This window comes from Leptodactylus fuscus, chromosome 1, assembly GCF_031893055.1.
Source record: "Leptodactylus fuscus isolate aLepFus1 chromosome 1, aLepFus1.hap2, whole genome shotgun sequence".
Lineage (NCBI taxonomy): Eukaryota > Metazoa > Chordata > Amphibia > Anura > Leptodactylidae > Leptodactylus > Leptodactylus fuscus.
This window is the reverse complement of record NC_134265.1, coordinates 322,859,850-323,148,207: the sequence shown is the minus strand read 5'-3', so window position 1 is coordinate 323,148,207 and position 288,358 is coordinate 322,859,850. Positions and strand designations below refer to the sequence as shown.

At 42.9% G+C, this 288,358-nt stretch overlaps 2 protein-coding genes and 2 non-coding genes across 6 annotated transcripts; all 4 read right to left on the bottom strand.

Annotated features, from left to right (window-relative positions):
- Window positions 1-10,112: 10,112 nt before the first annotated feature.
- PGCKA1 (PDCD10 and GCKIII kinases associated 1) lies at window positions 10,113-15,032 on the bottom strand. Its single transcript, XM_075266204.1, has 2 exons — window positions 14,985-15,032; window positions 10,113-10,989 (listed from the first exon to the last, which is right to left on the bottom strand). Exons 1-2 carry the CDS (start codon window positions 15,014-15,016, stop codon window positions 10,179-10,181), a joined length of 843 nt encoding a protein of 280 aa, XP_075122305.1. The 5' UTR covers window positions 15,017-15,032; the 3' UTR covers window positions 10,113-10,178.
- Window positions 15,033-62,336: 47,304 nt separating this feature from the next.
- LOC142190988 (small nucleolar RNA SNORA35) lies at window positions 62,337-62,468 on the bottom strand. Its single transcript, XR_012714609.1, has one exon. It is a non-coding gene; the product is annotated as a small nucleolar RNA SNORA35 (small nucleolar RNA).
- Window positions 62,469-65,516: 3,048 nt separating this feature from the next.
- On the bottom strand, window positions 65,517-65,634 carry LOC142190895 (U5 spliceosomal RNA). Its single transcript, XR_012714543.1, has one exon. It is a non-coding gene; the product is annotated as a U5 spliceosomal RNA (small nuclear RNA).
- A 21,583-nt stretch (window positions 65,635-87,217) lies between these two features.
- Window positions 87,218-243,673, bottom strand: NWD2 (NACHT and WD repeat domain containing 2). 3 transcript variants are annotated; one of them, XM_075260295.1, is made up of 8 exons: window positions 243,212-243,242; window positions 231,152-231,208; window positions 169,655-169,743; window positions 161,681-161,797; window positions 114,392-114,595; window positions 99,479-99,623; window positions 96,420-97,009; window positions 87,218-91,641 (listed from the first exon to the last, which is right to left on the bottom strand). In XM_075260295.1, exons 3-8 carry the CDS (start codon window positions 169,664-169,666, stop codon window positions 87,712-87,714), a joined length of 4,998 nt encoding a protein of 1,665 aa, XP_075116396.1. In that variant the 5' UTR covers window positions 169,667-169,743; window positions 231,152-231,208; window positions 243,212-243,242; the 3' UTR covers window positions 87,218-87,711. The 3 variants fall into 3 exon arrangements, with proteins under 3 accessions (XP_075116396.1, XP_075116387.1, XP_075116404.1); XM_075260286.1 differs by lacking the exon at window positions 231,152-231,208 and having other exon boundaries at window positions 243,212-243,673; XM_075260303.1 differs by lacking the exons at window positions 231,152-231,208; window positions 243,212-243,242 and adding an exon at window positions 242,002-242,403.
- Window positions 243,674-288,358: the final 44,685 nt, after the last annotated feature.

The following is a 288,358-nucleotide window of genomic DNA, read 5'->3' as shown; positions in this document are numbered from 1 at the left end:
ACAAAGGTAGAGTTTTATTTTCACTCAAAAAGGTAGTGCAGCAACAAAAAGAAACAATAGAAAAATAAATCCCTCCCCGGCTAGGCTCTAACGAAACATAGAATAGATTACCTCACCTAGAATAACAGAAATCAAAAGCCAGTAGAATCATTCAAGACACAGCTCCAAAACTATGACCTCTCCGTTGGCTCTCCAGCCACGCTCTGCCCAAAATCTGCTGCTGGAGCTGACTTCTTAAGCCTCCTTGATGAGCAGACTCTATGCAGATGAGTCGCTGCCAGAACATCCCCAAAGTGTGGACTGGAGGGGGGTGGAATGACAGGTTCCACTACCAACCTACCTGCCATTCCTAAAAATCCAGCCCAGTACTGAGCATTTACCAAAATGCTCAGCAGACGAAAGTTGTCTGCTGAGAACAAACATTCCTTCTGGAGTTTTCTAATCTCACCCACCCGAGTAGTCTTGGGGAGATGTACACCCCCTCCATTACCTGACCAGCTATATATATATATATATATATACATATATATATATATATATATATATATATATATATAAAAGCACGGGCCAAAATAGGGCAGGAATAGGACCTGTTCTATATTTTGCAGCCCAGACTGTGGACCCACACACAGGACCGTGTGTATGGGCCCATACAAAATAATGGGTCAGTGTGCTATCTGTGAAATACATGGATAGCACACTGACCCACACCAAGGTCATCTGCAAGGGGCCTATGCATGATAGAATTCAACAGTCTAACCAACATTGCTCTGCAGAAGAAAAAGTTACCTGGATGGAACAACATGCTTAAATTGACTTACAAGAGTTACATATTCCTAACCTATTCTTAGGTTAGGTCATCAGTATCTAATCATAGAGGTCCGACCCCTGGGGCCCACGCCGCTCAGCTGCTTGAAGAGATTGCAGCATTTGGGTCAAAAGTGCTATGGTGCTGTTCATCTCGTAAGGGCTGTGTTTAGTATTCAACCCACCAGTCTGATATTGATGATTTATCCTAAGAATAGGTTATTAATATTTAAGTTCCAGAAAACCCCTTTAAGGCCAGTTCTACATAGTTACATAGTAGATGAGGTTGGATAAAGACATGAGTCCATCAAGTCCAAGCTATAACCCTACAATCCCTACAGTGTTGATCTAGGGGAAGGCAAAAAACCCCATGAGGCTCATGCCAATTGCCCTATTTCAGGGGAAAAAATTCCTACATGGGCATAATATGACCAGATGGGTCTGCTGAAAGGGGTTGTTCGAACTTAAACTTTGTATGGTCCATCCTGTTTGGTAGGAGGACAACAGCTGTCCCCAGACTGATCAGCTGTATAGTGTAAAGGACAGGTGCTAGGAAGTGCCTCCATACAGATAATCGATCTTGGTGGGTCGGCTGTATTCTACCCACAAATCAGGTATTTATGGCCTATCCTGAGGACATTAACTCAACCTAGATAATCGTAGATGTAATGTGATGAAACTGGAAAACATGTAAAAAGTGGAAAAAAATTGCAACAATTAGCATATACCATATAAACAGCCCTATCAAGACATTTTCTGAATGTGCAGTGTGGATGAGGTTTAGCTCATTTCAGGTAGACCTAATACATAGAAACATATGGTCAGTAGAACCAGGAGAGGTTTGTGGGCTGCAGCTGTAATACAGATCCCAAGATGTAGTTGTGATATAGACACACGATCCTGGCACATCTTTGGATTCCTTGTGACACCGATATTATGTTCATATGGTGTTCCTTCATTTTAGTATTAATCTTGATTATAAAACTTCCTTCTGAATTGTCTTTAGTTTTTGCTAACGTAAATATAAGGGACAGGGAAAGTTTAGCACCATAAGATTGGCCATTGTGGATATTTGGGGTTGGCTGTCAGGCTTTTGGATGATCATCAAGTAACTCGTGAAGACTCAGACAACTGGGTGACTAAAAATGTTGATGGTGGAAGGATTCGGATGAACAATCACATCATAAATTGGATGGCCATATGATGCTTTCTGAAAACTAAGGCCTATAACCAGTCTAAGGCTAATACTATCAAGAGTCTTAATTCAGAAGCTTCTGCAGTTTCAGGAGCACCCTGGGCTTGTTCAGTTAGAAGCTGAGGAGGCAAATATAAAACCCTTTCTTTCCTGAATCAGACACCTGCTAATTTCGTTCTCTAGTTAGGCTTTGAACCCTGATCATGTGTATTGGATTACCTATTCTGACTCTTAGCTTGTTTCTGGTCATTCGTCTGCTGATTCTGCCTCTGATGTGACCTCTCGGGAACTGAACTTTGACTTCCTAAATCTCTTGGTACTGACCATTTGCCTGGAAATGTATTCTCCTTTTTCAGTTCTCTCCTGTAAGTGTACTGTGGATTCTGGTTTCAGTTAGTGGAGCATTTATTTTGTGTACAGTTTCTGATAGTGATAACTTGGACCAGAAATTCAGCAAAGTTCATCTGGCCTTGTGGTTGATGCTGGTGAAGGCTTTTTGGAGTCTGGGCCTATCTTTCAGCACTGTATTAGATTTAATCAGCTGTTCTACTGCTCTCTGTTATCAGCTAGATCCTGGTGTTTTGTGATATTTGCTCCTGGAACTCCAACAAGACTCCATAGATCTGAAAGCAGCTCCCCCTCCTACGTCAATGGCTGACTGCCGAGATCAGACAGAAGCAGTAAAGCTCCTTACGTTCATGAAAAAACCCAGTGCTTGATTCTATAAACGTGAATATGTAACAAACTATAAGTCTCATTAATTATACAATATCAGTAATTCTATATTATAATTAAACATAACAATATTATTTTGAAGCTGGAGTCAGAGTCAGTAACAGCTGAAGAGTCACAGGTTACAGACTTTTGCATTAAGATTTTATAATAGCTATGTATTCTCTTAGAGAATGGTGAAAACATGAATAGATACAAATAATAAAGATTTTATTAAATACAGTATGCACATATTAAGTTACAATTTAGTCTAAGTAGATTTATCATTGCAGGAAAATGAAGAGATTCCTATTAAACATATAATAAGTGCCTTCCCTGGGTATGAAAACATACATATTGCTATACAACTGGATAGGCCATTCACATTCAAAAAATAGGACATGTCCTGTTTTACCTGTTTTCAATGATTTCTCTTTCAATAACGTAATATCTATGAGGGATCTGTTATGGGTGCAACATTCGGCCAACATTCATGTGAATGATCAGGTGTGAGGGATCTAAGGCCTGGTTTTGGTATTCTGTTCGGGGAGTCCGCCTGGGGACCCCTCAAATGGAATACCGAACACATTGACAAGTGGTGAGCAATGAAAGCACACAGACCCCATAGAGTATGGGGTCCATGTGCTTTCATAAGCTCACCACTTGTCAATGCATTAGGTATTCCATTTGAGGGGTCCCCAAGCGGACTCCCCAAACGGAATACTGAACGCAGATATGAACTGAGGTCTTACAAGAAGGACATGTGAATTATTGTAATTACATAGTTACATGTATTGGACCAGTACATTGCTTGTACTAATATTTTATTTTCTAGGTGGCACTAGAGAGAGAGTTTTCTTCTCCCCTATTACATATTGATAATTTGTCTTGCCTTAATTTACAATCCTTAATACATGGATACAGAGAATGACACATTTTACATGAGCGGTCTGTATGGCGTAATGCCTGTTATAATAAACCTATGCAGCTGACATGGAGACTGGAATCAAAGTGAGTTGATGTTACTTCACATACACTTTTTTGGTGCCAAGTATGAAGTGCCAACTGGCCCAATATTTCTCTTGTCCTTAAGTTAGTAAAATAGGGATGTTTATGCCCTATCCCAAACCACCCCAAAGTGCCCCTAAACTGAACAGGGTGACCTTCTTTTAGGTTATAGTTGAAAGCCATGCCCTTTTTTTTGGGACAGGACAAATTCACTACTGTCCCGTCAAATTGGAATACTTGTAACCATCGACAAGGGTCTCACTTACTCATAATAATCCTGGACAGACTGGGACATGTTCTACATTGTTGCACACATCCATTCCATTATCTTTCCATTGTGTCTAGTTATGATTTCACACTTTAGTCCATGTGTTTAATGACATATCATACAAGAATAGAAGAGTCATCACGTATAACAAGGATTGGCAGGAGGCTTTTCAGAGATGAGATCATTGAGGCTTTGTAGGTTGTGGCTGTATAGGCAGTGATGATTATACCATATATATTATTATACATTCACCTATGCAAAGGAAAAATAGGACTGTATACATTGAGCCATGCAACAATAATTCCATGATTTCATAGAGTGATAAAGTCGAAATGTGGTAAAAAATAAAATAAAATTGTGCACAAAAATAATACAATCTATGAGGCATCAGGTGATAATATGCACATATAAAATACTCAATAAAATATTCACCACCTTGGACTTTTTCATGTGTTTGTTTAACAATCTTGAGTCACCAGCATTGACGTGCTGTAGACTTAATAAGGTGTGGATGGCTTCAAGATTTGTCTTTACCTTGATCCACAATAAAATGTGAATGTCCAGAGATTGAGGGAGGGGTTAATCTAAATATAAAGGCACTTTATATAGATGTATGAGTTTGTCTCTGCTTTTTATTAGTCATTGGATGAGTTCCAGCGGCCTGACCATGGACTTCACATTCAGATAATTCAGGGATGTTAAAGAGGTTGTCCAGGCAAATTTTTTATATTTTAAATCGACCGGGGGAGGTGAAAAAAAAAATCATATTGACATGTCCCTGGTCTAGTCCTTCTTCATAAAGAGACCACGAGATGTCACAGGTAGTGACGTCACATGTCCTTTGTTGAGACCGCTGATTAGCCTCAGCGGTCACGTGGGGCGGGTAAGTCCACCTCCTCCACAGACATATGAGCCTCTCCACATAGGAAACATTATTGCAGATGCACCTGTGATCATTTACATGTGTACACATGTATCTGGCCTAAGGTTATTACTATACTGTTGACACTGTGAGTATGGAAGAACAATTCCAAATCATCTGGGTATGGTAACATATATTACATTTGTGTAACACCAAATAGGACACTTCTTCCATCCTTCTGATGTGTTCTACCATTGTAAGACTGACAAAGAGCTCCTAAAACATATTGGTAGTGTGATGGCAATTAAAAGTTGAATCAACATTTTGACCTTTTTCCAAGGGTTTGACTACAAGGGATGTTCAGTAGTTCAGTTTGAAGAATCCTTCTTCAACAAGAGTAATCTTTATTTTTTTTCCAAAGAGCAACAGATTGTCCCAAATGGTAATAGACTTGGTCATTATCTGTGTGTCTAGCTATTATGGTGGTCTTCTGGTACTAAGACATCACTTAAATGATTTTCATGGCTGGAAAGGAACAATCCATTAGTATCTATACTAGCGATAAGTATGGGATCGTGAGCTTCAATATATATCCTACTAATATTATAAAGGTGAAAGTATGTGTTTGGATGTTTGTTCCTCAATCACGCCTAAAGGGGCGAATGAATATACCTGAAATTTAACACACACATACCTTGGGTCCCGGATTGAATGATAGGCTACTTGGTATCCACGTACTCCACCGGGATTCACGTCTGCTGACAGTGATTGTCACTTCACCATTCGCTGAAGGACCTGAGATGACGTCATCCCAGGCCCTTCAGCCGCTCACCCCATTGGCTGCCGCTTCTCTGTGTGGGCGGAGCTATCGGGTGCACAGAAAACAAATCCAACATGGCGTCACTGTGTGCTCCGCAGCAGCCGTAACAAGCGTCTGTACTGTGTACCAGGGAGACGTGCAGGGCTCGCCGTGGGATCAACCTCTTCTGCCGCGGCCAGGGAAAGGCTCGTCTGCGCCGATGTCTTCAAAGCCTGCTGTCCCGCACCGCCTGCACCTACAGAGTCTGTAGGTCATTCAGGCATCTAGCGCTCAACCACACTATGTCTGCATTCGCACACCGTCATTCCGCAGCAGGACACTGCATGTCACGCCAGTGGAGTTAAGGTATTTTACGGAGGGGGGCCTGCTAAAGAGGGGGGAGGTTGGGGGTACAGGGGGTGCTCGACAGGTGCGGGGCCATAGGAGGGGGGGGTCTGCAGGAAAAAGGGGGGGGGAGGCTGACCTGGGGAGCCACGGGAGGGAGAGCGGGTCAGAGGTGGGGGTGGGGGGGACCATGATGAGAATGGTGGTGCGGAGGGGGGGGGGGGAGGTGGCCAGGCCCATCGCAGAAAGAAGGGGGCCGGGGCGGGAAGCAGCATCAGCACAGGGGCCAGGGGTGGCTGTGGGAAGCCGGGAACAGGTGGTAGGTAAAGAGCCCGCGGGGACAGCCGAGGACCAAATGGGACAGGGGCGAGCCCACCGCTCGGCCTGGAGAGGTAAGTCCGCCAGGGCCCCGGGGGTGGGAAACTCAAGGACACACTTCCCCAGACCGCTGTCTTCCCCTAGCATGGCATGCATGGGCTGCACACTGCAGATCCTATGCACACCAGCACACTAGGCGCATGGAGGCTGGGGGGAAGGAGGCCCAGGCTAGGGGGTGGGGAGGGGATTCCGTGGTCACAGGAGTGGCGGCTTTACTGTAAAGGAGGTTGCAGCAGGGGGTGGGGTGGGGGGAAGGGTCCCTGTAAAGTGGGACGGGGTATGGGGGGTGGGGTTGGAGAGGGGACCAGGGTTGCAGGGGGGGCAAGGTTATGCAGGGGGTGCAAAGGGGACCAAGACCTGGGTCGCAGGTGGGGGGGAGGGGGAAAGGGGGCCGGAGTCGCAGGGGAGGAAAGAGAGCTGAGGTTGTGGAGGAGGGGTGAGGGAAAGGAGGCCCGGGGTTGCGAGGGGTGGTGGAAAGGGACGAGGGGGGTTGGAAAAGGGACTCAATGGGGGGGCCAGAGCCTGCGTGAAGGTGGATCGCGCACAGCAGGAACCCTGCCGTGGACGAAGTCGCAGGTACTGCTAATATATATATATATATATATATATATATATATATATATATATATATATTGTCTCTTAGCCAGTAAGTAGAGTGGTGGTTGTTGACTATACTTTATGTCTAAGAAGGCCCAAATGCCCCTCTGACACATAAGAGGTTGGTGTTATAGATGGTACACATAAGTACTTCAAGTTTCCTGTTATCTGGTATATTTCCTATTTAACCCATTTATCCACAAGCTCTATTTGTGCCAATGGCTGGACTTTCAGAATGCATTTCCATCCCTCAATCCTGACAGTGTCAGAATGGGGTACTTTGTGCCCACCAGAGGTGATAATTCTGAGGACCTGTTCATGACCTTGTAGGACATATTACCAATAGGAGCTAATAATCTATAAAATTTGTGAATTATGCCATAAGTAAAAGCCCCTCAGTCACTTCTGGGGGGAGTTATCTTTGGTTGGACTTTTGGGCTTATTATTATGTGTCAAAGCCTAGACCCAGGAAACACAAATATACATGCAACACAAGGCACAAAAATAAACGCTAGCTTCAAAAGTGATCAAAGTTTAACTATGTCCAAAAACACAGAAGCATCTCAATATATATAAAAATATAACAATTTTTTATTAAATGATACTCAAATGATAAACATTAAATACAAACACAAAAAACAGGGGATAGTGGCTTCAAAAATACAATGGATGGTAGTAGTAATAAATGACTTATAAGTCCAGGGTCAGTATGCTGTATGTGTTGTGGAGAGATCACATAGGTCTGCAATGCTGTTTGTAATACAAAGAGTGTGTACCAAAACAGGTCTCACACAAAACAATGGTAATCAGCAAGGAGACATAATGAAGAAAACACTCTGTAGAGATTTACACAACAGACCCTGGGACCATAATAACAATGTAGATACCTACCACCCGTGTATGCACCCCGTGTGGGTCCCAGGGTCTGTTGTGTAAATCTCTACAGAGTGTTTTCTTCATTATGTCTCCTTGCTGATTACCATTGTTTTGTGTGAGACCTGTTTTGGTACACACTCTTTGTATTACAAACAGCATTGCAGACCTATGTGATCTCTCCACAACACATACAGCATACTGACCCTGGACTTATAAGTCATTTATTACTACTACCATCCATTGTATTTTTGAAACCACTATCCCCTGTTTTTTGTGTTTGTATTTAATGTTTATCATTTGAGTATCATTTAATAAAAATTGTTATATTTTTATATATATTGAGATGCTTCTGTGTTTTTTGACATAGTTAAACTTTAAAGCCTAGACCCAGTGGAAGATCCTTTGGTCCTCTGGTGGGCCAGTCCAACTGGTTTTCAATAGGACAATCTTGCATTACATGCCATGGAAGAGAAGTTCTCGGGATACCCTAACCTTACATCATTTGTAACTGCTTGGACAAAGTGTCCAATAAATTCTACAAAGAAAGCAGAAGTCTCTATTCATAAATGGCAACATTTCTGATAGATCAAGTTTCTTAGAAGGATTTTAATACATTTAGGATGGTCTAAAAGTCACAAAAATGAAATTGACTTATTTTATGAGTAAGTATAGATTTTCTCCAAAGTGCCATTTTTTTCATTATATGCTTGTCTCAAACTTGGAAACTACACCCAGTCCTCAGAGACCATGACAACTATTCTCAGCAATTTCCAATATTGGCAATTAGAGTTATGGTTCATGTCATGATTTCCTACAATTTTTGCCAAAATTCACTTAAAAAAACATTGTGTTTCCCCTTCTAAATGGTGCCCTAGGCAGCAGCTGGCAATGCTATTCCTAAGCTTGGCCGTGATAATAAGAAAGAAGCAAAGGAAAAATGAACTGCACTTAAAGAACAGCTAATATGTGATCGCTGAAGGCTACCAGATTAAAGAATTTGGCAAGGGTATGAAATTTGGTGGAGTCTATGAGGTTTTTACGATATTCAGATGTCTAATACTTAGCATGCTTGTTCTGCAGTATTCCTTTACAGCAGGATTTAGTTTCCTAGAAAATGCATTTGTAATGCAAAATATATGTAAAACCATCATGAACAATGTATGATATACCACAAATGACTGTATAGAGTAGAAGGGGAAGAAATGGTGATATTTAGTTAAAAAAAATATCAGAATATTCAGAATATTTACACTGTCTTGTAAAAGTGTAAGGCTGGGTTCACACCAGTGTTTGGTTTCTGTTAGGGAATTCCTTCCCCAAATTTGCTTTAAAAATGTGGAGAGAAGGTTCTGCAAGTGGGTTGGTTTTCCATTTTTTGGGTTGACCCAAAGAATGGAAACCCAAGCTCAGGTGTGAACCTAGAGTAACCTATACAAAAGTGTAGACCAGGGGTATGGAACGTACAGCTCTCCAGCTGTTGCAAAACTACAATTCCCAGCATGCATACTTGCTCTGATGTTCTTGGAATTCCCATGGAAGTGAATGGAGCATGCTGGGAGTTGTAGTTTCACAGCAGCCGGAGAGCCAAAGGTTCCCTATCCCTGGTGTAGACACTTCCTATAAGAAAGGGTCACTCTACTAATATGGCTCACTGAACTCAATATAGTTAGAGAAGTTGGACATAGAATACATTCAATGTTCTAAAAAATCTTCCAATAATTACCAGCGATAGACACGTAACCATGTATATTTAGCCAAAGTTCCTCTTCATCTGAACTATGGCTTCTATGTAACAAGGCCACTTTTTTCGACTTAAGGCACAATATTTTCTGATTAAAAAATAGCTAAATAGATCATACTGTACAAGCATTCCAATAAATAGTAAGAGATGTACCGAGAAATTAAATTACACGAAAAGGAGACTCTTACTACCAACCAGTGGTATTCACAATGTCGTCTTATGCCATCGCTTAAAATGATCATAACTAGAGATGAGCGAACACTGTTCGGATCAGCCGTTCCAAACAGCACGCTCCCATAGAAATGAATGGAAGCAGCTGGCTACGTCCATTCATTTCTATGGGAGCGTGCTGTTCAGTACGGCTGTTCCGAACAGTGTTCGCTCATCTCTAAGATTCATAACATTCAACAGTGCTTTAGAAGGACATCACGCTTTAGATGATGTGCAATATCTTCTAGATCCATTTTTTTCCAAAAAACCTTTAAAATTTCCAGCCAGAACTTCCTGAAGCAGAAATGACCATCCAAGTTCTTCCCATAAAAAGTTTGTTTCATCTTTAAAGTGCACTCATGTACCACCAGTCACAGATGTCTAATAGTCCTCACATTCTTCTCCAGCTATTGCAGCGGCCAGTGCTGCTAGTGCTTCAGCTACATCTGGATCCAGATCATCATCCAGGTATATCCCATTTGTAACTATTATCCCTTTCTTGGAACCCCGTGCTACACTTCGTTCAATCATGATGTCAACCAATGAAGGGAATCTTGACCTCTCTATAGTAACATGGTCATCTGAAGGAGAACTTGGTCCATGGTTAACTTCATCTGAAGGATCATTGTTAGAATCCTGTACATAGTTTACAACTTTGGCAGGACCATTGAATTGTATAACAGTTCCATTGTCATTGGACGGTACTAAGTTTAAGTAACTACTTTTGACCTCGAGTATTGCACTTTCTGTAAGAGAAGTATTTTCCTGCATTGATCCAGAAAGTTCATGTTGAATGCATTCTGGCTCATCTGAATTTGCTGTATGCTCATCTGGTTTATCTAACCTATGTTGACTTGAAGTATGGCTTGAAGTTGACTGCAGGTTGTCATTAGACTGGGAGGAACTGTCATCTCTATCTTTGACATCGTCTACAAAGTTCTCATTTATAATGGTGTATGAAGGCAAACTTGTTGGTTCTGTGGCGTCTGCTTCATCAGTTTTAGCATTGATCTTTTCTGGCGCGTTGTACAAATCATGTGGACCAGTGAATCTGTCTCGTTCGATGATGTTGTATCCCTCATTCATAAGTTCACTGATCTTTATAGTTGGTGACGTGGAACGGTCATGCTCGTAGATGTGTGCTTCGTTCACATATCCATTTGTCGGTGGTTCTTGTGGTTTGAACATATAACTAAAAGACAACAGAATGTTACTTGTACTTCATCGTATATACATGTAGGTATTAAAAACATAACTAGATTCTGACATATTCCATTCTATGACTATTAAAGAGAGTCTACCACCACCAAAATTGCTTCCAAACCATGTATATGCTGTTGTGGGAACAGTTAGGGTGTGTTTACATGGAGGAGTTTGCCGTGGATTCGGGGGTGGATATCACCGTTCTCGGCAGCAAGATTGCACCAGGGATATTACCATAAACCTTGTGCGGTCTTTTCTCACCACCCACCACCAGTTGTTTCCTCTGTTGCAGAGACATCACATCACTACATGCATATGCCTGATGAAGGGACTCGATCTCGAAACATTGCAGCAATACTGGATAATGAGTTGTATACTACTTCTTCCTTTCATGGGATGACTGTTAATAAATCCTCTACAGATAATGTTTTTGGAGTGCTGACACATCCTATACCCTGTATATTACCATAAGACCTCTCATTAATCAGTAACCTACCTCACCATGGGTGTTCAGATATACAATATGAAGTTACTTTTCTGGACACTGTATACAAGTATCTACTTGGTCACTGTGCAACATTAGCTTCTCTCTGCTGTTCATTAAACTACTGGACACCATCGCTATGCTGTAAGACCCGCCCTTCTGACAGTGCGCTATTAACGGCACCAATATCTCCAGCACTGGGGCACATACTTGGAAAGCCAACAGTGTGCTGAATTCAGTTTACTGTTGGCTTTCTAGCGGTATATAATACCGCACATTGATGAGGAGGTGAAAGGTCCACTTTAAAGGGAATGTGGGTGCGGGTTTGAAGGTTTCATCTGGGGGCAGACAAAGATTTTGTCTTTGACATGTAATGATAAAACTATTCTTGACGTTTTTAAAAGTAAACATGTCCCCATTGTACAAACTTCTCTTTATAAGCAAAAAGTTATTCTGGACAGAACTCCAAACTTTGGTTTGAGAGCAGCAAAATAAGACCTGCTCTATCCATTGCCAAAATGACAAGATACCCCAAATGGATCTCTCTCTAATCCTGTTTGGTACCCCACCATAATGGACAATGAATCTTTATGAGACACATTAGACACGCGTGTTATGGGTAATTTGCAATTTGTCTGCCATCCACCCCACTGCCATGGCACGCCTCTGTGACATTATTTACAGTTCCAGGTGAATATGCCAAGCAGGAGCTATTGTACTGGGTACATGAAGGTAGTTATTAGAATATTGCCGTAGGGCATGTGCATTGATCTCCAAACCTGGTAGCACAAGAACACAGACACAAGGAAAAACAAATACAAGCTATAAAGATCTTTTTATAGTGCAGTGTATAGTGCCTCTGTTTCCAGGAGAAAACACTTTGGAGACCAGTTTGATGAACACTTGCCTCATCTACCATCCACCCCCTGCCATGACGGTGCTTGTTATTTGCACCCAGAACGCATGGTCCTATTCTTTCTCCTTCTTCTCATCCTTTCCTTTACTTTTGGGTCATTTCTTCACTCCCTTTGTAGTCTTTCTTGTACAATTTCCCTCTATTCAGTAGAAAAGAGACTAAATGGGGCTGGAACCCTTCTCTCCTACAGCCCTATAGTAGCTGTTAGGATACTTATACCCTTGGACAACCCCCAAAGTCTGTTCGCAGTATGTCTTCTGAAACAGTTAGATATTGAGTTACTAAAAATTGGAGAATATTGTAATATTTCCAATGGGTAGTAAAATAAATAGGCAAGTTGTTGGCAGACTCTTTGGTCAACAGTCACCAACTTGGATGCAGATATGTAGAGATCCTGTCCTGCTCTCTTCTCTATGTCTGCCAGTCTTGTGCATCTTACCCCTCTTGCCATACCTTATACCTTTTTGTGCTCTTGCATTAGTACATTCTTAAAGGGAATGTGTCCCCAAAAACTGACAATAGATGATTCCGCAACTTATCTGCTCCTCCTCCTTCCTCAGATCATGTCTACAAAAGTCTCCCATAGACGTCAAAGACTAGGCTGTAATCTGTTGCTGCCTATGGCCATGGGTATGTTGTAAAACATGTAGAGAAATAAAAGCAGCTGTATATACAGTCCTATGAAAAAGTTTGGGCACCCCTATTAATCTTAATCATTTTTAGTTCTAAATATTTTGGTATTTGCAACAGCCATTTCAGTTTGATATATCTAATAACTGATGGACACAGTAATATTTCAGGATTGAAATGAGGTTTATTGTACTAACAGAAAATGTGCAATATGCATTAAACCAAAATTTGACCGGTGCAAAAGTATGGGCACCTCAACAGAAAAGTGACATTAATATTTAGTACATCCTCCTTTTGCAAAGATAACAGCCTCTAGTCGCTTCCTGTAGCTTTTAATCAGTTCCTGGATCCTGGATGAAGGTATTTTGGACAAACAATTCAAGTTCAGTTAAGTTAGATGGTCGCCGAGCATGGACAGCCCGCTTCAAATCATCCCACAGATGTTCAATGATATTCAGGTCTGGGGACTGGGATGGCCATTCCAGAACATTGTAATTGTTCCTCTGCATGAATGCCTGAGGATTTGGAGCGGTGTTTTGGATCATTGTCTTGCTGAAATATCCATCCCCGGCGTAACTTCAACTTCGTCACTGATTCTTGAACATTATTCTCAAGAATCTGCTGATACTGAGTGGAATCCATGCGACCCTCAACTTTAACAAGATTCCCGATGCCGGCATATGCCACACAGCCCCAAAGCATGATGGAACCTCCACCAAATTTTACAGTGGGTAGCAAGTGTTTTTCTTGGAATGCTGTTTCTTTTTGGACGCCATGCATAACGCCTTTTTTTATAACCAAACAACTCAATTTTTGTTTCCAAAATGAAGCTGCCTTGTCCAAATGTGCTTTTTCATACCTCAGGCAACTCTATTTGTGGCGTACGTGCAGAAACGGCTTCTTTCTCATCACTCTCCCATACAGCTTCTATTTGTGCAAAGTGCGCTGTATAGTTGACCGATGCACAGTGACACCATCTGCAGCAAGATGATGCTGCAGCTCTTTGGAGGTGGTCTGTGGATTGTCCTTGACTGTTCTCTCCATTCTTCTTCTCTGACTTTCTGATATTTTTCTTGGCCTGCCACTTCTGGGCTTAACAAGAACTGTCCCTGTGGTCTTCCATTTCCTTACTATGTTCCTCACAGTGGAAACTGACAGGTTAAATCTCTGAGACAGCTTTTTGTATGCTTCCCCTGAACAACTATGTTGAACAATCTTTGTTTTCAGATCATTTGAGAGTTGTTTTGAGTAGCCCATGATGCCACTCTTCAGAGGAGATTCAAATAGTAGAACAACTTGCAATTGGCCACCTTAAATACCTTTTCTCATGATTGGATACACCTGGCTATGAAGTTCAAAGCTCACTGAGGTTACAAAACCAATTTTGTGCTTCAGTAAGTCAGTAAAAAGTAGTTAGGAGTATTCAAATCAATAAAATGATAAGGGTGCCCATACTTTTGCACCGGTCAAATTTTGGTTTAATGCATATTGCGCATTTTCTGTTAGTACAATAAACCTCATTTCAATCCTGAAATATTACTGTGTCCATCAGTTATTAGATATATCAAACTGAAATGGCTGTTGCAAACACCAAAATATTTAGAACTAAAAATGATTAAGATTAATAGGGGTGCCCAAACATTTTCATAGGACTGTATATATATATATATATATATATATATATATATATATATATACTACAGATATTATACTGATGTCTGAGTAGTGCTCCTATATTTTTTAATGCCATGATTATAGTCACTTAGGTGTCTGTTCACATGAAAGCATGTCATAAACTACTTAGCCATGATAAGACATGCTATCTGCGAACTATCTTCTAACTTTCTACTGCTAGTGTTTTCACTCTCTTCAGTATATACAGTAGAGCAGACAGACAAGAGCAGCAATACAACATGGAAATACATGATATATTAGTTACAAATACGCAGCATACCTGTTCAGCATTTTACAGCAGTTGCACCCCATCTGGTTATGGTCTCTTAATACCTGTATGTGAAATAATAAAAACAAAAGTCAAGAGAACCATTCACCGCTTCCACCAACTCCTAGTCGTTGCATCCTTAAGGGTAAGTTCACACGGTGGAAACCTTTTCCACCATGTGGCTATTTCTCGCGGCGAAGCCCCAACATCCCGAATGAATGCGCCTAAGCAGGAGGGTGTCTTGAGCTGCAGATGCCACAGCTAACTCAGCTGCGGAATCCGCGTGAAGATAGGGTACGTCGCATAATCTTTCCACACAATGAAAAAAATCGCTAGCGGAAAAAAACTGCAAGTGAATTCCATTTAAATGAATGGGAGGCATTTCTGCAGTTGAATTTTGAGGCAGATTCCGCGTCGAAATCCGCCTGCCAAAAACTCTGTGTGAGCCTACCCTAAAAGTTTTGGCTCCACTGATTCTGTTTCAGTTGGAATTTTTTCTCTAGCCCCCACCATTCCTGGGCAATATTTTTTGTTAGTTTCAGCACAGTTATGCTCTCTATTGTCAGTTGGGTTGCCCCTGTCCTTCTGCTCTTAGCCTAGGACCGCCCACTTGACAGTAGAGAGCATAATTGTGCTGAAAGTAACAGAAACGATTGCTCAGGAATGGTGGGGGCTAGAGTAAAAATTCCAACTACAACAGAATCTGTGGAGCCTCACCTATTAAGGATGCAATGTGATGATTTGGTGGAGATCGTAAAAGGTCCTGTTTAATGCACACACTACAGAATCTACGTTTCCTAAAACATTGACCAGTAAATATAAATCAGTGGTTGTGTACTTCCATCCCGTATACACTACAGTGAGCTTGGAGCATGCCTGTATTCTAGTACCCACAATGTTAATATATACTATATACAGTTCATCCCTTCCTCCTGGTGTTCCTATCTGCCACTGATCATCTTATGTGATATTTCTGACTACTTTATTCTACTGTCTGACACAATAACACATTTTATATCACAATTTGTTTTTTGTGCAAAACTCAATACAAGACTATAATACAACAGGGAATGCAATGACACCAAATACCTAACTGGTCCCTGATGGCTCATAACAGAGAAAAAAAATTCAGATCATGATGTTTCAAATAATTTATCATGTCCATCATGGATCCTGTAATATTAGAATTCACAACACTAATGTCAACAGAGTCTAATTCCCTGACACTTTACAAATCACTTGCGTAAGGCCTGGTTCACATCTACGTTTGGTAATCCGTTCGGGGGGGGGGTCTACATGGGGACCCTACCCAAACAGAATACCAAACGCATTGGCAAGCGATGAGCTTATGAAAGCACACAGACCTCATAGACTATAATGGGGTCTGTGTGTTTTCTGTACAGTGTCCGCACGGAACATGCAGACAGAAAGTACTTCATGATCTAGATTCCTGTCCACATGAATCGTGCGGAGACCGCGTGGAAAGCACATGGATCCCATTATAGTCTATGGGGTCCATGTGCTTTCACTGCTCACCACTTGTCAGTGCATTCAGTAGTCCGTTCAAGGGGGTCCCCATGCGGATGTGAACCTGGCCTCAGGCTCTTTCCTGGGTATAGTATTAATATGACTTGCTTAGTAATTTCCCCCATTTACCTAAGTACAATACACTGCTTGTTTTCCATCAGGCATCAGTGTCAGAATAGTGTCAACTCTATTTGTGCTTACAGGAGCCAGAAACAAAAGTTATGGGGCTGATCTTATATTACAATTACGAATGTGTGAAGATATTAATACCATAAAACAGGACTATTACATAACTCACAGTTCTGGAAATATGTTCAGAAAGTAGGAACATAAAGCTCACCGACAAGGTATTCCATTAAAGGTTAGAGATGGACGCCACATGTCTGCAACAAAACCAAAAGTGCATTGCTGTTAGAAAGTATACAATCACCATAAAATGTAGGTAAATACAGTAAATTTGTCCTTACTAGAGATGAGCGAGTACTGTTTGGATCAGCCGATCCGAACAGCACGCTCGCATAGAAATGAATGGACGTAGCCAGCACGCGGGGGGTTAAGCGGCCGGCCGCCGTCAAAGCGGAAGTACCAGGTGCATCCATTCATTTCTATGGAGCGTGCTGTTCGGATCGGCTGATCCGAACAGTACTCGCTCATCTCTAGTCCTTACATCTGGAATCAGTAGGGTTGGATTGGTGATGTACTATCAAAAATTTGTCTTTTGGCTATATTCACATGACCATGCTCATTGTTTGCTCATGAAAAATAGTCAAATTGATCCATTTTCAATGGCCATTTTGCACCCCTTTTTGCATTGGTTTTTAATGCACCGTTAAGAAAATGGATGAATTTCATTGGTCTTTTTATTTACCCAGCGATTCATTTTTAACAGTTGTAAATTGGACCTCAATCTATGTAATAATGGACTCTATTAAGTAAGTAAATGGGCAAATACAGAAAGCGTCCATTTTTTAACGGACTGATTTTCCTGTGCATCAAAAAAAATGGGCCTGTGAATACAAAGCCATGGTCCTGCACTAACAACAGGGATCACATACACGTATGACCATGTCTAATCTGCTTAATCTGATCATGGCAGATATGGGGAAAAGCAGAAAGGGACTCTGAAGACATTAGTACACAGGTTCATCTTGGGTATAGGCAGTACACATCATAAGTATATATTTGTGTAGTGAAAATCACATTATAGGCTATAAAGGGAATAAAATGAATAAACAGTATGCAAGTGTAAAAGATAAAAAAAAACATGCAAAAGCAGTATTTGTACACGTAATAAGGAGCTACAACACAACACAGATTAAGTCACATTTGGTGTCACCTAAACCATAATAACCTATTGTATAAATGTAAAACAGTATTTTTGAAAATTACTCAAAGTACGAATGTTGTTCATTTCCATCAAAACTGAAATGAACCTTGAACATGTACCGAAAATGGTCCTGAAAGAGAGTACAGTTATATGTGCAAAAACAAGGCCTGGTATATGGGACTAAGAAATACCCTGAATGAGGATTACCTGGACATGTACGTTCTCCTCTGGTTCTCCATTCTACTCAGCCTGGATACATGTTTATATTGTGTGTTTTTTAATTTACCCTATAGGCATAAACTACACAACAGCTGTGCAAATCCAACCCTCAGATAGGTGAACTCTATTATTTATCTCATGTCAGAAGCAGCCACACCCGTAATACTGTTGCAAGGCTACCTGTGTAGCAATATTGCTATCTATCTATCTATCTATCTATCTATCTATCTATCTATCTATCTATCTATAATCTATCTATCTATTATCTATCTATCATCTATCTATCTATAATCTATCTATCTATTATCTATCTATCTATCTATCTATCTATCTATCTATTATCTATCTATCATCTATCTATCTAATATCTATCATCTATCTATCATCTATCTATCTATCTTTCTATCCAATATCTATCATCTATCTATCTATCTATCTATCTATCTATCTATTTATCTATCTATAATCTATCTATTATCTATCTATCTATTATCTATCTATCTATCTATCTATCTATCTATTATCTATCTATCTATCTCTCTATCTATCTATTATCTATCTATCTATTTATCTAGCTAATATCTATCTATCTATCTATAATCTATCTATCTATCTATCTATCTATCTATCTATCTATCTATCCAATATCTATCTATCTATCTATCTATCTATCTATCTATGATCTATCTATCTATCTATCTATCTATCTATCCAATATCTATTTATCTATCTATCTATCTATCTATCTATCTATCTATCTATTACCTATCTATTTATCTAGCCAATATCTATCTATCTATCTATCTATCTATCTATCTATCTATCCATCCATCCATCCATCCATCCGTGGTATATCTGTCATCAGAGGTGAGGACAGAGAGGACAGACTGAGCATGTGTGTCCACCTTAGTACATTTACCTAAGTGGGCACAGTAAAGACTATTCATAGAAACAGCAGATGGCACTTTTCATGGAATATTTGGAATATAAGTTTTTTTGTTTCTTTTTTAGAAATGTTAATACAAAAAGGCTACCTGTGTAGCAATATTGCTATCTATCTATCTATCTATCTATCTATCTATCTATCTATCTATCTATAATCTATCTATCTATTATCTATCTATCATCTATCTATCTATAATCTATCTATCTATTATCTATCTATCTATCTATCTATTATCTATCTATCATCTATCTATCTATAATCTATCTATCTATTATCTATCATCTATCTATCTATCTTTCTATCCAATATCTATCATCTATCTATCTATCTATCTATCTATCTATCTATCTATCTATCTATTTATCTATCTATAATCTATCTATTATCTATCTATCTATTATCTATCTATCTATTATCTATCTATCTATCTATCTATCTATCTATCTATCTATCTATCTATCTATCTATTTATCTATCTATAATCTATCTATTATCTATCTATCTATTATCTATCTATCTATTATCTATCTATCTATCTATCTATCTATCTATCTCTCTATCTATCTATTATCTATCTATCTATTTATCTAGCTAATATCTATCTATCTATCTATAATCTATCTATCTATCTATCTATCCAATATCTATCTATCTATCTATCTATCTATCTATCTATCTATCTATGATCTATCTATCTATCTATCTATCCAATATCTATTTATCTATCTATCTATCTATCTATCTATCTATCTATCTATCTATCTATTACCTATCTATTTATCTAGCCAATATCTATCTATCTATCTATCTATCTATCTATCTATCTATCCATCCATCCATCCATCCATCCGTGGTATATCTGTCATCAGAGGTGAGGACAGAGAGGACAGACTGAGCATGTGTGTCCACCTTAGTACATTTACCTAAGTGGGCACAGTAAAGACTATTCATAGAAACAGCAGATGGCACTTTTCATGGAATATTTGGAATATAAGTTTTTTTGTTTCTTTTTTAGAAATGTTAATACAAAAAGTCTTTATAATTAGCAATAGATTTAACTATAAGTAATATTCTTGTTGGACAATCCCTTTAATCACACTAAAGGGAATCATTCATCATTTGGGCAAGTGGTCGACAAAAAGGTGAGCAGAGGATTAGATTAGGGATTGGTAGTTCTGAATAAGGTGTAGAGTTGGGGTTTATACAACGTAAGGACGGCGTACGTTCTTGTTTTCTATAAGGCGAAGACCCACCAAACCTTATCTTTGTGGTTTTATGTTTTATTTGACGTTAGATTCCTCCAGCTAAGAGCAGTTCGGTGATGGACCATGGAATTCCCTACCACAAGATGTGGTGATGGAGAATACATTGTGCAAGTTCAAAGAGGGCCTCCTTGTTCTTCCTGAATGGAAAAATATTATGGGTTATGGTCTTGGGTTTTAGATTTTGGTAAGGACAAGTTGATCCGGGGTTTTTATACTGATTGCCAGATTTAGTGTTGGGAAGGAATTTTTTCCACTGGAATGGGGCAACTGGCATTTTTACCTTCCTCTGGATCAACACTGTAGGGCAACCGGTTGGACTTGTTGGATCTTTGTATTCTTCCAGCCTCATTTACTATGTAACCATGGCAAGTTATCCACCACCTGCTGAATATGGCACAGTGAACTTTCATGTTGAGGGAAACTAGTTGTGCATCAGATCTCCAGATTGTGTAAGACCGGGACAGTCATGAAGGTAAGTAACTTATTAGCTTATGTACCTCTTATGACATGAACCAACACACTTAGACATATGGCTGAACCCTTCGTAAAATACATCAAATTGCAGACTATTAGCACAGTTCATATTGAACTCATAGGTGAAATGTTTCCATGGCTGCACCTAAGGAGTCACATTGTCAATCTGTGCTGTGTGTATTATCCCCAGTCCACGTACAAAGCACAGGTCTGTAACTGGATGGATGGTAAACAATCCGCCCTGAGCACACATTACATCACAAATGCAAAGTGCAAGACACAGACGTCTTATCTGGAGGAGGCGCTACTGACAACCACAATGACAGGCTCTGTACCTTTTAATGGAAACAATTTACATGTCGGCTGAACGGCCTGAGCTAGCAAACCTAACACAAACCACCACACCCTTCTTTGTTTTTCACCGCTTGTAAATTTTAGTACAAGTCCTTAGGACATATATATTTGATGCTCCAATGACTGAAATGTATCTAACTTCATTGCAGTAGAATGGGAGAGCAGGGGTATCTGCAAAGATCTTTCAGTTTGTTACCATCTTCATCAGATATTGATGATGTGGCCTAATGCTAGGTTCACACTAGCGTTTGGGTTTCCATCCTTCGGGTCCAGTTGGGGAAACAAAAGACGAAAACCATATCTGCTTAAACTGTGATTACACAGGGAAACCCTAGGACCCCATAGACACACCAAGACACACCAAGATTACTAGTAGACTTTGACCTCTTAATAATTCTTGCTCATGTTGGTGCACCTCAACTCAAATCCAGGGCCATTTTAATAAAATAAGGGGCCCTGTTCAAACAGTTTTTAAATGGCACCCTCCATATAATTTAATTTCCCCATAACTAGCACCCTCGTAAGACCCCGGACAACATCAGCGAAGGCAGAATAATGGAGCACCAAGCTGATAACTCCATGCTCCACCATTGTATGTAACCTCTATTTGTATCCTATGGACACAGATTGACTTGAAATCACTGCCTGCTCGCCCAGAACAGCAGGACAGGACCCGAAATACGGGACTATCCCACTCAATCTGGCTAAGTTGCTGAAGGGGCTCCCACTACAATTAGGCCTAGTGCAGATGCACCATTGGCTGTTTTTTGTGTGCCCTGCCCACACTACTCACAGACTTAAAAAAATTGGTATTGCCACCAAAATGAATTACCCTGTATTCATAGGATAAAGGATAAATTGCTAATAGATAATGGTCTGACCATTACGAACGAGGGGTGTCCTACTACCACTGAGAATGTATCCATAGTGGATGCAGACACATCACTGCTCTATTCTTTTCAATGGGAGCCACCGGAAATAGCTGAGCTCTATATTGTGTACTTTGGCTGTTTCAGGCGCTCCCATTGAAATTAATGGAGCTGGTCACGTCTGTGTCCACTACAGCTACATTCCCAATGGAAGTAAAGGATAAATCATGTTTGTGGCATAACCTCTTCCAGTTTACTAGTCTTGCAAAAAAAAAAAAAAAAAAAAATGTGGTAGATGTTCCTTTATTCTAGAACTAGATAGCTAAATGCTATGAATTGACCTGGAGCTCATATCATTGCCTTATTAATTTAATCTATGCCAGCAGTGTGATTTTACTTTGCTCATATGTTCACCTACAAAAACCCAAACATCTAAGACTAAGTGCCAGAGATATAAAAAATAACACATATTTATCAGAAAAAATTCTAAAATTCTAGATAATTTAAGTAGGGAGTGAGACACACGATACAAAGGCGCATTCCAGGGTGGAGGATACAAAATAACTACGTCTCTCCTATACAAACATGACCATAATATAGGGCAATGTATAATACAATACACACATAGTAGTCTGAGTAATGCTACAGGAGTGTTTGGGGGCTTTGTATAGATATGTAATGGATACAATGATAATCATAAAATCCCAGAAGAAGCCATCACTAAAAGTAAGTCCATCAAAGCATCTATAATAAGGAACTTATACCTATATACTTATATTTGAGTAATGCTGTATGTATATAGCAAAAGACACTACTCATGCTAGAGGTTCCCCTCCTGGGAGGACGCCATCCCCAACACTTTTTATGGAATATGGTCATTTTAATATTCTGTCATTTATATATGTGTAATACTGTATATAAGTGACATTGGTGATGTGGGACCTAAGACTGGCCAGAGCCCACCTAACTTTCTAATATGATCCCATTGGTGGACCACAACAAACCACCAATGGTCCACCAGTGGGCTCATATTAGAAAGTGATGTGGGCCCTGGCCAGTCTTAGGTCCCACGTCACCAATGTCACTTATTCTTTCACATACTTTTGCTCCTCTTTAATAATATGACATTTACATAGATGGTGAGAAGTAGTTTCTGCAAGTCCTCCCTCTCACAAAAAGAGGTGTAGTGCCTGTCAAGGGCGAAAGCAATGGACATTCCTCTGAATAACAATGTTTTTATAGAGCAAATAAAGGAAAGATGGCTCCGTATATATAGGAAATAGCTAGAACCTTTGTCATCCCTTTCTCTCCAGCAAAGTCAATGCAGTAGAAGACACACCTCACGTGGAGGGACAATGGCTTCAAAAACTGTTCCCAAAATTGTCTTAGTATTCGATCACAGCTAAGATAACAGAGCATACTTGTGCTGGGGCCTAACAACACAAAACTGCAGTCATGACTGTGATGTGCTATTTTCTGAAGAAATAATGACATGCAGATTTCTCTTGACAGTCCCAATGACTTCTCGTACATCTATGTTAGCACCATTTGCGCTAACTAGATTGGAAACTATAGTATGAGAATATTAAAGGTTCTCGCTGGGACTAAAGCTAGATTAATGTCTGTCTAACCCACCAATATGAGCAAGACCTGTTGTAATGACCCATTGTACTGACCATTGTGCTGACCATTGTACTGACCAGTGGCGTAACTAGGAATGGCGGGGCCCTGTGGCGAACTTTTGACATGGCCCCTCCTTTCCTGACTGACACCGAAGACCTTGACCAACCAACCCCCCCCCCCGCCACATTCCTGCGTGCTCTATTATGCCCCATAGTGGCCCCTGCACACAGTATTATACCCCATTGTGGCCCCTGCACACGGGATTATGCTCCATAATGAACACCCATAAACAATTATTATAGTCTGGGGTATTTTCAGACCCCAGAGTATAATAATCGGAGACCGAGGGGAGATAGAGACATAAAAAAAAAAGTTACTTACCTGTCTCCGGCTCCGCTGCAGTCTTTGGTGGTGTTGGCCATCTTTAATAATGCACGGATGTCATATGACATTTCATACCCTCCCTCCATCTGCCCCCAGTTTCATGCACCCCTCATCTCTACCCCCATTTTCATGTCCTCCCCTCCATCTCTGCCCCTAGGTTACTGTTGCTCCTCAATTGCTCCACACCACACATACATACACACTCACACACACTCTCCATTCTGCATCTCACATCCCCCTCCCCTTCAGTACAATACAATACAATACAATACACAGAGCGCCCCCTGACTACTATCAGACAGTCATTAGTAACAGCAATTGCAGGCAAGTCTGAATACAAACAATGTGTAGAGTACTGATCCATCTACTGACACTGACCTCCCGCTCCTCCTAATACACAGATATCAGGACACTGTCCTCTCCTCCTAATACACAGATATCAGGACACTATCCTCTCCCCTCCTCCTCATACACAGATATCAGGACACTGTCCTCTCCCCTCCTCCAGACCACACACACATACACACTCACACACAGACACACACACACTCTGCATCTCACATCCCCCCTCCCCTTCATTACCTAGCAGCACATCTCTCCTTCTCTTCATCTCTTGCAGGACTGCACAGGCTATAAAGACATGCCCACCTAGTCATGTGACGGCTGACGTCACTCAAGGTCCTTCAGCTACAGGCCCTACAAGCTTTCCCCCGCTCTTATCGCTGTTACAACAGTTTGTCTGTGATAAGAGCGGGGGTAACAGGGGTAGCTGTCACCAGGCCCCCTAATGTCCCGGGCCCTGTGGCAGCTGCCTCTGCTGCTATGGTGGTAGTTACACCACTGGTACTGACCGTTATGGCAGCCTACTCAACAGCTATCCTACTTTCACAAGGGTTGTACTTAGCTATCATGGGTCATGCTACGTCAAGCACATGCTAAGGTTGGCTCTCATGGCTTTCAGATATGGCCCCTGACTGACATGAACACTCTACATTGATAGGTGGTCACAATGTTCATAACAGAACTGTGGATGGAACACTAAGCTCTCCCCAAAAGGCCGGGAAAAGCTCCTTTTTCAGTGATTGGTGTGACCGAAAGGCAGCGGGACACAATGTGTGTAGAGTGAACTTTGGCAGGAGAGGCATCACCTGGCGAACAACTATTAGATGCAATGAGGTTCCAGACATTTTCGAGAATCGTCACACCAGAAGATAAAATAACAGAAGGTGTGATAACTCAGCAACAACAATACTAAGTGGCAGTGACACACACATACAGTGCAATGGAGCACCAGCACACAACAATGAATGGATACACAAAACAGCACACAAAGTCTTTCTAGGGACTTCCATGTCAAGCACCTACATATCGCTCATCTTGTGGAAGGGGACGGCCTCCAATACCTTACACAGTCATCTATGTACTATGTCCCAACTCTCCCCCATGGTAGTTCTTGGTGGAAATAAGAATCAGTTTGTTGGATTTCAACAATCCCAATCCTTTTGTTCTTCAGGAAGATAATCCTCTGTCAGAGATGTCTACCGGTTTACTCTACTCTCCCCATTCAGAATACATGCATGCTTGGCTGCGGCGAATATTCATATACATGAGGGAGTCAGGAGGAATAGCTAGTGGCTGTATAAATGTTCAGATGAAAATAAAATGCCATGACTTCCCTTAAAGTCTGGGTATGGGGGTCTATATTTGCTTTTTTGTCACACTACAGTTAGTTGAGGAGAATAAAAAGGTGAATATACGGGGGTCTCTGGCTCAAGAACATCAAGGAAATTGGAGGAAAATCTATTAACGGATTCCAGTAAAAACAGAGTATACTTGTTTGCTCAAAAGGGAGTCTGTCAGCAGCTCTGACCCCTCGAAATTGCTGAAAGCCCTTAAACGTAACAAAGAGAGCAGTGTAATAATAAAGGGGGTGACAGTTTTTGTGTTGCTAGTGCCACAACCACAAGTGCCCATGAGGTGGCCCCGCAGGTACCCAGACTCCTTGTACTGCAATGCTCCTCTGAGTAGAGGTGCGGACCTACAAAGTATTGAGTACAACCATCATTCTGTTGAAATTTTTATTTATTTTTTGTGTAGTTTTTGTTGCGGTTGCAATTTTTTTTTTTTACAAATAGTTTTAAACAAGTTACCAAACAGTAATAATCATCCTTATGTAGGATGGACGACAGAAAGTGAGAAATAATAAACTCTAGTCATATTTCAAGGCTCGGTTATGGGTCGGACATTGACTTCCAGCATAGCTGCCTATAAGTAACAGCAGAGAGATTGTTTTCTTCCTTCTGGAGAAGAGATCATTTATATACACTATAGTCTGTGTCATAAAGCATTGCCTGTCAGGGTATGTTCACACAGGCAATATACTCATTAGAAAATCCGATGATTAATTTGGCTATGAATCCACATCAGATAGTCTAGGCTGAGCCTTAGTTGTCTGCTGAAGTTTAGAGCCATTGGATTTTGGCAGCTGCTCCACATGCAGATAAATCCCTGTAGAAATCTCTGATAAGCTTTCTACTATAGGATCAATGGCAGAATGCATGTAAAGCTTATAACGTATGTAAAGCTCATAAGTATGTATGTATTACTCATGTCATTGAAATATATGTAAATGTTTCAATTCCCGATTACGGCATATGGATGTCAAGGGAGGGCGAGGGGGATTCTCTATCAATGCATCAATGTTTTATCGGAGGAAAGGCTTTCCTACTTTACAGAGTCATTACAGTTCTATTAATGCTTTATAGTGGAAGAAAAACATTTTCTTCAGCGTCCACATTGCTACCGGTTAATATTTAGCTTGGCGCTGGGTTTGTCAGCGGAGTTTAATAGTTCCTTTTCCTTTTTAACACACAAGGTGCTGAAGAACAGGACTGGTGGATCATGGCTTAGTATGCAATGGGAACCATACAAGGGGAAATTCAGTTACAGTGTATATGTGATATGGACCTCGCATAAGATAGCATAAGTGTAGGTGTAAGTGCACCCTGGACAAACAATCACACCCCTCTGTAGTCAACATGCCACCATACCGGGCCCCCCAGACATGGCCCCCTGCAAAGCTGCAAAGCAGTTATGAAGGACACGGACACTCGCTTCACTCTGGAGTCCTCCGATGTAGATGGCAGGTATACAATATGTGACAAGGTAGATGACAGGTGACAGGTTCGCAAATTGCGGTTAAGCCCAGTATTCAAGATCACATGTCAAGGCCATGAACAGCACAATTACGCTGTCATGGGGGATGCACTGCCTGCCACCAGGAGCCTGTCCTCTTACCCACAAGTGTCCTGCAGTGAACTAGATAGGGTTCATGTGGCAAGGAGGAGGCTCTGCCTTGAGCTGTACAAAGCTCTCCCAGGTTGGTCATCCTCCAAGTTATCCTCCGCTCCTACATGAATTCCTCCTTCCAAGCTGCCCTCCAAAGCTGTTCTGCTTCTTAGGAGTTGTCGTGTGAGACAACTCTCAGAAACGAGAAAACTGACTGTGTGATGACCTTCACCAATTAAAGTGACATGAGCGTGTAGATAACATATCATATAAGGCCCGGTTCACATTTGCGCTCGCTATTCCATTCGGGGAATCCACTTGGGGACCCCTGAATGGAAATCTATATGCATAAAAAAGAGGTTACCTAAGGAAACCCACAGACCCCATAAACTGGAATGGGGTCCATGTGGTTTCCTTTCGGTTTCCAAACGAAACATGCTGCTTGCAGGACTTTTCTCTCCGCATGTTTCATGCAAAAACCGAGTGGAAACCACATGGACCCATTTTAGTCTATGGGGTCTGTAAGTTTCCCAGGTAACCACTTTTATGCATATAGGTTTCCGTTTAGGGGTCCCCGAACAGAATACGGAACGCAGATGTGAACTGGGCCTAACATAGTGCAAGTAAATCAACATGAAATAATATAACAGATAAAAAACTGTGCCAAGTTGTCATGTACTAACTTTACTATCACTGCACTTCCACTATAGTCATGGGTGCAATCGGGGCGGGGTATTAACCCTTCTCAAATGCAACAAGCAGTTTAAGGTTTGTGTCTGCACCATCTCACAAGGGTAACTAGCTAGTGTACTAGCAGCTTTGACCTCTGTTAAATCTAAAATTGGGCCAAGTGCTCTTTAAAATGAAACTTTCCAACACAACTTGTAGGTATAGTACAATCATGGACTCCATTCACCAGTGTTGCTGACTCTCTCCTGTTGGGAGAAATAGGGTTCCCGCACAAGTATTATTTACAGTATATTGCAAGAAGAATGGCGTATGTATCACAGGAGCAGCCCTAATGGCTTATGTGGTACCCATGAGAAGAAATCCCATTCTCAGGTCCTTCCAATTCTTCTCTTATGTGGGTGGCATGATATTGGATCTGGTCTCCTTATAGAAACTGGAACGCTAGAAAAAAATTGGGGACCACCGTCCTATTCTATCACAAGAGATGGACAATATGGTGCCATTCAGTGCCAAGATGGGAAGGCCATGCGGAAGGAAAGTAGGACAATTCTGATTTATAATAAGACAGAACCGATGTAACTTCTAGTACCTTTTGTAATGTATGCAAAGCTTATCACCCCATGTGGCTGTTTACCACAGTGAGTAGCAGTAATATCAGATCCAATGTAGTCCTATTATAACGTTATCACTATAATTGGTGTATACACATCATCGTCCATTATTGACACCCATATATGACTACTCTCTGTGTTTTGAGTCAGTGTCAGATAGGTATCTCTCATTGCTTATAGAAATCAACCCTCTCCACATATTTGGGTAATTTTTCATTGTCATACAAAGGGCAGTAGCAAACTCCTACCTTCTGAGATCAATATCTTGCATCTATTTAGCTGCTGTAGGAAGGTAGGATTCAGCTTTCCGTCCTGCCTGCACGTTGTATGCAAACTAGATGCCACCTGTCACGTTCACAGAGCATATGTGTCTGCGGTAACATGAGAAGAGCCAAGATTATATTTCCTGCATACATAAAATTTGGGTGATTACTGGGTTTTCAGGCGGACACAGTCACATCGGAGAGTTTTATGCCACTGCGGTCCATTTCATCATTGCTATTGTTATATAGAAGGCAGAGACTATATATCTCTATCTTATGTCTAACTCTTAGACTCAGCCTACGTATCCACTAGGGTTGTGCAATGAACAATATCCTACTGTTATGGCAACAAATAATATAACATGGCAGCAAAGAATTCCCTATTCCAATTTACATGTTCAGTAATAGCATTCTTATATATTGCTGGGATGCCTGGCTGCATAAACTAGGAAGCCCTGGGCTAAGCACGTGGTGCCTATAAAGGGAGGCTTTCTACAGAACAGTCCCTATTGAACTATAAACACTGTCAAATAGTTGGAGTTCATGTGAATACATTGCTTTTTTCTGCAATTGGTGCCTCCATTGCTGAGATATTAGCTTGAGGTGTTTGACATGACAAAGGCATCGCCATTGCTCTGTTTACATCAAAGAGCTATGTTATCCCGAGTCCAGTCCCTTCAGCACCCAGCTGTTTGGTATGATGAGAGCAATGATGACACCCTTATTGCACCAAATAGTTCATTAGCATATCAGGAAAATAACTATCAACTCAGCAATGGAGGCTCCGAGAGAAAGCAGAAAAAGCAGAAAAAAGCATGTAAACCTCGGCTATCTGACTATGCTTATAGTTCCATAAAAACTATTCCGGTGACAGACTCCCTTTAAAGAGCACCTTTCACCACTTCCCTAAATTCAAGTTCTTATAAGCTGTTAATAGGCACCACTCCACTGATTCCAACACAGTTGGAATTTCTTCTTTACCCCCCATAGTTCATGAGCAACAAGTGCAGGTAGTTTTGATTCCCGCTGTGCTAATTAGGCTCTGTAATGTCAGGCAGGGGGCGTGACTCAGAGCTCCAATCAGAGGCAGCCAGTGTCAGAGCTCAGAATCGCACCCCTTGTCTGCTCCTGCCTGACTCCGCCCTCCTGACAGTACAGAGCCTAAATAATATATCAGGCACCAAAACTAACAACATGGATTGCTCAGGAACAGTGGGGACTAGAGGAAAAACTCCAACTGTGTGGAGGTACAACTATTAAATGGTGTAATAAGTTGGACTTTTAGGAGATGGTGAAACATCTTCTTTAAGGAATGCAGGCACTGGTGGACATTGGTTACATGTTAGAGGTGGACACGTAGCCCTTTTTAGTATGCATATGGTTTTATCTGACTGATCTGCACTTTCAGGTGATAAGCTGGTGTATATATGTATATGAGCACTAACACTATTTCGGCCGCCGGTAAAGTCTGGGTGCCGGTCGCTTCCATTCATTCCTATGGGTGCGTGCTATTCGTAATGGCCGTTTCGAATAGTACTTGCTCATCTCTAGTTATTATATGACTTACATTCTGTATTTTTAGCATGTTTTCCCTCTGCGGATTGTTTCTAAAATTTCCAGTTTTCCCTGAGCTAGTGGGCAGACTAACAGGTATAATGTCTCATACAAGCAGGACATGGAAAAAAAACAGGAGATTTTGCTTCATTGATGGATATACCATTGGTTGATCCTGTGGACAGGGGGCCAGTAGGTCAGGGGACCCCCATCACCATAACAACATATTTCTTCTGTCTATTAGATTTTGAGTAAATATATATATATATATATATATATATATATATATTTTTTTTTTTTTTTACGTAGCTTGTGAGCCCCATATAGGGATCACAATGTACTTTTTTTTTCTATCAGTATGTCTTTGTAGAATGGGAGGAAATCCGCGCAAACACGGGGAGAACATAAAAACTCCTTGCAGGTGTTGTTCCTGGCGGGATAGAAACCCAGGACTCCAGCGCTGCAAGGCTAACCACTGAGCCACCGTATTGCCCCAGATTTTGGGTAAATACTTAAGATAGTGAACTTCATGGTTAATGATTATTACTGGGGGATTGTGAGCCAGACATAAGGGGGTGCTCTCTGCTGAGATATTGGTAGAGAAGAGCGCTTATCACTGTTTTGGCACAGGGGTCCTTAGCTGTCCGTGTCCGCCCCTGTTCTGCTTCCTATCTCTGACAGTCTGTTTGTAGGCTGAGCAAAGAAGTGAATGTTTTTAGAAGGAAGGGGGGAGGAGGAAAAGAGCCTGATAAGCGGAGAAGGAAACATTTTTCTCTGATAAGACTTAATGTGGGTAATTTCCCATACTATTGATTTATGCAAAGTTTTTTGAAAGTGCAGTGACCCCTCTAAAGCTAATCCAGACCTTGCCATCGAGGATTGACCACAAATCCTTACGCAGCTTGTAAATGTATATATTCAGGTCCCTGGTTATAGCGACACATGATCTATTCCATAGATTCTACTGTTTCTCAATATTTGTGAACCTCTTCTAGGCCAAACCCGCATACATTCATATTAGCAGGGTGAACAGACACAATCCGCTAGAATAATATTATGTCTCATAAGAGCCGTTCTGTGTACGGCCGGCAGCAGACAAACCCTTTAGAAATCCTTTAATCTTCTAAAGAGTGATTATGGAATTCTTACAATTTCCATATTGTCCGCTGCACTGATTTATATTACCTTTCATCAGATATTTCCCGGTGAACACATTTCTGATGCTGTAAATGTGTAGTGACTTCAAAAAGACATCCAGGGACATCTCCCTTCTATCTGACTGAGCACATCAAACAGCCAAGCGCAAATGTAAATTGCCTTTCTCTAAGGTGCTTGCACACTTCCAATTCATTTATCTTTGGACCTTGAAATTAGCATTGCGTCCTTTAGTTATTTCATGGGAGCAATCTTTTCATATATTAATATGGACTATATTAAAAATGTTGATGAGGAACGTGAACTCTATAAGATGGATGTCAGAAGTGCACTTATTATTCTAATATTAACAATGACGACTTATTAAAGCTCGCCAACTTGCTACTTGTGTTATTCCCCCGCTCTCATAAGACCGCAGACATAATATAGGATAATAGCCGATGCACATCAGGTGATTATAAGATGCAAGGACTGCAGAACTACAATTCTCCTATGTATAGGCCTTTATGTATAGAAGTAAAGGGAGCAATTCAGGCTACTAAATAGTCCGGCACTGACAATTAAGGATGTGTATGATAGAATGCTATGCAAGCAGGTAAACAAATGTGATACCCCCACCAGTACCCATCTCTCTGGCAGTACTTACAGTGTTGGCCAAAAGTATTGGCGCCCCTGCAATCCTGTCAGATAATACTCATTTTCTTGCAAGCACAAATTCTTTGGTATTATTATGTTCATTTAATTTGTCTTTAATGGAAAACCACAAAAAGAATTGTCAAAAAGCCAAATTGGATATAATTCCACAGCAAACATAAAAAAGGCGATGGACTAAAGTATTGGCACCGTTTGAAAAATCATGTGATGCTTCTCTAATTTGTGTAATTAACAGCACCTGTTACTTACCTGAGGCACCTAACAGGTGCTGGCAATAACTAAATCACACTTGCAGCCAGTTGAAATGGATTAAAGTTGACTCAACCTCTGTCCTTGTGTGTACCACATTGAGCATGGAGAAAAGAAAGAAGACCAAAGAACTGTCTGGGGACTTGAGAAGCAAAACTGAGGAAGCATGAGCAATCTCAAGGCTACAAGTCCATTTCCAAAGACCTGAATGTTCCTGTGTCTGCCGTGCGCAGTGTCATCAAGAAGTTTAAAGCCCATGGCACTATGGCTAACCTCCCTAGATGTGGACGGAAAAGAAAAATTGATGAGAGATTTCAAGGCAAGATTGTGCGCTGGTTATTAAAAGGAGTCTGTCGCCAGTAACCAGTATATCAAGCTCCACCTATAGACAGGTTAATCAAATGGTCTTCTCCCCTTGTGAATTGGTGCCACTCATTGCCAACACATTGATATTTTTGTTGATATGCAAATAAGCTTTTTAGAGCAATAGGGCAATTGCCGTTTAACTTTTTGGAGCAATGATAAGGCCCTCATTGCACCGAAAAACAAGAAATACACTGTTTGATTCAGGCAATGTTTATCTATCTGAAGGGTTGGATTGATATACTGGGTTCTGGTGACAGACTCCCTTTAGGCTAAGGCCCCACGGGATGTCCTGCAGCAATAAAGCGCAGGGGCAACACATCACAGTTCTTCCTGCAGTGCTTTAAACAGAAAGTTTGCAGAGTTTTCCTCCGTGGACTTTTTGTTACAATTATATCTACGGGGAAGCCGGTGGTGTTTCCATAAATATAACTGACATGCTGCGATTTCCAAAACCGTGCTGGTCTTAAGTTACCCTGCAACATGGCAGTGAGCAGGACTGAAGTCTTCATTGATCTGTATTGGGTCTACTCTTTATATACACTTTCACCAAGGTTAACAGAACCATATATTTTCTATTCTGAGCTTATTAGGTTGTTGTTGTCATTATTACCCTATTAACAACCATGAGAAAATCTGAACTATTCAGCGCCATTCAGCTATAGCCTGCTGGATCTTGAGGACACTGATAAAATGAGTCAACATTTAGCACTTAGCCAGGTGAGATATTTTGGTCAAGGATGTTTAGAAAGCAATACACTAAGTGTGGGAATCAGTAGTGACTATTACAAGTCATTTACTCCAAATCTCAGCAAATGTTTGCTTAGCCAGTGACAAGGAACCTAATGATAAGTGAATTCAAGGGAGAACCAAGAAGATATTCTGTAAGACCTTGTTACTAACTGACTTTCACTCTTCATTAACCCCTTACAGCTGCAGCCAGTTTAGTCTTTATGATCTGGACATTATTTTTCTCATCCCCACCTTCTGACAGCAATACGTTTTTATTATTCTGTCAATAGAGGCTCATTTTTGTGTGTGATGAGTTGCATTTTTCAATGACATTATTTTTGTCTACATATAACTTATGGATTAAATGGTCACTAACCTTTCAAATAACTTTGTATAAACCAATAGTACAGTGTACGTACATGAGGAATAAGACTATTTTTGCCCATTATATGACTTTAATTTTGCATTATTTAGCAGTTTTTCCCTTTGTAATTTGCAGTTCTCCTTGAGCTGGTGGATGGAGAATCTGTATAAATCCTCCTGCTCCACTTTCTATAGAATTCTCTATATAGCTGTAATATGATACGTCAATGAACTGCAGTCCATCTAGAGCAGGGGTAGGGAACGTACGGCTCTCCAGCTGTTGCAAAACTACAACTCCCAGCATGCATACTGGCTCTGCTGTTCTGGGAACTCCCATGGAAGTGAATGGAGCATGCTGGGAGTTGTAGTTTCACAGCAGCTGGAGAGCCAAAGGTTCCCTACCCCTGATCTAGAGGAACCAAGATGGATTCAGCAAAGGTATCAGAATGAGGCCTGTTTCTCACAAGCGTCTTGCCTTTCCTCTGTATTATATTTGGACATTTTATAAAACTTGATGCATTTGTATTCCATCAGCATCTGCCTAATATGTTTGCATTTATTGGAATTATTTTCTATTAGGCTAAAAAGGATATAAAGTAATACTAGATATACCAGTGAAGGTAAATATGGGTGCAAATACTGATACTACGGCCTGGTTCACATCTGCGTTTGGTATTCTGTTCGGTGAGTTCGCTTGGAGACCCCCTGAACGGAATACCGAACACATTGACAAGCCGTGAGCAATGAAACCACACAGACCCCAGAGACTATAATGGGGTTCATGTGTTTTCCGTGTGGTGTCCGCACAATTCATTCGAAGAGAAAAATACTTCAAGAAGCGGACTGTCTGCACGGAATACCAAACGCAGATGTGAACTAGGCCTTACTGACTAAACATGGATACAATACAGATGCATCTCTATTTTAATCATTCTCCATAGACTTCAATAGGCATTTTCCACTTGCGAAATGGATGAAAATAATGCACGCTGAATTTTTAAAGTACAGAAATATTTTCTACATCACTTCAATAAACTCAATGGTTATCAGTACCTCTGTATTACTAATGGAAAATACGTACGTACTTAACAGTTTAGCAGGGGAAGAAAGAAGGAAATGATCCAGGAAAGTGGAGAGAGAAGCATTTTTCTCTGATATTACCAAGTTTCTCATATTTGCCTATACTATTGATTTATACAAAGTTGTTGAAAAATTAGATTCCTTTTTCTTTCCTCTTTCTTTTTTCTTTTCTTCTTCCCGATTTCCCTTTCCTCATTTCCCCCTCTTCCTTATGTTGGTCTTATCTTGACCCTTCTTTCAGTGGTTACTTTTGCTTCTCACAACTGTTTATGGTGTTGGAAATATTAGCTTCCATTTCCATTCATGTCATTGTTGAGCATAGTCCATGGTGGACTTCCTTCACAATAACCTATAGCACCAGTAGACACAGTCTTATACGACTTATAAGTATGGTGACCTGTGCTGATATTGTAACATAGCTTAACCCTACAAAACAATAGGGTGACCCTAAGCCCAAGCAGTGTAAACTTCCTCTACGTTCATCAATTATACAAAGATACAAAGAACAACTTTCAATTTTCATTGAAAGCGACAATGGTAGAGCGGAGGTCCATTGCCTCTGAATACAAGATTGTATAGGAACAGCTAAATGAAGTCATCCACCTTGTGACCCTGAGCTTACATATACACACAAATGTGTTAGTGTAAGGTCAAAGCTTTTACTGGGATACACAGAGGAAAAGGCCTCGGCCAGAACAGCAGCAGTAAGAAATTGCGCGGATAAGCGATACATTATTAATGCTCCATAAGAGTTAGATTGTAGGCCTAGTTACATCCCATTGCCCCATACTATGGAGTAGAACATTTTCTAGGTCTTATTCTGTGCCTATCTTACAATTTATTCCCCCCCCAAAAAAAAATAAATAAAATTTCTTGTATAATAGCCACATGTACTACTGTGCTGCTGGAGCTGGAACCAAACTGTAGCCCACACCTAACCTACTTGCTACGTGCTATCAGCTTCCATCACTATTGTCACCACATTTTTGCAATATATTTTAATAACCTGTCAAACTACCTTTTAAGAGAAAACATAAGTTCAAATTCCCAACTGTGTTTTTAACTAGTGATATCTCAGGTTCGGGTATAGCGAGTACTTCAATCTCAGCTTCCTTGAGATACCAGAACCGTTTTTCTAGGTGGGATAAAATCAGAGATACAGCCAGTTCATATAGAGGGTTGCTGGGGAGAATATTACAGTCTGTTTTATAATAAAAAAGAAGTTAGATAGGATAATAAGGTATATTACATAAATGGTCAACAAACACCCCCTGGCACAATCATTTACACTTTACATAGCATATCAGGCACCAAAACTAACTCCACTTGTTTCTCAGATGCATTGGGGGGCTAGAGAGAAATTTCCAACAGTGAAGCAGAACCTATGAACAGATGCTAAGAACTTGCATTGGTGGAGGCGGTGAAAGGTCCTCTTTAAGCAGCACATTCAGACCATTAAAAAAAGTGCAATTGTTTGATCTCCTACACTCACAAGGATAACACACATAGTAATTATGCAGTACAGATAATATGCACAAGGATATTGCAGCACAGGGATAATTCACTAAGTGATGTCACAGTACTGGAATAATGCACAGTGATGTCAATGTTCCAGATTATTGCAAACAGTAACTCTATAGTACAAGAATAATGCACACAGTGATGTCCTGGTACAGGAAAAAGGTTGTTTTTGCACCCCGTCTTGTATGCAGGAAATCTAGATTCTAGAGTCTTATAATTTTTCATTATTCATAATTCTGGGTTCTTAATACAGATTCTCTGCATAAAAGATATGGTCACATGTATTTGCTCTTGTGACCACTTTCCAGATGTTTTCCTATGTGTCAGGACCTGAGTTGTTTTATAAACTTGTTCTGTATTTTCTGGTGGTGTTTGTCTGGGGATTTGAGCCAGTGTCCTGTGGCTCTCTGGGTGTCTCTTTGCCACTGAGCCATATTGTTGGTGGTTGGGTGTCTGCCTCAGTGTATACTTGACCTGGCTTGATGTCTCTGTAGATGTGAGCTTCAGGTGTTTGACATTGTCATCTATCAAATCTTTCCATGGTCTGTAAACGACTGCTGGCTTCAGTCCTTGCCGATTTTTGTGGTTACCAGCTAGGATTCTTGGCCCAGTTTAGTAGGAGAGGTTAGTGGTAGTCGTGTGGTCTCAGGAGCTGAGTTGGAAGTGGTGTGTGTTTGTTCTGTGTGAGAGACTGTTTTTCCCTCAACATTCCTACTCAACCCCTATCCTGCATTTCTGGCTGCCTGTCACTGGTATTAGTGAGTTTTTGTTTAGGGCTTCAGGTTTGTTTTGCCCCTGTCCTGTGATACCCTTTCCTCACTACTCCACTCTTCCTCTCCTCAATTCCTGTTGTGTGTTTATGGTTGTGCTGCGCCTGTTAGTTCTCCAGCACGTTCCATCCTAGTTGTTACTGTTTGCACCTATTCTTTCGTTAGGGGTGACCGCCTCTAGTATCCCAGTCCCTAGCCTCTTTCAGCTCTCACCCCACCTGTCTGTTAGGTCTTCTCATTTAGAGAGCTCCTAGTTGTCGGGGCCTAGCTTAGCTTGGGTACAGCTGACCAACACCCTCAGGCAGGGCCTAGTCAGCCGTTGTAGCACCAGGGACAGCTTTCCTTCCCCATTTCTATAGAGGTGCAAGCAGCATACAGCATCTCGGTTACTCAGGTATTGATACAACTGTGACACTATGTTAGTTGGCCTATAATTGTGTTATTAGCAGATGGTTGTGTACTCCTGTGTTCTATTTGTGGATTCTACAATATGGATCAAAAAGATAAAGAATAGAGATGAGTGAACACTAAAATGTTCGAGGTTCGAAATTCGAATTGAACAGCCGCTCACTGTTCGTGTGTTCGAACGGGTTTCGAACCCCATTATAGTCTATGGGGAACATATACTCGTTAAGGGGGAAACCCAAATCCGTGTCTGGAGGGTCACCAAGTCCACTATGACACCACAGGAAATGATGCCAACACCTCTGGAATGACACTGGGACAGCAGGGGAAGCATGTCTGGGGGCATCTAACACACCAAAGACCCTCTATTACCCCAACATCACAGCCTAACAACTACACACTTTACACACTCAATACCACCTCTCTGACAGTAGGAAAACACCTTGAAACATGTGTATTTGGCACTTGCAGTGAGGAGAGCTTGTCACCAGCAGTGAATTTGGCCCTTGTAGTAAGTTGAGGTTGGCACCAACATTTGTTTTGAAAATCAGGGTGGATTGAGCCTCTAACCAGCAGAGTTTGGGCAAATTCATGGTGGAGGGAGCCTCTAAAAACCCCAGTTTGGACCAATTCATGGTGGAGGGAGCCTCTAAAAACCCCAGTTTGGACCAATTCATGGTGGAGGGAGCCTCTAAAAAACCCAGTTTGGACCAATTCATGGTGGAGGGAGCCTCTAAACAGCCCAGTTTGGACCAATTCATGGTGGAGGGAGCCTCTAAAAACCCCAATTTGGACCAATTCATGGTGGAGGGAGCCTCTAACCAGCCCAGTTTGGACCAATTCATGGTGGAGGGAGCCTCTAACCAGCCCAGTTTGGGCAAATTCATGGTGGAGGGAGCCTCTAAAAACCCCAATTTGGACCAATTCATGGAGAAGGGAGCCTCTAAACAGCCCAGTTTGGGCAAATTCATGGTGGAGGGAGCCTCTAAAAACCCCAGTTTGGACCAATTCATGGTGGAGGGAGCCTCTAAAAAACCCAGTTTGGACCAATTCATGGTGGAGGGAGCCTCTAACCAGCCCAGTTTGGACCAATTCATGGTGGAGGGAGCCTCTAAAACCCCCAGTTTGGACCAATTCATGGTGGAGGGAGCCTCTAAACAGCCCAGTTTGGACCAATTCATGGTGGAGGGAGCCTCTAAAAACCCCAATTTGGACCAATTCATGGTGGAGGGAGCCTCTAACCAGCCCAGTTTGGACCAATTCATGGTGGAGGGAGCCTCTAACCAGCCCAGTTTGGGCAAATTCATGGTGGAGGGAGCCTCTAAAAACCCCAATTTGGACCAATTCATGGTGGAGGGAGCCTCTAAACAGCCCAGTTTGGGCAAATTCATGGTGGAGGGAGCCTCTAAAAACCCCAGTTTGGACCAATTCATGGTGGAGGGAGCCTCTAAAAACCCCAGTTTGGACCAATTCATGGTGGAGGGAGCCTCTAAAAACCCCAGTTTGGACCAATTCATGGTGGAGGGAGCCTCTAAAAACCCCAGTTTGGACCAATTCATGGTGGAGGGAGCCTCTAAAAAACCCAGTTTGGACCAATTCATGGTGGAGGGAGCCTCTAAAAACCCCCAGTTTGGACCAATTCATGGTGGAGGGAGCCTCTAAAAACCCCCAGTTTGGACCAATTCATGGTGGAGGGAGCCTCTAAAAACCCCAGTTTGGACCAATTCATGGTGGAGGGAGCCTCTAAACAGCCCAGTTTGGACCAATTCATGGTGGAGGGAGCCTCTAAAAACCCCAGTTTGGACCAATTCATGGTGGAGGGAGCCTCTAACCAGCCCAGTTTGGACCAATTCATGGTGGAGGGAGCCTCTAAAAACCCCAGTTTGGACCAATTCATGGTGGAGGGAGCCTCTAAACAGCCCAGTTTGGGCAAATTCATGGTGGAGGGAGCCTCTAACCAGCCCAGTTTGGGCAAATTCATGGTGGAGGGAGCCTCTAAAAACCCCCGTTTGGACCAATTCATGGTGGAGGGAGCCTCTAAAAACCCCAATTTGGACCAATTCATGGTGGAGGGAGCCTCTAACCAGCCCAGTTTGGACCAATTCATGGTGGAGGGAGCCTCTAACCAGCCCAGTTTGGGCAAATTCATGGTGGAGGGAGCCTCTAAAAACCCCAATTTGGACCAATTCATGGTGGAGGGAGCCTCTAAACAGCCCAGTTTGGGCAAATTCATGGTGGAGGGAGCCTCTAAAAACCCCAGTTTGGACCAATTCATGGTGGAGGGAGCCTCTAAACAGCCCAGTTTGGGCAAATTCATGGTGGAGGGAGCCTCTAAAAACCCCAGTTTGGACCAATTCATGGTGGAGGGAGCCTCTAAAAACCCCAGTTTGGACCAATTCATGGTGGAGGGAGCCTCTAAACAGCCCAGTTTGGGCAAATTCATGGTGGAGGGAGCCTCTAAAAACCCCAGTTTGGACCAATTCATGGTGGAGGGAGCCTCTAAACAGCCCAGTTTGGGCAAATTCATGGTGGAGGGAGCCTCTAACCAGCCAAGTTTGGACCAATTCATGGTGGAGGGAGCCTCTAAAAAACCCAGTTTGGACCAATTCATGGTGGAGGGAGCCTCTAAACAGCCCAGTTTGGGCAAATTCATGGTGGAGGGAGCCTCTAAAAACCCCAGTTTGGACCAATTCATGGTGGAGGGAGCCTCTAAAAACCCCAGTTTGGACCAATTCATGGTGGAGGGAGCCTCTAAAAACCCCAGTTTGGACCAATTCATGATGGAGGGAGCCTCTAAACAGCCCAGTTTGGGCAAATTCATGGTGGAGGGAGCCTCTAAAAACCCCCAGTTTGGACCAATTCATGGTGGAGGGAGCCTCTAAAAACCCCAGTTTGGACCAATTCATGGTGGAGGGAGCCTCTAAACAGCCCAGTTTGGACCAATTCATGGTGGAGGGAGCCTCTAAAAACCCCAATTTGGACCAATTCATGGTGGAGGGAGCCTCTAACCAGCCCAGTTTGGACCAATTCATGGTGGAGGGAGCCTCTAAAAACCCCAGTTTGGACCAATTCATGGTGGAGGGAGCCTCTAAAAAACCCAGTTTGGACCAATTCATGGTGGAGGGAGCCTCTAACCAGCCCAGTTTGGACCAATTCATGGTGGAGGGAGCCTCTAAACAGCCCAGTTTGGGCAAATTCATGGTGGAGGGAGCCTCTAACCAGCCCAGTTTGGACCAATTCATGGTGGAGGGAGCCTCTAAAAACCCCAGTTTGGACCAATTCATGGTGGAGGGAGCCTCTAAAAACCCCAGTTTGGACCAATTCATGGTGGAGGGAGCCTCTAAAAACCCCAGTTTGGACCAATTCATGGTGGAGGGAGCCTCTAAAAAACCCAGTTTGGACCAATTCGTGGTGGAGGGAGCCTCTAACCAGCCCAGTTTGGACCAATTCATGGTGGAGGGAGCCTCTAAACAGCCCAGTTTGGGCAAATTCATGGTGGAGGGAGCCTCTAACCAGCCCAGTTTGGACCAATTCATGGTGGAGGGAGCCTCTAAAAACCCCAGTTTGGACCAATTCATGGTGGAGGGAGCCTCTAAAAACCCCAGTTTGGACCAATTCATGCTGGAGGGAGCCTCTAAACAGCCCAGTTTGGACCAATTCATGGTGGAGGGAGCCTCTAAAAACCCCAATTTGGACCAATTCATGGTGGAGGGAGCCTCTAACCAGCCCAGTTTGGACCAATTCATGGTGGAGGGAGCCTCTAACCAGCCCAGTTTGGGCAAATTCATGGTGGAGGGAGCCTCTAAAAACCCCAATTTGGACCAATTCATGGTGGAGGGAGCCTCTAAAAACCCCAGTTTGGACCAATTCATGGTGGAGGGAGCCTCTAAAAACCCCAGTTTGGACCAATTCATGGTGGAGGGAGCCTCTAAAAAACCCAGTTTGGACCAATTCATGGTGGAGGGAGCCTCTAACCAGCCAAGTTTGGACCAATTCATGGTGGAGGGAGCCTCTAAACAGCCCAGTTTGGGCAAATTCATGGTGGAGGGAGCCTCTAACCAGCCCAGTTTGGACCAATTCATGGTGGAGGGAGCCTCTAAAAACCCCAGTTTGGACCAATTCATGGTGGAGGGAGCCTCTAAAAACCCCAGTTTGGACCAATTCATGGTGGAGGGAGCCTCTAAAAACCCCAGTTTGGACCAATTCATGGTGGAGGGAGCCTCTAAAAACCCCAGTTTGGACCAATTCATGGTGGAGGGAGCCTCTAAATACCCCAGTTTGGACCAATTCATGGTGGAGGGAGCCTCTAACCAGCCCAGTTTGGGCAAATTCATGGTGGAGGGAGCCTCTAACCAGCCCAGTTTGGACCAATTCATGGTGGAGGGAGCCTCTAAACAGCCCAGTTTGGGCAAATTCATGGTGGAGGGAGCCTCTAAAAACCCCAGTTTGGACCAATTCATGGTGGAGGGAGCCTCTAAAAAACCCAGTTTGGACCAATTCATGGTGGAGGGAGCCTCTAACCAGCCCAGTTTGGACCAATTCATGGTGGAGGGAGCCTCTAAAAACCCCAGTTTGGACCAATTCATGGTGGAGGGAGCCTCTAAACAGCCCAGTTTGGACCAATTCATGGTGGAGGGAGCCTCTAAAAACCCCAATTTGGACCAATTCATGGTGGAGGGAGCCTCTAACCAGCCCAGTTTGGACCAATTCATGGTGGAGGGAGCCTCTAACCAGCCCAGTTTGGGCAAATTCATGGTGGAGGGAGCCTCTAAAAACCCCAATTTGGACCAATTCATGGTGGAGGGAGCCTCTAAACAGCCCAGTTTGGGCAAATTCATGGTGGAGGGAGCCTCTAAAAACCCCAATTTGGACCAATTCATGGTGGAGGGAGCCTCTAACCAGCCCAGTTTGGACCAATTCATGGTGGAGGGAGCCTCTAACCAGCCCAGTTTGGGCAAATTCATGGTGGAGGGAGCCTCTAAAAACCCCAATTTGGACCAATTCATGGTGGAGGGAGCCTCTAAACAGCCCAGTTTGGGCAAATTCATGGTGGAGGGAGCCTCTAACCAGCAGAGTTGTGGGAAAGCAGGGTGGAGGGAGCCTCTAACCAGCAGAGTTGGTGGAAATCAGGGTGGAGGGAGCCTCTAACCAGCAGAGTTGGGGGAAATCATGTTGGAGGGAGCCTAGTATTAGCAGAATTGTGCAACGCTTATGGTGGATGAGTATGAGGATGCGGAGGAATTGGAGAGGTTGAGTACAGACATGGAGTGTCATGTTGGGGTGCTTTACACAGGTGGGCACAAAAATGAAGGCTCTATCCAGTGGTGGTTCATTTTTATCAAAGTGAGCCGGTCGGCACTCTCAGCTGACAGACGGGTGCGCTTGTCAGTGATGATGCCACCGGCTGCACTGAACACCCTCTCAGATAGGACGCTGGCGGCAGGACAGGACAGCACCTCCAAGGCATATAGGGCAAGTTCAAGCCACAGGTCCAACTTCGACACCCAATACGTGTAGGGCGCAGAGGGGTCGGAGAGGACAGGGCTGTGGTCGGAAAGGTATTCCCGCAACATGCGCCTATACTTCTCACGCCTGGTGACACTAGGACCCTCCGTGGCGGCACTTTGGCGAGGGGGTGCCATCAAGGTGTCCCAGACCTTAGACAGTGTGCCCCTCGTTTGTGTGGACCGGTGAGAACTTGGTTGCCTACTGGAGGAACTGCCCTCCCTGCCGCCAACGTCACATGCTGGAAACATCTCCATCATATTCTGCACCAATTGCCTGTGGCAAGCATTGATGCGATTGGCCCTCCCCTCTACCGGAATAAAAGACGAGATGTTGTTTTTATACCGGGGGTCAAGGATAGCAAAGATCCAGTACTGGTTGTCCTCCATGATTTTGACAATACGCTTGTCGGTTGTAAAGCACCCCAACATGAACTCAGCCATGTCTGCCACAGTGTTAGTTGGCATGACTCCTCTGGCCCCACCGGAAAGTTCAATCTCCATTTCCTCCTCATCCTCCATGTCTACCCATCCGCGCTGCAACAATGGGACGATTCGAAGTTGCCCGGAAGCCTCCTGTATCACCATCACATCATCGGACAACTCTTCTTCCTCCTCCTCCTCCTCCTCCTCCTCCATTAAACGCAGTGAAGCGGACAGATGTGTGGACCTACTCTCCAGCTGTGACGGATCGGATGCTATCCCTGACTCCTCTGTGTGATCTGAGTTATCCCTGATGTCAATCAGGGATTCTCTCAGAACACACAAGAGCGGGATTGTAAGGCTCACCATCGCATCCTCAGAGCTCACCCTCCTTGTGGACTCCTCAAACACCCGTAGGATGTCACAAAGGTCTCTCATCCATGGCCACTCATGGATGAGAAACTGAGGCAGCTGACTTTGTGGCACCCTAGGGTTTTGTAGCTGGTATTCCATCAAAGGTCTCTGCTGCTCAACCACTCTATTCAACATCTGAAACGTTGAGTTCCAGCGTGTGGGGACGTCGCACAAAAGCCGGTGTTGTGGCACATGCAGGCGTTGCTGGAGAGATTTTAAGCTAGCAGCGGCTACTGTCGACTTGCGAAAGTGGGCGCACATGCGCCGCACTTTCACCAGTAGCTCTGGAACATTGGGGTAGCTCTTTAGGAAACGTTGCACCACTAGGTTGAAGACGTGGGCCAGGCATGGAACATGTTGGAGTCCGGCAAGCTCCAGAGCTGCTACCAGGTTCCGGCCGTTATCACAAACGACTATGCCTGGGCCCAGGTGCAGCGGCTCAAACCATATTGCCGTCTCATCGAGGAGGGCATCCCTCACCTCGGAGGCAGTGTGCTGTCTGTCCCCCAAGCTGATCAGCTTCAGCACAGCCTGCTGACGTCTACCAACGCCAGTGCTGCAACGTTTCCAACTCGTAGCTGGGGTCAATCTAACAGCGGAGGAGGAGGCGGTGGCGGAGGAGGAGGCGGTAGAGGAGGAGGAGGAGGGGGGTGTTCTTCTCGTGTCCCTGCCAGGAATGTTAGGCGGGGAGACGAGGTACACCGGGCCAGTTTGGGAAGCAGTCCCAGCCTCAACTACATTCACCCAGTGTGCCGTCAGTGAAATGTAGCGTCCCTGTCCGCATGCACTTGTCCACGCGTCGGTGGTCAAGTGGACCTTTGTGCAAAGCGCGGAACTAAGGGCCCGCCTGATGTTGAGTGACACGTGCTGGTGCAAGGCGGGGACGGCACACCGGGAGAAGTAGTGACGGCTAGGGACGGCATAGCGAGGTGCCGCAGTTGCCATCAGGTCCAGGAAGGCGGGAGTTTCAACAAGCCGGAACGCCAACATCTCCTGGGCCAGCAGTTTAGCGATGTTGGCGTTCAAGGCTTGCGCGTGTGGGTGGTTAGCAGTGTATTTCTGCCGCCGCTCCAATGTCTGAGAGATGGTGGGTTGTTGTAAAGAAGCGCCTGATGGTGCCTTTGATGGTGCAGGAGAAGGAGATAAGACAGGAACAGGGGAGGATGAGGGAGAAGTCAACAAAGTGGCGGAGGCAGATGAAGTGGTGTCCTGGCTCGTCCTCTGGAGTGCATCGCCAGCACAGTCAGCAGTGGCAGTGGCAGAGGCAGAGGCAGTGGCAGAGGCAGTGGCAGTGGCGTGAACGGCAGGCGGCCTTTGTCCTGCCGTTGCTGCCTGCCACTGATTCCAGTGCTTGGATTCCAAATGACGGCGCATTGAAGTGGTGGACAGGTTGCTCTTCTCAGAGCCCCTAATCAATTTCGAGAGGCAAATTGTGCAGACAACACTATATCTGTCCTCGGCGCATTCCTTGAAAAAACTCCACACCTTCGAGAAACGTGCCCTCGAGGTGGGAGTTTTTCGGGGCTGGGTACGAACTGGAACATCTTGGGAGATTCCGGGTGTGGCCTGGCTTCGCCTAAGCTGCTGACCTCTGCCTCTGCCTCTAGCTACCCTTTTTGGTGCTGCACTTGCCTCAACATCCACACTACTTTCCCCGCTTGACATCCCCCCTGTCCAGGTCGGGTCAGTGTCCTCATCATCCACCACTTCCTCTTCCAACTCCTGTCTCATCTCCTCCTCCCGCACAATGCGCCGGTCAACTGGATGCCCTGACGGCAACTGCGTCACATCATCGTCGATGAGGGTGGGTTGCTGGTCATCCACCACCAAATCGAACGGAGATGGAGGAGACTCTAGTGTTTGAGCATCTGGACACAGATGCTCCTCTGTTAGGTTCGTGGAATCGTGACGTGGAGAGGCAGGTTGAGGGACAATGAAAGGAGCGGAGAACAGCTCTGGGGAGCAGGAACAGTTGGGGTTATTGTTCTGTGAAGCTTGGGAATTTTGGGAGGAAGGAGGACAAGACTGTTGGGTAATAGGAGGAGAGGAGGCAGAGTCTGACTGGCTGCTGGACAATGTGCTGTAAGCGTTCTCTGACAGCCATTGCAAGACCTGTTCCTGGTTCTCGGGCCTACTAAGGTTTGTACCCTGCAGTTTAGTTAATGTGGCAAGCAACCCTGGCACTGTGGAGTGGCGCAATGCTTGCTGCCCCACAGGAGTAGGCACGGGACGCCCTGTGGCTTCACTGCTACCTTGCTCCCCAGAACCATTCCCCGACCTCGCCCACGGCCTCGTCCACGTCCCTTTCCGGGAGCCTTGCGCATTTTGAATTCCCAGTTAGAAATTGGCACTATATACCAGTAGCAAAAATTGTGGGTGCACGTAACCCCAATATATTCTTTGAATTCCCAGTCAGACAATGGCACTATATACCAGTAGCAAGAAATGAGGGTATTTATAACCCCAATATATTCTTTGAATTACCAGTCAGAAACTGGCACTATATGGCAGTAGCAAGAAATGAGGATATTTGTAACCCCAATATATTCTTTGAATTCCCAGTCAGAAACTGGCACTGTATACCAGTAGTAAAAATTGTGGGTGCACGTAACAACAATATATTCTTTGAATTACCAGTCAGAAACTGGCACTATATGGCAGTAGCAAGAAATGAGGGTATTTGTAACCCCAATATATTCTTTGAATTCCCAGTCAGAAACTGGCACTGTATACCAGTAGTAAAAATTGTGGGTGCACGTAACCCCAATATATTCTTTGAATTCCCAGTCAGACAATGGCACTGTATACCAGTAGTAAAAATTGTGGGTGCACGTAACCCCAATATATTCTTTGAATTACCAGTCAGAAACTGGCACTATATGGCAGTAGCAAGAAATGAGGGTATTTGTAACCCCAATATATTCTTTGAATTCCCAGTCAGAAACTGGCACTATATGGCAGTAGCAAGAAATGAGGGTATTTATAACCCCAATATATTCTTTGAATTCCCAGTCAGACAATGGCACTATATACCAGTAGCAAGAAATGAGGGTATTTATAACCCCAATATATTCTTTGAATTCCCAGTCAGACAATGGCACTGTATACCAGTAGTAAAAATTGTGGGTGCACGTAACCCCAATATATTCTTTGAATTCCCAGTCAGACAATGGCACTATATACCAGTAGCAAGAAATGAGGGTATTTATAACCCCAATATATTCTTTGAATTCCCAGTCAGACAATGGCACTGTATACCAGTAGTAAAAATTGTGGGTGCACGTAACCCCAATATATTCTTTGAATTCCCAGTCAGAAACTGGCACTATATGGCAGTAGCAAGAAATGAGGGTATTTATAACCCCAATATATTCTTTGAATTCCCAGTCAGACAATGGCACTGTATACCAGTAGTAAAAATTGTGGGTGCACGTAACCCCAATATATTCTTTGAATTACCAGTCAGAAACTGGCACTATATGGCAGTAGCAAGAAATGAGGGTATTTGTAACCGCAATATATTCTTTGAATTCCCAGTCAGAAACTGGCACTGTATACCAGTAGTAAAAATTGTGGGTGCACGTAACCCCAATATATTCTTTGAATTCCCAGTCAGACAATGGCACTATATGGCAGTAGCAAAAATAATGGGTGTATATAGCCCCAATTCTATTGCTAGGGGACTTGCAGGGTATTTCTGGGGTGAAGGTGGGGGGGCACACCGTTGGAACGGGTATCGGGGGTATATATCGGGTATACGGGAATACACTGACAGTGTATTCCATTCAGGATCCTGGGAAAGCTGGGTTGCGGCGATTGAGCCCGTCAGTGCCACGTTACACTGACAAGCTTCTCCCTGGAATTTAGCTCTTATAAGAGCTGTTGGTTGTCTTCTCCTTCCTATCCTAGCCTGTCCCTGCCTACCCAGAATCTAAGCCCTAGCTAGCTGGACGGAAACCTCCGTCCTCGGTGAATTGCAAGCTCAGAATGACGCGAACCTGGGTGGCGCTGTTCTTTTAAATTAGAGGTCACATGTTTTCGGCAGCCAATGGGTTTTGCCTACTTTTCTCAACGTCACCGGTGTCGTAGTTCCTGTCCCACCTACCCTGCGCTGTTATTGGAGCAAAAAAGGCGCCAGGGAAGGTGGGAGGGGAATCGAGTAATGGCGCACTTTACCACGCGGTGTTCGATTCGATTCGAACATGCCGAACAGCCTAATATCCGATCGAACATGAGTTCGATAGAACACTGTTCGCTCATCTCTAATAAAGAACATTGGATTAACATGAAAGGTATGCTAAAGACAAGTTGGTGATGTTACATACAATACACGGCGCTGTACGTTATTCCATTTTTCCATTTTATCTCCAGTCTTCACTATTGAATTTACAGAGTAAACAGCATTAACCGGTCTGACTGCTGCTGACTATGGAGCATGGAGGCTGCCGATAATTCATCCATAATGAGAATATCGCTCAGCAGGTGACACGCTCATGGGAAATCCACTGTTTTATACAATTACTGGAGAATGGATCTATTTTGTATAATGACAGCCATAATGTCACATCAATGAACAAACCTCTAATATATTCAGTCAACCTTGGTGGTCCGTCATTGCCAAGAGATACACTAGTTGGGGTGATTATCTATCTATCTATCTATCTATCTATCTATTTCCTATCTATCTATCTATCTATCTATCTATCTCCTATCTGTCTGTCTATCTATCTATCTATCTATCTATCTATCTATCTAACTATCATCTATCTATCTATCTATCTATCTATCTATCTATCTATCATCTATCTATCTATCTATCTATCTATCTATCTATCTATCTATCTCCTATCTGTCTGTCTGTCTATCTATCATCTATCTATCTATCTATCTATCTATCTAACTATCATCTATCTATCTATCTATCTATCTATCTATCATCTATCTATCTATCTATCTATCTATCTATCTATCATCTATCTATCTATCTATCTATCTATCTATCTATCTATCTCTTATCTGTCTGTCTGTCTGTCTGTCTATCATCTATCTATCTATCATCTATCTATCTATCTATCTATCTATCTATCTATCTATCTATGTGTCTTTCTTTCTATCATACTGTTAGCCTGTTGGCTAAATGCTCATTCTGCTGACAGCTATTCCTCATGATGCTCCATGTATATGCACACCTATCTTGGCCAAGCATGCATGTGTTCTCAATAGGGAAAGGAGAATATGCTGCTACCAGACACCTCTTGTGGTACCTGATCTGCCTTGAGCACTAATGGGTCATAGATGTAATGATTGCTCACTCCTGTATCTAGGCATTTTACTGTTCTTCCTTGTTTGAGAACATGAATAGTTAAAACCATGAATATAGATTACAATGACCATTAATAAGATTTCCAGGAATATTCCTGATACGTAATATACAGTACAAGCATGTTAGAACATGTAGAACATAATAGCCCAGCTTCTTACAATATGTATAGAAATAAAAAGACAAAGAGGCCTCGAGTGCAAGTACAACAAAAGCAGCAGCTCTGTAGGGGGCACATCTATCTATCTACTATCTATCTATCTATCTATCTATCTATCTATCTATCTATCATCTATCTATCTATGCTTCTATCTATCTATCTATCTATCTATCATCTATCTATCTATGCTTCTATCTATCTATCTATCTATCTATCTATCTATCTATCTATCTATCTCCTATCTATCTATCTATCTATCTATCTATCTATCATCTATCTATCTATGCTTCTATCTATCTATCTATCTATCTATCTATCTATCTATCTCCTATCTATCTATCTATCTATCTATCTATCTGTCTATCATCTATCTATCTATCTATCTATCTATCTATCAATCATCCATTCATCTATGCTACTATCTATCTATGCTACTATCTATCTATCTATCTATCTATCTATCTATCTATTATCTATCTATGTTACTATCTATGTTACTATCTATGTTACTATCTATGTTACTATCTATCTATCTATCTATCTATGTATCATCTATCTATGTTACTATCTATCTATCTATCTATCTATCTATCTATCTATCTATCTATCTATGCTACTATCTATCTATCTATCTATCTATCTATCTATCTATCTATCTATCTATCTATCTATCTATCCATCCATCTATCTATGCTACTATCTATCTATTTATCTATCTATCTATCTATCTATCTATCTATCTATCTATCTATCTATCTATCGATCTAACATCTATCTATCTTTCTATCTGGTCACTTGTACTCTTCATTAAATAAATAGAAATAAAATATGATGTAGCATCTTTTATACAACATAAGATGTGTGTCTGTAATTCCTCCGATTCCTCCTTAATATTTATGAATAAATTAGCTACTAGATGAGATAATACTTCCTGTCCCCACAGTCAGCGCTGATTGGACAGTGCCCAAGAACACACCCCGACTGGTAACTCCCAGTTGTCAGTTTATTCACAAATTTCTAGGAGGAATAACAGAGGAACCACACACAGCCCAGTTCTCCGAATTCATATGGGCACAATGGTATTGTGTGTTGTTGTCTTCAGACTATACACGTTCTTCTCGGAGACCACATGAGAAACCACATATCCTGATAAATATTATAGTCACTTATAAGGAGTTTACTTTTGAAGGACATGGAAGTAAAACACGTGTCATTGCATAGCTGGGCAGGAGTGGTGTGGGAAAGCTGGGTGATCTCAGCTTTCCAAAGTACAGATCTAACAATGACAGGTCTGTATAGATTTTCTAACAATAAGAATGTTTTTCATTGTAATAATTTGTAACATATAGTATATATTTTCTTTTGTCTCGCATTAGTTCATAGGTAAAATATTTAGACAACTGGTTGAATAACAGAGAAGGCAGAACATAGGTCTTAGGAGCAAGCAAACATTCATGTTTATATTTCATAATATAAGAATGTCATTAACATACCTCACCTAACCCAACCTATAAGAGCCCGGACAAAGGGTTATGCTGCTATTCTTCCCGTCACTTTATATCTGTCTATGTAACCTGTCTATAAAGGACAGCCAAGGGCTTATATACCACAGAGGCTGCCCATGTATTCGCTATGGGGCCCTAAGAGTGACGGAGCCCAGCCCTAGTTGCTTGTGTATCCTTTAAATCTGTGCAAGACTTCTGCTAGGAGAACTGTATTGGTAGCAAGGACAGGGACGGGGTCAGGGTCAGACTGAGGTTCTTAGGGCCCACCAGATAAAAGGATTGTGGGGGGCTCACCCTCCGACAAACCCAAGAAAGTAGGCCATAATACCCTTGAAATTTGGGTGTCTTCTGCTGGTCTATTATTGTCTTAAGAATACTTTGGTTCTCTGGTATGCCAGACTCATACTGGGTGGGGCACCTTAACATGGGCCCATTTTGATTTTTTTTTTAAAGGTGAGTTTATTCTACAAGCGCGACACTACAATAACAAAAAGGGAACAGATGCATTGTACATTGTGACACGAACACTGTATAACATCACGTGTAACATATGCATTATAAAAAAACATATATAATGACATTTGCTTTGAGGCCCCTTATTCTGTATATGCCACTAAAGAGAACTGCCAATAATATGTGAGGATGGGATTTTTTTTTCTTTATGTAATTTTGACTCTGTGACTATATGTAATAGACATAGTTGTTGCAGATTGTACTCTGACACTGATAATATGCTAACTAGTTTGCTCAGCACTGATGGGGGTCAGGCACCCCAAAACAGCTGTCTATAGATGAGTGCCTGGCTTGGCTGATATCATAATCATGTTACAAGGTCTCTTTAAAGGGTCCAATATTGATTTATAGGATAATGAAATTCCAACAAGTTCTAGATCAGCAGTTCTCAACCTGTGGGTTGCGACCCTGGCGGGGGTCGAATGACCAAAACACAGGGGTCGCCTAAAGCTTACCTCCCAACCGTCCCGGTCGGTGGGAGGTATGTCCCGGTTTCAACTTAACGGCGTCCTCCGGACGCCGATGAGTTGATTACACAGGCGATTAAAGCATGAGCTGTCACAGCTAGCTCCTGCTTTAACGCTGTGCTGTGGCTTCTGCACGTGTAGCCACGATGTGATAACGTCACATCACGGCTACAACTATATGAGTGAGCGAGACTGCGGAGAGAGCGGCGGGGGAGTGTTGGAAGGTGAGTATAAGTGTTTTTATTTGTTTTAAATATTAAGGTGGAACATAATGAAGGGGCAGATGAAGGGGGGACGGCATGACACTGGGGACAGAGATGGAGGGACATGAAACTATGGGCAGATGAGGGGGGGCGGCATGACACTAGGGGCAGAGATGGAGGGACATAAAACTCTGGGCAGATGAAGGAGGGGACGGCATGACACTGGGGGCAGAGATGGAGGGACATAAAACTCTGGGCAGATGAAGGAGGGGATGGCATGACACTGGGGCAGAGATGGAGGGACATGAAGCTCTGGGCAGAGATGGGGGAACATGAAACTGGGGAACAGATGGGGACATGAAACTGGGGGAAGAGATGGGGGGACATGAAACTGGGGGCAGAGATGGAGGGGTGGACATGAAACTGGGGGCAGATGAAGGGGGGTATGGCATGACACTGGGGGCAGAGATGGGGGGACATGAAACGGGGCAGAGATGGGGGGACATGAAACTGGGGGCAGAGATGGAGGGGGGACATGAAACTGTGGGCAGATGAAGGGGTTATATGAAACTGGGGGAGAGATGGCGAGGGGACATATAATGTACGGGTGACTGTAGGAGGATTATACTGTGTGGGAGCACATGAAAAATGAATGAGAATGGGCGGAGTCAACATAAAAGTGGGTGGAGCCAAATGAGCGCGCCACACATCTTGTCCCTCCTTCTGATCTTCAAAAGTTGTGAGGTATGCCTAAAGCCATCAGAAAATACATATTTCCGATGGCTTTAGCCACTCAGAAGCCACACTACTGTCTGCAGCACTATTCAGCTGGAACGCACGCCGTTATGGACGCACATTCCAAACTGAATTGGGTCACCGCAACATGAGGAACTGTATTCTGGGGTCACGGCATTAGAAAGGTTGAGAACCACTGTTCTAGATAGAGGCACAGCTTTTTTTTTGGAAAGACAGCTAATTTGTATACATATTCTTCAGGGACGCATTGCATGGCCTATAAGACTCCTTATGTCTACATGATACTCTTCCTAAGGAGAAGCATTATCTGCTAGATTCCCTATTAACACAACAAAAGCAATTGAGAAAGTCAAGATAAAGTTTCTTGGCATGGCAAGGTGTTGAAATTACTTTTCTGGGTTAAAAATAGATGGGGGTCAAACACCCGGGCCCCCCATTGATCAGAAGTTTTTGGCAGCTGGTAAACAGAGAATGGAGCAGGAAGCAGATAGCGCTACTCTCGATGTAGCGGCTAAACTAAGTCGATCCAGCCAGCAGTCAATCTATCATTCAAATCAATAGAAGGTGATCAGCAGTTCCTGGTCTGACCACTTCACAGAGGACAGCGCTGTCTTCTTCCTGATCCATTTTCTGTGTATCAGCTGCTGAGAACATCTGATTGGTGGGGGTGCAAGGTGTCTGAACCCCACCAGTCTGATATTGGTGACCTATCTTGTGACCTATCTTTAGGATGATCATCAATAATTTTAGCCTGGAAAAGCCTTTATTCAAATATGGTGTCTACTCAAAAAAGCTGAAAGGCTGCCATAACTACTGGGTCTCTAATGTATTTTACAGCAGATACCTGGTAGCCATGCCAGCATTAACCCCACTGAACTGGCAATCTGTTTCAATGACAGCCTGGAGCAATGGCGCAACCAAAGTTTTGTGGGCTCCGATGCCCCCTACCTCATCCCTACAGTGAATTCTTGATAGTGATGGTTACGGGTGCGAAGGAGTTCAATGAACTTTAGTGTGATTAGGGTAATCTGTGGGTCTCTTTGGCTTATAGGCCATATGGAAGCTGCAATCTCAAAACTGATGTCAGTGCTTATGGGTCCCCTAAGGCTTTTGGGCCCCGATGCAACTGCACCCTCTGACCCCCTCAAGTTATGCCCCTGGCCTGGAGCTCATTGAAGCTTTCCCTAGAACACATATAAAAGTACTTAAATAGAGTGAAGCAAATACACACTAGGTATCTCTGTGTCCTAAAATGCCCAGTCTACAAACTTAACTTATAAAATATTTTTTCCCCTATGGTAAACTTCCATTTTTTTGTTGTTTTGGCTCCCACTGAAAATTAGAAAAAAAAAAGTGATCAAAGCAAAATGGTATAACTAAAAAGCACATCTGCCCCTGAAAAAAGACACCTTATACAGCCCTGTGTATGGAAATATAAAAAAGTTAGAGGTGTCAGAATATGGTGACTCCAACAAATTTTAATTTTTTTCGCAAAGTTTTGGATTTCCTTAAGCGGTTTGGCTACACAGTAAGCGCCATAATAATGAAGCCTGTAAGAAAGATATACAAGTGCAGTTTTTCTCTGATTCCACCCCATTCTGAATTTTTTTCAAGCTTCCCAGTATATTATACAGAATATTAAGTGGTACCATTATAAAGTACAATTGGTCCCACAAAAACTAAGCACTTATTTGGCTCAGTGAATGGAAAAATAAAGAAATAATGGAGTTAGACGGTGGGGAGTCAAAAATGAAAATCGAAAATAAAAAAATTGTGAAGGGGTTAATACAGAAAATCCCTATATAGTAGGCACTTGTTGGTAATGCAATTATCTAATGAACAAGCAAAGACTCTTACTATTCATTTTACAAACTTATAGCGGAGGAGACCAGATTTATGGCAGTAGTAGTACAGTGCAGCGGTGACTGACCTCTCACAGGGGCCTCAGGACTGAGCATTTCATCTAATTCCTCGGCTTACAGTAACCTCTTCCACTGAAATTTCCACATGATCACATTACCAGGGTTTATGCAAATGGAAGAAACGCTCTCAAGGGTTGCAATGAGTAAATGTGTAAACAGATGGCTATGCCGCAGCGCTCCGATATTCAACCTTCAAGCTGAGAGTTGTAAAATAATATTATGGCATAAAAAGCAGCCATATTATACAAAAGCAAAGCTGATTTTGCTACGGTTTATTGCGATTCCATGATTCATTTGTATGGTCTTACATAGGACTGCAGGTAAGCAAAGGAAGGACTCAGGATGCAGCTCTAAAGATGCAAACTAGGTCTACGTGGCGACGTTGGCCGTGACAAATATCACATGACCTAAGCTTGCAGTGTATCGCTCCCTTCATTGCAAGTCATAGTAGTCAATGCAGTTTGCTGATATAAAACGGAGTTTGGATTTCTTGCAATGCTTACGCCGTGTTCATGGCGGCTTGGCAAATTGACGGCGTTTAGTTTCATTGTTATGAATGCAGCAATATCCTGTGATCTTTGGCTGCGTGATGTGTATTGTGACCAAATTCAGTGTTTAGCCCTAGTATTGTTAAAGCTGCCTGAGATCTTAATTGATGGTCAATCATTAAAGGAAATGTATAAGATGCCTCTTTTATAGGATGATCTGCAGTAATGGCTCCCATCCGCCATGCAGGGTAACTGCTATCTGGTTTTGTACTGTGTATAATACAAGGAGTGGAAAAACCCCTGACCCGTCCGTGATCAATCATATATTGAGGCCTATCTATGGACAGATCGTAAAAGCAAGTTCTGGACAACTGAGGTCATCTGGTTTCTAACATTCTACAAACTGTAACAGTGAGTGTAGATATAGGTTCGTGCTGTCTCGGTACCGGTGATCTGGGGAATCCCAGGTGTCAGGACCCCGCAGATCTCATATTGATGGCAATCAATGATAGAAACTGGATAACCCCTTTAGATAAAAGTTTAAAGTACAAACCTGACAATTTTGCCCGGATACTTCAACTGTCCAAGGCCCAGTTCACATCTGCGCTTGGGACCCCCTGAACGGAAACTCAATCTGCAGAAAAATGCCTATATCTAAAGAAACCCGCCATCCCCATAGACTATAATGTATTCTGTGTGGTTTCTGCACAGTTTCTGCATGAAAAATGCGGAGAGAAAAGTTCTGCTTATAGGATTTTTCTTTCAACATTTTTCATGCGGAGAGGGGAACGTAATGGCCCAAACGCAGATGTGACCCGGGCCTTATATGTATTGGAGTCTCCAGATTCTCCACCAATGGCTGATATAGGGAAAGATAATCTGGTATTATAGGTACCTATTTTTTTGCATACTTTTTTTTTTTTTTTTCATGAATTGTATTGTAAAAATGTAACGTGAACACATCCTGATATATAGGAGGGAGGTGACACAGGCTAAGAAATGAAAGCAATTTTAATATGGTGAGTACGGTGCCATAAAAAATCACTCAAAATAGTTACGCAGCCCTAATAAAGTTCCAACAATGCACAGAATGACTTCCCCTTTATATATATATATGTTATATACTGTATATATGCTATATATATCTTTATCTATGTAAGCAGACTTTGTGCTTGCAGTCATTCAGACAGTAATCTGTGACCGTCCACAGTTCTTAGTTCCCGCGATGTGTCTCTGTGATGTGTTACACACAACCTGGTTCCCCCACATTCTTAAAGGATACAATACGTCATGTTATTTGTCATCATAGAGGAACAACTCCCAGAGGCATTCTCCTACTCCAGTCATTTACTGTCCATGTTACAAGCCTGTTTTTCCACCTACTAAAGTCACAATACAGGCAGAATATATCCTACAATAATCCTACAATAATTATGATGTCCAGCCGGCTGCCCAATAAAACGTCTATTGTAAACCTCGCCATAGCTGTAATTATTCTGCCGGTTGTGATGGTTTTAGCGCTACCAGATGTTAAAGTGAACCTGTCACAATGTATACACAATTATACATTAGATTTATTAAGCCGGGCCTTTCGCACTCCAGTCTTAATATAGGACCCAAGAGACGTAAGATATGGCGCACATATCATGTAAGACAAGGCCTTGTGCGCAACATTAGGACCCATCTACAATATAATAATAGGGTAGATGGGGTAATGAATTTCCCCCTTTGTAGTAAATGGAGATGAGAAGATTAACTATAACCAGTATTCAAGTCTCTGCTCTTTCTATGGTTAGGAGTCCAGGGGGCGGCCCTACTAATTGACTATTAATTACCTCTGTGTGCATATACACTAATCACTAATTGGAACCACCCACTGGACTCCTAAGCATAGAAAGACGAGGGTTCAATAAATGACACTGTATAATGAATTTTTTCACGCAAGTCTATATATCAGTCTGCTTTGTACCATATTTCTTACAGATCAGGAACCATATCTAAAATGACAGATTCCCTTAAAGGGGTTTTCTAGAGAGCCTTTGAATAGTCAGTTATTCTGGAGCTTTAAGACATCATTTCGATCTGTTTTCTAACCTTTGCCATTGGAGTTGGCAGAGTATGGTATAGCCAAACCACCATACAAATGGAAGGTGGTGGAACAACCCAGGGACCAGGCACTGCTTACAATCATGTAACCCGGGGTCGGAACCAGTCACATCCTTTGGTTTGCAGTCAGAAATCCCCAGAGCATTACCTTCCTGGTAGAAATTATTTTGTCACTCTCATGGCTCCCAAAAGGAAACCTCACTAAATGATATGGCAACAAAAATGTGTAAGAACCTGATATCTGAGTTTCTTGTATAAACTGGAGAATATGACAACAGCTATTTCCTTCTGATGTTCCTATATATGTTAACATGTGACTTACTGGAGATTTGCAGGGAAACTTCATATACGTCATCATATAAAGATGCACCCTGTAGCCGTGAGCCGTGTACATCATATATATATTATATATATATATACACACACATGTATTTTTTTTTATACATATTTTACAATAGATAGGTCACATGATGTATTATTTCTGTTATATTAGAGGTGTCACTTAACTGAGTGTACTTGTCCACTAATACTTGTATTAGGTTGAGGAAACATGATAATAATAGTAATAATTAAGAGATATATATATATATATATATATATATATATATATATATATATATAAAATAATTAGAGATGAGCGAGCAGTATTCGATCGAGTAGGTATTCGATAGAATACCACGGTATTCGAAATACTCGTACAAATACTATCGCTATTCGCAGTAAAGATTCAATTCAGAATCAGCGTTGATTTGCCGAATGCTATAGCTGGTTCTGCAGCAGGCTCGTCCTTGCTAGTCGGGAGAGCTGGCAGCTTCTGTTTATGTGGTAGCTTACTTTTTCTCATAGGAATGCATTGACCAGCATTGATTGGCCGAATGCCATACAGGGTACAGCATTTGGTCAATCAACACTGGTTCTGCCGGAGGCTTGTCTGTGAGGAGGCGGAGTCTAAGATCGGACCACAATGGAGACTGCTGTGGTCAGATATTTTGATATTCGATCGAGTAGTTGATTATTGAGGCTCTACTCAAAACAAATATCGAATCTCGAATATTTCACTACTCGTTCATCTCTAATAATAATGAATCCATTTCATCCATCACAGATCGTGTAGAAAGCGAAGCCATAACACTAGTAGGAACAGAGCCTAGGATGACTATGTACATTAGATGACCCATATGCTTATCATGACCATTGTTCGCACCCCCATGTTTGTTACCAGTGACACCAGACTAGGGTCAATCCTCTTACCAGCAAATAAGATGAAACCAGCCTAGGCTTGACCCTTCTCTGCCTTTATGTACAAATGCCCTTAACCTAATGTATGTGACCACCCTATGAGCTGATGTTCTTGCCAAGACTGTGACCATCTTCCAATTCATAGTATCTTGTGACTTTTTTTTGGATCCAAGGGACACATGGGCCAGTACAAAGTTTCTGACCGTTTATAGTACCACAAAGTGAATAGACTATGACCTACAGTATACCTTGCTAAGAAATATGACTATAGTGCAGACTTAAGAGATAAGATCGCCCTTAAAACCTGTATGAAGTGGGAAGGCTGACCTAGCTTTAGTAGATGTGTACTTCCTCTTGGCTCAGGATATCTCGAGATAAGTGATGCAAGATATTCAGCTTTCGAAACAAAACTTTGCGTTATAACACTCTACTGAGTTATACACAAACTCTTTTTAATACCTGGTCATCTCTTACTACTCATCATGGGATATCTTGAGCCAAGAGAAAAAGGATATGATGACTATTCCCATGATGTTTCATTATGGATTACAGAGGAAAAATTCCTTGATTGGCCATTTGGCTTTTCAACCCTTTTGCTCTAAATATAACCCTGTCCCCTATAGACAACTATATTCTCCTAAATTTGGAATATTTTTTATACATGCTATGGTGAATACCATAGCGGTGCCGTAAGAAGTTGACTAAGAAGCAGTAAATCTACTAATCATCATTATAGGGTAGGTTGTCCAAGGACAATTAACTTTACAAGAGGTCAGAATCCTTCAAACATTATTCTATATGAGGACAGCAATTGGTCAAGAAAATGCTGGTATACCTGTTCTAGAATTACACACAACATATTATTCTGTATCATTTTTAAGCCTGACCTTCCATTACATGTAAAGTTTCAGTTAACCTAGGACATGGCTGACTTTTTTTTTTCCAAATTTTTCATATCAAAAACATAATTTAGGTATCCAATCTCTCCCGCCATTTTGACTTGGCAGTGTATACAGCAGATGTTACTTGTACAAGAGATCAGACTAGACACAGAGCTGAAATGATCACTATCTTTACAACAAACCTTGCAGATATCATTAGTACAGGTGAATATAGGAAACTTTGTAATATATCTTATCAAAGAATAATGCTTCTTTCTCTACCTATTATTCTCTTCTCCTCCAACCCCTTCCTCCTCAACTGACAATCACTTTGAAAAGTCTGCTGAATCTGTCTAGGTCTCCCAAAACAGATTAAAAATGCATCAAATTATAAGTAGAGAGATTAAGGAAAAAGAGTGAGCAGGATCTGAATGAAAAAGGTGGAGTCTAGGTGGAATTTAAAGGGAGTCTATCATTGCCCCCAGCTACTTTAAACAGCTCATACAGTGCAGTAGATGCCCTTAGCAGAATAAAAACGTACCTTTCTTATGTTTCAGAGCCCCAGGGATGTGGAGAAAAAGCACTTTTATTCTTTATTCAAATAATAGGGGGTGTTTTCTTCTATTACTGAGCACCGCTGCATCATCAATAAACACGCCTATCCTGCATTCAGTGTTCACACTAGATCAACTCACACTGGGGGAGGAGCTGAATGCAGGATGGGCGTGTTTAGTGATGATGCAGCAGTGCTCAGCAATAGAAGAAAACTCCTCCTGGGCTCCAAGATTCTCATTTGAATAAAGAATAAAAGTGCTTTTTCTCAGCATCCCTGAGGCTGTGAAACATAAGAAAGGTATGATTTGTATTCTGCTAACAGCATCTACAACACTATGTGTGCAATTTAAAGTAGCTTGGAGCAGTGATAGACTCCCTTTAATAGTAGGTTTGTATCTCACACCAAGTGCCTTACCCACATCACTACTGCTCAGTATTTCTCTGTAATGTCCTATAAGACCGTGCTACTGAGTGCGAAAGAAAGAGAAGAATCTCTGTTTTTTTTTTCATGTGTTGTCTATGGAAGATGTTATCATTAGTCAGTCTCCAGCTAGTCATGGTCAGTCATGGTCAGAAATGTTTTATTCTACACATGAATAGACTATAGTACTGAGTTAGGCAAAGTTTGTTGGAAGATTAGTCAGCATTTAAAGGTATTTGCCCGAGTTTTAATGTTATCACCTATGCACAAGATAGGGACTAACATTCTGATATGTGGGGATCCGACTGCTGGGATCCCACCACTCACAAAAACAGGGGTCCTGCTATGCCTTTGATTTGGAATGGCACGTTGAGCCTTTGCCTTTGAGCTCCTGCTCCATTCATTGTCTGTGCACGGAGGACTTTTCTCTTCGACGATTTCAGTATAAAAACAACGGACACCCGATGGACACCCAGTACACCCCATTATTGTTTATAGAGTTGCTGATTTCCGCTGGTAGTGGAAGTCTAGCTCTCTGTCGTTCGGAGACCTGCGTCCGATATGAACTAAGTCTTATATATGATGTGCAACAGTGGCGTAACTACCATGGAAGCAGCGGAGGCAGCTGCCACAGGGCCCGGGACATTAGCGGCCTGGTGACAGCCGCTACCGCCACGTTTTTTTCTTTTTCCTTACTAGGCCGATACAGCTGGAGTTATTCCAGCTGGTAACGGGCCCTATTTACTTACTGATCCTGGCTGGGCTGGGATCGGTAAGTGACACCGTGGGCCCCACTAAGACTATTATTATAGACCCGTGAGTATAATGATCGGAGACCCGGGAGACATAAGAAATATAAAAAACTGTGTTACTTATCTCTCCAGGCTCCGGCCAGGCTTCAGCCTAGTTGTCTAACGTCTCTGACGTCACATGAACCTGGTCATGTGACGTCCGACGTCATTGAAGAAGGCCGACAGCGGAGGACTGCAGCGGAGCCGGGGGACAGGTAGCAGTGTTTTTTTATGTTTTTATTCCCCTGGGTCTCCGATTATTATACGCTGGGGTCTGAAAAGACCCCAGCGTATAATAATTGTTCATGGGTGTCTACAGTGGGACATAATACTGTGTGCAGGGGCCACTGAGGGACATAATACTGTGTGCAGGGGCCACTATGGGGTATAATACTGTGTGGAGGGGCCACTATGGGGTATAATACTGTGTGGAGGGGCCACTAAGGGACATAATAGTGTGTGCAGGGGCGACTAAGGGACACAATACTGGCTGCAGGGGCCACTATGGGGCATAATACTGTGTGTAGGGGCCACTAAGGGACATAATACTGTGTGCATGGGCCACTAAGGGACACAATAGAGTGTGCAGGAATACGGAGGAGGGGGTCGGTCGAGGTTTTCGGCGTCGGTGTCGGTCGGGGGGGGGGGATGTCAAAAGTTCGCCACGGGGCCCCACCATTCCTAGTTACGCCCCTGATGTGCAATGTCACATAGAAAGAGCACACGTGACTTGAGGCTCACATCCTATCTCTGTGTAGCATACACTCCCAGTTAATCCTCAGATCTTCACTACAGATAGAGCACTTCAGTGGATGAGCTGATAAGTACTTTTTTTTTTTTTTTTTTTTTTTTTTATAGCCCTTCCTGCCCCTGTACTGTATACAGCAATTCCTTTTCCCCTCCCCCCTATATACCAGTGCTATAGCCTACCAGCCACATATCACTCCCTCCTGCCCCAGCTGTTAGCCCATTAGTCACCCCATGCCCCAGGTAGGGGGGGCAGTTTTGGAGATTGTCCCCAGCCTTCGGGATGAGCGGGTCACTGTAGGGCCCGGCCAATCTGCAGGAAGGGATTTACTCTGGCACTGGATGATAAGTCCCCGGGGTCATGAGCAGAGACCAGGAGACACTCGGCAGTGCGGAGCTGATAAGTACTTTGTCATATATGACTTTGCAGTGGTTTTTCAGGTTTCATATAATAATACTGGCTTAAAAATTTTTTTTTACTGTATTGATTTACATGCTGGATCCTGAAACTGTATTGAAGGGGGGATATAGGTGGCTATGAGAAAGTATAGCATTCAGCTTGGTGCTGAAGATGCTAGTGAGTTGTAGTTCCTCCCAAGCTAAGGAACAAATGTAGCATCTTTATCCATTACTCCCGAACTTTTCATGTTCAGATTATGCTAGGTACACAATAACGTTTGTCTCTATATCGTTTGGGTCTGCATTGGGACCCGAAAGACAGAGAGCCTGTCTGCTAAAAAAAAAAAAAAAAAAAAAGGGGTTACACACAGACACCCATAGACCCCATAGACTGTAATGGGGTCTGCCAATTTTATACTGAAACCGGCGGAGAGAATAGTTGTCTGTGCAGGGATTTTCTATCCGCCGATTTTAGGTTGAATCTGCATCAAAGTCTCTAACAGATACTCCAATGTAGAAGTAATGTAAGTTATGTTATTCCAGGGCTGAATGCAATAAAGTGCTGCAATGGCTGTCCATAGCAGATGAGCAAGTGTTATGGTTAGGGGCGTAGCTATAGCTGGTGCAGAGGCAGCAGCCACTACTGAATCCTGGAACATGGGGGCGCCCCATGCCATCACAGAAAATATCACTATTCTACATAACACATAGTATTTGGGGACCCCATTACAGATCTTGCATTGGGGCCCAGGAACTTCAAGTTAGGCCTCTGGATTTATGGTCATTCTATTAAGGGGGTTTCTGGCTGAGTTGAGAACATCTGTCTCTCCAGCCATCTGCAGGGGTAGAAGGTATGGAAATGATTGCGTGCACACATGATGGTCATTTTTAAGTGGTCTTTATTCGGTTGGTTTTAGTCAGAGCCATTCATAAATAGGCATAAAGTAAAATAAGCTACCACTAGATGGCATGTAGGAGCATGAAGTTTATTATATAGCCTGTATACACTAAGCTCCCCCTAGTGGTGACTGAAGGCAGCTGAACTTTATAAATAAGCACTGTGCTCTGTCTCAGAAATATAGACTGTCATAAATATGTATTAGAATGAATTAGTGATGACTTTTCTATCTATTGAGATGTAAAAAAACAATATACGCATTTCCTGTGCAATTGAATAAAACCTATTTTGGGTCATTTTAGGCTGCGGAGAGGATGACTGTAGGGTTATCCCCAAACCCATAACCTCTACATTATTTACATTCTCTATCGCTAGAACATATACTTATCTAATTGTAAATGATATGAAAAGCCTAAATCCAGCACTATAAGGGGGAATTCACACGCCGCAAAATTATGGGCGCAAAATTACGCGCCGTATATGATCGTAACTCCCATTGAAATCAATGGGATCTATTTGAGCGCACAAACTGCTGACACGCGTATACGTGCCAGACTGCGCGCCACTTTACTCCGTGTGAATTCCCCCTAAGATTATTTTTCACCAAAAAAGTAATTTTCTAAAAAAAAACCTAGAAAGAAGTGAAGAGGACTGCAGACTTTTTCCACTCACAGCACCACATCCTATTCAGCGCTCCTCTCATTTTCATACATCCCAGGCAACCAGTCTAGCAGAATACATGAAACCGTATACATGACAGGTGAGAACGTGTAGCGTGGAGATCGTGACAGGGACCAAATTGCCTTTATGTCTAAAATATCAAATTCACCATCTTAAAGGAGTAGAAAAACCTGCTTCTTAAAGAAATTCACTACATAAGATGGTTACTACTGGGACGCCGGGAGGCCACCACATGTTTGCAGACCATTTTTCCCAGCTATTTTGGAAAAGTTGGCAAGCATACTTAAATGGATTATGTGCATGGTTGTATTAGACATAAAAGCTGATTTTCCTGTGGCAAGAATCCAAGGCTGAGGATTTTCTGCGGATACTGTATGTCAATAGTTGCGCTGAGGCTGGGGACACACCTAGTGTAGTCACACAAGTTTTGCCCATTGACTTAACTCCCTGATACACAGTACCAAGGCTAAGTCTGAAGACTGGCCCTGCACAGGGGTAAAACCCATAGCCAATTTTGGCTGCTTTTTGGTGCAAGCAGTTCTGCTGCTGGACATCCGGCATTACCCTTAATCCAATATTTGTGGTGCAGAATCAGAGCCACAGCCCAACACATGTGAACCCAGTCTTTGAGGTTTCCTTTGTATGGGTCCTGCTTCCGGCTATATATACAGTATATGGCTGCTCTGATTTCACATGCAAACATATAGAGATTTCAAAAGTGTCCAATTCTCTTCAAATCCAACAAAAGAAACAGATTTACAATGCCAGCTATACGGCACGTCCAGTAAGAGTACAGAACTCTGTATATTTGGAGCGTTATACAGAGGCCCAATACCACAGAACTGCCTTATTCACATGGCCGCTCTGTGTTTGACAGGACAAATGTCTGTGAAAAACGAACATACACATCCATTTTTAATGGCTGTTTTGCATCCGTTCCCTGTCCATTTGCCTGTATGTGATGGCTGTCATCTGTTTTGCATCTGTTTTTAATGGACCATTAATAAAAATAAAAAAAATGGAGGAATTTCATTGGTATTTCTTTTTTGACCCAACCCACTGATCCGTTTTTAATAGAGATGAGCGAGTACTATTCGGATCAGCCGATCTGAACAGCACGCACGCATTGAAATGAATGGACATTGAAATGAATGGATGTAGCCGGCACGCCCCCCCCACGTGGGGTTAAGCGTCCGGCGTCAAAGCGGAAGTACCAGGTGCTTCCATTCATTTCAATACGTGCGTGCTGTTCGGATCGGCTGATCTGAACAGTACTCGCTCATCTCTAATTTTTAATCCATCAATCTATTGGCCATCTGTTAAAAACAGACTGATTGATTTCTATTGGGTCCGTGTGTCTTTCAAAATGGATAGAGCATATCTGTTTTGGGCTTCAGCATTGCGCTTTTTCTTATGGCGCTTTTCACAGAGAGTCCTCAGAGTCTTCCTGTATGTAAACCAACGGCATTACTGTGCGGTATAATTGACATGTTGCGATTTACAGCAAGTCAATTTGCCCCTCTCCACGGAAATCTTTAGTAAAAGGCAAAATATTGGTTTGGTTTGAAGAAAAACCAGAGTACACCTTGTAACTTTTTTTTTTTTTAATTCAGTGCATTGACACCTCACATGGGTGATCACAGTAAGGCCGGTGCTGGGGTCGCCTGTGCACTTGCCGTACTTTCGCGACTACTTTCATTGAATATGAACCATGGACGCACGGGCTGCAAAATAGGGCAGGAATAGGCCATGTCGTATTTGATGCCGCCCAGACTATCAGCCCGCACACAGGACTGTGAAAATCACTGTTGAGTTCACGGGCCCATAGAAAAGAAATCAGTCAGTGAGCTATCTGTGAAATACATGGATAGACACTGACGCACACCATGGTTGTCTGCGAGGGGCCTAAGGCTCAGTGTCCGGTGAAAATCGGCCGAGAAAAAGGTCCTGTATGGAGTCCCGTATGGAGTCCCGTATAGAGTCCGGTATGGAGGACTTTTTCCACTACTTGCTTCAAATAAAAATGAAGTTAATTTTACCTGTGCAAATTCGTTTTCCCCATATACTTATAAGGGGGAGGCCAAAATGGAAAACAAGAAAAACGCAGCAGAAAAGCACGCAGTCATTTTTTGTTGCATTTTTCTGCTGCAATTCCTCTTCTTTTTTTTTTGTGCAGCGTTTTTTTAGCTGTATTTCTCAGTGTCTGGCCTAGAGGTTTTATATCGGACAACCCTAACTGAGGAAGATTTGCTGATGTTCTGTATAGTTGGAGTATGGGCCTCTTAAAACTCGTTTGCTCTAATGGGCTCATTGACCTCACTTTTACATATTGCATTCATTTAGCATTCTTTAGCGTAGTAACGTGATGGAGGTTACTTGATAAAACTACTGTTTTTTTTATAGAACAGGTATACCTACTGCTGTACAATATTGCAAGCCTGTGTCCCTTGGAAGATATAATAATGGAAGTTGAATGACAAATTTATCACTGCTACATGTGTATGGGTGTACATAAGCAAATATTGTACACCCTATCTATACATAAAAACAAGTACAAAGATAAAGATCCCCTTTAAATATAAGGCAAAGCAAGTCGGAGAAAGGAAGAGCAGACGGATCATTTCTAAGTCCTGTCCTATACCCCTGCTATAAATGCAGCAGAGTCGAATTTGTCAAGGGGCATGTAATGAGTTTTTACATGCAATACTATGTAAACTACAAATACACGTAATTGACAAACTCAGCTCTGCTCCATCCATATTCTCACAATGTCTCTGTTGTTACCATGCCAATTTTTACTGGTTTATGTACAAAACATGCTTTTGTTTGCCTTCACCCACACTGTACAATGCCTTGTGTTCCCGTATCTGGCTGTATCAGGCAGGTATATATAAAACAGTATGTTCACAACTGTATCAACGTGTGTATTTTCTGACAATTACAAAATAGACTTGTCACTAAATTTCCCACAAAGACAAATAGTTACTCCGAGGACCACTCCGTGTACTGTAAGATACAATTATTGTAACAGCATTGTATCATCACTATGGCTGTGACCCAGAAAAAAAACATCAAATCCTGCACCAAAAACTTCAAAGGTGAAGTCTTGGATTCCAAATTTCACATAATGCCAAATATTTAGTAGGCTGACATATGTATTGTATTTGTTCTGTAATACTTTGTAACATTATATCAGTTACAATACCTTTATGATACCATATAATGTAATAAAATGCTATGTTCTGTTAGTGGGCATAGATATAGGAGATTTGCAGAGTTGCAGTTTCGCCCAGGTTGCTAGTAAAGTATCTGAACTAAATGAGATAGAAGTTATAGTTGCATGATAAATGAAGCCCTGTTATACAGCAGTGTAGACTCGGCACAGCGTGTATGTAACAGGTGTGTCAGTACTCATAGGACAGGTACGCCAAGCTCCCCCATAGCCCAATGTAATATACAAAGCAGAAGGTTCCTTACTTGTCTTCTCTAGGTGCGCTGGGTCTTGTAGTCCTCTTCTATGTATGTTCCATAGTTTTCAGTCTGTCATCTGGATGTGCAATGAGTCTGACTTGCTGGAGCAGCCTGCAGTGTGCATGACCTCTCTTACTGAGGGACAGGCACTGGTGACACTGAGAATTAAGGGATCACGTGACAAGACATGGAAATAAATTCTTTCATACTTCCTAGACCTACACTGTAACTCTTCACCTGCAGAGAGAGATTTACCTAGCGCAGGCCGGCTGTACACTCCTGGACTGGGCAGGGAGCTGGGCTGTGCTCTCTGCAGGTTGTGTTAGGTGGCGGGGAGGGGACGATTACAATACGACTCCTGGGGATTTTTTTGCAAAGTGTTGAGCAATATAAACTGGGACAGGTGAGAGTTACAGAAGCCGGATCGTGTAAATGGCTTTGTGCATATATGTGAAGAGAAGCTGAATAGATGGACTTATAATACTGGATGGAAGGAGTTTTGTCTTATATATGTAAGTTATAGGGGGTCGCTATAGGGGGTGCAGAAGTAGAGGTCGCTGCCCTGGAACCTGAGGGGGTTCAAAAGCCTGTAAAGAACATAAGAAACCAACAGCGTTATAGATAGCACAGATTTATAGATAACGTGGGGCAACACGGTGGCTCAGTGGTTAGCACTGCAGCCTTGCAGTGCTGGTGTCCTGGGTTCGAATCCTGCCAGGAACAACATCTGCAAGGAGTTTGTATGTTCTCCCTATGTTTGCGTGGATTTCCTCCCATTCTACAAAGACATACTGATAGGAAAATAAATGTACATTGTGATCCCTATATGGGGCTCACATTCTACATAAATTTTTTTTATAGATAACATATTTTGCACTGGGGCTTGGAAGCTTCAAGTTACATCCTGAACATAATAGATTGTGCACAATACACTTCTACATTTTTTCTGTTACTTTTAGCTTGGGCTCCATGTTGTGAAATGCAGCATAGGACCTCAAAGGTCGCTGCCTTTTACAGTATCTGCAAAGCGGATGGGATTCTGATTATTTCTATCCACACATTGCAGCGGAAAAGCTGTGATTTAAAAAAAAAGCTCACGTTTTTTTGTAAATCGCAATATATCAATTATATCTACGGAAGTGCTGACATTCTCTCTACAGGTATGATAGAGGCAGAAAGTCCGCAGAGTTTCTCTCTCTGTGAAAATACTGCAGAAAAACATGATTCCGCCATAGTATTTTCCACACTGACTTTTTTGGCTGTGGCCCGCTACGTGGGGCATTAGCCTCAACTGGTCTTCAAATCTTTTATAGCCATTTTAGACAATACATGCCATGTATGGCTGCTCTCTGCCCCACCTTGGCTCATACTTTCATGTTGGTATTTGAGTTTTGTCTAATTGTTTTTACATAATGTTTGTTTATTGTAATTTTAATATATTGGATAAAATAGAAAATCTAGAGAGATGACTTTTGCTCTTTCTAGAATTTCATCAAAATGATGATCTTAAAGGTGCAGTCACATGATTACGGTAATGGTAGAAACAGGTTTGGAGATAACTGGAATAGTTGGGATACTCCTTTAAATATATACAGCAGAGTGACTCCCCACTTTGGGGTGACCGAAGGAAAGACACAGCTGAGAACTAAAGAAATCATTTTTGCATACAAGGAGGCAAAGAGCTTGGTGGTGTTCAGGATAGTCTTACAAGGATGAACCTGCGACCCTTTGCTGACATGTCGAATGCTCATTGGCACCAACTTAGTCTGGTTTAGTGTCTAACAGCAGCTCAGCTTATATCAACAACTCACTTTCCATTGGTCACAACCAGTCTCTCCTGGTCGCCTCTGCTTGGCTGTAATGCCGTGGCAGCAATTTCGTCTGGCTATGACTGTACTTCATCTCTCAATTCTCCCTCCATTCTCCTAGTCCACCTTTTGCCCAATCCTTCACCCATGAGCAGTACAATCTTCTAGCCATATATAGCATAGCACTCCTATTCACACTGAGGGGTGAGTTTCCAGACCGCTCTGGTGTGGCTACACTTTGCCTTACTGGATGATGCACGCTATACCCATAACTGCAGAGCTTTCTCCTGTACCTGTCTGTATTATCTGTGTGTCTGACCGCGACTGGCAGCAAAGTATTTCCTGATGGTACCTCTTATACAATCAAGGGTGTGTGTGGATGTATGGCGGACATACCCCACTCCAAACCATGACAAAGACTATGTTCACATCTGCGCCTGGCTCACCATCATTCGGATCTTCTGGGGGACCTGAATGACTGAGAGATGCACCATTAAAACAGTGGTTGCCCACTGCAACTGGCCAAACTCATAAGGTGTAATGGGGTACACTGGGTATACATTGGATGCATGCTGGACCTGTAAACAGACGTCTGTGTGTGAGGTAAATAACACCTGGATCCAGTGTTAATCTTAGCAGGCTTTAGGCCTGTATGGTAGTGTCCCAGATGTCACATGGTCTGGGACATTACCATAAAGGCCCGACCACTGCTAGGAGTAACACCGGATCTCGGAGAGGTAAGTAACAGTGTTTATTATGTTTCTTCACCTCTCCTGTGTCTCTGATTATTATACTCAGGAGTCTCTATTATACCCCATAGCAGCCCCTGCAACCTCTATTATGCCCACAGCGGCCCCCTGCAACCTCTATTATGCTCCACAACCTCTGTGGGGAATAATAGTGGTTGCAGGGGGCCGCTGTGGGACATAATATATATACATGGGGGTCGGGTGTGTGGAGAAGTGAGGAGTCAAAGATGTCTGTTGCAAACTTTACAGAGTCAAGTCACAGCTGGAATAAGTGGTCATGGCGGTCCAAAGGGAAGATGTCTGAAAATGAGGGAGCCTGGAAATGTGGGAAGATGTCTCCGTAAGTAACAAAATATTACTGCACTGTATTCATTCTTCAACATATCCCAAGGATTTCAATTGTTAGGCCAGGAGAGAATGTTCATTGATCTGTACATATAATATTCCTATATACATTGTAGATGATATCCGAAGGCAGGGCTGGGTCTGCAACAATCCATTCATGTGTCTGCAGCACATGTGTAGAGGCTGTGTGGAAGGCTGTCCACATCTTATGGATCTCCTAATATTGTGTTCCACTGAAGGGGTCTAGCACATTTCTTGAGAATATTCAACTGGCACCACCATGTTACACAGCACATTACAGTGATACACAACATACCTTTGTTATGTATGTCACGTTGTAGATTTGGAAAAAAGGCAGCTTCCAACTCTTATGCAAGTGAGCCAATTGGTGCACTGGGGGCGGGCCTTTAGCCCTGGGAGCACTGCTTATACTGCTTAAGTAGTGTGGGTGATGTCATAACAGTGGAAGGATCAACTCTCTCTGTACAAAGTGGTGCAAGTAGTGGATGGTAGAGGTCTGGGGGCAATCGCAGTACTCTGGGAAGCTGAAGTCCCACCTCCAGTGCACCAATTGTTTTTCTCCAAATCTACAAAAGTGACATATTGTTACGGTTCTGTATATGTATGTAAATAACATTTAAAGCAACAGAACCTCCAGTCTGCAAGACACTGCAGCGAGGTCCACAGGCCCAATGGTGGGCGGCTGTATGTCTGGATAGTCCTCTACCGGTTAAGCTGCACTGGCAGATATGTGACACGATACTTAATGTGAACACGCTGCAAGAAAGCCCTGCCAGTTAACCTCACTGGACAGGTGCACAGTACAGCTGAAACAGCAAGGCTGCCAAGGGTTAACAGTCACCCCAGGTCAGCAACTAAACATGCTCCTGCAACAGCCAGGAAAGTAAAGGAAGTTTGACAGTATAGAGGGGCTATCTAAGAGCACAAACCTGCTGCAACCCTATGGGCTGGAACAATGTCTACTGCTCCTAGCCCTGGTGTAAAGCTGGCACTTCAGGATTTACTGGTACTAAACTATAGAGCAGATAGAGGATTAGGAAAACCCCACACAGAGGCCTAGTCTGACACCTGGCTGAATACTGGCGCCTAGCCCTAACCTACTGTCATGAACAAACTTCCTTCAATCTGATTCAAAGTGTGAGCACCGGGCGGGCGTCGGCTCACACTATTTAAAGGCAAGTCCCCGCCCAATAGGGGCGGTGGTCATTACCTCACCGCTCATGCTCAGTAGGAACAAAATGGCACTTAGCTTGCAAGCGGCTCCAATAGGTTTGAGCATGCTCAGTAGGCCGAAAGCTGGACATACACTCCAGACACCTCACTATCTGAGGCCGAGGGTGACAGTTAGATTGACCCGCAGGTGGCGCTGTGCACTGAGCGAGAACCCTGCGGGACCCAATCCTAACACATATATAACAGAGGAATATTGTTTATCACTGTAATATGCTCTGCTACATAGTGGAGGTAGTTGAATATACTTAGTGAGGTGGTAGATTTCTTGGATCATCCTTACACTGACTTTAAAGTCTTTTATATTCTTAGGATATGTTCACTCAGTAGAAAATGAAGAGGAATTAATATTTATTTTCCGCCGCTGTCATTTTTGCCGTGGTCTAGCCCCGACGGGATGCTGATGCAGCATCCCGCTCCTGATTAAGCTCAGATGAATGGGCCTAACCAGGAGCAAGCCTCGAGACGTGGACACCACGAGCAGAATCCGCAGGAAGATTTAGTAAGACACTTCTTTTTTCCATGTCCTGCTGCGATTTCTGCCTCCTATTGAAAACAGTGGGAGGCGGATTTCAGGAGGAATCTGCTCTGGATTCAGGGGTGAAATCCGTATCCAAATCCTCGGCAAATTCCAATTTTGATGAGCTTGGCTAACCAACAAATGATTTGGGGGTGAAACATTTATAGATGGGGCAGATGAAATCTTTTTGCTCACAAGGAGATAAGACACTGTTTTTAGGACACATGCAATTCTTGGGACAGCATTAAGTACTTACAGTATGTATGGGTTTGTCAAGGAGGACATTGCCATTCCCTTAAAGAGGACCTTTCATCAGATTGGGCACAGGCAGTTCTATATACTGCTGGAAAGCTGACAGTCAGTGCTTTACAGTCAGAAGGGCGTTTCTGACACTTAGCCAGGGACGCCCTTCTGCCCAGCAGCGCCTATCACGCTGTACTGTGGAGCAGGGAGGAACTCCCCCCTCCCGCTCCTGATAATACTCGTCTATGGACGAGCTGTATGAGCAGAGGGAAGGGGCGTTCCTCCCCGCTCACACTGTACAGCGCGATAGGCGCCGCGGGGCAGAAGGGCGTCCCTGGCTAAGTGTCAGAAACGCCCTTCTGACTGTAAAGCGCTACGGTAACGGGACCGATAGCGCTTTACCCGGGGCACAGATCGGGAAAGCTTTCCAGCAGTATATAGAACTGCTTGTGCCCAATCTGATGTAATGTCCTCTTTAATAGAGCCAAAGATAAGTTTAATTTTGGTTGTTTATTTGGAAACGTGTCATATTTTCTTAAGTGGAATCCTAGGAATAATACATGTATCATATCCAAGTTTAATAACATCAGGTCCTTATGTGTCTGATGGTTTCTTCTAGTGTATAGGCCTGGATTGGAGCTAGTGGTCAAAATATAGGATAAAGATCTGGACAAAGGATGACCTAGAAAGAAAGGAACTCTATAAATAAAGCAATTGTCAACTATGAAGGTGGAGAAGAATGGAGTTTGCAACGTAGTGGTAAATATCTGTATGTCATAGAATTTACATAGTAAAAGTTTAATAGTATAATGTATTAGTAATCTAATAACTATGTGTATGTCTGATATAAATGATGATGTATGACCCATCTGCATCACTATATATACATCATATATACTTTTGTCTCTTCATGTAATCCCAGACAGACTGGATGATTTTGAGAACCAAGTCCTGTTGTAAAGGTTTTGGTTCTGACCATTGACATGGACAAACAGGAACTTGAAGATTCCATGATGATACTGGAAAGGAACTACACAAGTGGCAGAGCTACTGACATAGTATCTGTAGTTGCTGCTATGGGGCCCCCAAGCTTAGGGCCCCTACTGATTTTTTTTTCTTTTTTAAATAGGTCGTCACCTGCTGGATTACTCAAGCAGGTAATGGCTGCTACTTACTTACCAATTCCTGCCCACTACTACTGATAGTGGATTGGTAAGCGGGATTGTTGGTCAAATCTTATGAGATTCCTATAATTCACATAATGAGCCAAGGCCAAAAGTGGTGACCAAACGTAAAAAACAGTTACTCACCTCTCTTGAGCTCTGTTCTGGGGCTTCAGGCCTCCTCAATGACATCACAGTCCGCTGAGGCCCGTAATTGCATCTCACCCGTCAAGTAGGTCATGCCAGCATCACCCATGTGACCACTGAGGCCCAACTACAGTCCTTGTCGGTCTATGACATCATTGTAGAGGCCTGAAGATCTGCACTAGAGCCCAGGACAAGTCTGATCTCCTCCTCTGGTCTTTTGCTTATTTACTTTGAGGTCTGAGGTGACCTCAGAGTATAATGATAATTTGTAGATGGTGGACCCCAAAAGTTTTGGGTTTGCCTAAACCCCACATTTTAGCAAAATTCATTATGAGCACTGTAGGGGCCAGTAAAGTCTTTGTATTGTGTATAGGGTCCATTATGGAAAATTATACTATGTTATGGGGCAATGGGAGAAGAAGTTGTTCCCGGATTATAGGGAGATAATGTTAAGCCTTAAGCACTATCATGGTGTCTATCATACGCCACTACCTTACACATATCATTATGATAGACACCATGATAGTACTTAAGGGTTAAATATCACATATGCAATGTTTACATATCAATACTACAAACCACATCCCTTCAAATATCTTTCTTTGTTTTACCATTATCTTCTGTCCTACCAGCTCGTATAAAGACCAGAAACCACATTATATTCTCTATCATGGACAGAATCTCCCATCATACAGGGGCAACACGGCGGCTCAGTGGTTAGCACTGCAGCCTTGCAGCGCTGGAGTCCTGGGTTCGAATCTCACCAGGAATAACATCTGCAAGGAGTTTGTATATTTCTCCCCATATTTGCGTGGATTTCCTCCCATACTCCAAAGACATACCGATAGGGAAAAAAAATGTACATTGTGATCCCTATATGGGGCTCACAATCTACATAAAAAATAAATAAATCCCCAGTCGTACAGTACACAGAATGATAACTAGTAACTACAGCATTTGTGTCCCCAGTCTAGGTATATACAACATGGTCACACATACAGGATGTCCTTGATAATTGGAGCTGAGAAGACATTCATGTATAGAGGATATAGATATACAGATGTAGCAGAGTTAAGTTCTGCAATTGGTTAACTAGTTGCAGATTGATATCTTATCACAGAAGACAACAAAAAACACAAAAAGTCATTGCAAACACATTTTCCATTGACTTTTAACTAACTGAAGAAGTTCAGGTTAACTCTCCTACATCCATGTATTACATAATTCTCTCTTTCTATGACAATATTGAAGTAACTCATTTTGATGTTTGATCTTTCAGACTGTTTACAACACATAAAACCCAGTAAGGTTGGAGACGTTCCACCTCTTACTTCAAGAACCAACCAAAGACAACCAGACCCTACAGGTGAGATCTTATCACTACCACCTCTGCACTATTCTGCGTTTCTGGTACATAACAAGACGTGTCTATGTAGTTTTTCAGGTGAAAGATCACCAAATGGAATACTTGGTTTGGTTGACAGTTGCTGCTGGACAGCTGACCTGAGACCAGGGGGTTTCAGCTGGAAATTTGTGAACCAAGGAGCATGATCTACCTGAAGGTGATAGTGAGGGTTATTGTCCATATGTTGTCATTGAGTTGGCATTATCATAGACATGGTAATATAGATTCTAGAGATAGCAGCCATCTTTGTTAATCCCCTTCCTGTAACTACATGAAGAGTACGTGAGCCTGGTGTCCCTGGACTGAGCATGACTATAATGAGAGCTGGGCTTTATTCCTGATCATAGAGAAGGGACTGCGCTGAATGTACTATGCAAGAAATCAAGGACAAAGTACTAATACATAAGAGTTAATGTAGAGGTAGTGAGAACACACTAATCTGTAAGGTGGGTGATCCTAGGCTGTCTAGTCCAGACTATGACCGCCCACCTGTCAGTAGAGCATCTAATTCAAATATTGAACACGGAAACTAACAGCACTGATTTCTCAGGAATGGTGGGAGAGAAAATAATCCAACTGTGCTGGAATAAGTGTAGTGCCACCTATTGAAAAATGCAAAGAGTTGGCGGAAGTGGTGGAAGGTCCTTTTTAAAAGGCTAAGAGAATTGCTAAAATATTCCGCCATGTTAAAGTATTTAAATCCCCTGAAAGGGTTATTCCTATCTTGGAAAAATGGCGGGCGAGATGGGAATAACTGCTCTCTGCCCTGATCCCTATGGCCAAACTGATAGGACCAGAAAGCAGTGCTCCTCTAAGCTGTTCTCATAAATCCCCTAGACTATGTCTGGACATCTATGTCAGATCGATGATGGCTCCAACAGAAGGCCGGACCAAGTACCATGAGCCTCAAGGATGTCAGCGATAGTGGTTTTATATTGGATCGGATGTGCATGATGCAAATTAAACCCAATAAATAAAGGCCATTATATATAAAAGCTAAATTCTTTATAGGTGGCTAGGAGAGGAAGATGCCATCCCCATTGCCTTTTCATGTTCCTTTCTGCCTGGCTTCATTGGTCACATAGAAAAACACTGCTGATAGGTTTCCTTCAACTCTTTGACTGTAGAGGAAAGCATGTTATATGGAGCTCTGCATGTGTGACATCATGTAGTTCCCATATAAAGATGTCCTATGGTGTTGCGGGGGGCATTCACTCAATGGTGCCCATTCTATGGGATCATATGATCTCAAATTATGACCCTGCTAAAAGAACAACTTGTGCTCAGTTATATACGACTCAGCCCTCCTACATCTGTATGTTCTAGTTTATGTATAGTTCGCCATTCTAGTTGCACATCCGTTTTTGACTCCATCCATTGATCTCAGGTTGAGATATTGGGTTGAGCACTAGATTGCAGCTTTATTAATAGTACTGAGTATTCACTACACAGTAAAGCCTCTCCAAAGCCGCCTCTTTGAGAATACCTTCCCCTTATCAGGATCAGATTTCCTGTGTCAGATTTCCAGCTCCACCATGTTTGAGAAGACCACGGCACGGAAGACCACTTCAATGCAATTCTGGGTGCTTGACTTGTCCCGAGGAGGTCTCATTGTGCAACATCTTCTCCTATGTGAATTTAACATGTCTGGATTCTTGGTTTCTTGGAACGGTATTTTAAAGAATTATCTGCAGATGAAAAGTGCTTTATCTTGAAAAGATTATAGTGAATGAACTTCTACTTCATCAAGTGTAGAATGTTCTGCAAGGAACGTAAGTAAAATATCTATTCAAAGGTTAATCCCTATTATATACAAAAGCTGTATGCAGAGAAACCAATAAATGGGAAGGGTTCCTAGAAGAGGATTCCTGGAAATAAAATCTACTCACGCTGTACTCCCATATACATGTGTACCGAAACGTCTTGAAATTGTGGACATTGTTAGACTCCTATCTATATATAAAGATGGACCCTGATGGCTGTGATTCCAAGATAAGATAAGAAGACTCATCTACTTTTGTTAAGTAATACTATGCAAGGAAAAACTTGGGTCAAATTGTTCACGGCTTTATGGTTGAAGATTTGGTGAACCTCATAAAAGGCCTATTAATTTGTACCATAGTTTAAAGGGGTTGTCCCAGAACCAACACTTACCATGTATTCACAGGATAGAAGATAAGTGTCATCACTGGAGGTGCCATCACTGGGACCAATACTAAATGGTCATGTATGAGTTCTAGGAAGTCTATGGGACTGACAGATAACCAAATATGATACTTTCATGCTTTAAGGTACATATAAGAAAATGTTTGGCTGAACTCGCTAATTTCTGACAGAATAACTTCTTACTTAACAGTCAAGGCAATGTCGGGGGCCGGAAGGATTAGGCATGTTCAGTAGGATTGCCTGATCCTTACTATCTCCCCACAGGTAAGCTTCTGCCAGATTCTACTTTTACCGCTGAAAACACATATACTTCCGACATACCCAAGCCTGACCTGGTAGATTTCGGCCAACAGCTATTGAAGCTTTCATTTTGGAAAGCATCTTGTTATATATCAACGTACAAAAATGGCTTGTACCCTCTGTATACAACTGAATTTCTTATACTTGTGAGGCTTGCTCAGAAGCAATAAATTAAAAGTACAATTTTAAGACCAGGTTTCGGCATTATTCCCATTCTTTGTCAGTTCGGTTTTTGAAGACCAGGTAGAAAGGTACTTGGCACCAATATCAGAAGGCAGAGATATATGACGCTTTAATAGTACTCTCCATTCTTTCAAATCATGAGCTGATTCTACCCTATCAGTAATGTATGACTGCCATGTGACTCCAAGGAAGGCCAATAATACAGTTTTTGCATTTGTTAAAGCTTGGTTGTTGACACTTGGCACTAAAAGGGGTTTTCCAGGCAAAAAAATATTTTTTTTAGAAAGGTCTGTTAGTGTTAACAATGGGTTAATAAGTACACCCATATACCTTTAGCAGTGGTTGGAGTGAGTTCTGGGTGTCTCTGGCAGCTGTTGACATTCTCTGCATTTGTTTACTTGGTGTTAGCTTCCTGCTGTGCAGCTTCTAAACTAGTTCCCTCTCACTCAGGCCCCCCTACTCTCTTCCTCCTACAATCCCCCTCCCTGTCTCACTAGCCTAGCAATCCCACCCATTACTAGCCCCTCCCACCCTTCCCCATAGCCTAGCTATCCCACCCACTACTAGCCCCTTCCACCCTTCCCGTCTCCTAAACCCGGTGATCCCACCTATTACTAGCCTCTCCCCCCGTCTCCCTAGCTAACGTATTCCTCCCACTACTAGCAGGCAGGAAGAGAGGAGGAACCATTCCCAGATCCAGGAAGGCTTGGTAAGTATTGATGGGGAGAGTAATGGTGACGTTATGTTTTGGAAGTACTGAAATGAATAGTCGCTGGATTATCAGAAAGTGTCCTTGGAGCAGTCACTGCTCCCAGAATATGGACAATTATAGATTTTTTAAATCGAAGTAATTTCTAAGTTAGGCGGGGAGAGGGGGTTTAGTTTAGGGGTTAATTCTTAATTTATCCTGGACAACCCCTTTAAAGGTGTATTGAAATTTATAATTATACTCCCCATTCTTTCAATTTATGAACCTGGTAAATTCATTCTAACCTCTCTATCAACACACTATCATTAGCATTAGACTCCAGCTCCTCTATCAGTAGTCTATGGCTGGAATTTGATTCTACGGTTGGCCAATACAGTGGTATTCACACTTGTTGAAACTTGGTTGTTGGCTCTTGGCACCACTATCAGAAGCTAGACATGCATTAAAATGTATAATTGTATTCTCCATTCTTCTAAACCAGGGGTCTCAAACTCGCGGCCCGCGGGCCGCATGCGGCCCCCCGAACAATTTTGTGCAGCCCGCACAAGCCTAGGGACGCCAGATCCGCGTTGAATACATTGTGAGATGATTATATCCACTAGCGGCTAGTGGATATAATCATCTCGCAATGTATTCAACGCGGATCCGGCGTCCCTAGCGTGACTAGCCGCTACGTTCCGGCTAGTGGACATATAGGCGCGATGTGATGACGTCACATCATCACATCGCGCCTACAGGTCTATTAGTGAAACTGCAGAGCGCGGCGGGGGAGCGTTGGATGGTGAGTATAAGTGTTTTTTTTTTGTGTTAAAGAGGACCTTTCACCATTTTGCCCACAGGCAGTTCTATATACTGCCGGAAAGCTGACAGTGCACTGAATTCAGCACACTGTTGGCTTTCCCGATGTGGGCCCAGTGTGAACAGCTTACGGTCCGGTACCGTAGCTCTTCTATGGTCAGAAGGGAGTTTCTGCCACTCAGTCAGAGACGTCCTTCTTCACAGCACAGCCAATCGCGCTGTGCTGTGAGAGCCGGGAGGAACTCCCCCTCCCTCTGCTCGCAGTACTCGTCCATAGACGAGCATTATCAGGGAGGGAGGGGGGTGTTCCTCCCGGCTCTCACAGCACAGCGCGATTGGCTGTGCTGTGAAGAAGGACGTCTCTGACTGAGTGGCAGAAACTCCCTTCTGACCATAGAAGAGCTACGGTACCGGGACCAATAGCTCTTCACACTGGGCCCACATCGGGAAAGCCGACAGTGTGCTGAATTCAGCGCACTGTCAGCTTTCCGGCAGTATATAGAACTGCCTGTGGGCAAAATGGTGAAAGGTCCTCTTTAAACATTGAGGTGGAATGAAGGGGCTCATGACACTGGGGGCAGACGAAGGGAGGGGGGAGAACGGCATGACACTGGGGCAAAGATGGAGGGACATGAATCTGGGGGCAGAGATGGGGGGACATGAATCTGGGGGGCAGAGATGGGGGGACATGAAACTGGGGGCAGAGATGGGGGGACATGAATCTGGGGGCAGAGATGGAGGGACATGAATCTGGGGGCAGAGATGGGGGGACATGAAACTGGGGGCAGAGATGGGGGGACATGAAACTGGGGGCAGAGATGGGGGGACATGAATCTGGGGGCAGAGATGGAGGGACATGAATCTGGGGGCAGATGAAGGGTGTATATGTAACTGGGGGAAAGATGGAGGGGGGCATATAGCTTACAGGTGACTGTAGGAGGATTATACAGTGTGTGGGGCACATGAAAAATGAATGGGCGGAGTCAACATAAAAGTGGGTGGAGCTAAATTTGCTGCAGTGCGGCCTGCCGACTGGCTGGGATCTTGCTCTGCGGCCCACATGCTGAGTTGAGTTTGAGACCCCTGTTCTAAACCATGAACATGGTAAGTTGATATCACCCTCGCTATTAGCAGTCTATGGTTGGCATTTGACTCCGCAGTTGGTCAGTGCAGTAGTTTTTGCATTTGGCTAAACAATAGGGGTTCCTTTACTTGTAACATTCACTCCAAGAATAGAAAACCACATGTATCTGTCAATATAACATAGTTTATTAGTACAAACAATGCATACACAAGACTGTATATTGGTTGAAGACTGCAATAGAGTTTTCATTTAATAACTCTGTAACAAAAGGTAACTAAGTTAAACATTTATGAAAATATAAATCTCTGCTTAGGGAAACTCTCCCAACAATATAAAGTTTACATAAAAACATTCATCTATCAATTGCAAACAAGATAGGAAAAATCATTCAAGTCACAGAATATACTATATTGGCTTGTACACATAACACAGATGTATCACATCGCTGGGCATTCTCAAACTGGAAATCTATTCGTAACAGAAATCTGACGCCCGACAAGCTTGTTTGTTTGTTTTTTTTTTAAATGTAAGTCCTTTAGAAAGCTGGGAAAGGACATGCCGTATTGCACATACAATATAATAGATGACGGTAAATTCTTCATAAACATTTCATATTACGTACTGGATTGAAATACGATTGTAGAAAAGTTGTAGAACAGTCAGTAGCTGTATGTTAAACATCCCATCAAGTAAGAAATTTCCTATAAATTGAAAAGAATATAGAACCTTTGGATATATTTTTGATATTATCGACTATGTTGACATTATGCAGCCATTATGTCAATCCCAGAGTATTCGGTTGGTCATATAATCTGTGTGTAACACACAAAGTCATGTATGTTTAAGGCAGATGTCAACATCACACCATGAACAGGTCCGGATAGGTCACATATTAGATGTTTCGTTTGACATTTCAGAATTGAGGCGCGACTCCACTTTCACATTGAGTTTTTGCCGGATGTACAAAACCTCTAGCCCTATGCCATATCGGCATTGATTGGTCATCTGAATACTCTGTTTTCAGGATTTGCCCTTACAGATCACTGTTTCTGTAGCGGATAGGGTCTCTGTACTGGACAGAATGACTACTGGTGACCACAGCTTTTGGGAGCATTACATGTGTTGACGTAATAGAGTCACTGGCAGCCAGGGAGGAGGAATCAGAACATGTAAGGTGTATGTAGTAAATGGCATGTTGTAATGTATTAAGGGGTTTTCCTTCTAGCAACATTTATCCTCGATCCACAGTATAGAAGATAAGTGTCTACTATAGACAATGGGGTCTGATTTCAGGTACACCCAGTGATCATGAGAACAGGGGTCCCTGAATCCCCTATGCCAATGGAACAGTGGAGCCCAAAGCTCCATATACTACTATAGGACTGACTGAATGCTATACTTGGCTATGTAAGTGACTGTAGCGGTAGTCATGGAAGAATGATTGCTTCGTTCACACAGGGGACCCTAGGATCCCTGTTCTTACGATCACTAGGGTTCCAGACTATGCATAGGATTTAAGCATTATTAATAGGGAAATCTCTGTTAAGGATACTCTGTTATAGGAGCTGCATCTGATATTACGTTCCAGCCCCTGTCATATACCGATAACATAGGTGATAAGTGCCTGATCCCCAAATTGATGGATATCAGCTATGTATATCAGTCCAATAGGCTTTGTATGGAGCAGCAGTATATGCATTTGTGAGTGCAACACCATTTGACATCAGTGGGGATAACGACGGTGGTGAGTGTACCCCATGATCAGACACTTATTACCGTCCTGTAGACAAGCAATAAGGTGTTATTCTGGAACAGTCCAAGGGTGTAGCTATAAAGGGTGTGTAGATGTATTAGTCACTACTGGGTCCTGGACACTGAAGAGGTCCCAAAGGTTACTCTGCCACATAAAATATGCTACTCTTCTAAATGACGCAAGGTAGGGACATTGTAGATATTGCATTGAGGCCCTGGAGCTTAGGACAGCCCATTAAAGAAAATGTGTCACCTTTAATTAGCTATTTTTTAAACAAAGTTTTTGTGTTAAATTTTTTTTTTTTTTTCATTTTCCATGTCCCTATCTTTATTTTAAAGAAAGCATTATATCCTGCAATTTTAACTCTGGCCACTAACCTTAATAATAAACAGACACTTGCCATTTCTGTAGGGGTTTTCATTTACATCACAAAGAGGATTACTATAGAAGATAACACCTCTACAGATAACCCATGCATTCACGACTGACAATAGATGAGTTATCTATTCCCTCTCTCTCCACAGATCAGGTCTATAAAACTTTCCTTTAGACCTCAGTGAGTTGGCTCCAGATTATTGCTTTCTTTGGCCATGACTGTGTTACTAAATAGTTTTACCAGAGCAGGTTAGACGCTGAGACAAGATGGCTGCCCCATGGAATAAAAATCTACAATCAGAAAATAAAAAAAAATTAGTCTGAACTGCAATTCCCAGCATAGCCATGGACTAGAGAGGCACTGTTTCAAGAAACAAGCAGACCCTTTTTTCCAATCTCATAAAACCACATAAATTGCTTTCGGCTTTCAGGTTCCTTGGATACAATAAGGCTCTGACATGTAAGTGATTTTTGTCTCAGTGCTCTTTTCAAGTGTCACTTCTGGCTGATCTTATAATAAATGTATTAAGTCTTATTTCACATAGAATAGGTCTGAGTAATATTATCTGATGGTTTAACTACGATATCTCTCCTGATATCTCTCATTAGACTGAGAGGGACTTGCCCTGACGGAGGTGTCTGCACATGGCAGGATCTTGTAAGGGCTCATTATTACATTATGGAAGGAAACTTGTCACAAAGCTCATTGACATTTTATACTCTGGTAATCTTATGCGAAAAGAAGGAAATTGGATTTTTACAGGACAAAATGCACAGTGATAGGAAGAAACCTGCTGATTCTCAAGGTGTTATGCTTTATTCATATGTTGTATGGAACAATAAGATGAGTTACTCAGCCCTAAAAAGGATTTGGGGATGTCTATGCCCCCACTGTACCCACATCCATCTCATAAGAGATTCCCCAGTGCAGTCTCTTCATCTACAGGAGTCATTTACTATTGCTTATTTACTAACATTTAAAGGGGTTGTCCAGTTTCAGCAAATAAATGTTATGGTTTGTAGAATTAGAAATAATACAATTTTCCAATATACTTTCTGCATCAATTCCTCATGGTTTTCTAGATCTCTTTTTGCTGTCATTCATCTTGATTACTTCCAGTGGATATAAATCAGTCCATGGTCATGTGATACACTGTCCATGGTCATGTGATGAACACACAGGTGCACAGCTCTTTACCAGGCAGATGTCTGATTACTTTGCTGTGTGTGTCCATCACATGACCATGGACTGTATATCACATGACCATGGACTGTATATCACATGACCATGGACTGTATATCACATGAGCATGGAATAGAAAACTGTGAGGAATTGGTACAGAAAGTATATAGGGAAACTTTTCATGATACAAACAAAATTTATTTGCTGAAATTGCACAACCCCTTTAAATCCCAAATAAAGTGTCCCATGGACAGTTCCAAACTGGTCAAGTAAATGTTATTGTTTGTATATTGAAAGGTTGTACAATTTTCCAATATACTTTTTGTATCAATTCTTTACAGTTGTCTAAGTCTTTGCTTCTTGCCATTCATTGTTTATTCCCATTGGATAAAAATAAGTCCATGGGCATGTATGCATTCTATGGTCATGTGATAAACAGTCTATGGTCATGTGATATACAGTCTATGGTCTTGTGATATACATTACATAATCATGTGATATACAGTCCATGGTCTTGTGATATACAATGCATGGTCATGGACAAGGTCATTTACATATGAGATTAAAGTAAATTTCTGTGTTATTCTAATGCTATGAATGGCCACAGAAGTCTCTTCACATTCTTAAGTCCTCTACCTAATACTGTTAATGGATTGCTGGGCAGAAATCTTCCATCACGCTCACTAGTATTTATACTACATTGCACTTTCCAGATATTCTTCCATTTCCCAGTAACTACATTGTCAGCAGCTTCTATCATTTCTGTCCTTAGTAAAATACAACCATTATGGTGTTCTGCCTTCGTGAGAGGCTTTTAATGGATTTCTGTTTATAAACAACAGAGAAATCTGACTAAGCTGAGCTGCAGTGTAAATCAGAGGGGCAGATGAACAGCCAGTGAGGATACAGTAATGGATTTCAGACTAAGACCTTGCATTTGGCCTTTTCGTGCTGCTTTATAAATGTTTCATAAATTCTGAAAACCTCCATATTCTTTTTTTGCAGTTATTCTGAATATATTTGTATACAAGATAGAAATGATAGTGCAAGTTTTTAGTTTTGTTGTTGTTGCATTTATTTTCCAGCTTACTCTTTTTATGTTAAGCTCGGTCTGTCTGTGTACCGTATTTACCCGCCTGAACACATGCCAGGAGATGGACCCGTAACGTTACAGTTATCTGTGTTGTTAGGAGTCCCTGCCTCAGTCGTGTGAATGTAGTCTTAGTGCTATGTTAAATTGGACGGTGTTAAAGAGGACCTTTCACCGATTTGGGCACAGGCAGTTCTATATACTGCTGGAAAGCTGACAGTGCGCTGAAATCAGCGCACTGTCGGCTTTCCCGATCTGTGCCCCGGGTAAAGAGCCATCGGTCCCGGTACCGTAGCTCTTTACAGTCAGAAGGGTGTTCCTAACAGTCAGTCAGGTACGTCCTTCTCCACAGCAGCGCCTATAGCGCTGTACAGTGTGAGCGGGGAGGAACGCCCCCTCCCCTCCTGATAATACTCGTCTATGGACGAGCACTGTGAACAGATGGAGGGGCGTTCCTCCCCGCTCACACTGTACAGCGCGATAGGTGCTGCTGTGGAGAAGGACTTTCCTGACTGACTGTCAGGAACACCCTTCTGACTATAACGAGCTACGGTACCGGGACCGATAGCGCTTTACCTGGGGCACAGATCGGGAAAGCCGACAGTGCACTGAATTCAGCGCGCTGTCAGCTTTCCAGCAGTATATAGAACTGCCTGTGCCCAAATCGGGGAAAAGTCCTCTTTAAACTTCAGAGTTTCCAAAGTGTCTTATTCTGTATCAAAACCTGGTGTATTTTTAGACTTTACACCACTGTTGGCTTAGTGTTGAAAAACATTTTGCCGCCATGTCTAGAACTTTGGCATGTTGGCCAGAATTTTCTGTTCTTGTGTCTGTTTCATTGTCTGGTGCACAGTTGCATATTGGGTGTCAACAGACCCTGCCCACTTGTTGGACAAGGCACAGAAAGTGTTAGAAAATGATGTTTAGAGCAGGTACAAATACACCAGTTTTTTGCGCAAATTACAAAAGAATTCCGTTGAATATTTACTAGTTTATCTGCCTCACTGTTTGTCAATCTGTAAGATTTTATGCAGGATTCCACACATCCTGCAGGCAACACAGGGGTTAATCTCAAGCTGAACAGTTCTTTCTGGTGGCCCACTAAAGGAACAGGGCGTAGAAAAAGGTGCAGACTTTTATTATTTTCTGTCATATAGAAGACAGGACACGGCAGGGAGGCTCCTTCTCTGGCCAGTTGTCTTACAGCTAGACACTGGGCAATAAGAAGAAGGAGGGGTCATGGCGTTCTAATTATATGAATTTGAGACAAAATGGGACCAATGGAAATGAGGAAAGAAAGTGGTAGAATATTTTTGTAATGTATTTTCTGTGTTCAGAATACCTTTAAAGGGAGTCTGTCACCAGACCCAAGGCTATCTGCCCATAATCTTATGAGCATGGATAGATAACACATGGACTCTCGCCTAGTGTCAAATATGATCCAATGTAATATTGCTATTCACCTTACAGCCTCAAACAGATAGACTTGTAGAGCGGCATACATACTGCACTATGGGGCTATAATACAGACCTTTATGGTTGCCCAGCGACACTATAGAAAGATATCACCCTAATCCAGTACATGTTTGAGTAACCTAAGGGTAAAACATAGTCACATGGAGGTACAAGGAAGCCATGAATCCTGACCTTAGAGGGGCTTATCTCTAAAGGTTGGGGAAGACTTGTGGGTCCCTATTTCTTTTTGGAGAGGATCTGCACTAGATCACATCCTTGTGCACTTTTTGTGGGACCAAAAAATGGAAAAATGGAATGGAAAATGGTGAATGGAACATAAGGTTATCGGGATAGAGAATAGAGCAGGGTTGTCCAACCCATGGCCCATGATAGCTATGAATGTAGCCCAACACATTGTAAGCTTACTTGAACCATTATGAGCTTTTTTTGTTATTGTGTGTCATAATGTCACGTCAGATAAATGTATGTACAGTCCTGCTATTTGTACGTATTCCTACATGTGTCCACATCCATGGCTTCCAGTGTGTTATCTTCCAAGGGCAGACAATAGAATTGACACCAACAAACGTCAAATATGCTCATGGTGACAATTGCAACCAATTCCATCAAACCAGGTACTGATACAATAATTTCTCAACTACAAAATAAGATTTTCCACCAGTTTTAAGTTGTCCTCTTTTCTTCTACTTGGGATCTCCTCCATGATTTTAAGACTCTCTAAACTCTCGCCTTATCATTAGAATTATTATGCGAGGACTTTTGGTGGATAGCACAAAAATTATGCCCAGAATTCCATTTTTTGCTCCTCGGCTTTTGTTAGTGTTTGTGTATTTAGTGTGTGATACAAATCTCCTCTTCATCTAAATTTGCCCAGGGACTCCAAAAGCTTGGACAACCCTGATGTCTTTCAATCTATAAATATATGTATTTAGATTCTAAATATCTGTTCTTAAGCATTTAGACTCATTTTATGTCATTTAATTGGTAGATTATGTCACTGGGTACGATGGTCGATTATTTTTCCCGTAAGGCTGCCAATAGCAACCGGTATGATGTCATATTCCTTTTTGTATGTATAATGAAAGCTTAGAATTTGAAAACAATAATAACTCAATGTTCAATGAGCAGTGAAGTACTGCGTCTGTTCCAGAATAAGAAATGTCAATGCGCCTAGGAAGAAAACAGTAATCTGCTTACAAGGAAACAACCTTGATCTTATGATTATGTTTGCACAGGAGAAAATGACTATGGTAGTAAGTTTCCTTCTTTTATACCACAAGTCCTTTAGTAGTGGTTAGATAGTGTAGACCGTATGACAGAGCATTAACTAAGTGCTGGATAAAATTCTGCTATACTCTCCATGATGTGACATATTTTATCCTATATCGAATGATAAGACTCATTTGTAAACATTATTGAACATATCAATCATTTGGTGGCCTCAGTTATTAGCGGCGAAGCTCTGCCCCCTGCAGTCGATGGCCGAACACATTTTCTCATAGCAAAAGTTATGTTTTTTGGTCGGTGTTGACTCTGTTCCTTCACCAGATTCGGAAACCGTGATGGGGCTATCTCTGGCAAACACTTCAGTGGATTCCCTCCATAAGCAGTCAGGTGCCATTTTGTACATGTAGTTATTGCATTTGGGCCTATGAAAGTGTGTTTTGTTATTGAAAATCTGACGGCTATTGGAAGTGGCAATTTTAATTTTTAACGTTGCATCAACCCTATCCACCACAGTGTAAGTGCCAATGCTTCCGTCATCAAACCCTACAACAATATTGAGGTGCCTTTGTGAGAGTGCAAGAAAGGTTGGCGTTTTATATAATGTGCAAGCACCAATGCTTTTCCCATCTGCAAGTCTCATCACGATCAAACTTGAGACGGAATTATCTTCATCATCTTCTCCATTTTGGAAGCAAATGTAGACTAGATAACGTCCATCACAAGACAAGCTCTGCTTCCATATGATTCCCGAAGCGTGTACCACTCTGAGTTTTCCGGTGTTAAGATCTAAAACATTGAACTTTTCATCTCCATGGGTGATAATCCCAAGCTTTCCATTAGGAGAGATTTCAAATTCATTAAGATTTCTTAAGAAGTTACATGGTAGCTGGACTCTTTTACAGATGGCTTCCTCAGCAAGGCTCCAGATGTTCACAGTCTCGGTGGATGTCATGAATACAACAAACTCTGGACAGTCCGGAATTAACTTGAAGTTGATGATGGTCGATCCATCATCACAGCAGAATTTTTTTGTTATGCTTCCGGTCCATAGGCTCACGGCCAAAAGTTTGTTCTTGGTCATTCCAATCAAAAAAGTATTTGCAGTCGTGATAAGTGCATTCTTTAAGGCAGCTAAGATATTACATACTTTATGGCCTGTGGCGAGCCTCCATACTCTGGATGCATTTTGCTCGCATAAAGACACTATAAATTGATCATTATGTGTAATTAACAGTTGAGATATTCTTTGACCACTAATCCGGAAGAGATTTTCACCAGTGCCGGTATGCCATACATATTGATTACATTTGTCATCTGAGGTGACCATCAGTTCTCCAGTAGCTGTGAGTACACCATTTTCAACTGTACCTTCATGTTTAAAGGCTGATTCAATGAAACCTGTGTTAAAATTCCATTTTTGAACATATTCTGATCCATCGAAAGAGTAGATATAATCTCCTCTCCCAGACAATAATACTGTGTGAACAGCTCTCCCAGTCTTGTCAATGTTGGACATTGCGGTTAAGATGTCAATGTCCCAGATAGATAGCACTCCACTGATGGACAGAGACAAAAGTAAGTTATGATGGCTCGATTTTACTAATTTGACTATACTCCCTGAGATCTCCTGTAAACTTGCCATGCACTGCCCAGTGTCTCTTCGCCAAACAAATATAGATGAGGTATTTTCCATGGAAGCAATAATACAGTCACAGTTCCGGGAGAGAACAGCTGATATAAATCGCTCATTGCGTTTTGCTCTAAACTTTTCGGAAACTTTCCACATACGTGTGTCTAGAAGTTCAATGCTCAACGCTTTACAGATTAAAAGTGCACTTTGGTCTTCGGACAGCTCGGTGCTAATAACGTCACTGTCTCCCTTTGTACAATCAAACTCTTCCGTAAGTTGGGGATTGGTTATTTCCTCTATATTCCAAACAGAGAGGCTTCCTTCATTGTCAATCATAACCACTTCTTGGCTTGTATCGAGAACAAGGATATATTTCACAAACCCACCAGAAAATTCTGAAGTTACAGTGGATAACTTCTCGCCAGTGCCTAAATGGAATATTGTGGTGGTATTGAGGTATTGGCCACAAAATGCATATAGCCCATCTGAAGAACACTGGATGCACGTAACTTCGTACCAGCAATGGAAATTATAAAGTGGCCACCCATAAAGTAAATCTATAACATTAACATCTTTACTTGCTTCCAGCCAGGCTAGTGCATGTGTATGAGATAGCGTGAAGCCATTGATTAGGTTTGGCCCACCTCCTACACTTTTGGAACCTTTAACTTCTACTTCCGACAGAAGGCAAGAGTTTATGTTGTCGTAGATTAACAGAGTATTTTTTGCTGTGGATACAACAAGATATTTTTCATCTGCCGTAAGCTTCATTCCCATGATTACAAACTGAGTAGTGGTTATTTGTCTCAGAAGTTGCCTCGCTTCGACATCCCAAGTACTGATTGTGCCATTCTCCAGTGCAGATATAATGATATTTGGGCTATAAGTAGGGAGAACCTCTGTAACATGCAAGGAGCTAGAAGACAAAGAAAGTCTTTCTGGGGTATAAGTCACATCCATCGAAGAGTGCAATGGGACAATCGAACAGTATTTAGGTCCATCTTTATCACATTCTACAAGAAGGTTTCTGAACTTAGGCAAAGAACTCACCACCGGGAGAAGTATTTGCTGTAGTTCAGCAGAAAGTGATCCTGGATTTTTCAGAACCTTGTTTTTTATGCTTTGAAGGGTACTTGCGAGAAATTTCAGCTCTTTCTCTTGTGAATAATTATAGGCTATTTCAATATCACTCAAAGCCCTATCAAATTGTCCAATTTTGATCATCATGTAGAGCCAGCTAAAATTCATTGTAATCCCAGACATTATTTCATCTGTCATCCCAGATCTTGTTAGATGATGTAGTAGTTCTGTCATTTTCCTGTGATTTATAAAAAAAATATCAGGCTGTAGAGGATTGCATTGAAATGCCCATGGCTGCTCAGGAGCCTGCCTGTCAAATTCATTCTCATCATTGTAGTGGATTTCGTCATGTAGTCCCCTGTGTTCATTCGGAATGCAGTTTTCGAAATAGTTATGATCATTGTAGAATGGTTTCTTCCTGCCTCCCGACCATGCACCGAGGAAGTATTCTGCCATATTCACATGCATTTCTTGCAAGTCATCATCGTTGCTGAGATACAACTTTTGGGCAATTAGGTGAAGATGTCTATTAGACCAAACCAGAAGGGTACAATTTCTTATGTGTCGTTCAACTAAATATCCTGCCAGATCTTCTTTAATTTGTGCAATGATTGTATATGGTATCCTTAATGGATTTAATGTTTTGCCATTTGCTACCAACTCATTCATGACATTATTATCGAGAGCCAAAATGTCTTCTAGTTCTACCTCGGTGAGCCCTGTTTTGGCCATTGTAATATAACCAAGTGCTCTTGACACCAACCTCAGTCCACACTTGTTTTCCAGGGAGCAGAATAACTGCTCTATATTCTCATGGACTGTCACACAGAGAGTCGATTCATCGACATCCTTATGAGACCTCCAATTTCGCACCTCTCTAAACGTCAGGTTCACAAACATTGGTAGAGTACACCTAGAAAATGCTTCATTGACGTAGATTTGTTGGCCCGATGTTACTTTCCTCTTAACTCTCAACAGCTGATGTTTAAGTATTTGGCTGCACATTTTTCTGTCTCGTGGAATAAGTTCTATGTAGTTGTCCTCGTTGTTTATAAGGCACCGTAGTTTTTGGAGGATTCCATGCTTGTTTGGCAGTGTTGACAATATGATACGAACTGTGCGTGGAAGATGGATAGGGAGCCACCAAAGTTTCCTGGCATCGTCACTCTCAGTTAGCTGCTCAAGGCTGTCTAATACAAGAACCAAGGGCTTATGATAAGAAGACTCGTTCACCAAATTTAAGAAGAGCTCTCGCAGATCTACAATCTTTTTAGGAATGCTCTGCAGTAAACATCTGTAATTGACAGCTAGCTGCTCGCATAGGCTTTGGAGAAGATAACTTAATTCAGAGCTTATTTCTGTGGATCCAATGAATCTTACGATGACGACAGGATCGCACTCGTGTCCCATTTCTTCTTGTAGCCATGAACAGACCTATAACACATAAATAATTGTATTGTGTAAATTAGATTAGGAAATGGTTAATTACAATTGTTCATTACAAAAAGTTGCGATGGATTAAACTAATATAAACTCATATAACTTGAAATCTTTTGCCCGGACTATTATACTATATATTACTTTACAATACATAAATTCTATTCAATATTTTATCATTTAATTCAAATAAATGTTAATATTTCATTAATATTAACTATTCTGATCTAAATCCTGATGCTCGAAAACCACAAAAAAAAAAAATAAAAAAAAAATTTGTTGCAACATTAACCATTTCACTACCAGGTATATATATTAACGTCTTCTCTATCCTAGACCACTAGTAACATTTCCATCAATTTTATTACCATCCTAGACCATCACCACGAATCCACGGTATCGGTAATAACATCTCTACCACAGACCACCAGGGACTTTGGTACCAATTATTTTATTAGGAAACTGAGGCAGTTCACACTTCTCTACTCTAGACAACCAGAAATGTTGGTATTACCCCCTCTCCTTAAATACCCTATACTATCAACATTCTTACAATAGAAGTCTTTGCACTCATAGACCATCAGGGAGAAAAAAAATATTTTATCCCTTATACCACCCTAGACCTTTAAGAATATTATTATTAACCCACACAGCACCATAAGAAAATTCACTATTAAAGGGATTATCCAAGGTAAAAATATTGGTGACCTATCCTAAGGATAGGTCATCAATATCAGATTAGTGGGGCTTTCTGCAGGTAATATACAGAAAATATTGATGACTGAAAAATAGGTCACCAATATCAGATCTGTATGGGTGTGACACCCTGCACCCCCATCAATCAGCTTTTCTCAGAAGCTGATATGCAGAGAATAGAGCAGGAAGTAGACAGCTATTTGTAATGGAATACTGCAGATCAGCTTCCATTTATTTGACTGGGAACTACGTTGCAGCCACTCAGTTCCAACCCTATACAAAGAATGGAGCTGTCTGCATCCTGCTCCATTCTCTGTCCATTAAATGCCGAGACTTGATAAGGGTGAGGGTGTCAGACACCCACAAATATAAGTGACCTATCTTTTGGATAGGTTGTCAATATTTTTAGCCCAGAAAATCCCTTTAACTCCTGAGACCAATCAACATCATTAGGAATTACCCTTTAAGCCATCATCAGATACCCGCAGCTGCCAGGGTGTCATCAAAGTATACTGCTTGCATGGTGCAGAAGAGTAACCTGGGGGGTGTAAATAACCACAGTTTGTTTGTGTTGGGGGGCAGGTACACTCGATGAGCGTTCCTGTTAATATATCTGTTAATACTTTTTTTGCATCTACATACCATTTAGATATTTGCTTGTTTAATGGGCAGCACGATGGATACGTGTATTGTTGCTAAGTTTCTTTGGGTATACCAGCTCCTCCTACACTCCAAAACCATACAGATGTTGTATATTACTTGCTATAAAATTGTCCCTAGCGTGTGTGCATAAGATAGGGAAATTAGATTGTAAGCCCCATTGGGGACTGGGACTATTGACAATAAAGAAACAAAAATTTCTCCTAGCTTGGGTACAGCTATTTTTTTTTTCAGTACGCATGTCTTATGCCAGCCTTAGATGTTGATAACTTCATCTTATGGGGCTTTTATGGGATCTACCAATGTCCATGGTCCATGGACTTATCCTGTCATCTACTGATTTTGTGAACAGTTATTATGGATAGCTTTCCCAGAAAATAAATGAAACAGCACAAAATTGAGGAATCTGTCACCAGGTTTATGATCCTAAGGATAACATCAAGCATTGGCAGACACCTCAACACCAGCAGTGGGTTACTTACTTCTTACCTTGCTGTACTTTTTAAAAATTCAATGTCTATCTGCTGTAGTGGAGGCCAAGGCTGGAGTTCCCACACATTTGCATTGGGGTCCTCAGTATTCATTATTTGCTGACATACTCGCTCCCTTTGCTGATTGACAGCTTATTCCCTACACACAGTAAAGGGGAAAGGGAGGGAGGGCTGAGGGAAAACTAGGATTCAGGGCTCAACTACCCCTGCAGCAGGAATTTTATGAAAAGCACAGCAAGAAAAAAAAGGAAGTGATCCACTACTGGAATGAGGGACTTAGGGTGCCCTCAAATTTAACATATTAACTCATACTAACTAATTCATGACATTATTATCGAGAGCCAAAATGTCTTCTAGTTGGGGCAACACAGTGGCTCAGTGGTTAGTACTGCAGAGCTGGAGTCCTGGGTTTGAATCCTGCCAAGGACAACATCTGCAAGGAGTTGGTATGTGCTCCCCATGTTTACTTGGATTTACTCCCATACTCTAAAGCCATACTGATAGGGAAAAATATAGATTGTGAGCCCTATATATAGATCACAATCTACATAAAAATGTCTTCTAGTTCTACCTCGCTGAGCCTTGTTTTGGCCATTGTAATATACCAAAGTGCTCTTGACACCAACCTCTGTCCACATTTGTTTTCCAGGGAGCAGAATAATTGCTCTATTTTCTCATGGACTGTCACACAAAGTCGATTCATCGGCATCCTTATGAGACATCCAATTTTGGACCTCTCTAAACGTCAGGTTCACAAACATTGGTAGGGTACACCTATTTGCTGGCACGCCAGCTAACATTGCTGATTGACAGCTTACTCCCTACACACAGTAAATGGAAAAAAAAATCAACCAGAAGAGGGGGAGGGGGAGGGGGGGGGGTTGGGGAAGGATTAGGACTCAACTACCCCTACAGAATGAATTTTAAGAAAAGCACAGCAAGAAAAAAAAAGGAAGTGATCCATTGCTGGAATCAGGGTCTTAGGGTGCCCTCAAATAGAACAAATTCTCCTTTATAAACCAATATGTAGATTTCCTACAACACAGAAGCCTGTGATTCATAACCCAATTTTCAGTAGTCTTGTCTTGATAAACAGATTGAGCACAGTAAACATAATCTGCCTCTGATAAAATAAGGAACATCTGCTAAAATGTGCTAAGTGTACTGAAAAAGATTGTCCCATCTGTATATCAAGACTTAAAATATAACCTACAAAATGCTTTACATCCATCGGAAACTCAGAGCATGAACATTTTTATGCTTAGATCAAATGATTCGGGGGATATTGTCACTCCTTAGGGAGAGACCACCATATAGGTGTGTGGAGATTTGTTAAGCCTTTAGCACTCCACTTTGCAAGGAACTATGGGAAGAATATGCAAATCCGCCTTCCATGATGTAATTAGGAAGACAGTTGCTGCCTCATTGTTGCAAACCAATAGAGGGCGCTCACTGGAATGTGCAAGCCTGTCTTAAGACAGGATTCCAGTGAAATAACCCAATAATGGCTGCTCCCTTTAGCTTCATGCCCGACCTTCCAAGAGGCCTTTGTTTAGCAATGACGCTGGGATTATTACCAGGTTATAGTCTCTCAATCGAGGACAGCTGTTTCGATCTGGTTGGATCTCATCAGCCCGATGTAGAGAGGACTATAACCTGGTAGAGGTGAGAGGCTTAGACAGGGTTCGGGGGATATTGGCACTCCTTAGGGAGAGACCACCATATAGGTGTGTGGAGATTTGTTAAGCCTTTAGCACTCCACTTTGCAAGGAACTATGGGAAGAATATGCAAATCCGCCTTCCATGATGTAATTAGGAAGACAGTTGCTGCCTCATTGTTGCAAACCAATAGAGGGCGCTCACTGGAATGTGCAAGCCTGTCTTAAGACAGGATTCCAGTGAAATAACCCAATAATGGCTGCTCCCTTTAGCTTCATGCCCAACCTTCCAAGAGGCCTTTGTTTAGCAATGACGCTGGGATTATTACCAGGTTATAGTCTCTCAATCGAGGACAGCTGTTTCGATCTGGTTGGATCTCATCAGCCCGATGTAGAGAGGACTATAACCTGGTAGAGGTGAGAGGCTTAGACAGGGTTCGGGGGATATTGTCACTCCTTAGGGAGAGACCACCATATAGGTGTGTGGAGATTTGTTAAGCCTTTAGCACTCCACTTTGCAAGGAACTATGGGAAGAATATGCAAACAAAGGCCTCTTGGAAGGTCGGGCATGAAGCTAAAGGGAGCAGCCATTATTGGGTTATTTCACTGGAATCCTGTCTTAAGATAGGCTTGCACATTCCAGTGAGCGCCCTCTATTGGTTTGCAACAATGAGGCAGCAACTGTCTTCCTAATTACATCATGGAAGGCGGATTTGCATATTCTTCCCATAGTTCCTTGCAAAGTGGAGTGCTAAAGGCTTAACAAATCTCCACACACCTATATGGTGGTCTCTCCCTAAGGAGTGACAATATCCCCCGAACCCTGTCTAAGCCTCTCACCTCTACCAGGTTATAGTCCTCTCTACATCGGGCTGATGAGAGCCAACCAGATCGAAACAGCTGTCCTCGATTGAGAGACTATAACCTGGTAATAATCCCAGCGTCATTGCTAAACAAAGGCCTCTTGGAAGGTCGGGCATGAAGCTAAAGGGAGCAGCCATTATTGGGTTATTTCACTGGAATCCTGTCTTAAGACAGGCTTGCACATTCCAGTGAGCGCCCTCTATTGGTTTGCAACAATGAGGCAGCAACTGTCTTCCTAATTACATCATGGAAGGCGGATTTGCATATTCTTCCCATAGATCAAATGATTTCAAGCAAGAGTATAAATATTTAAAATTCCTAAGTTTTTGTAATATTTAGGTTTTAGGGTTTTAGTCCCATTATAAGACACGTAAATCCAACAATTCACTTAAGATTTTTAGTTACCTTTTTTGCTACTTCTGCTAAGAGGAGTGTTTTTCCAGTGCAGGGTCCACCATATATTACTAGCGGGTTGATATGGCCTGATTTGGAAGGCTGTATGTATTTATGAACAAGGCTTAGCGCTTCACATCTGTATTCATAAAAGGAAGAGTAGGTTCTACACAAAGACAAATGCTGTAAGATTTCATCGTAGAGAGAATCTGTCTCGGTTTCAAAATTCTGTTGCACAGTTGCCTGGATGATATCAATCATGTCCTCGTAGAACTGCTTGCAAAGTCCTTCCACGTAATGGTTCTCCACTTCTTGAGAGTAGCCCAGTTTCATGTCACAATGTGTCACTGAAGTGTAAACCCGTAGATTGGATGATGCAACGATCGTAGGAATAAATTCATCCCTGAGCTTTACCATCTTCTCAAGGGCCTCTGGATCTCGCACGGGCTTTCCTTCTACCTTTATCACATCTGTATACCTGGACATCTCAGGTATTTTCACATGTTTTTCAATATTGGAAATTTTCCGAATATAGCAAACACATTTTTTTAAAAATGCCGCTGTTTGTTTTCCTAATGCGAAGTCAAATTCATCTTCCAAGGCTACGGAAAGCAAAAATATTCAAAAACCAATGCTGGTTAGTAGGTCTTCTCCTCTGGATTGCCAAATAACTATTGTCCATGTGGCCCCTTTTCTGAAATTGATCATGAACTGAAGAAAGTAAATAAGGAAATTGATAGAAAAATCAATTTCCTAATATTAACTACCGTAATTTGTGTAATTTCAGACTGGAGATGCACCATTTTAGTAATTCAGATAGTTTTTATCATGTAAATTAATAATTTTATTTAAAAGGTGTATTCCTAGAGTCATAACTTTTCATGTCTCCATAGAATATGGGTTTCTGACTGCGGAGAACCCACAGTTGGAACTGTCATAATGTCTAAAGGAGTGACTAAAATAACTGAGACTTATAATAAGATAAGATAAGATAATGGATCTACAGTACACGTGTCACCTCTCCTCCGTTCAAATGTGGGACATGTGAATACCATTCAAACGATGGGATTCCCAGCGATCAGAGACTCATTATGGGATAAACCCTTTAATAAAATGCACAGTGAAAAAGAGGAAAATAATGCATTTTGGGTTATCAACATAAAGAGGACCTTTAATATCTTCATGAAAGCACGGTTTTATATATATAGCTAGAAAGCCGAATTCAGCGCACTGTTGGATTTCCCAGTATGTGCCCCAGTGGAGGAGTTTTTGCACCGATCTCTCCCCTCTGTCACAAGAGCGTTCCTCATAGTTCAGCATCATCGCAGAGTGGTAAGGAACAACGCCTCTGACAGTACAAGGTTATGTTACAGTACTGTTGGAGAGGGGCGTTCCTCTAAGCCTAGCGATGACGTTGAACTATGAGGAACGCCTTTCTGACAGTGGTGAGATATCAGTGCCGAAACTAGCAGCACTGTTATCTCCACCCCGGGCGCATACCAGGAAAGCCAACAATGCATGGAATTCAGTACACTGTCAGCTTTCTAGCGGTATATAAAACCGCACTTTCATGAGGACATGAAAGGTCCTCTTCAAATGGGTTTTCCCATGATTATAACCATTTTAAAATTTGTAGATAATTAAAAGTTAATTATTTTTGCAAATATAAATAATGAAAAATTTTGCTGAATTGTAAAGATTTTCTCTAATCATCTTAGGGAGCGTTCACACTACCGTCGGTGTCCGACAGGTAGTGTCCGCTCCTAGTGTCCGCTCAAAATCTGTCACGGACACTAGGAGCGGACACTAGCTGTGTCCATGACACCTGTCATTCACTTGAATGGGCATCGGGTGTCACGGACACAGCTAGTGTCCGCTCCTAGTGTCCGTGACAGATTTTGAGTGGACACTAGGAGCGGACACTACATGTCGGACACCGACGGTAGTGTGAACGCCCCCTTAGTGGTGACAGTCTATTATGTTGTTAGGATGCCAATGGATACAACCATGACTACAGGAACTTGGCCATGATTCCTTTACTGTGGCCGTGTTCAACCGATCAAGACAAAGCAATAAGATGGTTATAGAAAATCTTCCCAATTCTGCAATATTTTTATTGGTTGACTTTTTGCTCCAAAACTTTTTAAACTTTTGGCATATTGTTGGCACATCTTACATTGCATTTTCAGCTATGCCCCTTGTCTAATAAGTCACTTCCACTTCCAACAAACCCCCATTTCAACATATAAACAAATGAACACAGTTTCATTACTAAATTTATCCCATTATTTGTCCCATTATTTTGCAGCCTACAAATGATGAGACTAAAATTAAATATATGTTACATTTCCTTTAAAGTGATTCTACCATTAAAACTTTTTTTTTTTTTGTGTGTGGATAAGACGTCAGAATAGCCTTTAGGAAGGCTATTCATCTCTTACCTTTAGATGTGGTCTTCACTGCGCCGTTCCTTAGAAATACTGGTTTTTACCGGTATGCAAATGAGTTCTCTCTCGCTGCCAGAGAAGTGTCTCCAGCGGCTCCTCCTTCTGCGTCCAAAGCATCATCTTCAATGTCTTCTTCCGGAACAGGCTCGTAACTTCTAGGCCAAGGGCCTTGGGCAGAGCAGACTGTGCAGGCGTACAGGCCACGGGAAAATGGCCGCTTGCACAGTATTGTTAGCGGCCACTTTCCTATGGCCTGTGCGCCTGCGCAGTCTGCTCTTCTGAAGGCCCAAGGCCTAGAAGTAACGAGCCTGCACCGGAAGAAGACATTGAAGATGACGCTGCGGACGAAGAAGGAGCCAGCGCTGGAGACGTTTCTCTGGGACGCCCCTATTGCTGTTTGAGCGCTGGGGCCCGGCTCCATTGCTGCAAGAGAGAACTCATTTGCATACCAGTAAAAACTGGTATTTCTAAGGAACGGCGCAGCAGAGACCACGTCTAAAGGTAAGAGACGAATAACCTTTCTAAAGGCTATTCCGACATCTTATCCACAAAAAAAAGGTTTTAATGGTAGAATCCCTTTAATTGGCACCCTCCAAAAGACCCTATAGTGAAATGTATACTTACCAGATGATAGGTATCTTTTTGCTTGGCTGGATTTCATCTTTCCTTTCTCCTGAAGCAACTTTACTGCAGTGTTAAAAATATTTTTGATCTCTTCTACTGCTGCACGCCACTTATTCTCATTGGCCGATCTTGTGGAAGGATCTCCCTATACAAGAACAATCAAATACCGATTACAAGAACTGCATTGCCTGAAGTCATAGTAGTTGTGGTTTAGTCAATAAATTTATAATAGAAATCTTTAATCACACTAGGCAGTGCTAGAGTAAAGCTCCTTAGGCCCACCACAATAGGTCCACGTTTAAAGGAAGGAACATGAAATATAGACAATGCACCGAAAATTAAGAAAATTCCAGAATTTCACTTTATATGCTCCTTGTTTACTTGGTTCAGCTTCCTGCTATGTAACTTCCACAGTAAGCCCTCTCACCTCACTGCCTCCCTCCCTCCCTCCCATACACCCTCTCCTCCCTGTCTCTCTAGCTATTCCACCCACTACTAGGTCTTCCCAACTAACTCTGCCCCCCCAACCCCATTATATTTACCCCTCTTCCTTCCAGTCTTCCTCCTATGAGATGGCTCCTTCCTCTTTTCTGATTATGCCGGCGCGTACAATAGTTCCAGTGCTCTCTGTGCTCTGCAAACCAAGGATCCACCTCTACAGCACAGGTGTGGGAGCAGCTCCAGCAGTCAGAAAAGAGCAAGGAGCCGTGCCACAGGAGGAACACTAGAATGAAGAGAGGTAAGTATAATGGAATGGATGGGGGGTGGGGCGTGTGTAGAAGTGATATTCCGTTTCTGGAAATGGGGAAATGGATCGCCACTGCATAACCACATGACCGCCCCAGGGATAAGGGTAAATATACATTTTTGATAAATTATGTTATTTAGAAATTAGGTGGGGGGAGGTTGATATAATTTTATTATTTTTTTATTTTGGGTCCAACACTTGGAATCCCCATCAGCTGTTCTCAGCACAGTGCCTCTACTATGTAGAGAATAAAACTAGTACTGGCAGTGGTTACTGGAAAAATGTACACATACGGATGGGTATTTTGAACAAATCTCCAGAAAATTTTGCCATGTAATGTAAAATGAATGGGATAACTTCATTGCTCATACTTTCTGTTGTACCTACTTACATATCTCACATAGCTAGAAATATAACTTGAATACTTGGATTCTAGGTAAATTTATTCATTATTCTAGATAACAGTATTATCCCTATGCTCAAGTCATATAGCTTTAAGAAATGACATGACACATTAGACTCTGCTATGTCTAGATCCTGTTTCTTTGTATTTCTGTTTTTCCGTCCTGACTTTGGCCATATCCACTTTGACAGCCTCTTTGACCAGTCCAATTACATTTACACTTAATGTCTGTAATTTTCACCCAACATTGGAAAATTTTTGTTGTTCAGCTCAACAAGCTGTTCAGTCAACAACAGAAAATCTGAAAATTCAGCTGAATGTTTATCTTAAAACATGGTGGATAATCCAGAGGAATTATATAGACTTAGAACAAATTGTTTGCAATTGGAAACGACATAAGGTTTTGCTGAAATCACCTGTAATTTCAAAAGGTTTTATTGTATTACAAAGTACACTACAATCCAGGAGAACTGAGGTTTAGGACGCATGAAACCTACATAAAGCTCCCAAGTAGTGTGAATGTGCTGTAGCTGCTGTCAGGATTGATAATCATTAGCTGTGGCCCCTATAATTTTCCTATATGTATAGTTCTCATTACTAGTAATTGACATATGATAATTTAATTCATTGCTGTCAACAGTTATACGCCATTCTTTCTGACCTGTATACGTGTAATTGCCTTGTTAGACTAAGCATGTATGTTTTCTGGAAGGGGAGCATATACCCTGAGGACAAAGGGTCAAGCATGAAATAAAATAAAATCCTATTACCTGATGTCCCCTTTCCATTCGACTTCTACTGGGGAAGAATATTATTATCATTATTATTATTATTATCATCATTATTATTATTATTATTATTATTATTATTTATTTATATAGCACCATTAATTCCATGGTGCTTTACATTTGGGGGTTACATACAATACACAGAATATACAGGTAGATATAATACTAACAGTGACCGACTGGCACGGTGGGGTAGAGGGCCCTGCCCGCGAGGGCTTACAATCTATGAGGGAAGGGGGGTAGAGACAGAAGGAGAGGGGGAGACTGTGCAGATGGTGGTGCGGTGATAGTGTTATTGGAGGTTGTAGGCCTTCCTGAATAGGGGAGTCTTCAGGGCCTTCTTGAAGCCTGTGATTGTGGGGGTCAGTCTTATGTGTCGTGGTAAGGAGTTCCAGAGTATGAGGGATGCAAGGGAGAAATCTTGGAGACGGTTGTGTGAGGAGCGGATGAGAGCAGAGCTGAGTAGGAGGTCATTGGAGGATCTGAGGTTACGTGTGGGCAGGTAGCGGGGGATTAGTTCAGAGATATATGGAGGGGACAGGTTGTGGATGGCTTTGTAGGTTAGCATTAGTAACTTGAACTCAATTCGCTGGGCTATAGGTAGCCAGTGGAGGGACTGGCAGAGGGGAGCGGCCGATGAAGAACGGGGGGTGAGGTGGATTAAGCGAGCAGCACAGTTTAAGGTGGACTGGAGAGGGGCGAGGGTGTTATCTGGGAGTCCATGGAGAAGGGTGTTGCAGTAATCTAAGCGGGAGATTATGAGGGCATGGACGAGCATCTTGGTAATTTCAGGGGTGAGGAAGGAGCAGATTCGATGGATGTTCTTGAGCTGGAGGCGGCAGGAGGTGTTGAGGGTTTGAACGTGTGACTTGAAGGATAGGTCGGAGTCCAGGGTAACCCCAAGACATCGTGCCTGTGGGACAGGGGAAAGAATATAGGACAACCCCACACACGTGAAATGGAGGTTGGTCCTTCTTGGCTGGGATTAAAGGGTTTTCCAACAAACATAACCATATTTCAATCTGTAGATTATTTAATGTTAAAGATTTCTCAAATCTAAATAATTAGGAAACATAATTTTATACATTAGAAAATATAGATTATTAGAAAAATATATTAGAAAATATAGTAAGCTGGTCAGCATGATGCTATTCTCATGAGTGGTCATTCATGCTCAGTTTATAGTGGATGTTTCCCATGAATATAACCAGTGGTGTAACTACCGGGGTAGTAGGGGTAGCAGTTTTTTTTTCTTAATAGGCCGTAACGGGCCCTATTTACTTATCGATCCTGGCAGATGTCGCAGGCCCCACAAACACTGTTATTTTTTTATTTACTTATTTATTATTTATTTTTAGTTATTTATTTATTTACTCTTTTCAGACCCCCGAGTATAATGATTGAAGGCCTGGGAGAGGTAAGAGAACATAAAAAAAACCACTGTTACCTCTCTGCGCTCCAGACATCGGGCATCGGGCCTAGTTGTGTGACGTCCCTAACGTCACTTGACCCCGGTACCTGCGTCCCGGGTCATGTGACATCCGGCCGTCATTGAAGATGGCCAACACCACGGAGAACTGCAGCAGAGCCGGGGATAGGTAAGTGACAGCGTTTTTTATGTTTGTATCCCCCTCTGTCTCCGGTTATTATACTCGGGTCTGAAAAGACCCCAGAGTATAATAATTGTTCATGGGTGTCCACAATGGGGCATAATAGTGTGTATTGGGGCCACTATGGGGCATAATACTGTGTGCAGGGGTCACAATGGGGCATAATACTGTGTGCAGGGGCCACTAGGGGGCATAATACTGTGTGCAGGGGACACTATGGGGAATAATACTGTGTGCAGGGGCCACTATGGGGCATAATACGGTGTGCAGGGGCCACTATGGGGCATAATAGTGAGTGCAGGAATGCGGGGGGGGGGGGGGGTCGGTCTTTGGCGTCGGTGTTGGGGGGGGGGGCATGTCAAAAGTCTGCCACGGGGCCCCGCCATTCCTAGTTACGCCACTGAATATAACCATATTTACATTCATAGACAATTGAAAGATTTTTTGCAAAAATAGTAATTAAAAGTTTTGCAGCGTTTTAGAACTTTTCTCTAGTGGTGACACTCTGTTGTCAATGGATATGACCATATATACAGGAGATTTCTTTGTTCTGTCACTTGTCAGAAACCCAGCCATGATATCCTTTTTGTGGCTAGCTTGTATTCTCATATATGTAGTGCCCCTGTCTGATAAGGAAATCACGGGTGGGTTTATGACAAGTTCCAGACCATAGAACGTTCCTGCATTCATGGTCATAGCCATTGGTAATCCTAACAAGACAACACACTGTCACCACAAAGATGGTTAGAGATCTTCTGACCATCATGTTATTTCACGAACCTTCTTCAATCAGAAATATATTAAGTAAAAAAATAGCCTAGTATATGATCCCTTATCCACTTCAAAGATCCCAAGAAGACAGGCTATTATGGACAAACTAGTTATTAACGATCTCAAAGACTTGTGATCAGAAGGGACCAACTTTATGACAATCAAGTGTAGAAAGCATGCCCATCTACAGTATGTGACATCTAACAGGCCATTGGTCCTAATGCGCTTGTACTTAATGGATTCCAACCACCTACTGTATAGGGAAGTGTCCTGAGGGTTATGAGCCAACACTAGAGGCTTCTGGCTGGATCTTATTCCTTTCTCCATATAGATAATACATACATATCATCACTTCCAAGACTCCTCCAAAGGGACAAATGTCACACCAAATGTGGATGGGGTTTAGATTCCTTTTATTTCACTAATTGACCAAACTAAACTATTACATTTTTGAACGCATTCGTAATTCGTAGCATTTTTCCACATCTGCCTAAAACTTATTACAGTACACTTCATGAAATATCTCATCAACATATTACATATTTATGGGACACAGTTAGAGATGGGTGAACCTTTGAAGATTTGTTTAGTCCCGGGCTGAGACAAAGTGATCCACCAGTTGGAATATCCAACAAGATCCAACAATTTGGAATATTTGGGTTGAAAATGGCTCGTGTAGAATTGTGGTTTGCCCATCTCGAAATTCAATAAGGAAATAATAGTTGGGTTTTCTGACACGTTCCTGCATTCATGGTATCCACTGGGAACTGATCAAGGCAACAGACTGTCAACACTACGATGGGTAGAGGAAATCTTTAAGGCTGGGGCCCCACGTTGCGAACATGCTGCGTTTTACATTAACTGTAAAGTGTATGGGATTCCGTCTAATTCTATCCACACATTGTAGAAACAAATCTGCAGCAGAAAACGCGATTTTGGCCCTTTAAATTCTGAAAGCAAAACTTAGTAATGGAACGCACAAGTAGAAGATGCTTTTTCTTTGTACACTGCCGTGATGTAACATTCATTAAGAGTAAAGATAGCGATAAAGGTGAAATCCATTCTTTTTTCCCTGCATATGCAGATGCACAGCACTTAATTATAATGTATCAACATCACACAAAGAAAACACAATCCATTGGGAACTCATTAAAATGCAGGCTACTTATTAAACAGGCCGACCCCCTGGAAGGTAATGTAACAGACATTTTAGTTAAATATTAGCACCATGAATAAGAATGGAAAAATGATCCAAATATGAAAAACAAGGTCAAAAGGAGAAAAAACCTCATAATGTATCAAGCAATGTATGTACTTTATGTTTGGTTCATATAGTAGATTTAAAGGGAAATAACAACCTTTATTCAGTGACATGATATGTGCTTGTGAATGACACCTTCTTGCTGATAAAGTCATTGTCACGGGGCAATGGCGAGAATTAATGTTTCTCCTGTCTCACTAAAATCCATTGACTTTAAATTAATATTGAAAATGTAAATATAAAAAGTCTATGAGGTCAAAAGGAAAATGAAGGAATGGAAAACAATCGCTTCGATAAACCTGCGCCCCGTGTCTGGAATGTTTACTCAGGTCTTAACCTGCTAAATGAAATTCTAGAATTAGTTTTATCAGGGTTCTGAGAAAGGTGACTGACAGGGCTGGTGTGGCTGGATAAAAAGCAGATCTCAGGGAATCAAGTAGAAATCACTGGGAATGTATACTTAAAGGGATAGCCTCATCTTGTAAAGTGATGCACAGAAAGTGGTCGGTTGTTCTTAGGCTCAGTGGAAGTCCTGAGGTCACGGATCTAAAATCTCTGCTAGGGTTGAGCCAATCTTGACTTTTCAAGATCGATTTTAAAATGCAATTTCCGATCATTTTTCATTCGAACCCGATCTCGATCCCAATTCCGATCCCAATGCAAGTCAATGGGATTTTTTTATTAATCGGAGATCGGATTTTAAAAGCAATCCTATTCACTATACAGCATGGAATCTAACAATTGAACGCTTTAATTGTTAGAATCCACGCTGAGTAGCCAGAGGATTTATTTATAATCCTCTCGCTACTTAGTCCCCCCACGTACCTGCAGAGATGGCTGCTCTGGTGCTCGGTGTTCTTCTTTGCCTCGCTGCCCCTCCACGCTGCTCTTCTCGCTGCCTCCCAGGTTAGGAGAGTGTGGGCGGGTTAGGACAGTGTGGGTGGGTACTGGGAGGGGAGATGTCACGTCTCCCCACCCTGTACTCGCCCACACTCTCCTAACCCACAAGCCCCGCCTTCCTAGCTCTTTAAACACTAACCTGAGAGGCGGTAGCGAGGCGAAGAAGAAGGAGAACACCGGGCACCGGAGCAGCCATCTCTGGAGGTAAGTAGCTACTAGAAATGTTAGTTTAGTCTCCCTGTCGCGGAGCTGAGGTATACGTCTTCCTCCGGATGGTCTTTTGAATCAACACGGACGCAAGAGGTCGGGAGACAACAGCAATTTATTGTAATCCACAAAGTTAGTAGCCGGCGGCGGTCACATCAACCGTAATAACAATAAGTCCACCGAAGTCACAATCCAATGATAGCTTTGGCTCCTTGGTCCTGTAACTAAATCCTGGCTCTCTGCAGAGCTGTGCACAGGCCGGCTAACACATACTAACTCCAGCTACAACTATATACTAAGACTGTTACACCAATATCTGTGGGTGGGAAGGGCTGAGTCACAGATCCTTCCCTCCTCACCTATACCAAGGAGAGCAGACTCCCTGTCTCCTGTGGACAATGCACCGTCCAACATCTTCTTGGAGACACCGATCAGATTATCTCCACCCATTGTCCTCACTAGTTAGAGGTATTTGCATACAATGTGCTAACACACTAGACCCCAATCAGCCAACTACACATTGATGTATACAACAGGTTAGAGAATACATTCCACATGAAATATATATTACACATTGCCTATAGTATAGACTCTAACCATCCTGTGACAACCCCTCCCCCTCTCAAAACATGTGCATGACACAATTGGCCTACACAGGTAAATTGGGGAATGCACATCAGTCTCTATAGCTCATATGTCCTCCTGCCGGGATAACCCATCTGCGTTCTGGTGTTGGCTCCCTCGGCGGTACTGAATGGTAAAGTTGTAGGGTTGAAGGGCTGGCATCTGGCAGAAAATCCGGTCGATCCATGTTGGCGTCTCTCTGAGCTTGGCTTCGGGTCACTGCTCCCACAAAGTGGCACTGTAGATTTCCAACATCGTTGCCTAACAGAACATCGGCCGGCAGCCCGCTCATCACACCAATTGTGCATCGTTTTGGTCCATAACCATAGTCGAGTTCCACGGTAGCTTTAGGAATACGTTTCCGAGTACCTCCTGCCAACTCGATAGAAAGTCCAGGGCCCTCCTCTAGGGCCTCGGGTCGAACTACTCGGGGGTCCGCTACCGTTAGGAAAGCTCCCGAGTCCCGGAATCCAACAACTGTTCGGCCATCCAGTAGGACCTCCTGCAAGTGCTTCCGCTGAAGGTTTGCGGGATGTGTGGCGGAAGGCTGAATCCCATAGACCCCTGGAGGTGGAACAGATGGGTCATTCATGGAGTCATCTGGAAATGGGGCCAAACTTTCTGTCCTAGGGGTGGTTCCCAGGTAGTGAATAGGTCGGGATGCCACGGTGGCCCGTGCCCCCATGTTAACAGGGCAACTAGCTTGCAAATGTCCAGGCCGCCCGCACCCAAAACATCTGCGCTCTAGCATTCTTCCAGTAGGTCGTTGTCTAGGGACAGGGTTGTTCATAGCTGGAGGCCGATGGGCTGGGGCAGGGGTAGAGGGGGAATTGTAATCCTGAGGCCGGGCACGAAAGGTGGGTGGCTGGATGAAGGGTGTCTGGCGGACTGTGGTAGTTTTCCGCTCCTCTGCAAACAACCTCTTCCACTGCGGCTTGATGGTCAGGCCCTCATCTGCAAGGGAAGCAGCTTGCTCAACTGTGGCTGGGTTCCGTTCCAGCACCCACTCACGGATCTCAGCGGGGCACTGGGAAAAGAACTGTTCCTTAAGTATGACTTGGAGAACCTTATCGACTGTGACAGCCTCCTCTCCTTCTAGCCAGCGCTTGCATGCTTGCTTCAACTTGTGGGCGAACATGTGGAAGGAGCTTCCCCCATTGTAAGACAAAGAGCGGAACTGAACTCGGTAGGTCTCTGGAGTGACTGCATAATACTTCTGCACCGCTCTTTTAATGGCCTCATAGTCCCGCTGATCACTAGGGTCCATGGCTCTGAGAGCTTCCGCAGCCCCATCTCGTAGGTGCCCCACCAGATACCGGACCCAATCCTTCTCTGGGACTTCCATCAGGTGGCACTGGTGTTCGAAGTCCTGAAAATATCCATCAACATCCCCAGCCGCTTCATCAAAGGTCTTGAAGTGTTTATGGGACACATATGGTGGTTCTCTCACTGTTGGGCTGGGGGTCGACGTTTGATTATAATTCCGCGTAGTTATCTCAGCCATTCGCATTTCATGCGCCATTCTTTCCTTTTCATGCGCCATTCTCTGTTCCTCCTTCTCCGTTTCCTGAGCCCTCTGTAATGCTCTACTCCTTTGCTCTGCAGTTGCTTCTAGCCCCAGCACTGCCAATTCCTCCTCATACAAAACAACCCATCTGCTCTTTTGGGTCTGTACCTGCCACTCCCGTATCTCTACTGTCTCCTGGGGGCAGCCCTCCTCATTGTCGCTTTGCAGGGTCATCTCCTCCAGTGCCTCGATCAGTTGCTCTTTCGTTCTTCCCTGGTAACTCATGTTTAGTTCCCGGGCCCTTAATTTTGGACTTGCCATAGTCCAGTTCCTGTATTCTGAGGATGTGGCTCCATTAATCGCTGAGCTGTTGTAGTCCATCTCGCTGTCCGCTGTTGATCCCACCGCTGCCAACCAGTTGTCACGGTGCAAAGGTATACGTCTTCCTCCGGATGGTCTTTTGAATCAACACGGACGCAAGAGGTCGGGAGACAACAGCAATTTATTGTAATCCACAAAGTTAGTAGCCGGCGGCGGTCACATCAACCGTAATAACAATAAGTCCACCGAAGTCACAATCCAATGATAGCTTTGGCTCCTTGGTCCTGTAACTAAATCCTGGCTCTCTGCAGAGCTGTGCACAGGCCGGCTAACACATACTAACTCCAGCTACAACTATATACTAAGACTGTTACACCAATATCTGTGGGTGGGAAGGGCTGAGTCACAGATCCTTCCCTCCTCACCTATACCAAGGAGAGCAGACTCCCTGTCTCCTGTGGACAATGCACCGTCCAACATCTTCTTGGAGACACCGATCAGATTATCTCCACCCATTGTCCTCACTAGTTAGAGGTATTTGCATACAATGTGCTAACACACTAGACCCCAATCAGCCAACTACACATTGATGTATACAACAGGTTAGAGAATACATTCCACATGAAATATATATTACACATTGCCTATAGTATAGACTCTAACCATCCCGTGACACTCCCATTAGAATGAATGGAGGCAGCCGGCGCGCAGGGGGTTAAGGCTTCCGTTCATTCCTATGGAACTGCAGCAGAGCCTTCACACTGAGTATACACTCCACTCAGAATGAGCGGCGCGTATACTCAGTGTGAAGGCTAAGCAAAGCATTGCGGGAAATAGTACTGATCTCGATCCCACCTAAAAAGATCGTGTTCAGAATTCCAATCGCGATCGTGAAATTTTCTCGATCGCCCATCGGAATCCGATCTTTTCTGAACACGATCGCTCAACCCTAATCTCTGCTGAATCCATTTTGGTCTCCTAAGATGAACTGTTCAGCTACCATAGTAATTAGAATACCTATAGAAGTCTATGGAAAGGGGAGAGAAAGGAGGAACCAAGTGGGAGAGAAGCAGATACACACAGAGGCTGCTGCAGCTATTAGTTTTGCATCCCACCCTAAATAATTTATTCACATAATTCATTCACCAATTTTACTACCGTCTTTCCCCAAAAATAAAACCAGGTCTTGTGTTATTTTTTTTCTCCGAAAAAAGGGCAGGGCTTATTATCAGGCTATGTCTTATTTTTCAGGCACCGGTGCAAATCATAATCTTTATTGATTTGCTCTGGCCAAATCTTTTAAAACGGTTAAGGTTAGTGTCAGAGAGGGCAGTGGCACCATGCCCTCTATATCTGCTCTTCTTTCACTCTTCATTACGTTACGGGGGAGGTGCAATAGTGGAGTGACTGCGTCTGTGCGAGCGAGTAGGGGTAGCACATGATGTCTGGTCACATAGGTAGCCAAGCCCACAGCATAGTAGTGGCCGGATGTGGGACCCAGGTGGTCGCACTTGGGGACCCAGGTGGTCGCACTTGGAAGGAGGACTTGGGAGGCAGGAAGCGAGACTCAGAAGCAGAGCAGGTGAGCGGGGTACTTGTCCTGGATGGTTGAGAGTACAGTTATGACTACGTAACTGTAACTAGGGCTTATGTTTGAGAAGGGTTGAAATTTCAAGCCTAAAGCCTACTCCAAAAACCCTGTAAAATCAAGCTTGGGCTTATTTTTGGAGAACAGGGTACATTGATATAGGAAGAGAAACAAGCTTGCTTTGTAGATATGGTATTAGAACCAAGCCTACTAAATAGATACAGTACCAGAATCAAGTTTACTGCACAGATATGGTACAAGAACCAAGCTTACTACGCAGACAGGACACAAAAGCCAAGCTTACTATGCAGATAGGACACAAAAGCCAAGCTTACTACGCAGATATGGCACCGAAAAAAGATTAGTACATAGATATGGGAATCAAGTTTTCTACATAGATGTGATATTCGATCCAATCTTACTGAATACAGTAACAGAACCAAGCTTAGTGCGTAAATATGACACCAGAACCAAGCTTGCTACATGAATATGATAACAGAACTAAGCTTATGACATAGATATGGTAACAAAACCACATTTACTGAGTAGATATATAACAGAACCAAGCTTGCTTTGTAGAAATTGTACCAGAACTAATATATGGTACAAGGACTAAGAATGCTAAATAAATATAGTAACAGAACCAAAGTTATTACATAAATATGGTTGCAAAAGCAAGCTTACTGTATAGATATGGTATTAGAACCAACCATTAATATTGTGTGACCATGTGCAATGACATTACATCATAGGTCTGCTGCCTGTACACAACACTAATGGGTATATGGGGTGAAGGAGGGTAGTGTGCAGGTGTAGTTTCTGGCAGTGGCGTAACTACCGGGGTAGCAGTGGTAGCAGTTGCCACAGGGCCCGGGACATTAGGGGCCTGGCGACACCCACTACCGCTGCGATTTTTTCTTTTCTTAATAGGCCGTTACCGGCAGGAGTTACTCCAGCATAATAGTGTGTGCAGGGGCCATTATGGGGCATATTAGAGAGCGCAGGAATGTGGGGGGCGGGGGAATCAGTTGGGGTTTTCAGCGGGTATTGGTCGGGAGAGGGGGCCCATGTTAAAGGTTCGCCACGGGGCCCCGCCATTCCTAGTTACGCCGCTGGTTTCTGGGCCTTTGAACCACTGGATCTAGGCACTGATATTAACCCATACCTTGGGCCATACTCTCCACCACTGTGGAATGAGTATATGGGGTGTATGTATTAATGCACCCGATGATGCCTGTACAAGTCAGTGATAAAGGTCTCCTGATGGACCATGCCAATATGTGGGGAACACATAGGGAGACACTAGAGACATTTATTGGTCATAGGAGTGGGATCTTAGGGGTGTAAGGGACATTGATAAAGCAAAAGTAAATTAATGAGGTAAAAGTTGAATAATAATCTATACACCAATTGTTTATTTTGCGGCTAGTTTCTATACACTGCCTTAGGAACAACTGAAAACTAGAAACAGTGTCTACAGATGGGAAAACTGCAAAAAAAAAAAAAATATACGTAGAATTTTGGCTAGAAATAGCATTACTCTTATGTACATACATGACGGCTTATCCTAAACAGACAGCTGAAAGTTTAGATGCTCTTTAAAGCCACATTCACACTGCAGTATTTTGTATCAGTATTTATAAGCCAAAATGAATAGAGGGACTAAAATATAGAAAATCTTTATATTACTATTTTCTGTGTTCATAAAAAGTGACCTTAGACATAGGACATAGTTTTGAGGTGGCTGAAAAAATGCAACTGGACTAAAAAATGGGTTCTTAAAGGGTGTTAAAGACTAAGATTAAAGGGGTGTTCCAACATCCAGTTGTATTTCATAATGATGATCTATCTACATAACAGACCATTAATATCTGATTGGACGGTGTCTGACACCTGAATGCTACACCGATTAGATACTTATTAAACTTTATTGTAACTTTGGGGCGTTTTTGACACCTTCCTGAAAGGTGGTGTGGCAAAGAGAATATGTGGAGCAGGGCTATCATATCATAATCATCTTCATCAGATTCATGATCAGTTTTCAGGAGTAAATGATTCCTGTAATCTAGGCCATCAAAGTGCACAAACGTAAGCCCTGGCATTGGATATGTGTGCCCTTCATCATAAATCAGTATACACAGTATCACTGGAAGACTAGACCATAAGGAGGTATGTTTTTCTCTCTTTTATTTCTCCTATATACCGTATATACTTGAGTATAAGCAGACCCGAATATAAGCCGAGGCCCCTGATTTTACCACAAAAAACTGGGAAAACTTATTAACTCGAGTATAAGCCTAGGGGGGGGGGGGATGCAGCAGCTGCTGGAAAATTTCAGAGATTAAAATGGTTGGAGTTTTGGGTGCAGTAGACGCTGGGTGCTGGGGAAGGGGAGGGGGTGTTTTGGTTGTCTGTCTGCCCCTTCCCTGAGCTTGAGGACTGTTTTTTTTTTCTTCCCCCACTTGGAATTCAGCCTGGCTGACTATAGGGTATCTGCAGTGCTCCTATTAACCCCTTCCTGATAGAACAGGAGCACTGCAGATCCCCTATATTCAGTAGACTGGACACTGTCAGACACAGGGATACCTAATGTGTATATGTTCACAGTAATTTTCTACTTTTGTATGTATTCTAGGGAAAGGAAGGATTTAGAACTTTTATTTATTTATTTATTTTTTTAAATCTCTTTTTTTTTTTTTGCACTATTTTATGAAAGATTCTATACATTAATATTGTGGCTGGTTATAGACCCCCCCTCCTAAAAATAATTTTATTTTTTTTTTGCTGACTCGAGTATAAGCCGAGGGGGGCTTTTTCAGCACAAAAACTGGGCTGAAAAATTCGGCTTATACTCGAGTATATACAGTAACTGTTGGATTCCAAGCCATCCAACACACTGATCAAAGGACAGATACCAAAGGCGTAGACCATGCGGCTGCTATGATAGAAGGTTGGTTTCACTCCATTTACTACTGGAAGGCACAAACTTGTTAGCAATAAGAGGAACTGAATAAAGCTGGACTTGGACTTTTTTTTACGCAGACATGTCTAACATTAACTTATCTGAAATTCGGCATCTCCATCCAAGAGGAAAGATAAGGAAAGACATCTATATTATACATTTTTCTCTCTCCTCCAAGGAAATTTACTCGAAAGAGGGCCTAAATTTCTGAAGCAAATTTCTGAATGAAACAAAGTGCAATGTGCTCCTCCTATACAGAGCCTCAAACAAGCTGATAGCAAGAAGGTAGGTGTCGGACAGCCATCATGATGTTTAAGCTCAGTTTGCAACTCCCAGATGCATACTCCAGTACCCCTGGACTTCACATAAGGGTAGTGGTGTACAATATTGAGCAGTGCGTCTTCATGAGGAGAACCTATCATCAGGTGTTACGGAAGCTGAAAATGATAGGATCATTGATCCCTTCTCAAGGCGAAACTGTTAAAGGGATTCTACCATTAATTTTTTTTTTTCTGTGGCTAACACGTCGGAATAGCCTTTAGAAAGGCTATTCGTCTCCTACCTTTAGATGGGATCTCCGCCGCACCGTTCCTTAGTAATACCGGTTTTTACCGGTATGTAAATTAGTTCTCTGGCAACAATGGGGGCGGGCCCCAGCGCTGAAAATGTGATGAGGGCGTCCCCACCGCTGCCTGAGAACAGGATCCTGCGCCGCCTCTGTCTTCTGCTGGATCCTCCCCTTCTTTCTTCGTCTTTCTTCTTTCTTCGGCAGCTTCACCTCTGTTGGCTCTCACACTAGTAGAGCAGTTGGCTCTACTAGTGTCTCAGTGGCAGAGCCAACTGCGCAGGCGCCAGAAGGCTAAAGGCTATTCCGACGTGTTAGCCACAGAAAAAAGATTTTTAATGGTAGAATCCCTTTAAAGGACACAATGACGTGCAACAATGTCTGGAGCTCATATCCCGAGAAGCACATTGCACATTGCTCCGATCACATTGCTTTGTCCCAGTGAGAGATATTAAGGAATATTCGAGGCCTCTTTAGAGTGAATCTCCTTGTATTATTATGAGGTAACAAAAGACTTACAAAGATTTACAAAAGCAAGTATTGACATGGCTGAATTCACTTTTTGTCTTGTATTACCCGTCATGATTCATGAGCATGGAGCATACTACGGAGCCAATGTTTACAGGTGGATGACCCGGTGTTCACACTTTGTACTCACAGGATTATGTTGATTCTTCAGTAGTTCGGATTTTGGCCTGAGGTAATATGCCGGAGGCACGGCATTCTCATCTCTGCAGTACCATTCTTCCAGAGTCCTTGTATCCAGCTTGGCCTCAATGGCCGCATCCAGAATCATTTCAAACTCAGATGACTCAACTTCTCCAGGGATTCGGATGGTTCCATATTTTTCTCCGAGCAGACCCTGTGCGATAGAATTAGCAGAGTTTACAAGTGACATGTCGAGATCCCTATGGAATTTGGTTAATTAGGCTTAGCAACAGCCATGCAAATGAAAGCGTTCTGTGGCACAGAATAAAATGTGAGGCCGTGTGAATAGAGCTTACAGGGGATAAATCAACTCAACAACCTGTGTATTTGTTTTAATGTTGTGAAGCCAGGCGTACAAACATTCAGCCACTGGGGTTATCCTTCCTCGGAGATGAAGGTTACTTGTATTTCAGGGACGGCTCGAAACGACAAGATACAAATATTTTCAGAGTTACCCATGAGATTTGTGATATACAGCAGTAATCCTCAGGCTGGGAAACTACAACTCCCTGCATTGCTATAGGAGATATACCGTAGTTTTAGTTTTGAAGGATTTTCTATTTTCCAGGTCATAATATGGATTGATTTTTTTGCTGTCTGGTTGCAATAATGTATTATTGATTAATTCAGTGAGGAATATACCTAGATGGGTTCTTTTACTAAAAACCCAGGCACACTGCATTGTGGGAGATGTAGTTTCATTGCTGATTCTTTGCTTTAATTAAAGACTTGAATGCTAATGTGAACTGTCTGCAAGGGAAACCCACGAGTGTAAGTCAAAGCTCCAGCGGTAATGACTCCCTGCCTACCTTGTGCTGTTTGGACTAGTGGTATATGTTATAGGGCAGATGGTTTTTGGAGCCCCCTCAGGGTACATGGCCCGGTAGTGACAGCTAATGCTACACCATTTATAGCTACAGCCCTGCCTATGCAAATGCCTACAGCCCATAACCTGCCCATGTAATGGCAACTGGGAAAAATAAACCAGTATGGGTTAGATCTGTTTGATTCTACAAAAACATATAGGGATAGAAGTGTTTAGCAGTCACTCACCCTTCTTAACCACATTCGTGTTTGGAAATGGGGGCTTGAAGCAAGAAGCTAGCCATACACATAAGAATAATCTTGGCTGAACCTAACAATTTTGGTGGGAGCAGATGATCATTGTTATGTGTATGGTGGCCTTCAAACTCACTCTTGATGGTTTAAGGATCAGAACAAGCAAGCATATGGGGGACCAAATGAAAAGGCACTTTGAACAGCTCCAGTTCTGCATTCGATCTATTCTCCAAGTGTCCAATATGTATTTCTTCAGCAGGCCTTCTTGGTGGCAAAACCTTCCATTAAGACTCGACTAATATCTTTTAGGGAACAATGTATGACAGGAGGATTTAGGACATAGGAGAATTTAGGATTCAGAGTATGGACCGTGTATGATGTAGCGTTGCATCAAACCAACCCAGTAGAGGAGTGTACAGATGATGAGACTAGTAGTAGCTGGGTTCATGGTGGTGGTAGCCTCTACTAAACTCTCTAGTTCTAATCAAGTGTTGGTGCAATGAATGGGGAAGGCCTGGGGCTGCTGTGTGGAAGATGGTGGTAGCCTGATGGTGGTTGGAATGCCCTTGATGGTGAATACAGGACAAAGAACTTAGGAGACAATTTTGAACAATTCAATAACAGTATAATAATTATGATAATTGCACAGACAGTTTTGTAAAGTTGTCCTTCAAGTCTCAGAAACTAAAAAATCCTTGCAATGTCCAAGCTGCAGGGTGCAGGTCATAAAAAGGTGTCCAACCTGGCCTGATATTCATAGGAAGGGTCATCATCATGAGGTCCTCCCAGTTGTCTCTCACACTCTCCTTAGCTCATTCAAATGGTTTTTCACCATTAAAGCAATACAGTTTCTTTCTAGCAATGCCATTGTGAATGCTCTTAAAGAGGTAGCAGCACATAAGTGCAATGAAGCAGATCTTTTTCCAGTTCTCCACTGGGATGTCACAGGCAGATCTAGAGTTATTCTTATGGAACATTTATGACGATAGCTACAGGATAGACCATAAATGCCTGATAGATGTGGGTCCCAGAGGAGGACTGCATTCATTTTGAGAACTGGGGTGCCCTGACCACCATCTTCTGGTTCCAGTGAAGGTAGAGATGTTCATACATGGCCTCTTCATTCACTTGTACAGGAGTTAAAAAATAGCCAAGCAAGAAGGAATTTTTTTGGTGGTTTCAGCAGTAGACTTGCCTTCTGAAGAAACACCTAGTTCACCATTGGAAATTATGTTCCATGCAGCCCATGAGTTGTGTAACCGTTTCATGCTCCGCACCATACTATTACTTTATGTTGAGCATACAGTTAATCCTCAGTGCTGTAATAGTACAGTGCGTTCCTGCCACTGGCGTAGGATCAGTGCCTGAGGTATGGCCTACAGGTCTCGTATGTATTATACAGCTAGGACTCGGGACTAGCTGCTGGAGTCGGGAAAATACTCTGACTCCGGGGGCTTAAACCCCCATATGCAGTGATCAATAATGATCACGTAATCTGGACAGAAGCAAGATCGTGTCTCCCCCTTCTACTCCTCCACTTGCCCATGATGAGATTGCAGAGTCTGAGTGGTGGCCAAGGTAGCCAGGAGGTCATTTAGCTATGTTGACAGAAAAATAAAAAAGTTATGAATTTTGGAAGGTGGAAATGGAAAATATGCAAAAAAAACCCCCGCCAAGTAATAACGCTAAAACTATACTGTGTGCCTGAAGGGTTAAAGATGATCTGTCACCAGGTCTGTAAAGTCCAATGAGATACAGCATCTGGGGCTGCCTAAGTATTTTGGTGTGTTGAGGCAAATTAGGATATATTAGTCAAATGGAAAGCAAAGCACTCAGGGTGAAAGTACCAACCAGGGGCAGTAGGGGAAAATTATACATCTCTTTAATATTAAGTTGCCCAGTAGTAGCCTGCCCAGAAGAGGATTACAAATAACAAATTCTGACCTCTCCTGTTCTTCTGACGGTCAGCAGCATCCTTTTTGGGACTCTTTTGGCCTGTGAGTTCACATGCCTCAGGGGTCACTGCTGGGGCTTGAGATTGGGCCTCAGAAGTCACATGGGGTGCGCTAGCGTAATAATGTCAGCACACCCTACGTGATCACTGAAGCTGAATCATAGGCCCCAGCAGTGATCTCAGCTGCAAGCAGAAGAGGACTGAAGTAGATGCTGGAGAAACCTGGATGGAGTGAGGATGTTCAGAAGAGGTGAGGCAAGGTGGGTATAAGTGTTTGCTATTTTTAATCATCTTCCCTGGTCCTCTACTTATAATACTCTGGGGTCTGAGCAGAGAGTATAATAATAGCACCAAAACGAACCGAAAGACTGAACCTCACGAATATTCATCGAATTTCATCTGAAGAAGGTTGAGGGGGGCTCTTAGGAGTATATTATGCTGTGTGGGGGCCTCTGTGGAGCATATTATACTGTGTGAGGGCTACTCACTGTGGAGAATATTATACTTCACATTTCACCCTATCTGTTTTATAGCAAGCATGTGATATTTTGACAGGCTGTAATAACATTCCACAGTCATTATAAAACAGATGTGCGATGTAAATAGTCAAGAGGTGAAGGCGCATGAAAAAGCACCACAGTACCTTCAAACAGCTGATCAGCAGGGGCCCTGGGTGTTGGACTTCTTAGATTGTTAGGACCCCAAAGATCAGATGTTTCTCAGAGCACACAGCTCATGATATTATTTATATGCTGGGTATTGTGCTGCTCACTCATAGTATTCTTGATAACTGCAGTTGTGCGTACTATAGTTGTATCTCTATATTATAAAAATTAATTCTTGTCTGTCTGTCTGTCTGTTCTCTATGCGCGACCAAACGACTGAACCGATCTTCATCAAATTTGGTACAGAGATACTTGAGGTATCTGGGAAGGTTTAAGACAAGACTCCAACTTGCTCAGACATACCGTTGCTGAGATACAGCATTCCCAACACATTGCCCCTCCCTCTTAGCCAATACAAACCTGCAAGTCTTTCACTCATATTCCAACTGCAATGCACATGGTCACTCCACATGCACAGTCCAACACTGACATCCAAACTGAGATACACGCATCAGAGGATTAGATACACAGATCACCACAAATTATCACACGCCAGAGGATTAGATACACACGTCTGCACACAGTCCCACACACCAGAGGATTATATACACTCTTCTGCACACAGTTCCACACACTGAAGGATTAGATAGGTGCATCTGCACACAGTTCCATATGCTGAAGGATTAGATACACGCGTCTACACACAGTTCCACACGCTGTAGGATTAGATACGCGCCTCTTCACACAATACCACACAGAAGAGGACTAGATATGTGCGTCTGCACACAGTACCACACTTTGGAGGATTAGATACATGCCTCTGCACACAGTACCACACGCTAGAGAATTAGATACGCATCTCAGCACACAGTATCATACGGGAGAGGATTAGATACATGCGTCTGCACACAGTACCACCCGCCAGAGGATTAGAGGTCACATTCACACAGCTTTACTTCAGGTATCCATAACAACTGATCACAGGTTTTTCACTGATATCCAAAATGAGATACACATAATCACATGACGCTTATGGACATAGACCCAAACCACATACAAAATACACCAGTGCAAAATTGGACAATTCTTATGAGGTCACTACACAAACAAAAAATGTAATATACCCGTGCGAAGCGGGGTTCTCCTGCTAATCTCTTATAAATATTTGATATACCGCTGCAGTACCCATAACCCATTCATCAAGAATATGCTGTAGGGTGGGGGTACGTAGCTCCGGTCAAAGTTTGCAACAGGGCCCACAAGACTTTAGTCCCACCACTAGTGACTTAGTGGTACACAGAATTTAGGGTGTCAATATCCGTAACAGATTCTCAGACAGAGAGCAGAACTTTTAGATTAATTAAAATGACATCACTACCATCATAATATAATATAATCATAATATAAACTCTTCTACCACCTACAGTATCCGTAGAACATGTTCTTATAGGACAAGCCTATGGCACTGTATGTCTGAAATAATAGTATGCTGCTAAGTAGATGGCGCATTAAATGCAGCAAACACGACTTGAAAAGAGTCCAGAGACAGATTTTACGGTCAGAGAGCAGTAAGTTTATGGCTGTGCTGGGATAACATCATACAACAGCTGCTTTCAGGACGTGGGATTTATTACATTTCTAGCCATAATATTCAGAATTTCAGCAAGGCGTAATAAAAATGCCTAAAATTATATATATTGTATTGTATCAGTCTAGGTTCTTTCTCGATGGAGTCATATATTCACAGCCCTTCGTCGCTGACACTATGAAACACTCTTAATCACAGGTAACATAGATTTTCACTCAATGCAATAAGAAAAAATCATATTTCTATCCAATGATCTAATAAAATGTTTACTAAATCCTACTCAGAGTCACTTTGTAGTCTATAAGCTGTGTGTTCAATGTTACACTGCAGAGGTATAGTGATAGCTCTTCATGGATCCATTTCTCGAGAGCGGTAATCTTGCTATTTTCTCTGCATGAGTCTATACTAAGTGTCCGGTAATGCAATGATCACAATACAGGGGGGTCTCTTAAATTCGAGGAAGCATATACAAAGTCTTTGAAGATGCCTGTGGTAGTCTTGTAGTCTATGGTGTCCTTTTCTTTTTATACATATCACATTGTGCACATAAAACATCAAGGTCTCCTCAATGCTTTGTCCTTTGCATGTGATTGTACACAGGGGGCGCTGTGCTCAGCTGTCTTCATCTGTTCTATAGGCTTTGTCTACAATGGCAAAACACATGCCTGTCTACGACTATGACTACACTCTGCAGTCGTGAAAAGAAGTGGAACAAGGAACCCAGCTAGTGATCATGAGTAGAGATGAGCGAACACTAAAATGTCCGAGGTTCGAAATCCGATTCGAACAGCCGCCCACTGTTCGACTGTTCGAACGGATTTCGAACCCCATTATAGTCTATGGGGGGAAATGCTCGTTTCAGGGGTACGCAAAATTTGATAAAATCATACTTACCAAGTCCACGAGTGACAGTCGGGCTGGATTCTGCTTGAAGACTTCTCCCGGCGCAGGGACCCCGCGTCTTCTTCCGGGTGGAATTCACTCTGCCTAGGCATCCAGCCTAGGTAGAGCCGACTGCGCATGCGCGGGCATGCTCGTGCATGCACAGTCGGCTCTGCTCAGGCCCGACGCCTGAACAGAGCCGACTGTGTATGCGCGTGCATGCCCGCGCATGCGCAGTCGGCTCTGCCTAGGCCGGATGCCTAGGCAGAGTGAATTCCACCCGGAAGAAGACGCGGGGACGCAGCGCAGAGAAGACTTCGGAAAGGTAAGAGAAGAACCAGCGTTGATTGGCAATGTATAGCATTCTGCCAATCAACGCTGGTTCTGCATCGAACCTTAAACTTCGAACAGCTAGTAGTGTTCGATCAAGTACGAGTATTTCGAATACCGTAGTATTCGATCGAACACTACTCGCTCATCTCTAATCATGAGGATTAGACACAGGAGAAACTTGGGAAATTTGTTCGAGGATATTTGCAAGGTTCATCGCCTGTTTTGTTTGAGCACTATTATTATACTGATGTAGGAATATATATGATATATGATATGATAGAGTAATACCCTGTTTCCCTGAAAATAAGACATCCCCCAAAAGTAAGGCATGGGGGGAGGTTTTGTTAAATTGCCTAATATAAGGCACCCCCCGAAAATAAGACATCCCCAAAAACACTGCAGCCGGAAGAACACTGTGCACGATGTTCCGTGTGCACAGGTATGCCGGCTGCTGCCTCTGCTGTGATACCACTGTTCCTGCTGCTGTAAGATGAGCTGGGAAAGCATCGTATGCTACGGGGAGTCCACTCTCCCAGCTCATCCCACAGCAGCCGGAACAGTGGTATCACAGCAGAGGAGGCAGCCAGCTTTCCTGTGCACACAGAGCACAGCATTCAGCCGGCTGCAATGCCCACTAAGTGAGGCTCTCCGGCACAATCTCTGCTAAGCCCCGCCAACCACTTCCACCACCGTGACCAACAGCAGCACCAGCGCTGCTATGAAGATGGGGAAGGTAACTAGCATACCTCCCCACCACCACCTTTTGCACCACCTACAACCGGCAGTCATGCACTCCATTAAGGAAGCGTCGGCATGGCTGCCGATTGTCCCCCGCTCCAGCCGCTCCATAAGACATCCCCCGAAAATAAGACAGGTCATATATTTTGGAAGAGAATTTAATATAAGACGATGTCTTATTTTCGGAGAAACAGGGTATGATAGTATAATAAGTGTGTTGGTGTGGAGGTGTGGGAAATATTAAACTCTTATAGTCACCTTCCCTCACCTCTCCTGCGGCATACAATGCTCCCCCAGGGTCCTCTTCGGTCCTCCTCTGGCCTCCTGGGTGATATCATGGGCCTATGGTTGGGTCTCAGCTATCATGTGGGGCACACTGACGTCATGGCGCTTTAACACAAGTCTGTGATTGGGCCTTAGCAGTCCCTCAGGAGCCCCCGGGGGTGACGAAAAGAGAGTATCAGTGTTTATTATATTTTACTATGTCTCAAAAGACTTCAGAGTATAAAAGTGATTCATAGGTAGCAACCCAGGAAAATTCAAGTTGAATCTGAACTGGCTCACCCATGTCTTCTCACTCAGTGTTCATACATTTTCTTCCATCTTGTGGATAGATTATTAGTGTCCTCTGTAAGAAAACTCATTTAAAGGGGTTTTCCTACACCCATAAACCCATGTTAAATCAAAGTTGTATCAATTGAATGCCATGGGTATGAGTTCTGGCACCAAACCAAACAGCTATTTTTTTCCCAAGGAAGCCAGGGTTAGCCACTTACTACTCTTACCGAGTGGATCTCCATTGGTAGAAAGTAACTTCAGTGGACTCTTAATGAGACAAACATGTTTTTAACATGTTATGATTTTGTTTTTAATTGGTTTCATGATAAATTGGAGTCCATAAAGATGACCTTTCACCAATTTAAATCCCCCCCATCAATATGTCTTTGGCGTGTGGGAGGAAACCCACGAAAACAAGGAGAGAACATACAAACTCCTTGCAGCTGTTGTACTTGGCAGGATTTGAACCCAGGACTCCAGCGCTGCAAGGTTGCTGTGCTAACCACTGAGCCACCATGCTGCCTATTTTATGTCCTTATCATATGTTTATAGCTACTGCCCCTCTGATTTCAGCACAGTTGATTTTTTTTCTGTAGCCCCCATCATTCCCAAGAAGCAAAGTAAGTTACTTTTGGGCATGTCAAGCAGGGGGTGTGATTCAGAGCTCCAATCAGAGGAAACCATTGTCAGAGCTCAGAATCACACCCCAATGCCTGCTCCTGCCTGACAACGCACTCCTGACAGTACAGAGCCTAAATAGACCAGCATGCACCATTGATTGCTCAGGAATGGTGGGGGCTAAAGAAAAAGGTCCAACTGTGTCAGAATCAGTAGAGCAGCAGCTATTCATTGATGTACAGAGTTGGACTTGATGGAGGTAATGAAAGGTTCTGTTTGAAGGGGTTTTACTACCTTTAGAAGTTAATATCTACTGACAGAGTAGGGAATAACGTCACGATTGGTGGAAGTCTGACTGCTTAGCAATCCAGAGATCCTATGGAACAGCAGGCTGAGAAGACTCCATTCATTTTCTATGGGAGCTCTACAGACAGTCAAACACAGCACTAAGTTATGTCTTAGGGCTCGTTCACACGGGGCAAGAGGGGGCGGATTTTGGCGCTAAATCTTCCTCAAAATCTGCCCCCTCACAATAGAGGCCTATGCAGACCGCTAGTGTTCTTTTTTCCGCTATCGGTTTGTTCCTGCTAGCAGAAAAAAAGAAGCGAGCTGCCCTTTCTTCAGGCAGATTCCGTGGCTGATCCAGCTACGGCTTCCGCCTCACGGCAGCACCCTCCGGAGTAGGCCCATTCCTTTGGGCCTACTCAGGAGCGGGAAGCCGCGACTGTCGGAAGCCGCGACAGTCGCGGCAGGCACATTTTGGCCCTATTCTGACGCGACTTCCCGTGTCAAAATCAGGACCAAAATACGTGGTCCCGTGCCCCATGTGAACGAGGCCTTACAATCCCACCATCAGGATGGGGTAACCGATCCATTTAACCAAAATAGAGCTAAGTTTAGGGTGGACACATCTGTATATTCTTTCCTTAGAATAGAAAGTTGAGAGAACTGCATTGGGGTGTGACATCAGTATTTTTAATCTGTAAATTGATATGTCCTTTCCAATAGTGGACAAGTGCTAAGATGTAAGATACAACCTATGATCTAACATGAAATATGTAAGGTCCTATGGATACAATATGATTACAATTTGTGAGTCCATCTGTCCTCAGAAGGAGTTGTCACATGGATGTTTATACACATACAACAGACTGGCATTCGCACACTTATAGGAACTATCTATCCATTCATTAGGAGGTAATGATGGATAACTTTGTACTTGGCGTGAAAAAATAGAAAAAATAGAAATAGAAGTTCTTTTTTTTTATATTATAAAAGACAGCAAGTGATTGGTGACGACATACAAAACCTTACAAGCGATACTTATAGAGAGGAATGTGACAAACCTTGATCCATAAGAAGTCTAATAAATGAAGCTATACCGGAATACAGCGTCCGGCAATCTCAAGTTACCATAGGTAATGAGAACTGGGAAATGACAGTAAATCAGAGAGGCTGTAAATGTGGCCGGGCCAAGCCTGCAGACATACATAAAACACACAGAGGGATGGAGAGAGTGCGCTCCAGATGGAGATTTCTTATCGTGCCAGATTTCTACATGAATTAAATATAAATCCAGATCTTTAAAAGAATGTTTAACAGAAACAAAAGGAATTGTAAATGTCAGCGTATAAAAGCGAAAGAAAAAAAGTCACCTATTCATCCCTCTGGTCTAGCATCTATCTCCTATCTATCTATCTATCTATCTATCTATCTATCTATCTATCTATCTATCCAGGGGCGTAACTACCGTGGTAGCAGCAGTAGCAGCTGCCACAGGGCCCGGGCCATTAGGGGGCCCGGTGACAGCCGCTACCGCTGCGTTTTTTTTTGTTTTGTTTTTTTTTTAAAAGTCCGTTACGGGCCCCATTCACTTGCCGATCCTGGCTGGGCCGGGATCGGCAAGTGACACCGCGGGGGCCCACAGAGGCTATCATTATACTCGGGGGTCTTTGCAGACCCCCGAGTATAATGATCGGCGCACCGGGAGGGGTAAGGTAACATAAAAAACAGTGTTACTTACCTCTCCACGATCCTGCCAGGCCTCCGTCATTCGTGTCTGACGTCTCTGACGTCACATGACCCAGGCCAGCTTCCCGGGTCATGTGACGTCTGACGTCATTAAAGCTGGACAAGAGCGGACAGGACAGCCGACAGGAACAGGTAAGCAACTGTCTCTGTTCTTTTAATGGTTTTAATCCCCCGGGTCTCCGATTATTATACTCTGGGGTCTTTTCAGACCCCAGAGTATAATAAATGTTTATAGGTGTCCACAGTGGGACATATGGGGACACTATGGGGGATAATACTGTGTGTGCAGGGGACACTATAGGGGTTAATACTGTGTGCAGGGGCACTATAGCGGTTAATACTGTGTGTACATTGGACACTATAGGGGTTAATAATACTGTGTGTGCAGGGGACACTATAGGGGTTAATACTGTGTGTGCATTGGACACTATAGGGGTTAATACTGTGTGTGCATTGGATACTATAGGGGTTAATACTGTGTGTGCATTGGATACTATAGGGGTTAATACTGTGTGTGCAGGGGACACTATAGGGGTTAATACTGTGTGTGCAGGGGACACTATAGGGGTTAATACTGTGTGTGCAGGGGACACTATAGGGGTTAATACTGTGTGTGCAGGGGACACTATAGGGGTTAATACTGTGTGTGCAGGGGACACTATAGGGGTTAATACTGTGTGTGCAGGGGATACTATAGGGGTTAATACTGTGTGTGCAGGGGACACTATAGGGGTTAATACTGTGTGCATTGGACACTATAGGGGTTAATACTGTGTGTGCAGGGGACACTATAGGGGTTAATACTGTGTGTGCAGGGGACACTATAGGGGTTAATACTGTGTGTGCAGGGGACACTATAGGGGTTAATACTGTGTGTGCAGGGGACACTATTGGGGATAATACTGTGTGCAGGGCTTACTAAGGGACATAATAGAGTGCGGAGGAGGGGGTCAGTCGAGGTCTTCGGCATCGGTTTGGGGAGGGGGGGCCCCATGTCAAAAGTTCGCCACGGGGCCCCGCCATTCCTAGTTACGCCACTGTATCTATCTATCTATCTATCTATCTATCTCCTATCTATCTATCTATCTATCTATCTATCTATCTATCTATCTATCTATCTATCTATCTATCTCCTATCTATCTATCTATCTATCTATCTATCTCCTATCTATCATCTATCTATCTATCTATTATCTACCTGTCTATCTATCTATCTATCTATCTATCTATCTATCTATCTATCTATTATCTATCTATCTATCTATCTATCTATCTATCTATCTATCTGCTATCTATCTATCTATCTATCTATCTATCTATCTATCTATCCCTCTATCTATCTCTCTACATCTATCACTCTATCTATCTATCTATCTATCTATCTATCTCCTATCTATCTATCAATCTATCTATCTATCTCTCTACATCTATCAATCTATCTATCTATCTATCTATCTATCTATCTATCTATCTATTATCTGTCTATCTATCTATCTATCTATCTATCTATCTATTATCTATCTATCTATCTATCTATTATCTATCTATCTATCTATCTATCTATCTATCTATCTATCTATCTCCCTACCTTTGTACAGGTGTAGCATCCACCATATGACCTGCCAGCACAGATAATGGAGCCGGCCATAGCACTATACACTATTTATTTAGCACAGCTGTTCTAATACTGATTCTTAGAAACAGAGACCTACATAAATAGTATAGGCACGCTATAGTTGCTATGTCAATGGCCTATTGCTCCACGGTTGTTCACTTGGTGGCTGCTACATCTGTACATCTGCCTTCACTAGCTGTATTTGTTGAAGACCATATCTCCAGCCCTACCTATGTATAGCATCACTTTTCACTAACCATCAGTTACTTGAGTGTAATACGATTTAATGTCACGCTTGCAATTATTAGCCCATTTCTTACGGTTCGTTTGGCAGATGTGACTAATTTACTGTAATTCGGTGTAAACAGCTGTAGGAATTTTTCTTTGACTTGATATGTTGTGCAAACAAACGTCCTGCAGGGGTTGCAGGATAAGGAAAGCTCCTCGGGGTACAGCGACTGCGACAAGTGTTTAGCGTACATACCAGAAGTTTCTTGGGTAACTGCCAGAGGAACTGAATTATTTCCCAAAGACAGAAATTAGTTATTAAAATCTTGTTAAAGATGTTACAAAAGGATTAGTCTCCTACTGTACGAAATTACTCTTGGCATAAGCAATTTAACTTCCCAGTGTCTGAGTAAGATTGCTCCAGGCTTGTGTCCGCCTCAAGCTCAGAGGCTTCTGTTTGGTTTGGCAATTTCGGGATGTTTTCATCATTTCATTAGTTTTGGAACAAGAGAAAAAAAAAAATCCTGTGTACCGTAGAACACTGTTATTTTAACATTGCATGCCAATGTAGTGTGGGACACTATGCCACCATTTTGGCGCTCTATGCTAGGATTATTTAAGGATGCGTTCACACTTGCTCCTGGTGTCCGTCAAGAATACGCCTTAATATGAGAAAAACAGCTTGGGGACGGCTTGTATACGGTCCATTTAAAAAACTATTCACTTCAATGGGTTTTTAAAGCAATCCGCAGGTGTCCATTTGCAGCCTCTCCACTGTGAATCCGCTTTTTTTGGACGAACGCGAAGTCGGACATACAGGACTTTGTGTCTGTCCAAAAAAAGCGGATTCACAGTAGAGAGGCTGCAAATGGACACCTGCGGAGTTGAAAATGTAGTCATGAACAATACTGTATAAGAGTGCTGTCAAGTTGGTTGTTCAATGAACAGTGGCCACATGGAAAATTGGGACATATCATGTCTCTCTTAGAGATGAGCGAGTAGTACTTGATCGAGTAGGTATTCGATAGAATACTACGGTATTCGAAATACTCATACTCGATCGAGTACCACTCGCTATTCGAATGGAAAAATTCGATGCAGAACCAGCATTGATTGGCCGAATGCTATACAGTCGGCCAATCAACGCTGGTTCTTCTCCTACCTTTAGAAGTCTTCTCCGTGCAGCTTCCCCGTGGCGTCTTCCGGCTCTTCATTCACTCTGCCAGGCATCGGGCCTGGGCAAAGCCGACTGCGCATGTTTCTGCTTGTAGTGCGGGCATGCGCAGTCGGCTCTGCACAGGCTCGATGCCTGGCAGAGTGAATTCAGAGCCGGAAGATGCCGCAGGGACGCTGCACGGAGAAGACTTTTCGGAAGATCCAGCCCGACCCTCACTCGTGGACTTGGTAAGAGTAATTTGATCGAACGTCCAGCAACTGAAGACCACAGGAGACCCTTTGCCATATACACTCGAGGTCCAAGGCTGCCACAAAAATTAAATGGAAGTGGGCACCACCCAGTATGAATGAATATACAGTATACGGCTTGGTGTGCAACTCAAGTGTGCTAAATCCTAGACCAAACACAGTAACAATAAAAAGTGCAGAAAATAATGCACACAGGGAGTGGACTTTCAAGCCATAGTAATTCAGAATTCCAAACCTTTATTGACCCATATAGTACAAGCGATTAAAAACATTAAAATTGTAAGTAAATCTGTTTATTTTTTTCATAAATCCAGTAATATACTTTATTAAAGAAAATGGCCCTTTTGCAATTACCTCAATTTTACCACTGATCATATCTTTATGATTGAAGTCTACAGAGAAGGGAGGGGGAAGAAGATAAGATGAGCTCCTCAAGGAGACTTTTGCAATATAGAGAGAAAGTTTTCTTCACATCACAGCTGGGTTATCCAGACTGTACAGAAATGACATTTTATTCTATAGATAGCCTCATATCTCTGTCTCTCCTTCTCCTCCTCCCCCTTCCCTTTTTGCAGTATTCACCATAGCTGAGAAGCATTGTCCCTTCTCGCCCAGGATTTATGCCCATGAATGGCTGTGGGTGCCATCCTTGTATTAGAAGCACAATGAGCACTTCCATCAGTAGTTATAGACGCCCCAGAAATAGAGCGGGGAGTTGGATTCATTACTCACCACTCTGCTCCCTCCGCTCTCTCTATTCCTCTGATGTCACAACAGGCCTTCGAGCACGGAACAGAGAGGTGAGTAATGATTGCAACTCACCACTGGCTTCTTAAACATCTCTGGGTGTGGATCAGTTTGGAGGCCATTATACACAGTGTAGCGGGCAACTATAATGTAATTAGGGCAAGTGCAAGTCCTATCCATGTACAGGGTATTCTATTTCCAACTGTACAGTTTATAGAACTGGTCATGATGTAGATCGATAAGATTTTATGTAAGGTAAAAAAAATATATCTTCAGTGCTGACATAATGTTTTGTGCTGGAGATGCGAGGAGTGAAATTTTGTAGACTGGAAAGTGTGACAATGACATGTCGGCATCTATTCCCCTATCATTTTATAGACATCCTTTCATTAAAAACAACTATCGTCCAAAATAAAGCTAAGGTTAGCCTGACATTGGTATTATGCTCCGCACTGAATTGCTGTGCTTGCAGTTCTTTTTAATAACACCGGTACAGCTACAACTTCAAAGATTCAGTAAAATGCTACAAGATAATGGAAAGCCAGATTAGCTTTAACAAAGTGGCAAGTGCCCTTGAGAATGTAAAAAACACGTTGTCACATGCAAATCCATACAATCAAAAACTTACAGATGTTATACATATAATAGATCAGTAATATGAAATGTCCCTTAGCGATACATTGATAGGCCCAGTATGATTGCTTCTAAAAAGTCCCTTCCATCTAAATTAGTACTACTGGATAATCTTCACTGTCGATGCCGCACACAACTGAGTGTAGGGAACTGGATGATGGGAGTAGTAGTTATCAACGCTAGGTGAAGGACACTCAGCTAACTCCTCCAGCTCACCTCCGAAGTTGGGGCAATGTTGAGGAGCCCTGCAGTTTACCTGATGGTGGTGATAGTTTCCATGGGGCACTTCCAGTGGTGCGGAGCCCTCTCCTCTCTTGAGCAAGGTCATGATGGCTGGAAGGGCCCTTGATGATGATCGCAGAAATTACTATAATGGTAGATATTTTAAGATACAGCATCTCAGATGGGGCTGGTAGTGCAACAGGAGTTCTACTGTGGAAGATGGCACTGAACCTAATCTTTAGTAGCAAGGGGATGCCCAGTTATGGATGTTATGTCCAGTGTGTGATAGCTCCACTCCAATATAACTATATTCTGTCTCTCCCAACTCTATGTATGAGGGCTAATACAAATAAGTCCCAATTGGTATCCCCTGACTACCTGTGTACTAAAGGGTCAAGGCTGTGAGGTTTTGGTAAACCTCACGGTGGCTCAGTGGTTAGTGCTGAAATCCTAGGTTAGAATAAGACCAAAGCCAACATCTGCAAGGAGTTTGTATGTTCTCCCTGTATTTGCATGGGTTTCCTCCAATTCTCCAAAGGCAAACTGATAGGGAATGTAGATTGTGAGCCCTATATGGGACAGTGGTTGACAAAGCACTGAAGAATATCATGGCACAATATAAGTAAGCAAAATAAATCTCAACTTTTTCTCCAACCTCTCTCCAGTCTCATGGGCTAAGGCTCTGAAAAGAACTCACCAAACTTGCCTCAGGGGCTGCAACAATCTCTCCCGCATCAATGTCAACCTCACTTCACTGAGGACACAACTGGACTGTTCTGTTCTAGAGACTCTGGGGGTTACTTATCATCTGCCCCCTTATTGGCCATATTTTTTGCATGCACACCAAAATATGTAAGATGAACTGACAGAGTGTCAGTAATATGGCTGGCAGGTACCATGGCCACACACTATGGGAGTGCATTGGGTTAGTCGGAAACCCGCTGAGAGCTAAAATAGCAGTAAAGTGCATGGGACTTCAACAAATCCTATCCAATCATAACAAGTAGCCAAACTCATCTGCATTTACTCCTGGAGCTGGGCCAGTTGCCATCTTTTAAACCAGGGGTAGGGAATGTTGGCTCTTCAGCTGTTGCAAAACTACAACTCCCAGCATGCACACTAGCTCTGCAGTTTTCAGAACTTCCATGGACGTAAATGGAGCATGTTGGGAGTAGTAGTCTCACAGAATCTGGAGAGCCAAGGTTCCCCTATCCCTGCTTTAAACCATCCACTACAATGGTATTGAATATTATAGCAGATTAGATATGGATTATTCCACCAATGGATAACCTGCTGCAATGACGCCACGTGTGGCCCTAACCTTAGTACACTATGTACACTATGTCGCTTTATTAATTAAGATCTGCATACTCTTTTTTTTAATGAGCACATTTTACTATGCATTTCAGCTGTAGGCATATATGCAGATCTGTCTGGCACTGACTTATCTCCTTCTGAACAGAAGTGCAAATCCAATAACAATGTGAATGCGCTTTTCTCGCAGAGACTCGAAGCATAGGGAGTATTGTGGAGTAAAGGAGTTAGTGGCTGACATACAGGTGCTGACCCCCAAAACCCACAAGGTTCAGTTGTTTGTATGAGTCCATTTACCTACTGTATCTGCATATTTTTGGCATGTGGGAGGAAACATGGGGAGAACATACAAACTCCATGCAGATGTTGCCCTTGGTCAGATTTGAACCCAGGACTCCAGTGCTGGAAGGCTAAATCTGGCTTCCCAATCCTAAGACAAAGACATACTGTACATCTAAAGTTTATGGGCTACTTTAGAGTATGTGTGTGCTCAGTCGTGGCCTCGCTGCTGCCATAACTGGGAGCAGCTCCATTGTAAAGTTTACTCGAGGCCGCGTGAATAATTCTTGCTCCCCTGGAGTACAATAGCAGAAGACAAATATTATGTTTCGTTCTTTGTGGTTCTGTCGCCTCTCCGTACTCCTTCATCCCAAAGCAGATGACAAATTTAGAACAACATTGTACCGGGAGAGCCTGTTATACCAGTGCCCGGAGATCCTTCCCACACATTTGATCATTATCTTTCATTAGGAGCCAGAAACAAAAGCTTATAAAGAATTAAAGGTTTAATAGCGGCGACATTGTCAGCGCGCAAGCAGCAAACCATTAACTCTTTACATAATTACCAGACACTGTAATTTGGTGCCAATAACAACGAGTGAGTTACACATAGTTCTTCTTAGGCGTAGCACGGAGTGTCTTACCACATCAGTCTTATAATTACTAATAATTGCAGGGCTACAATTACCTCCATGTGACGTACATCTGTAGTAGATGGAGCAAGCCTGCGTATTCTAGGAGCTCAGTACCACGGCTACATCCTTAGGACGCGGCACCGCTTCTGGTGTGCTGTATTTTAGGAAATGCATAGTTATTGGTATTAATCACACAATCAATATGACATGCGGCAGTGGGAGTGGAAATATGGAGGGAGAGATTTACTGCAGCAGCGACATGATTTTATACTCCCAGTAAGTGCATTCTATCGATCGCCTCATCTGTAATACACCAAGCAAGCAATTCATTATGCTCCTGTCTGATATACAGGTCTGCTAAAGATAGGCAAGTGGATTCCTTAAAGGGGTTTTCCAAGCTCATAAGGTAATTCATGTGGATGGGATATGCCATCACTTTATAATTGGTGGGGGGAGGGGTCAATCTCTGGTACCTACAATGATCCTGAAAATAAAGGGGAGGCATTTAGTCTTACAGCCCCCTTACAGTCCTACCCTACAAAACATTGCTGAAGTTGCAGGGGAACTGCAGCACTGCTCCATTCTTGGTATCAAACCAAGTTTCCTTCTAAGTGCATGGAAATGGTCATGGCAGAGACAGGGGTGTGTAATGGAGGGACCGCCGGTGTCTGGATAGTGGACAAGGTAACTGTGAGAGCTGCGTTGAAAATATGAGTTGACTGATGCTTACCACGTATGCAATGAAGTTTTTCGGGGTGCTAAACTGTGCCTCTGGACTGAGGAGGTCGACCAACAATGGATAAAGAAGAAAGAAAAGGTCTGCAACGTGTTGAATTTTCTTAAAATTCAGTTCTTTAATTCATCTTGGTTAAAAGACAGGTGCCAAACAAAAAAGTGTAATAGTAGGAGAATGAAAAAGTAGGAGAGTGAAAAAATTAAAAATACCGCTAACGCGTTTAGGAGTAGAGATCCTGCTTAGTCATAGGACTATGACTAAGGGGGATCTCTGCCCCAAAACACGTTAGTGGTATTTTAATTTTTACACTTTTTTGTTTGGCACCTGTCTTTTAACCAAGATGAATTAAAGAACTGAATTTTAAGAAGACTTGGCGTGTTGCAGACCTTTTCTTTCTTCTTTATCAACTGTGAGAGCTACTTGTCGGTATATCACACAATCCTCACTACTGTTGGATCACCCAGAGCCTGTTTGTCATGTCCTCATGTAACCACTGCTACCATTGTCTCCTTCAAATTTGTTGAAAGGACCACCCTGTTTCTCTCTATTTAATGATGTCCCCTCTTAAAGTCTATTAACTGGGTAAAATGTAGTGCGACGAAGAGTCAGGTCTAGCAATCAAGAATCTTTCACCAAGACGTACACTACCCAAAAGTGGCCTCTGAGAGTCTTTTTATACAGGGCATAGAAGCACTTTTACACCCTCTTGTGGCAACACCCAGATTGTTATCAGACCACATATGCAATTATTTACATACCTGCCTGAGGCATAACTGCTTGCAGAGTTATCCACAATCTTACATTTCTATCTCGTGCATTATTTTTTTGTCAATGAGTGTGTAACATCTCTGCCTGTTCTGGTCTCTGCTCACATGGCGCGGCACAGGAGGCATTTGCAGGTTGATAACTTGCTTAGCATTTTTGGTTGCATTGTCTGAACACTGTCCTATACCTTCACTTTGTTAATTGATTTTCCCCCCCACCCGTCTCCTTCACCTTCATTTCCCTCTGCTCCTCTAAGAGTTAAGTTTTGTTTTGCCCTGTGATTGACAGTCTGCCTTCCTATCAGGTTCAGGGCGGGTTCTTCCTCCCTATTTATTCTTGGTTCACATTCACATTGTTGCTTGCTATTGTTTTGTGCGTGCTGGCTTTTCTCTCGCTGTTTATTCGTGTATTCTGATTCTTGACCTCTGGCTTTCCCTATTGACTACTCTTTTGGATATCGATTTTGACACTGCATTGCTCGACTGTTACCGAACTCTGGCTAGCTGACCTCCGTTTGTTGTTGTTTGTCTTGTCTGCGTTTTGTGTTTCAAGTATATATGTAGGGATCGTCTCCAAGTTGCCGCCTATTACATAGGATAGGACTGGCCAGCAGGAAGGGACAGTGGGGGGCTTCAGCTTAGGGCTCACTGTCTCTCGTGCCCCTTTCCCAGGGTTCATCTTCAGCACTGGGGAACTGCTGTCTGCACTTCCCTAACAGAGTGTATATGGTATTGCAGCTCATTTACATTAAAGTAATTGGAGTTGACCTGCAATACCTCCCACAACCTGAGGACTGGTGTGGTGCTGTTTTTGAAGCTTTAGCTGTGACATTAACCCTGTTTTTCTGATCCTGAACAACTCCCTGTTGACTTATTTTAAACAAGATCTATAGGATTTTGTGGAACCATATAGATCCTTCATTTGAAGTGGATGTCAGGTCTCCTATACTCGCCTATCTGAATGTGGCAGAAGATATATAAACTGCAGGATATATAATTTTTGCTGGAATCCCTTGAGATCAAATATTAGCAGATGTACTATACCGTATAATAAACTGTGTATTGGTCCAACATGATCTATTATTATATGTGATACCTCTTATTACTTCTAAGGGTAATTTGTAAATCATAAAATTTAGAAACAAACAGCACATTGTGATCTTATAGTAATCTGATCGAAGTGTCTTCATTATGTGTCAGTCCGTAATGGATCTATCTTGTGCACATGAACTGTGAGATAACAGGTTACCTATAGAAATAAGTGTCCTTAAGTGGTTTTCAAGGGGTGTTCCCCGCGCTGTCACAATATAAACTACTGATGCTAATGTGACATTACTCTTTATAATTGCTACTTGCCAGGTATTGCCTGGAGATGCAAAAGGCTTTACATACTTGTGCTCATTGTGCTCAGAGGATACATATATACATTCTGCTGGAGAAGAATAAATATCTTAGCCTTGTATAATTCTCATCCGAACTTAAAAAGTCGTGTATGACACTCCGAGGGCTCCTAGGACTCTGTGTAACCCCTTTCTAATGCAAACTCAGCCTTAGTTATGTCAAAGTGACAGCAACAGACAAGGCTGTGGGTAAGCAGATGGTAGTCGGTGCTAACAATCTGCCGCTATAATAACGCAATGCACTACAGGATTCTTTATACTTTTTAACCTTTCACTGGGTTTATTGGTATTTCACCAACAAAAAGAGGCAACATTTTACAAAACCACTTTTAGGAGAACAATCAATCAATGAAATAGGTAGGCTATAGAGATAGGTGATCCTCCCATGATTCATATAGTTTCAGGTTTCGGGGCTCGGGTCTCTGTTTCGTTTTCGGTTAAATATGTACAAATTGGAACTGAAATGATTATGCTTTGGGGTCTCTTCAGACCTCAGAGTATAATAGATGGCGGCCAAGAGGAGGTGTGCCCATGTGTCCGCTGTGGCCCAATCACAAACCTCAGTGGTGATCCTTGGTGTGTGACGTCACCAGGAAACAACGCAAGGAGACCCAAAAGAGGCGATGGAAGATGAGTATAAATGTTTTTTTGTTTTTTTCACCTCCCCTGGGCCTCCATTTACTATAGAATAGTCCCCGGAGTATAATAATTTGCCGCAATGCATGTCCCGGTGGCTATTTTTGTTAGTCTGAGATGAATTCTCCGATACTCGATGCAACATGTTCCTCCATTCCTAACAGTATATTTCCTTGAAGCTCTCTCTATATTATCTGTGTATTATCCTACTTATCTCTACCTGTCTGAGACCCTATCGCTCTAATCTCTCCCAGCATTACCCACATCTCAGCTTTTATACTACCTAGGAATCAGTGAACTCTAACCTATTGTCTCTTATCATGTACCGTGCCATGAATACTTCTTGCAAGGCATTTTGGGGAAGCCTATCTGATGCCTAAGGTGATTCTTTTTCTCTGCTCCCTTCATACTTTCACATGGTGACTATTCTTATACCATTTTATAGCTGATTTTAATCAAACTGCAAAAATTTTCAGTTCATTCAAACCCAACATTTTTGGAAAATTGTGTCCAAACCCAGTTAGTTTGCTCATATCTCTGGAAAGATAAGTTTAGGTTCTCAACAAATCAGTTTTTCCACCTCCTTTTTTGCCTTCCATCATGTCATACAGGACCCAGACACGGTGCCTGTGGTTGTCCATGCTGTTTTACACGTGGTTATATTACCATCTACACGGAGGTCAACGCATTTAGCTGTGAACACAATTGATTTCTTTTTTAGACCTAATCCTTAAGGTTTCATCACAACAACAACTGTCTATTTTAGCACACTATGACAAATGCCTATTCACCCCCTTAGGGGAATTACAGTGTGCAACCAGGCATATCTATAAAACAGAACAAAATGAATCCTGTGCCCTGGAAGATGTGATTTGCTTTGGAGGTCATACAGATGGCTTACAGAAAACAATCTTATATCTTCCAGATACACAAAGCTTTAGTGAAAGGTTTACTTAGTAAGGAGAATAGCAAAAACAGTCTGTAGAACACTGCTTAGAGTCAAAGCTCAACACAGTCAGATTCCAAAATTGTCACAGAATTGGAATTTAGGAATTACTGTACGAACATAATATATACACTCATATACAGTGACGTAAGTAGGAATTGCGGGGTCCCGTGGTGAACTTCTGACATCGGGCGCCCCCCAACCGACACCGACGACCTCGACTGCCCCCCTCCTCTGCATTCCTGCACGCTCTATTATGTCCCTTAGTGGCCCCTGCACACACTATTATGCCCCTTAGTGGCCCCTGCACACAGTATTATGTCCCTTAGTGGCCACTGTACACAGTATTATGTCCATTAGTGGCCCCTGCACACAGTATTATGTCCCATAGTGGCCCCTGCACACACTATTATGCCCCTTAGTGGCCCCTGTACACAGTATTATGTCCCTTAGTGGCCACTGCACACACTATTATGCCACTTAGTGGCCCCTGCACACAGTATTATGTCCCTTAGTGGCCACTGCACACACTATTATGCCCCTTAGTGGCCCCTGCACACAGTATTATGTCCCATAGTGGCCCCTGCACACACTATTATGCCCCTTAGTGGCCCCTGCACACAGTATTATGTCCCTTAGTGGCCCCTGCACACACTGTTATGCCCTTTAGTGGCCCCTGCACACACTATTATGCCCCTTAGTGGCCCCTGCACACAGTATTATGTCCCTTAGTGACCCCTGCACACAGTATTATGTCCCTTAGTGGCCACTGCACACACTATTATGGCCCTTAGTGGCCCCTGCACATAGTATTATGCCCCTTAGTGGCCCCTGCACACACTATTATGCCCCCTAGTGGCCCCTGCACACAGTATTATGTCCCTTAGTGGCCACTGCACACACTATTATGCCCCTTAGTGGCCCCTGCACACACTATTATGCCCCTTAGTGGCCCCTGCACACACTATTATGTCCCTTAGTGGAACCTGCACACAGTATTATGTCCCATAGTGGCCCCTGCACACACTATTATGCCCCTTAGCGGCCCCTGCACACAGTATTATGTCCCACTGTGGACACCCATAAACAATTATTATACTCTGGGGTCTTTTTTGACCCCAGAGTATAATAATCGGAGACCCGGGGGAATAAAAACATAAAAAACTACTGTTGTTTATCTGTCCCCCGGCTCCTATGCTGTCGGCCTTCGCTGCCGTCCTTCTTCAATGACGTCGGATGTCACATGACCCGGGTCGCAGGCCGGGTTCATGTGATGTCAGAGACGTCAGACAACTAGGCCTGAAGCCTGCCCGGATCGTGGAGAGGTAAGTGTTTTTTATGTTTCTTACCTCTCCCGGGCCTCCGATCATTATAAACAGGGGTCTGCAAAGACCCCCAAGTATAATGATAGTGTTTGTGGGGCCCGCGGTGTCACTTACTGATCCCGGCCCAGCCAGGATCGTTAGTAAATAGCGCCTGTAACAGCCTACTAGAAAAAAAACAAAAAAAACAAAACGCAGCGGTAGCGACTATCACCGAGCCCCCTAATGTCCCGGGCCCTGTGGCAGCCGCTACCACGGTAGTTACGCCCCTGCTCATATACCTTTCTGTCTTATCTCTGTTGGTGTATCGCTGCTGTATACAGTACACTTGATAACATCCTGTGACCCGCACATGGTCCAAACACTCCTACAATCTAGGATCTTAGGCTACGGTCACACTTGCATTCAGTGACCCTTTTTTCCATTTGAAATATGCGGGGAGAATATGCAGACTTTTCTCTCCACACTTTTCGAGTGGAAATCGTACAGACCCCATTATATTCTGCGGGTAACCACTTTTTAAGAGAATTGGGTTTCCGTTTTTCAGGTCCCCGAAGAATAAAAACCCTAATGCAGGTGTGAACCTGCTGTAACATGTAACATTTTCAGGCCTGGCCCTATACTGTAGTTTTCTCTTTGAGCATGACATTATTTTATGGTATTACATTTTCGAGAGTAGTATGTAACATTCAGGATTTGCAATGACTTCAAGGGTTAATACCCCAATGTACAATAATCTACCGTGCTGGTAACTTAATCAATTAACAATGGTATTAATGACTATCATATTCCAGTGGCCACTAGATGGCGATATGGCCGCTTGCGTATGATCTTGTTCCTTCTGTGTTATTACAGTAGTGTTAACATCAAATAAATTATCGCAGCAATTATAAAAAAAAATTCACACTTCCCACCATCAAACACTTGATTCTTTTTTAGTAGGTGAAAAATTCTCACTCATTAACAAAGAAACAAAGGAAACAATATATAAAATGAACATCTCAACAATGCCAGAGAATTATTACAATGATGATAACTTTATTATCAATTATATTCTGCAGAATTATCCCGGGATGAAATCCTTTAATAATATCGAGTACAAAGAAATTCTTTTCTATAGATATTATCATAATATTAATATTTTGATATAATTTAATTATATAAACTTGTTCTTTAGCGCTGTGGTTAATAAAGTGAGGCTTTGGGTTTGATCACATATAATATAATATAAAACCGAATTTCATTAAGGTGAATACCTTCATGGGCTTGAAGAGGATCTGTCATGGAGTACAAAATGCGAAGTCGCATACGTCATCTGTGCCCCTGAAATCCATCCACCCGTTAGAAAGATATGACCCCTGGTAAGTTACATGTGAGTGCTTAAAGGGTTTGTCCCATCACAAGGATCCTATCTATACTGCTGGTTAATGTGGATGTAAGACTTTTCCTAAATACACTGTTTCAGCAAAACTGCTTTGTTTGGCCACTATCTTACTTTATTCAATTCTTTGTGGCCACAGCCCTGACTTAGCTGCTCATGAGTAAAGTGATGTATCTGCTGCTCTCAGGGGGGAGGGAGGAGGGGCTAAGTGCACGGGAGCCAGCCTGTGTTTCTAGCTATTCCTGTGTCTGCACCACGTGACCTGCTTCCTGCACTCAGATAGGGAAGAGGAGCTGCTTTCATTTCTTCTGTTCTCCCAGTTATCAGGCTAGCTAATTCAGTTGTGTTCATTATGGCAGAGACAGGCAGTCTCTGTATGTAACACAGAATGGCGTTGCTGCTGCCTGTACTTCATAGTCCAATGTGGGTGGGCGGAGCTACACATTAATTTGGGGCAGAGCTAAGCGACAGGTTGCATGTGAAACCCCGCCCACCAAATGATGCAAGAAACCAGGAAGAAAGAAGATTTTACAAGAGTGAAGACTGGTGAGTATGCGACGTGGGAATACCCCTTTAAGCTTCAAGTGGGAGGGAACTGTTTATCTTTTACCGCCCACTTGGAGAATTAGAGCTAATTTGCATACAACATTACAGGGGCCATATATGTTGAATGGAAGAATAAAAGTGCCATATACAGCAGTCTGCAAGCCATAGCCAAAGACTAGTTTGTGGATCCTTCATAGGAAAGCATAGTGATGATACTACAACTCCCATACCGTGTCACCCTATCCTAAATTGACATTCTTAAATTTTTGTTTTCCATTCTTTGGGTTCCAATACATGATAAATGCCGTTGCCCCCAGTAACCGTAAAGGGGTCACTTTAGACGCTAATTCACACAAAAACAAATTCTGCTTTGGGAATTTGAAGAAGATTTTGATACTGATTCCTTAAATTTTGCCTCAAATTCTGGTTTAGGGCTGAGGCCCCACATTGCGCAAAAGCTGTTTTTTTGCGCAAAATACAGGGATGCATTGAGCAAAGCTGAGAATTATAGGTACTTACTAGATATTTCCTACTCCATTTGTAGCCACCCCTGGCTTTGGCTCAAATTTTTGCAACCAAATCTGCAACAAAAAAAGCTGCTGTTCTGCAACATGGGGCCGTAGCCTGAAAAGAGCTGCAAAACCTCCCTCCCATTCATTTCAAAGAAGGTCTCAGACAGACTCCACCTATCTCTGATTCCCATTGAAATGAATGGAAGGCATATTAGAGAAGGAATTTGGAGCAAATTTTGAGGCAGTATCTGCCTCAAAGTCATCTCTAAATTCGTTAATGTGAACATGCCCCAAGGTTACATGGACATAACACTGAGGGTCCATTCACACGGAGGAAAATGGTGAGGAATTTGGTGTGGAATTTCAGCGCTGAAAAAAAAAACCTCCCATTGACTTCAGTGGGTTCCTTTTTACTGCTAGCAAAAAAGGAACCCACTGAAGTCAATGGGAGGCATTTTTGTCAGCGCTGAAATTCCACACCAAATTCCTCCGTGTGAATGCACCCTTATTAGGCTGCAGAGTAAAACAGCTGATTATTATGCTTAAAGAAAACCAGTCTTTGCGATTTGGAAGACCAAACCACCCACAGGTCCTCACGGTCTGGGAATTTATGTCCCAAATCTCCCTGTTATAAAGCCATCCGTGCCTGCAATAAAAATAGAAAAGCTTTACATTGAACCTGTTGCTTCTTATTGCAGTTCTTCAGTGAAGCCAGAGGAGTATGCTTCAGGTTAAGTGCGTATGCCCTGTACCCCCGACACTAGCCCAGGGAACCTGAGGTGTATGTCCTCTGCTTCAGTACAGAATTGTGCAGTAGTTGGCAGCACCAGAGATAAGTCTGATGAGGCTCATGGGGCTCATCTCTAGGTAAGTATAACACTGAGGCCCTCCGTTGTGAAAATGCAGCTTTTTTTGTTTTGGGCAGATTTAGCTGTGGTTTGTTGAGCCAAAGCCAGGAGTGGATTGAGCAGGAGGTAGAAGTATAGGAACCTCCTATATATTTTGTATCCATTCTTGGCTTTCTGATAGATACACATCACCCCACTGGTGTTTGTACTTCAAGTAGGGTTCCACCCCATATAAATAATGTAACAGAAAAGTTGCCACTTCAAAAGGTTGAGATGCAAATAAGTTTTGGTTTATTGTATTATGCAATGCATGTATGTCTTTACGTTTCGGGTTGCTACCACAACCTTCATCAGACTGATTGCAAGTAATTGGTCGGACGAAATGTTGGGGCCATTACTAGACTTTGGCTAAAAAAAACGCAACAAAAAAGCTTGGGGCCTCAGCCTTAAGGATAAATTTAAAACAGGGCAATTTGGGACACTAACTTTGGGTCTTTAAGGACCTGTGGGTGGTTTAGACTTGACGGGTTCCCTTTAATAAAGATCCATAGGAAAATGTTTTTTAGTTCAAATGTAATAATAATACAATAATAACGAAATGTTTTCAACGGTGTCCATAGATTTTATGGGGTTTCTGAGAGTGATAATTGAAATCTATAGTGTTATGGTATATTGCCATATAGCGCATTGAAAATGGGATCTAAGTGCCTATTAAACAGGTTCCGGCTGTTAGACCCCCATTGATCGAGAAGTGATTGCATATCCTTGCAGTTTGTCATTACTTCTAATGGTGAGAAAAGCCTATAAGCCTAATTTCCTCTACACCTTGTATAACCACATTAATTCCAATGGCCATAAAATATTTTCTATCGATGACCTTTCCCATATATATTTATGGCTGTCACAAATTGCCTTATCCTACAAAGAATATATTTTTCGATGCGATTTTCGTAGCTAAACTGCTATAATAGAAAGTCGTGTAATTATTCATGTGTGATTTCTTTTTACCACTCGCCACTTACCACTCAGCGGTCCTTGAATGCTTACTACATATTAATTCTAGTTAATAATTTCAGTGCAGACAAAGGCCATTGTACTACCTGCCCATGAGGTATGAAAGACCAGTTGGCAGGAATCTGAGAAAAGATGGACTGTGAATAATGAAGGCGAATTAGGTGAAACGCGTTTGCTTTATTCCATACTTTGATTATTTTCTTGCAGTCTTATTCTGCTCAAGAAAATAGCAATCCAGACGTCTTAGCCGGTACATATGTGCAGGATACAAGATCCTACACAGCATATGCATATGTTTACCTGCTCATTCCAAGATGTTCTTCTTGAAAACTACTGTCTAAAATTCTTTAAAGAAGAATAACAATTCTTGTACACCCATGTTTAAAGGGATATTCCCATCTCCAGGATCACAGATAAGCTTGTACGGTAAGCTAACTGAACGGTTTTACCCAATACACTGTTTTAACTATTTTGCTCCATCAGATATAGCTGAAAGCCTGTTACCTTTTCAGGCCCCTTTTCTTATCCATCTACAGTGGTCAGACCAATGGCTTGCACTCGGTTCCTGACCACATATATTCTCTTCTCTTTCTCGCTCTCCAAAATGCTTTCAGTTGTTGAGTCCTGAAAAGGGCTAGAAGAGTGCTTGATCAATGCCCCTGTTATCTTAGTGTGTAAAGCAGAGATAACTGTGCAATTTACAACAAGAATGAATCACTCTGCTGGACTGAGCTGAAAACCAGGAAGTGAAAGGGAGAGGAGACCAGAGATAAGGAGAAACTCTGAGATACAAAAACCTTTTTGCCTTATTTTGTTTTTCTGTTATTGCTGTTGGTAATGTATGACTAAATTGTTATTCTCCTGGTCAATGCCTTTATACAATCCGACTCTGTCAGCACTGACTGAACAATATCATGTATGGGCACACTACATTGGAAATGGTAGCTCCAATTTTTTAACCTATACTTACTGCCATAGGTCTCCAGAAGAAACCAAAGTTCAAACACAGATGATCCACAAATATTTTAAGAGAAATACAATTATTTACATAGGCATCTAATATATGGGGGTGCCGTTTTGCTGTGGGGTCTTGTACAGTATATACACCACAGCTGTATTACATTCTAAACAAAAACAGGTGACAAAATAGGAATGATTATTAGGCCTTATTCACATGACAGTGAAAAATGGCCATCACCCGACCTTTTTAAGAACAATATGAGTGAATGAATATATTCACATGTCCATTTTCCTGAAGGTCAATTAACTGGACATGCTGTGTCTGTCCATTTTGACAGACTCTCAGGCCCAATGTTAGGGAATTGCTAGGACAGCAATTCCCCAATAACTGTTTGAACCCTGGGATGGGACACAAGAGACAGTGAGCCCTAAGCTGAAGCCCCCAATTGTCCCTTCCTATTGCCAAGCCCTATCCTACGTAATAGGCGACAACCACGAAGACAGTCCCTTCCTGTATATGTGAAACACAAAACGGAGACAAGACGGACAACAACAAAGAGAGGTCAGCAAGCAAAGGGTCAGTAACAGTCGAGCGATGCAGTGCCAAATCGGAGTCCAAAGAATAGTCAGTAGGGAAAGCCAAAGGTCAAGGATAAGAATGCAAGCAAGAATAGTGACAGCAAAAAGCAAGAACGCACAAGGCAATAGCAAGCACTGGTGTGAATGAGAGCCAAGACTAAATAGGGAGGAAGAACCCACCCCTGGAGTTGACAGGAAGGCAGGCTGTCAATCACACGAATTAACACTTCAAGAACAGAGGCAAACAAGGGCAGAAGACGGGTGTGGTGCAAATACAATCATAGAACTAGAGCCGTGTTCACACAGTGTGACTAAAAACTTTAAGCCAATAACCAAACTGCACCCGCCTCCTGCACCACAGCACACGATCAGAGGGTGGCGCAGAGACCAGAACAGGCAAAGATGTTACACCTAACAGATTCATTTGTAACAGATGTAAAACAGATTGATGTCCAAGTGAAAAATGGTACTTTCTTCCTGGAAACTAGATCAAAAAAGAAATTCACAGTCCATTAAAAACAAAAACATATGATTTTCGTCCATTGAAAATGGAAAAATGGATATGGATTGAAGGTAAAAAACAGAACAGTCATGGCATACTCTCATGGGTTTGGGAGACTGAGATATGGAGAGTTGTTTGGTGAGGCGATTCCCTTTCATTAAATAATGAAATATAGACTCTATGGGATTAGATAGGCCACCATTTATCAAGAAGGAAGAATTTTACAAAAAAACTCATCCTGAATAGAGATGAGCGAACAGTGTTCTATCGAACACATGTTCGATCGGATATCAGGGTGTTCGCCATGTTCGAATCGAATCGAACACCACGTGGTAAAGTGCGCCAAAATTCTATTCCCCTCCCACCTTCCCTGGCGCCTTTTTTGCACCAATAACAGCGCAGGGGAGGTGGGACAGGAACTACGACACTGGGGGCATTGAAAAAAATTGGAAAAAGTCATTGGCTGCCGAAATCAGGTGACCTCCATTTTAGACGAATAGTGGATTTCAAATCCGGGTCATATGAGAATGTGAACTTTGTGACTATGAGACAGGGATAGCTGTACAGGCAGGGATAGCTAGGGATAACCTTTATTTAGGGGGGAATGTTATTAAAAATAACTTTTTGGGGCTCTATCGGGTGTGTAATTGTGATTTTTGTGAGATAAACTTTTTCCCATAGGGATGCATTGGCCAGCGCTGATTGGCCGAATTCCGTACTCTGGCCAATCAGTGCTGGCCAATGCATTCTATTAGCTTGATGAAGCAGAGTGTGCACAAGGGTTCAAGCGCACCCTCGGCTCTGATGTAGCAGAGCCGAGGCTGCACAAGGGTTCAAGCGCACCCTCGGCTCTGATGTAGGAGAGCCGAGGGTGCACTTGAACCCTTGTGCACCCTCAGCTCTGCTACATCAGAGCCGAGGGTGCGCTTGAACCCTTGTGCACACTCTGCTTCATCAAGCTAATAGAATGCATTGGCCAGCGCTGATTGGCCAATGTATTCTATTAGCCTGATGAAGTAGAGCTGAATGTGTGTGCTAAGCACACACATTCAGCTCTACTTCATCGGGCTAATAGAATGCATTGGCCAGCGCTGATTGGCCAGAGTACGGAACTCGACCAATCAGCGCTGGCTCTGCTGGAGGAGGCGGAGTCTAAGATCGCTCCACACCAGTCTCCATTCAGGTCCGACCTTAGACTCCGCCTCCTCCGGCAGAGCCAGCGCTGATTGGCCGAAGGCTGGCCAATGCATTCCTATGCGAATGCAGAGACTTAGCAGTGCTGAGTCAGTTTTGCTCAACTACACATCTGATGCACACTCGGCACTGCTACATCAGATGTAGCAATCTGATGTAGCAGAGCCGAGGGTGCACTAGAACCCCTGTGCAAACTCAGTTCACGCTAATAGAATGCATTGGCCAGCGCTGATTGGCCAATGCATTCTATTAGCCCGATGAAGTAGAGCTGAATGTGTGTGCTAAGCACACACATTCAGCACTGCTTCATCACGCCAATACAATGCATTAGCCAGTGCTGATTGGCCAGAGTACGGAATTCGGCCAATCAGCGCTGGCTCTGCTGGAGGAGGCGGAGTCTAAGATCGCTCCACACCAGTCTCCATTCAGGTCCGACCTTAGACTCCGCCTCCTCCAGCAGAGCCAGCGCTGATTGGCCGAATTCCGTACTCTGGCCAATCAGCACTGGCTAATGCATTGTATTGGCTTGATGAAGCAGTGCTGAATGTGTGTGCTTAGCACACACATTCAGCTCTACTTCATCGGGCTAATAGAATGCATTGGCCAGCGCTGATTGGCCGAATTCCGTACTCTGGCCAATCAGCACTGGCTAATGCATTGTATTGGCGTGATGAAGCAGTGCTGAATGTGTGTGCTTAGCACACACATTCAGCTCTACTTCATCGGGCTAATAGAATGCATTGGCCAATCAGCGCTGGCCAATGCATTCTATTAGCGTGAACTGAGTTTGCACAGGGGTTCTAGTGCACCCTCGGCTCTGCTACATCAGATTGCTACATCTGATGTAGCAGTGCCGAGTGTGCATCAGATGTGTAGTTGAGCAAAACTGACTCAGCACTGCTAAGTCTGCATTCGCATAGGAATGCATTGGCCAGCCTTCGGCCAATCAGCGCTGGCTCTGCCGGAGGAGGCGGAGTCTAAGGTCGGACCTGAATGGAGACTGGTGTGGAGCGATCTTAGACTCCGCCTCCTCCAGCAGAGCCAGCGCTGATTGGCCGAATTCCGTACTCTGGCAAATCAGCACTGGCTAATGCATTGTATTGGCTTGATGAAGCAGTGCTGAATGTGTGTGCTTAGCACACACATTCAGCTCTACTTCATCGGGCTAATAGAATGCATTGGCCAATCAGCGCTGGCCAATGCATTCTATTAGCGTGAACTGAGTTTGCACAGGGGTTCTAGTGCACCCTCGGCTCTGCTACATCAGATTGCTACATCTGATGTAGCAGTGCCGAGTGTGCATCAGATGTGTAGTTGAGCAAAACTGACTCAGCACTGCTAAGTCTGCATTCGCATAGGAATGCATTGGCCAGCCTTCGGCCAATCAGCGCTGGCTCTGCCGCAGGAGGCGGAGTCTAAGGTCGGACCTGAATGGAGACTGGTGTGGAGCGATCTTAGACTCCGCCTCCTCCAGCAGAGCCAGCGCTGATTGGCCGAATTCCGTACTCTGGCCAATCAGCACTGGCTAATGCATTGTATTGGCTTGATGAAGCAGTGCTGAATGTGTGTGCTTAGCACACACATTCAGCTCTACTTCATCGGGCTAATAGAATGCATTGGCCAATCAGCGCTGGCCAATGCATTCTATTAGCGTGAACTGAGTTTGCACAGGGGTTCTAGTGCACCCTCGGCTCTGCTACATCAGATTGCTACATCTGATGTAGCAGTGCCGAGTGTGCATCAGATGTGTAGTTGAGCAAAACTGACTCAGCACTGCTAAGTCTGCATTCGCATAGGAATGCATTGGCCAGCCTTCGGCCAATCAGCGCTGGCTCTGCCGGAGGAGGCGGAGTCTAAGGTCGGACCTGAATGGAGACTGGTGTGGAGCTATCTTAGACTCCGCCTCCTCCAGCAGAGCCAGCGCTGATTGGTCGAGTTCCGTACTCTGGCCAATCAGCACTGGCCAATGCATTTCTATGGGGAAAAGTTAGCTTGCGAAAATCGCAAACTGACAGGGATTTCCATGAAATAAAGTGACTTTTATGCCCCCAGACATGCTTCCCCTGCTGTCCCAGTGTCATTCCAGGGTGTTGGTATCATTTCCTGGGGTGTCATAGTGGACTTGGTGACCCTCCAGACACGAATTTGGGTTTCCCCCTTAACGAGTTTATGTTCCCCATAGACTATAATGGGGTTCGAAACCCATTCGAACACTCGAACAGTGAGCGGCTGTTCGAATCGAATTTCGAACCTCGAACATTTTAGTGTTCGCTCATCTCTAATCCTGAACCCTTGTACACAATGGTGGAAATTCACTCTGACCGTTTAATGATATATACTTTGATTTCTTGTATGAATTATTTTAAATTCGTGAAGACAACAGTGGCCCTGAAAAGGAAGCACGAAGATGAAAGTTTTTGCACAAATAACGTGCCAAAAATTAGCAGCTTTTTAATGCTGGAAAGCTGTAGAGACTTAAATAAATTTTGTGGTATGAGTGCATGAGCGGAGAGGAATAAAACATAGTTTATCTCCTCAGAAACATCTAATGGCATTAAAAGGGTTGTGAGAAATTTTGTGAGAAAACTTATGATGGTATAAAGCAACAAACTGAGTGATATTAACCTTACCAATCCGCAGCGCTCATATACCCCTGTGATCTCTGCATCCTGGTCTCCATCTATGACATTTCAATATGAACATTATATTACAGCCAACTTATCCCTGGTCACTGCATTGACTTCAGTGGTGTCCACTTGGCAGTCACAGTCCTATGTTACAATGCCATGGTTGGAAACCAGAACCCAACCATCAGTAAGGAAATGGTGGAGTAGGAGTGGTGGAAGATCAGTAATGTGAGTATTACTCAGTCTCAGTCTAGCTGTAAGGCTACATTCAGATGACAGAGGTGCAAAATAGTTGTGAAAAACATCCATTTTTCATGGCCGTCTTGCACCCAAGAGACACCCGTTTTCACAGATACCTCATACATTTGAATGTATGGGGTTATCTGTGAAAACGGCCAAACTAGGACATAACCTATAGCTTGACGGTCCATGACAACGTCAACTGTCTTGTGAATGCAGCTTTGTTTTACACCATAGTAAGATTTTGCTAAAAAAAAATTCATGGGTCTGAACAACTTGTTCGGGGGCGGCTCACACTCTTCCATCTTCAGCCCCAGCAAAACTGGACAGGGGATGGAAACCCGGCGGTCAGTTTTAAAACCTATTCACTTGAATGGGTTTGCAAAGGTGACTGTCTGTGTGCGCCTACTGCCTGTCCACGGGGAAACCATTTTTTTTAGCCAGACACAAAGTCCGACTTTGTGTCTGGCTAAAAAAAACGTTGCTGAAGATAGAAACCCGGCAGAATGCACAAACTGGAGAACGAGCGCAGCCTTATCTGTTCAGAATCTTGATCCATTTATCTGGTAGATTACCGCATGGTATGGTCAGGGCACTATACTTTTGGCTACACTATGGATTAATTTAGGCCTGTACACAAGAATAAAGTTGTCCCCAATGAAAGTATGAAGCCTTCTTATTTTTATGTAAATCCTGAATGATATTGACAGCACCTTATCTCTATACTAGGAGCTGGTACCAGTACTTAGAAACCAATACCGTATATACTCGAGTATAAGCTGACCTGAATATAAGCCGAGGCCCCTGATTTTACCACAAAAAACTGGGAAAACTTATTGGCTCGAGTATAAGCCGAGGGGGGGGGGGGGGGGGGGATGCAGCAGCTACTGGAAAATTTCAAAAATTAAAATGGTCAGAGTTTTTGGGTGCAGTAGTTGCTGGGTACTGGGAAAGGGGAGGGGGTGTTTTGGTTGTCTGTCTGCCCCTTCCCTGAGCCTGAGGACTGTTTCTTTTTCCCCCCACTTGGAATTCAGCCTGGCTGAATATAGGGTATCTGCAGTGCTCCTATTAACCCCTTCCTGATGGAACAGGAGCACTGCAGATATCCTATATTCAGTAGACCGGGCACTTTCAGACACAGGGATACCTAATGTGTATGTGTGTCAGAGTCATTTTCTATTTTTGTGTCTATTCTAGGGAAAGGAGGGATTTACAACTTTTAATTGTTTTTATAGCTTCTTTTTTTCACTATTTTATGTGGAGATTGTGGGTGTCATAGACCCCCCCCCCAAAAAAAAAATAATAATAATTTTTTTTTGACTCGAGTGTAAGCCGAGGGGGGCTTTTTTTAGCACAAACACTGTGCTGAAAAATTCGGCTTATACTCGAGTATATACGGTAATTACGTTTGCTGTATATAAGTCCATCTATGGGGTACCAAAATGTACCAAAAGGAATGATGGGCAGAAAAGTCTTATCTTTGCTTCACTTACATGAAACTGAGCATGAAAAATAGTATAGTGTATAGCAGAAGGAAACATAATCTAGAACAGCATTCAGGTGGGACGTAGTGTTGTGGGGGCTGCTCCAAATCAGACCGGTGAACCATTTCTGAACATACTTTAATTGTATCTCCAGAGAACATATATACAGTCCTATGAAAAAGTTTGGGCACCCCTATGAATCTTAATCATTTTTAGTTCTAAATATTTTGGTGTTTGCAACAGCCATTTCAGTTTGATATATCTAATAACTGATGGACACAGTAATATTTCAGGATTGAAATGAGGTTTATTGTACTAACAGAAAATGTGCAATATGCATTAAACCAAAATTTGACCGGTGCAAAAGTATGGGCACCTCAACAGAAAAGTGACATTAATATTTAGTAGATCCTCCTTTTGCAAAGATAACAGCCTCTAGTCGCTTCCTGTAGCTTTTAATCAGTTCCTGGATCCTGGATAAAGGTATTTTGGACAAACAATTCAAGTTCAGTTAAGTTTGATGGTTGCCGAGCATGGACAGCCCGCTTCAAATCATCCCACAGATGTTCAATGATATTCAGGTCTGGGGACTGGGATGGCCATTCCAGAACATTGTAATTGTTCCTCTGCATGAATGCCTGAGGATTTGGAGCGGTGTTTTGGATCATTGTCTTGCTGAAATATCCATCCCCGGCGTAACTTCAACTTCGTCACTGATTCTTGAACATTATTCTCAAGAATCTGCTGATACTGAGTGGAATCCATGCGACTCTCAACTTTAACAAGATTCCCGGTGCCGGCATTGGCTACACAGCCCCAAAGCATGATGGAACCTCCACCAAATTTTGCAGTGGGTAGCATGTGTTTTTCTTGGAATGCTGTTTCTTTTTGGACGCCATGCATAACGCCTTTTTTTATAACCAAACAACTCAATTTTTGTTTCCAAAATGAAGCTGCCTTGTCCAAATGTGCTTTTTCATACCTCAGGCAACTCTATTTGTGGCGTACGTGCAGAAACAGCTTCTTTCTCATCACTCTCCCATACAGCTTCTATTTGTGCAAAGTGCGCTGTATAGTTGACCGATGCACAGTGACACCATCTGCAGCAAGATGATGCTGCAGCTCTTTGGAGGTGGTCTGTGGATTGTCCTTGACTGTTCTCACTATTCTTCTTCTCTGCCTTTCTGATATTTTTCTTGGCCTGCCACTTCTGGGCTTAACAAGAACTGTCCCTGTGGTCTTCCATTTCCTTACTATGTTCCTCACAGTGGAAACTGACAGGTTAAATCTCTGAGACAACGTTTTGTATCCTTCCCCTGAACAACTATGTTGAACAATCTTTGTTTTCAGATCATTTGAGAGCGGGCTGTCCATGTTCGGCGACCATCAAACTTAACTGAACTTGAATTGTTTTGTAGAAAGAAATGGTCCAAAATACCTTCATCCAGGATCCAGGAACTGATTAAAAGCTACAGGAAGCGACTAGAGGCTGTTATCTTTGTAAAAGGAGGATGTACTAAATATTAATGTCACTTTTCTGTTGAGGTGCCCATATTTTTGCACCGGTCAAATTTTGGTTTAATGCATATTGCGCATTTTCTGTTAGTACAATAAACCTCATTTCAATCCTGAAATATTACTGTGTCCATCAGTTATTAGATATATCAAACTGAAATGGCTGTTGCAAACACCAAAATATTTAGAACTAAAAATGATTAAGATTCATAGGGGTGCCCAAACTTTTTCATAGGACTGTATATATATATATATATATATATATATATATATATATATATATATATATATATATATATATATGTTTGTAGCTACAACCCATAAAACAGATCATCAGGAGGGACACAAAAAGTCTCTTTCGACTTCTTCCCATTGCTGGAGATTCTGAGAGCAGAAGTGTTGGCAGCTGAATAACGTGTGACACTATTGACCTCCACGGGAGTGCAGAAACCTAATTGTTCCACCTCCTCAAGGTGTTATCTCTTACTGAGAACCTGTCACCACTCACCACTTCTGGATCATCATTTCTTGTACTGCCATTTTTCTCTCATTCCTCTCTGAAATGTAGGAATAAATTGGCAAATAGGTATTACCCCATCTGGTGATAACCACTTGTCAATTTATTCATACATCTTTAGGAGGAATAACAGGAACATTACAAAACTGAGTTCTCAGAATAGAAGCTCCAGAATTGTTATTTCACACGGAATACAAATATATATTTAAATGTAAGAGTTTGAAAGGATGACAGATCTTGACTTCAGATGTGAAATTTTTATGATAAAAGGTATGTGGCCAGAAAAATATAGAATTTTGGTTAGACTGCCTGGCTTTTTTTTTTTTTTTTACAGAAATAGCCAGCTTAAGTGGTGTGGGAAACATGACATATGAGATTTGTACAATGTGTATTTTACTCTGCTGAGATACAACAGTGGATATTTTTTACCAACTTGGGGCCAAACATCTTCTCAATTACTTAATTAAGGGTTAACTGAGTACTTAAAATGAATTCCCCATCCTTAAGATAGGGTATCAAATGCTCAGCATCCCCAAGGATCAGCTGTTTTGTAGGTTCTGTGACTCTTGTATGATTGTGGGGATAACGTCTATCCTTAGGGAGAGGCCACCTTCTCAGGTGTGTGGAGACTTATACAGCCATAGTTGCTCCACTGCAAAGGAACATGGGAAGAATATGCAAATCTGTCTCCCAAGATGTAAACAGGTATAAAAAAATCTTGTATGATTGTCATTGTCATTACCTCTAGTACCAATGCTGTCCCCATTTGGAAAACCATATTTTTATATCTTAAGGATATTCCATGAATTTTAAGAATTCGCATCACTCCTTTAAAACAGATCACCTATATTATACTGACAACAGTATGAAATGGATAGATGCTGAGCTAGAAATTCAATTCAAGTTACTGAGCGGTGTAGACTTCCATTCTGGCGCACGCATTTTGCGCCTGATTCATTAAATGGGTATTTCCATTCACGTCTACTCATTTGCAGGTAAAGGCCCCTATTTACTTACCGATCCCCACTCCTGCTCATGGCTGCCTCTGCTCCCCCTTCAGCCCTCCAAGGGTCCTCCTGAAAGGTCAAGGAGAAGCGGAGGCAGTTGCATGGATTATTGGTATCATGGCTCAGATTACACCGCGTAATACGCCGATAATCTGTATCGTTTATCCTGCCTAAAAGATATAACCAGCCAATCAACGATGATGATGATTGGCATTGCTATAAGACAAGGAATTTATCGGATATGACTGTCCCTAGGACCAGTCTTTGCCGATACTATCCCTGAATATTAGACTGTCTCATAGGGCCTGTCCTCTTGCATTTTAGACATAACCAGAACACTCTGGTCTACGGTGATAAAGACATATAATTAATTCTCGGAGAATACTTAAGTGTATAAGGACAAAACCTGGACCGAATGACATCTAGCGGCTTTTATTTGTCAATCTGAAAGTCAGTCTTGAAGGATAAACAGATTAGACTAAGCAATAAAAGCCTATCTGTAATGCGCTGTAATGTTCCAATGCTCTTTTCTGATTTAGAGCTTACATTACAATTTACTGTACTGTATGTGTGCAAGCACATATCGCATATTAACAGAGGGACAAAATGTCATTTATGGAACTAGATAAGCTAACAACAAAATAAGTACTAATACTCAGAATGACGCCGCGCCGGGAGATGACAGCCACGTAATAGTATTACCATAGGATATATCCAGAGAGTCTTCACTGTTCCCATACAGTATTTTGCTGATAAGTATATTCTGCTTAATAATGTATGTATTACCAGTTACCGTCCTGACATTCACAGGATACCTTTTTTGCATTCGCTAATCCTTTCATAACTCATGTACAAGTGAAAGAAAACCCATCACGCTGAAAATGCGGTCTATCTACCTACAAGCCGCGGGCAGATTTACTAATAGACAGTCTGGAAATGTGCCAGATTTCTCACAGTGACTTTAGTGCATTGTCAGAAACTTTTGTCTACCTTTGCACAGTCTATTTCTTGGCTCAGTTTATGGAACAAAAGTTGCTATTTCTTCGATGCATGGCACCCAATGTCTCATCTTCGGTTACACTTTCTTTTTGATAATCCACACAGTTTCCATGAACCCTTGTCAGATGAGGCAAGAAACTGTCTATGGCTAAAAAAAAATGTGGTGAAAAGTTTGTTGCTCGTAGTTTTTGGTGCAAATTGTGACAAAATTCTGTGTATTTTTAATTTTTTTGAAAATTTTATCTCTCCCTGTTTTCGAGTAAAATTTGCGGAGCGGATTAATACCGTACATACTCGAGTATAAGCCTAGGTTTTCAGCACAGTTTTTGTGCTGAAAAAGCCCCCCTCAGCTTATACTCGAGCCAAGCAAAAAAAAAAAAAATATATATATTTTTTTTTTTTTTTGGGGGGGGGGGGGGGGGGGGCAGGGGTCTATGACCAGCTGCAATAGAAGTAGAATCTCCCATAAAATAGTGAAAACAAAAAAGAATACTACCCTACTGAATATAGGGGATCTGCAGTGCTCCTGTTCCGTCGGGAAGGGGTTAATAGGAGCACTGCAGATCCCCTATATTCAGCCAGGCTGAATTTCAAGTGGGGGAGAAAAAACCTAGTCCTCAAGCTCAGGGAAGGGGCAGACAGACAACCAAAACACCCCCTCCCCTTTCCCAGCACCCAGCAACTACTGCACCCAAAAACTCTGACCATTTTAATTTTTGAATTTTTCCAGTAGCTGCTGCATTTCCCCCCTCGGCTTATACTCGAGTCAATAAGTTTTCCCAGTGTTTTGTGGTAAAATTAGGGGCCTAGGCTTATATTCGGGTCGGCTTATACTCGAGTATATACAGTATATAATTTTGTAATACAAGATTCAGTGAAACTAGTAATTTATATGTATAAACGTCTGCTCATTTTAGATTTAGGAATCCAGGGGGCGGCACCACAGCTATTTGTACACACTTAAACAAATAAGGTTGTCAGCCACTGGGCACAACAGACTACTGGATTCCTGTCCAGATATTTAAAGGGTAGTTGAGTTTTCATTAAAAGTTGAAATCTCAGCAGGGTCTTGGTGAGCAGTTTGTTCTATGATTGTATGTGTCCTATTAGTTTTTTTTTTTTTTTTTTTTTTACTCCTGCCAATAGCCCTATTATGGCTGCAGCACATTTTACATTTCTCCCTGAGGGAGGATGTACAATACAGAATATTCGGCACTCCCATCTATTATTACTGCCAGAAGTATTGTTCACATAATTCTGCCAGGAGTAACTGTAAAATAGCAAATAAATCAGCCCAAGTGAACATAATATAGGAGATCCAGGGACACTGAACTCCAAATCCAGGTTATGATGCAGCTAAAAAAAAAAAACCTTTATACAGAAAAAGAGAAATATGAGCACAATTAGGTAAACTGCTTGCTGACTATGACCCATTCGCAATAACACAGGTAGCTGGTGAGAAGCGGACAGATTCTCCATACACTCTCTGTGAGCTTTGAGAAGCTGCAGACTCTTTTCTGAGCAGTGTACAGGTGGGGAACACAGAGCAGCAAAGTGCAGAGGTTGTAAACACATACCTGTAACCTCTAAAAATAGACCATCCCTAGTAAAGGAGTGAACAGCAAATTAGGAAGGAGAGAGACACCGAGTAGCAGCAACTTTAGGGCTCATTCACATGACGGAAATGTTTTCTGCTGTGTGTTTTTATGGCGCGGCTAGCTGCGACGGGATGCCGATGCAGTGCATCAGCATTCTGTTGCAGCATCCTGCTCCTGATTAGGCCCGAATGAATGGGCCTAAACAGGAGCGTTTCTCGAACCTGTAACAAGATAGGTTATGTTGCTTCTTTTTACCGTTACTAGCTAGCAGAAAAAAAGCATGAGAAGCTCCCATTGAAGTAAATGGGAGCCATTTTTCCAGTTGGATTTTGAACAGACCCTTAGGGCCCCTTCACACGGAGGATACGCTGGCTGACTTTGAACATGTAAACGTTCCGAATCAGCAGCGTTTAAAGCAGGTCCCATTGCTTTCTATGGGAGCCGGCATACGCGCGCTCCCCATAGAAATGAATGGGAAAAAGCAGCCCATTCATTTCTATGGGGAGCGCACGTATGCCGGCTCCAATAGAAAGCAATGGGACTTGCTTTAAACGCTGCTGATTCGGAACGTTTACATGTTCAAAATCAGCCAGTGTATCCTCTGTGTGAAGGGGCCCTTAGAGAGGTTTTCAGGCAGAAAACAGCAATATTTTTAAGTAAAGTACATTAAATTTTGGTCCAGAATTAGAGAATATTTACCAAAAGAATTTATATCCATCTGCTCAGCTCATTTTACTTTAAAACATATTACTATAACATAGGGGTGTCCCTCCAATTTATAATTTCATGTATACCAGTTTACTTGCGTACCAGGCATGACAAATTGTAGCTTTATTGTTTTGTTTTTTATGCCACCCATACCACTTTCCTGAAATGGGGGTGTGAGGATGGATATGGCATGTGTGGAGTCAAAGGACAGTTTAAAGACTGCCATAGATTTTCTGTATGACTCATGCAAGTTTTCTGGTTTGCGTCACAATAACTTTATTGGGCCGAGGCGTCCGCACCCTGGCACAGAATGAATAGCGTAGTGCATCTTTGGTGCAAGAAAGAGCCATGCAGCGAAGATGTGCCACAATGACACCCAGAAAACTGGCATAGATGGGTTAATAAATTCCCAAATACTAAACCACAACCTTAGCTCCTCTTCATTGCCAAACCCTGTCGTAGCTCTGCCTTCATGGCTATGTATGTGAAAGTCTTGTACATCAGCCAGCTCCATCCTGTACATGTAACATCTCTATTCAATAAACCAATAAATTATTTTTACTGGAAAACTTGTTATTTTCTGACAAATGCAATATTTGCATCTCACACCGCACTCATGTGCCTGGAAGCTGTATTTATAATAACCTGGTAGATCTAAGAGAGCTCATAGAATATAGACTGTTTCATTTGTAGATTATACATACAGAGATTACAATGGCCAAGTGTTGGATCATATCTATGTGATACACACTTATTCAAATATACAGTTTCTGAAAAGTTCAAAGTGATTAAGAGTCGTGGAGAAGAAAATAGAAATTCTATAATTTTATAGTTTCAATGGAGTTGTGAGAAAATATCTCCCGACTGCTTTTTTACCCCTTCTCAGCATTTTAAAATCAGATTTCATTTGTATCTCCAACTGCAAAACATTTTTTGACAAATGAACATAAGAAATAAGAAATATATTAGAAATATGTTTCCTTCATTTATCAGGGTGAATTACTTTTTACATAGAAGTCTATGGAGAGGGAGGAGGAGACTGCTGGAAAAGACACTGTTGCTGCTACACTCTGCTACACTGTAATTGTTAGAACTCTTTTGACACTGCTGTATCTTTTAAGAAAAAGGTCTATCACTGTATAAATGAGGCAATAAATGAATAAACAAAACATCCTCCCCTTCCCTCTCCATAGACGTCTGTGCTGAAGCAGATTCTATAAAGACAAAGGAGGGGAGAATTCTAATAAGTTGAGAAGGAAACATATTTCTTTAATAAAATATAGTAAAAAGTTTCTTATATTCACCCGTACTATTCATTTATGAAAAATTGTTCTTTAACCAGGGGTTAACTTTAAGATAATCTATGGTAGTGGGGTATACATATTTATATGTATTTATACTCAGATGCAAAAGAGTTAACCCGAAATACTGCAATTGGTTAAATCTTTTCAAGAACCATAGAAAAGTCATTGAAAAATTACAGAATTTTCATTGTAGTTTGTTGTTTTCTGCTATCCCACTGCAACCAATTGCAAAAGTTTGGGTTAACTCAGCTACATCTGTATATATATATATATATATATATATATATATATATATATATATATATATATATATATAAATAAAGACTTCTTTACAGGTCCCCTTATGGGAGTTTAGGAAGCCTGTGTTTTTTACTAGGGCATCTTATTAAGGTCTCCATTTGAGCAGATCTCTCTTGGTGACAGATTTTCTTTAAATAAGATTCTCAGACGTGTTTTGAAGTTGTCTTTTTATAGAGCGCACAGTAATGTTTAGGGTACAGCTATAACACAGCTGCTCACACCCACAGTGGAATTCTTCTAGGCCAATTTGTTGTATTCTACAAGGAATCGCCTGCTCCACAGTATCACAGGCTGTGAGATATATCCGAGATACTGTAATAAAGCTGATCTAAGGCTGATTCTCTTACATGGCAGATGCTAAAATGTGGCCACATTACAGATGTCTGACAGGTGTCATAAACTTTTTCACTTTGCTTATAGGGATTATGCTGGATGTGTATATATGTATTCTTAAAGGGGCTTTCCAGGCATCTTAAAATCTGCTACATAGATAACATCACTATACATACTGTATATATACTTATATACTCATGTTTGTATATGCATGAACACATAAAGTCACATGTATGATATACATGCATGCAGAAATACGTACACTGGCCACTTATATACCTGCATGCACACACATTCAGTACGCACACTACTACAAGTAGAGGCACACATATATACAATTTCACTGTATAAAATATACATACATATGCTTGCCGTATTTTCATGCAAACAAAACCCTTAGGCTAAGGCCCCATGGGCCGTAATTGCAGCGCTAAAACGCTGCGGAAAGAACCGCGGCGTGAACGCACTGCGTTTCTGTCTGCAGAGCTTTCAGCAGAAAGTTCACTGGGTTTTCCTCTGTGGACTTTCTGGTACAATTATATCTATGGGAAAGCCGCTGGCGTTTCCGTAGATATAATTGACATGCTGCAATTTGCAAAGCCGCAACGGCTTTGCAAATCACAGCGTGTCCGCACTGTGTTATTAATCCTTCTCCATTTTCTGAAGTCTGAATGGGTTAAAGACCTATGAGAGTGTGTTCACCATGAGTGTGCACCTGTTCATACATGTTCATTTCTGACATGCGAAAAACGTATACATAGTGAATTTGTAGCCTTTTGGATGCAGTGGCTTAGTAAATGTCCCCATGTTCCTATAATTTATTGTACTGGACTAGTATTGCCTCGGTCAGATTCTTCCTAATTCTATCTACAGGATCTTTCTTAGGAAATAGCAGAGTTTGGATGACCAAGAGTTAAACCATAACTGTCTCTCAGTAGAATACACAGACTGTTTTGACAGTATACTCTTCTAACATGTCTGTACAGATCTACGTAGGCCGTGTTATTACCTTAACCAGCAATCTGTATATCACAGCTGAGCCAGTGCCAGATACTGCGCCCAACAACTGTACACCGTGTGCAAGAAAACAGATATTAATCTCCATACGTAAGACTAAATAGCCTAATGCTATACAGTAACACAACTTTCTCATGTTCTTACGTCGGATAATTGCAATAAAGTACAAGTCCAGCTGTAACTGTATGTAAAGGTGTAAATCCACCGGAAAAAAAGTGGAGGAGTAGTCCTGGAAGTGATGATATGACCTCCCTAAGCTCAACATCATCCAGTCTGTCTGGGATTACATGAAGAGACAGACGGATTGGAGCAAGCCTACAACCACAGAAGATCTGAGCTTAGTTCTCCAAGATGGCGGGAACAACCTCTCTGCAGAGTCCCTTTAAAAACTGTGTATTGATGGAAGGCAACGGTCGGTCACACCAAATATTGATTTGATTTAGATTTATTATTTATTCACTTGATTTTGTTAATAACAAATATTTTGCAGTATTTTTTCCACAGATGCCTAAAACATCTGCACAGTAACATATATTTACTGACTTTGCCGTGACTACTTAAGCAATTCTTTGGTCTATCATCAGGATAGGCCAGAAATACCTGATCGGTGGGAGGCTGAGAGTTGGTCCACGGACCAATCAGTTGTACATAACCGCTTCTGTCACTGCAGCTAAGGGCTGATTGAAGTCAGTAATGGCTTCCACTAATTATTTGTCCATTTCTCCATGACAACAGGAACACGATTGCTTTCTTTAAAAAATAGTGGCACATCTGATGGTATGTAGTATTACAATATAAGAGTCCCTGTGATACCCTTGACATACTTCTTATACTGGAACTGGATGTCTACTTGAGCATGTTCAGATATACATTGGCGTACAAGTAGAAAAAAAATCACTAATGCGGCGCTAAAGTCTCGTAAAGTCCATTTAACACGACCACCAAGTTGACATTCACTGTTGTTCACGAACTCTGTTCATACCTCCTACGAAAAGCAAGGGTAGGTTCACACTACTGTTATTATGTTTTTTGCTTTCATCTATCACTGGATTAGAGCAACAGACAGATGCAGATGGAGCCTCCTCCATCTGGTGTCCATGTGCTTTAAAACATATGATGAAATCTTTCTTCCATCATGTTTTTCACTTTTCTGATGGAAGAAAAAGTCTTTTTCTTGTTACAAAGGTAAACATACATGACAGAGTGTCCGCCATGTTGTTTACATTAGAGTCACTGGGAGAGTCTATAGCTCTCATCATCCTATGACAGTTGAGAGCAATGGACGCTCACAATGGTATTTAAACATCCCCTTAGGTTACAAGGTGGCAACAAAGTTTGGGTGTATGACATTATAGAAGATGAGAAGTCACCTGTATTGGGATACGTTTGACCTGAGCATGCCAGGATCCACAACCCTAACTGTAATGGAATGTACAGATGACCAAAAAAAAGAAACGTAGACCAAGTCAACATCTGACATTTCCAACTACTTACTTATACACAGAATGCATAACATCAAATGCTGTGTGATATTAAACTTGAAAGTAGCTCTCTCTCTCTTTCTCCAAGCGGGAAGTCTCAGCACAAGCCACGATCTGCAGCTAAATCTCCAATCTCCATCTACTAGTGTAAGTAAACTCTTCTATCTATCTAAAGGTACAGAAACTTGAGCGTCAACCTAGTTGCATAATGCTACATTCAGGTTAAAGCCTTTTCCTTGAAGCATGAGTTACGCTCTAAATATGGACACAATGAGAGGTGGAACAAAATGGGATGAATCAGCATCTAAACATAATCTCTAGAGGGCAAAGCACTAGATTGTTTAGTATTACATAGCCTCATATGAACTGCAGGTTTAGCATATTTCGCATGTGTAATATCAAATTTCCAAGGTCCTTGACTCTTTTTCTTGCCTTATGTATCCAGATGTTTCCATAGTGTGAAAGTGAAATCAGTTTTTGACTTTTTGTTTGCCTTCTAAGGTTAGAAAACTTTGTGTTTTTTGCTGGTTTTCCATAGTTTTTTGCATTTTTGCTTTTTTTCCATTCGAGCACCTTTGACGCAAGTAAAAGAATATGTTGGTGCTATATAAGTAAAATGTATTATTATTTATTATTATGGTCAATTTTTTCGAAAACGTGCCCATTTTTGCATTTTCCAAAGTGTTTGTTTCTGCAATGTGTGGATGAGATTACATTAACACTGCTTGTTACAATATGTGGCCATAGCCTTAAGGAAATGTCCAGGATCTTAATACATATTACTAATGGCAGGCAATATGGTATAATCAAAAATAATCTTCCACCACTCGAGCACCCATACCTTGTTGGTACCTATTTGTCTTATCGACTTGTCCTGTGGCGATAATGCGGATATGATAACGGCAGCCAAATGAGTAGCCACAATGGTCACTCACCTAACATACAAGCCTCATCGCTTTGGCTAGTGACTACTACAGCATTCACATGTGCATTAAGATAAGATAAGATATTCCTTTTAGGACATGTCTCCACTACACGACTGGCCAGAGACCCCTGTTACCGCAGTACTGGGTTGGTGGTGAGTTTTCCAGGTCAGTGGAAGTTCCCTGCATTTAGTAATTGTTTTTTTTTTTTTTAATCTCAACATACCCTTTAATCCGCTTCCTTCTATCACACAGATATTTCTATTATTAGTGGCATATTCCTTGTGTAGAACATTACAGACATTTTAGCCTCATATAACATTAGATATGAGAATATCCTTTTAGTACTATTATGTAGGAAACAAATCCATTGCTTACTTACAACAAAACACGGTCCAGCAGATGTCTTCAGACACTCCTCCAACAACCTCATGCGAGTCCGCTGCAGTTCAGGGCTATCCCATTCTTCTGTTGGTATCCCCCAATACAAGTCTATAGCCTAGGATTTAATAGTAGATATTAGGAAATATTAAAAATCACCTTCGATTTGCTGCAGATATTTTTTTTTTCATTCTGTATCTTACTTGCATTGGATGTTTTTATGTCTCGCGCAGCGTTTTGTGATATCCTATAATTTATATGGCTAATATAATGTATGACTAAGTTCTTCCAATGCCAAGAGTTGTCACGTTATGGGGAATGTTCACATTTAGACATGTAAATACAGTTTTTTTTCTCCATTATATTTTGACTTAAAGGTCATCCATGTCTTAGTAATAACTGCGGTGAAATTACATTATCATAAAGTCTTATATTCAAAGTTCATTCTTTAATAACATAAAGGATTCTATTGCTATCATCATTGTACAAATGTTAATCTTTACAATGCAATTATTTTCATATAAAACCGTAAGATTGTACAAATGTAGTAAAGTTTAACTAGAGTCTGATAACTTGTTGCAACATGATAACTCACAACAAAAAACATTGAAAACCATTCAAAGAGTCAAGTTATAGTTTGCTTCAACTGTCCATTTACTGTAACTCATTAAGTGTCAAATTAAACTTTGCTACATCCTCTATGTCCCAGACCGTTGTCCAATCCTGCAGCGCCCCATGTACGTCCTGCATGTGTTCGCTAAGACCGATCAGCGGCCTAAGGAAAGGACTTGGGACGTCACTCACATTTGTCACCTCTGCCTGGTTCCTTTCCTTAGGCTTCTGAGCCCCTGGGCGACTTGGCACCGGACATCAGCCTGGGACACCGGAGCGTTGGGGAGAGGTGAGTATGTTTTTTCCACTTTCCTCAGCCTCCAGGAAAAACCTCTTTAATAAGTCTAATTCCATTCAGGCTCAGAAGAGGTTACTTTTTTATTTTGCCATCTTATTTAGTACCATTATATTCCGCAGCACGTTACATATATTGTCATCACCCACTGTAGGGCTCACAATCTAGATTCCCTATCAGTATGTCTTTGGAGGTTGAGATCAAAACCCCCCATGCAGAAACAGGGAAAATATACAGATTCTGTGCAGAGGTTTTCCTTGGCTGGACTCAAGCCCAGGACTTGCAAGGCAACAGGACTAACCTCTGCCACCAATTGGTGTTATGGACGCCCCTGTACCCTTCTTATAACTATTACATACTAGTTTTATTACTATTTGTTTTTTCTTTTCATTGGTTTAGATCCTAGGAACATCCTTTAGCTCTAAGGTAACTGCTTGGGACACTGAAACAAAAAAAAACAAAGACTACATTTCCACAAGCCACTACTCGTGCTAGACTTCAGTCGCTTTTCCTGTAGGATGGCAAAACCTCTCCCTCTTCCACGGCAACTGTAGATATTGTTGGCTCGCGCGCTCCTGCAAATATTATGTGTAATGTGTCATTTTTAATCCTATGATTGCGCAATTTCTCTCTAAAACTGTTATGAGTGGGTGGGCTCTTTCTCATGCATAGCCAGGGGCGTAACTACCGCCATAGCAGCAGAGGCAGCTGCCACAGGGCACGGGACATTAGGGGCCTGGTGACAGCCGCTACCGCTGCGTTTTTTTTTTTTTAAATAGGCCGTTACGGGCTCTATTCACTTGCCGATCCTGGCTGGGCCGGGATCGGTAAGTGACACCGCGGGCCCCACAAACACTATCATTATACTCGGGGGTCTTTGCAGACCCCTGAGTATAACGATCGGAGGCCCGGGAGAGGTAAGGGAACGTAAAAAATACTGTTACTTACCTCTTCACGATCCTGCCAGGCCTCCGTCATTCATGTCTGACGTCTCTGATGTCACATGAACCCGGCCTGTGTCCCGGGTCATGTAACGTCTGACGTCATTGAAGAAGGAGGCTGACAGCGTAGGAGCCGGGGGACAGATATGAAACAGTAGTTTTTTAATGTTTTTATTCCCCCAGGTCTCTGATTATTATACTCCGGGGTCTGAAAAGACCCCGGAGTATAATACTTGTTCATGGGTGTCCACAGTGGGACATAATAGTGTGTGAAGGGGCCACTAAGGGACATAATACTGTGTGCAGGGTCCACTAAGGGGCATAATACTGTGTGCAGGGGCCACTAAGGGATATAATACTGTGTTCAGGGGCCACTAAGGGACATAATACTGTGTGCAGGGGCCACTAAGGGATATAATACTGTGTGCAGGGGCCACTAAGGGACATAATACTGTGTGCAGGGGCCACTAAGGGATATAATACTGTGTGCAGGGGCCACTAAGGGACATAATAGAGCGTGCAGAAATGCGGAGGAGGAGGTCGGTCGAGGGCGTCCGTGTCAGTTGGGGGGGGCCATGTCAAAAGTTCGCCACGGGGCCCCGCCATTTCTAGTTACGCCACTGTGCATAGCTAGAGAGATGTGCTATGTGCTCTGGTTAATCAGGTTCTTCACCACCTCTAACCATCCCCAATAACATATTGTATTACAAAGTTTCATGTATTCAGATAACAGTAATTTATATAATGAAATAAGTGTAAAAACTAGCAAATGAATACAGTATATATACCGTAGATGGAACTGATTACATTATAGTAACTTAAACATGGACAACATACGCTAAGTTCACATTAGAACTGGGTATCTGTTGTTCTTGTCTATCGGAGGACAGGAGCAAGGGGTAGGGAGATTGCTAAAACAGATTGCCTATAATGGGGTCCGTTGGATCTGATGTTTTAACACTGAGATCGGCTGACAAAAAAGCTGTGAGTGCGGAACTTTTTAACCCGTAGATTTCAGACGGACAACGTGATGGAGTCTCCAACAGAGAATCTGGTACAAATGTGAACGTAGCCTAAGCCGGTAGTAATGTTACTCCATCTTTAGAAAAATAGTTGCCAACCCCCAAGTCTTTACAATCCATCCGAGCTTATATATTTTTATCAGTAAAGAGCAATCCCTAACAAATCTTCTTGAACATATTTTCAGATTTATTATACTGTAAAATATTGATTTTCTTAACATGAGAAATTATCTGAAGACAAACGTTTTCTAGCTACGAGCATCTGTGCCCAGAGATAAGCATGACAGAAGGAATGATCACAATGATCTGGATGCCTGTTATCTCAAGCTCTGCTTTCTTCAGTACAGTTACTATATTATTAGGAAAGCCTGTCTTTGTAAGGATATTGCAACAGCCATAGTCACATATATTTCAAGTACAGTATATACACAGTGATATGAATACAGGATACTAGAAAGAATTCCAACTTATAATAGCAAGGGGAGCACTTGTTATGTTTGGCATGCTGCACTTCATTTATATGGGTTTCCAGACACTTAACTATTGATCAGGATAGGACATCAATATCAGACTGGTGGGGGTCTGACACCTGGGACCTCCACAGATCAGCTGTTTAAAGAGACCACAGAGTTAGGGTGAGTGTTGCGGTCTTATTCAATACCAATCACAGTGCTGCATATTGTATAGACATTCTGTTTGATGTTGCATCTAAGTCCCAATCACTTTAATAGAATTGAGCCGCAGCTGTATCATGTGACCAATGAACATGTGACCTATGGTGTCAATGGTTTTTTTCAGCATATCACAATATACTTTGTTGAATTTCATGAGAAAGTAATTTTGACTCCTTAAACAAATTAGAGCTAAGTTAAGAGTGGACACATCTGTACTTGGGTCTAACAATAATATAATGAACCATAGAAATATACATCTGATCGCTCCTATCAGACTCGTCACCAGAAATATACGTCAGAATCTTGGTGTAGTTTGCTATTCTACCACCAGCGGGCACTGTTTTTCACTCTGAACGATTGTGTTGCGCTTCCACTCCTCACCACTGGAGGCTGCTTTGTTCATCCTAGGAATTGCCTTTAACATAGATGACCGATCTGTGCCAATGTGAAGCCATCTTGTTTGGGCCTATTTATACCCATGAGGGAGTACAGCCCTTGCTCGAGTATTGTGACTTGTTCCAGTCTCTGCGCCTCAGAACTGTCTTTCCCAGACTATATTACCCTTGTGATCTACACTTCAGCTGCACCCCGGACTAGTACTCCTCAATACCTATCTGCTCCTGGCTTATTCTATCTGGCCACCGGATTCCAGCCGTGTATACCGGTAACATAACAAAATATCTTTACATACAATATGTTTACAATGTATATAGTTTATTCAATTATTTTCTATAACATGGAATTATGGGAAATTTAGAAACATAAGGAGAGTAAACATAAGGATTACCCAACTTCTGCTAATGGGTTGTGTTCTGTAGAAAAGCGGATTAGACTGTATATGTACAGTGTATATTTGTTCAAGTTGTTAACAGCAGCCAGTTATTGGGTCTCTTGTGTATATAGTAAATCACGTGTACAAGTTGTGTAATTACGCTCGCGGCTTCTTATATGAAAGCTGTTTATTATACACTGTTAAAGCTGTGATCTTGATATCTCGCAAGATCAATAGAGCCTGGCAAATAATTATCCCTGTCTCATTTTATACCACAACTTGTTTTCTCTTTCTTTTCTGTTAACCTCAAAGTAAAATTTAGTACAAAGAAAGTATTCTGACCTGAATTACTGATATTTCAATAAATACAGATAGAAAAATAACTAAAAGAAAATCCAAACAAATTCACTTCCGCAATCCTTAAAAGGGTTGCTTTAGCTTCTATGGAAGTCAAATTCTACAAAATTCAGACAATCCCTTTAATTAGGGCTTGTCAATATACAAGGCTAAGCTAAGGAAAGCTTGTGTTATCTGTCAGCTAATGGCGAGGACTGTCACTTAAATGTCTTACTTGAAATGTAATTTATACTATATTTTATTATTAAATTATTATTATTGTTATCATTATATTATAGATACTTATTTATTTGATATTGCTTTGACTATATATATATATATATATATATATATATATATATATATATATATATATATATGGGATGTATATAGTATAATTGTATAGCTGCTTTCAATACTCACATTCTGATCGGAGGCATTGCCGATGGGTCTCCACTACGTAATAAATCGGAGAACCAGTAGCTATGGCAGGATTGGGTCCCGCAGGTTGCTATCATAGCGGACAGCGCCACCTGTGGGTCAGTCTAATCATCCAGCTTTCACCCTAATGGTCATGCTCGGACGTATTGGAGCTGCTCACAAGCTAAGTCCCATTTCTCCCCTACTGAACATAAGCGGTGAGGTCATGGCCACCGCCCCTATTGGGCGGGGACTTTCCTTTAAATAGTGTGAGCCGACGCCCGCCGGGTGCTCACACTTTGTCTAAACTTTCCTCAAAGTCCACGGAGTGAATGATAGTAGTCTCAGGGATAGGCTCCAGTACTTAGGCAGGTTGTCAGACTAGGCCTCTGTGTGGGGTTCCTCTGCTTAGTTCTGGGTGCTGTTAGTTAGGACCTGTAAGCCCTGAACTGTCATCTCTACACCAGGGCTAGGAGCGGTAGACGCCGTTCCAGCTTGTAGAGCTGCAGCAGGCTTGGTCTCTGAGATAGCCTATGTGGTACTGTCTGACTTCATGTATGGCTCCTAGCTGTGTGCGGGAGCATGGGTGTTTGATGGCTCCAAGCTGTGTGCAGGAGCATGCCAACTCCCCTGGTAACTCCAAGCTGTGTGCAGGAGAAGGTTCTAAACTTCCATGGTGGCCCCTAGCTGTCGCAGGGGTAAGTGTGTGTGTTTGCTGTCCTGGGGTGAGTGTTAACCCTTGGCAGCCGTGTGTTTCACTTGTACTGGTGCACCTGGCCAGTGAGCTAAACTGGCAGGATTTTAGTTGCACCTTGTTCACATGGAGTGTCGCACAGTACACACAGTTCACATTTAGTTCAGGCTGCAGTGTCTTGCAGTAGTTCACATTGATTTTCACGCTGCAGTGTCTTTGCAGTAGATCACATTGAGTTCAGACATACAGCCACCCACCATTGGGCCTGTGGACCTCGCTGTAGTATTCTACAGCTAAGAGGTTCTGTAGTTTAAAAAAAAAAAATTTTTTTATTATATATATATATATATATATATATATATATAGTTCCCGAGTGGCCACAAAGGTTAAAGACTTGACGTCCACTGAATAGTACAGTGGTGTTGGGAAATAGTTAAAACGGTGACATCATTGGGGATTTTACAATATTAATAACATCATGTAAAACATGACTAGAATATTCTTAAGATACAGAAGAAGACTTGACAATGTTGTTTGCAAGCGTTATCTTTACAGGGTGGTCCGTCATCAAAACCCAGAACATAAACCCTTCAGGGTGGGGCGACCTGAATTAAACTGTGTTTTCCCCTTGTGAATCTCAGCCTCTGTTGCTGATATATTACTGTTTCTGTCGATATACAAATGGGCTCTTTAGAGCAATGGGGGCGTTGCCGCTTATCTTTTTGGTGCAATGGCAACATCCTCATTGCTCCATAGAGCTCAGTTGTATATTGCCAAAACAGTGATGTATTGGCATCAGTGGCACCAACTCTGTTGTCAAACAAACTGTTTGATTTAGGTGACCTTAACCTATCGATCTTTAGGATTGAGCTGATATGTTGTGTTCTAGTCACAGACTCCCTTTTAAGGCACTGGTTGCACTATGCCATTTTGGGGTGACATATCTGTCTACAGTACCGCACTCCCATTGTCTTTTGACCTTTCCCCAGAGCAGTGCCCATGGGAACAACCATACACACTTCAAGTGGCCCTACCTGCAATGGGGCTCAAGATTCTCTATACTAACTGCCTTCCATAACCTCCACCATACTGGCTATTGTGAAACCAGGATGCACCAAGGCTTATGAAGAAAACCACACTCACTGCACCAGTCAGCAAAGAGGACACCAGGAGTGGTCACTGAACACTTTTTATTAGGCAAATCTGTACAACGCGTTTCAGGCTCAAAGAATGGCCCTTTCTCAAGTGCAAGTAATGACTCAGTCTTCGGCCTTTCAATGATGTCACAGACGTGGGTTACGTTGGTTTCATTATGTGGCGTGACATATTCGCATTACTCTAGCACAGGGGTGCTCACACTTTTTCAGCATGTGAGCTACTTTATAAACTGACAAGGCAAAAGATCTACTACCCAATTCTTGTGGGCGGGATGGGATGTGTCTGTGGGTGGGCCCGGGCATGTGGGCGGGGTTGGGCGGAGCGTGAGAGCAGGAGACAGCAGCGTTCTGTGGCCGCCCAGGGATCCCCGGTGTCTGCTTGTTCACAGCGCAGGCTGAGAGTTATCTCTGGACACTGGCAGGCTGGGGCTGCGGCAGTGTCCGGAGATGACTCTCAGCCTGCGCTGTGAACAAGCAGCACCCTGGCTCCCTCCATCCATAAGAGCGGGGAGCGCGTCATCCCCCGGAGCTGCTGCTGCCCGGCCTGCAAGTGTCCGGAGTGCTTGTTCACAACGCAGGCTGAGAGTCGACTCTGCTGCCTGGCTGCATCCCGCGATCGACCCATACGTCCTTTGCGATCGACCGGTAGATCGTGATCGACGTATTGGGCACCCCTGCTCTAGCAGGTTACGGTCGGGTTTTAAGTGTGTTAGGACAGAACCCAGTTCCTCTTCTCTCCACAGGAACTTCAAATGGCCATTGTAACATCAGCAGTGGCAAAATACATAGCACCCAAAACACTGTAAATTTCAGTAGGGTGGGCTTCTCACTGCTTTGGTCACCAATGTAATAGACATCACAGACCAACAATCTCCTTAGACTATCTAACGCTTCTTCTTCTGGCTACCTCAAAGCCCTAATCTATTTGCAAAGTCTATTTGCACTCCCATTACTTACTCAATCCCAAATTTCACCTTTTGCTTAGAAACTCCCTTGTGTCCTTTCATGGCAAGTACTCTCCTACATTGTGTGCAGTCCATCCCTCTATTTACCTGGAACTCCATGCCATAGTTTTCTCTGCAGAATTCTCTCAGCTTGGGATAAACCTGCTCCTTTAGGGCGTTCCTCTCTGCTTCTGTATCTGCACAAAATACAGCGAGAGATCATTTAATAATAATAATAATAATAATAATAATTAGTATAATAATAATAATAATAATAATAATAATAATAATAATTAGTATAATAATAATAATAATAATAATAATAATAATAATAATTAATAATAATTAGTATAATAATGCCATTATAAAATAACAACATAAAACATAAATACATTTTAAAAAGTATATCTATATTTATATTTATGTTGATAAATGCTAACAAAAAAAAAATGCAAAAGTACCAGATTAAAAAAAAAAAGTAAAAAAATTCACATTTAAAAAATAGCAATCTCACGCTCTGGCAGAAAAGAGTGAAGGAAAAAATAACATCCTTTTACAGATAGAAGGTGGCTGTGAAAGAAACGGGAAAAACACCACGGCGGCCTTTATCTCATTTGAATAATCTCATCCTACAAAATGAAATCTTATTTTTGCATGTTGCTGCCATACAATTTGCAAAGCGTTTAAAAGACATCAATATCGGCTCTAGCTCAGCATATCCGTGTTCAGTTCTGTCCTCAGTGTCGTGAATGGAGAAATCATATGTTAGAAGTCTATAACTACAATTATAAAGACATTAGTAGAACTATATTCTGACTGTAACAATAGGAAGAGTCAAGAATATAAAGAAATTATGGTGGGAGTAATGCTTTCTTAAGTGGCGGGTAAGGCTCATGATGTCCTAGTTGCTAAGGGGTTTGTATATATAAGTATATAATATATCTGTTTTCACACCATAGACCATCAAGTCATATCATTTGCTTCAGTGGTCTGTGTTCTTGGTAGACTTTACGCCAGACATTGTACTTTTGATTCGATCTATAGACCTTTGCTGTTGGCTGGACATATCCAGATATATGTGTTATATATTATATACTTTTTCTAAACCCAACAAGATCTCCTGATACATTAATAGAAGGCGATATACCAACCATCCTATTTTTGTCTATGTGTGTTCACTCTGTGTGGTGCGGGTGAGGAGGAGGTGTGAACTACAACCTTTCAAGGCTTTTATTGTCATATTAGGATTAAGTTGTTGCTGATTCCACAGGATAGGTCATCAATATGTGATCTGTGGGGTCTGACAGATTAGCCGTTGCAGCACTAGGTTGCCACTAGGACCAGTAGTGGACCTGGGGCATGTGCAGCACGAAGTAATAGGAGCCACTCAGACCGGTGATAGGAGTAATTCAGCAGCAGCCTGGTGCACTAGTTAGGTCAGGTATCAGATACCCCCCTCCCAGATCATATACTGATCATCTAGCCTCTGAATAGGTCAGTAGTATGAAAAATCGGATTGGGGCTGGAAATCCCATTTAATTAAATGAGATCAATTAAGTTTCCTAGTGAATATGACCACAAGTGCAGGAACTTTCTATGGTCAGGGTCTTGTCAGAAACTCAGCCATGATTTCCTTATTGTGGACGGGTTATCAGTAGAGATGAGCGAACAGTAAAATGTTCGAGGTTCGATATTCGTTTCGAGTAGCCCCTCAATATTTGACTACTCGAATCGAATATCGAACCCTATTATAGTCTATGGGGGGAAAATGCTCGTTTCAGGGGTAGGCAACGTTCGATTAAATTATACTTACCAAGTCCACGAGTGAGGGTCGGGCTGGATCCTCCGAGAAGTCTTCTCCTTGCAGCGTCCCCGCGGCATCTTCCGGCTCTTCATTCACTCTACCAGGCATTGGGTCTGGGCAGAGCCGACTGCGCATGCCCGCACTACAAGCGGACATGCGCAGTCGGCTCTGCCCAGGCCCGATGCCTGGCAGAGTGAATTCGGAGCTGGAAGACGCCGCGGGGAAGCTGCACGGAGAAGACTTCTAAAGGTAGGAGAAGAACCAGCGTTGATTGGCCGACTGTATAGCATTCGGCCAATCAATGCTGGTTCTGCATCGAACTTTTACATTCGAACAGCGAGTGGTACTCAATCGAGTACGAGTATTTCGAATACCATAATATTCAAAAGAATACCTACTCGATTGAGTACTACTCGCTCATCTCTAGTTATCAGGTTACCAAGACATAAAGAGTCATGGACCGCAAAAGCTCCTGGATTCATGGGACTCGTATACAATAGCAAGGGGATGACAACAAGATGGTTTAAGTTGCAAAACCGCCTATTAAAAGAGGCAAAGAGTTGCTGAAGGTGATGAAGGGTCCTCTTTAAATCGCTGAACCTTGTTTATGGAGACAGAAAATGCTTCGGGTTAAGATACAGTTTCACGCCATCTCCCTTTTCAATTGAGCATTAAACCCTATTTCTATGACATGAGCATATCTGCATACAATTGGCTTATGTAATACCATCCGGGTATATTAACTTTTTTAGTGTAGTTATCATTGGTGTATATAAGAGTGTGTCATCTGTGCTACAGTCAGCGCACTTTGATAAAGTTTCCCGTCTCCTATACCTCGGGCACGAGAGTTACATTGTAACTGGGACACTCGCTGCCTACAGATACTGTCTATATTAAGAACTTTTATTCTCTATTCGCAAAAATATTCCAGAAGGTGAAGTTATTGTTTTATAACATTGATGTTGTATCTCTTGCTTTTGCTTGTATTTGGTGTTATTTGCTTGTATCTTTTATTGACAGTTTTTCAGAAATGTATGGATTTCAGTCTTTTAGGTTATGGACACATCGGACTGAAATGTTTTAGATTTCCTGTTGCAGAAAGTCTGCAGATCTCTACCAATGGTAAAAACTGATGGAAAATGTAGCTCATCCCCTGCAAAGGGTAAAATTTGCAGTGTAATTTTGCGGCAAAAATTTACAAATTCTATATTTGTAATCAGCACTGTAGGTCATGGTATAAGAAGATTTCACAGCAAATGTATCATATGGCATGGCAAATCTCTCTATCTCGAAAGTACAACACTTTTCCATGTCCAAGGTCTGGACTTGACTGTAGGCAGTTTTTAGAAATGTGCGGTCCTGAGTGTATGCTAGTTGAAGGAATCCCTGGATCTGACCATATGGAGGGTTTAAGAGAGCCTGGATGTGACTGTATGTTGGTTTTAGGAGGGACTGGGTCTTATTATATGCTAGTTTTAGATGGTTGACTGAATCTGACTGTATACTGGCTTTAGGACTGCCTGGACCTGACTGTACACTGGCTTTAGAAATGTCTGTATCTGACCGGATGCTGGATTCTGGACCTGACTGTATATTGGTTTTAGTAGTACCTGAATCTGCCTGTATATTGATTTTTGGAGTGCCTACTGTGTAATGATTTTGGGGGGTTGGCTTGTCCTGACTGTATGCTACAGTGATGAGTCTGTTCTTTACTGACTGTATGCTGGCAAGGTTTTAGTAAGGGAATGTCAGTCTGTAGGGGGAGTCTTGGTTTATGACTCAATGCTGGTGACAGCAGACAAGGGTGGGTTTGTGCCCTGATCCAAAGTTTTTGGTCTGGAATCAATAGGACTGTAGTTGTACCACTGTTAAAGGGATAGTTTGGGATAAAAATGTAAATGAGGTAGTAAGGGAGGGATAGAAAATAAAATTGCATTTATACTTCCCTGCATCCTCTCCGACATTCCTACTTTCAGAAGAAGCCCTTATCTTTGTTGCTCTGATGTCCTGTCAATGGCACCAAGGCAGCTAAAAATGATTGTCATTGGTATACTACTAAAATGGTTATTGGCTGACACAGTCCCATTAATGTGACGTCATCACTGCAACTGTCCTGTATATAAACAGCCTAGCGGAGGAATGCAGGGGAGGCTGCAGGTAAGTATACATGCATTAATATGTTCGCGCCCTTGCCTGATAATGCATTAATATGTTTTCATCCCCTACAGCCCCTTTAGAGATTTTTGATAGAAACCATTCAATACAACATTTCGGTAGGCCAGCAAAGCTATTGACAGACTGCAATTCACAACACCTCCACTGGGGTGTGCCACATTCTAAGGGGTTTCATTAGAATTGCACAGAGCATCAACCAATGTCGATTAGCTAATGGTTAATAATATTATCTATGGTTATCCATGGTGGTGAAGGGTTAGTGTGTACTCTCTCCATAGTAATCTATGGCGATGGAGGGGTTAATGGATACATCTCTAGTGCTCACCTCTGAGCATTTCTACAATTAATAGGTTCATATTCTATGGATGGATCTATTTTATGATACCTTTGAGAGGTCAGAGTTGTTTTTCTATTCCAGGGCTCTAAATCCTCCACGTTCCACTGCCATATAGTTAAACGGTGACACTTTTTGCTGAAGTTTCCCATTTTACTGTCTCAGACACAGAAAGTGAAGGCAATTTATGTGCACACAAGCTTTCAGCGGCATAAACAAATAGACACAAGACTTTTAGACTCCTATTTTGGTTGTTTATTTTGTAAAATGAATTTTCCCTATCTCCTGCTCTCCAGCCTAATATGACAGATGATAAATGTGACAATATAGAAGGCAGCGAGGGACAAGTATTCCCAAAACAACTGAGAGGTTTGCCAGGAAAATGTTCTGATCATTAATAGCTACACGGAGACTGTCTCTGTGCTGTATGTATGTGGAAATGCTTTAATGAAAGTGTTTCTCAAAAAAGCAACACTCTGTCCATGGAGTGAAATGGGGACGGGTGGTGGACTCGTATAATGATGGTAGAAAAGCGCAACGCAGCTGGACTGCGAGTCCCGTGATAGCTCATTATGTGGCTCTACAGGTACAATGACAGGACATAGATTATACTTTGTACTTTACTATTGATTCTTTTTTTAGTTATGGCGCAAAGCAAGTAATATCCTAACATCATCTGCCCAGATATACTATGGTCGATGGGGGTCAGTTTCACAGATATCAAATGGAACGGAAGAGCACATGCTTGACTACTACTTCATAGAAATGGCTCTGGAACAGGGGGCTCGGAATCTTATCTTTAGTTATCCTGCACCCCACTGTATTCAGTCCAGCAAGCATGGTCCGCATGAGGGTCACATTTCCAGGACTGACCATGGCTGTGTTCATGTAACTCTTGGCATCATAGTGAGATATGATGCAGTGAGTTCCCGAATAACTCAATCACTACTTTATCGGGCCATTCGGGGGTTCAATGCATCATATCTCACTATGATGGCAAGAGTTGCATGCACACACCCGTGGTCAGTCTGCGAAATCTGAATGCCTTTCGTGTGCAGAAGGCCTAAGGGTCCCAGCAGTTGGACCCCCATGATCACGTCACCAGTTCTGCAAATAGATGATAGTTTTTGTATTCCTTATATCTTACACTTGCTTCACATATGCACTTTTACTCCATACGGGGATTCTGTTCCCCTCTCCGCATGAAAAATGTGCAGAGTACAGCGCTACAAGCAGCACTTTTCTCTCTGCATTTTTTGCCCTTTTTGGGCGGAAACTGAATGGAAAGCATACGGACCCCATTATAGTCTATGGGGTCTGTGGGTTTCCTAACGTAACAGCTTTTTTATGCGATTTAGGTTTAGGTTTCGGACCTCCCGAACAGAAGCCTGAGTTAAAATGTGAACCTAGCCTTACTTCAGTTTTCTTGCCCGAGTTAATGGAAATCTACACCAGTTTCAATAAATCTGACCAAAGCTTATGTCACCCTTGGTTGGAAAATTTACCTACCGTATATACTCAAGTATAAGCCAACCCGAATATAAGCCGACCCCCCTAATTTTACCACAAAAAAACTGGGAAAACTTATTGACTCGAGTATAAGCTGAGGGGGGAAATGCAGCAGCTACTGGAAAATTTCAAAAATTAAAATGGTTTTTGGGTGCAGTAGTTGCTGGGTGTTGGGGAAGGGTAGGGGGTGTTTTGGTTGTCTGTCTGCCCCTTCCCTGAGCTTGAGGACTGTTTTTTTTTTTTTCCCCCACATGGAATTCAGCCTGGCTGAATATAGGGTATCTATAGGGTATCTATCCTATTAACCCCTTCCTGACAGAGCACCGCAGATACCCTATATTCAGTAGACCGGGCACTGTCAGACACAGGGATACCTAATGTGTTTGTGTTTCACAGTCATTTTCTACTTTTATATGTATTCTAGGGAAAGTAGGGATTTAGAACTTTTATTTTATTTCTTCTTAAGCTTCTGTTTTTTCACTATTTTATGGGAGATTCTATACATTTCTATTGCGGCTGGTCATAGACCCCCCCCCAAAAAAAAAAATAAAAAAAATTGTGCTTAAAAATTCGACTTATACTCGAGTATATACGGTATTTCTTAAAACAAGTTTTTACGGTAAATATATATATATATATATATATATATTAAAGTTTACTTGTCACAATCTATACTTAAGCACTATATCCTGCACTTTTCACTCTAGCCATTAAGCCGAATAATAGGTTCTATAGGGGTTTTCTCCCCATCAGTCACCTTATTTACATCACAGAAAAGAATACAATGAAAAATAACACTTCTATAGATAACATTACTGTAACCCATCATTGTATCCCCTATTGACAATAGATGTCACGATTTATCTACTTCGCCTCCCTGCACAAGACAAGTCTAGAATAATCTCCCATACACCCATGAGACATCTATAAAGCATATACCTAAATGCTGTTAACAGAGCAAAGAAGAAATTTAGGTAAAATGGCGGCCCTCATGATCATGTACAGGAAATAAAATAAAAAAAATCAGATAGTATAAAGAGACTAGAAAAAAATGGAGGTTTTTCCTGTTTTCAATAAAAAAATAAACAACAAAGCATGACAATACATTCCCTTTAAGCTATGCTACATCTATAAGTCCGACCAATAAAACTAGAGAACTAGTTTCTCGATCTAAAAACTACAGCTGACTTAAAATGTATGGAGCCAGGCACACTGGAAAATAATAACCAACTTTGAATGTCGCCAAAATTAGAAGATCTTGTCCAATTAAGCTCTCTTAAAGTGGCGTCATTATCTAATGGTCTCCGGGGAAATGGCTGCCGCAGGGCCTAGAATGTGACTCAGTTTGTATTTGTGGTAATTTATAACATTTGCCATTAGAGGAATAGAGCTGCGGTAATTAGGCTGGATTGAAGTAATTAGGATCCATGATAGATAGTCCGCGTGATGAAACACAAGTGAACAGCGAGATGATTCCATTCCCGGAGAATGGCTCACCGCACATCACTGACATGAGATATAGGGCGGTTTCTTAAATATTGTCTTTGATTTTACTTAGAAGATATATAAAACTTTATTCTATAAAATATAGAGTGTCACGATTTGTAAGGGGTGACTGGAAGAAAAGAAATGGAAGTAACTTGTAGATGGAAGGCATCACCCTGCCAAACCCGCTGATGGGTGTCGTCGCTAGGCCTGAGTTCGGCGACTAGGTTCTATATACCCCTAATATAAAGGATTTGTCAGAGTGGGGACTGAAGTCGTTTCCACAGTCTGGGTATAGGGGACATGGCTGACACCAGTAGATAACCAACCAGTTTACGGGTGTATTTTTGGATTTTGTGTGGAAAGAGAGCAGCAAAGGGGTAGGATTATCATCCAGGGCAACACTGGTTACTAGTAGAATTACTCTGTGTACCTCATGCCAGAAGAGATGTTGGTAAGGTCAATTCTCCCAGATAATCTTGAATTTTTTTTGACTTGTGTGTTTTTATTCTACTTTTGTAAAAGATTATAGGGGCAGCCATCTTGCCTCAGCTACTGCTTTGAGTTAAGAAACACAACTGCAAGCGATGTGCCAGTGAAAGCACACGGACCCCATAGACTATAATGGGGTCCATGTGCTTATAGGGATTATGTGGACAGGAAAGTAGTTCACAATCTACTTTCCTGTCTGCTTGCAGTTGTGTTTGATATTCCATTCGAGGAGTCCGCAGGTGGAATACCAAACGCAAATGTGAACGAAGAGTAAGGCTTCATGCACACAACATTTTTTTTAACGTCCATCACACATCCATTTTTAGAACAATGGAAGTCAATGAGTACAGACACACATCCGTTTTTTTTAATTGACTGTCAAAACGTCCTATTTTTGTCCTTTTTTTCCTCCCAGACATAAGCAAAATGTTCATTGTGTATCTTTTTCATGGCTGTTAAATATGGACCTTTTTGTTGGTAAAAAAAGATCAATGAAGTTCATCCATTTTTTAATTGACAGTTTAAAATGGATGACAAATGGGCTTTAAAACAGACAGATGGTGAAAAAATAGACGAGAAATAAGTGACACATGGATGGAAAATGGTCGTAAAAAACAGATTATGTTTTTAATGTCAGTTTTTTTCAAAGTTTGCGTGATAAGTTCTAAAACTGTACGGAGCAGAGGTCAGTGGCTGAGGTGTGGTTCAGCGAATAGGAAATGAGCTGCACGAACCCAGCCTTGCCTCTACTCATTGCATGCAGCTGTACAATCTATGCTCCCTACACTATGCTACATCAAGTGCCATGGGAGTACTGGGTGTACTTTTTGATGTACTTTTAGTTCTAATTCCGTTAAATGATTAGAGTGGCAGCCATCTTGCCTAACCTGCTGGTCTAAGCTGTGAACTGCAGCATAGAGAGTGACTGTAGGAAAATGGAGCAGAAGCCGAGTGACTGTAATTTGAGATTCAGCTGCAGCGCTGCCTGAAAACATGATGGACACCATGTTGGTGAAGTTTTCAAATTGCTTATTAATGGGTGTACATTTTTTTTTAGCTATTCACATGCAAAATCATAGTCGGGCATCAGAGTTGTGGTGTTGGAATCAAGGCCAGTTTAGGTTGGAGTTAAAGTCGAAATCAGAAAAAAGTAACCAACTCTAACTCCAGCATCAAAATAAAATGAGAAATTCCTTAAACGATATTATTATATAGTTTGATGCATAATTACTCTTAACCATGTAGGTTTTTTGTGAATTAGAGGAGCTTTACTATCTGATCATGGCTGTCAGTCATTTATGAAGGAGTCAGAGTTAGGAATGGTTCACATCTGCATTCGGTATTCTGTTTGGGGAATCCGCTTGGGGACTCCCCGAACGGAATTCCGAATGCATTAAAAAACGGTGAGCAACGAAAGCACACGGACCCCATAGACTAATATTGGGGTCCGTGTGTTTTCCATGCGATGTCCCCACGAGTCATGTGGAGAAGAAAGTAGTTCTTGATGTACTTTTCCCTCCGCATGACTCGTGCGTACACCACATGGAAAACAAACGAACCCCATTATAGTCTATGGGGTCCATGTGCTTTCGTTGCTCACCACTTTTTAATGCATTGGGTATTGCATTTGGGAGGACTCCCTGCAGGGAATACGTAACGCAGATGTGAACCAGGCCTTAGAGCAGGAGTTGGAGTTACAGTACAGTCAAGATGTGGAAAAATAGAGTCAGTGGTTTGGTCTACCAACTCCAATGCCCTGAATCCTCAGCTAGGATCAACCAATTTTGGTCCATATACCCTAAGTTTATAGATTGATTGTGCAAACACATATCCCAAGTGTACATAGTTGACTTGAGTATGTGTTCCATTTTGCTCTGCACAGTTTCTGTAGTAACACCGAAGCACAGCGTTAAATTCCGCACCCTTTACTTTTACCGCTTGCAATGTGTTCCATGTCATTGTGATTAGCGGGGATTGTCTGGTACTCTACAGCAATTACCATACCCAGTAATGGTGCCAATAAGAAAATTGACTCTTATATATCAGATGGGAGATTTTATTTCATTACTGGTCTTCCAGCAGCTCCACTACTGATTATGTTCATTCCAGTTTCAAGAGGCTTTACTTAATGAGCATTAACATAAGCAGCGGCCATTAGCTTTATGCATTAGCAATACAAATCCTTCCCTTTACAATTAGTTTCTATGTGAACGCTGTTGTGTATTCTGATGTACTAATTAAGGGAACACAACAATGTATTATGTGTAAATGCCAGCTAAAAATTACCATCAAAATCTTTATGGCTTGTTGACCATGTCCTGTTTATATAATACAATAACAATGTCCTTCTAAGTTCTTCATAAAATTGGGAGTTCAAGTATTGATGTTGTGGAGCACAGCTGTAAGCGGCACAGAGGCAAACTGTGCATGTAACTGTCCAAGACACTTCTCTAGGGCAAGATGTATATAGCATAGAGATATCTACAGATGGTTCCCACCTGTAGAGCGTCTTCATCCAAGTCAGTACTTGGATGTTATATTTTACACCATGCAAAGTAGAAGACGTACTGTTTATAAGAGTCCAGAAAAGTCTTTTATTTTTTATGTGCACAAAAATATACCTTGTTAGGGGCCATACGCTGGCTCAGTGGTTAGCACTGCAGCCTTGCCGTGCTGGGGTCTTGGTGTTCAAATACTGCCATGGGTAAAAAACCATCTGCAAGGAGTTTGTATGTTCTCCCTGTGTTTGCATGGATTTCCATCCCATATTCCAAAGTCATACTGAAAAATAATGTACATTGTGAGCTCTATGTGGGGCTCACAATTTACACACAAAAAAATGCACTTTGTTGGCGAAATACGGTACTCTGCAAAAGTTTTAAGCAGGTGTTGAAAAATGCTGCAAAGTAAGAATGCTTAAAAAAACAGAAGTTTCATTTTAATTAACAAAATGAAATGAATTAAGAAAAAATAATTTTAAATCAAATCTACATTTGGTGTGATTCACAACAGCACCAATTCTTCAAGGTACACTAGCAGATAGTTTTATAGTTTTTGATGGACCTCAGCTTGGAGGTTGACCCAAACATCTTGGAGAACTAAGCACAGGTCTTCTGTGGTTGTAGGCTTGCTCCAATTCTTCTGTCTCTTCATGTAATCCCAGACAGACTGGATGATCCTTTAAAGGGCAGTCACACCAAATATTAATGGGATTTAGATTTCTCTTTTGTTCACTCACTTCATTTTGTTAATTGACAAAAATAAACTAGTAACACTTAAAAAAAATTTTCTCATATCGATAGAAAGCTGACAGTGTGCTGAGTTCAGTGCACTGTTGACTTTTCCGTTATGTCCCTCAGGACTGGAGATATAGCTGTTATAATGGCAGCTATTTCTGCCTACTGTCAAAAGAGCGTTCCTGACAATCTTTTAGGAATGCCGTTCCTGACAGTACTTGTCCATAAACTAGTACTGGAGGGGGGGGGGGGTGTTTCCTCACAGGTAAGCGTCATAGCTTGGTGGTAAGGAACGCCCCCCCAGTACAGGGTTATGGACGAGTAATGTCGGGGGGCGGTGTGCCTCACAGCCCAGCTAGATTGTAAGGAACGCCCTTCTGACAGTGGGCAGAGATCAGTAATGGCACCAATAGCTCTTGCCCTGGGGCACATAACAGGAAAGCCGACAGCGCGCTGAATCCAGCACACTGTTGGTTTTCTAGCGGTATATAAAACCGCATGTGCCTGAGGACATGAAAGGTCCTCTTTAAGGCATTCTTATTTTGCAGCATTTTTCTGCCTAAAACTTTTTGAACAGTACTCAATGTGCCAAGCTGACAAAACGTTGCACAATGATTTGCCTTGATACACTTCCATCCAGAGATGTTAGTTCTTTTTGCGTACCCGTATTAGACTATGAGTATGACAATTTTTGTAACTTTTTAAAAAGTCCAGGTAGCAAGAAAAGTTAGCGGCTCACTATTTGTGTCAGGTTACTGAATTCCAGCATGATCCAGCCTTTGCAACACCTTGTTTTATCAAGGTTTGTAAGTATATTTTATTGAGTCAAACAACAGAAAACACGTCACACCCATGTTGCTCAGGAATACTGACACTATAAGGCTCGGGTCACATCTGTGATCGTTCCATTCTGTTCGCTTATCCTCATGAAATATGCAGAGACAAAAATTCTGCAAGCAGCACTTTTCTCTCTGCATTTTTTGAGCGGAAACCACACGGACACACGGACCCTAATATAGTCTATGGAGTCCACAGGTTTCCTTAGGAAACTGCTCTTTATATGCAGATAGGTTTCCACTTGGGACTTCCTGATCAGAAACCTGAACGTAGATGTGAACCGGGCCTAAGAAATGTGGCCATGTGGATAAGAAGTCACCTTTTTTTGGTTGGAACACTTTATAATGCTGTGATACCTGGACTACGATTTCTACAATGAAGAAACTCTTTTCCCCCTGAGAGATCCTGTTGCTCTATCACAGGCTATGAAAAATGACATTTATTATATTTAATTCAGTTTAAAGAATGACATTTATTAAATAAAAACACTATAAAATCCTTCCTTAAACATTTCTTTCTGTAAGTTGCTTGGAATGTGAATGGCTTCTCTATGACGCAACCGGAATTACTCTACACTTGTAGTGATATTAATAAAAAATAGACCTCAGGCAAATCATTGTCTGGTTTCACCCTCCATTTTTTGGAACTATTTAAAATGTAGAAATGAAAACAGTAGGCAAAAGTAAAAGAAGTGTGTAGCTAAAAAAATAGTAAAATAATAGAACGGAAGTGAAAACGGACAAGATCAGTATAGCTTATCTATATTTGTATCTATGATATGGTCCTCATAGGTACGACCCTGCCTGCGGTCTCTGGTCAGACATGGCATCCCCGAAATCTACACCCCACAGTCAAGAATTGTGGAAAACGTGTGGATTTGAGAGAGTATGGAAGGCCATGAAATGGTTAATGATATGGCCCAGGACTGCAGGGAGGGAAGAGTGGAAACACTATCATCACTATCTGAAACCTTGCAGACTCCTCAGGACAGCCAATTTAGGAGAAGTGACAGAGTATTTGGTCGAGATCTTTGTCACCGTGATCACTGCACCTAATACCCCCAATCTCCTGGCCTCCCCCTGCTGGCATCTTGCTGCAACAGCGGTGATGATATTAAATTTCTTTGTTAACCCTTCAGATGCTATGGTCAATACTCACTGCTGCCCCTAGATGAAAGATGTCCAGACTAGTCAGATCCTTAAAGTGTTAAAGGTAGTGTGTTATTGTGTGATACAAGTGGGCATGGCAGAAGGTTTCAATAGAAGATTCCATAGAGGGAACCAACAAATCTTATTGTAGATAAATGTACATTGTTATAAAGAATTGCGTTTCCTTACTCCTGGTCTCCCCTGATCTTTACCTTAGTCCTGGCATTGTATTCACACTGCATACCTCCCAACCGTCCCGATTTCCGCGGGACAGTCCCGATTTGGGTGACATGTCCCGCGGTCCCGGTTGGAGGGAGGTATGTCCCGATTTCAACTCAGATCTGCGTCCAGAGGACGCAGATCTGAGTTGAACACACATGCGGCTGAAGGAAGGAGCTGACACAGGTCAGCTCCTCGCTTCGCCGCTGCCCGCCTCTCTCCCTGACACACGCGGCTGAAGCTGCTCGCTTCGCCGCTGCGTCTCTCTCTCGCTGACACATGCAGCTGAAGCGAGGAGCTGACCTGTGTCAGCTCCTCGCTTCGCTGCTGCCGCCGGCTCCTGGCTTGTAGATGCGATGTACACGCCAGGAGCCGGCGGCAGCAGCGAAGCGAGGAGCTGACACAGGTCAGCTCCTCGCTTCAGCCGCATGTGTCAGCGAGAGAGAGACGCAGCGGCGAAGCGAGCACGCGAGCAGCTTCAGCCGCATATGTCAGGGAGAGAGGCGGGCAGAGGCGAAGCGAGGAGCTGACCTGTGTCAGCTCCTTCCTTCAGCCGCATGTGTCAGCGAGAGAGGCGGCGAGGGAGCGGAGGAGAAGGTAAGTTTAATGTGGAGGTGGAACGTGAATCTGGGGGCAGATGAAGGAGAGGACGGCATGACATTGGGGCAGAGATGGGGGACATGAATCTGGGGGCAGAGATGGGGGACATGAATCTGGGGGCAGAGATGGAGAGGACATGAATCTGGGGGCAGAGATGGAGGGACATGAATCTGGGGGCAGAGATGTGGGACATGAATCTGGGGGCAGAGATGTGGGACATGAATCTGGGGGCAGAGATGTGGGGACATGAATCTGGGGGCAGAGATGGAGAGGACATGAATCTGGGGGCAGAGATGGGGGACATGAATCTGGGGGCAGAGATGGAGGGACAGGAATCTGGGGGCAGAGATGTGGGACATGAATCTGGGGGCAGAGATGGAGAGGACATGAATCTGGGGGCAGAGATGGAAGGGGGACATGAATCTGGGGGCAGAGATGGAGGGACATGAATCTGGGGGCAGAGATGGAGGGACATGAATCTGGGGGCAGAGATGGAGGGGACATGAATCTGGGGGCAGAGATGGAGGGACATGAATCTGGGGGCAGAGATGGAAGAGGGACATGAATCTGGGGGCAGAGATGGGGGACATGAATCTGGGGGCAGAGATGGAGGGACATGAATCTGGGGGCAGAGATGGAAGAGGGACATGAATCTGGGGGCAGAGATGGGGGACATGAATCTGGGGGCAGAGATGGAAGGACATGAATCTGGGGGCAGAGATGGAGGGACAGGAATCTGGGGGCAGCGATGGAGGGACATGAATCTGGGGGCAGAGATGGAGAGGACATGAATCTGGGGGCAGAGATGGAAGGGGGACATGAATCTGGGGGCAGAGATGGAGGGACATGAATCTGGGGGCAGAGATGGAGGGACATGAATCTGGGGGCAGAGATGGAGGGGACATGAATCTGGGGGCAGAGATGGAGGAACATGAATCTGGGGGCAGAGATGGAAGAGGGACATGAATCTGGGGGCAGAGATGGAAGAGGGACATGAAACTGGGGGCAGATGAAGGGTGTATATGAAACTGGGGGAGAGATAGAGGGGGGACATATAATTTACGGGTGACTGTAGGAGGATTATACTGTGTGCGGGCACATGAAAAATTAACGAGTGGGCGGAGTCAACACAAAAGTGGGTGGGGCTAAATTTGCCACATTTTGTCCCTCTTTCAGTTCTTCAAAAGTTGGGAGGTATGACACTGTACAACTTGCATTCTATTCATAAACTGGGAAGAGCACAATGTACAATCCTATAGGTCTCCCCTATGCAAGACTGTGTGAAATAGCAGGGGTTATGTTCCGTAAGCAATGAGTACCTGCTATATATACTGTCTCCTGGAATAGCTCCTCAAGATGGAGAAAATAACAATATCCAGACAAGAGAGTCATAAGTAAGGCATAAGCAATAATATATGACTAATAGGCTGAGCTTCAGACTCATCTTTCTAGCTATATTGCTGATGAATACATTTAATACAAGGAACATTAGCTTACATTATACATTATGCCGCTCCACCATTATTCTGTTATATATTTAGACTACTGTATTTTCCTGTGTACTTAAATATTCCCTCACATAAATCACTGTATACGCCAATATGCTAATAGAAGACAGAATAAAGTACACAATGCATACAAATATTTTATATATAACAGTTGGTTGCCTTCTAGTTCTCAGTCTGAGACGCATAGCAAGTTCAGTTAGTGCAATCTTCTCACATAGTGCGGTACTACATGGTGTTGGTTATTGCTGCAGTGCTGTGACTGTGAGGTGGTGCTGGCCTACAAAAGAGAAATCTAAAACCCATTCCTACTTGTGTGACATTTGCCCTTTGAAGGAGGAGACCTGGAAGTGATGATATGGCCCCCACCCCCTGATCTCAACATCATCCAGTCTGTCTGGGATTACTTGAATAGACAGAAGGATTGGAGAAAACCTACATCCACAGAAGATCTCTGTTTAGTAATCCAAGATGTCTGGGGCAACCTTCCTGCAGAGTTCCTTCAAAAACTGTCTGCAGGTATATCAAGAAGAATTGATGCTGTTTTGAAGGCAAAGGGCGGTCACACCAAATAATAAACAGATTTAGTGAATTTTGTTCACTTGCTATATTTTGTTAAGTGTTCTACACAGCATTTCTGAACATCTCTCCCATATGCTCCAAGCCTAGCGTGCACGTATTTAGAACAAGGAGAGGGAAATAAACCACTGCCAGACAAACCATGGCCAATTCTTCTTTTCTCCAACATCATCAGTCAGGACATCCCATACACGTACATTAATTTTCCCCTCCATTTGCCCCAAGTTTAATCTTCCCCTCGTGTTACTCCCAGTTTAATGTTCCGTTCCATCTGCACCCCAATTAATGTTCCCCCTCCATCTGCCTCTAAAGTTTTTTTTTTTTTTTTTATGTAGATTGTGAGCCCTTACATAGGTATCACAATGTACATTTTTTTCCCCCTAATCATTATGTCTTTTGTAGAACGGGAGGAAATCCACACAAACATGGGAGAACATACAAACTCCTTGCAAATGTTGTTCTTCATGGGATTTGAACCCAGAACTCCAGCGCTGCAAGGCTGCAGTGCTAACCACTGAGCCACCACGTTGCCCCGATGCCTCTAAAGTTTAATACAAAGAAACTGTAACATCTCTGCCTGTTTGGGTCACTGCACCACCCTCTGCTCGCGTGCTGTGGCGCAGGAGGCGTGTGCAGTTTGGTTCATGGCTTAAAGTTTTTGGTCGCACTGTTTGAACACGGCTCTAGTGCTGTGATTGTATTTGCACCACACCCGTCTTCTGCCCTTGTGTGTCTCTGCTCCTCTAATGGTTAATCTGGCCTGGCCCTGTGATTGACAGCCTGCCTTCCTGTGAACTCTATGGGCGGGTTCTTCCTCCCTATTTAGCCTTGGTTCTCATTCACACCAGTGCTTGCTATTGCCGTGCGAATACCTGCTCTTTACTGTCCCTGTTTTTGCTTTCACTATTATCCTTGACCTTTGGCTTTCCTCACTGACTATTCTTTGGACTCCGATTTGGCACTACATCGCTCGACTGTTACTGACCCTTGGCTAGCTGACCTCTCTTTGCTGTTGTCCGTCTTGTCTCCATTTTGTGTTTCACATATACAGGGAGGGAACGTCTTTGTGGTTGCCGCCTATTACGTAGAATAGGGCCTGGCAATAGGAAGGGACAGTTGGGGGCGTCAGTTTAGGGCTCACTGTCTCTTGTGTCCCGTCCCAGGGTTCCCTAACACTGTATAACAGAAACACTGATACTCACCTCTCCTCGCCCCCTACCCTGCTGCTCTGTAGAAGTCTCTGTTCAGGGAGCTGCAGGCGCAATGTAAGCGATATCATCCCATTGCGCCTACAGCTCCGGGGACGGATCAAACAAGGGCACAGTTTGAAGCAGGTAGCCAATGGCTACTGTTTCACCACTGTATTCAACTCATCTGTCCAGAGGATGCAGATGACTTCAAGCTGGGACATACCTCCCACTGGGACAATGGGACAGGACCTGGAATCTGGAATAGTTGTGAGGTATGTATACATATTAGATGGCCTGCTGGTTTAACATAATTGCCAGGTTTACACAATATTAATCTAAAGTATATGGGCCCAATTAAACTATTGTCAACTACTATTGGTTTTGAGCCCGTTGTCAAGTTCCAATAATAAAATAGCATTGACTAGTGGCAACTACCTAAATGAGTGATTGACTAGGACTGCAAGAGAGGGGAGCCAGAGAGCTACATGTGGTTCTTCATGTCCCCTATAGTATGATATACAGCCAGTGGTATACTAGTTTACTTTTTATTACAGAAATCAATTTAATAACATATCTTCTGACAAGTTTTAGACTTCCACAGCTATTATAAAGTTCCTGTATAAGTGTTCAGGAGTCAGGAGACCTGTCTGAGAAGACAAATACAGGTCTATTTGGCTTTATTGGGAAGCTCTTCTCTCCGGGGGCTGTAAACAATCTGCATGATATATCAAATATTAAAGGGAACCTGCCAGCAGTTTCACCTGCAGCACGAAATACTGACAGGCTCCCATATTACAAAGCAATAAGTTTAGCTCTGAATAGCGATGGCATATCAGAATAAAGGGCCACGCACTTGGAGAAGTATCTGCTGGGCGACTTCCCTCTGACTTCTTGCCTGGCATGGCTTTTTTGACAGGTCTCTCGCTATATGCATTTTTTCTTTTTGAAATGATGTGTTCTCTGAGATGAGTAAAATATAGTAAAATATACAGCAGCTCATAGTAATAGGGGAGCCTGTTGGTACTTCTTGCTGCTTGCGGTTTAGAAAGCCTGAAACTGCTGACAGGTTCCTTATAAGCACATAAGAACTTGTCATCGGTTATGTCTTCTCGTAGGAGAGCAACTGAGCTGAAGGTGTGTATTACTAGAGATATAATACGGACATCGCCTATAGATCATCGTAAATAGCCAACAGCCACATCGACTCACAGCCAGTGATACAAATGTATACAAAGTATCAACTCATCAATGAAGAACCAAATCCAAATAAAAACTTCTGATCCATATTAAAAATTTTGCCCATACAAAAAACACACATTTCGGAAATGATCCTTCCTCACAGCCTTATACTATCACTTTTCTCACCCACTTAGGAGACAACTGCTTTTCTTTACTTAGCGATTTCTCTACCAGCCAGCAATTCTTCAGTTTCAGGATTTATAACCCTTTATATAGTTACAAACACAGCAATTTTACTTTTGATCAAAACTGTTACTTTAGACTTTTCTAAATGGGTTCTGCGAGTCTGGAACAGATCAAGTATTTTTATATTTCTGCACCTTTCTTGCTCACATTATATTTGTCATCCCCTCTATTACCTCCTGCTGGAAATAGGCTGGCTGATGCAAGACCTCCACCGATCAGTATGAAAAATGGAAAATCCCTTTAAATTGTTTTGCCCAAGATTGCTATTTCCCTTCCACATGATAGGGCATAATATGCTTAATGGTGTGTGCTCAACTGTTGGGACCCCCATCAGTCACAAGAATGGGGGTTCTTGTTGCCCTGTCCAAATGGTGCTGCAGAATGGACATTGAATATTGCTGCTCCATCCACTGAGACATTTATTACCTACTTGCACTTTTTTTTAAAAAAATGTAGATTGTGGGTCCCATATAGAGCTCACAATGTACATTTTTCCCTATCAGTACGTCTTTAAAGTATGGGAGGAAATCCATGCAAACACGGCGGGAGCATACATACTTGGGGTAGCACTATGTAAAATATGGTGGTCTGATTTTCAGAGGGGGGGGGGATATTATGCTATAGCATGCTTGTATAATATGCAGACAACAAAGGTAGGTGCAACATGATACGGTGCATAAAATATTCTGCATGGGGTCATGTCCAGATACCGTTTAATACATAAAATGAGGTCATTTTTAGGATACGGTCTTTGTGTTATTCCATAAATGTGTATGACCTTCCTTTGAAAAGATACTTAGTAAAATAAGATTTAAAAGCGGTTTAGCCTAATCCACTTCATAAGACTCCAAGCTCCTACTAAATACAGTACATGACCAACATATGTGCAGAACAATTCAATCATACAACACAGGGCTTACAAGAAGTATTACTATAATATTAAATGAAGCCACACAAACATAGGAATCATTTTAGTATAATCTTTCTTTTACATACTGTCCCACATTTACTATTAGTTACAGTGTAAAAATGTGCCGGATTTATCACCGTGGCTGATGCTGGATGATAAATCTGGTGTATCTTTTCTGTCTAGTCTAAATTGGTAAGTCTATTATTTGGCTTACAGAATTTAAAGCCAAAATTTGGCCGCAATTTGGTACGTCGTTACCTTTAAACTAAGCCCCCTCTCCACAAAGTTTTTGGTAAGGTCATGCCTACTTGGCAAGCAAATCTGAACAATTCTATCTGAATCTTACCGAAACTAGGTGCACCAAACTGTGCCACATTTTAGACCAGGGTCAATCGGTAACCACAATAGTAAATGTGCCCCAATGTATAAGGCACTATAGCTAAGCTTACAGTATAGCAAACAAGGCTCGTGCAATGAATGATGTATTCGTTTATAACACTTAAGGGCTGTTCACACGGAGGAATTTGGAGAGGAACTTGAGGCAGTCTTATGTATCAGATTCCTCTCCATATTCTGGTCCAGTGGAGACCACAATGGAAAGAGCAGAGGTTTGGCTTTCCACTATAGATCTTTACTAGAGATGAGCGAGTAGTACTCAATCGAGTAGGTATTCGATCGAATACTACGGTATTCGAAATACTCGTACTCGATCGAGTACCACTCGCTATTCGAATGTAAATGTTCGATGCAGAACCAGCATTGATTGGCCGAATGCTATACAGTCGGCCAATCAACGCTGGTTCTTCTCCTACCTTTAGAAGTCTTCTCCGTGCAGCTTCCCCACGGCGTCTTCCAGATCTGAATTCACTCTGCCAGGCATCGGGCTTGGGCAGAGCCGACTGCACATGTCTGCTTGTAGTGCGGGCATGCGCAGTCGGCTCTGCCCAGGTCCGATGCCTGGCAGAGTGAATTCAGAGCCGGAAGATGCTGCGGGGACGCTGCAAGGAGAAGACTTTTCGGAGGATCCAGCCCGACCCTCACTCGTGGACTTGGTAAGTATTTGATCGAATGTTGCCTACCCCTTAAACGAGCATTTTCCCCCCATAGACTATAATAGGGTTCGATATTCGATTCGATATTTGAGTAGTCAAATATTGAGGGGCTACTCGAAACGAATATCGAACCTCGAACATTTTACTGTTCGCTCATCTCTATTCTTTACCTAAGATTTGTGGCACCCTTAGAGATAGATTCTGCTCGGAAATTGAAAGTGCATTTTAAAACAAAATTCACCTTAATATTGCCCCCAAATTCCTCCTTCATGTGAACATAAACTTGCAATATTTTTCATGGCTCCTCTTATAGCAAAACCAGAAGGATTAATTTTTGTTCCATGCAACACAAAGATAAAATTCACCATTTTCTGACCATCTTACTTTACATTTACAGTATTAAAGAATATGACATGACTTAGAAAGAAAAATCTATATACAGCTCTGGTGGTATCTTAATCTGAGCTCACCTCCAGTCACTGTATATAGACATCAATACAGCGCTGCGTTGCTGTTTTTAGTCGTAGTCGTGAGATTTCTCGGCTTTACACAGTATACTGCTGGGCATAAGGGGGACTCCTGTGGAGTCGGGTCAGTATCTGCCATAAAAACACTTCTGCCTTTATTTTTTCTCTAGTTATATTTTGGGAATATTTTTTTTAGGGCCATAGTTTTTCTAAAGCTTCAAGTCACCATCTATAAAGTAAGTTACTGTATACTGTAATCTATAAAGCCCACTTACTGTAACCTTTACTGTAATTTTTTCTGCTGTCACGCTACTTTGATTTTTTAGTATACAAAGAATTTGTACTGTATTATTATATGTGACCTGTACATGTAATAATACAGCACAATGTATATATACCGTAGCATGTTGCTTTGATTTCCTTTGATATTTTCTTTTAGTACAAATTTCTATTATTATTAGAATTATTATGTATAAGGGGTTACAGAATGAAGACCTGTCACCTCTTCTGTCACCTCGGTTTTATTAAATGCTTGTATTACCCATGAAATAACAATTCTGGAGCGTTTTTATTAGCTGTCGTACTTTCCTTATTCCTACTGAATATCAGCACGATGCAGTTCTCTAAGATACTCCAGAAAAATACAAGTATTTACTAAAATAAACATCAAGGATAGTGACAGGTCCCCTTTAAATTCCAGTCATAGAACATTTATCACCATAGAAAGGTGATACATTTTCAAAAATGCTAATTTTCAGGAATATGGAACTGCAAGGCAGAATAAAAAAGTATCTTAGTAGAAGCCGGCCTTATCATTAATGACAATGATTTTACTGCTGACAGACTCACTTTAACACTTATGTACACAGTGGTGTAAGTACCGGGGTAACAGTGGTAGCGGCGGTAAGTGAGGCCCAGGAACCCCATTACTGCTATTATTATACTCCAGGGTCTTTTCAGACACCAGAGTATAATATGCTGAGATCCAAGGGAGGTGAGTGAATATAAAAACCACTGTTACTTACCTCTCCTGTGCTCCGGTGTGACTCCCTGTGATCTCCGGGCTTCTTTAGTGACATCCCAGATGTCACATGGACCAGGCCGGTATTATTAAGCATCTGAAAAGACCCCTGAGCATAATAAAAGGTCATGGGGCATTGTACTGTGGAGGAGCCACTGTGGGACATAATACTGTGTGCAGGGACCACTGTGGGTTGTAATACTGTGTGCAGGGGCCACTATGGGGCATAATACTGTGTGCAGGGGCCACTGTGGACGTAATACTGTGTGCAGGGGCCACTATGGGGCATAATACTGTGTGCAGGGGTCAATGTGGGGCATAATACTGTGTGCAGGGGCCACTATGGGGCATAATACTGTGTGTAGGGGCCACTGTGTGACATAATAGACAAGATGACAAGATAGATTCTCTAATAAGGTGGTGCTTCAAAGCAAAGTTAAAAGCGGACAGACAAATGTACTTCACAAGTTGAATGTAATAGTAAGTCTAGGTGTCAAGCACTCTACAGTTTTGTGACTACAGCTCTTGTGTAGATCTATGTGTCTCCATGATTACCAACTACAACCAGTCTCTTTGTGAAGTCATTCTCCCTTTTATCTATGTTGTTTTCTCTTGATTTCTGGAAATCTCTATTGAACATTTTATTTTCTAGAGAGACACCTTGAAAGTGAGAACACTGTGCTTCTTCTATAAAGCCATCTTCTTCTTGCCCCTCTTCTGTATACTGAGCATGTGCAGTAATATATGTCAGAATTAGACACGGTTCCTGATTAGCCTTCAATCAGCTAAGTACATATAGATATTATAGAGCACTTACAATCAGACTGATGAACTCTTGTTACATCAATGACTTGAGTTTTGGAACATTTTATGCATATCGAGTATTCGCCTCTTTTGAGGCGTGTGGCCATACATTAGCTTCAGCACATTTGTATTGCAGTATTTGTATGCAGGCCGGGTCTCTGGGGGTGTTCAGCTAGCTATACCTGAAATCATCACTTGCAGCATTCTCATCACTCATAAGAGTCATATCATTATTCAGAATGATTGTGGAGTGTATCCGACGTATCCGATCTAATCCTGCATGACTTCAGCTTAATTGGCCGCCATCCAACGAGTCTGGGATGTTAAAACAAAGTTCTTCTGTAACATATGTGCAGCAACTGTAATGGTGTTACATCAGGTTTTCTTTTTTAATTTGTGTTCTGTTTAATTGACAGAAATAAGACAAATTAAATTGGGTTTTAATAGGGATAAGTTAACCCTATCCTTAAAGTCACTTTTATGATCTTTGGAAGTGTAAGGTGGTAGAAGCCAAATCCTCTACACGTCTGATGACTGTGACCATTAGACTTTCTTTGCAGCAGTCACAGTATATCACATCGTATGCACTTGGTGGTCACCGCTGATGCCTGTGATTTGGCCTCCAGCAGTCACATGGCCAGGCCGAGCCTCATGATGTCAAGATGATCACGTGACCATGTCAACACTGAGGTCCAATCATAATGATGACACTGAGAGCCAGACGTGTCTGGGGAGGTGGAGACAGAGCACTAAACACTGCAAGGAGGCCCAAAGAGGTAACAGAAAATGAGTATAAATGTTTTGGGTTTTTTTAACACCTCCCATGGGACTCCAGAGGATAATAATTTCACTTTTACATAAATATGGCTGTGTTTGCCTTTGAGAGGTACAGATTGTATAGATAGGTTCCTAGGAGCCCTGACAGTGTTCTACACTATGTTATATAGATAGGTTCCTAGGAGCCCTGACAGTGTACTACACTATGTTTTATAGATAGGTTCCTAGGAGCCCTGACAGTGTTCTACACTATGTTTTATAGATAGGTTCCTAGGAGCCCTGACAGTGTACTACACTATGTTTTATAGATAGGTTCCTAGGAGCCCTGACAGTGTACTACACTATGTTTTATAGATAGGTTCCTAGGAGCCCTGACAGTGTTCTACACTATGTTTTATAGATAGGTTCCTAGAAGCCCTGACAGTGTTCTACACTATGTTTTATAGATAGGTTCCTAGGAGACCTGACAGTGTTCTACACTATATTTTATAGACAGGTTCCTAGGAGTCCTGACAGTGTTCTACACTATGTTTTATAGATAGGTTCCTAGGAGCCCTGACAGTGTTCTATACTATGTTTTATAGATAGATTCCTAGGAGCCCTGACAGTGTTCTACACTATGTTTTATAGATAGGTTACTAGGAGTCCTGACAGTGTTCTACACTATGTTTTATAGACAGGTTCCTAGGAGCCCTGACAGTGTTCTACACTATGTTTTATAGATAGGTTCCTAGGAGCCCTGACAGTGTTCTACACTATGTTTTATAGATAGGTTACTAGGAGCCCTGACAGTGTTCTACACTATGTTTTATAGATAGGTTTCTAGGAGCCCTGACAGTGTTCTACACTGTGTTTTATAGATAAGTTACTAGGAGTCCTGACAGTGTTCTACACTATGTTTTAAGCCATTTAAAGGTATGATTTTTACATAATTTGTTTGACTCAAAATAAATCTTGGACCTGAACCTCCCAAACTTGACACAAAATGAATCCTGTCACCCATTTCTAGTTTCTGTAGGCCTCTGGAGAAAGTGCTGTGAAATTCTTCTGTACCTGAAACTACCTCAAGTAAAGCATCTGGTGAAACTGTGCCTGCAACTGTGTTTATTCAGCCAAAACAGAATAAGCACTCAGTGAAAGTGGGTCACTAGTTGCCCTGCTTTACATTGAGTATTTTGGCATAACAGTTGGGGACCCAGCTGTTGCACATCAGGATGCTTGACTGTTAAAGAATCACTTTTCAAGAGAAGGAAGGAAGGAAGGAGGGAAGGAAGGAAGGAGGGAAGGAAGGAAGGAAGGAGGGAAGGAGGGAAGGAAGGAAGGAAGGAAGGAAGGAAGGAAGGAAGGAAGGAAGGAAGGAATTATCTGCTTCTGACTAAAGTAGGTCATTAACCATATTTCCTAAATAGTCACAAAGTTTGCATAAAGCATAGCAAAAATAACATAATATTTTTTCCCATAAATGTAACCATATTTTAATTAACAGACTAAAAGTTAAATATTTTTGCAAACGTAAATAATTTTTCTAAAAAAAATGTTTACAAAATTTTCAATATATTACTATTTGGTGACCGTCCTTTGTCTAAATGGGTTGTCAATGGACATGACCATAAATGCAGGAACTTTCTATGGTCTGGGAAGCCCAGTCATGATGTCCATGTTGTGCATAGGTTACTAGGCAGGAACACCACATGCATGGGTAGATAACCTAGTCACAATAAGGAAATCATGGATGAGTTTCCAACAAGTCCCAGACTATAGAAAGTTCCTGCTCATGGTCATATCCATTGGCAATTGATCAAATCAAAGGACTGAGTCTGTCACCACTAAGATGGTTAGAGAAAATCTTAAAAATTTTACAAATTTTTAACTATTTATACTTGCAAATATGCTTAACTTTTGATTGTCTGCAACAAATTTTATCTATCATCTCGCTAACCTATATAAACTGCACCATTGTGATTTGAGACTGCTGAGAAAGTAACCTTTTTATTAATTAGGCAATTAGGCACACCGAGCACAAGAAGGCTTCTCTACCCTTGCACCACTGTAGCTGATGGACAAGGCTCCGCACCCTTTTTTGTGTTCCTACAGTCTCTGTGCAGTCGCCACCTGCCTTGCATCCTCAAAAGAAGAGAAAAAGCTTCACTGGGAGGACCTACATAGCACACTGCAGTGAAAAAATGTTGATTTGAGCTTTTCAGTCACCCCCCCACCCCTTACTATGGTGTTCACTGTTTCTGTGATTAGATTGTTTGTATTAAAGAATGCAATGTTATTGCATTGCAGTCTATGGTAAAGTTCCAGTATACTTAAAGCCAGGGAGCTTTCAGAAGACTCTCAGACGCCATAGCAACTAAATTGCTTCTACAATCTCGTCAAATGGGAGCCATTTGGATGGAGGAAAGAGACAGTGAAAGTAACATATTCTTTCAGGGTCCATGGTCACATCTAATCCTGGCACTTGATGGGTTGAGTGCCTACTATCAAATGTTTCTGATCACAGGTAGAGATGGATGAACCAATATGTCACAAGGCACAAATTTTTCATTTTTTTTTTATTTTTTTTAACCATATTCATCTTGGATGAACTAAAATGGCCACTGAGGCATGTATTACTCAGTAAAAATATAATTGCATGTGAGACACGTGACGTTCTGGTGCCACCTGACATCAGCTAGTAGCCGCTCAGCCAATTGTCGGTGGTAGGTGGACACCTTACAGTGCTGATGTCATATACTCTATATAAAGTGCTGTAAACACGATCACAAGGTACTGCCGTGATCGTGGATGTAGGGATGGATCTGTGATTCATCTCACTGCATGATACAGAACACTGTAAAGCTTACAAATTGCAATACATTTGCAAAATACATTTAAAAAAGTAAACATAAATACTTTAGGTTTCCCCGTGCTGGAAAATGCCCGAACTATTAAAATAATTAAATATTTAACCCATATGGTGAACAGTGAGGAAAAAAACCCCTAAATAACCAAATGGTGATTTTTTTTTCAACAGTTTGCCTCCTAAAAAAAAATAATTTGTAAATATGAAAAAGTTACAGATGAAACAATATGGCGACGCAATTTTTTTTCCCCGTTTTGCAAAGTTTAAAATTTTTTTAAAAGGTACCAAAAAATCACAAGTACTATATAAATTTGATATCACCGTGATCGTACTGAGCCACAGAATACAGGTAACATGTCATTTTTACCACACAGTCAATGCCGTAGAAATGAAACCCATATGAAATCGGTGCAATTTTTTTTTCCAATTCCACCTCATTTTGATTTTTTTTTCCAGCTTCCCAGTACATTGTACAGGATGTTGAATGGTACCATTGCAAAGTACAATTTATCCTGCAAATAATAAGCCATCATGTGACTTTGTGAATCGAAAAAAAAAAAAAAAAAGATGTCTCTTGGAAGGTGGGGAGGAAAAAACAGATAGGCAAAATTGAATATTGTCTCGGTCCTTAAGGGATTAAATAAAATAAAATTTAGATTTTACATGAGATAAAGCTGGAGTGTTGTTTCAGTTGTATTCAGGGAGTGTCTTTACAGAAAGCTGTTTATTTACGCTTTAAGCAAGACAACTAATGCTGTATCACATAAAGGAACACCTATGGCTGAACACACTTGTGGAGACATCTGCAACTTAGGCAGCTATGGATCTGTGGCTGATACATACTATTGGAAAGGTCATGTGTGATTATAAAAGGTCATAGGCTATTATAAAAGGTTATGTGCCACTGTAAAAGGTCATGTGACATTTGAAGTACATCAAAAAAGAAAGTCATCTCAGCCAATAAAACACCAATATCACGGTTAGAGACACAACTAGAGATGAGGGAGTACTGTTCGGATCAACCGATCCGAACAGCACGCTCCATAGAAATGAATGGATGCACCTGGTACTTCCGCTTTGACGGCGGCCGGCCGCTTAACCCCCCGCGTGCCGGCTACGTCCATTCATTTCTATGCGAGCGTGCTGTTCGGATCGGCTGATCCGAACAGTACTCGCTCATCTCTAAACACAACAGAACCAAAATCCATCGGTATTACATAGAAGTTCTAGAATAGAAGATAGACGAATGGTCTGTGAGTCCAAGATCTAAAACATGATATGACGAGAAGCTATTTTTTTAACATTCAAATAAAGGTTAATTACAGTTTTGCTAAGACCAAGCTAATTGAAGTATTGTAATTTCAAAGAACTTAGGAATGGATTTGTGAACATTAACCCTGAAATTGTAACGTTAACCCTGAAATTGTACAAGTGCTGCTTATTATCTTTAGATATTTTAATTTTTTTTAGATGTTGTGACTTTTTAAGTTCAATGCAACATGAAGAGGAAGCGCTACAGTTTGAGCACAAGTCAATATACAGTAATACTATATGAATACGTTTTTTTTTGCAGAAATGTTCAACCATTATGCAAATTGTCATAAAATGGTGGTTGCGTAGAGGGAGTTTATTGAGAGATAAATGAGGTCACCAGTGGTCATCAGGTGGTGCATTACTGAATGGTACTGAGGTTTTCTGATGGCAGTACAGAGGGGCAACTAAAATCACCTGGAGGTTGCATATTGAGCAATCGCTAAGCTTTTCTGGAGGTCATCCAGTGGTGGTTTATTGAATGATAAATGTGGTCTTCAGACGCTACTTTACTCAGTGTATATCATCACTGATTGAAAAGACCAATTGCTTATCTTCCCAAAAGAGTATCCAACTGAATATAAAATATAACCTTTATTGATACATTTAAAAAAGTTAGATATAAAAAATTGCCCAAGGCATGTGTGGTGACTAAACACCGCTGATTTGCGGTCAGTGTGCTCAGAGACAGTTGCCTATATGGCAAATATATCTATAGGGATGCATATAGGACTCTGTCCCTTACAAGTCCTATCTCCCTTAACCAAGATTTTTGGAGTGTTGCTGTTGCTCGGCTGATAAAGATGTTAGTAGAGGCTAGGATAGACAAGGCAGCTCCTACTCCTGGGTCCCTTGAGGATACTGACCTATCGTCACACCAACAAAGGAACACCAGAAATGGAATCTGCCACCAGCCCTACGGTATCAGCCTATGTTCGAGCCTCAGCAACCACCTCCCTTACTACAAAGGCCCTACGCGTTTCATCACTTTTTGAATCTTCAGGGGCTAAAAAAATATATAACGTTGCGGCACTTAGCCGCTTAATGATGGGAGAAAAACGGTAATATGTTCTGACCGCCGGCAGGTCCACCTATGATGTCAGCGGCGATTTGCCCGGCCAAATGTCACCCTTTTACGCACCACAAAGTCTCCACCTGTTACCACATTTGATATAGTGAATAGGATCTATGGATGTGTCGCATGCGGAAGGTACTGCTATACAATTATATTAAGGGGTAAGTGAGTACAATTTATGATTGTGGATCAGTATACATTCCTTGTTTAAAATGCTATTGAAATATGGTTACTGTTTGCAATATTTATGGTAGTTTGACTAGTAAATAAAATAGGGGGAAGTACATACTGCAAGTTAGTACGAACTATATCAAATGTGGTAACAAAATGTTGGTAATATAATGTATAATGTGAACTATATATAGATATGTAATGTATGTGTATATAATACAAGTATTTATAATAATTGGTTTGGTCAATAGAGAGTTAAAAGAATTAGGGGTGGAGCCAGCTTATTGAGAGTGTTTTTAAGGAGTCAGTATTTCATTGTTGGGTATGCCATGAGGAAGGGATAATATCCCGAAACGCGTAGCCTTTGTCATAAGCTGGAATATGACCATTTTTTAACTTTGGATTAATAAAATTGGAGTTTTTTATACCACATTGAATTGGATTTCCGTGATTCGGTTGAAGCTGGAATTTTATGACTCAAGAATTACTATGTTGCCTTGAAGTTCAAAAGGCTTCCGTGCTTCCTGGACACACAAGTGTGAAGTAGTCGTTGAATATTGGGTGAGCTGGATGGAACTTTTCATTTTGGTCATTTCAGGGTATTGGTATCATTTCCTGGGGTGTCATAGTGGACTTGGTGACCCTCCTGAGACGGATTTGGGTTTCCCCCTTAACGAGTATATGTTCCCCATAGACTATAATGGGGTTCGAAACCCGTTCGAACACTCGAACAGTGAGCGGCTGTTCGAATCGGATTTCGAACCTCGAACATTTTAGTGTTCGCTCATCTCTATTCAGCACTTATCAGCAGCAGTATCGCACCATGTAAATTTACTCCTATAGTTGAACAGCGTCCCTATAGTTCAAGAGGGGGAGGGATATTTCTGTCTTTCTGGGGGAAAGGTTCCATTTTTGCCGCTAGTTAAAAGTGACTATATGTGTTATGATGCACATTTCTCAACAGGATGATCGGTCACCCTGCTTATGACCCAAACAGGAATTGCTTCCTAGCAGTGATACCAACAGCACGTCAAGTACACATATATGTCCAATCGTAGAATGAGCCACCAGCATCCATCATCAGAACCCCATAATTGCAGAATCTGACCCTTACACTGCTTATATCAACAAAGCATACACCAGATACCCAAAATCGCTCATAGGTGTAGGTAATAATAAAATATACAGTCCTATGAAAAAGTTTGGGCACCCCTATTAATCTTAATCATTTTTAGTTCTAAATATTTTGGTGTTTGCAGCAGTCATTTCAGTTTAATATATCTAATAACTGATGGACACAGTAATATTTCAGGATTGAAATGAGGTTTATTGTACTAACAGAAAATGTGCAATATGCATTAAACCAAAATTTGACCAGTGCAAAAGTATGGGCACCTCAACAGAAAAGTGACATTAATATTTAGTAGATCCTCCTTTTGCAAAGATAACAGCCTCTAGTCACTTCCTGTAGCTTTTAATCAGTTCCTGGATCCTGGATTAAGGTATTTTGGACCATTCCACTTTACAAAATAATTCAAGTTCAGTTAAGTCTGATGGTCGCCGAGCATGGACAGCCCGCTCTCAAATGATCTGAAAACAAAGATTGTTCAACATAGTTGTTCAGGGTAAGGATACAAGAAGTTGTCTCAGAGATTTAACCTGTCAGTTTCCACTGTGAGGAACATAGTAAGGAAATGGAAGACCACAGGGACAGTTCTTGTTAAGCCCAGAAGTGGCAGGCCAAGAAAAATATCAGAAAGGCAGAGAAGAAGAATGGTGAGAACAGTCAAGGACAATCCACAGACCACCTCCAAAGAGCTGCAGCATCATCTTGCTGCAGATGGTGTCACTGTGCATCGGTCAACAATACAGCACACTTTGCACAAGGAGAAGCTGTATGGGAGAGTGATGAGAAAGAAGCAGTTTCTGCAAGCACGCCACAAACAGAGTCGCCTGAGGTATGCAAAAGCACATTTGGACAAGCCAGCTTCATTTTGGAAGAAGGTCCTGTGGACTGATGAAACAAAGATTGAGTTGTTTGGTCATACAAAAAGGCGTTATGCATGGTGTCCAAAAAAAAACAGCATTCCAAGAAAAACACTTGCTACCCACTGTAAAATTTGGTGGAGGTTCCATCATGCTTTGGGGCTTTATGGCCAATGCCGGCACCGGGAATCTTGTTAAAGTTGAGGGTCGCATGGATTCCACTCAGTATCAGCAGATTCTTGAGAATAATGTTCAAGAATCAGTGACGAAGTTGAAGTTACGCCGGGGATGGATATTTCAGCAATACAATGTCCAAACACTGCTCCAAATCGACTCAGGCATTCATGCAGAGGAACAATTACAATGTTCTGGAATGGCCATCCCAGTCCCCAGACCTGAATATCATTGAACATCTGTGGGATGATTAGAAGCGGACTGTCCATGCTCGGCGACCATCAAACTTAACTGAACTTGAATTGTTTTGTAAAGAAGAATGGTCCAAAATACCTTCATCCAGGATCCAGGAACTGATTAAAAGCTACAGGAAGCGACTAGAGGCTGTTATCTGTGCAAAAGGAGGATCTACTAAATATTAATGTCACTTTTCTGTTGAGGTGCCCATACTTTTGCACTGGTCAAATTTTGGTTTAATGCATATTGCACATTTTCTGTTAGTACAATAAACCTCATTTCAATCCAGAAATATTACTGTGTCCATCAGTTATTAGATATATCAAACTGAAATGGCTGCTGCAAACACCAAAATATTTAGAACTAAAAATGATTAAGATTAATAGGGGTGCCCAAACTTTTTCATAGGACTGTATAGATACATAGGTATGCCTCCACCAGTCACAGTTACTCAGTGTATACTAACATTGGTCAGAGGTTATCATATGCTGGTTTACCACGTGGCAAATGAGGTTGTTTGGAGATTGTCAAGGGGTGGCTTACTGAGTGGTAACTGGGGCTGTCTGAAGGACATTATATGGTAGTTTACTCAATGCTAACAAGACTGTTATACTCTCTAATTCTCTCTAATTATACATTTCTGCCCCCTCTAATTACCCCCCTCTCACTTCCCAAGACACCCCCCCCCCCCCCCCCCCCGCCATACCAACCATCCCCTCTGGCACCAATAAAGCTCTTCTGACTTGACTTAATCTGATTGGATGATGAGAAGAGGAAATTCTACATCCTACTGGGAGAAGAGAAATCGACTGTGGAGATCGCTTTCCAATATGTGTCCACCTATCACCAACTAAGGGGAAGATGAGACCACAAAGACTATTATACCCCAAATCACATCCCCCCCATACCCACCATTCTCTCCCCCCAACACCAACTCTCCCCTCCCACTTTACTTGATTTGGCAATGCTGAAGGACATCATACGGTAGTTTACTAACTGGTAACTTGCGCTGTTTGGAGGACATCATATAGTAGTTTACTGAGTGGTGACTGGGGCTGTCTAGAGGACATCATACGGTAGTTTACTGAGTGGTGACTGGGGCTGTCTAGAGGACATCATACGGTAGTTTATTGAGTGGTGGCTTGGGCTGTCTAGAGGACATCATACGGTAGTTTATTGAGTGGTGGCTTGGGCTGTCTAGAGGACATCATACGGTAGTTTACTGAGTGGTGACTGGGGCTGTCTAGAGGACATCATACGGTAGTTTATTGAGTGGTGGCTTGGGCTGTCTAGAGGACATCATACGGTAGTTTACTGAGTGGTGACTGGGGCTGTCTAGAGGACATCATACGGTAGTTTATTGAGTGGTGGCTTGGGCTGTCTAGAGGACATCATACGGTAGTTTACTGAGTGGTGACTGGGGCTGTCTGCAGGACATCATACGGTAGTTTACTGAGTGGTGACTGGGGCTGTCTGGAGGATATTATATGGTAGTTTACTGAGTGGTAAAGGAGGCTGTCTGGAGGATATTATATGGTAGTTTACTGAATGGTTTACCAAGTGGTATCTGAGGTCTTCTGGAGTGGAGGTGAGCTAATGATAATTCACTGAGAGGTAACCAAGGCCACCCTGATGCTGTTTTCTAAGGCATAAGAGGGCACAATGGAAAGTGATTTTTATCTCTAATACAATAACTTTAACATATAGAGTTTATTTAGCTTTTTACTAATGTAAGAAATGTACTCTGCACACACCTGCTATTCTATGGAAGCTTTCATCTCTATTGTGTCTAAAACTAAACTAAAGGAAATGTGAAATGTCGATTTGAACAGATTTATCCTCTAGAATGGAATCTGTACATTTTAGGTATTTATATAAAGCAACAGATTATTCAGTTCTTGAAGGCAGAAATAAATTCCGTCATTTTCAGTGACTGTTCTTCCATGTAACACTTTAGTTGGACAGATAGTCTCTCCAGAACACGTTCTTAAGCTAATGTATCTGGGTTACCGTATACTTGGTGGAACTTTTGGTAACTTGTGGATGACTGGAGACACAATGGGCACAAAGATGTCAGCAGAAGAAGGCCGTTCTGCTGCCAATGTTTTGTGAACGGTGCACTAATTAGCCGCCATGCTCCATCTGATGTCGACAGTAATACTGCCATGGGGTTACTAACTACAAAAGTAGGGCAGCTAAAAAAAGAAGCATGTCATGAACATATTTTAGATCAATTTTGTTTTTGCTCTATTTGCTTTTGTTTTAGTGATACACGACATGTACACTTTTCACATCGAGAGATGGCATGGGGTGAAACGTACAAGACAGACGTACAGACGTACAAGACAGCCCCAGATTGTATAGAATCTAGAAGTTATATAATATTCTTCTTTAGCATTCTCTAGATCAGATAAAGATCTAATATGTAATATAAGCCCAGGCCACTTGTTTCCCTCAGCTTTTTATTAGGGGGTTGGTCAATAGATGATTATATCTACTGCCTGTAAAGGAAACACAATTATAGGCTGTTCCTTAAGGAGCACAGACTGAATGTACTGCTGGGATTACAGCACAGCCTTAGATATTGATTCTACATGTAAATTCACAGTATAATTTGTCTTCTATAGCTTGAAGTAAACACATCTTAAAGGAGTTTTACGAGCTAAAAATAATGATGACCTATCCTAAAGATAACTAATAGATCTATCAGGGGGTCTGACACCTGCACAGATAGCACAGCAGGACGTATCTACTTTATGGCAGCTGCACTGGATAGGATTGGTGGTGAGAAATGAGAAGCTCAAGTCCAGAGACCAGGGAGAGGCCATTGAGCTGCATACAGAGCCTTTACTAAGTACCATATATACTCGAGCATAAGCCTACCCGAATATAAGCCGAGGACCCTAATTTTACCACAAAAAAACTGGGAAAACTTATTGACTCGAGTATAAGCCGAAGGGGGGAAATGCAGCAGCTACTGGAAAATTTCAAAAATTAAAATGTTTGGAGTTTTTGGGTGCAGTAGATGCTGGGTGATGGGAAAGGGGAGGGGGTGTTTTGGTTGTCTGTCTGCCCTTTCCCTGAGCTTGAGGACTGTTTTTTCTTCCCCCACTTGGAATTCAGTCTGGCTGACTATAGGGTATCTGCAGTGCTCCTATTAACCCCTTCCGGACGGAACAGGAGCACTACAGATACCCTATATACAGTAGACTGGACACTTTCAGACACAGGGATACCTAATGTCTTTGTGTTTCACAGTAATTTTCTACTTTTGTATGTATTCTAGGGAAAGGAGTGATTTAGAACTTTTATTTTTATTTTTATTTTTTTTGCACTATTTTATGGGAGATTCTATACATTAATATTGTGGCTGGTCATAGACCCCCCTCCTAAAAAAAAAAAAAAAAAAGAGAAAAAAAAATATATATACCGTATTTTTCGGACTATAAGACGCACCTAGGTTTTAGAGGAGGAAAATAGGGAAAAAAAATTTTGAAGCAAAAACTGGTAAAATATTTAATATATGGAGTTGTAGTTTTGCAACAGCTGCAAGGCCACATTGACAGGTGACCCTGCAGCTGTACGGGGATGTATAGGGCGTTTTTTTTGCGGGGCCAGCCGTACTTTTTAGTTATACCATTTTGGGGGATATCTATTGCTTAGATCACCTTGTATTGAAAAAAAAAACAGGAGGCGATTTAGAACTTTTATTTATTTCATATTTTTAAAGCTTTTTTTTTTATTTTATTTTTTTTTTTACTATTTTTTTCTCCCCCGGGGGCTTGAGCCTGCGGTCACTTGATCGCAAGTCCCATAGACAGCAATACAACTGTATTGCCGTCTATGGGACATTCTGTCCATTAGTATTACGGCTGGTCATAGAGATCAGCCGCAATACTAATACAGCAGTGACAGGCCTGGGAGCCTCATTAGGCTCCCGGCTGTCACCCGAACAGGTCGGCTCCTGCGATATCGCCGCGCAGGAGCCGGCCTGCAACTTCACAGGTACGGGGCCGGTGGGGACCGGCCCCGGGGGAGAAGGGGCCATGGATACTGACCCGGCATCCACTGTACTAGAGAGGCGGATGCCGGGGAGGGATAGACGCCGGGGCCTGAGACATCGCTGCCCTGCCCTGCATGAAGCCAGCGGCGGGGGGACGGAGGAGCGGAATAGCAGCATCACTCCTCCCGCTGCTGGCTTCATGCAGGGCAGGGCAGGGCAGGGCAGCGATGTCTCAGGCCCCGGCACCTGTAATGGCGTCTATCACTTGCCGTCTTCCGCCTCTCTATTACAGCGGATGCCAGGCGCCACCTTCAGACTATAAGACGCACCCTTCTTTTCCCCAAAAATTTTGGGGAAAAAAAGTGCGTCTTATAGTCCGAAAAATACGGTATATTGTTTTTTGCTGACTCGAGTATAAGTCGAGGGGGGCTTTTTCAGCACAAAAACTAGGCTGAAAAATTCGGCTTATACTCAAGTATATACGGTATATGCCGATGGATAATGGTATGATTCTGTGTACTTCTCTCCAGCAAAGCTGACATGTGCATTGGCATTTTTCCTAAAAATGTTAGGTGTAGAACCACTGTTAGGCTATGTTCACACCAATGTGTCTGTTTCTCATTTGTGAAAAACAAACAAATTAATTATCTTTTTTAATACACATTGTGCGCTCATTTTATCTCCATTCCGTGTGCTATTCAATTTTTGATGACCGAGTGTCATCTTTTTTACACTTTTTCCAATGGACCATTAAAAAGCATAAATTATTTTAATTGGTCTTTTTTTTTCCAACCAACTCAATGCCCTGTTTTTACTTGGATGTCAATCCATATTTTCACCCAATAAAAAAAGGACCCATTGATTTCTATTGGGTCCACATGTCCGTCAAAACAGACAGATATAGAATATGTCCTTTCTTTTAACTGTCCGTCAAAAAATTTGGTCATGTAAATGCTCTCATTTACCATAAAAAACAGCCTGTCAAATACGTTCCTTCCTTATGTGCTGTCTTTTATGGGATTTTATGGATTTTTTGGGGCTCTTTTAGATTGAATAAATGAAATATATATTGTTTGATCGTTTATGATTGTTATAAAAAAATGAATTCATTAAGGGTTATTTATTTTCCAGTATTATTTCTGTATTAATTCTTCAAAGTCTCAAGATCTCTGCTGGCCATAAGTCAATAGGAACCTTCATTATGGAAAACAAATCTGTCTATGGCCACTGCATAGTAACCGTGATGAATTTGCACCTGTTTACTGAAACTGAAATACATTCATTATAACCAGTGCTATGGCATCCACCTAGTTCTATGGGGAGCTAATATTTGCTGAGGTTTCTTCCTAATACGCTAAAAGCATGAGCTTGCACAGAAAATCCCTGCATAAAGTCACTTTTGTGTACTAGTATGCATGTTCTCATTCAAATACATTAACACCATACCCAGGCAATGTAAAAAGTATCGATCTAGAAAGTATAGTATAAATAAGTAGATAAAAACTCTGCATTTTTCGCCCTTTTCGAGCAGAAATCCGGTCCCCAAGTGAACCCCTGAGCAGAAACCCACCAGGTGTTATTCTAACGTCAGTGAATTCTGGAATAGTAGAGAGACACGGGAGAGAGACACCCCTAAATCCAGAAGGACCCCTTTAAAAAGTGAGTGTCTCTGCCAGCTGCTGATCCCCTCAACAGCTAGAAACAAGACCTTCTACCCTAGTGGTTACACCAGTGATTTTATAGAGTATCTTGTGCACAACTAAGTCCCATGAAAATCAATGTAAATCATTATGCCGTTCTTTTCCTGTCTTTTGGTCACAAATGATAGACAGAAATCCAGAGAAGAATTGATAGCTGTGGACAAAACCTTACTGTAAGGAACCTGAGTACAACTAAACACAGCACCGGATCAATATGTGTCCACAACCAGCCGTATAGTTGACCGGTAATCCATATGCTTTGCAGACAGGCCTACATAAGGGCAAATGTGAGACAGCTGATCAATATAAAATTTAGAAATGCATATAGAAAATATAATACTTTTCCTATAGTAATGTAAGACTGTGCCTTCAGACTCACCCAAATGCACAAGTTTGTAACCAAACATATAAAAGTCCCAACGTAAAGTTGTTGAATCAATATGTTCGACCCATCACAAACAAAGCTTTTACCCTTTATTGACATCCACCCCGGGGATCGGTTGGACCACTGATTTTGCCTGGAGATTATATAGTTACAATGAAGCATGACATAGTGGCCATTCCGATGTTTAGCCAACACATGGACAGACCATGTCTGCCAGAGATACTGCTCTCTACACTGGCTCATACAGGATGCTCTTGTGCAGGGACTCCCTCGTCTATGACATTGCTATGCCTGGGTAAGACACACTGTATGGCCAAGGGGAGTGGTGAGGAGGTGGTGCAACATGGCATGTGCACCCAACTAAACCTTCAGCACCATCATCTGGTTCCCTAACCTTATAAAGATAGATGCCCTCTTGGTGTCAATTGGTAGGCTAAACATCCTGGGGACACCCAAAGATTTGATGCACATTATGCTTTTGATGCGGGCATTGCCCTAAAGCACTGCAAAAAACATGCCATGTGCAATGACTCCACATACAACTGTGTGACGGACCATATTTTTATACCACCTATTTATATACCTCTTTTATTTCGAGTTTCATATGCGAACATGAGATAAATTAATACAACACATTTTCTGTTAATTTCTTACAAAATAGTAGCAGAGTTCATGTAAAACAATGAACACTATCCCATATGACTGTAGTACCATATTTCCCTGCCAATTGAACAGCTTGTGTAGTCCAAGTGTCTACTCCCAGGGGCCACTGTACATACGGGTGAGTGAGTTAAATGGTGATCTAGAGTTAGGAATGAGAATCGCTTGGTTGGGATAACTTGGTTTACATAAAACCAGATATAATATATTGTGATGTGTTTGCTTTCTAAAGTGGACCAATCAACTAGAAAATACTGTTCAATCTGCGAGTATGCGATTATAGACTGGAGGAACTGAGCAGATTTATATATAGTTTGTAGGGAAAGATTCAGTATAAGTTGAAATCCTGCCTCATTTTACACTTAGGAACCCAGCTGATGGTCTTACTAGTAACTGACTTGTCTTCCAAATGGTAGTGTGCATACAGACATATGAAGAACGCTTACTGGATTCTTAATCCTAGAGCGAGAGATAAGCTGTCTCTGGGTGGCAGATGCTACTGCTGTAGATGGTGCATGAAACAGATCAGAGTAATAGGCAAAGAGCTGCAGCACCCCAACATCACCACTACAGAGGAGATGTGTCTGCAGGTCTGTCCCTATTACTTGAATATGGCACGGCTGCTTCAAGATTGTCCACAGCACTAACCTCCAGCACCCAGAGACAGCAGGAACGGCTGATCAGTGTGGAGACTGGATGTTGGACTCCAATAATCAGACACCTATGGACAATTCTGTGGATCGGTCATCAGAAAAAACTGGTGATAGCACCTGGAAAACCACTTTAAGAAAAAAACCAAAATTTTGATAAAATAAGACCAACAAAGACTGGGTACCATTAATGTATTATTGGCAGACACTTTATTATATATTAGCAATTACCATTTACTACTGTAGATCATGGACTGGATATTATCAAAAAAATTAATAGAGAATTTGACAATAAAGTTTCACCTAAATATGGAGTCCCATTTTGGGCACTAAAGAAACAGATTAGAGAACAACAAATGTTGAATGTAAGCAGCTAAACACATATAGACAAGACATCTTGTGACAGAGTATCACAAAACCATGCCCTTTTTCAAAGCTAGTCATCTTATGTCACACATCTTTGGATATGTAGATGATGAATACATCTCTGTGTTGCATTTTTAGTTTTATGATATGGAGCTCTTAATCCCTAGCCTAGACATAAACCTAAATGATACAATTCTGTCTGCCTGTGCCCATTATTAGGTGGACCCTGTTGCAACTGCAGCAAACTAGAATTTAGTCATTTATGTCTACTATGTGTCTGTGCATTGATACAGAGCAACAGAAAAACTCAGCAGGGGAGGGCTAGAAAATAAGATATGCACTGAAACTTACTTGCACCCTCCCCTCAATTCCTGCATTGGGCTAGTCCTTGGCACCGCTGATTTGTCGTGGCTAGCCCAATGTAGGATCGCTGGGGACGATGCAGGTAAGTATCAGGGCTTCTTTATTCTCTAGCCTTGCCTGATGGATGGACTTACGGTAACTCTTTTATCCCAGACAATCCCTTTTATTATTCTATGATTGCTTTCAAACAAAGAACACATAATATTGGATCTAAGATCAAAAAAGAAAAAAAAAAAACATTCAAAAATAGACATTTGCTTTAAAGCTGATTTCTATGATTTTTATCTTATGTCAGATTTTAGTTTTTATTCATAGCGAGCACGTTCAGCCCACAACACAAAGGTTATGTTATGATTCTATATACTGCAAAAAGGTCACAAAGCAATATAGATATATTATTTATGCTTTGAAAAAAAATGACCGCCACCGACTACAACGTCAACCCTCCACACTGCCTTTAGAAAGTCATGAATAGATACCCTGGTTGTAAACCACAGTGATCCTATAGATAGAAGCGCTGAACATTGTGTTCCCAAATCCCTATTATCTTCGATACAGAGAACACATTTATTTCAAGGATGTCTGAAGTCCTCGGTGCTACCATAGGCGTTGCGAGTCAACATGCCACTCTGTTTGCATTAAACAATTGCTATAGTCACTTCGGTACTATGGATCTTGTTTCCGCTACACAGTATAAAGCGCTACCATAACATATTGCATTAACTGGTTTGTAATTTGCAAGCCCCCTTCTGTAAAGCATGAAGTAACGGAACAGTTCAGAGGAGGTATTAGCATTTCCATCACTCTTACTTGCAATCCCATCTACTCTAAAAGCAGCTTTGGCCTCTGTATTATTTATGTCGTGCAGGTAGTCAGCGTAGCCTCCATTAAGGCATAAATGTTTAACTTTCTTCATTACTGCAAAATCATTCAGTCAAAATATATAGTGTATGACTGACTATAAACCTGCACAACCCGGCCGTGAAATATACCGCAACGCAAGACTATCCGTAATTACAATGGTCGTTCATCATAACATTACAATGTGCAACAACACTATGAAGACAAGTTAACAATGTTGTACTAGGAAAATAATTTTAAAGGACTTTCCTACCCAAGACCATGATGGTCTATGATAAGGTTATGATGTTATCTAAGGGGGCGAGGGTACGCAACCTCTAGTATCCCCGTTGTATATCGTAATGACCAACTACAGTATAATAGAGGATTTCTTGATCTGATTGTTCTATGTATGGCAGATTACACTGGTTAGACATTAATAGGAAAATACGTTTAATTCTGCTTAGGAGTTGGCCAGGAATTTTCATTTATGGTCTATCCTTAGGATATCCATGTACTTTGACACCAGTATGTTTATTATCACTGCACTGTGACATCACTGCGCACATTATACCGATACCGTGTCATCACTGTTAATATTACCCAATACTGTGACATCACTGTGTATATCATCTTTATACTGTGACATCACTGTGTATACTATCTCTATACTGTGACATCATTGTGTATATTATCTGTACAATGTGAAATCACTGTGTGCATTATCTGTACTGTAAAACCACTATGTGCTTTATTTGGTAGTCTGTATGTTTATGAACAAGGAGACTGTTTAAAAGATTTAAAGGGGGTAACCAATTTTTTATTTTTTTTTAATAATAACTAGAGATGAGCGAGTAGTATTCGATCGAGTAGGTATTCGATCGAATACTACGGTATTCAAAATACTCGTACTCGATCGAGTACCACTCGCTGTTCGAATGTAAAAGTTCGATGCAGAACCAGCATTGATTGGCCGAATGCTATACAGTCGGCCAATCAACGCTGGTTCTTCTCCTACCTTTAGAAGTCTTCTCCGTGCAGCTTCCCCGCGGCGTCTTCCGGCTCTGAATTCACTCTGCCAGGCATTAGGCCTGGGCAGAGCCGACTGCGCATGTCTGCTTGTAGTGCGGGCATGTGCGGTCGGCTCTGCCCAGGCCCGATGCCTGGCAGAGTGGATTCAGAGCCGGAAGATGCCGCGGGGACGCTGCACGGAGAGGACTTCTCGTAGGATCCAGCCTGACCCTCACTCGTGGACTTGGTAAGTATAATTTTTTTTTTTTTTTGTAGATTGTGAGCCCCGCATAGAGCTCACAATGTACGTTTTTCCCTAGCAGTATGTCTTTGGAATATGGGATGGAAATCCATGCAAACACGGGGAGAACATACAAACACCTTGCAGATGTTTTTTTTTTCCCTTGGTGGGATTTGAACACCAGGACCCAGCGCTGCAAGGCTGCAGTGCTAACCACTGAGCCACCGTGTGGCCCCTTTGGTAAGTATAATTTGATCGAATGTTGCCTACCCCTGAAACGAGCATTTTCCGCCCATAGACTATAATAGTGTTCGATATTCGATTCAAGTAGTCAAATATTGAGGGGCTACTCGAAACGAATATCGAACCTCGAACATTTTACTGTTCGCTCATCTCTAATAATAACATGATGCATCAATACAAAGCTCTCCCTAACGTCTGTTTAAATTCAGCAACTGTGCATCTTCTTTATTTTCAGGTCAATGGCCACAGCAGTGACATTTTGTTTACAAGCTCAATACCCCTCCCTTTGTGCAGTTCAGCCAGCAAATGAAATGTAACAGCAGCACGTGACATACTTGTTGCTTAAAGCCATTCACATTGACCTCTAGTGTGGGAGTGATTTATTACCTGGTCAGATACACAGTGCTGCATGGACTGAGCAGAAATCTGATACAAGACATATGCAATGGGGGGAGTTTGCCTAGAGGAGGGTCTTCAGTAGGGACCCCCTTGTCTATGACATTGATTTGCATGGGTATGACATACTGTGTGGTCACAATGCGTAGTGGGGAGGTAGTGGAACATGGCATGTGCATCCAACTAAGGTCTAAAAATAAAAAGTTAGAAAATTAAGTAAAATATTTATATTAAGTATAATAAGGTAAAAATTATAACATTTTGAATCACCACCTCTTTTCCTAGATTACATATAAAAATGAAGTCAAAACAGACATAAATTAGGCATCCCAACATCTAAAAATGGCCAAAAAAAAAAAAGATTTTTTTTCACTTTAACTCACCCAAAATTTAAATAAGACTAAGGCTCCGTTCTCATGGAGTAACGCACCGCTCATTTAGACACGTATACACGTGTCAGAGCGCGGCGCTTCAAAACAGATCCCATTGATTTCAATGGGTGCCGGCTTACGTGTGTAATACATTGAAATCAATGGGTTACAAAGCCTCCCATTGATTTCAATGTGTAGCGCGCGTAAGCCGGCACCCATTGAAATCAGTGGGATCTGTTTTGAAGCGCCGCACTCTGACACGTGTATACGTGTCTAAATGAGCGGCGCGTTACTCCGTGAGAACGGAGCCTAAGGCCCCAAGTGGCATCCCGCAACACAGAAAGTTCACAGAGGTTTTCTTAGTGGACTTTCATCTTCAATTATATCTATAGGGAAACTGCCGGCGTTTCCGTAAATATAATGGACATGTTGCAATTTCCAAAATTGCAACAGTTTTGGAAATTTCTGCATGTATGCACCAAGTATCCGCACCGTGCATTTCCCCACAAACTGGGGATTGAATCTGTTAGAATCCCGTTCACTTTGCTATGACATTTTATTGCAGCAGCGTTTCTGACGAGGCCAAAACACTGAAATTTCGCATAATAGGGCTGCAGCCTAAGGGATCACAGGTGTAGATCACAGTGTGATGAAGTAAGTCTCATGTTTTTCGTAAGATGTAGTGGATAATAAGATCTAACCACGACAGAACGTGTGAATATTACAGCTTATATTTATCCGAATAAAGAATTCACCGGGTTCCTTCATGTAACTCCAACCGCCGCCATGCACCTGATCACAAATCACCTAATCCCGAGTAATCAGCAATCAGCAACTTTCTTCTTGTTGTTTCTATCAAGTTCACCTAAATTTAGAGCAATGATTTTACATTAGAAATGGTATTTAAAGGTCATATCAGAAGTTTTCTGTACTGTTGATTACCGCCGTTGTATCAGATTTCTGCGCCACTTCTACTGCAATTAGAGGCTGCTGAATTATTGATAGAAATATGATAAGAAAACTAATATCTGGAAGAAATGATATCTTCTCTAACTAGATAGAAGCGTAGATGGACAAGAGAAACATATTAATGAAATGGATGTTTTATTGCATTTTAAATTTTTTTACTTAAAGGAAATTTTGTGACAAAACAAGGTTTCCCCTATTCAACTGCTCAGACTCCCAGTGATAGGGGATTTTTGCCCCCTGTTTTGAAGGTATTGGTAGTCAGTAGAGATGAGCGAACAGTGTTCTATCGAACTCATGTTCGATCGGATATTAGGCTGTTCGGCATGTTCGAATCGAATCGAACACCGCGTGGTAAAGTGCGCCATTACTCGATTCCCCTCCCACCTTCCCTGGCGCCTTTTTTGCTCCAATAACAGCGCAGGGTAGGTGGGACAGGAACTACGACACCGGTGACGTTGAAAAAAGTAGGAAAAACCCATTGGCTGCCGAAAACATGTGACCTCTAATTTAAAAGAACAGCGCCGCCCAGCTTCGCGTCATTCTGAGCTTGCAATTCACCGAGGACGGAGGTTTCCGTCCAGTTAGCTAGGGGTTAGATTCTGGGTAGGCAGGGACAGGCTAGGATAGGAAGGAGAAGACAACCAACAGCTCTTATAAGAGCTAAATTCCAGGGAGAAGCTTGTCAGTGTAACGTGGCACTGACGGGCTCAATCGCCGCAACCCAGCTTTCCCAGGATCCTGAATGGAATACACTGTCAGTGTATTCCCGTATACCCGATATATACCCCCGATACCCGTTCCAACGGTGTGCCCCCCCACCTTCACCCCAGAAATACCCTGCAAGTCCCCTAGCAATAGGATTGGGGCTATATACACCCACTATTTTTGCTACTGCCATATAGTGCCATTGTCTCACTGGGAATTCAAAGAATATATTGGGCTTACATATAACTTCAATTCCAGGGAGAAGCTTGTCAGTGTAACGTGGCACTGACGGGCTCAATCGCCGCAACCCAGCTTTCCCAGGATCCTGAATGGAACACACTGACAGTGTATTCCCGTATACCCCATATATACACCCCAAATCCCCGTTCCAACGGTGTGCCCCCCCACCTTCACCTCAGAAATACCCTGCAAGTCCCCTAGCAATAGAATTGGGGCTATATACACCCACAATTTTTGCTACTGGTATATAGTGCCATTGTCTGACTGGGAATTCAAAGAATATATTGGGGTGACGTGCACCCACAATTTTTGCTACTGCTATACAGTGCCACTGTCTCACTGGGAATTCAAAGAATATATGGGGGTTATGTGCACCCACAATTTTTAATACTGGTATACAGTGCCATTGTCTGACTGGGAATTCAAAGAATATATGGGGGTTATGTGCACCCACAATTTTTAATACTGGTATACAGTGCCATTGTCTGACTGGGAATTCAAAGAATATATGGGGGTTACGTGCACCCACAATTTTTGCTACTGCTATACAGTTCCATTGTCTCACTGGGAATTCAAAGAATATATTGGGGTTATGTGCACCCACAATTTTTACTACTGGTATATAGTGCCATTGTCTGACTGGGAATTCAAAGAATATATGGGGGTTACGTGCACCCACAATTTTTGCTACTGCTATACAGTTCCATTGTCTCACTGGGAATTCAAAGAATATATGGGGGTTATGTGCACCCACAATTTTTAATACTGGTATACAGTGCCATTGTCTGACTGGGAATTCAAAGAATATATTGGGGTTATGTGCACCCACAATTTTTAATACTGGTATATAGTGCCATTGTCTGACTGGGAATTCAAAGAATATATGGGGGTTATGTGCACCCACAATTTTTAATACTGGTATACAGTGCCATTGTCTGACTGGGAATTCAAAGAATATATTGGGGTTATGTGCACCCACAATTTTTACTACTGGTATACAGTGCCATTGTCTGACTGGGAATTCAAAGAATATATGGGGGTTATGTGCACCCACAATTTTTAATACTGGTATACAGTGCCATTGTCTGACTGGGAATTCAAAGAATATATTGGGGTTATGTGCACCCACAATTTTTACTACTGGTATACAGTGCCATTGTCTGACTGGGAATTCAAAGAATATATGGGGGTTATGTGCACCCACAATTTTTAATACTGGTATATAGTGCCATTGTCTGACTGGGAATTCAAAGAATATATGGGGGTTATGTGCACCCACAATTTTTGCTACTGCTATACAGTTCCATTGTCTCACTGGGAATTCAAAGACTATATGGGGGTTATGTGCACCCACAATTTTTAATACTGGTATACAGTGCCATTGTCTGACTGGGAATTCAAAGAATATATGGGGGTTATGTGCACCCACAATTTTTACTACTGATATACAGTGCCATTGTCTGACTGGGAATTCAAAGAATATATTGGGGTGACGTGCACCCACAATTTTTGCTACTGCTATACAGTGCCATTGTCTCACTGGGAATTCAAAGAATATATGGGGGTTATGTGCACCCACAATTTTTAATACTGGTATACAGTGCCATTGTCTGACTGGGAATTCAAAGAATATATTGGGGTTATGTGCACCCACAATTTTTTAATACTGGTATATAGTGCCATTGTCTGACTGGGAATTCAAAGAATATATGGGGTTATGTGCACCCACAATTTTTAATACTGGTATACAGTGCCATTGTCTGACTGGGAATTCAAAGAATATATTGGGGTTATGTGCACCCACAATTTTTACTACTGGTATACAGTGCCATTGTCTGACTGGGAATTCAAAGAATATATGGGGGTTATGTGCACCCACAATTTTTAATACTGGTATATAGTGCCATTGTCTGACTGGGAATTCAAAGAATATATGGGGGTTACGTGCACCCACAATTTTTGCTACTGCTATACAGTTCCATTGTCTCACTGGGAATTCAAAGAATATATGGGGGTTATGTGCACCCACAATTTTTAATACTGGTATACAGTGCCATTGTCTGACTGGGAATTCAAAGAATATATGGGGGTTATGTGCACCCACAATTTTTACTACTGGTATACAGTGCCATTGTCTGACTGGGAATTCAAAGAATATATTGGGGTGACGTGCACCCACAATTTTTGCTACTGCTATACAGTGCCATTGTCTCACTGGGAATTCAAAGAATATATGGGGGTTATGTGCACCCACAATTTTTAATACTGGTATACAGTGCCATTGTCTGACTGGGAATTCAAAGAATATATTGGGGTTATGTGCACCCACAATTTTTAATACTGGTATATAGTGCCATTGTCTGACTGGGAATTCAAAGAATATATGGGGGTTATGTGCACCCACAATTTTTAATACTGGTATACAGTGCCATTGTCTGACTGGGAATTCAAAGAATATATTGGGGTTATGTGCACCCACAATTTTTAATACTGGTATATAGTGCCATTGTCTGACTGGGAATTCAAAGAATATATGGGGGTTATGTGCACCCACAATTTTTAATACTGGTATACAGTGCCATTGTCTGACTGGGAATTCAAAGAATATATTGGGGTTATGTGCACCCACAATTTTTACTACTGGTATACAGTGCCATTGTCTGACTGGGAATTCAAAGAATATATGGGGGTTATGTGCACCCACAATTTTTAATACTGGTATACAGTGCCATTGTCTGACTGGGAATTCAAAGAATATATGGGGGTTACGTGCACCCACAATTTTTGCTACTGCTATACAGTTCCATTGTCTCACTGGGAATTCAAAGAATATATGGGGGTTATGTGCACCCACAATTTTTAATACTGGTATACAGTGCCATTGTCTGACTGGGAATTCAAAGAATATATGGGGGTTACGTGCACCCACAATTTTTAATACTGCTATACAGTTCCATTGTCTCACTGGGAATTCAAAGAATATATGGGGGTTATGTGCACCCACAATTTTTAATACTGGTATACAGTGCCATTGTCTGACTGGGAATTCAAAGAATATATGGGGGTTACGTGCACCCACAATTTTTAATACTGCTATACAGTTCCATTGTCTCACTGGGAATTCAAAGAATATATGGGGGTTATGTGCACCCACAATTTTTAATACTGGTATACAGTGCCATTGTCTCACTGGGAATTCCACAAATAATTTGGGGATTCATTCACCCTACATCTCAGGCTCTTGCCATATTCACCCAGGTTGTCAGTGCTGCACCAGCTCGTTCCCAGACAGCTCGGCCCGAAAAACACGTTACCTATATAGAGGATTTGGACAATGAAGACAACATGTTCTAAATCTAATGTCTGCACCTTCTCCAGAATTAAAATAAAGGCAGCGTTTAACTTTCAAATAGCACTGCACAAAGGAAGAGCTTATCAGCTTGTCTCATGACATGCTACTGAAAAGTTTCATTTGTGTATCTTAATGTAAATATAGTTGTATAAGCTTTTTGGGTTTTAGGCACTGCCAAGTTATTTATTACCACCCGCTCCCTTATAATGATGATGACGCCAAAGTCACTGTGGGTGTTCAGAGCTCACAGCTTTGGGTGACATTTGTCTTGCTCTCTGTCGGTACCAGCTGTCTTTTTGGATACCGTAAAGTTATGTTGACTTTATTAACAGCTATAGAAGCTTTAGCCAGGTTGTGACGGTGTGTAACCCTAACAACACTAAGTGGGATACACATTAATAGTCAGTCTATGTACGCTAAACGTATCACTGAAGTAATTTTTTTTCCCTCTCCCCTAATATAAGAAAGGAACAGACATTAGACCTAGACCGGGGTTCGAGGCTTGAAAAAATCCAGTATTATTTGTTCTTCATGATGTGAAATATGTGTTGAAAAGCAACCCAAGATGAAGTCAGCCATGTGTGCCAGTGTGTTACTTGGCATGCCTTTGCTGGCCCCAACTGTAAGGGTCACTCTCCATTTCCTCCATTTTCCACTCCCCTTCACACCATTTGTGGTGAAGCAATGGGATGCACTGAAGTGCACCCTCTAGCCTTGTGTGGGATAGGGACATCAGATGCCACTCCAACCCCCTCGTCTTCCTCCGCCAGCCAACGGTGCGAAGATGAGAGGAGTGTGCTCTGAATGTTTTCTGCCTAGCAGAGGCTAGTTCTCACTTACGAAAATGGCCCCACTTTGACCTGTATATCAGGCACAATGGTGTAGGTTTCAAAGAAACATGGCACCAACAAGTTGGAAAACGTGGGCCATGCGTGGACCGTGTTTGAGTCTGGCAAGCTCCAGATCTGCTACCAGGTTCCAGCCATTATCACAGGCGCAAAAATGCCAGGCCCCAGGTGTAGCAGGGAAAAAAAAATGCCATCTCAGCCAGGATGGCATCCCTGACCTCGGAGGCACTGTGCTGTCTGTCCCCCAAGCTGATCAGTTTCAGCACGGCCTGCTGACATCTCCCCATGCCAGTGTTACAGTGTTTTCCGCTAGTAGCTGGGGTGGAGGTTGCAGCTTCGTAGGGTTTCAGTCTACTCCTGCCATGAATTTTGGCCTGGGAGAGGAGATAGGCCACCCCAGTTTGCACCCGGGGAACAGACTCCACCACATTCACCCTGCCTGTCATTAAAGATAAGCACTGCAGCATCCCTGACCACAGGCGCTTGTCCATGTGTCGGTGGTCAAGTGGACCTTGCAGCAAAGCGCAGAGCTCTGGGCCCGACTGATGTTATGGGACACATGCAGGCGCAAGGCAGAGACAGCACACCAAGAGAAGTAGTAACGGCTAGGCCCAGCATAGGGAGGTGCCCCAGCTGCCATCTGCTGACGGAAGGCCTGGGTCTCCAGAAGCATAAACAAACACCAACATCTCCAGGGCCAGCAGTTTATCGATGAGGCTGTTACAGGCTTGGGCATGGGGGTGGGTTGTATTGTACTTCTGCCTGCAATGAAAAGCTTGGGAAATGTGGAGTGGCTGGGAAGAGGCGCATGATGGTGCAGGCCAAAAGGGCGCATGAGGGTGAACTCCCCAATGTGTCAGAGATAGGTGTGTAGGTGTCCTTGCATCATATACTTGCACCATATTTGGCTTTGGAAGTTAATTTTGTGCCAAAAAGTGGTTAAGACAGCGATCCCTCAGCTACTCCTGTTACACTGTCTATTGAAGTTACCATCTGTGGAAGTGGACCACCATTTCTACGATCCCAAAGGAAGCAGGCAAGAGATGTGCAGTTCAGAAAAAAAGATGAGAAAATAAGTTTAGGCTGTAGAGCACAGAGGGATCGGAGAGGACAGAGCTGGTGTCGGCCAGGTATTCCCACAACATGCGCCTATACTTGTCCCTCCTGGTGACACTAGGCCCCTGAGTGGCAGTAATTTGTCCAGGGGGGCCATTAACGTGTTCCAGACCTAGGAATAAGTCTTCCAACAGGGTAGAGTTTTGCATGCCTTTGCTTCTACCCACTGTTTTTGCTGCTTAGCTTCCCTCCACATCTACTCTGCTTTCACCCCTAAACATCACCCCAGTTTATGCCTTTGCTTCTACCCAGGTTTTTTGTTGATTTAGCTTCCCTCTACATCTACACTGCTTTAGCCCCTAGACATCACCCCTGTCCATGTGGGGTCGGTGGCCTCGGTGGCCACCAACTCCTCTTCCAATTGCGCACTGCCCCCTTACTGCAAACCGCACATGACCACAGCTTGCCTTGATGGCAACTGTGTCTCATGATCCCCACTTAGGTCCAGACAAGTCGGTGGCGGGTCCAAAACCCCAAAATTGGAAGGAAATGGCAGATGCTGCAGTATTTCTAACACCTGTTCCTGGTGCTCGGGCCTGGTCTGTGTTGTACCCTGCACCCTGCTTAACGCATCTGCCATATCCGAAGTTGTGCTGAGCGCATGCTAATGTTTCGTGTCCAGTGCAATGGATGGGATGGGATTTCACATAAGTCTGCCACCCATGGCCACTCATGGTTGAGCAACTGAGGGAGTTGACTTTGACGAACCCGAGGGTTTTGGAGTTGGAACTACATCAAAGGTCTGTGCTGCTCACACACTCTGCTCAACACATGATATGTTTAGTGCCAGCAGTGTGGAGACGTCGCACAACAGCCGTTGTTCCAGCAGGTACAGGCGTTGTAGGAGTGCATAGAGGCTAGCAGCGGCAACTATACACTTTAAAAACTATCCGCACAAGCGCCACACTTTCACCAGTAGCTCAGGAACATTGGGGTACCTTTTTCAAAAGATTAGCAGCAATGAGTTAAAAACGTGGCCCAGGCATGGAATATGTTGCAGGCTGCCAAGCTACAGAGCCAATCCCAGGTTACGGCCATTATCACACATGACAACATGCCTGGGCCCAGGTGCAGTGGCAAAAACCACATTGCCGTCTCATCGAGGATGGCATGACTCACTTTGTAGGCAGTGTGCTGTCTGGCCCCCAAGCTGATGAGCTTCAGCACGGCCCGCTGACGTCTCCCCACACCAGTGTTGCAGCGTTTCCAGCTCGTAGCTGGGGTCAATTTAACAGCGAAGGAGGGTGGTGTTTCAGCCCTCCTCCCAGGAATGTTGTGTGGGGAGACAAGTCAGGCCACCACATTTTGCGACCCGGTCCACGCCTCAACTACATTCAACCACTGTGCCCAAATTGAAAGGTAGCGTCCCTGTCCGCATGCACTTGTCCATTCGTAACTGGTCACATGGAACTTTAGGGCTAAGCGCTGAATTTAGGGACCGCCTCATGTTTGGGGGAAAGTGCTGGTGTGGACGGCACAGTGCGGTGGCGCAGTAGACACTCTGCCCAAAAAGGGCAGAGTGTCCCCCAGCCGGGATTCCAACATCTCCTGGGCCAGATTTCTTGAGATGAGGCCGTTGAAGCCTTGGGCATGTGGGTGGGTTGTGCTGTACTTTAGCATGAAATGAAAGGCTTGGGAGATGGGGAGTTGCTGGGAAGAGGCGCATGATGGCGCGGGCAAAAGGAGAAATGGCAGGAAAAGGTGAGGATAAGGGTGAACTCCCCAAAGTGTCAGAGGCAGATGTGGAGGTGTCCTGGCTCCTGGTCTGGACTGCAGCGCCAGCCCTGTCAACAGTGGAAGAGGCAGTGGCCGCCAGGCCAAACGACGATTATCCTGCGCTTGCTCTCACCCACTGAGCCCAGGGCTTGCCTTCCAAATGATGGCACCCGCAAGAGGTGGTGAGATTCCTCTCCGCAGATCTCCAAACCATCTTGGACTTGCAAATTGCACTAAATTTGTCATGTAACTGACATGTATATGATGAGTCTATCCATTGTCTGTTCATTTTGGTGAAAGTCAGCCTGTCAGCTGACAGACAGCTGTGCTTGTCAGTGATGATGTCACCGGCTGCTTGTACCCCCAGTTTTTGCTGCTTAGCTTGCCTCCACATCCACACTGCTTTTGCCCCTACACATCACCCCTATCCATGCCTGTGCCTCTAGCCATAAGTCTGCCACCCATGGAAACTCATGGTGCAGAAAGTGAGGGAGCTGATTCTGAGGAACCCTTGGGTTTTGTAGCTGGTACTCCATCAAAGGTCTCTGCTGCTCACACACCCTGCTGAACATACGGTATCTAGGGTTAGAGCGTGTGGTGACCTCGCACAACAGTAGGTGCTTCAGGCAGATGTAGGCCTTGCTGGAGTGTATTGCGGCTAGCTCCAGGTACTGTAGACTTGGGAAAGTGGGTGTCCAAGTGCCGCACTTTCACCCTTAGCTCAGCTAATTTGGGGTATGTTTTTAAAAATCATTGCACCACTACATTGAACATGTGGGCCAGGCATGGAACGTGTTGGAGGCTGGCAAGCTCCAGAGCCCTCCAACAAGCTAAAAAACCTGGCCCCAGGGGCAGCGGGGATAAACAAATTGCCATCTCATCCAGGATGGCATCCCTGACCTCAGAGGCAGTGTGCTGTCCGTCTCCCAAGCTGATGAGCTTCAGCCCAGCCTGCTGACGTCTCCCCACACCAGTGTTGCAGCGTTTTCAGCTCGTAGCTGGGGTAAATCTAACAGCGGAGGAGGAGGAGGGTGGTGTTTCAGCCCTCCTCCCAGGAATGTTTTGTGGGGAAACAAGTCAGGAAAATTCTTGAAACGGGAGAGTTTTGCATCTTTGCCCTTGCTGCCTATGGACATCCCTTTGCCTCTAGCCACCATTTTCCCTGCTTTGCTTGCCTCCACATCCACACTGCTTTTGCCCCTAGACATCACCCCAGTCCATGCCTTAGCTTGTACCCCCAGTTTTTCCTGCTTAGCTTGCCTCCACATCCACACTGCTTTTGCCCCTAGACATCACCCCAGTCCATGCCTTAGCTTGTACCCCCAGTTTTTCCTGCTTAGCTTGCCTCCACATCCACACTGCTTTTGCCCCTAGACATCACCCCAGACCATGCCTTAGCTTGTACCCCCAGTTTTTCCTGCTTAGCTTGCCTCCACATCCACACTGCTTTTGCCCCTAGACATCACCCCAGTCCATGCCTTAGCTTGTACCCCCAGTTTTTCCTGCTTAGCTTGCCTCCACATCCACACTGCTTTTGCCCCTAGACATCATCCCTATCCATGCCTCTTCCCCTAGCCATAACTCTGCCACCCCTGGAAACTCATGGTGCAGAAACTTTGGTTGCTGACTTTGAGGAACCCTTGGGTTTTGTAGATGGAACTCCATCAAAGGTCTGTGCAGCTCACACACCCTGCTCAAGATATGGTATTGTAGGGTTTCAGCGTGTGTGAATGACGGACAACAGCCTGTGTTTGGACAGATGTAGGCCTTGCTAGAGTGTTTTTAGGCTAGCAGCGACTCCTGTGCACTTGCAAAAGTGGGCACACAAGCGCCGCATTTTCAACAGTAGCTTCGGTACATTTGGGTATGTTTTTAAAAAACTTTGCACCACTAGGTTAGACGTGGGCCAAACATGGAACGTGTTGGAGGCTGGCAAGCTCCAGAGCCGCTACCAGGTTCCAGCCATTATCACAGGCGTAAAAATGCCAGGCCCCAGGTGTAGCAGGGAAAAAAAAATGCCATCTCAGCCAGGATGGCATCCCTGACCTCGGAGGCACTGTGCTGTCTGTCCCCCAAGCTGATGAGCTTCAGCACCGCCTGCTGACATCTCCCCACACCAGTGTTTTAGCGTTTGCCGCTAGTAGCTGTGGTGGAGGTTGCAGCGTCGTAGGGTTTCAGTCTACTCCTGCCATGAATTTTGGCCTGGGAGAGGAGATAGGCCACCCCAGTTTGCACCCGGGGAACAGACTCCACCACATTCACCCTGCCTGTCATTAAAGATAAGCACTGCAGCATCCCTGACCACAGGCGCTTGTCCAAGTGTCGGTGGTCAAGTGGACCTTGCAGCAAAGCGCGGAACTAAGGGCTCACCTGATGTTGAGTGACACGTGCTGGTGCAAGGCGGGGACGCCACACCGGGAGAAGTTGAGACGGCTAGGGACGGCATAGTGAGGTGCCACAGTTGCCATCAGGTCCGGGAAGGCGGGAGTTTCAACAAGCCGGAACGCCAACCTCTCCTGGGCCAGCAGTTTAGCGATGTTGGCGTTCTAGGCTTGCGTGGGTGGGTGGTTAGCGGTGTATTTCTGCCGGCGCTCCAATGTCTGAGAGATGGTGGGTTGTTGTAAAGAAGCGCCTGATGGTGCCTTTGATGGTGCAGGAGAAGGAGATAAGACAGAAACAGGGGAGGATGAGGGAGAAGTCAACAAAGTGGCGGAGGCAGATGAAGTGATGTCCTGGCTCGTCCTCTGGAGTGCATCGCCAGCACTGTGAGCAGAGGCAGTGGCATGAACGGCGGGCGACGTTTGTCCTGCCGTTGCTGCCTGCCACTGATTCCATTGCTTGGATTCCAAATGACGGTGCATTGAAGTGGTGGACAGGTTGCTCTTCTCAGGGCCCCTACTCGATTTCGAGAGGCAAATTGTGTAGACGACACTATATCTGTCCTCGGCGCATTCCTTGAAAAAACTCTACACCTTCAAGAAACGTGCCCTCGATGGGGGAGTTTTTCTGGGCTGGGTACAAAAGGGAACATCTTCGGACATTCCGGGTCTGGCCTGGCTTCGGCAAAGCAGCTGACCTCTGCCTCTGGACATGTCTCTGCCTCTAGCTACCCTTTTTGGTGCTGCACCTGCCTCAACATCCACACTACTTTCCCAGCTTGACATCTGCCTTGTCCAGGTGGGGTCGGTGTCCTCGTCGTCCACCACCTCCTCTTCCAACTCCTGTCTCGCCTCCTCCTCCTGCACAATGCGCATGTCAACTGGCTGCCCTGACAGCAACTGCGTCTCATCGTCGTCGATGAGGGTGGGTTGCTGGTCATCCGCCACCAAATCGACCGGAGATGGAATGGAGGAGACTCTAGTGTTTGAGCATCTGGACACAGATACTCGTCTGTTAGGTCCGTGGAATCGCGAAATGGAGGGGCAGGTTGCGGTACAGTCAAAGGAAGGGAGAACAGCTCTGGGGAGCAGGGACAGTTGGGGTTATTGTTCTGGGAAGATTGGGAATTTTGGGTGGAAGGAGGACAAGACTGTTGGGTAAGAGGAGGTAGAGGCTGACTGGCTGGTGGACAATGTGCTTTAAGCGTTATCCGACAGCCATTGCAAGACCTGTTCCTGGTTCTCGGGCCTACTAATCTTTGTACCATTCAGCCTAGTTAATGTGGAACTTTTGTGCAAAGCGCAGAACTTAGGGCCCGCCTGATGTTAAGGGACACACGCTGGTACAAGGCTCAACTCACCCTAAGTGCCAAAAACACTGCTGGTGCAAGGCTCTACTCATGCCAAGGGCCTCAATCTCTGCTGGTAGCTCAGCTTAAGGTCATGTAACTTTGTTTGGAAGGGCTCATGTTAAGGGCTAGAAAAGTGAATTTTGGAAGGTCTTACCACATCACACACACACACACACACACACACTCAAAATGACAGTTAAGGGTGAGGGCTTTTGGAATTCCCATTGCCTATTCCATTTGTGGTTGTCATGGGGAACGTGATTTAAAGGGGTGGTTGTTACTGTTTGTTGAGCTTAAATTGGGGTTTGTGTCCATCCATTTGGGGAGTAAAGAAGGTTTCCAGGTATTTTCCCACTTTGATAGAGGTTTTTTTGAATGTGGAAAGTGTGTAGTTGTTAGGCTGTGATGTTGGGGTAATAGAGGGTCTTTGGTGTGTTAGATGCCCCCAGACATGCTTCCCCTGCTGTCCCAGTGTCATTCCAGAGGTGTTGGCATCATTTCCTGGGGTGTCATAGTGGACTTGGTGACCCTCCAGACACGGATTTGGGTTTCCCCCTTAACGAGTATCTGTTCCCCATAGACTATAATGGGGTTCGAAACCCGTTCGAACACACAAACATTGAGCGGCTGTTCGAATCGAATTTCGAACCTCGAACATTTTAGTGTTCGCTCATCTCTAGTAGTCAGGCAGCGTGCACACCACTCCATTCTCTTCAATGGGAGCACTGGAGATAGCCGCGCTGCTTGATCAGAAAAAGTCCCCATTATGAGGGGGGTCTGCAATGTTGGACTGTCCACATCCATGACTTGTTTTGTGCAAAGAAAATGTACTACCATGTTACATATGTATATACTGTAAAGCTGACAGCATACTGAATGCAGTACACTGCCAGTTTTGCAGGTATGTGCCCCCATGCCAGAGATATCGGTGAACTCTCAGAGGGGTAAGCCTCACAGATCATTGTCATTGCTGGGTGATGAGCAACTCCGTACCCAGGGGTGAACCTACCCCTTTTGCTGCCCGAGGCGAACTACAGAAAGCCGCCCCCCCCCCCCTGTGAGGAGGGGGCGGGGTGAAGGGGCGTGGTCGAGCGAAGGGGGCGTGGTTTAGAGAAGGGGCGGGGCTTAGCGCTCGCTTCAGATCGCCTCATGGGAGGTGCGGCGCTGTCCGTACCCTAGAGTTGTACTGTCGGGGGGTCATTCCTTACCATCAGCGATGAGGCTGAGGTATGAAGCTGGTCCTCTGACAGTTCAGTAATATCGGTACCAAAACTAATGGCAATGACATGAAGATTTTGGTTTTAAGGGGGAATTTCAAATCTAAGAGACACAGGAGACTATGGGAATATAAACTCATGACTCATACTACATATTGGTCTAACTACTATGGAGGCAGTATAGGCATTTACTACGGGACTGAGGTCCATCTCACTGACTGAAACTGAAAGGGTCACTGCTGGTCGGCTGGATTAATAGACAGAGGCAGAGGTAAGCAGGTAAGCACACCCTGTTGTAACTGTAGATAAAAGTTTTTTAATTTCTCTTTTTTATTCTTCATATGAATTTACTTTAAAATAACATTTGTGTTTTTTTGGAAAGAAATGGGGGCAATTATCGCTTTTACTATGGGGCACCTATAATTTCTATATATACCTCTACACAGAAATAATCATTCCATACATAGTACAGACCCGCATAGTAAAGGTAACACAGTGAAAGCCATAAAATATGTCTGTAAGAAAATTGTGTTTACATCAAGTTCGTCATTTATATAAGTAATTTACAGGTCAATTTCATTCAAGTCAGTAGGAAGGATCTGCAGTCACTCAAAGTTGCTACAACATGTATGGTGCTGTGTCTGGTATACAATAAAGAAGTCGGAGCACTCACCGATCTTACACTAGGTTCACACTAGCGGTTGAGTCTCAGTATGATACTCTGTTCCCCATTCCTGTAAGCGGGATGTTTCTCTCTGCCATTTTGGAGTCTATGGGGTCCGCAGATCTCCATGGGTAACTGCGTTTTAAGCGGATTGGGTTTACATTTTTTGGGTCCCCACCAAAACGCTAGTGTGAACCTAGCGTAATAATGATTACTTATGCTAAGGATAGACCATAGATGAAAGTCCTGGAATTTCCCTTTAGGACGGGGCCCCATGGGACGGAAACGCCGCAATTTGCCCATGGCGGAAATGCCATGGGAAAAATTGCAACGTTTTACAGTAAGTGCAAAGCAAATCCCATGCCCACTTTGTGGTAAAAACCGCTGTGCGGACACGCCACGATTTCCAAAACCGACGCAGTTTTGGAAGTCGCAGCATGTCAATTATATCAATGGAAACGCCTGTGATTTCCCAATAGATATAATTGTAACAAAGTCCGTGGAGGAAAATTCTGCAAACTTTCTGTTTAAAGCACTGCGGGAAGAGCCGTGATGTGTTGACGCCACAGTTTTTCCAGTAGCGCTTTATTGCTGTGGGGCCTTAAAGGGTTTATCTGACTCTTTTTTTTTTGTAAAAGTTTAATAAAAGCTGCTGAAGAGGCCACAAACATAAAAAAAAATTAAAAAAAATAAATAAAAATACTCACCTGTCCCCATTTTCAGCTTTATTAACCTCATTAAATATTTTAAAAAAGTCTGACAACCCCTTTAAGGCTAAAAAAAAATCGCCAATAATTGACTCGACCAGATTACACAATTGTTTCTTTTCTGTCTATATTTGTTCTTTTGGCCCAAACAATTTAATTTTGATAATTCACTTTTTATTTTGACTGCTGGGGTCATGAGATTTAAGCCGTAGGTTGAGATTGGCCATGAACCAAAATTTTAGCCTAATTTATCTGCTGTGCTGTATAAATCTTAGGGAAAAAATTCTTTCCAGACACAAAGGACACCTCTAACTCTTTCCAGAAGGATATGTGATGACAGCTAATTATCCTCCAATTTGTCTAAGGGCTAATCACAGAAGATATCTGGCAGGTAGGACAGCTTTGGGACCACCATAATTCCCTTTGTGTTGTCAAATAACAAGCCATTATTCTTGCAGGAGATATAAGCCAGTTACAACTAATGTAGAAATCCATTTACAAATCCACTATGAAGATGAGGTTCATGCAGCTCTCAAGGTTAAAAAAAAATCTTATAACACAATTTACGTTGACATAGAAACAAATATCATTAATTCAGTAAAAAAAATCAATTTCAACTCCAGATTTGACCATCATTAGTAATATATCTGGCAAGTGTAAAATGTAGGTTTTTGTAATAAATTTTAATTACCAAATTTGCAATGTTCACCTTTACTTGAGTTTGGATTGGTTTTTCATGAAACCAATTTAATAGAATATTACAATGTGCTAAGCTAACATGTCAGAAATTCACTGGGTGAATTTGATGTGTGTGGGGTGCAGGTTTTGGATCCCCAGAGATCAGATACTGCATGAAAAATCCATATCACCATAGGGCTCACAGTCTAAATTTCCTATCGATATGTCTTTAGCAGGTGGGAAGAAACATATAACACCGGGAGAACATAAAAGTCTATGCACGTGCTGTTTTTTGATGTATTCAAATCCAGGACTCAAAGTGCTGCAAGGCATCTGTGCTAACCATTGAGGGTGTAGTATTAGTACTAGGGTCTAGTACTGCTACTGAAACCAGGAAGAAGGCAAGACAGAGACAGTGAGTCCTAAACTTGACCCAGTCCCTGTCTACTTGCCAGACCTGCCCTAGGCGACAGATGACAACTTGACAATGGACCCTTCTCTGAATAAGTGTACACAAAGCAAGACAATACAAACAACACAGAAGAGGAGTCAGCAAGCAAAGGGTCAAAGCTAGAGAGACAAAGCAGTACAAAATCGTAATCCAAAAGAGTGGTCAAAAGGGAAGCCAAAGGTCAGAGGTCAGTAATACAATAGTAAGAGAAGTAGGAAGCTAGCAAGGACAAAGTCACAGGACAGAGTCACAATAGCCAGCAAACCTGTGTGGGCTGATGACCTGTAAATAGGAAGTGTTGTGGAATCAAAAGCTTATAAACTGACTTTAAATTCATCCATTGGTTTTAGAAATGACTCATATGAAAGCTGAAACCCTCCCAAATGTTTTTTTGTTAAGAAAATAAATTGGTTTCACCACTGAAATATCGATCATTTAATGAACACAGAAAGGTCAGATTTTGGCAAGACAAAAGTTTTGTCGCCCCTATAAAGTAATGTGAAAATCAAACCAATAATTCACTTCAAATACAAAGATATGTTTCTTAACATTGGTGAATGAAGTTGTGGTGCTATTAGAGCCATATTTAATATTTTGTGTGACTTCCGTAAACTTGAAGGATGGCATCCATGCGTTTCGACAATGATTCATACAATTAATTGATGAAGTCATCGGTAATAGCAAAGAATGCAGTCTTACATGCCTCCCAGAGTTGTCTGCCAAGCTTCCTCTTTCATCCTACCCCAAACATGCTCAATGATGTTCATGTCTGGTGACTGGACTGGCCAGTGCTGTAGCACCTTCATCTTCTTTGCCTTGAGGAACTTTAATGTAGAGATGGATGTATGAGATGGAGCACCATCATGCGGCAAAATTTGACCCCTTTTATGATTGGGAATGTAAGAGGAAGCTAATACTTGTTGATATTTTAGGCTATTGATATTGCCTTCCACCTTGCAAATGTTTCGCATACCCCCATACTGAATGTAACTCAAGACCATGATCTTACACCCAGAAAACAGTTAAGTTTGGTGGTGGAATCTTGGAGCCATACGGGCTCCAGTAGGTCTCCTGCAGTATTTGCGATGGCTGTAGTTTAATTCAATTGAAGATTCATCTGAGAAATCCTCCTTCTGCCACTTTTCCAGCGTCCATCCATTTAGTAGGCTGTGGGCCTTTAATTGCCTTTTGTTTAGTGATGGCTTCTGGGCACTAATTCGACCATGGGGGACATTTCGAGGCAGAACCCTACAAACTGTTCTAGCTGACACAGGGACTTGAGGTGACCAGAACTGTTGGAGCTCTCCAGCAGTGGAAGAGGGGCTGGTTTTGATTTTCTAACCAACAAACGCTCCTCCTGAGCAGTTGTCTTGCGGGGTCTGCCGGACCAGGACTTGTCAAAATCATCTCCAGTCTGGTCAAATCTTTTTTTTTTTATACTTTGTATTTGACGCTGAGACACATTAAAGGTGCAGCCACCTCTCTAGTGGATCTGGTCTTCAGCTTCTTGATATCAAGGCTTTGGTCGCAGGGTTGATTTTTGACATGTTGTCATAGGTGAAGTTGCAGTTCAAGTGAAGGTCTGGGGTGCTGGAGTTCTTCTTACACACACCCACTAATTAACCGATCAATTAGTGAGCACCGGCGAGGCTGTACACTAGGATTTGGTGCATTATACGACAAGGCGACAAAACTTTTGTCTTGCCAAAATCTGACCTTTCTGTGTTCATTAAATGATCAATATTTCGCCATTGAAACCAATTTATTTTCTTAATAAAAAACACATTTGGGAGGGTTCCAGCTTTCATATGAGTCATTTCTTAAACCAATAGATGAATTTAAAGTCAGGTTATAAGCTTTTGATTCCACAACATGGATAAGCGTCAGAACTTTCGTCAGGAGATTCAGGAGGCTATATCTTCTAATTTTACAAAATATCATCCCTATACTTTATGTACTTTTTATTTTAGAGACACATTCGTTTCTCCATTAAAAGGACATAACTGTTCCTTTGGAAGCCTATGATGTAACTTAATGTACTGTATGATTTCAGATCTAGGCAGTGCATAACACATAGAGAGTACTAATAATTACAATAAACCATGAGTCGTTCCTGATGTGACTCTGACAGATATACCACTTTTACAGGAATTATTTAATGCCGCTTTTTTATCACAAAGCCTCAAGCATATAATATTGTCTTACATGTTGAAAGTAATAATCCACTAGACTTCACTTAGAAAGGTAATTGTTTCCAGCAGAAGTACCATAGAACAGTGAAGCTGTAATAGAAAGTTGTACAGAGAGTCTTCTTTCCCGGTACGGAGGGAGTTAAATGAAATAGTTGAACAATGTCAGTCTTCACGCTCTTGCTGTTCCCCGCTCCCCTGAAAAAAGCAGCTGTGCGGAAAAGACGTATAGAATCCAATATATCTAATAAGCATCTCAGCCCCATTCGGCCCGAGGACAAGCATTGCTATTACAAAGAAAATAGTTAGGATCTTAAATAGTTGAGTCTTGGAGCTGACAGAAGCCATTCGATAGATAAGTGAAGACTAAATGAACAACATTCAATACATAGGCGGCTGCCCTTTTTACTGGAGTACACATACCAAGTTGTGAAAATGTCAAAGAATTGATAGGATGGGATCATCTGCCGCATGTGCCGGCTGAATAAATGGAGGACGTAGATAGAGCTGGATGTGAAATTACTATTTCTTCCCATTGCAATGGCAAAAACTAATCCTGAGGTTCAGGCTTCTTGTAGCTGAGAAATATTGATCTGAATGTATTTACTTAGGTTGGAAAATATCAAATTAATTTTAAAAAGAAAAACATTACAATAATTTTAGGCTTACAGGTCCCAAGGGTTTAGCAGCATTTGCTGACAATCTGTGCCAGTGTGCTACCTTTCCCAGCATACTTGGCTGCCTGGCTACCTCTGTGCATTCTTCTGTCCTATTTAGGATTAGTGTGCTCACCTCCTAAGCCTCCTTCTGCCAATCCCTGTCTGCCTGTAGATACCTCTGTTTCTCTAGTCACACCCATTGTTTAGTTGTCTGTCTCAAAATCTGTTTTTGGATGCATGAAAGGAGTTATGTCTCTGTTTGATGCCAAAATCATGTCTGTTATTCTGTGGATGTAATTGTCCCTCTGCCATGTATTCCTTTCTGTGTGGTTGCATTTGTACATTTGCCCATCTGCCATATTTGTATCTCTGCTACTTCGGCTTATGGGCTTCTTTTATGCTTAGAAATCTGTTACCTGTTCCTTTTGGGCTTCTGTTATGTATATACCTCTGCTACCTGTGGTGTATGGGTGTCTGTTATGGTTATACCTCTGCTTTCTGTGACTTTTGGGCTCCTGCTGTAAATGTTTGGTCTATGGGATCTCGTAATATCTTCTGCTATGAATATTTGGCAATCACCTTTCGTTATGTTAATTCCTCTGCTACCTGTGGCCTATGGTCTTCTGCTATGTATGCACCCCTCCTACCTGTGGACTACAGTCTTCTGCCATGTATGTATCTTCTACGTGTGGCCTTTAGGCTTCTGTTATGAATGTTAGACATGTTATGTATGTACCTCCACTACTCCTCCTGATGTCATGTTTTGGGTTCCTGTCTTAGACGTGACCTGGTCTGGATCTTCTGGTCTGTTCCTGAGTTAGTACTGCTGCTAGCTGTCCCGTACTGTCTATTTTTACTACGTGTATCTATTCTGTCTACTCTGATTTTAACCTGTATTCACACTGTGGTGTGCTGCACAATAGTCCCTAACATGTCTGGTCAGTTGCTTCCAATAGCAGGACCCCCTCAGGAGGTAGCGACCTGGTAAACTCTCCGCAGTGAAGTCCAGATTCTTGAATGGGAGTTAATGAGAAAATATGGGAGTGTGCTTAGATAACGTCCTTAGACGTGGCACAATTGCTCTAAAATCCACTTTGCATTACACAAGGTAAAGACTTTGGGGGCTGCCAGACTCAGTCCCAGTTACAAAACAGAAGCTAAGAAGTTTTGTTTGAGCAATGGTTGTCTTATTCTTACAGTTCTAGTAGTCAGTTTCTCTGTCGGTGTAGATTTGACAATTGAGCAGTGCCATGGTACGATGACCCTAATATAGGGTTAAGTGGTAGGCACTAGAGATGAGCGAATAGTAAAATGTTCGAGGTTTGATATTCCTTTCGAGTAGCCCCTCAATATTTGACTACTCAAATCAAATATTGAACCCTATTATAGTCTATGGGGGGAAAATGCTCGTTTCAGGGGTAGGCAATGTTCGATCAAATTATACTTACCAAGTCCATGAGTGAGGGTCGGGCTGGATCCTCTGAGAAGTCTTCTCCGTGCAGCGTCCCCGCGGCATCTTCCGGCTCTTCATTCACTCTGCCAGGCATCGGGCCTGGGCAGAGCCGACTGCGCATGTCCGCTTGTAGTGGCAGAGTGAATGAAGAGCCAGAAGACGCCGCGGGGAAGTTGCACGGAGAAGACTTCTAAAGGTAGGAGAAGAACCAGTGTTGATTAGCTGACTGTATAGCATTCGGCCAATCAATGCTGGTTCTGCATCGAACTTTTACATTCGAACAGCGAGTGGTACTCGATCGAGTACGAGTATTTTGAATACCGTAGTATTCGATCGAATACCTACTCGATCGAGTACTACTCGCTCATCTCTAGTAGGCACTATTATAGACATATTTTGTGAGATGGAGGGTTATGTAACAGAGTAAAAGAGGAGGGGGAGTTAGTGTAGCAGCTACACAGGAAGCTACACAGCAGGAATGTAACACCAAGTAAACAAATACAGAGGATGCAGCAGCAACCAGAGACACCTAGAAATCCCTCCAAACACTGCTAAAGGTATATGGGTATACATATTAACCCATCACTAGCACTAACAGACCTTTATAAAAAAAAAAAAAAAAAAAAAAAAAAAAAACATTTTCTGCTCGGAAAACCCCATTAAGTAGAGAACTTAGGAACAATCATATACTTATCACCTATTTGCGGATAAGTGATAAATGAATGAATATACTGTGTCGCCAAATAGGTTTGGCTTACAATATGACAACACAATTTTTATTTTTTTTTTTAACAAAGATTTATATTTTTAGAAATGGAAATATAAAAAAAAAAACAAAACTTGATAGTCTTCAGTAGTCGATAACTTTTTAATGGCTAACTAATAATGATGACAGATTACAACATTTCGGAACTCTCGGCTCCTTTTTCAAGTAGAGTTCCGAAAAGTTGTAATCTGCCATCATTATTAGTTAGCCATTAAAAAGTTATCAACTACTGAAGACTATCAAGTTTTTATATATATATATATATATATATATATATATATATATATATATATATGTATATATATATTTCCTACCCACTGGCTAACATGGTACGAGAACAAACATTTTCCTTATTTTTAGAAATGGTTAAAGAATGAAAAATATCAGAATCTATATCAATTTGAAACCAACCTGAAGAATAAAGTTAACTTACTATAAAACCCCAAATAGCTCAAAAAACAATGTCAGGATTGACATGAATATACTATCAATAAATAATATAGCACATTAAATGGAGCCATTAGAATATTCAACCTGTCCAGCAAAAAACAAGACCTCATACAGATAAATTGATGGAACAATAAAACAATAATATCATCCTGGATGAAGCATATAACCCTAACAGAAACTGCTAAAATAGGAAAAATATTATCAACGGGATTGAAAATAATCACTAGGGGATATCCAAAACTAAGTGCTTATTGGTACAAAGGTTTTCTATTGTAAATTAAGCATGGATTTCCATGTATTCTTGGTTCATTACAGACACTAGCAGCCTGTATGTCAGACAGTTCAGTTGTGGTCGCCTGTCCTGCCATGACTTAATAACAATCAATAGATCACAGCTACAACACTCATTTCAGCCTCCCCAAATGTCTGACCGTCCATCCCGGCATCTCACAGTGTTTTAGCTTTTCTGGCATTTACAAACACTCTCCTGAGTGCTGTGACTTAGCGTGTCATGTTGATAAATTGATCAATATTCTAAAAATCTTTAAAGCTACCGTGCAGAGTGATATGTACCTTAGGCTCATCTCTTACGGGTCTATGAATACATCCCTGTATTTTCCCGCCGCTATAATGATGCACCTTAGGCTCATCTCTCTCGGTTCTATGAATACATCCCTGTGCATTCCTACCTGCTATAAGGTGAAAAAGTGGCTTACATCCCTTAATAAAGTTTCATTTTTTGTCTTCCCCTCCCATATACATAGTAAGGACAGCAGAGCTATAAAACAACTGTCTAAGATACACAATCTCAATACTACACAAGACACCCGGATATTACCTTTTAATTAAATGTAGCCCCGTGAGCCTGGAAGCATCCTGTACCTATAGATATATGATCTCTTCTCAAAATTAAAGAGATTGCATCATTAGAATCCCTTTTTTAATGAATTTCTTATTTCTTTCCTATGTAAATGAGTTTTCAGACAGCACAGGGGGCGTCCCCTGTGCTGTCCGAAAACTCTCCAGCGACGCATCCATCTTCTTCTGCCGACCACCTCTTCACCATATCACCGGCTGCATTTTCATCGAAAAGCGCCAACTGCACATGTATGTCGGCCATTTTCCTGTGGTCCAACGGGCACTCATGTAAGAGGCCACAGGTAAATGGTCAATGGACATGTACAGTCGGCGCTTTTGGATGAAGATGTGACCAGTGATGCAGCGAAGAGGCGGCTGGCAGAAGAAAATGAAAACGTTGCTGGGGAGTCTTCGGACAGCACAGAGGACGCTCCCCGTGCTGTTTGAGCAAAGGGGACGCCTCATTACTGTCTGAAAACTCATTTACATATGGAAGAAATAAGAAATTTCTCAGGAACGGTGGCGCGGATGAGAAAAAAGACAGGTAAGAGAAGAATAGCCTTTCTTAAGACTATTCCGACGTGTACTTAGTTAAAAAAGGGATTCCAATCGTAGAATCCCTTTAATGTATATACAGTATAATCTCTCTGATGCTAGGTTCACACCTGTCTTTGGGTTTCTGTTCTATGGGTCTTCTTGGGGACCCAAGAAATGGAAACCCAATCTGCTTGAAAAGTAGAGATGAGCGAACAGTAAAATGTTCGAGATTCGATATTCGTTTCGAGTAGCCCCTCAATATTCGACTACTCGAATTGAATATCGAACCCTATTATAGTCTATGGGGGGAAAATGCTCGTTTCAGGGGTAGGCAACGTTCGATCAAATTACACTTACCAAGTACACGAGTGAGGGTTGGGCTGGATCCTCCGAGAAGTCTTCTCCGTGCAGCGTCCCCACGGTGTCTTCCGGCTCTGAATTCACTCTGTTAGGCATCGGGCCTGGGCAGAGCTGACTGCGCATGTCCGCACTACAAGCGGGCATGCGCAGTCAGCTCTGCCCAGGCCCGATGCCTGGCAGAGTGAACTCAGAGCTGGAAGACGCCGCGGGGACGCTGCACGAAGAAGACTTCTAAAGGTAGGAGAAAAACCAGCGTTGATTGGCCGACTGTATAGCATTCGGCCAATCAATGCTGGTTCTGCATCAAACTTTTCCATTCAAATAGCAAGTGGTACTCAATCGAGTACGAGTATTTCAAATACCGTAGTATTCGATCGAATACCTACTCCATCAAATACTACTCGCTCATCTCTATTAAAAAGCGGTTACCGACAAAAACCTGCAGACCCCACAACTATAATGGGGTCCATCTGGTTTTCACCCGAAAAATGAAGAGAGAAAAGTCCTGTTGGAATGGGTGAAGGAATGATGGAATCCCCAAATGGTGATGTGAACCCAACCTTGATAATACAGTCTTATACTTGCCAAATACCACCACCATATAGGGGTCAAATAATACATCCATACCATGACCACACACTACTGTGGAAGAGGTTTTAGGCAAGTGTGGAAAAAATGCTGTAAGACGAATGCTTTAAAAATAGAAGTGTTAAAGGGATTGTCCACAAATTTCAAGACTTAGGTAGGAGATCGAGAAAAGGTGAAAAAAAAACATACTCGCCTCTCCCCAGAACTTTGTTGTCCTGCACTATCGTCCAGTTGAGCTTTTGCTGTGCCTTTGCTGGCAGCAGTCCTGTGCTGTACATAAACGCTAAGACCAACGAGTAGCTTCAGGAAAGGAACCAGAGACATATGTCAGTGATGTCAAATGTTCCTTTCCTGTACTAGCCAATACTTCTATATATATTATTATTCTTATCCTCTTAACCTGTACATATATATATATATATATATATATATATATATACATATATATATATATTATCACCCATATAGATTATCCTACATATGCCTAGCCCCAAGTAAATTCCATTAAGTATAATATCCGTCATATAAGCTGATATCTCATTATCCCATGTAACATCTGTATCTGCTCTGCAATCCTTAAATAGATCCCTATTCATTTTTCCCCGGCTGCAGCGCTCCATCCAATGTAATTTAATTGACACGATACAGAGTTTAATTGGCATATTAAAGAATTTGTGCGGCAGCTTCACACTTTTGGTTGAAATCTTTTACTAAGCCATAACCTCTTCACAAGTCTACAAATGATTCATCGTGCTTCATCAAACATGGGGGACAACAAGCAAATCTGTATAACACTCATCGCAGAATGTTACAGTGCTCTTTTTATGAATGAGAAGTTATGGAAGTGGAATACACTGTACTTATATGAAAACGAGGGGTCTGAATTTAGAGACATTTACATAAGTAATAAGAGGTGGAATAGCAGAGGGATATCCCATGACTTGATGATTTTGGAGGTTTAGCTACTGGGACCCCATGATTCTAGGAATGGAGAATTTAAAAAACAAACAAACAAACATTGCTGTTTCATGAGTTACATCATAAAGGGGCCCACTGAGGTTCCGTCATCCTAGGGTCCACACAACCCTTTTAGAGGTGATGAAAATTAGGGTATACTAGCCAAGTGGGTGGTACCACTGCAACACTCAGAGATCCCATCCTAAGAGAAACCAGAGTACTTCTAGCCTCAGGGCTTATATCTTTGGAATGGCTGAACAGATTTGGAGAAACAACACACCAAAACACCCAGGGTAACAGATGGTTTATATCATTGGATTTTTCAGAGCTGGTGACAGATCCACCTTTAGGACATGTTTATAAGGAACAGAATTTTTTATACCAGTGAGAAAGGACATGACTTTTTCTCTAGTCCCTGACATTTATAAATTATCACTATTTTATCTTTGATAACATAATCACTCTGATTTTAGTCACTATCTCCAACTCTTTGCATCCTTCAATAGACGCCGCTGCACTGATTCTAGCGCCCACCATTCCTGAGCTTTTGGTGCTGTTAGTTTAACCACTTCCAGACCGCCCTTTAGGAATTTACGTCTGGGTAGTGGCTCTCTTGTTCTGCAAGGATGTACCTGCAGTACGTGTATACAGCAGCTGCAGAAGCGGGCAGCTGGCTGTAACTACAGCCGGAGTTCCTTTAGAGAAGATGGGGTGGTACATTATCATCCCTGCCTTCCTGATTGCTGTGCGGGGTATACACAACTATGGCTATCTTCATGAAGCGGCTGCCCTTTAACCCAGTGGTCATGTGATCCACCAAGGGTCAGAGACTGTTAGAGCTGCTGGGACCTAGAGGACCCAAACCATCTTAGCAGTGATGGGCAGGAGACTGCTTTCCTCCTATAACTGGGGCTAAGGTATCCTCAGCTACAGAGGACATCAGCCCCTTCCCACCAAAAAAATAGGGGAGTTCCAAGTAATTACAGGGAATCCCTCTAAGGTCTACTTAATGATAGGGAACCACAATACAGTATTTTTTATGCCGGTACGAATGGACATGACTTTCCCTAATCCCTGACATTTATAAATAGTACCTATTTTGTCATTGATAACATGACATAGTGATTAGTGACATTCACTCTGATGTTAGTCGCTCTATCTTCTGACTATCTGCCATGTAACACTGCATTCTCTACATCACTTTCTGTAGGAGAAATATCAGCTGACTGCTACATTAGGTTAATACTAATGGGATTGTCTGTGATGAGGCAATCCATGTAATTGTATATCGCACTCATGTGTATATCAGAAATGGATAGGGAACATTAAGATTAACCCTAGCTATATTTTTCATCTATTACGTGTTTTCCAACAGGTTGAGAGCAAAGGACAGGCATAATTTTGGTTGAAATTATTGGAGATTTGCCAATTTTTCTTTTTTTCTAGAAAGAAATATCAGTCCAAACTGGCATACCTATTGCATTGCACCAAATCTATTATGCCACATTTGCCTTATTGAGAAATTTAGCGCAAACTGTGCTATTTTGTCAGATCAAGGGACCGTTAGCAGAACCATTGTATCTTATCACCGTCTTCATTTCCCTAGTGCCTGCCTTTAACATTCCATCATTTTCAATTAAAACCTCTTTATTTCAGCTCATAGGTTTCCCACATTGTGCATTGTGGGAGCCCAGCAATGTTTGCTTTGAGATATATCACTGCATCTACGACACCCTGCTCTTAGCGTCACATTCTCAACTTAAAATGGACCCAATAAAATAGAATAAAGTGTACAAAAATATGAATATATGCAGACAAGAGGTGACCCCTCATGGCTACAGTGTGAGGCAGGAGACCTCTTTGTTCTTCCAATGAACTATACTGGCACGAATCCTAATGTAACCAGGGCAGTGGAGTCTGAGTCATGGGGTCGGAGTTGGGACAAAGTCAGAAAAAAGTTACTCTTACTTCAAAATGAAATAATTCATTATTGTTACTTCTAATCTACAATTATTGGTATTATGTAGTTATAAGTGGGTGTATAATCTGTTACATAGTTACTTTGATAGGAATTCATTCACTTGCTTTGTAATGAATTAGAGGATCTTGATCTTGGCCAATTATGAAGGAGTTGCCCTTCTGACTCTGAAGCCACTTTCATCATATGTCTGTTTCGGGCCACTCATACTATATATTGCTCATGGTGAGTGATAAGGATGGGGCCAACCAGCCATAAGAGCTCTCTCATATAGTTCACTACTTTGGCCCAGGGCACAGCTTTGTTTGGTGAATAATAGCAGGGTTGTTGAGTCGGAGTCCTGGCCAAATTTGAGTCAAGTTAGTGACTCTGTCTCCCAAATAAAATGGTTATTTTTAATGATATTATACAATTTTTAATTTTGTTTAATTAATTACATGTACAGTTTGTTACATATTTACTTTCATAGGAATTCAATTGTTTTTACAAATTAAAGGTTCTTTATTGCTTCTGACTAGCCACGGAGTCGGAGTTGGAGCAGGAGTCAGAGTTGGGCTGTAGAAAAACTAGACAAGTGGGAGTTGCCAATATACTGTATAGTGGCGCTTTGTTTTTGTACTGACATGAAATCACATTTTCACACCTTGGCGTTCCTTTATGGGAAACATGGTCACAGATCACATTTGGACCACTGCAACAAAATCAGACCTTTTTTGGGAAAGGTCTTCTGCAACTTGTCTAGAAAGCCTTCCTTATAATAGTGTGCATACACCACAAGCTGTCAATCACGTAAGAGTGCCCAGTGGACTCCTAAGCCCACAATATGCATTTTTATTTATTTTTTTTTATCAATCTACTCAACTTCTCCTTCTCTATATCTTGTGTCTGCAGATTACATTTTTAGGATGACTGTTTCCCTTGAAAAGTCTATTGTAGCTCCCCTAGTGGTAACAGCCATTGCCTCTTGCAGGATTTTAGGGAAGCAATTGGAATTTCACTCTCGCTCTGCCATCTCCAGACTGTATACCAATAATAGTCCTGTTCATTCCAATAACAATAGTATATATGGAATTGACATATAAATAATTCCTGTTATAACTGGAAAGCATACTGTAGGTTCATAATAATGCAACGAAATTGCATAGTATATAACAATAGTAACATAAGTGACACAGGTTCGCTCTATATGTTATGTAAGCCTATACTCTGCAGTGAATGACCCTTGAAGATGTTGTTACACTCAGCCATGGCATTCTTGAGAACATATAAAGACCAGACCTGTTCATTAATAATGCGTAAGCTTAGACCATGAAAGCCTGATACCTCGCAGGTTGTAGGAAATGATTTATCAGCAAATATTACATGACATGCTGATAGTTTTAGCTGCTTCCAGCTTTTGCTTAGTGTAGGCTGGAAATACACAGTGCAATATTGAGAGCCATCATGTGGAGATCTGGTTACAGCTACAGACCAGGGACGCTCACGTTGTAGACGGCAGCTTGGAGATTCACTGGGCATTTCAAATAAAAGCAAGGTCAAAGAGAAGCGAGCTCATGGCAGCGAACATGAGTGATCTTGTCAGGCCCCATCCGCTGTAAACACTTCCATTGCTTCAAATGACAGCGTTCGGCGTAGGGAAAAGTCTTCACATCCCCAGTTCAGATGACAGTGATGTCAACGCTTTTTGTAGACGATGATGTCACCGGAGCACAACCTCAAAATTTACTGCTATGCAGTCATAGTCCAGTGGTGCTCGGATAGGATTATGGATGTGGCAGGGGGACAACCCATAGAATGATCTCACTAGAGTATAATATAATTTATGTATCAGTCCTACATGAAACAATATTGCGCTGCCGTAACAGTACAGTCATGTAGGTGATTTTTTATTTTATTTTCCAATGTGGCTCACAATCCAATTTCTATGTCTCAGATATACACATGCTAAGATTTCTATGTTTTTCAGGGAAACTCCATACAATATACAAACTCCATAGAGATCCAAACCTGGAGTCCCAATACTGCAAAGCAACAGTGCTAACCACTGAGCCACTGTGTGTCAACTCCTCTACATACAGTATGGTAACCTGACTGCAGTCCCATAGAAATCCACAGGTTTATGCACCTTGGACTTTTTGCCTTCATTATTCTTATTATAATATATATATATATATATATATATATATATATATATATATATATATATATATATATATACACACACACACAGTATCTAAGTATGTACAGTAAGTACATACAGTAAATGCACATGTATACTGAACACATACCTGCAGTCCTGTAGAAAAGCACAGGTTTTATACACCCTATAGTTTGCTCTCATGCTTGCACTAGATACATGTTTGCTTCTAACTATCCTGACTATAATTATGTAACACATTGTAATATCCCAGCACATGCCAGATGACAAAGCACTGCTGCATCTGTTCTACACTATGTACCCATTCACTACACTGTAAATGACGCTGTATACATTTTATAGGCACTCTATCATGTCCATATAAATGTCCTACATTCCCAGATTTGACACCTGTCACTCTACCAAGCTCCTCTATCTCATGGTCTGGTCCTCTCGGATAGAAACCCTGCACTTTCTGCTCTGCCTACTGTATCAGTGGCATCTCTCCCTGGCAAATCTGGGGCACCTACTTATTGCTGTCTCTATGAAGGGTGCTGTGAACACATGTCAGTCATTTGTTATGCAGGATTCACACTTCCTTAGTGTTTGACATCTGAGCACATTGTAAAGAGATCACAAATACATTAGAGGATGTGTAGACCGGAGGAGACATCAGGCTAATATGTGATGGATCTTCTGGAGCCCAGGCATTCATCTCAGGCTCAATGAGGCGTGTGGGCTTACTATAAATACACTTAATGATGAGGACATGTTCACACACTGTAGTGTATCCTCCAACTGTAAGGAATAGGATGCTTTCAGCTGCTATGCGGTTAATAACCACTATAGGTAGTCCTATGTCCTTATCTGTATTACTTCTATAGGTAGTCCTGTATCCTTATATGTATTACCACTATAGGTAGACCTATGTCCTTATCTGTATTACCTCTATAGGTAGTCCTGTATCCTTATATGTATTACCACTATAGGTAGTCCTGTATATGTCCTGTATATGACCTATGTCCTTATCTGTATTACCTCTATAGGTAGTCCTGTATCCTTATATGTATTACCACTATAGGTAGTCCTGTATATGTCCTGTATATGTATTACCACTATAGGTAGACCTATGTCCTTATCTGTATTACCTCTATAGGTAGTCCTGTATCCTTATATGTATTACTTCTATAGGTAGTCCTGTATCCTTATATGTATTACCACTATAGGTAGACCTATGTCCTTATCTGTATTACCTCTATAGGTAGTCCTGTATCCTTATATGTATTACCACTATAGGTAGTCCTGTATCCTTATATGTATTACCACTATAGGTAGTCCTGTATCCTTATCTGTATTACTTCTATAGGTAGTCATGTATCCTTATGTGTATTATATAATATTATGCTATGTAAGGATACAATGTATTACAATATCCTTTAACCTCTTTACTATTAATACTGTTACTAATAATAACACAATATTACATAATATCACATCCTAAACTTATCCTAAGTCATTAGCAAAATGAAGGGAAAGCAATATACATGGCATAAGTGACAAACATAACTAAAACTCCATAGAGCTTACAGTCTGTCATGTGTACAAACACCTACATATACAAGTGACAGTTACATATATGCAAGTGATAAACATAGTCCACACAACTGTTACTACTTTGTAGTACTGAAGAGGTTCTGCAGCAGCTATAAGTTTAACCAGACTTATATTAATATGACCTACCTTCAGGGTTGGCACTGATGAAGACCCGGACGCTTTTCCCCGTTGGCACAAGGTGTGGGGGCATTGCAGAGAGGTTCCCAGAAAAAGCAGCTCTCCTAATAGCAGAGTCCCGGGGGCAAGGTGCCCTACTGCTCGCTCCAGACGGCCACATGGCATCTGCTTCACTGACACATGCCAGGGGCAAGAAGTGAAGTAGGCAAGTCACTGCTGGGCAACTTCTTACCCACTGGCACCCACATCTAAATGGTTAATCACCAGCATAGAGGGAAGGGCCATGTCAACTATTGCAAAAAGACACCACAGTGAAGGGTTACCTCCAGGATTGCCGGCATGACAGGAAGCAGTTATGGGTGCCCCATGTACTCAGAGTGCCAGGCTGACAGTGCCAGCAGCTGAGGGGATCTTGTCCTCTTGCAGTCAGGATCGGCAGCTATTGCTACTGCTGCTGCTGGGGAACATGTGACTTGGGAGAATCTTCACTCCCTGATCTCCCTCCTTCCCCTGCCCAGCTACAAGGCAGAGAGGAGGGGCAGCATGGCTTCAGAGACCACTGGCATCCACCGCGGGCTGCTTAAACTGGGCACAGATCTGTGCAATACAGACAGAGACCAAACCACGTAACTCCTGCACTGACAGATAGCAATCCATATACCCCTGGTCATAGGCAGCTGTGTGCAATACAATGCAGACAGAAGGACCAAACCATCATGCACCCAGCACTGACAGATAACATTCTTCATACCCCTGGTCATTGTGTAATGCAATACAGAGAGACCAAACCATACAACTCCTGCACCCAGCACTGACAGATAACAATCCCCAAAATCTCATAATGTTCCCTGGTCATAGCTCTGTGCATAACATTTCTGACTGAGCAACCAAATCCTGCAACTATTCACCCAGGATTGACAGATAATCCCCAAAACCTCATAGTGTTCCCTGTGCATGACTTTGCAGACAGAGGGATCAAATCCTGCAACTAATGCACCCAGCATTGACAGATAATTTATATAACAGTGTTCCCTGGCCATAGTTCTGTGTACAAAGCGTGTAGCTCCTGCACCCCCCAGCACTGATGGATAACAATCTATGTACCTCATAGTGCCCCCTGGCCACAGCTTTATGAACAATACTGTAAAGAGAGGGACCACATCCTGCAACCACTGCACCCAGCACTGATAGATTACAATCTATATACCTCATAGTGTTCCCTGATCATAGCTCTGTGCACTATATTGCAGACAGAGGGACCAAGTCCTGCAACTAGGGCACCCAGGATTGACAGATAACAATCCCCAAAACCTCACAATGTTCCCTAGTCATAGTTCTGTGCATGACATTGCAAAGAGAGGCACAAAATACTGCAACTGGTGCACTGACAGATAATCTCTATTCCTCATGCACCTACATATACAATATGTTTTTAAGTCCTTACACTACATGGGATAAATATAGGATATATGGCTAATATATAGAATATAATCCAATAATAATAATAAACACACTATACTAGACTAGGTTCACATCTGCATTAGCGTCTCTCTTGTAGACTACTCTGCAGATTCCATCTAAAGTAGGCGGAGAGATAAATCCTGCACGAATAGTCTATGGGGTCAGCGGACTATGGGGTCAGCGATTTTCAGCGGGCAGACTCTCCATTGTCCGGGTCCAATGCGTACCTGAACAACAGTAAGTTCAACGCTCATGTGAACCTAGCATCACCCTCTATTTTCCTGAATATATATGCAGTAACATTTTTTTTGTTATTTTTGTTGTTATTTTTATATTTAAATTAATAGATCATTTTTATGTGTAGTCCGTGTTATTTTGATAGACTAGATAGTATTGCACTGTATATGAAGCTGCTACTCTATAAAGTCACTTTTCAACCAGATAGTAGTAGGTTAACTCAGAACAGTCCATCCATCTTGGCACAGAGTGGTTCAGGTACCATGGGGTTTGTTTTTTGCCTTATATAGCTGTTTGTGATCTAACATGTGACCAATCAGCTGAGTGCTGCTTGGACATGTGACCTAGTACCCCTTTGCCTCACTTAAAAAATGCTAAGAAACCTGGTACTGGGTATTTTGCAGGGCTTTTTCATGGTAGAAAAGAAGCAAAAGTGATCCAAGACAAGCTGAGATGATCCAGTACCAGTCTATACAATGTAAAATAATGACTAAGAATTTGCTCTGCCGGCTCCTTACAAGGGGTGTTCCTGTAACTTTTTTAACCTTTATGCGCTAGTTCACACAGAGTTTTTTGGCAGCGGATTTTGATGCAGAATCCGCCTCAAAATCCGCTGACAAAAACGGCTCCCAATGGGAGACGCTCGCTTCTTTTTTCCACTAGCTAGTAGTGGAAAAAAGAAGCAACATGCCCCTTCTTCCCGCGGATTCCTGTCGGCTGACTCAGTCACAGCGTCCGTGGCACGAGACTCCCTCCCGTTTAGGCTCATTCATTTGGGCCTAATCCAGAGCGGAATGCTGCGACGGGATGCCGATGCAATGATTCGATATTCTGTCGCAGTTAGCTGCGTGGTATGTTCACCTGCGGAATCCATTTTCTGCCGTGTGAACATACCCTATGGAGGCTTAAAATAATAAATAGTGCTTACTTACCTGTCCATGTGGCCAGGGACATAGTGGAGAGTCTCCATCTTGTGTCTGATGCTGAGTTCAAATGGAGCTTCAGACACCGATTGGAACAGTAAACAATGGTGTGAAGCCGGACAGAGACTTTCTGCTGGATCTCCGGCCAAATGGACAGGTCATTATGCACTGTTTATCATTTGAAGCCTTTCTAGGGGTGAAAAAAATAACTGGAACAATTGTTTAAGTCTTTGACTTAGCTATGTCCTGGGAGTTGTGATGGTGCGAAAAGGGAACTCCATTTTGACTTTTGCTACAAAATATTTATTTATGACAATGGTTAAAGAGTTATAGTATACTTTTATCTAAATATTGACATTTTGAGACCATTTTTTTTGCAAGTCAGTAAATTATATTATATTTTATTAAAATGAATATAACTCCTTTAGGCTAAGGCCCCACGTTGCAAAAACGCAGCTTTTTTTTTTTTTTTTGCAGAGTTTGTTGCGGTTTCTTGTGCCAAAGCCAGTGGTAGATTTAACAAAAATTAAAAGTATAAGGGCTTCCTCTATGTTCCCCATTCCTTTTGTAGCCATTTTTGGCTTTGGCTCAAAAAAACGCTACAAAATCTGCAACAAAAAAAGCTGTGTTTCCGCAACGTGGGGCCTTAGCCTAAATGGGGTTTTCCAGGCACAAAGGTATAACTGTATAAAATATAGAACTATATTTACATTTGTAGACAATTACAAATTAAACATTGTTTTGCAAATAAAAAGGATTAAAAATTTGGAAGAAAGTTGAAAATTTTCTCCAGCCATCTTAGTGGTGACTTTGTCTTTTGTCTTGAGTGGTTGGCAAAGGCACTTCCATGAATGTAGGAACTGGTCAGACACCCAGCCATGATTTCCTTACTGTGGCCGGGTCATCTTCTCAGACATCTGCCTAATAACCTGTCCACAATAAGACATCATGGCTGAGGTTCTGACAAGTGTCAGGCCCTACAGAGTTCCTTCCTTCATGGTTGAATCCATTGGCAAATGATGAGGACACCACTAAGGTGGTTAGAGAAAATGTCTAAAATCTGCAAAGTTTTTCTATTAACTATTAATTGTCTGCAAATTTAAATATGGTTATGTTTCTGGGAAAACCCCTTTAAGGGAGATTAATGTACCTTTAAGTTTATTTTGCTATATTATATCATTGCTGAGATTCATGATTGATCTTGCAATATATAGTCTGCTTACACTGCACGGCCATGTCCCACAGATGGCATAGTTTACGCTACGTCTGTGTTCTATAAATGCCATCGCAGTGCCAAGTGCGATTTCTAGTGCTCTTAAAATATGCAAGGGTGATCCATTATCCACGGTGTATAATGCTTTTGCTGCCTAATGATTCAAAACATAAATAAATTATTGTACTTACGCTATGCTGCTCGCTTGCCCAGTATGCGGTGGGGCATCCTGGTGAGAATGGCCCAAATAAAAAATTTAGTAGCTGCCTGGGTGCCTGGCAATGCTCCTTTATAATTATAATCTGTAAATCTCTCTCTATGCGTTTAAAGAACTCAAGAAGAAGGCGTAGTACAAAGATCGGGCTAAAAGGCTGCACCCTGTAGACAAAACACTTTCTTTTATTTTGCTGCCAAGAGAGAAAGAAGTGTCTGTGGTCACAGCTAGAGGCGACATTAATGTGAGCCGTGGACCTTTACAGTCTGTGCATTATATATAAACCTCCCAGAGAGAGCGGCTTAGAATGGGCAGGAAATGCAAGCCCCCGGTAGGAAGCAAAGCATTCAGGATACAAGATAAGGGATTTTTATTTATGGGAGTTCAATTATTTCCAGAACCGACTATGTCTGACTTAAAGGAACGATGAACGTAAAGTCTATATTCTTCATGTTGTTTCACGTTATCAGTCAGCTCGGGCTGTGCTACGTGTCACTGTAATGGGACTCAATGGGATTTCTCACAACAAGTCTTAAAAAAACCTTGCCCGCAGGATCAATATTCAGTATCAAACTGCAGTCTGTTGACCCACTGGAGGAAATCATTCTCAAGGTCCACCCCCATCTATACAAAGCATGTACCCAGTCACTTTTAATTGTGCAATAACCCAAAATATCCCCTGACAAGACAAGAACGATAAGGAATGGATGTTCCTCAGGATCGTCCGTTCATGATCTTTGACTGGGGGGCCATGTACGTGTTCTTTAATACCATACAATTTGCTATTGTAGGCAGTACAATGCCAATAATCTACCAATATCTATCATTTTTAATTTTACAAAAACACTGTGGTCACAAGAAAAAAAAGCATTTGCCAGATGGTTGATTATACGTGTACATAGGGCAGTTATTGGAAAGATGAGCGAGTAGAGATGAGCGAGTAGAGATGAGCGAGTAGTATTCGATTGAGTAGGTATTCGAAAGAATACTCATACTTGATCGAATACTATCGCTATTCGCAGTAAAGATTCAATTCAGAACCAGCGCTGATTTGCCGAATGCTATAGCATTCGGCAAATCAACGCTGGTTCTGCAGAAGGCTCGCCCTTGCTAGTTGGGAGAGCTGGCAGCTTGCGTTTATGCGGGAGCTGACTTTTTCTCATAGGAATGCATTGACCAGCGTTGATTGGCCGAATGCTATACAGTGTACAGCATTCGGCCAATTAACACTGGTTCTGTCGGAAGCTCGTCTGTGAGGAGGCGGAGTCTAAGATCAGACCACAGCAGTCTCCATTGTGGTCCGATCTTAGACTCCGCCTCCTCACAAACGAGCCTCCAGCAGAACCAGCGTTGATTGGCCGAAGGCTGTACACTGTATAGCATTCGGCCATTGAATGCTGGTTCTGCAGGAGGAGTAAGTTCACATTAGCGCTTGACTCCTGTCCAGAAGGAGTCCGCAGGAGGACCCCCCCAACGGAATATCAGTGCAACTGCAAGCGCTGTACAGTTAAAGTGCACGGACCCGTTATAGTCTATGGGGTCCGTGCACTTTAACTGCACAGCGCTCCTCTTAAACACTCTCTCCTCCTGCTACTCATGGACTTGGTGACTCTCCTTTAGTCGAATAGTGGTTTCCCCTGAAATGAGCATTTTTCCCATAGACTGTAATGGGATTCGAATAATTCACTACTCGCTCATCTCTAGTAATGAACATTTCTAGGTTGATTCCAAAATCTAGTGGGAATGTCTTCTGCTGGACCATAGCCCATTACTGTGTCAGAACCTTGACCCACTCATCTGGTACTTTAGTGCATTAGTCAGACCCTGTCACTATGTTACCTTACCTTCTTCTGGTACTAAGAACCTCCAAGAGTATTAATGTACATACAGTATATGTAAATGACAGCGACAGCTTTTACTTTGCAAGATTTTACCCATAAGACGCATCTCCCAGAGCGGTCAAAAGTTGATGAGTTCTCTTCATAAACTGCTATCTTCTGCATAAGTTGTTGTAGTGTCCTGCTTATACGTTGTTGAGTTGTCATAAGTTGTTTCACTACCTTAGTTGCACTGAACTGTAGCTCTCCTTTTCAGAAGTTTTTGGGCTACCCTATTCGTAAGTTGTTGGGTTGTTCTCTGCATAATTTTTGAGTTGTCTTGTACATAAGTTGTTGAGTTTCCCTTCTTATAAGTTGTTGGATTGTCCTCTTCGTTAGTTGAGTTGTCTTATACGCACAGTCTAGTGTCGACTCTTTAAGAAATTGTTGGGTTGTGCTTTATATAAGTGGCTGAGTATAATCTAGGTTTTTGAATTGCATGAAGTACCAATCATAAAAGGGTCATCTAGGATAATCTTTTTTTTTTGGCAAGGAGGCTGCGGAAAGTAAATTTACATTTGTAAATTCCACCAATTTTATTTTGTAACATTGCTTATAATTAGAGAAGCGAGTAGTATTCGATCAAGTAGGTATTCGATCGAATACTACGGTATTTGAAATACTTGTACTCGATCGAATACTACTCGCTATTCGAATGGAAAAATTTGATGCAGAACTAGCGTTGATTAGCCGAATGCTATACAGTCGGCCAATCAACGCTAGTTCTTCTCCTACCTTTAGAAGTCTTCTCTGCGTAGCGTCCTTGCGGTGTCTTCCGGCTCTGAATTCACTCTGCCAGGCATTGGACCTGGGCAGAGGCGTCTGCGCATGCCCGCGCTACAAGAAAATGGCCGCTTTGACTGTAATCGGCCATTTTCTTGTAGTGCGGACATGCGCAGTTGGCTCTGCCCAGGCCCGGTGCCTGGCAGAGTGAATTCAGAGCCGGAAGACACCGCGGGGACGCTGAACGGAGAAGACTTCTCGGAGGATCCAGCCCGTGGACCTCACTCGTGGACTTGGTAAGTATAATTTGATTGCATATTGCCTAAACGGGCATATTCCCCCCATAGACTATAATAGGATTCGATATTCGATTCGAGTAGTCGAATATTGAGCGGCTACTTGAAACGAATATCGAACCTCGAACATTTTACTGTTCACTCATCTCTACTCATAACCCTTTCATTCTAGATTTCACAGACTATTATAGACTGCATCCTCGAAGCTCTGAGCCGAAATGGTTAATTTTGCTGATATTTGTTTACCCTGTAATGATAACAAAAATTGCCGCTCTACGCCCACTGTCCCCAAGAGGCAGCCATAAAACACTTTTTCATCACCGATCGATACTTTCATTATAATGTCTCCACCAGCAGATTGTGCGCCCGATATTACACATTAATTACATTTATAAGGATGCATCTGGGAGTGAGCTCATACTGTACTGCCGGATCACACCAGAGTGACATCATGACGTGACACAAGTAGATTTTTTTCTCCTTCTCTTGGCAGATTACAGGACATGGCTTGCTTTCCTCTGGGTAAATGCCACAGCGCTATTCTCCAAATGACTGTCTCTGAGTTAAGGTTTAATTATCAAATGGAGCAGAATTGATTGAATTGGAGTGGCTGGGCTGAAGTGAATGCAGATGAATCAAAGACTCGGTTTGATGCCAATTAATCCCTTGGGGTAAGGACATTAGTTATAAAGCAGACCTTCATTTTGCCATTTCTCGGATGTATTTATTGCGCAGGAAGAGGAATGTCAATATCTTTTGTCAGAAACGCCATTTAACAACGTAGAACTGACTGTGCTAATAATCGGGACTTGTGTACTTTGCATTTTTGTAAATCAGGGTTCTTAGGAAGTAGAATAAAGTAATATATGGTAATAGTCAATAAATGGGATTGCTTGTGAAATATAGTCCTTTTACTTTACAGTTCAATTCATTTGCTTTTTCTTTAAAGTGAGCGGAGAACTAAGGAATGGACGTTGCAAGCATTTCCTGAATTACTTTGCCTGATGTAGACGCTGTAAAGCTGCCATATAGCTGCACATATATAGTCACAATGCATATGCAGAGATTGTGGCCTAATAGGATACATGCACACAGGAATGTGCCCTCTATTGGTCTGCAAAAAACGGAAATGGCATCCATGTGCCTTCCATATTCTCCACGCACACAGGCAACCCCTTCAGCTCCATAACTTCCCGCTGCAAAGGAATTTACTGGTAATATTATGTCAATAACCAATTTTAAAGATAAACTTTTAGGTCAGGGCGTTTTATTGTCACCATATAGTGGATGAGATTCTAATAAATCCCATCCCCACTGTGCAGAAAAATGCAAGCTGCAGATATGTTGCAGTTTCCAAAACTGCCACGTATACCTACACAGTATTATGCCGCATAGTGGCCCCTACACACACTATTATTCCCCATAGTAACCCCTGCACACAGTATGATGCCACATAGTGCCCCCTGCACACAGTATTATGTCCCTTAGTGTCCCCTGCACACAGTATTATGTCCCTTAGTGTCCCCTGCACACAGTATTATGTCCCTTAGTGTCCCCTGCACACAGTATTATGTCCCTTAGTGTCCCCTGCACACAGTATTACGTCCCTTAGTGGCCCCTGCACACAGTATTATCCCCCATAGTGGCCCCTGCACACAGTATTATGCCCCATAGTGGCCCCTACACACACTATTATGCCCCATAGTAACCCCTGCACACAGTATAATGCCCCATAGTGGCCCCTGCACACAGTATTATTCCCCATAGTGGCCCTTTCATACAGTATTATGCCCCATAGTGGCCTCTACACACACTATTATGCCCCATAGTAACCCCTGCACACAGTATAATGCCCCATAGTGGCCCCTGCACAGTATTATTCACCATAGTGGTGCTTGCATACAGTATTATCCCCAATTGTGGTCCACCCATGAACAATGATTGGATACCCAGGGGAAAATACAAACATAAAAAAGAATGTTACTTACCTCTCCTGGGCTCCAGCGCACTCCCCGCTGAGCTCGATCATCTTCAATGATGGATGGGACATCTCGTGAGCCTGGCTTGCGTCACAATGCATAAGAACGCAAGCCCCGGCCCATGTGACATTTAGGAAGCCACCAAGTAGGCCCACAGCCTTCTGGAGCACAGTAGAGGTAAGTAATAGTGTTTTTTTTTAATGTTCCATCACCTCTCCTAGCCCTCCAATCATTATACTCGGGGATCTGAAAAGACCCCCTGAGTATAATGATAGCAGTGTTTGTGGGGTTCATGGGCCCATGTCCTTACTTACCAATCTCCAGGGCCCCCTGATGTCTTGGGCCGTGTGGAAGCTGTTACTGCTGCTACCCTGGCAGTTACACTCCTGATTCTCAAGCAGGCTCGGACTGGCCCACCGGTGTACCGGGGAATCCCCCGGTGGGCCCCCGAGCCCTGACTTAAAGTTTTGATTTTTACCAATGCAGATGCATTGGTCGGGGCCCGATCGGGATGGCCTGGGGCCCCAACCGGGCACCTGGCCAATGCATCTGCCTCCACACACAGGGGCCCCCATTAGCTGATGCTGAAGAAGTACACATCGGAGGACAACGTGTCTTTCTTCAGCATCAGCTAATGGCTTCTCCCTTCACTTACCTGCAGCTGCTGTCCTGTGAGATCTCCCCTGCTGCACGCACGCACGCACTTCCCCCCCTCCCCCCTCCTCCTCACACTGAGTCCTGTTACATCGCAGCGTGTGGGGAGGACAGGGAGCCGACTGCTGCTGGAATAGGTGAGTAAACTCTTTGTAAAATCTGTATGTTTAATATGTATATATGTACATTTGTGTAAAGTATGTGTCTTGTATACTGTGTGAGTACTGTATGTTTGTATACAGGTATGTGTGAGTATATACTGTATGCTATAATAATGTGTATGTATATATGTGTGTGTGTATATATAGTATTCATACAAGTATATATATGACTTATATGGTATATGAATGTATATAAATGTATATGTGCTATAGTATTGTATGTGTATATTGTATTGTATATGTGTGAGTATATATGGTATATGTTTAAGGCCTGGTTCACATCTGCGTTCGGTGATCTGTTTGGGGAGTCTGCATGGGAACCCCCTCCCCCTTCCCCCCGAACGGATTACCAAACGCATTAGCAAGCGGTGTGCAGTGAAAGTACGCGGACCGCATAGACTATAATGGGGTCCGTGTGCTTTCCACGCAGTGTCCGCATGAGTCATGTGGACAGGAAAGTAGATTGTAAAGTACTTTTCTGTTCGCATGTTGTATGCGGACACCGCACGGAAAGCACATGGACCCCATTATAGTCTATGTGTGCTTTCACTGCATACCACTTGCTAATGCGTTCGGTAGTCTGTTTGGGAGGGTCCCCATGCGGACTCCCCGAATGGATTACTGAACGCAGATGTGAACCAGGCCTGAGTGTGTAGGTATATAGTGAGTGCAATCCCATCCACACATTGCAGAAAAACACACACGGCGAACACACTGCAATTTCCAAAACTGTTGCGGTTTTGGAAATTACAGCATGTCACTTATATCTACAGAAACACCTGCAGTTTCACTATAGGTATAAGGCTAAGTTCACACGGGGTTTTTTGGTCCGGAACCTGAGGCAGAGGCCGCCTCAGGTTCCGGACCAAAAATCGGGTAGCCGCGACTGGATGCACCGGCATCCAGTCACGCACTCTGCTCCAGATTAGGCCCAATAAATGGGCCTAGATGGGAGGAGAGAGTGTCTTCAGGCTGAATCGCGAGGCGAAACGACCTGAAGAATGAGCACCACGCTTCTTTTTCTGGGAGCTGGAACAAACCGGCTCCCGGAAAAAAAAGAACTGACCGGCTCCCTTTGATTTCAATGGGAGCCATCTTTTTGGTCAGGATTTTGAGGCAGATACGGCCTCAAAATCCTGACCAAAAATCCCTGCGTGAACTTACCCTAAAGGAAACAAAGTCCTCAGAGGAAACCTCTGCGGAGTTTCTGCAATAAGCGCTGCAGGAAAAACTGATGTGTTGCCGCCGGGGTTTTTCCCGCAGCGCTTTTTGCTTTGTCTTGCTACATGGGGCTTTAGGCTGACGCGAGGTTCACACTAGCGTTCGGCAGTCCGTTCTCAGCTTTCCGTCTTCTGCATGTAGAAGACAGAAAGCTGTCAGACCGGGTGCGGCGGTGTGCGTTTTATGCTCTCCGCCGCAAAACCGTTTAACCGCTAAGGACAGATGAGTATTCTTTTTTTATTTATTTGTTTTTTTATTTTACACCTCCCTCCCACCACATGAGTTGCTCCAATTCCTGGACAACCACTTTAAAGGATTTATCCATCTTTCTAATATTGATGGTCTGTCCTTAGGATAGGCCATCAATATTACATCTGCGATGATACAACAGCCAGGACCTCTGCAGATCAGCTTTTCCAGGACACTTCAGCTAGGGGTAATGGTAACATTTCTAGGAGCCATGCTGTTCACTTGCCATAAAGGCTGTAGCAGTAGGTATATGTAGTGCGCATGGTATAGTGCGTGAGTAGCATGGCTCCCAACATGTTATTACCTTTAACCGCCCTGTCTCGGTACCGCTGATCTGTAGGGTCCTGGCGGTGGGCCTCTAGAAACAATTCCACTGGTGGGCCCTAGACATCCCAGTCCGACCCTGTCCTCAAGAGTCCGTTTGCAGCCTCTCCGTGAATCAGCTTTTTTGCACGGACACAAAGTCCTGCATGTCCGACTTTGTGTCCATCCAAAAAAGCCGATTTACCGTGGAGAGGCTGCAAACAGACACCTTCGGATTGCTTTAAAAACCCATTGAAGTGAATGAGCTTTAAATGGACTATTTGCAAACCGTTTGAGATCTGTTTTTCTGCAATTTCGGTGGATTCATGACTGACGGACACCAGGCGCAACTGTGAATGCCCCCTTAGAGGACAATGACAAAATATCATTGGGAGACGCATTACAGTCCCTTTTATCTTTTAGGCTTGGAAGTTTCCATAATATATACAAGGGGTAAATTTATTCTTTGATAATATTCACAAAAAATAGTGCCATAAAGCAGTCACAAATCAGTTTTTGCAGTAGCCTGTAGTCGCTGTAGATGGGGGATTGAAGGGTCATCACCCACGTCATATCATTTACACCAAAACATGACGTGACATCGGAATCTACCAAAACCCCAAGGCAAAGGTTTGCACCCCGGCACAAAGCAGCCAGGTGTTCCGATTACTACCCTTCCCTTAAGTCTAGATTTGTCTTACAGCTCTCGGTTCTAGTTTTTTACTTTGTATGAATAAAATGACTGTATGTCTTTTATATAAAGAGGGTATGAAAAGAGAACGAAACACTGAATTCTACTTTGAGTCAAGGTTTCAAGAAGATGATTTATAGTCATACAGGCACTTTGTCAGAATAGGATAAACAGTTACACAGTAAAGAATAAAGGAAGAGCTCTTCGCTTTTTGTATATAGAAAATGTTGCAAAAAAAAAAAATCTATGTTTTCCTTTCATTCTTCTGAGAGACATGGAGCAATCTTGTTTCCTCTGCTTCAGTTTCTTCCTACCGCAGCTTCTTCTGAGTGATGTTTTTGCTTTTGGTCTGTAAAATCATTTATTCACAGGCATTTACTGAATCAAAGAAAACAACATCAAAATCAGTGTTTAGAAAACACATCGAGAATACGGAATGGACCTGTTCTGTCTGCAGGCAAACAATACAAGATGGTTTCCTTCCCATACTAGCAGGGGCAGACACAGACAGCAGAGGGTCTTGTGTAAGAACAGAATATGGTCCTCTACCTCCTGACGTCTCCTGCATATAGCACAGTGATAGTGATTGTAATATACTGTATTATTTTATTATTATTTTTTATAGCATTTAGAATGGTGCAGGGGTTAAAGGGGTTATCTGGGAAGAATTTTTTTTTATAAAGTTGTGTTAGTGCTAGTGATGGGTTAATAAGTACACCCATATACCTTTAGCAGTGTTTGGAGTGATTTCTGGGTGTCTCTGGTTGCTACTGCATCCTCTGCCTTTGTGTACTTAGTGTTAGCTTTCTGCTGTTCAACTTCCTGTGTGGCTTCTATGCTAGTTCCCTCTCACTCACCCCCCCACTCTCTCACTCCTACACTCCCCCTCCCCGTCTCACTAACCAAGCGATCCTGCTCTTTACTAACTCTCCCTCCTGTGTCTCTCTTTAGCCTAGCGATCCCACCTATTACTAGCCCTCCCACCCTCTCCTGTCACTCTTTAGCCTAGCAATACTGCCCATTACTAGCCCCTCCCACCCTCAGCTGTGTCTCTTTAGCCTAGCAATCTGACCTATTAATAGCCCCTCCCACCCTCCCCCTGTCTCCCTAGCTAACCTAATCCACCCACTAATGGAAGACAGATAGAGGGGAGGAGCCGTCTGGCACAGGAAGGCTTGGTAAGTATTGACGGGGATAGGGGAGAGGGAAGAGTAATGGTGACGTTCCATTTTGGAAGTGGTGAAATGGAAAGTGTCCCTGGAGCGGTCACATGACTGCTTCAGGGATATGGGTAATTATAGATATTTCTTTAATTGAAGTAAATTAGAAGTTAGGCAGGGAAAGGGTTTAGTTTAGGGGTTAATATTTAGTCTATCCTGGACAACCACTTTAATAATGATATTTCTGACATACTCCTGGTGGTTGAGAGTGGTCTAGCAGATAAAGAAGTTGTCTAACTCCTGTTAATCAATGGCCTATCTTCAGGATAGGTCATCTGTTTGGGATTGTTGGGGTTTACTTGGGATCCCCAAAATGCAGCTATTTGAAGGGTTCACAGCTTGTATACTACATATACAGCTTGTAACACTCTCATCTCTTGCCTGTTTACATTGCACATCATCTATTTAATTGCTTCCTTGCCACTACAACCTTGTTCTATTTGCTTCTACGGGACAAGGCATTGACTAACTAACTGTGGGTGCATTATTTCATGTGCAATAGTAGTGCAATTCCTTCTGGTGTCCCATCACAAGTGTCAGCTCTTTGAATAGCAGTGCTATGGAGAGGGGAGTGGGAGGAGATGGATACCGGTGATAACTGCTAATATCAAACACTGTATTTCAACAGGACTAGGACCATGTTACCTAGTAACTAGTGATCATTCACTGCTACTGTCTTTACAGTACCCCAGTGCAAGGACGAAAATGCAAATGACATGGCCTGGGTTTTTAACCCCTTAACGACTAATGATGGACATGTAAACCATTGGTCATGAGGGATTGCATGGAGAGGGCTCAGACAATGAAAACTATCCATATAAGGCTGGTGCCAACTGTATAATACAGCCAGCACCCACCGCTCACAGCTACAGTTTGTTCTGGAATTGATCACGGTTATTAGCCCTTTAGATGCCCCAGTCAAATATGACTTCAGCATCTAAACAGGCCATGGGTGTCGCCATATTGGAATCATTGCCACATCCCCAGAGTGTCAAAAGTGGTGGTAATCAATTGGATCCCTATTGAAGGCTTCCAGGCCTGTCATTGCAAAGCTTCTATTACATGCTGCCATGTGGTGCAATATATTGCCATATGTGTTAGCATTGTAGTATTGCAGTACATTGTATGGCTGATCAAAAATAAACACTTGCTTCAGCCAAAATTTCTCAAATTTGTGTCAGAATATGGCAATGTGAAAGAAAAATGCATATGGAAAAGTTTTAATTTTTTAAAAGGCATTAAAACATGAAAAATACTTTATACATTTGGTATCACTGTGACCGTACTGATCCGAAGAATATAGGTAACATTTCTGTGGTGACCTCCATGCGGAAGAACAAATCCCACCCCATGTATGGGACCTTGATGAGACTTGGCAGCACTGTAAGTGACCGTCTGCTTCCCCCCAAGTGTGAGAAGAAGCGCTATCGCAAGTCCTTCATTCCAACAGCGACCAGGCTGTATAATCTACATCAGACCAAACGAAGATCACTCCGCACAGAGAACTAATGATTATGGTTATGAAGTCTTCCTTCTTTCTTCTTCTGTTCCTTAGCTGCTATGGACTCCTAGTATATCTTCTCTTCTCAGTATATGTGTGTCCTGTAATTTATTACTGTATATTATCCTGTATCTGTATTACTATGCTGCTGTAACATGCTGAAATTTCCCCAATGTGGGACTATTAAAGGATTATCTTATCTTATCTTATTTTTACAGCACAGAGAATGGTATAAAAAGTAAACCAATAAGAAATTTGTAACAAATAGTTTTTTTCCAATTCTACCCCATTGTGATCTTCCCAGGAAATTGCAGAGAATATTAAATTATAACATCATGATTTAAAGTATAATTTGTTCCATAAAAAAATAAGTCACCATAAAATAAAAAGAGTTATGACTCTTGGAATCTGGGGAGGAAAAACAGAAGAGTGAAAATGAAAAATGTCCCGATCTTTCATATCTTTAGCACAGCATTAGAGACTAGTGGCTGTCACTAGCCATCTCTTCCAACTCCATTCCTACGGCATTGCTAGTCATAGAGTTGGATACATTCAGGTTCAGATGCGTGATAATACCCTAAGTGTATGGGGGCAGTGATGGGGGCCATTAGCCCATATGGGAGCAGTGATGGAAGCCAAGATTCCATAGGGGGGCATTAAATTGTGTGGGACATTAGGGGGGATTATTAAAGGGTTTTTCCACCTTTCTGATATTGGTGACTTATCAGATGTACAATGTGTAGTGGTGGGTTTAGGTACTGCGGCAGTGCACATTGTACAGCTGGTGAACAGTAGGGCTCCCACCATGTTAACATTACCAGTAGCCATGCTATCTCAGAACAGCTGATCTGCGTAGTCCTGAGCCTGATCCACAGTGATGTAAGGGGGCATTCACACTTTTGTCAGTGTCCACCCTCCAGGCCTTTGTCCTATTCTCCGGGAAAACTGGATCAGGGACGGCTTCCCGGCGGTCAGTTTTAAAACCCATTCATTTGAATGGGTTTTTAAAGCAAACCGCTGGTGTTTGTATACAGCTTCTCTCGAAGAAACTGCTTTTTATCCCAAGCACATAAAGTTCTGCATGTCCGACTTTGTGTCCATGCAAAAAAAAACGGTTTCCCCGCGGAGAGGCTGCATACAGACACCGATGGTTTACTTTAAAAACCCATTCAAATGAATGGGTATTAAAACTGACCGCCGGGAAGTCGTCCCCTGTCCAGTTTTCCTGGAGAATAGGATGGAAACCCGGTGGGCGGACACTGGCACAATTGTGAACGCCCCCTAATATTGATGGCCTCTCCTAATTTATTTCAGGAGGGCAGGGAACACTGTGAGGGGCTCCAAAAATTGTGTGTTGTGTTAAATGGGGTGTGGTCTAAATAGTTTTTCTGCTGTCACTCCTTCACCACTGCATGCGCCCTCCTCCCCCTCATTACCAGCAGATCTCTCCCCCAGACTCCCAAGGAAGTTGCACTCACGAGTGCTTACAATCCTTCAACAACTTGTATAGACAGTTAAAGACTTTCTTAAGGTCTCCTGTTGTATTGTATATCATATATCTCATATTGTACACTATGTAAAGCCCTGCATATTATATTTTTTATGTTCTTAAGTTCTTTCTAGGAACAGCGCCACCCTGTCTGTGGGTTATGTCTGGTACTGCAGCTTAGCCTAATTCATATAAATGAAATGAGCTGAACTACCATAGACGTCTTGGTAAACCGAAGCAAACTCATTTCTTTAATCCTGTGCAACACTTTTAACTATGGAACAACACTTTTTTTCATTTCTTATAGAGGTTGAATCCTTTCCCTATAAACATTACCCGGCCAAGAGGTAACCAAATAATGTGATATATCTGGCAGATGATTATTGATTGTTTGAGGGAAACCTGAAAGCAGCTCAGCGGTTCACAACTAATCTGCCGCAGCTCCTTGTGGTGATTTCTGCTCCCGTTCCTCCTTCCAGAATTCTACTGGCCAAGTTGACGAGCAATTTTCATTATTTCATCTGTCAGTTCACTGGACTGATACAAGATAGGATTATTTGCAAGTACTGAATGCTCCTCTTAATTCTTATTTGAGACTTGTATCCTATGTCTTCTTTTTAATATCTTTTTATATTGCTTTTAGTCTTGGTTATCTTATTTAGCTACGGTTTCTGGTTACCTCACTTTCTACCTGTTCCTTTATTTGAGGAAAATATTAAAGGGGTTGTGCAGTGGATAAAAACATTTAGGCAAGGATAAGCACTCAAAGGGCTCATGCACACAGCGTTAACGCGAGCATATTTTAGCATAATACATGTGTATAGAATACACATGTAAAAATAACACTCCCATTTACTTCAATGAAATGCGCCAAAAAAGGCGTCACGGGATCACACAGGAATTTTTGGACCGTATTTTGAAGCCACCTCATAATCCGGTCCAAAAAACCTCTCTCGCGGCTAGCCGCACCTGGATGCCAGTGCAGTGCACACAGAGTTTTTCGGCATCCAGTTGTGGCATACCACTCTGGATTAGGCCCAAATGAATGGGCCTAGTCGGGAAGGAGTCTCATGTCGCGGATTCCACGGCTGAATTAGCTTCGGAGTCTGCGTCAAGAAAGGGCATGTCACTTCTTTTTTCCAGGAGCAGAACCGATTGAATTCAATGGGAGGCGGTTTTTTGAGTCAGATTCTGAGACAAATTCCACGTCAAAATCTGGACCAAAAAACCCTGTGTGAACCTGTCTTTACTATTATACATGCCACCCTTGAGCTTTTCATAGTCCTGCGGGGAGGGGCTTGGTCTCCTCTTCTGATCCTCAGACACTTAATCATGTGATGGACTCTGTTGTACTCTGAAGACAAGCAACAGGAAGACAGCAGGGTTAGTCATGTGACAATAGTAGGTACATCAGAAGAAAGAACTGCAAGAATTCCAGCTCCTCACCACACTATAAAAAGCTCAGAATTAGGGTAAAGTGGGAACCACATCAATATTAGTAAGTTTTCTTATCCACTGTAAGGACTACGCTGCTCAAAGTTTTTTCAGATCCATGGACTCAGACTTACACAGTTAGAATCAGAGTACGGGACAGTTTTGGGTGGAGTTAGAGTCGAAAAATAAAATATTATTTTTAAATAGTCATTAACTTAGTTTCATTTCATAGAGCATGTGATTCTGGACCAAAATTTAATACACTTTAATTAAAAATGTGGCTGCTTTCTGCCTGAATAACCTCTCTAAAATACCTGCCACTAGGTGTCTCCTTTTTAACTGATTTACTGTTTACTCATTTGCTACTAAGGAAGTCTGTCCATAGATACATTCCATTCCATCTTTCTTATCTCTTAGTGAGTGTAGGGGACATCCTTGTCTCTCTTCGCACAGTGAATAGAGGGGGGGGGGATTATTTTGCTGTCAGCTGGTACAGACATGTCTGCAAACTATTGTATTTAAAAGAATGAAGATTCTGCAAATCTCACATCTTAATATGAAATAAAAGTCGTCTCTGTACTTGTATCTACTTCTTGTGTGGTTACAGAAGGGATAATATTCACAGACAGCAACCAGCTTTTCTAATCGATTGTATTATTTATTGTATTGCGTCCGCTTGGTTGCTTGTATTTGTCATATATTTGCCCTGTATTTACAGTCATGTTCCTGGATCTCCTATATTATGGTCACTTGAGCTTTTCTCAGGTATCTCTTTGCCACTATATAGTTACTAAGGGCAGTATGGCTCAAAAGTATCAGTAATGGATAAAGGAGGGGAGGCAGATTGTTCCTTATTGAACACGGCAATAATCTCAGAGACAAATGTAAAATGTGCTTCAGCCATAATCTGATTTTTAGCAACAGAGAAACACCATGTGTGAAAGCACATACAGTCATAGATCAGACTGCCCAGCAAGATCCTGCACATATTTCAACTTTTTATGAACTCAGGTACTGTAACATCTTTGCCCATCTGGGCATTGGCGCCATCATCCGGCCGCACGCTGCGGCGCAGGAGACGTGTTCGGTTGTAATTTATTCCGTTGGTTTCTCCTTGCACTGTCTGAACACTGCCCTATTCTTTACCTTGGTAATTGATTTTCCACCACACCCATCTCCTTCACCTTCAGTTTGCTCTGCTCCTCTAAGGGTTAATCTGGCCGTGCCGTGTGATTGACAGCCGCCTTCCTTTCAACTCCATGGGCGGGTTCTTCCTCCCCTATATAGCCTTGGTTCCCATTCACACCAGTGCTTGCTATTGCCGTGCGCATACCTGCTCTTACTGTCTCTGTTTTGATTACTCTATTATACTTGACCTTTGGCTTTCCTCACTGACTTCTCTTTTTGGACTCCGATTTGGTACTGTATTGCCCGACTATTACTGACCCTTGGCTAAGTTGACTTCCCATTGTTGTTGTTCGTCTTGTCTGCGTTTTGTGTGTCACATACTCAGGGAGGGACTGTCTTCGTGGTTGCCGCCTATTACGTAGGATAGGGCCTGGCAATAGGAAGGGAAAGCGGGGGGCATAAGCTTAGGGCTCACTGTCTCTTGTGTCCCCGTTCCAGGGTTCCCTAACACTGCCTAACAGGTACCCTTTCACTATATTATTAGAGATGAGCGAGTAGTATTCGATCGAATACTACGGTATTCGAAATACTCGTACTCGATCGAGTACCACTCGCTATTTGAATGGAAAAATTTGATGCAGAACCAGCGTTGATTGGCCGAATGCTATACAGTCTGTTATGTCAGTCCAGGTAGCTGCAACGGGGCTAAGGAATAGCAGTAGGAAATCTTGCCCTGCACTACTCCCACTAGCTATCCCGGTCCCTGCCTCACGGGTGTGGGTCGGCTGTTCTCAGGCTAAGCCTGACCCCGACAGCTCCTCTCTCACTGATTCCGTAGGCCTAGAGGGAAGTGGGAGAAGGAATGCCCTATAAGACCTCTAGGGACTGGAGACTAAAGGGGGTCACCCCTAACGAACAAGTGAAGCTGCTACTGACAGGGACTGACAAGGGTGTGCGCTGACTAACAACACAAGCAGCACACAGGAAAAATGTGGGAAAGGATTCCCCCAAACCAATATGGGAAGGTACCTTACACTAGGAAACAAACACAGGGAAACTGAGTAGAAATCAAAGGATAAGGCAATTCACTCACAGAGGTAGGATTGGTGAATACAGAAGGGAAAACTCACACACCAACTCGTTCACCCAAACCTCCCAAAAACCAACCACGGAACTTCCTCTATCCCAGAACACCACCTACTCCTCCTGCTAAGGCCTAGCACTGTAAAAGAGACACTCAGCACAGAACCATGGGAGGCATGGGTTTAAATACAGAGTAGAGACCACTCCTCCCAGGTGCAAATGGGAGGACAGACTAATCAACCAGGAAATAAAGCTGCCTACCAGCAGTGCGCGCGTGCAAGTCAGAAGGTGTGCACCAATACCCACGACAGGACAACCCCGCAGCGCCAGGATGCCACCCCAGACACCGCGCAGCCAAAAACTCCCCAGGTAAGAAAAATAGAAAGCAATGAACCAAAATACTCCTAACACAGTCAGCCAATCAACGCTGGTTCTTCTCCTACCTTTAGAAGTCTTCTCCGTGCAGCTTCCCTGCGGCGTCTTCCGGCTCTGAATTCACTCTGCCAGGCATCGGGCCTGGACAGAGCCAACTGTGCATGCCCGCGCTACAAGAAAATGGCCGCTTTGACTGTAAGCGGCCATTTTCTTGTAGTGCGGGCATGCGCAGTCGGCTCTGCCCAGGTCCGATGCCTGGCAGAGTGAATTCAGAGCTGGAAGACACCGCAGGGATGCTGCACGGAGAAGACTTTTCGGAGAATCCAGCCCGACCCTCACTCGTGGACTTAGTAAGTATAATTTGATCGAACGGTGCCTACCCCTGAAACGAGCATTTTTCCCCCATAGACTATAATAGGATTCGATATTCAATTCGAGTAGTCGAATATTGAGGGGCTACTCAAAATGAATATCGAATCTCGAACATTTTACTGTTCTCACATCTCTATATATTATACAAGTATTGGTATTGTAAAATTAACTAAATGTATAATTTGTTGCATATTTACTTTTATAGGAATTCAATCATTTTTTGGGAACTAGAGGAGCTTTACTGCTTCTGTCTGACCATGATTGTACGAGTTCTAGCAGACAATGGACCGATGGAAAAACAGAGGGGATGTTGTTTAGCCTACCAACTCCACAGTTTGTATTATCCCACATAACTTCATTAAAGGGATATTCTTATTTTTTATAAGAAGCTGGCCCAGCCATCGGCTTATTGTAGAGTGTCCAGTGGTCAGTGGGAGAAAATGTGGGTGGCCATAAAGACTAGTTCTTGGGTTATTGATCTGACTCATAAAGGATGATCACCATATGCCTTTCCTGAGATATCTGGTTGAATGCTCTTAAAACCTCATCCATGTCCTTAATTCTTCCTACATAATTAATATATATTTGTACATCTTGATAATTTTCTTATAATTGCTAATGCTAGGGGCTGTAAATATTTATAATTTGTTCTAAATATATATGAAAATATTGACAATGATTTTTTTTAAAAGAGCCTCAGGTAAGGCAGGAAATGTTTTTTGCTATAAGTTTAATGTGGGGTAAACATCTTGATTTTCCACTACATTGAGCACAGCCTTTGAAGTAAAAGCCAAGTGGCAGTCATTAGAGAGCCTGGAATCAGGGCGTCTTCTGTGCAAAATTGTCTCTGACTAGTTCATTCACTGTGACCTTCAGATGAAAGCTAGTGCAAGTTCGGCAGGAGGTATATCCTCAGGGTGTGAGTCCATACCTGCTACTCATATAGTGTGCTTAAAATGATGTTGTTTCTGTCCAGAATTTTTAGCCTTTGCAATGGTTAGGTGACACATTCTAGACTGATGGGAACTGACATTACTTAGTGGATCCATGACACACCAGCTCACCAGAGAACCTCGAATCACAATCTAACAAGTAACTTGGGGCTCCATTGGAAAACTTCTAATTGGGTCCCTCTCCACCATGACCACATACCTCCCTCTGAAAAATCATATATTCCTGGTGCTGTCCCACAGATGAGTTGAATACAATGGTCAATGGTGAAGCAGGAAGCCGTCCGCTGCCTGCTTCACCATTTGTTCCCTGTCTCTGCTTGAAGTGTTTTGGGCACAGTAGGCATGATATAGTGACATAATTTACATCACTCCTGCTGTTACTTGGAGCCTGCAGGAACAGAGACAGAAGAGATCAACATGGGAATTTGGCTAGGTAAATATTACTTTTTAGTTATTGTTTGATCTATACATTACACCCAAATAATAGAGAGACAAACACTACCGTAGTGTGAATCTAGCATAATCTGCACCGTGCAGTCACAGGAAAGGTATACCGCCAATAGTAATGTCACAATAGTAGGATAATCTGTAAAGAGAAGTTACAGCAAAGGTCTAACACAGTGGAGTTTTAGAACAGGGGTAATAAACATACACTTTCTACCAATAAGTATTTGGACACCTATGGTAGAAGAGAAAAACCACATTTATTCATATTCAATAGTTGGTAGAACCCAGAAGATACTTCCTTACGGATGGAATTGAGCGACAAAATACTCCCGGATGCCTGGTATCACTCCTGGTGTATGTGAGCCATCGGTTGGGTGCAGTTTCTCTGGCCAGCACCTGTCAGTTTCTATCTCCCAGTTTCGGGGATCTGCCAACTCAGGGCACATTCCAACAATCACCGTTCACCTTCCACTTCGTAATCACATAGGCAACTGTCGATTTTGGGTAATTCAGTTCACTTGTTATATCCCTTAAGGATCGACCATTTCTGTGGTTCCCGACAATTACCCCTTTCTCAAAATCGGACAACTCTGCACTTCATGGCATCTTGCATGCGACTAATGCCAATGCTGTTTCCTACACAGCATGAAGGCATGACACCACAGATATCTTCATTTGCATGGGTGTCCAAATACTTATTGGTAGACAGTGTATTACTATCACAAAAAAGTAAGTCTGCAGGCTAGGAATTCTGCACACAGCAGGGGTATCCATGGAGCTCTATAGCCAAACACAAATGGGGTCACATTCTATTTTTCAATTATTCTGCATAACTACAGTATATAAGTGGAAATGGCCCCCCTATTGCTGGGCCCCTTAACAGCTATAATGTCTATCCATTCATTAAGTTACACAAATGTCTAAACCCTTTCCCAAGTAGTGGAGTCAGCCTTTATGGGTCTCTTTGGTATTGTATCATTTCAACAGTGTTTTACAGTTCTGTATTTTCTTTTCACTTTTTATATTTTTCTTATTGGCAATTTTAATCCTACTTAGATGTAGTAACCAATGGAATTTCAGCCATAATCTCCTTATAACTAAATTTATAATAATTTATATATCTTGTTACCAGCAATAACAGTTCTGATGTCTTCGCTCCCTCTCTCTTTATCTCTCCTCCTTTGGGATCTGTTTTTACAGGAGAATACTGGAGTTGCTGGGAGATTTTATGGATCTTTAGCAGAGCATTCCCCTAATCTTTTCTATTTTTCTCCTAGACAATAACGCCTTGATATTGACTGAGAGGCTTGATTCTTTCTGGAATGGAAAGTAAAGTGTGATCAGCAAGTGTCAGGCTGGAAGGGGGAGAGATGTGTCACCAATAGAGATGAGCGAACAGTGTTCTATCGAACTCATGTTCGATCGGATATTAGGCTGTTCGGCATGTTCGAATCGAATCGAACACCGCGTGGTAAAGTGCGCCATTACTCGATTCCCCTCCCACCTTCCCTGGCGCCTTTTTTGCTCCAATAACAGCGCAGGGTAGGTGGGACAGGAACTACGACACCGGTGACGTTGAGAAAAGTAGGCAAAACCCATTGGCTGCCGAAAACATGTGACCTCTAATTTAAAAGAACAGCGCCGCCCAGGTTCGCGTCATTCTGAGCTTGCAATTCACCGAGGACGGAGGTTTCCGTCCAGCTAGCTAGGGCTTAGATTCTGGGTAGGCAGGGACAGGCTAGGATAGGAAGGAGAAGACAACCACAACAGCTCTTATAAGAGCTAAATTCCAGGGAGAAGCTTGTCAGTGTAACGTGGCACTGACGGGCTCAATCGCCGCAACCCAGCTTTCCCAGGATCCTGAATGGAATACACTGTCAGTGTATTCCCGTATACCCGATATATACCCCGATACCCGTTCCAACGGTGTGCCCCCCCACCTTCACCCCAGAAATACCCTGCAAGTCCCCTAGCAATAGAATTGGGGCTATATACACCCACTATTTTTGCTACTGCCATATAGTGCCATTGTCTGACTGGGAATTCAAAGAATATATTGGGAATACAAATACCCTCATTTCTTGCTACTGCCATATAGTGCCAGTGTCTGACTGGGAATTCAAAGAATATATTGGGGTTACGTGCACCCACAATTTTTACTACTGGTATACAGTGCCATTGTCTGACTGGGAATTCAAAGAATATATTGGGAATACAAATACCCTCATTTCTTGCTACTGCCATATAGTGCCAGTGTCTGACTGGGAATTCAAAGAATATATTGGGGTTACGTGCACCCACAATTTTTACTACTGGTATACAGTGCCATTGTCTGACTGGGAATTCAAAGAATATATTGGGAATACAAATACCCTCATTTCTTGCTACTGCCATATAGTGCCAGTGTCTGACTGGTAATTCAAAGAATATATTGGGGTTACGTGCACCCACAATTTTTACTACTGGTATACAGTGCCATTGTCTGACTGGGAATTCAAAGAATATATTGGGAATACAAATACCCTCATTTCTTGCTACTGCCATATAGTGCCAGTGTCTGACTGGGAATTCAAAGAATATATTGGGGTTACGTGCACCCACAATTTTTACTACTGGTATACAGTGCCATTGTCTGACTGGGAATTCAAAGAATATATTGGGGTTATAAATACCCTCATTTCTTGCTACTGCCATATAGTGCCAGTGTCTGACTGGGAATTCAAAGAATATATTGGGGTTACGTGCACCCACAATTTTTACTACTGGTATACAGTGCCATTGTCTGACTGGGAATTCAAAGAATATATTGGGAATACAAATACCCTCATTTCTTGCTACTGCCATATAGTGCCAGTGTCTGACTGGGAATTCAAAGAATATATTGGGGTTACGTGCACCCACAATTTTTACTACTGGTATACAGTGCCATTGTCTGACTGGGAATTCAAAGAGTATATTGGGAATACAAATACCCTCATTTCTTGCTACTGCCATATAGTGCCAGTTTCTGACTGGTAATTCAAAGAATATATTGTGGTTACGTGCACCCACAATTTTTACTACTGGTATACAGTGCCATTGTCTGACTGGGAATTCAAAGAATATATTGGGAATACAAATACCCTCATTTCTTGCTACTGCCATATAGTGCCAGTGTCTGACTGGGAATTCAAAGAATATATTGGGGTTACGTGCACCCACAATTTTTACTACTGGTATACAGTGCCATTGTCTGACTGGGAATTCAAAGAATATATTGGGGTTATAAATACCCTCATTTCTTGCTACTGCCATATAGTGCCAGTTTCTGACTGGTAATTCAAAGAATATATTGGGGTTACGTGCACCCACAATTTTTACTACTGGTATACAGTGCCATTGTCTGACTGGGAATTCAAAGAATATATTGGGAATACAAATACCCTCATTTCTTGCTACTGCCATATAGTGCCAGTGTCTGACTGGGAATTCAAAGAATATATTGGGGTTACGTGCACCCACAATTTTTACTACTGGTATACAGTGCCATTGTCTGACTGGGAATTCAAAGAATATATTGGGGTTATAAATACCCTCATTTCTTGCTACTGCCATATAGTGCCAGTTTCTGACTGGTAATTCAAAGAATATATTGGGGTTACGTGCACCCACAATTTTTACTACTGGTATACAGTGCCATTGTCTGACTGGGAATTCAAAGAGTATATTGGGAATACAAATACCCTCATTTCTTGCTACTGCCATATAGTGCCAGTGTCTGACTGGGAATTCAAAGAATATATTGGGGTTACGTGCACCCACAATTTTTACTACTGGTATACAGTGCCATTGTCTGACTGGGAATTCAAAGAATATATTGGGGTTATAAATACCCTCATTTCTTGCTACTGCCATATAGTGCCAGTTTCTGACTGGTAATTCAAAGAATATATTGGGGTTACGTGCACCCACAATTTTTTCTACTGGTATACAGTGCCATTGTCTGACTGGGAATTCAAAGAATATATTGGGAATACAAATACCCTCATTTCTTGCTACTGCCATATAGTGCCAGTGTCTGACTGGGAATTCAAAGAATATATTGGGGTTACGTGCACCCACAATTTTTACTACTGGTATACAGTGCCATTGTCTGACTGGGAATTCAAAGAATATATTGGGAATACAAATACCCTCATTTCTTGCTACTGCCATATAGTGCCAGTTTCTGACTGGTAATTCAAAGAATATATTGTGGTTACGTGCACCCACAATTTTTACTACTGGTATACAGTGCCATTGTCTGACTGGGAATTCAAAGAATATATTGGGAATACAAATACCCTCATTTCTTGCTACTGCCATATAGTGCCAGTTTCTGACTGGTAATTCAAAGAATATATTGTGGTTACGTGCACCCACAATTTTTACTACTGATATACAGTGCCATTGTCTGACTGGGAATTCAAAGAATATATTGGGAATACAAATACCCTCATTTCTTGCTACTGCCATATAGTGCCAGTGTCTGACTGGGAATTCAAAGAATATATTGGGAATACAAATACCCTCATTTCTTGCTACTGCCATATAGTGCCAGTTTCTGACTGGTAATTCAAAGAATATATTGTGGTTACGTGCACCCACAATTTTTACTACTGGTATACAGTGCCATTGTCTGACTGGGAATTCAAAGAATATATTGGGAATACAAATACCCTCATTTCTTGCTACTGCCATATAGTGCCAGTGTCTGACTGGGAATTCAAAGAATATATTGGGAATACAAATACCCTCATTTCTTGCTACTGCCATATAGTGCCAGTTTCTGACTGGTAATTCAAAGAATATATTGGGGTTACGTGCACCCACAATTTTTACTACTGGTATACAGTGCCAATTTCTAACTAGGAATTCAAAATGCGTAAGGCTCCCGGAAAGGGACGTGGACGAGGCCGTGGGCGAGGTCGGGGGAATGGTTCTGGGGAGCAAGGTAGCAGTGAAGCCACAGGGCGTCCCGTGCCTACTCCTGTGGGGCAGCAAGCATTGCGCCACTCCACAGTGCCAGGGTTGCTTGCCACATTAACTAAACTGCAGGGTACAAACCTTAGTAGGCCCGAGAACCAGGAACAGGTCTTGCAATGGCTGTCAGAGAACGCTTACAGCACATTGTCCAGCAGCCAGTCAGACTCTGCCTCCTCTCCTCCTATTACCCAACAGTCTTGTCTTCCTTCCTCCCAAAATTCCGAAGCTTTACAGAACAATAACCCAAACTGTCCCTGCTCCCCAGAGCTGTTCTCCGCTCCTTTCATTGTCCCTCAACCTGCCTCTCCACGTCACGATTCCACGAACCTAACAGAGGAGCATCTGTGTCCAGATGCTCAAACACTAGAGTCTCCTCCATCTCCGTTCGATTTGGTGGTGGATGACCAGCAACCCATCCTCATCGACGATGATGTGACGCAGTTGCCGTCAGGGCATCCAGTTGACCGGCGCATTGTGCGGGAGGAGGAGATGAGACAGGAGTTGGAAGAGGAAGTGGTGGATGATGAGGACACTGACCCGACCTGGACAGGGGGGATGTCAAGCGGGGAAAGTAGTGTGGATGTTGAGGCAGGTGCAGCACCAAAAAGGGTAGCTAGAGGCAGAGGCAGAGGTCAGCAGCTTAGGCGAAGCCAGGCCACACCCGGAATCTCCCAAGATGTTCCAGTTCGTACCCAGCCCCGAAAAACTCCCACCTCGAGGGCACGTTTCTCGAAGGTGTGGAGTTTTTTCAAGGAATGCGCCGAGGACAGATATAGTGTTGTCTGCACAATTTGCCTCTCGAAATTGATTAGGGGCTCTGAGAAGAGCAACCTGTCCACCACTTCAATGCGCCGTCATTTGGAATCCAAGCACTGGAATCAGTGGCAGGCAGCAACGGCAGGACAAAGGCCGCCTGCCGTTCACGCCACTGCCACTGCCTCTGCCACTGCCTCTGCCTCTGCCACTGCCACTGCTGACTGTGCTGGCGATGCACTCCAGAGGACGAGCCAGGACACCACTTCATCTGCCTCCGCCACTTTGTTGACTTCTACCTCATCCTCCCCTGGTCCTGTCTTATCTCCTTCTCCTGCACCATCAAAGGCACCATCAGGCGTTTCTTTACAACAACCCACCATCTCTCAGACATTGGAGCGGCGGCAGAAATACACTGCTAACCACCCACACGCGCAAGCCTTGAACGCCAACATCGCTAAACTGCTGGCCCAGGAGATGTTGGCGTTCCGGCTTGTTGAAACTCCCGCCTTCCTGGACCTGATGGCAACTGCGGCACCTCGCTATGCCGTCCCTAGCCGTCACTACTTCTCCCGGTGTGCCGTCCCCGCCTTGCACCAGCACGTGTCACTCAACATCAGGCGGGCCCTTAGTTCCGCGCTTTGCACAAAGGTCCACTTGACCACCGACGCGTGGACAAGTGCATGCGGACAGGGACGCTACATTTCACTGACGGCACACTGGGTGAATGTAGTTGAGGCTGGGACTGCTTCCCAAACTGGCCCGGTGTACCTCGTCTCCCCGCCTAACATTCCTGGCAGGGACACGAGAAGAACACCCCCCTCCTCCTCCTCCTCTACCGCCTCCTCCTCCGCCACCGCCTCCGCCACCGCCTCCTCCTACGCTGTTAGATTGACCCCAGCTACGAGTTGGAAATGTTGCAGCACTGGCGTTGGTAGACGTCAGCAGGCTGTGCTGAAGCTGATCAGCTTGGGGGACAGACAGCACACTGCCTCCGAGGTGAGGGATGCCCTCCTCGATGAGACGGCAATATGGTTTGAGCCGCTGCACCTGGGCCCAGGCATGGTCGTTTGTGATAACGGCCGGAACCTGGTAGCAGCTCTGGAGCTTGCCGGACTCCAACATGTTCCATGCCTGGCCCACGTCTTCAACCTAGTGGTGCAACGTTTCCTAAAGAGCTACCCCAATGTTCCAGAGCTACTGGTGAAAGTGCGGCGCATGTGCGCCCACTTTCGCAAGTCGACAGTAGCCGCTGCTAGCTTAAAATCTCTCCAGCAACGCCTGCATGTGCCACAACACCGGCTTTTGTGCGACGTCCCCACACGCTGGAACTCAACGTTTCAGATGTTGAATAGAGTGGTTGAGCAGCAGAGACATTTGATGGAATACCAGCTACAAAACCCTAGGGTGCCACAAAGTCAGCTGCCTCAGTTTCTCATCCATGAGTGGCCATGGATGAGAGACCTTTGTGACATCCTACGGGTCTTTGAGGAGTCCACAAGGAGGGTGAGCTCTGAGGATGCGATGGTGAGCCTTACAATCCCGCTCTTGTGTGTTCTGAGAGAATCCCTGATTGACATCAGGGATAACTCAGATCACACAGAGGAGTTAGGGATAGCATCCGATCCGTCACAGCTGGAGAGTAGGTCCACACATCTGTCCGCTTCACTGCGTTTAATGGAGGAGGAGGAGGAGGAGGAAGAAGAGTTGTCCGATGATGTGATGGTGATACAGGAGGCTTCCGGGCAACTTCGAATCGTCCCATTGTTGCAGCGCGGATGGGTAGACATGGAGGATGAGGAGGAAATGGAGATTGAACTTTCCGGTGGGGCCAGAGGAGTCATGCCAACTAACACTGTGGCAGACATGGCTGAGTTCATGTTGGGGTGCTTTACAACCGACAAGCGTATTGTCAAAATCATGGAGGACAACCAGTACTGGATCTTTGCTATCCTTGACCCCCGGTATAAAAACAACATCTCATCTTTTATTCCGGTAGAGGGGAGGGCCAATCGCATCAATGCTTGCCACAGGCAATTGGTGCAGAATATGATGGAGATGTTTCCAGCATGTGACGTTGGCGGCAGGGAGGGCAGTTCCTCCAGTAGGCAACCAAGTTCTCACCGGTCCACACAAACGAGGGGCACACTGTCTAAGGTCTGGGACACCTTGATGGCACCCCCTCGCCAAAGTGCCGCCACGGAGGGTCCTAGTGTCACCAGGCGTGAGAAGTATAGGCGCATGTTGCGGGAATACCTTTCCGACCACAGCCCTGTCCTCTCCGACCCCTCTGCGCCCTACACGTATTGGGTGTCGAAGTTGGACCTGTGGCTTGAACTTGCCCTATATGCCTTGGAGGTGCTGTCCTGTCCTGCCGCCAGCGTCCTATCTGAGAGGGTGTTCAGTGCAGCCGGTGGCATCATCACTGACAAGCGCACCCGTCTGTCAGCTGAGAGTGCCGACCGGCTCACTTTGATAAAAATGAACCACCACTGGGTAGAGCCGTCATTTTTGTGCCCACCTGTGTAAAGCACCCCAACATGAAACTCCATGTCTGTACTCAACCTCTCCAATTCCTCCGCATCCTCATACTCATCCACCATAAGCGTTGCACAATTCTGCTAATACTAGGCTCCCTCCACCCTGATTTCCCCCAACTCTGCTGGTTAGAGGCTCCCTCCACCCTGATTTCCACCAACTCTGCTGGTTAGAGGCTCCCTCCACCATGAATTGGTCCAAACTGGGCTGTTTAGCGGCTCCCTCCACCATGAATTGGTCCAAACTGGGGTTTTTAGAGGCTCCCTCCACCATGAATTGGTCCAAACTGGGGTTTTTAGAGGCTCCCTCCACCATGAATTGGTCCAAACTGGGGGTTTTTAGAGGCTCCCTCCACCATGAATTTGCCCAAACTGGGCTGTTTAGAGGCTCCCTCCACCATGAATTGGTCCAAACTGGGCTGGTTAGAGGCTCCCTCCACCATGAATTGGTCCAAACTGGGTTTTTTAGAGGCTCCCTCCACCATGAATTGGTCCAAACTTGGCTGTTTAGAGGCTCCCTCCACCATTAATTGGTCCAAACTGGGCTGGTTAGAGACTCTCTCCACCATGAATTGGTCCAAACTGGGTTTTTTAGAGGCTCCCTCCACCATGAATTTGCCCAAACTGGGCTGGTTAGAGGCTCCCTCCACCATGAATTGGTCCAAACTGGGGTTTTTAGAGGCTCCCTCCACCATTAATTGGTCCAAACTTGGCTGTTTAGAGGCTCCCTCCACCATTAATTGGTCCAAACTGGGCTGGTTAGAGGCTCCCTCCACCATGAATTGGTCCAAACTGGGTTTTTTAGAGGCTCCCTCCACCATGAATTTGCCCAAACTGGGCTGTTTAGAGGCTCCCTCCACCATGAATTGGTCCAAACTGGGCTGTTTAGAGGCTCCCTCCACCATGAATTTGCCCAAACTGGGCTGTTTAGAGGCTCCCTCCACCATGAATTGGTCCAAACTGGGCTGTTTAGAGGCTCCCTCCACCATTAATTGGTCCAAACTGGGCTGGTTAGAGGCTCCCTCCACCATGAATTTCCCAAAACTTGGCTGTTTAGAGGCTCCCTCCACCATTAATCGGTCCAAACTGGGCTGGTTAGAGGCTCCCTCCACCATGAATTTGCCCAAACTGGGCTGTTTAGAGGCTCCCTCCACCATGAATTGGTCCAAACTGGGTTTTTTAGAGGCTCCCTCCACCATGAATTGGTCCAAACTGGGCTGTTTAGAGGCTCCCTCCACCATGAATTTGCCCAAACTGGGCTGTTTAGCGGCTCCCTCCACCATTAATTGGTCCAAACTGGGCTGGTTAGAGGCTCCCTCCACCATGAATTTGCCCAAACTGGGCTGTTTAGAGGCTCCCTCCACCATGAATTTGCCCAAACTGGGCTGGTTAGAGGCTCCCTCCACCATGAATTGGTCCAAACTGGGTTTTTTAGAGGCTCCCTCCACCATGAATTGGTCCAAACTGGGCTGTTTAGAGGCTCCCTCCACCATTAATTGGTCCAAACTGGGCTGGTTAGAGGCTCCCTCCACCATGAATTTCCCAAAACTTGGCTGTTTAGAGGCTCCCTCCACCATTAATTGGTCCAAACTGGGCTGGTTAGAGGCTCCCTCCACCATGAATTTGCCCAAACTGGGCTGTTTAGAGGCTCCCTCCACCATGAATTGGTCCAAACTGGGTTTTTTAGAGGCTCCCTCCACCATGAATTGGTCCAAACTGGGCTGTTTAGAGGCTCCCTCCACCATGAATTTGCACAAACTGGGCTGTTTAGCGGCTCCCTCCACCATTAATTGGTCCAAACTGGGCTGGTTAGAGGCTCCCTCCACCATGAATTTGCCCAAACTGGGCTGTTTAGAGGCTCCCTCCACCATGAATTTGCCCAAACTGGGCTGGTTAGAGGCTCCCTCCACCATGAATTGGTCCAAACTGGGGTTTTTAGAGGCTCCCTCCACCATGAATTGGTCCAAACTTGGCTGTTTAGAGGCTCCCTCCACCATGAATTGGTCCAAACTGGGGTGGTTAGAGGCTCCCTCCACCATTAATTGGTCCAAACTGGGCTGGTTAGAGGCTCCCTCCACCATTAATTGGTCCAAACTGGGCTGGTTAGAGGCTCCCTCCACCATTAATTGGTCCAAACTGGGCTGGTTAGAGGCTCCCTCCACCATGAATTTGCCCAAATTGGGCTGTTTAGAGGCTCCCTCCACCATGAATTGGTCCAAACTGGGTTTTTTAGAGGCTCCCTCCACCATGAATTGGTCCAAACTGGGCTGTTTAGAGGCTCCCTCCACCATGAATTTGCCCAAACTGGGCTGTTTAGCGGCTCCCTCCACCATTAATTGGTCCAAACTGGGCTGGTTAGAGGCTCCCTCCACCATGAATTTGCCCAAACTGGGCTGTTTAGAGGCTCCCTCCACCATGAATTTGCCCAAACTGGGCTGGTTAGAGGCTCCCTCCACCATGAATTGGTCCAAACTGGGGTTTTTAGAGGCTCCCTCCACCATGAATTGGTCCAAACTTGGCTGTTTAGAGGCTCCCTCCACCATGAATTGGTCCAAACTGGGGTGGTTAGAGGCTCCCTCCACCATTAATTGGTCCAAACTGGGCTGGTTAGAGGCTCCCTCCACCATTAATTGGTCCAAACTGGGCTGGTTAGAGGCTCCCTCCACCATTAATTGGTCCAAACTGGGGTTTTTAGAGGCTCCCTCCACCATGAATTGGTCCAAACTTGGCTGTTTAGAGGCTCCCTCCACCATTAATTGGTCCAAACTGGGCTGGTTAGAGGCTCCCTCCACCATGAATTGGTCCAAACTGGGTTTTTTAGAGGCTCCCTCCACCATGAATTGGTCCAAACTGGGGTTTTTAGAGGCTCCCTCCACCATGAATTGGTCCAAACTGGGCTGTTTAGCGGCTCCCTCCACCATTAATTGGTCCAAACTGGGCTGGTTAGAGGCTCCCTCCACCATGAATTTGCCCAAACTGGGCTGTTTAGAGGCTCCCTCCACCATGAATTGGTCCAAACTGGGTTTTTTAGAGGCTCCCTCCACCATGAATTGGTCCAAACTGGGCTGTTTAGAGGCTCCCTCCACCATGAATTTGCCCAAACTGGGCTGTTTAGCGGCTCCCTCCACCATTAATTGGTCCAAACTGGGCTGGTTAGAGGCTCCCTCCACCATGAATTTGCCCAAACTGGGCTGTTTAGAGGCTCCCTCCACCATGAATTTGCCCAAACTGGGCTGGTTAGAGGCTCCCTCCACCATGAATTGGTCCAAACTGGGGTTTTTAGAGGCTCCCTCCACCATGAATTGGTCCAAACTTGGCTGTTTAGAGGCTCCCTCCACCATGAATTGGTCCAAACTGGGCTGGTTAGAGGCTACCTCCACCATGAATTTGCCCAAACTGGGCTGTTTAGAGGCTCCCTCCACCATGAATTGGTCCAAACTGGGTTTTTTAGAGGCTCCCTCCACCATGAATTGGTCCAAACTGGGTTTTTTAGAGGCTCCCTCCACCATTAATTGGTCCAAACTGGGCTGTTTAGCGGCTCCCTCCACCATTAATTGGTCCAAACTGGGCTGGTTAGAGGCTCCCTCCACCATGAATTTGCCCAAACTGGGCTGTTTAGAGGCTCCCTCCACCATGAATTTGCCCAAACTGGGCTGGTTAGAGGCTCCCTCCACCATGAATTGGTCCAAACTGGGTTTTTTAGAGGCTCCCTCCACCATGAATTTGCCCAAACTGGGCTGTTTAGAGGCTCCCTCCACCATGAATTGGTCCAAACTGGGTTTTTTAGAGGCTCCCTCCACCATGAATTGGTCCAAACTGGGCTGTTTAGAGGCTCCCTCCACCATTAATTGGTCCAAACTGGGCTGGTTAGAGGCTCCCTCCACCATGAATTTCCCAAAACTTGGCTGTTTAGAGGCTCCCTCCACCATTAATTGGTCCAAACTGGGCTGGTTAGAGGCTCCCTCCACCATGAATTTGCCCAAACTGGGCTGTTTAGAGGCTCCCTCCACCATGAATTTGCACAAACTGGGCTGTTTAGCGGCTCCCTCCACCATTAATTGGTCCAAACTGGGCTGGTTAGAGGCTCCCTCCACCATGAATTTGCCCAAACTGGGCTGTTTAGAGGCTCCCTCCACCATGAATTTGCCCAAACTGGGCTGGTTAGAGGCTCCCTCCACCATGAATTGGTCCAAACTGGGGTTTTTAGAGGCTCCCTCCACCATGAATTGGTCCAAACTTGGCTGTTTAGAGGCTCCCTCCACCATGAATTGGTCCAAACTGGGGTGGTTAGAGGCTCCCTCCACCATTAATTGGTCCAAACTGGGCTGGTTAGAGGCTCCCTCCACCATTAATTGGTCCAAACTGGGCTGGTTAGAGGCTCCCTCCACCATTAATTGGTCCAAACTGGGCTGGTTAGAGGCTCCCTCCACCATGAATTTGCCCAAATTGGGCTGTTTAGAGGCTCCCTCCACCATGAATTGGTCCAAACTGGGTTTTTTAGAGGCTCCCTCCACCATGAATTGGTCCAAACTGGGCTGTTTAGAGGCTCCCTCCACCATGAATTTGCCCAAACTGGGCTGTTTAGCGGCTCCCTCCACCATTAATTGGTCCAAACTGGGCTGGTTAGAGGCTCCCTCCACCATGAATTTGCCCAAACTGGGCTGTTTAGAGGCTCCCTCCACCATGAATTTGCCCAAACTGGGCTGGTTAGAGGCTCCCTCCACCATGAATTGGTCCAAACTGGGGTTTTTAGAGGCTCCCTCCACCATGAATTGGTCCAAACTTGGCTGTTTAGAGGCTCCCTCCACCATGAATTGGTCCAAACTGGGGTGGTTAGAGGCTCCCTCCACCATTAATTGGTCCAAACTGGGCTGGTTAGAGGCTCCCTCCACCATTAATTGGTCCAAACTGGGCTGGTTAGAGGCTCCCTCCACCATTAATTGGTCCAAACTGGGGTTTTTAGAGGCTCCCTCCACCATGAATTGGTCCAAACTTGGCTGTTTAGAGGCTCCCTCCACCATTAATTGGTCCAAACTGGGCTGGTTAGAGGCTCCCTCCACCATGAATTGGTCCAAACTGGGTTTTTTAGAGGCTCCCTCCACCATGAATTGGTCCAAACTGGGGTTTTTAGAGGCTCCCTCCACCATGAATTGGTCCAAACTGGGCTGTTTAGCGGCTCCCTCCACCATTAATTGGTCCAAACTGGGCTGGTTAGAGGCTCCCTCCACCATGAATTTGCCCAAACTGGGCTGTTTAGAGGCTCCCTCCACCATGAATTGGTCCAAACTGGGTTTTTTAGAGGCTCCCTCCACCATGAATTGGTCCAAACTGGGCTGTTTAGAGGCTCCCTCCACCATGAATTTGCCCAAACTGGGCTGTTTAGCGGCTCCCTCCACCATTAATTGGTCCAAACTGGGCTGGTTAGAGGCTCCCTCCACCATGAATTTGCCCAAACTGGGCTGTTTAGAGGCTCCCTCCACCATGAATTTGCCCAAACTGGGCTGGTTAGAGGCTCCCTCCACCATGAATTGGTCCAAACTGGGGTTTTTAGAGGCTCCCTCCACCATGAATTGGTCCAAACTTGGCTGTTTAGAGGCTCCCTCCACCATGAATTGGTCCAAACTGGGCTGGTTAGAGGCTACCTCCACCATGAATTTGCCCAAACTGGGCTGTTTAGAGGCTCCCTCCACCATGAATTGGTCCAAACTGGGTTTTTTAGAGGCTCCCTCCACCATGAATTGGTCCAAACTGGGTTTTTTAGAGGCTCCCTCCACCATTAATTGGTCCAAACTGGGCTGTTTAGCGGCTCCCTCCACCATTAATTGGTCCAAACTGGGCTGGTTAGAGGCTCCCTCCACCATGAATTTGCCCAAACTGGGCTGTTTAGAGGCTCCCTCCACCATGAATTTGCCCAAACTGGGCTGGTTAGAGGCTCCCTCCACCATGAATTGGTCCAAACTGGGTTTTTTAGAGGCTCCCTCCACCATGAATTTGCCCAAACTGGGCTGTTTAGAGGCTCCCTCCACCATGAATTGGTCCAAACTGGGTTTTTTAGAGGCTCCCTCCACCATGAATTGGTCCAAACTGGGCTGTTTAGAGGCTCCCTCCACCATTAATTGGTCCAAACTGGGCTGGTTAGAGGCTCCCTCCACCATGAATTTCCCAAAACTTGGCTGTTTAGAGGCTCCCTCCACCATTAATTGGTCCAAACTGGGCTGGTTAGAGGCTCCCTCCACCATGAATTTGCCCAAACTGGGCTGTTTAGAGGCTCCCTCCACCATGAATTGGTCCAAACTGGGTTTTTTAGAGGCTCCCTCCACCATGAATTGGTCCAAACTGGGCTGTTTAGAGGCTCCCTCCACCATGAATTTGCACAAACTGGGCTGTTTAGCGGCTCCCTCCACCATTAATTGGTCCAAACTGGGCTGGTTAGAGGCTCCCTCCACCATGAATTTGCCCAAACTGGGCTGTTTAGAGGCTCCCTCCACCATGAATTTGCCCAAACTGGGCTGGTTAGAGGCTCCCTCCACCATGAATTGGTCCAAACTGGGGTTTTTAGAGGCTCCCTCCACCATGAATTGGTCCAAACTTGGCTGTTTAGAGGCTCCCTCCACCATGAATTGGTCCAAACTGGGGTGGTTAGAGGCTCCCTCCACCATTAATTGGTCCAAACTGGGCTGGTTAGAGGCTCCCTCCACCATTAATTGGTCCAAACTGGGCTGGTTAGAGGCTCCCTCCACCATTAATTGGTCCAAACTGGGCTGGTTAGAGGCTCCCTCCACCATGAATTTGCCCAAATTGGGCTGTTTAGAGGCTCCCTCCACCATGAATTGGTCCAAACTGGGTTTTTTAGAGGCTCCCTCCACCATGAATTGGTCCAAACTGGGCTGTTTAGAGGCTCCCTCCACCATGAATTTGCCCAAACTGGGCTGTTTAGCGGCTCCCTCCACCATTAATTGGTCCAAACTGGGCTGGTTAGAGGCTCCCTCCACCATGAATTTGCCCAAACTGGGCTGTTTAGAGGCTCCCTCCACCATGAATTTGCCCAAACTGGGCTGGTTAGAGGCTCCCTCCACCATGAATTGGTCCAAACTGGGGTTTTTAGAGGCTCCCTCCACCATGAATTGGTCCAAACTTGGCTGTTTAGAGGCTCCCTCCACCATGAATTGGTCCAAACTGGGGTGGTTAGAGGCTCCCTCCACCATTAATTGGTCCAAACTGGGCTGGTTAGAGGCTCCCTCCACCATTAATTGGTCCAAACTGGGCTGGTTAGAGGCTCCCTCCACCATTAATTGGTCCAAACTGGGGTTTTTAGAGGCTCCCTCCACCATGAATTGGTCCAAACTTGGCTGTTTAGAGGCTCCCTCCACCATTAATTGGTCCAAACTGGGCTGGTTAGAGGCTCCCTCCACCATGAATTGGTCCAAACTGGGTTTTTTAGAGGCTCCCTCCACCATGAATTGGTCCAAACTGGGGTTTTTAGAGGCTCCCTCCACCATGAATTGGTCCAAACTGGGCTGTTTAGCGGCTCCCTCCACCATTAATTGGTCCAAACTGGGCTGGTTAGAGGCTCCCTCCACCATGAATTTGCCCAAACTGGGCTGTTTAGAGGCTCCCTCCACCATGAATTGGTCCAAACTGGGTTTTTTAGAGGCTCCCTCCACCATGAATTGGTCCAAACTGGGCTGTTTAGAGGCTCCCTCCACCATGAATTTGCCCAAACTGGGCTGTTTAGCGGCTCCCTCCACCATTAATTGGTCCAAACTGGGCTGGTTAGAGGCTCCCTCCACCATGAATTTGCCCAAACTGGGCTGTTTAGAGGCTCCCTCCACCATGAATTTGCCCAAACTGGGCTGGTTAGAGGCTCCCTCCACCATGAATTGGTCCAAACTGGGGTTTTTAGAGGCTCCCTCCACCATGAATTGGTCCAAACTTGGCTGTTTAGAGGCTCCCTCCACCATGAATTGGTCCAAACTGGGCTGGTTAGAGGCTACCTCCACCATGAATTTGCCCAAACTGGGCTGTTTAGAGGCTCCCTCCACCATGAATTGGTCCAAACTGGGTTTTTTAGAGGCTCCCTCCACCATGAATTGGTCCAAACTGGGCTGTTTAGAGGCTCCCTCCACCATGAATTTGCCCAAACTGGGCTGTTTAGCGGCTCCCTCCACCATTAATTGGTCCAAACTGGGCTGGTTAGAGGCTCCCTCCACCATGAATTTGCCCAAACTGGGCTGTTTAGAGGCTCCCTCCACCATGAATTTGCCCAAACTGGGCTGGTTAGAGGCTCCCTCCACCATGAATTGGTCCAAACTGGGGTTTTTAGAGGCTCCCTCCACCATGAATTGGTCCAAACTGGGGTGTTTAGAGGCTCCCTCCACCATGAATTTGCCCAAACTCTGCTGGTTAGAGGCTCAATCCACCCTGATTTTCAAAACAAATGTTGGTGCCAACCTCAACTTACTACAAGGGCCAAATTCACTGCTGGTGACAAGCTCTCCTCACTGCAAGTGCCAAATACACATGTTTCAAGGTGTTTTCCTACTGTCAGAGAGGTGGTATTGAGTGTGTAAAGTGTGTAGTTGTTAGGCTGTGATGTTGGGGTAATAGAGGGTCTTTGGTGTGTTAGATGCCCCCAGACATGCTTCCCCTGCTGTCCCAGTGTCATTCCAGAGGTGTTGGCATCATTTCCTGGGGTGTCATAGTGGACTTGGTGACCCTCCAGACACGGATTTGGGTTTCCCCCTTAACGAGTATCTGTTCCCCATAGACTATAATGGGGTTCGAAACCCATTCGAACACACGAACATTGAGCGGCTGTTCGAATCGAATTTCGAACCTCGAACATTTTAGTGTTCGCTCATCTCTAGTCACCAACAATGTTGTCCTATGAGAACATGCTGTATGTATGTTTTACGATGTCTTCATAGTTTTGCTGGCAACTAGATAGTTACAGTCTATACCCTTTGCCATATATTCTTTTCACTGTGGGTAGTTGCATTTATTTATGGTTCACTACATCATTTATGACTTGTATAGGACTGTCCAAATGTTTTAGGCAAGTGTGGAATTGCTGCAAAATAAGAATGCTGCAATGTAAGAAGCTTTCATACATAGAAGTGTTAATAGTTTATTTTTTTACAAATTAACAAAGTAAAGTGAATGTAGAAAAGAGAAATCTAAATCCCATCAATATTTGCTGTGACTCCTTTGCCTTCTATCACTTCTTCTAGGTGCACTAAACAGATGTTTTTTGAAGGAATCGGGCACAGAGGTTGTCCCAAACATCTTGGAGAACTAAGCTCAGATCTTCTGTAGATGTAGGCTTGCTCCAATCCTTCTGTCTCTTCATGTAATCCAAGACAGACTGGATGATGTTGAGATCAGGGCTCTGTGGGGGTCATATCATCACTTCTAGGACCCCTCCTCCAAAGGGCGGTCACACCAAATATTGATGGGATTTAGATTTCTCTTTTCTTCATTTTGTTAATTGTACTGTGAGGGGGCGTTCCTTACTACCCAGTGATGATGCTGAGCGGTGAATGCCTCCCCAGTACTCGTCTATGGACAAGTACTATCAGGGAGGAGGGGGGCAATCATTAATGCTCAGAATCATGGTGGGGTAGTAAGGAATGCCCCCTCACAGTACAGCGCTATGGACAGACTGTCAGGAGAGGCATTCCCAGCTAGACTGTCAGGAACGCCCTTCTGACAGTGAAGAGCTATCGGTAAAGGCACTGATATCTCTTCCACCGGGGCACATAACGGGAAAGCCAACAGTGCAGTGGATGAACTGAACAATGGCTATACACCAGTCTTTTAGTGTTGATAATTTGTGAATTACCGTTTAGTCTACCCCAATCTAGTTGCAAGAACATAAACAATATAGGTCAGATTTCTTCTATAATCCCCTTGTGTCATTTCTTTAGATTACTGCAGAAGGTAGATTAGAAGGAGGAGATTCTGCTCCTTGTGTTACTTCCTTGGCCCACCGTTTCTTTCAGACTTCAGAGACTAAACCTAAATGTCTTTTGGTGTTACACAAGACCAAACCCATTCACATACTGTATGTCAGCGCATCTAACCATGAGTCTTATCTCCAAATACTGTCTGTGCTCTCCGCACTTTTGTAGATGAAGCCAACTGGGGGAGGGGTGGATAACCAATACACAGAGACAGCTGACATTTTTCATCCATTAATATGGAGACCTGGAAAAAGAAATGTCAGTCAGTCATGTTTCATGTCACAGATAAAGAGACAAAATCAATTATATCTTTAACCTCTTCAGGACTTGAGTGGTTAAAACCCGTATGCTTTGCTTCTGGAATAGAAATTGAGTTTTTAATATGACATGGAGATAAATCTATTGTCTTTGTTATATCACTTTTATAGCATGTCCTCCAAACCTGATCACTGAAACGTCCATATATTCTTGTCATGTTAGTGGTGATGACATCATGGAGTCCACTTGGGATGTTAAAAATATATTAAATGAAAAAATTCCGATATGTTCAAGATTAACTCTTTGAGGACATGGCGAATAGAGATGAGCGAACACTAAAATGTTCGAGGTTCGAAATTCGATTCGAACAGCCGCTCACTGTTCGAGTGTTCGAATGGGTTTCGAACCCCATTATAGTCTATGGGGAACATATACTCGTTAAGGGGGAAACCCAAATTCGTGTCTGGAGGGTCACCAAGTCCACTATGACACCCCAGGAAATGATACCAACACCCTGGAATGACACTGGGACAGCAGGGGAAGCATGTCTGGGGGCATAAAATGAAATTTCCCCAAGGTGGGACTATTAAAGGATTATCTTATCTTATCTTAAAAGTCACTTTATTTCATGGAAATCCCTGTCAGTTTGCGATTTTCGCAAGCTAACTTTTCCCCATAGAAATGCATTGGCCAGTGCTGATTGGCCAGAGTACGGAACTCGACCAATCAGCGCTGGCTCTGCTGGAGGAGGCGGAGTCTAAGATTGCTCCACACCAGTCTCCATTCAGGTCCGACCTTAGACTCCGCCTCCTCCGGCAGAGCCAGCGCTGATTGGCCGAAGGCTGGCCAATGCATTCCTATGCGAATGCAGAGACTTAGCAGTGCTGAGTCAGTTTTGCTCAACTACACATCTGATGCACACTCGGCACTGCTACATCAGATGTAGCAATCTGATGTAGCAGAGCCGAGGGTGCACTAGAACCCCTGTGCAAACTCAGTTCACGCTAATAGAATGCATTGGCCAGCGCTGATTGGCCAATGCATTCTATTAGCCCGATGAAGTAGAGCTGAATGTGTGTGCTAAGCACACACATTCAGCTCTACTTCATCGGGCTAATAGAATGCATTGGCCAGCGCTGATTGGCCAGAGTACGGAACTCGACCAATCAGCGCTGGCTCTGCTGGAGGAGGCGGAGTCTAAGATCGCTCCACACCAGTCTCCATTCAGGTCCGACCTTAGACTCCGCCTCCTCCAGCAGAGCCAGCGCTGATTGGCCGAATTCCGTACTCTGGCCAATCAGCACTGGCTAATGCATTGTATTGGCGTGATGAAGCAGTGCTGAATGTGTGTGCTTAGCACACACATTCAGCTCTACTTCATCGGGCTAATAGAATGCATTGGCCAATCAGCGCTGGCCAATGCATTCTATTAGCTTGATGAAGCAGAGTGTGCACAAGGGTTCAAGCGCACCCTCGGCTCTGATGTAGCAGAGCCGAGGCTGCACAAGGGTTCAAGCGCACCCTCGGCTCTGATGTAGCAGAGCCGAGGGTGCACAAGGGTTCAAGCGCACCCTCGGCTCTGATGTAGCAGAGCCGAGGGTGCACAAGGGTTCAAGCGCACCCTCTGCTCTGATGTAGCAGAGCCGAGGCTGCACAAGGGTTCAAGTGCACCCTCGGCTCTGCTACATCAGAGCCGAGGGTGCGCTTGAACCCTTGTGCAGCCTCGGCTCTGCTACATCAGAGCCGAGGGTGCGCTTGAACCCTTGTGCACACTCTGCTTCATCAAGCTAATAGAATGCATTGGCCAGCGCTGATTGGCCAATGCATTCTATTAACCCGATGAAGTAGAGCTGAATGTGTGTGCTAAGCACACACATTCAGCACTGCTTCATCACGCCAATACAATGCATTAGCCAGTGCTGATTGGCCAGAGTACGGAATTCGGCCAATCAGCGCTGGCTCTGCTGGAGGAGGCGGAGTCTAAGGTCGGACCTGAATGGAGACTGGTGTGGAACGATCTTAGACTCCGCCTCCTCCAGCAGAGCCAGCGCTGATTGGTCGAGTTCCGTACTCTGGCCAATCAGCGCTGGCCAATGCATCCCTATGGGAAAAAGTTTATCTCACAAAAATCACAATTACACACCCGATAGAGCCCCAAAAAGTTATTTTTAATAACATTCCCCCCTAAATAAAGGTTATCCCTAGCTATCCCTGCCTGTACAGCTATCCCTGTCTCATAGTCACAAAGTTCACATTCTCATATGACCCGGATTTGAAATCCACTATTCGTCTAAAATGGAGGTCACCTGATTTCGGCAGCCAATGACTTTTTCCAATTTTTTTCAATGCCCCCGGTGTCGTAGTTCCTGTCCCACCTCCCCTGCACTGTTATTGGTGCAAAAAAGGCGCCAGGGAAGGTGGGAGGGGAATCGAATTTTGGCGCACTTTACCACGCGGTGTTCGATTCGATTAGAACATAGCGAACACCCTGATATCCGATCGAACATGTGTTCGATAGAACACTGTTCGCTCATCTCTAATGGCGAACTAAAATGGTCTAACAAACTGATATATCTAGTTTTGAGTAAGATTGGGTGTCTATTGCTCAATACGAAACCTCTGTACTCTTCTTCAGGCCTGTTCCATGTCAATCCTAACTTTATTTCAGGTCCCCTTTGGATGAAATATGTTGGGTAGAGGAATCAGAATATAATTGTGTATGGGGCGAGCATTGAGTACTGTCCTGTTAGGATGGGAGTTATTCAGGGAGTAAGGGAGATTGAGTGGTGGAGTAAGGGACTCAAAAGAACTGGTTTTCGTTGCAAATTAGTGGCCAAATTGATGACTGGTAGCCCAGTATAGTACAGAATTGATATTGTTTTTCATCATTGGTTTAGTGTTTTTTTTGTGCTTATTTAGACCTTTTTTTATGTGTAATATAATAATGTAATTTATTTTTTTTCGCCTTACCATGTAGTTATTAATGTGGCATGTGGCCTCCTATGAGGACAAGCCTATTGAAGTCTCCCAGCTGTCACTGTAACTGATCGATGCCCCCTATGATCCTGTGATGGCATAGAATGAATCCAAAATGGTGACCCCCTGGCAATCTACCCATTTAGCACTGATCTCTTCTGACATTGTATCTAAGTAGTTAAACATCCAAGACCTGTGACACAGTTCCCAGCTGTTAATCTAGGATCACACCTATGTTTGGGTTTCCATTCTTGTGTTTCACCAAGCACTGAAAAATGGAAATCCAATCCACTTAAAAAGTGGCTACCTGTGGACCCCTTAGCCCGGTTTCTGCCCCAAAATGCAGAGTTGTCTCTCTGCATTTTTCAAGTGGATTTGGGATGGAATCCCTGAATGGAAATCGAGCACTAGTGTGATCATAGCCTTAGTGGTGGTTTAGTTTATTCAATTAAAGGGGTTTTCCCACAAATATAGCCATATTTCAATTCATAGTTAATTAATAGGTAAATATTTTTGCATATATAATTAATCAAAAATTCTTAAAGATTTTCTCTAACCATCTTTGGGGGTGACCTGTCTTTTGTCTTGATCAGTTGGAATGGATATGACCATGATCTTTCTATGGTAGGGCACTTGTCAAAAACCCAACCACAAACTCATTGTGGCCAGGCTATCTTTTCCTGCATGTGATGTCCCATCCTGTTCTGTGCAAGGAATTAGGAAATCATTGCTGAACTATTAATAAGTGTCATAGCATAGAAAGCTCCTGTATTCAGTCATATCCATTGGAGATCAAGACAAAAGATGTCACCATTAAGATGGTTAGAGAAAATCTTTAAAACTCTACAGAATTGTTAATTATTTGTATTCGACACAAAGTTGAACATTCAATTGTCTACAAATTTAAATACGGCCATGTTTTCAGGTGAACCCCTTTAAGAATGTAACTTAGTTGGGGTGACACAGTAATACAGTAAGTGCGGTGAGCTGATGCCGTCATGCATTGGCTTATTTATATGGAAAATTGAAGCAATTCCTATGGCACAAATTTGGCATCGTGGGCAGAGGAGATGTAGGTTTAGGAAGTGTAAGGTCCTTATTTAACTGTGATCCAGTGTTATCTTGGCTGCGGTACACATCAGAAGGCCAGTAGTAAGATAAGTGGCCAGCTGCCATGTCATGTGGTCACTTAGTCAATTTTTTAAATAAACTGACAGCAGTCACATGGAGGGGGTCGACTTTAGAATGCTTTGACAAAAGAATCCTGAAAAAATGACATTGAACACCCTTGTGACTAATAAAGCCCAATCATAGGCCTCAGCGGTGACCCAGGGCCTCTGACATCACCAAAAGATGCCAAGGACACCTGGGGATAAAGTAGGAATGTAACGGCGCAGACCATGAAGGATGAGGAGAGCTGAGTATGAGGGTTTTTTGCTTACTCTCAACTTTTTCTGGACCT

Excerpts from the sequence above, each read along its gene's own strand:
- PGCKA1 (XM_075266204.1), bottom strand. The coding sequence starts at position 15,016 with ATGGGGTGCAACTGCTGTAAAATGCTGAACAG. Across the intron at positions 10,990-14,984 it reads TGCTGTAAAATGCTGAACAG|TTATATGTTCAAACCACAAG; the intron begins GTATGCTGCGTA and ends GTTGTCTTTTAG.
- NWD2 (XM_075260286.1), bottom strand. The coding sequence starts at position 243,362 with ATGTGGCCGTCTGGAGCGAGCAGTAGGGCACCTTGCCCCCGGGACTCT. Across the intron at positions 114,596-161,680 it reads CTGCTGGACCGTGTTTTGTT|GGTCTGCTCGGAGAAAAATA; the intron begins GTAAGTAAGCAA and ends TCTATCGCACAG. Across the intron at positions 91,642-96,419 it reads TAGCAGAAGTAGCAAAAAAG|GTCTGTTCATGGCTACAAGA; the intron begins GTAACTAAAAAT and ends TATGTGTTATAG.